This window comes from Hypomesus nipponensis, chromosome 17, assembly GCF_054491055.1.
Source record: "Hypomesus nipponensis isolate SF chromosome 17, ASM5449105v1, whole genome shotgun sequence".
NCBI classification, from domain to species: Eukaryota; Metazoa; Chordata; class Actinopteri; order Osmeriformes; family Osmeridae; genus Hypomesus; species Hypomesus nipponensis.
Window position 1 is genome coordinate 14949488 of NC_140377.1, and position 249100 is coordinate 15198587.

The window sequence follows — 249100 nt, forward strand, 5'->3', positions numbered from 1 at the left end:
TATCGATGTTTACGTTTAACACGCAATTAATGCTTTTGCATAAGTAGCCTATGATACATGCTTTGATAACCAAACAAATGTCCTAATGCACGTAACTCTGTCATTTTGTACTTCTGTCGATCAATTTCTTATTTCTTGTTTGTTAGCCTACTCCATCCAATCAGCGCTGAAGTGTAGTACCTACCCTTTCCGTTCAGAGTTAATGTAATGTGTTTTTGAGTAATGTAATGTAGTTTTCCATTTGGGGGAGCGAGTTTTTGTATTGGGGATGTGAACAAGTCATCCGATTTGGGGGGAGTTGACTCGTATTTGGGGGGAGTGTTTTCATTTGGGGGATGTACTCATATTAGGGGATTTGATTTGCACTTCAGGGCCACCGTAGAGATGAGACAAGTTCAAGCATTCAGCTATAGCATTGTGACAAATACTGTAGAGACATTGTTAGTCCTTCTGTCTTGTTGAATCAACCTAATGTCTTATTTTTGTCAAGGCTGTCTCTTTCTGCTTGCTGTGTCAAATACTGCTGTATTTGCAAATACAATCAAACACAAAGTGCATTTGATTTAGGTTACCACAAACACTTAAACGAAGAAAGCTGTCTCTAAAAAGACAGAAGAACAAGGCAGCTCCAACACACCTTAAATGTTAAAATCAGATTATTGTAGTTATACATTTAACTTATTTTAGTGTACCTTTTTAGACTTATGTGATCATGTCAGCTGTGCTATTACATTTCTATATACACTGTAGTCAGCATATATTGAACAGTTCCGAACCCCAGTATGTCCATATTAGCTCTTACAGCTGCAGTATTGTATTGCCGTGGAGATAAGAATCAGAACAGTCTGCTATTTGGTTGTGATGATATCATCCAGAACTTTCTCTGCACCTCTCCAGCTCGAGTTACAGTAAACTGGACTTTGAGTCGGGTTGGCCATCACACTTGATACATCTTTGGCTGCCCTTATTATCGCACATAAACTCAGCTCTGCTTACAACTCTGCTCTGATCGTCTGTCTATGCTCTGTCTGTTTACTTGAGTGTGTGTGTGTTGGGGGGGGGGGGGTATAATTGGGAAAACCTAGACACCGTTTTATGGTCATGATGAATGGATGTTATTTGATCATTTAAGAAAAGTTATCCTAGATATAATATGCGTGGTAGTTTACGTAACCTTAATGTAACGTGTTGCCAAAGTTGTTTCGTTTTTTGGGGCAGCTGCTGTGGTAGGTCCACCAACTGTAACGTTGTTGGACATTTACCTGTTGGGGAGTGGCCTCTTACAAAAACATTATCTAGTATAGGGGAGCTTTGCCCCATGGCCTGTTATGTTGGAGTGGACAGATTGTGCCACAATCACACTATAACCTCTGTCTATAGGAAAGACACTCACACACTTACAATTCTATATGTATGAACGAATGTGTGTTTCTGTAGGTGTGTGCCTGCATATGTAGATGTACATGCATCGACGGCATCCCTTTTATAATCTCATGCGACCTTATTAGTGTCACACAGACACACATTCATGGATGACAGGTGAAGAGCGACTCAACACCACTAGATGTGTCCACCTGTTTGGAAAACAGATCTACAGTCACCAGCATGCGTCATGCATACTTTACAGTTTTTTACAATCGCTATGACAGCTTTTTTAACTCTCCTAAACTCTTAACACAGTTAGCACAACATCCGTCTGTGTAGGCTGTACAGTTAACACATTTCTTGTTGCTTTGACACAAAATGCATAAAGTAAACACAAATTTTAAATGCTTGAACTTCTTTTACACACAAGCTCAACCAAGACCAAAACAATCGATTTGTACTGCCCAATTTACCAATGCTTTCACACTGTCAACAAAACACATAACATCATGTTCAAAACCTAAATTATTGGCTAAAATCAAAGTGAACAGTTGTTTATTTTGTGAATTTAAACACAAATATATCCCCTGTATTTTATTCCATTGCTACTGAGAAACAGCTGAAGTAATGCAAATACTGTAAATCCCAGCTGATTCCCAACTAGGAAACACTCAGGTGTTGAGGTTCTTCTAATTGCATGACCATATGGTATAGACAGTAAAGAGGACCTATTTGGGCTGATCTTGTGTGGACAAAGAACAATATAGAGCAACATGAAGAAAGTAAGAATACAGCTATGCCTGCACAAGGGAGAGGGAGACAAGTGTCAGGACAAGGGACAGGAGTGGGACAAGGGCAAGGAAAAGGAAGACAAGTACCAGGACAAGGGAGAGGAAGACAAGTACCAGGACAAGGGAGAGGTGTGGGAGAGGGGGAGGGAGAGGAGTTAGAATGTGTGGTGGCGCATAATGTCCTGTTGCAAATGGAAGACTTTACTGCAACAATTATGCTGCTGTCTTCTTTTTTTCAATAGAGTAACCATACATTCTAGAATGCTACTCTGAGATGAGTCATTATTTCACCACTCTTTTGCCTCTCTCTCTCTCTCTCTCTCTCTCTCTCTTTATCCCTGCATACCAACCCATAGCTAACTCTCTCAACGTATCTGAGACATTCCAAGATACATCAAGCCAAGATATTCTGCATTGGCATGTATATTCAATATCTACAGTATATGTAATATTAACTACGTACTAACCGAGAGTGAGGTCATGCCGGGAAATATCAAACTGAGGCTGGAACGTATTGACCGAGCGATAGCAAGGTTGATACGCCAAAGCCGAGGATACGGCAAAGCCGAGGTCGACCGAACGGTCGAGGTTAGTAAGTAGTTAATATTACATATACTGTCGATATTGAATATTATATTGTATGGCATATTATATGGCATTTTTAGTTTCTTATAATTTTGTAAACAAAAATAAATGGTACCTCTAGGCTAATTGTAGCTAGCTCTCAAGTCTTCTCACGCTGTGTTTCATGTGTTGCCTAGCAACTCATTACTTTTGATAGAAAGCAGTCAATATGGTTCTGCTAAAATGGCTTTAATTTCAACACAAAATAACGACACAAGTGATTAAAAGAATCTAGTCTTCATCCTCACTTTCGATGACAAATCTTTTCAGCATCATCTGGATAGTAAAACTCAGCAGCTGACTTGTCGCTCATTTTGCAGATGACGTCAGAGGGCACGGAGCCGTATTGACCGCTGAGGAAGGCAATACCCGTCTGGCATGACTACCCATTAGCCAATCAGAAAGCTTGTACCATCATTGCCTTATAATAAGTGTTTGTATATTTTTATATTACCCTGTTCTATGTGCTACCAATTGTCCAAACTGCTTAGAAGTACACTGTGGGAGATTTGAATAACTTGCGCTGTCAGCACAACAGTGTGAAGAGGGCACTGCTGTCTTCAGGAGCAGGTCCATCAGTCCAACGCACAAGTTGTGTTTCAAAACTGCTTCACCCCTTACTCCAGACAAGCCATCTCAACAAATGAGAACCAAAACATCCCTCCTAACCACCACCACCTCTACGCTTCCCTCTAAATCAGAAGATGGCAATTAATTTCCCCAAAGGGCCACATGAGAAATTGAGACCGTTGTGGTGGACCGAACCAATAGGCTGAACTTAATTCTGCTCAATATTAATTTGATTACTTTATTTAAAAAAATGTAAAATATAGCTGCAAGCAGCGATGCGGGTTCCTCCGCTAAATATTATACAAATTTTCATTCTAGAAGGTAAAGAGTTGAACAGCAAGAGAGCAAAACAACATAATGTTGGGCCAACTACAATAGGCTGAATGGGAATTTGAACGCATGAGCATAAGGTTACAAGGCAGCCTCTCTGCTACATACCAACTGTTGAGAATGAATGAGTAGAAAGGGCGGAGTATTAGCTTTGGTCAGCTTTGGGACAAAGGTTAAGAAGCGGTTGACATTTAAAAGTGGAATTGCATAAAATTGCGCATGGTATTTCATAATGATGTCATCCTGTTTAACTAAACAGATATTCAAATTTAAGACAGGCTAAAAGACTGCGGCTGGATTCAAATCTACAACCTTACTTTGTAGGTCACTGTCCCAATCCATTGAGCTATTCTCAGTGTGGAATATTGTCATGTTCAGTTACTGTATAGAAAAGTAAGCTGTTTATTCTGTGGTAAGAGTTGTTGGATTCAGTCAAAGTTGGAACTACTCAAATTCAATCATATTTAGACATACCAAGTTGAAATTGTGGATGGTACTTCAGAGTGATGTCATCTTGAACCCAATAAGGTTTGAAAACCATCAGTCAAAATTATATTTGATTTATTGACACAAAGATATTGAGGCAATGTGGACATTTACATAAATACACCCCTTTCAGACATTTTATATTACATTTCTCATTCCATTTCACCCTATATAAAAACACACCTGCCCACACACTATCCCAATTCATGCGGTTTATCTCCCTCCCAGCACAAGTCATGCTAAAGCAGAAATGCTGTAGCGGACGCATGAGGTTTAGATGTCGACCAAAAATGGCCTCCCTCAATCAAAACACATTGATCGCAACACTATTTCCAGAATTTCTCAAAGATGGCTTGAAGACCGCTTTCCAGAATCACAGTCAATTTACAATCAAGAGTAGCCTCATTGGCAATAGGTCTAAGCATAGCCCATGATCAACTCCTTGCCAGTTTTAATGTACCATGGCCGACTCTCACTTCCAATTGAACTACACAACATGCACTCTCAGGGTGACCAACAAAATTATTTTAACTAACAAACAACAATATTACGAACTATCTAACTGAACGAACGCAACAACTGAAATCCCTTGCATAGCTGTTGTAACCAAACCATTTTTCACAAGTCTTGGCGTTTTTTGACATGCCGCACTTCATGCTGGGTACCCAACAGCGCCGACGCAGATTATCTAGCTGTGCTCCGACTGCGTGATTTGACGAGATGCTAGTGACGCGCTAAGGTCTCGGAGTCTCCTGAAATGGAACGCGTCTTTCTGCCTTGAAGCTGCATGCGCATCATCATCAAGACCCCATGTATATGGCAAGATGACATCCAAGCTAACAATTTCTCCAAATCCGACTGCAGCTTTGTATACCATATGTACTGTGTTACGGTTGTTTGAGTTAAACAACTTGCTTAATGAATTAAATGGCTGTTAAATGTCAAATCCAACTATAAATGTATAAAGAGAGTTCCAATCAAATCTGAATTATTTTTAAACCTAAAGGTTTAAAATACAACCTTTGCCTCAACTGACATGCACCAACTCAGAGAACTGAGTTTCCACATTCATTTACACATTTAGTCTCTATTTTTTACTCTACTCTTAAGGCATAACTATGTTTAACTTAATGTCTGCACCTCTCTGTCACCAACTGTCTCTGGAGCTGGGGGCTTCACAGGTTGTCTACAGGTGTAAACAAGTAAAATTTAAGACTTTTTTAAGACCTCTAAATACCCCTTCCAATTGAAAGTAAAGACCAAATTTACGATGGAAATACAAATCAAAAGTGGAAATATACAGTAATCTTCCCAAACACTGATGTCTGTTCAATATGAACAGTATGGTAAAATGACAACAATCAGTTGAGTTTAAGAACATTGACTAAATGTGTGTAATGCAAAAGGATAAAACAAAAATGAAATTGCTGTCCTTATTTTTTATTACACAATGGTGGAGTAGAAACTAGCAATTCCATGAATCCCATGGAAACAAAGGCAAATGTGTGAGATGTACTGATGTAGAGCACAAATCATCCAAGAAGCAGTACTTCTCTTGAGTGGTTTTTATTCAGATGACTAATCATTGTCAGTTGTGAAAAATTAAGCTTTTTACATCTACACTTGACAAACTACAGTTTTGACTGTGAAATGCAGTGGCATTACTTGAGCTTGAATCCAAATGTGTTGAACTGATGGAGACCCTCAAAACATTTGGCTCGATTCCAGGCTCTGGCAAGAGTATTTAGCTCTAAACTGGTCAATATACACATCTGACCAAAGACCAGCTCGACCTTTGCCTGTAAACAGTGATTCTGACTGTCAGAGACCTTTAAATAGGCTGACCGAGTGAAACTAGCCTGGCTAACGTAGGTCGCTTTCTCAGGAAAATGACAAATGAAATAGGCTTGTTTTGAAGGAACCTATATACTGGCTATCTTCAGTAGACTCTTGTCTACAAAAAGCAGCCCTCCCTGATGTTTTAGGACAAGAATTTAGTGAATTACAATATTGTTTACACGCTGCCAGTGAGTGAGCGAGCCGAGTCTGTCACTGAGGCTAAGTCAAAACAATGTACCCCCGGGACGCAGTCTCACTCCACTTGCAAGTTTTCCACAAATCACAAAAATAATCGGAGCATCTGGCTAAAAGCACCAGTCCCACATTTCCTAAAGGCTGCCCTGCTCAACATTTTAGGTGTCGACCGAACTGTGAAATGGTGAACTTATGAACATGACGCGACCAAAACATGGATGCCGCCTGAGCCTATGCGGTCTCCCTGGCGCGCTTATTACAAAGACTTTCACGAGCCTAATCAAAATTCTGAGCCGACAGGTCCCCACCATAATTCAAAGAGTAGTGTACTTTCATGAAACCAATCATTGATTCTAGCTTAAAATGTGTAAAAATAGGACTTACCGAGCGTGGCTGCCTCCAACACGGCTACCAGGCGATTCCAGTTGAAAACAACAATCACCGCTGAAAAAGAATTTATATTCGTAACGGCGAGCAGCGATTGGTAGCGAAATGAAACAGGAGCTAAAGCCCAAGGGTGGGGGCTTGGTCAGCACACCATTTCGAGAAAGGATATGTGTGTGTCTCGCCAAGCTCGCATGTGTGTGTCAAGTAGGTTAACCACTTGTCCCTCTTTGCGCTGTATCGCACAGAACATTCAATATGCGACGTGCGGGACAAGGGGTGAAAATGCTGTGTGACACACAACGCAAAGCGGGACAGGTGGTCACCCTAGTGTCAAGTAGTAGGATGAGCCTGTGAGAATTTGGAGCGCGTGCGCTGTGGAGCAATTCACTTGAATTCAATCATATATTGACATACCAAGGTGAAATTGTTTATGGTACTTCAGAGTGATGTAGTCTTGAACCCTATTAGGTTTGAAAAGCCATGAGTCAAAATTATATTCGATTTATTGACACAAAGATATTGAGGCAATATGCACATTTACATAAATACACCCCTTTCAGCCATTTTGTATTGCATTTCTTATTCAATTTGACCATTTATAAAAACATGTATTCTACACATCTTTAACAAATTTCAAGTCGATTGGATCTAGAAGGGTTTTGAAGGTTGTAGCAAATTTGGACAGTACAGCAAAATCTATCATGGCAGACCTTATGGGTTCTGGAGGTTTTTTTGTTCCCCATGAGAAATATTTTCACGCATTTTGGAGTAATGGGGCGCTGGGAAAATCACGTAGACTTTGGGCGTGTTTTATAGCGCCACCTATGGGCGTACATGGGCCATTAGCCGTCTGGGAGTAATGAGTGACCTGTTGTATCATTGGGCCAAATTGGAAAAAATCGGGTCAAGGACTTTTTGAGCTATAGAGCCATTTAACGGATAAATATAATAATAAGAATACTAATAAAAACAATACGTTCCCTCCTACCGGAAGAACCCTAATAATAAGAATACTAACAAAAACAATAGGTTTCCTCTTACCGGAGGAACCCTAATTATAAAAAGACACCTGTTACAGTTTTTCACGATTGCTAAAACACTAAACCCCATTCTCTGAATCAAATGGTCAGTAAACCAAACCAATTTGTCAAATCAGACACTCTTTTGGCAAAACTCTACACACATTCTCATTCACTAAACACATTTTGCACTGTGATGCACTTGTGCTGCAAAATGGTAAACACGGGGCAAACGGCAAACACAACTACAACACAGTCGTCATCTGTAAAACACAATGACTCAAAATTGTTCACACTTGTTTCTAATTATGTGATTACCTAAACCAATTGCCTAGAATATAAGCCAGTTCAGAGGGGCACAGGTGTTTTGGGTGGATGTAAGAATGGTTGGAAACAATCTGAGAAGCAGAGGAAGAGTAAGAGTAGGAGGACGAGCAGGACGAGGAAGACCAAGAACAAGAGCAGTCATTTCAGATGATATTCGAGCAACAGCTAAGACCATGTTCTTGTTCATGGTATGACAATGAGAGAAGCAGGCCTACGAGTTCAACCCAATTTGAGCAGATTATCTGTGGCCACCATTGTCAGAACATTCAGAGAAGAAAACAGGTAAATGTTTCTTTTTACGTATTTCAGTAATTGAAAGTTTACTGTATTCATTTAAGCCAGTACATACCTTTTTCAACAGAAAAATGACTAGGGGGGAAATAACCTTTTCTTTACCATGCATTTTACACATATAATGTAATGTCCATTACAATTTACACTATACTTTACTGTATGTAATACTGAAAGTGCATTTTCCCTTCTTGTAGAATTGCAAGAAGGACTGGTATGTTCTCCCAACAGCAAGAGGCTCTCATTGTTGATATGGTCCTTCAAAACAATGCAATCCGCCTGCATGAAATACAGGAAAGAGTTATTGAAGACAATGCTAACTTTGAAGGAATCAAGTGTCAGCCTTTCGACCATTTATCGTGTCCTCCAACGCAATAGGATACGCATGAAGCAAGTGTACAGAGTACCCTTTGAGCGCAACTCAGAACGGGTCAAAGAACTACAATGTCAATATGTACAAGTACGCTCAGACACTTTCAGCTCTGATGCTTACAGTACAATGCTATCCTACTAGCCAACCGTTACTGTAAACTGCACTTTGTACTATTGTAGGCTATGTAAATACTGTAAGGTGTGTATACAAAGACACTTGAAGTTTGTCTTTCTGTATCACTTACATGTACTACTGTAAACTAATTACTGTATGTATCCTTTTTTACATGTGTAGAGAGTGTTTGAACTGGATTCCATGGAAAGGCCCCATGAATGCATTTTTGTTGATGAAGCAGGGTTCAATCTGGCAAAGAGGAGAGGGAGAGGCAGGAACATCATTGGCCAACGTGCCATCGTGGGAGTCCCTGGCCAGCGTGGTGGCAATGTCACCCTTTGTGCAGCCATAAGTAACCGTGGGGTTCTCCGCCATCATGCAACCCTGGGGCCATACAACACTGAACATCTTTTAACATTTCTGGGTGGTCTTCGGGATGTTCTGCTTGAGCGTGAGCACCAGGATCATAAGCAGGCAGTGCATCCTGTGTATGTGGTGGTTTGGGACAATGTCAGCTTTCACCAGAGAGTCCGTGTACGTGAATGGTTCAATATCAACCAGCAATTCTTAAATGTTTTCCTTTCACCATACAGCCCTTTTTTTAAACCCAATCGAGGAATTTTTCTCTGCGTGGCGGTGGAAGGTCTATGACCGAAACCCATATAACGGGGTAAATCTTCTAGAGGCTATGGAATTGGCCTGTGGTGATATCGGAGTGTAATGTTGTCAAGGCTGGATCCGACACACCAGAGGGTTTTTCCCCCGTTGCCTGGCAAGGGACAACATTGCCTGTGAGGTGGATGAAGTCCTCTGGCCAGACCCAGCACGAAGACACGATGCTGAGGCCGAACACATTGTGTAAAACAGACTTTTCAGTTGCACAACATTTGAGTTTATTATGCTTTTCATTTAGAATTTTCTTTGACAGTACTAAGTGAAGGTTACTGTAATATTTTCTTTATTGCAAATGGGATTTACGTACTATGTATACAATAATAAACAAAATCTTCTTTAACAACATGCCCTGGATGCGGCGGTGATCACCCTAACAGTCGCTCTATAGCTAGCTACTTAACGGCCTGGATAGCTGTTGTCTCTCAGCTCTACTCAGACATTAGATTTAGCAGAAACACAACAAAAACTACAAGCTTAAAGTCACCGTTGAGCCACCGCTCAAGACCGCCCGGTCCCAACACAAGCTCTTCTCCTGCCTGGCCCCCCAATGGTGGAACCAGCTCCCCACCTCCATCAGGGACACTGTCTCCCCACCTTCAAGAAAAGGCTCAAGATGCACTTGTTCCGGGAGTACAACGGCAATTAGGAACGCTTGATTGGACCTGATGTTAGTTTCCTCCAGGATCACAATGACTATTATTGAGAGACTTGTTGCTCTTGTAGGTTAGTTATTACAAAGTTAACTCTTGTACTCGCTGTGAAATATTTTACTGTTGATTGTTCTTCTACAGGTACAGTCTTGCACTTTTTGTTGTTTTAATTTGTAACGTGTATAACTGCATGCTCTTATGGTTCTTCCCTTTGGTATTGTTTAGTTTTTTCACAATGTATGCTTCATGTTTTGGCAGCTTGCAATGTTTGGGACTAGCTCGTTGTTATGATCAGTGACCTATGCTCTTCTGTAAAGCTCCCTCTTGGAAGTCACTTTGGATAAAAGTTTCTGCTAAATGCATAGATGTAATGTAAATGTAAAGTCACTTACTTAGTCACAATACACATTCAGTAAAACACTATTCGCTCTGATTTAAGTCAAAATAGTAAAATCTAGGGTTTTTCAAGAGTTTTGATAAAGGCATTAGATGTAATTTGGTTAAAAATGAGAAGGAGAAAATAACTAAATGTACTTTTATTTGGAGTTTAATTGTTATTTGGTTTTAAGTTTTATTTGAGAGTTTTATCAGAGCCTGGCATACTGTTTAGGATAAATAGTTAGGCTGTGATAATGTTGTATTATGAAATGGTATTATGCATGAAGAGGGTTATAACATTCAGTTCTGAAATAATTTGGGAAGACTCATGAAGGAAGTAAGTAAGACTTTATTTATATAGCACATTTCATACAGGAATTGCAGCTCAAGGTGCTTTACATAAAATCAACAAAAACAATAATACAAGTGATAAAAGTAATAGATCTAAAACATATAACAAACCAGACTAGCCGCACTCTATCTGCGGTCTCTCCAATCCATCTTGGATCCGAGCTGCCTCGTGCACTTTCCAAACATATAACAACCCAGACAAGCCGCACTCTATCTGCGGTCTCTTGAATCCGTCTTGGATCCGAGCTGCCACTTGCAGTTTCCACACATAACAACCCAGACAAGCCGCACTCTATCTGCGGTCTCTCGAATCCGTCTTAGATCCGAGCTGCACTTGCAGTTTCCAAACATATAACAAAACACTTGCACTCTTGCAGTCTTTGTCGTTTCTCAATTAAAATAAAAAAATAAATAAAAATAAAGTAAAATTATAATAATAATAAAAACTACAGAATAACAAAATACAATAACTCAACGAAATTGATAAAATGTAAAACATAAGCAATAGTGCAAGTCAAACACAAGCCCCAATCTTTGCGGGAATACAAAGCAAATCTGTTAAAACAATAATATAACTACTACCAGTTGTAAGGCCCTTCTGAGATAAAAATGTGTTAAATGCTTTGGTAAAAAGGTAGGTTTTAAGCTGTCTTTTAAAAATGTCTAGCGTATTTGCTTCTCTGATATTTATGGGTAATTTATTCCATAGTTTTGGGGCGTAATTGGCCAAGGCAGCATCACCAATCTTCTTATGGCTGCTTCCGGCGACCTCTAATAGGCCTGCATTTGATGATTGCAGTGTTCTAGCTGGTGTGTAGTTTATAAGAGAGTTAGCAATGTAGCTAGGTCCTTGTCTGTGTAGAGCTTTGTATGTGAGGAATAGGACCTTAAAGTCAATTCTGAAGATAACAGGGAGCCAGTTTAAAGTAGCTAGGACAGGACTAATGTGTTCTCTCCTTTTAGTTTTTGTTAATAATCTAGCTGCAGAATTTTAAATGAGCTGTAGTCTTTCAGTGTTTTTTTTGGGAAGACCAGCGAAAAGTGCGTTACAGTAGTCCAGCCGGCTGGATATAAAAGCATGAATTAACTTCTCTGCATGATTTTGGTCTATGAATGGTCGTACCTTTGCTATATTCCTCAGGTGAAAGAAAGCAGTTTTGGTCACTTTAATGTGGGAGTTGAAATTCAAATCTGAGTCCAGGATTACACCGAGACTTGTCACCTCTGGTTTAAGACAGGGGGTTAAACTTCCTAGATTCTTATTAAGCATCTCTCTTTTGGATTTGGGGCCACATAGTAGGACTTCAGTTTTGTCTTCATTTAATTTAAGAAAGTTATCATTCATCCATTTGTTTATTGCCAACAGGCAGCTGGTAATGGAATTGATGGCCGTTGGATCGTTGGGTTCAGTGGATATATATAGTTCGGATATATATAGTCCGCATAGCTATGGAAATTCATGTTATGTTCTCTGATTATGTCATCGAATGGTAACATATAAAGAGAGAAAAGTAATGGACCTAGGCAGCTTCCTTGAGCAACCCCGTAGCAGTTCTCATGTTTCTTAGACCTATGGTCTCCTAAACTAACATAAAACTTCCTTCCTGTGATATATGATTTCATCCAGTTCAATAAACTATCCGTGAACCCAATAAGCTTTTCCAGTCTATTGATTAGGATGTTGTGATCAATGGTATCAAATGCTGCACTGAGATCTAAAAGGATAAGGATAGAGACTTTATTTGCATCAGACTTTAGTCTGAGGTCGCTAATTATTTTGGTGAGAGCAGTTTCAGTACTGTGATATTTCCTGAAACCTGACTGCGAGACTTCCAGAATGTTATTTTCTTCAAGAAAATAATTTAGTTGGACTGAAACTATCTTTTCTGTAACTATCTTACTTTACTAATAAATGGAAGGTTTGATATTGGTCTTTAATTTGCAAGTAGACTGTTATCCAATTTGGGTTTCTTTAATAGGGGCTTTACAACAGCTGTTTTGAAGGCATCTGGGAAGACGCCAGTTCTAAGGGATGTGTTTATAATCTCTAGCACCGGACCTGAGACACTATCAAACACTCGCTTAAAGAATGTTGTGGGTATAGGATCAATATCCGAGGTTGTGGAGTTAGATTCACTGACAATTTTTGAAAGTTCACTAAGTGTGATACAGGTAAATGTCATGGTTATGTTGCAGAATCTACTGATGTCAGTTTCGACCCCACTATTACTAGTACTAGCTCTGATCAAAGTTATTTTGTTCTTGAAGAACAAAGCAAGCTCTTCACATTTAACTGCTGAGGATGGCGGGGGGGTAGGGACAGTGTTTAGCAGCTGGTCAATGGTGGAGAAAAGAACTCTGGAGTTTCTGCCATTTTCTGTAATAATGTTGGAAAAATATTCTCTCCTCGCTAGACAGATGGTTTTGTTGTAGGTGGTTAGTGTATCTTTATAGATATTGTAGTGGATAGTGATCTTTGTTTTCCTCCATTTTCTCTCTGCTGTACAACATTTTCTTTTCGTTTCACTAACATTTTTATTTCTCAGCCATGGGGAGGTTCTGCTTGTGGACTTCTTTTTGGTTTTTAGTGGTGCAACAGAGTCTAACACAGATAATAGTGCATCATTGAGGTTCTCTACCATTTCATTCAGAGAGCAATCATGATTAGTTGGTTCATATAGAGCAAATTGTTCAGAAAATTTCATCATAGCTGTATCGTCTAAATATCTTCTTTGGACTAAGAATTATTTTGTGGTTTTTGTTGGGATAATTTCCACATTAAAAAGTATACAATGATGGTCTGAGATGGGTAGATCAGTTATTGAGATTTTATTGATATTTAGTCCAGTTGTTATCACTAGATCTAGTGTGTTTCCGTGCCGGTGTGTTGGGTCTGTTATGTGTTGAGTTAGATTGAGACTGTCTAGGAGATTTAAGAGCTCAATAGTTCTTGGGTCGGCTTTTTTATTTACTTGGATATTTAAGTCTCCGTTTAAAACTACTTTGTCATATCTAGTGACACATAGTGATAAAAGTGCAGAGAATTCTTGTATGAATATTGGCGAGTGCTTGAGTGGCCGATATATAATGACAAAAAGTATTTATTTGGTTTTGAGCTCTATAGCAAGATATTCATATGAGGTGAATTCACCTAGCTCTGTGATTTTGAACAATAGTTCAGAGGAGAAAATAGCTGCGACTCCTTCACCTTTTTTGGATTTCCTAGAAACTTGGTGGAAGCTGTAATCTGGCGGACACACTTCTATCAAAGTTGCTGTTGCCGTGTCGTTGTTTAGCCAGGTTTCTGTTAAACAGATGCAGTCTAATTTGTTTTCTTTGACCAGATCATTAACTAGAAATGTTTTGTTATTTAGTGATCTAACATTTAGAAGGGCCAGTTTCATCTGTGGGGTATTAACAGATAAAACAGGGGTTGATAAATCTGTTTGAAGAATATGGATAGTTCTGTGACTTCTAACACTAGTTTCAGGTTTGTAATCATGCATTTAACCATGCCATTTTCTGTTTGTGATGATGACCGGTATGTCTAATGAAATAGCATGGTGGCTGTCCTAGCGTAGCTTTTCATTGGGAAAGTCTATGTCACTGAGCTGTTCCATCACAAGGGAATTCATCTGGGGGGTGCAGATCTGTGCAAGGCCCATGTCCTTGCAGGAGGCTGTTTGAATGTTCTGTTCTGTTCCATGGGAGGTTGTTTGGGATGTGTCAGTCAGGTTAGACACAACAGGGATAGGGGGAGCAACTTGATTTGTGGTCAGGAGCATGAGACTGATGTTTGCTGTTAGTAGTTGAGATCCTCTACGGCCTGGGTGGAGTCCGTCAGCTTGAAAACGGTCTGCACAGTTCCAGAACACATTGAAATTATCGATAAATCTCAGTTTGTGTGCCAGACAGACAGATGCCAACCATGTGTTGAAAGATAGTAGTTGACTGAAGGCTTCTTTTCCTCTTCAAAAGCATGCAATTGGTCCACTGATGAATACATTTTGATATCTATTGAGTGTGTTCAGTAGCTGGATGAAATGTTTTTTAAGTATCTCAGTGCCAGTTTTCTTGTGTAGGATATCAAACGAGCCAGTGTGGATGATAATCTTAGGGTTGTTTGGTTTATTGTTGAGGATTGTTAGTACCTCTGACGACAGTTCCTCGACAGATGTGTTGCTAAGACAAATATTTTCTGTCTTTGCCAGTTTAACCTGTGCTGTCATGGCATCTCCAATCAAGATAGTGGCCATATGTGGTGTTGTGTTTGCATTTCTAACGTTTGCCTTATTTGTAGCTGTGGAGCCAGTTCTTATCTTATTTGGGTTAGCAATGATAGGTCCTTGTGCTAGACCAAGGTTAGCCACTGTGTCAGTGCTAGCAATAGATTCTTTAGTGCTAGCAGCGTTAGCTCCTCTAAGAGCTGATGGGCTGTGGATAGTCTTAGCATACCTTGGATCTTTATAATCCTGTGATATCGTTGTCTGATTAGACTTGATAGGGGGTCGAACAGTGCCCTGAGAGGGGTTTGGAGTAAAATGGGGGACTCCCGGTCGTAGCAGACGATATGTTGGATTTGCATGTGTAGGGCTGTTAATAAGAAACAAAAGCATATCAAACATGACATTTAAAGCTGTTTAGAACCTTATTTTCAAGAACACAACCTTTAATGATAATTTCAGAGTCTTCCTCTGTCCACCTTCCTCTTCAACTGTTGAGACCACCTCTCCAGAGGTGTGTCATTAAGGTGTGATTGTCATTTTAGCATTCATGCAAATCAACAACTGTCCCAGACGCGTGTCTGGGTGACCAGTGACGAAGGGGCTGCCAAAACAGCCCTACAATACAATAAACATATAGGAACCTAAAATTTAAATATGTGGACTATCTATACTAAGGGTATAGAAACTAGCAGTACTAAATGGAATTAGAATTAAATCAAATGTACAATAAATTAAAATATAAGTTGCCATAAAATAAAATATAAGTTGCCAATTTCAATATATTAAAAAATCCAAAATAAAAATATTACAAAAAAATTCAAATATACAAGATAAAATTGTGTAAATGCAATGTGTTTTAAGCAGGAAGAGTCAGTGTGGACCCTTGGCCTTATTGAGGCCAACAGCAGAAGGGAAAAAACTGTTTTAGTGGTTGTGAAGTATTGGTCCTGATGGACCGCAGCCTTCTGCCGGAGGGGAGGGACTGAAACAGGGAGTGTCCAGGGTGGGAGGAGTTGGCCACAATCTTCCTCGCTCGCCTCAGGGTCCTCGAGGTGTGCAGGTCCTCAAGGGTAGGCAGAATTCAGCCAATCACCTTCTCAGCAGTGCGGATGATACACTGCAGCCTGCTCTTGTCCTTGGCAGCAGCATACCAGACGGTGATGGAGGAGGTGAGGATGGACTCAATGATGGCTGAGTATAAGTGCACCACCATTGTCTTCTGAAGGTTGAATTTCTTCAGCTCCCGAAGGAAGTACATCCTCTGTTGTGCTTTCTTGATGAGGGAGCCAATCGATGTTCAGTTCCCATTTGAGGTCCTGGGAGAGGATAGTGCCCAGGAAGCAAAAGGACTCCACGGTGTTGACTGGGGAGTCACTCAGGGTGATGGGGGTGAGTGGGGCTGTTGTCTTCTTGAAGTCCACAATCATCTCCACTGTCTTAAGAGTATTGAGCTTTAGGTTGTTTTGGCTGCACCAGGTCACCATTTTAGCCGCTTCCCACCTATAATCAAACTTGTCTCCACCAGAGATGAGCCCTATAAGGGTGGTGTCGTCCGCAAACTTCAGGAGTTTGACGGACGGATGACTGGAGGTGCAGCTGTTGGTGTACAGGGAGAAGAGCAAAGGAGAAAGGACGCAGTCCTGAAGTGATCTGGTGCTGATGGACTGGGAGTCAGAGACTTGTGTTCCCAGCTTAACGCACTGCTTCCTGTCAGACAGAAAGTCTGTGATCCACCTGCAGGTGGAATCAGGCACGTTCAGCTGGGAGAGCTTGTCCTGAAGCAGGGCTGGGATGATGGTATTAAATGTAGTCAATGACTAATGACTGTAGTCATTATGTCCAGTTGGCTTGGGCTTTTTGGGCACAGGGATGATGGTTGAGGACTTGAGACAGGCTGGCACATGGAAAGTCTCCAGGGAGGTGTTAAAAATGTAGGTGAACACCGGAGACAGCTAGTTAGCACAGTGCCTCTTGAAAAGACTGTTAACTTCACTCTCCTGAATGGAGAGTGTTGTCACTAAGTTGGTGGGGAGCGGGGGAGGGAAGGGATAGTTAAGGGCAGTCCAATTGTCTTTCAAAACGACAGTAGAACTCGTTCAGGTCGTTGGCCAGACGAGAGTCGTTAGTGGAGTGGGGGGCTCTGGGCTTGAAGTTGGTAATCTGCCTGAGCCCTCTCCAGACAGAAGCTGAGTCCTTAGCAGAAAACTGGCGCTTCCGCCTCTCTGAATACAGTCGTTTAGCCTCTCTCAACACCTTGCTAAACCTGTTTTTCAACTCCTTGAATCTGTCCTTGTCCCCACTCCTAAACGCGGCCTCTTGGTCTGCCTCAGCCTTCTGAGTTTAGCTGTAAACCAGGGTTTGTCATTGTTGTAGCTCACCCTGGTGCGTGTTGGTATACAGCAGTCCTCACAGAAGCTGATGTATGATGTCACAGCCTCTGTGAGCTCATCCAGACTATTGGAGGCAGTCATGAACATATCCCAGTCAGTAGAGTCCAAGCACGACCGCAATTCCTCCATAGGCTCACTGGTCCACTGTTTCGATGTCCTCACAGCAGGCTTGCAGCGCTTAAGCTTCTGCCTGTATGCAGGAATCAGGTGAACCATGGCGTGGTCTGAGTGACCCAGTGCTGCTCGGAGAGCCGCATGGTATGCTTTACTGATTGTAGAGTAGCAGTGATCCAAAGTGTTCCCTTCTCTGGTAGGGCATTTGATGAGTTGTCTGTATTTGGGGAGTTCTTGAGTGAGATTGCCTTTGTTAAAGTCGCCTAGCACAATAACCAAGGAATCTGGATTTTCATGCTCCACGCACAATATCTGGTTAGCGAGCACACGTTGAGCCTCGATGGCGCTAGCCTGAGGGGGCATGTAGACGCCGACCAGTATGAATGAAGCAAACTCACGTGGCGAGTAAAAGGTTTACAGTTAATAAAAAATGATTCCAGATCAGGAGAACAGTGCTGCAGAATCACTGTCACATCGTCACACCAGCCACTGTTAATGTAAAAACAAATACCACCACCTTTCGTTTTGTCAGAGAGCACAGGGTCACGATCCGCTCTCAGCAGTTTGAAACCTGCTAGCTGTAGCGCAGAGTCTGGGATCAGTTCACTCAGCCATGTCTCCGTAAAGCACAAAACGGAAGATGAATGAAAGTCTGTTTTTCCACACCAGTAGCTGAAGTTCATCCAGTTTGTTGCTCAGTGAACGCACGTTGGAGAGAAATATCCCCGGTAACGCTGTACGTGCCCCTCGCCGACGGAGTCGCACCAGTGCACCGGCTCGTTTGCCTCTTCTACGGCGCTTTGCTGCTAGGACAAAGCAGAGGGCGGCTTTGACTATAATTCCCACTAATTCTGCCGCTGGGAGCAGAAAAGTGGGAAATAAATCCGCAGGAGTTGTAATGTCCAATGTAGACCATTGCTTGTGTCCATTTGAACAATTTCATCAAGCCATTCGTGTTTAAATGTAAAATTGCCCCTTTTTGGGGGCGCCTGTAACATGGGCGTAGATTTGGTCTCAGTTTTGGTAGGGACACTTGTTTGTTCAGAAATTATTTTTTAATACGTAGGTTAGGTAATTGGTTCAGGTTTTATAGAGCTGTACTAGGCCTGGACTTCAGAGCAACAAAATCATCAAAAATCAAAATCATCTTTTTACTATCTACAAGTATAAGTGTGAATGTTAACATTCATGGGTGACATTGTCTAAACATCCCTTATAAAACTGCAATTTAATGCAATACTTACCAAAATGGACAATTCAACTTCTCACCATAACCCCTGATGCTGATTCATCACCAACCTACCTACATCTGTATCTTCAGGGTGCAGTTTTTCCTGCACAGTAATTCATCAATTTAATACAGACGCTAACCAAGTTGACTGCTGACATTGGTCGAGATTACAGGGATAGGTATATTACTACCCAAGGGATCATATAGGCCTACTTCAGTGTTTCTCAAACTTTTTCAGAGCAAGGACCAATTGGCCAATAAATAAAAACTCGCGGACCATCTAATGAAATAGTAGACTATATCCCCGGAACAACAGGCCTCCAGACTTGGTGCCATCCAATTGTTAGCGGCACATGATTTTCGAACAGATAATGTAGGCTATTCCGCTAATTCTAATTTCCGCTAAGAAAAAAAAAGTTTTGAGACTGCTTAACGATCCGAGTGTTAATCAAGCACGGAGCCAGACGTTGTAAATATTCTAGCCCAAACTTAGGACATATGGGTTTGATGAGATGCAGATAAGGATTTCCACACAAAATGTTTGGCCATTACTTGAGCGCAAAATAGTTTTTGGAGATTTATGTAAAATAAACAGACGTTTTTCAATTAGTAAAACCTTGTATAGTGATGCCATCACTCATAGTGGGGAACATATTTTATCAGGGGGGTGCTGGCGGGGGCTTAATGTTGCAGGGCGGAAGGGAGGAACTGGGAGTAAAAATTGGCCCTGGACTTTGATCCAGACCGGCCCCCACAGCTGCCCTGCTAATGAAAGCATATTCTGTGTTTGATGTGAGTTTGGGAGTTCTATCCGTAATGCGAGCGTGCGTAGCGTGCGAGCTGAATATTTTTTGGCCTTTATCTGAGCGCAAAATAGTTGAGCTTCATGTAAAATAAACATAGCCGTTTTTCAATTGGTAAAACCTTGTGTAGTGAAGGTGATTTCTTTGTCTCTTCATTTTCAGCCCCACCCTACGTTTCTTAGACTGGTTTTCCATTGTTATTCTTCTCCCAGTGCTCCCGATTGCTACACCTGCTGAGCTGTGCCACAATGGTGGATTTTTAAGTCATATAATTTTCATTGTCATATCATTTGAGGGTGTGCAGCACCCTCAGCACCCCTAGTTCCCGCAGCCATGCCATCACTCCGGCCCTGCTTCCATCCATCCTACCTGATGCGTATCGTTACGGTTGGGCCGCCTGGCCCAGCAATCAGTAGCCTATCTGAGAAAACGTTTTAGAAAAGACGGGCTATGGACCCAACCAACTCTATTTGGGAAGGGAGAAGTCCCTCAAATGGTACAACCAGAGAGGCTCTGGTACAACCCATGCAGAGGCTGCGATGTCAGAATGTGGAACGTTTATAGCCCATTTTAATAGGCTACTACTGACTGTTTTCTTCGTTCTGAGTTGTATGTTAGAAATGTCGCAATAATTTACTTGTGGCCGTCGCAGACCACTACGGGGGCCAGTGGTCCGCGGACCACACCTTGAGAACGACCGGCCTACTTATTAACAGTTAATATCACTTTTGAGTTGTTAGCCTGCTGGTACTAGGCTAAACTTGCACAGTCCCATTATGTGGGAAGGTTAGATTTATCCTTCTGGCTTCAACAACACAAGCCGCTGCTAACACACTGGTTGAAAGATTGCAGATGCTAGGGATATATTTAATACAAGCAAAAGTTACATTCTCTACTACACTAACAACTTTCAAAACATGTTTCCATTGTAGAATGGGTGTCGATGTAAGGCTAGCAGGTTTGCACTGTGTGTGTAGTTTTCCTACTGACTAACAACGACCTTCTTGATAGCTACTTACTCTCTGGGTGGTGAAAAAACTTCTGATATCTCTCTTCTTTTTGGGTGACAAGCACAGAAGTATGGAACGCCAAGTTAGTCAAAATTAAATCAATAAATAAATAGGTAAATACATAGATAAATACATAAATAAATATGGCTATGAAATAAAAAGATGGCAATAAATATAGCATTATATAATTAGATAGCTGAATCCATTTACCAACATCAATAAATAAAAGCATTTATTTATTTCAAAATGATGATTTCCTAATGCCACATTTATTTATTTGAGACTTTTACAGACCACATTTATTTCCACATATTTCCAAACCACATTTATTTCTGTGCCGTATTTATTTCTGATCTCACATGCAAACGAGGGGGGCAGAGAGGGACACCTAGATTTGGTAGATAATGGAAGACATTAGCCGTGTCAGAGATCGCATGCTGGCCTTATAGATCAAATTGATCAGCATGGCTTGTCAGGATATATTATTTTGGCACACATAGTAGATTTTGCTCCACCACGCCCCTCTTGTTTGCATGTGAGATCAGAAATAAATACAGCACAGAAATAAATGTGATGTGGAAATAAATGTGGTGCGTAAAAGTCTCAAAAAATCTTCAGGAAATAAAAGTCCCATGAAATAAATAAATGTTGTCTTTACAAAAACGTCATTTTGAAATAAATAAATGTATTTATTTATTGATGTCGGTAAATGGATTCAGCTATGTAATTATATAATGCTATATTTATATATTTATTGGCATCTTTTTATTTCAGAGTATTTCATAGCCACATTTATTTATGTATGTATTTATCTATTTTTTTACCTAGATATTTATTTATTTAATTTTGACTAACTCAGCGTTCCATACCCAAGGGTCAAAAATATCAATGCTGAGACCAAATGAAATACTAATATGAGATACGATTCAATAAGTGTTTCTGACTCTGCCTGCCACTTCAGCCAATTAAATGACATAATCTTGTCTCGCAGGCTCGAGGGCGCATTGTTTAACTTGAAATGTATCTTCACTTTTCTGGGTGACGAATATAGTAAAGAGAATAATACGAATGAGTTTTGCAAATATATTGTGCAAATTATTTTTTAAAGAAAACTAACAAAATATTTGTGGGGACGATTGTATCTTTCCCAAACTTTGGTTGTGACTAGTCCCTATGGACCCTATGCAAACCTACCGCCGTTGGCCTGTAAAGGGAACGTTTCTGATTTTTGTTACCAGTCAAAGCTTGAGAAGGGTTGTTGTTTTGTTAAAAGCGTGTAGTCTAGAGTGACATTGAAATGTATAAAGTGGGCTTTGCTGCATTTCGCCGATCAACCGCAACATTTATTGGTTTATAAGTTATAGTTTTATTTAAAAAAATACTGATTTTATTTTGTGTGCGGTTTGTAAAATCTAGTACGCGGGTCCTTTAACTGGTCTGCGCGGTCGCGCAGGCGCACAGCTTAGAGGGAACATTGCCCTTTAGTTTCTGGGGCCTTGTTTTGGCCTTAAAGTGGATTGTTGTACTGTTTCTGGACACTGTAAACAGTGGGAGAAAGCAGGCTAAATGCCATGACCAGGCAATGCTCCTAATACCATCACATGAGTTGTGATTAAGCCAACCTTAAGAAACTCCAGCACGGATCCAAAATAACCCTTAAACCTCTTCTGCCTCTAGTGACAACCTGCTCCCCACAGCAGGCTGCATTCCCAGGCACTGAGGTGAACAAAATGGCTTGTGAACAGTATAAAGAAAATAGAAGATGCTTCACATGAGGCACTCAGACAGAGCACTGTAGGGCTGTACTCTATGATATTACAATAAAACTCTTGCTTTGACATATTTATGTTACAATATTTCTGCCTCTTGGTAGCTTACTGCTTTATCAAGCAGTTTTATAACTGTACACAGGGAGCGCGACTGGTCATAAAGCGGTATGAAAATGAATGAGAAAGTGATGAAAGGTTTATGCTGCCAACATTGTAATGCAACAAATTTGTCTTGAGGGTAAATACCATCCCAACATAAATGAAACGTCCCAAATGAACTTTCAGAATGGCTGACTGTTGGCTTAGTCATGGTCAGTCAGTAATCCCTGACTAGTGTGTGCTTGTAAATTTCTACTGTACTTGCTGATATGGCCTTTTTTAATCAGAATTCTAATTTCTAATCAGTTTTATATAAAGGAGCCAATGTCAATGTAGGTTGTGCAAACATTAGCAAACGGTTCAAAATTTGATTGACTGAACTAAAGTAAACATTTGCTGAATGGAAAGGGAAAACACAAATATCTTGATTTCTGCCAGATTTGAAGATCGAGAAGTGGATGTATTGTCTAAAAATACTATAGTAGCCTGTTATGTTTCGTACTACAGGAGTGTTTGTTCCCAGATCCCATAACACAGTGTATCTTGTGTCATGAACTTATAATAAACACCCACACACATACACACACACTGATACCCACCTTCATATCCTACTTGACTATATCTAATTAGGGATGGGCATAATTAATCGCTGATCGATTATCGATCATTAAGAATTTCGTCGATTACATTATTTGTTCATCAATAAAACTAATGCGTGTTCTGTTGCGTAGTGTGAGTCTTGAAGGAATGCAATGGATTTCGCTATGTGGCAGCAATTAAACATTTTACCAAACGAAGCCAATGTTTGGAAATAAAACGCCACAGGCCTACTCAGTTACCGGCGAGTTTCCATGTATTTCTAAAGTAAACATGAAGAGGTCACGGCAAAGTGTAGCGTGAGACCATTTTGACTTAAAATGATTTTGTTCACTGCCAACACTGCAAAGCTGAGTATAAATACAACTCCTCCACGACTCAAATTATGTACTACTTGAAGAACGTACATCCGACCCTGGTTAGTGGTGGTGCATCCTGCTCTCGGTGTTAGCACAGAGGAGCTGCGATGCACAACGAGCAGAGAAAATTACCCAACGGATCTGAGATGGATATGCTACTCTTAAGTATCATTGAGGGCAAAGTTTTTTATGAAGCTTTGTTAATTAGCCGGAAAAAAAACGAGGGTCAGTTGTGTTTGAGCGGCTTCTAGCTGTCGGCTCCGCTTCTAGGCGTTACAGAAATAGTTGTTCTTCTTGTAATAGCTACAGCGGTTTTTTCTATTTTCACTGCATTTTAATATAGTCTATAAATAGTGAATTTTAATATAAACATTTTAATGATTAATCGAAAATCGATCATAAATTCTCTCGACGATCGATTAAGACAATTTAATCGAATGCTCATCCCTATATCTAATAAATCTCCCTTCACCCCCAGTTTTGCTAGGTTGTCAGAGACTGTTTTATGGTGGTGTGCACATCTGCCGCTACGCCTTAACGCATCTTGAAGGTCACCACCATCCTTTTGTGTCACTGAAAATTTGGCTTGTATACCTCCAACTCAGACCACAGTACTGCAGCAAATGTAAACCATTTGAAGGCCGTCACTTCTGATTAAACATGAATTAACACACCACCTGTCCCTGTTGAAGTGGAATAAAGACTGCCATTAATGTGGTGCGCTTCTCCAGGATTAGAATATTGTGAATGGCTGGTTATTCAACCCGTTTATTTTCATTGGTTCAGCAGCATGCTGTGGTGGATTTATGGCTCTTTGTCTGAATGCACCCTGGCCCCTGTGCTTTATGGGAGTAATATGAATCAGCATGAGGGCTCAGGAACAGTCTGTCCACTTTCACACATCAACAGCACATTGCTCCGCACCAGCTATAGGTTCTTGCTTTCATTGGTCTGTCTGTACGTATGATGGACTGCAAAGTTGGTATTTTAGGCGAGCCTTTATTTCATTTTCTGCCACTGAGGTCACTAAGCTCCTGTGTATTTTAACTGGCAATATTCTTATTAGAAGAGCCATACTGTTCGGTACTCTGGTTTTACTGGACAAAGATGGGTAATTACATCATCCAAAGTACATCCTATACTGTACATACAAAGTTGAGTATTCTAAATCAGATCACTGTAGACCAGAGACTGAAATCAAATCTCTCATTTAAGTTGAACTCTCATTCTTGTTTTCTCTTAGTGTCTCTTTCCCCCCTGTATTCCATCAGCTTCTCTCTTCTTCCCATCTATTATCAAAACAAACCACAAATATAAAGAACAAAAACATTGCCGGACTGAGAAGCCTTAGCTGGAAATCTGCATGGGAGATATGGGGGGACACTTACATAAGATGAGGAGGAACAGGAGAGCACTGCTTGTGACCTGCTATTTGCTACCAGGGGGTCCTCTTGCTCAATATTGTATCTCTAATAGATGGCCCTGCAGTTTTTATTCCTCCCTCATTCTACTGATGTGTACTCTTCATGTACTACTCATAACAGTAACAATGCTCAATAGCTGTGTTTATGGATGCATGTGTAGTCTTTCACCCCTGACAAGAGTTGTCTGCAGAAATGTGTTGAAGATTTGCTATTTTCGCTTATTTTATTTATCCAGCCACTGGTCATTGAACATATAGAGCAGTGTTTTAAAAAAGGTAGTGAATGCTCCACATGACACAGCAGGTGTTTGAGGGGCTGTGAGGGCAGTTGTTGTGGAGACTTGATGACGGAAAGTCACAGGTGGTCTTGTGGCCGACAGTCATAACAGCAAAAGTGAATGTGTGATCCCTCTCAGCTTTTTATTGATGTGTGTGTTTGTGTATGGGTCAAACTCTTGTAATCCGTTTCCGCACGTGTGTGCATATGTATGTATTTTGCCATGTGTGACCAAGTTGGTGAATGTGTATTTGTATGTATTTTTGTTAATGTGCATGATGTGTACTCGTGTGCGTATTTGTCTGAGATCATGTATCACGTGTGAGTTGTCTCTGCTACAGTATGAGTTCATGTTTTATTTTGAACCCCCCACACCTGTTCAACCCTAGGCCTACACGTCCACTCCCCTAATTCAGTCCTGAAGCACTGGAGAGACAGTTGAAGTACATTTAAAGGTCACATGAAATGCTGTTTTTGGATGCTTTTATATAGGCCTTAGTAGTCCCCTAATACTGTACCTGAAGTCTCTTTCTCGGAAATTTAAAATGTTCCTAGCCTGCCACTGGGGGTCCAAAGGCAGGCTAGGGGAATTCATATTAATGTTAAATAACCTCCTAAAGTGAAGTTTTCATGTCAAGTGACCTTTAAGACAGTTTATTAAAAAACGAGTTAAAACCCCTCTTTTACTCTCTCCATCTTGTTATCTCTTCTTTTTTCTGACGGCAATGGTAGATTGAATCACTGAATGTACATTAAAATACGCAAATTTAAATGTCCTGTTTAGGAGTTTGTGCCAGTGTGTTTAGAACCAAGCACAATTTACATTTCTCTGGTGAAAGCTTTTGGAGGTTATTCAAATGAGCAGAACGTAGAACCAGCTGCGCTGTTTCTATAAAGATCACTTGAGTTCTGCATAGTAATTGAGACATTAACCAGCACGATTGTGTTTGTGTGGGACAACAGAGTCACACACCCTTAGATCCTGATTCTCTAAGGTGACGGCAGGACAATCAAACACACACTCACAAAGACTTGTACACACAAACACATCTGACTTTCCCCACAAAAAACACATCCTTTATGTAACGCAATCAGTTTAGGCCTCACAAACAGTTCCTGGGTTGCGTCCTTGCAATTGTCATTACATCGTGTAATGCAAAAGGCCTCATTGATTATGTTCCCTTTGTCCGACAGCATGGCACCCTGATTACATGTGCTGTGTAAGCTATATTTATCTGATATCCAATTACACTAGTGGCTCTGGTGTTTATCAAGGCCCCTTCGTTACAGTGGAGAATGCCATCACAGGGATCATGACCCATACATATTAAAATGAGAAGTCACTCCACCCAATCATGCAAATGATTGATCAGCATCAGCCAAGAGAAGTGCTTTAATATAAATCAATAGGAGGGCTATGGTCGATCAATACGCAGTTGAGCTCTGATTTGACAGCTGGTTGAGTTTCCTGGGGCCTCATGTATAAACGTTGCGTACGCACAAAAAGCTTGCGTACGCTATTTTTCACGCACACTTTGTGATGTATAAAGATTTACTTGACGTGAGAATGTGCGGGCCTTCACAGAAACCTTTGAGCAGACGTGAGAACCGTACGCAGTCTTGTCTGGCTCTGTAACATGGCGAAATCTAACTGAAAAGTGCAGAGACTTACCAAACATTACAAAATAAAGTTTCCACTAGTATGTTTATGACGTTGACTATTTAAAAAACATTCAAATAAAAGTTTGATCATGAAAGTGGATAATCACGTCAAAATGCCAAAACCCAAAAAGGGAAATGCTGTATAGCCTTCTGTTTATACCGCCACCACTTAATAACTTCTGTTAATTTTGAGGCTGTCAAACGAATGACAAAATCACTCAGGAAATGCATGTCACACTAACCCTATAGCTGCCATGCTGTTACGATGCGCCACCACTCGTTTCTTCATTTAAAGTTTTATATCGGACCATTTCTTCTTAATTTCTGCCATGGTCCGGTTCTCTGAACCAAGCATTGATGGCCCTATAATAATAATGATAATTTTATTTGTAATCCACTTTACATTTAGCTAAATCTCAAAGTGCTGCAGGTTAAAAACAAGAAAGGGCGCAAATAGTGACAGTTTTCCACTCTGCCGACTTTCTTTTGTCACTAATACCTGATGACAGGTCGCCAAACAGGGCACATTGTCTTGCCTCCACCTTTGTTGTCAGAACCTCGATCTCACAGTCCCCGTATTTCTTCGAATAAACGCTGCGGCGTTTAACGTTCATTTTTGGTCCGGCGTTTCTTCGAGGAAGGCAAGGTTTCTTAGGGGAGGAGGCAAGGCGGGGTTAGTAGCTCGTTCACGTGCGGTCAATCTCACGTTGGTTGTGATTTATAAAGGAAAGGTGCGCAGGATCTGGCGTACGACCGGTTTTATACATGTAACTATTTCTGTGCGTAGGTACTTTTCGAGTTTTGTCCGTACGCTATTTTCTGGTATGAAAGCTGCGCAATCCTTTATACATGAGGCCCCTGGTCTTTTCCATTCCACTACTCACTCCTCCCGCTACAAACGCTCTCTCCTTTCCCTCTTACGCATGCCGGGCTGTTATCTGGGAGTCAGAATTCGATTAGCCATTCTCTTCTATCAATTAGCAGTGACAAACCTTCCCCGTAGCTGCCAGCCTATCATAAGGATGCCGTGCCTTTTAAAACATTTCTCTCCCTCTTTAGTTTGTCCATGGAACCAAAGTGCGCGACCCTCCACCTCCCCGTCACCACCGGGTCCCTTTGTTTCCTGCTCCTTGGCTGGTTTGTCAGCTGCCACCACCGCCACCAGTGTCTGAACTTTGTGGGGGATTCCTCTTCGGATGCTGGGCAGACACTCTTTGATCATTTAATTCCCCATGGGGTCTAAGCTACAAACACTTGTGGTACATTTAGCATCTCTGTACTCATCCCAGGTCTCTCCTGATTGAAATAACCATGCTGTCTCACTAAACATTCCCCCTGCTATGCGTGCTCTCTCTTTTTCCTCTACCTCAATGCCTGGACCATCATCGGGGTTCAGCTGTTCGATCAGCCGCTCACTTATATCCGATAGCACAGTGACAAGCCTTCTCCGTTAGCCTATCGTACTCCTGCCAAGGCTTTAAATATGTCCCTGCCTTAGTTTGTCCATGCTACCATTGTACAATACTTCTTCACCTCCCCACCACCACCAGGTTTCATCTCCTGTCTGCCTCTTAGGCTTGTTGTCTAGCTGGGTCATCAGACACTTTGTTGGTCTAAATCTCCTCTTAGCAATTGTACAATAAACAATCACTTTACTCTCTCCTGGTTGAACCGTAGGTCTGTCCTTTGACAGGACCTTTGAAGAAAGCTTGTAAAACAAGGGTTTTCTTGCTTACACAGAAAATAATCTTTAGTCAATAATTTTTTACATTTTGTATTACTATCAGACAGGCTGTGTGGTGCTCAGTCTGGCTTTTTCTTACAGAGCAAATACAATTATTCCTCACATTCATGGCTAACCCCTTCATGTTTGTTTTTCCTTCCCCTGGTTTTTTCCATTCCTCTATCTCTCCTCAGCTTGTGAAAGAGAGCAGATGGAGGGGCGGGAGCCGTGCCACGCCAGGTGGGAGAAAGATGGGGTGAGGGATGGAAGGAGGGAGGGAGGTTAGCCACTGGCTGATCCTGCAGTCCACTCCAGAGAAACCTGCTCTGCCCTGTGATAAGATAGCATTGACCTTTTAGCAAAGCTGGTGTAGAAAATAAGGTTGAATTCTTCCTGGTCTTTGACCTTTAAATTGGCCGCTGGACTGTCTGGTCGCAGTCTGCAGAAAACACAAGATGTGGAGATCCCATGAATTTGTTTTCTTACCTTTTTCAAGCGATCACTTGCAAAAATCTTGCATTTTCCATTCGTGTCAGCCTCCCTTCTTAACCACCCCTCTCTTTGTCCCCCCCAGCCCCCCTTTTGCCCTCCCACCTCAACCCGCTGCCCAGTTTTTCCTTTTTCTGTTGGGGATCAGTTGTAATCGCTGGAAGGACATCAGATAGCCATGCTGACAGTTCCCACTGGTGCCTGCCCAGGACAAACACAGACGAAAGAGGGTCGGCCCCTGGCTGCTCTGGTCCCATCCTCCACTGCTGAACCCCAGCATAGAAACCATGAGGTAGGTCTGGTCCTGGTGTCTGGCTATCATCACTACCTTTCATTCTCCTCACAGGGACTGGCATCTAGTTAAGGTTAGGTTAATGTTTAAACTCTGCCATCTTGGTAGAGTTCATACAATATGCTCTACAAAGGAGAGGGAGGGACGGCAGCCTCCTGGTGGTATGGATCCTTCCCTTTTTTATCTTTTAACCCAAGAAGATTTTTGTCAGTGTGTGTGAGTGACAAAGGGGCTGTATCATTCAGGTTTCTGCCAATACAGCCCTACACTTTCTACAGAAAGATTAAACATTTTATAACCATGAGCTGTGATCACTGGCTTGGGTTTCCTCCACGGTGCATGCATTCACGCACAAACACACACTGTTGCTTGTATACAGTGTGTCCGCCATATGCCTGGCGTCCCGTTGGCCTCGGCCCAGCCTCAACGAGGCACACCTTTTGCTCATCTACCCCACTCCTGGGGGGTATTCCAGGTAGCGGGTTTAGTAAAAACTTTAAGTTGTTTAACCCTGAAAAGAGGCATACTCCGAGTTCCACGTTCCAGAAAGAGAGGTAACAAAACCTTTTGGTAAGTTTCCATGGTAACTTACTCCGTAAAACTAACCTGCTCGCTAGCAGGTTTTCAATGCCAAACTTTCTACCGATCCCCTCCCACTTTATGAGCCCGATAGCTTTGGCAGACACGGCATTTCATTTCCTGGTTCAGCCGAGCGATCTCAAACAAAATGTAATTTGCTTAGTTATGCGCTGGGAGAGAATTTTAAAATTGCGATTTGATGTGCTTTAATTCCCTGAAGAATACCTAAGTTAACGTTAGCATTTCCCGTCACAATCTTTCATTTATTTTAGCAACATTCTAAGCCCTTGGGCCTTCGTCGCTAGTGTTACATGCCGTGGACATGCACTCAGAAATGACCAAATGCTTTTGGGCACTGAAATAAATTCAAATAATTGAAATTTTATTTGGTCTTCTTCATTGCCTACAAATAGAAATCACAATAAGTAGCCTAGCCTATTTCTATCGGCTATTCCTACAATTTACATGATTCTACCATGCTGAAACTGGTGTTTCAGCAAATCTATTTCAACATTGTAGGGGGTCAATATTGGCCAAACAACCTAAACTAATTCCCCTATGGTTTGAAGGAAGATGGGAAACTGAACAGTGTATTAACATTAGCCAAATGTTGCCAATACCAATGGAATTAGCTACAGGTATTTGACTATTCTGATTTGTGTTATATCAGAGCAAGAATGGTCAAATAAAGGTTAAATAATGTTATCATATTGCAAATGAATGATATCAATGTAGGTTAACTCTTATGCCTACTCTGCCATGATTATTGTAAACCACAGATAGAAAGCAAGAGTGAGGAAGAAGGAGTAGGACAAGCTAGAGCTGAGGATAAAGTCTCAGGAGATCAATTATCCACAGAACAATGCTTCACAATTCCTTAAGAACAACTACAATCACACCAGAATCTTGACCCTTACTTATCAACATGACTAGCAATGCCACAGTAAGTTACACAATGAGATGTGAGAGCCATCAAGTTGAACTCCATATTTTACCATATGAGAGGTGGGGGTAGGTTGATAGCCTTACAAGATCAGCCTTTATTCTTCTGCCCTAAGTAGGCTACATCTACATCTCTTGGTCAAAATAGAAATTCAGAAAATGCAACTATTTATATTCATAAAGGTTATTGTTCCTACAATTAACATCACCTGTGACCATGCATCCTCTCTTAACTGGTGTTCCAGTAAATCTTTTTCGAGATTAGCCTTTATTCTTCTACCCTAAGTAGGCCTACACCATCTCTTGGTCAGTTGTTGGCACTTTCTTCACAAGGTGCAGTTTGTACAACTAATTTACTTGTAACTGGGTATACATGAGATTACATTAGCTACATTTCACTGTTCCACATGCAAACTTCACCTGCCATTAAATGAACATCTCACTGTATACAGCATGCCCTGTTGTCAGAATGTGCAAATCGTTTTTATATTCATTATTCTCATAATGTCAGTGTAACTGACAATTACAAAAAAGCCTGTACATAAAAGTACATGGACAGAGAACTACCAGTAGCTACCATACATAATTCTCTGACTGCATCCATTCCTGCGGCAGCAGTCATTAATGTCTCTTCGTCATCTTACGTAATCATCATCATCCTTTGATAAAAAGCATTCTGTTGAGGGAACTGCTACTACAAGTTGAAATAGGCACCAATTGATATTTAAACTTTGTATCATGTCAAATATGATTAAAACCATGGTGACGTAGAGGCTACAATCACAAGCAGCCTATAAGCAAAATATGCATTACCTGTTTGTAGTATGGTTTTATATGTAATATAACATTGAAAATGCTATTTTATTAAGTCCACCACTTTCTCTCCTGTAATATTAAAGTGGAACTGAACTGCGATTAGACACAGTGATATTATAATAGTATATAGATTTTATGAATTAAAAAAATATATAACATACAACTATATGCCATATTCTATAAGTAATCGAAATTTCTTGTGTGTAAATTAGGTACTTAAAAAGAACTGGACGCCGCCATGTTTAAATGACGTACACATCTGACGTCAAGAGAATGGTTGCTCTCAATTTCAACCGGTCAAACTGCATTAAAAATTGAAGAAAGTCAACCCATCATACCCATCCCTGTTCATCGTATGGCGTATGCTTTCTAACCAATACGTTATGTTTCCGCAGGACCGCAGTTGTCCCATATAATGCAGAATATGTGTTTTTGTCGGATGTAAAGATGTAAATATAGTTAACACTCACAACTTGAACAACACAGAGTGGTGATGTACTATGCTGCTAGTTAGCTTTTGACGTCACCCAATCGGTGCTTGTTGACAGGCAAGCAGCAAATCTCTTCTTATATCAACTTTTTGTGTGTGTGAAGTAAATAGTCAGCAATACTATGTCATATTTTAGCTAAAGATCAGTAACTTTTTGGGCCAATGTTGTTGCTTCCGTACATTTGCCTAAAGTTGGTATAGGTAGGTTCAGAACTGCCTGGAAACTGGTGTGCTACTGTAGTTGGATAAGTTTAGCTTGTTGATTTTCTCATGTCATGAAACATCCTTCTATATTTTTGCAGATAGCTATTCATCCATCATACAGACATGATTTTAGGATGTTTGTATCTTACTATTCGCAAGTAAGGTGTGTTGTAGAGGTGAAGGAAGACTATCCTTGCAAGAGGAGGAGGCAGCTGACTGTTCATTACCACACAGGAGGAGGATCTACTGAACCAGGAACTGCTGGAGGAAGACCAGGAAGAGGAGGAGATAGAAAAATGAGATTGAACCTGATACCCAGCCAGGAACATCTGGGTATGCATCAATGTATATTATTTGTTTCTGTTTCCCATAAGACAATATATTTAGTCATTTATTAAGACTAATACTCATAATATTCAGATTATTATTCTAAAACCTGTAGTCCCTCCTTTGTCGTCACTTCACACAACCCATGTCCCTAGAATGGAAAAAATCCTGTAACACAGTGGTTCTCAAACCGGTCCTCAGGTACCACCTGTCCTGCACATGAGATGTTTTCCTGCTCCAACACACTTGATTCAAATAAATGGGTCGTTATCTAGCTCTGTAGAAGCCTGGTAACAAACATGCATTTGAATTAGGTGTGTTGGAGCAGGGAAACATCTAAAACATGCAGAACAGGTGGTCCTTGAGGACAGGTTTGAGAACCACTGCCTGGCTATGCTAATCATAAAAATAGGACTGAAAATAAAACAAAAGTAGTTTCTTGCGCGACTAAATTTAATGGCAAACGACTTTGCTTGCTTTGCAATAGGAACTGTTTTCAGTTTTGGCAGTCATCTGAGTGTGACCAGTATCACGACAAGGCGTAGATGGAAAAGGATGTGTTTATTGGTGTTGTCTTCCCCCTGCCTCTTTATCTCCCTGTCTTCTCCCTCTCGTCTCTCAACAGGGATTGCAGTTGAGTTTATGCATTTATATATCTTCTGCTTCGCAGTTATTTATAAAAAAAATATTTACAGTAGATAGTTTGAAAGTTTGTTGTTGTATGTTTTCCTGAGATATCATTCCCCTCAGTTTAATGTTCAAAACAAATAAAGTGTGTTTTATTGAACACATAAAATGTATATTTCAGTGGTGGTGTCCGTTATTTTCAGATGCCATTTATTGTATGGAAAGGTATTTGAGAAGTGGTCATGTGAAATGAATCTTGACATTCTAAACGCTTTAGCCTGTTTTCTCATTTATCACTAGAATGGTCAAAACTTTTAAACAATACATTTATATCTGTCTGCTATTCTATATTGCCCACACAATTATGTAAGTGTCATACACTCAGGTAGCGGCGAAGCTGCCAAACGAGACGCAAGAGCTATCTCAGCAACCATTTGTGCGATTGTCACCAAACTTTGGTTCCTTCGTTCCCACGAGGAGCAGAGGAGGCCTGTGGTTTTATACCAAAAAATAAACATTTGAACACTCAGTACTCTTGAACGCAAACAGATATTTCAACCAACCTTGGTGTGTTGCATGAGTGCAACAGGTTGTTGTGACTTAATTGTTGCACAAGTGCTATGGAGGCCATGTCCTGCTCTGGACTGCTGGGCCCCTCCATTGCTGCTTGCAGCTATATTTATTGGTGGCCAAGCCGCGAAGCGGCGAAGCCACATAAGTGATTCTACCTTTTCTTATTGGTGGCCAAGCCGCGAAGCCACATAAGTGATTCTACCTTTTCTTATTATTAGGGGCCAAGCAGCGAAGCTGCGAGGCACCTATTGTTATTGTTAGTTTTATTAGGATTCCTCCGTCAGGAGGAAACCTATTGTTATTGTTCGTTTTATTAGGATTCCTCCGTCCGGAGGAAACCTATTGTTATTGTTAGTTTTATTAGGGGCCAAGCAGCGAAGCTGCATTCTTAGGACTGGGTGTCTATGGCAGCCCCCATAAGCGCATGGTCGAAAGTTTTGAAATTTGGCACACTCATTGGGGACAGTCCCCTGGTCCAATTCACAAAGTTTCATGTCCCATACTTGGGTACTCTAGCGCCACCAACGGGTCAAAGTTGGACTTGTGTTTACACACGCAACTTTTGAACCGTATGACCCATTTTCAAAACTGAGATACCGTTGGATTCCGTGGATCAAGCCGAGTTCAATGCACACCACGGCGTCAATTTCCGGTTATATAGAGTGTCCGCTATTTCCGGTTTTATCAAAAACCTTTGAAAGCCTACTCCTCCTACAATTTTTGTCAAATCTTCTTAAAAATTACCAGAGATGATCTTCAGACTAAGCCGCACAAAAGTTATGGTAGAGCATTTTGATCTCCACAACCGTTTGTCCGTGACAGCCAATCAAATTCATCAGGAAAGCCACCAAACAGGAAATGAAGTAATATCTAAGCAGTTCTTTGATGCAGTGACACCAAAGTTGGTAAGCCTTCTCGGAACTTTATTCTAAGGATGTCCTCCAAAAATGGTGTCATGTGACTAAAAGGGGGCGTGGCCGGAAGCATAAACGTGTTTTGCCTAATAAATGTTGAAGTGTTTACCTTAATAAAGTAATTTATTTGTCTGTTGATGTCTTGTGAGATATCGAGCTTGACCATCGATAATATTTCATAACAACCGAATTGACGCGTCCGCCATTTTGGATTTAATGGAAAAGTGTAAAAACCTTTTACACGCCCCAAATTTTGTCCAATGTTTACTAAAATTGGCACAGATGATCGTCAGACCAAGCTTCACAAAGGTTTCAGATGGATTTTCCATTTTCAAAACGGTTTGTTCGGTAGAGCCGATCAAAGGCGGCGGCGAAGCCGCAAAAGACACGTGAGAGCGTAACTCAGCAACCATTTATGCGATTGTCACCAAAGTTGGGTTCCATCGTTCCCACGAGGAGCAGAGGAGGCCTGTGGTGTTATACCAGAAAAAAAAAACAACAACTTTGAACACTCAGTACTCTTGAATGCAAACAGATATTTCAACCAAACTTGGTGTGTTGCATGAGTGCAACAGGTTGTTGTGACTTAATTGTTGCGCAAGTGCTATGGAGGACTGCTCTGGACTGCTTGGCCCCTCCATTGCTGCTTGCAGCTATATTTGGTGGCCAAGCCGCGAAGCTGCAAAGCCACTTAACCCTTTCAAACGTGAGTTCTAAATTTCTTCACTGCCCCCACAGCGTGAGTTCTTTTGGCGTGGCAGTTTTTATTATTTTCAACGTTCCAGAAGTTGATTGTGACGTATTAAAATCGAATTTCTAGACAATTTCAGCATTTCTCGGTTCGCATTTAAAATTGGTCTAGTTTGCACCCCGTATTAGTGACGACTACTCCATTCATTGGTTGTTTTGTTTGTCCCGCCTTCTCGTTACGTATTTCTTCCGCTTCAGGGGACTTGCGGAAACCTTCAAAGTAGATATTTTGGCTATGATTCTGGTGACTGAATTATTTGTATTACTCAAATTATACCACCCATATATTTTTTGCACGATACTGAGATGAAAGCATGAACTGTTGCATTTCACGAGGTGTTTTTGCCTAGCTAGCTCGTAGTGTAGTAAAGAGTCGAATCAACAAGTTAGCTGTTTACTAGGCTTTGTTACGTTGTTTGTGTGGTCGGATTATAACGAATACACAATAATTCAGACACATCCAGTCAGTCTTGATTGCTATGCATCGTTGTTTTCTCTACCTGGCTTCCATCTCGTAAACCTACTGAGTTGGCAACACAGCCTTTGTTCACAAAATAAGTAAGAAAAATAAAACGATGCATTACAATCCAGGCACGTTAGTCAGTCTGGATGTACCTGCATTATTTTGTACTCATTTGAATCTGGCCACACAAACAACGTAACATAATTTACTAGGCTATCAACAATGTCAACCAAGTTGAGCCATACAGGCGAGACTGGAAAATTACTCCCAGACCCCTTGACCAAAGGCGATCAAGCTTTTTGGTTGGATTCTACTTTTCTGGGAAAACCTTTCTGGTGAGTAGATTATTTATACAAGTTATACACATACTTGTGGCATGATATTGAGATAAAAGCATGGCCTGTTGTTGATTTCCACGATCTGATGTTTTTGCTAGCTAGCTCCTAGGGCTAGGGCTACTTGATGGACGACATGTAGAATAAACCTGACTTCTTGCTTATTCAATAACGGTACCAGATTTTTGCACAGGAACATACCCAGTAACCAAGAAGATTTACCATTATAGTAGAGGAAACTCTTCCCGCGGAGGTAGGTATACCAGCCAAGTAAATGAGGCCATCATCGATTAATGTATCTGAAAAGGTATTTTATTGCAAAGTACTATCTTATATTCTCATTAGACGTGGACTGTTACCGACATTAACCTTAGGTAACTGCAGGATAATAGTAGAGTAGAGTATTTTTTTTGTTGTAATTTTGCTGGAGCTTGGCCGTCTTTACCTACTTAGTAGCAGTGGTATTTACCCAATAACACATTATAACTTACCATATATATCTCCTGTAGATACCAACTTACTACCAGCGGTATTTAAATAGTAATATTTATAAGCTTCCAGGTAAATACTTAGTTTTGTCTTCTGTCTTTACCTAATTAGGACCAGTGAAAATCACCCAGTAATAACCAGCACGTTAGTAAATAGTTAATGGGTAAATACTTCAAATTATCGCTGTATTTACCACCTTGGTACCAATCGGTAATACCCAATAATACAGAAAACATACCCAGTAATGACCAGCACGTTAGTATTTAGTTAATGGGTAAATACTTCGAATGATCTAGGTATTTACCACCTTGGTACCAATCGGTAATACCCAATAAAACACAAAACATACCCTTTACTTTCTATGTAAATACCTAGTACTTAAGGGACTGTAAAAGGAAGGGTTTCCGGATTTGGCTCCTCAGTTGTATGGACACGCCAGCCGCGGGGGACAGGAACGGTACACCGGAGGCCGCAGCCGGTACAGCCGAGGCCAGGCTCCTCCGTGGTACCACGTCTCGGTCGGAGGCCGCACGGGATCCCTTGACGTCCCGGCTTCCAAGACGGCGATGCGGGAACTCATGACACCGAGGGACAGCTAAATGTCCGAGAGGGCGGCCAGCACGGGATCACGGGGGGCGCTTGTGGATGGGATTGGCTCCTGGAAGCGAGCCCTCTTCACAGGCAGCATGGCAGTAGCCCCGCTTCCCTTTTGCCTATTCTTTCACCGGGGGAGCACCCAGGGGTGCAGATGGAGCAGCCGAGCCTTGTTCCAGGTAGAACCTGAACAGATCCTCGTGGCTGCATCCAAAGGGCGGTGTTATTCCCTTGTTGTACAGGGGGTTCAGGATCCTGTACACCGGCCAGTCCTTCATGTTGGCTGCTTTCCCTGCTAATCGCGAACTACGTCTGACTTGGGTCCCCGAGTCCTCGCCATCCGCGTAGAGATCCTCCGATGGAGACTCCTCCTCAGGGGGCAGATTGAGACAGTCCACCAGATCCCCAGAAACGCCCGCATCGTCCAGATCCGAGGAGGACATGACAAAAGGGAGACAAGCGAAGGCAACAGATAGACGATCGAAACCGCGGACCGCACAGCAACGGCAGCAACACAGAGAGCAGGTTCGACAATGAGTATGCGTGCATGAGCGACTTTATAGCGCCGCCTATTGAGCTCAGCCTATGGTCTGAGCGCACGGCAATTGGTGATCTGACGCGCGCTGCCCGAGTGCCATGCCTGAACCTGCTTCGCTCATTACATGCAAACTAAATGTCTTAAATGTATGATGCGCTTGTCGATCAGTCCTCATACACCACGACACAATAGGCTACGAGCTGAGCAACAGCGCAAACACAGGCAGGAATACAGTAGCAGCACCAGTGCTAAATAAGTAGGCTATTAAGACATGTTCGTAGTCTTAAGTATAGCAAAAAATAGCCTAAACTTTCCTAGACTTTTAGCTGCGGTACTAATGCTGAGGGCTCGCTGATATCGCTGTCTTACTTGAACGTGCATTCAATCATTTATTTAGCAGACGCTTTTATCCAGAGCGTCGTATCTATGACTCGTTGCTAACGTATGCTGACGTTGTACACACCCAATAAATTCCAAATGTGTAGGTCGCACATGCAGAGTACTACAAAAAGATGCTTGCACTGTCTCAAAAACTGTCTGGAGCACTGAGAACTTTAAACCTTTTTTTTTATTTTATTGTTCATGTCTCACGCTGTATCAGAGTCATACAGTCTCTCCCCTGAGCTAGCTGCAACAGCCTGAAGTGTGTAAAGTAGTAAACAATAAGTACTCCACATCTTTTCCAGACTCCATGTAACTTATAAATGTCTTATTTTGTTTATAAAACTGAAAATACAGCATCTCTTATTTATGAAAGTGGAAATGACATAGAATAACAAATTCTACTTCGGCGAGACCTTCCCCACAAAAGATCAAGGAAAGTATCTGGTCTATCACAAGACCATTTACCTCTGAAGGGTAGCTTCATTGTATTTTTTTTTTCTTTCAGAAACACAAGTTTGTCCACACTTTCACTAGTGAGGGTAGATCTTGTGGCAGTGACTGTCACCTGCCGTTGAAAAAACCCTCTCACTTGGGACGGAGGTGGCAGGTACTGCCAGGTAGCATTTGGCCAACTTTGCTAGATTTGGAAATATTGTTTCATTGGACTTCCACCAGCCAAGCGGGTCGGATTCCACAGAAGTGCCTTCCTTGGCTACATAGGCATATACCTCCTCCTTCACCTTCTGCTTCAAATCAGGATGGTTCCTCTGACCAGTTGCAAAGAGGGAGCCAAAGACTTCTGGCATTGCTGACTTCTTTGGAGGAGGTGGGGAGGATGATGTCTCAGACTGTGGCATCTCTGGTAAGGAAGTAGCCTGTGATGTTGATGGCCGGTCCTGCGTTGTCTCTGTGGTCTCAGTCTGCAAAGACAACAGTAAATGATTGGGTTTTATGAGTGAACACTGTAACGACATGTTCAGTTAAGACATGACAGATCACATATCAAATAAAAAACAACCTTAACATTAAATACATATCTGCTCTGTTCTGCTCAGAACTTCTGTGATGAGATCTTCCAAGACGTTCTGGTGACAGGCATGTTCCAAGTGAGCGAGCGATTTGAACCTGGGGTCCAATGCAGTGCATTTATTAAAGAAATCCTGGAGATCTGGGTCAATGTATCGGATTTGCATGTTCTCTCTGATGGCATGCTTCATTTCTCTGACGATGGGAGCATCGTCATCATTTGTTTCCATAGACTTCATTATCATTGTTTAGGATCATTGAAACCGATGGTGTTGTTTCAGTGCTCAACATTGTAGTGATGGTCTTCAAAAGGTTTCATGATCTTAACCACACTCTGCGAAGCTCACCTCCTGATCTGACAAATGTGAGGTGTCCTTGTTCTTTACTGACTTGTCTGTTAATACAGCGTAAATGGCAACTTGCTGTTCCAGATAGCGCTCGACCATTTTGTAGCTGGAGTTCCAGCGTGTCGACACATCATGTATGAGGCAGTGTTTTGGCAAATCAGTGATCGAGGACCACCTGTTTACACTCAAACATGCGCAGCCGTCGTGCTACAATGGAAAAAAGTAACACTCTTTCTGATTTTTCCTAATAATCGAGATACCTGGTGACTGCCAGTGCTTTTTGTGCGGCTAAATGTAGGGTATGGGCAAAGCATGCTACATGCGAACCCAGGCCTGCTTCTCTGACGGCATTAACAATCTTTTTTGCATTATCTGTGGTCACTGAAATGGTTGTTCCAGGCCTCTCTAGTTTCCACTCTGCCACAACCTTCTGTAGCTTCTCAGCTAGGTGAGTGTTTGTGTGCTGCTCATACAGGGGCCGTGTCTGTAGAACTGACGCTTTCATTTCCCACTCAGAGTCAATAAAATGAGCAGTCACCGTGAGGTAGCTTTCGGTAGCACGAGAAGTCCAACCATCAGTCGTTAGTGAAACGGACGGTGCCGCTGACAACTCGCGCTCCATCCACTTGCATGTTTTGTTGTATATGGAAGGGACTACAGTTTGCCTCGTGTGGACGGGATGGCATGTTGTAACGAGGTTCGAGTACATGCAGCAAATACTTGAAACCAGGTTCCTCTACTAGCGAATACGGGTGCATTGAAGATGTCATGTACATTCCAATTGCTTCGGTGATTGTTTTGGCCCTATTGGTGTGTGAATCTAAAGCCTGGCTAAGCACTATAGGGAGGAGAAGTTGGACTGTTTTTTTGCCTCGTTCCTGTTATTGGCACACCTGGGTGATGGCGTCGGATATGCGTTAGCATGTTTGAGGTACTTCCACTCACATACCCCACAACTGCTGAACAAAGCCGACACAAAGTCCTTGTCCTATCCACCACTCTTTCGCCTGTACTCGAGTAAGTGACTGGGAAATCGAAGTTTTCCCAAACCTGAGACTTGAAAGAGGCCGGCGGGTCCTCTAGCTCGTTTGTTCCGCCACCACTTGCCATAGCCATACGTCTTGTGCTGCTGCTGCTGCTAGCTATCTCTGACTCACTCAGGCACAGCTCGGCTACACAGGTGGCGGCGCCTATCAGTTTCAGAGCTAAGGCGGGGCTACAGATTGTCCCTAAAGAACAGGGGCCTGTTCCATAAAGGCCGCTCAAAAAAATTAAACTTAAAGGCCTAAACCAGACTTGAATAAGTTTAAGTTGTCAAGCGGGGCTAAAGCGGTTCCATAAAGACCAATTTCAGCTCATGCAGTCATACTAATTCAAGTCAGATTTAAGTAGTCAAGCTAATTGCGCGTGCACCCTATTCTTAAGCAGCCCGAGAGGTAAAACATGGATCGTAGAATCCACCACGGTAAAAGCAATGCACACGGCCACGAGACTTCTTCCAGAAAGAACGTTCCCTTTAAATCGTGTACTATATATGACAGCTTCCTTATCTACCGCTTCATCAAAATAAAATGACATGCCATGATGTCGTGAACGTCGTGAACGATAGGCTACGTAGGAGGACCTTAAAATACCTTTACTTCGTTGATTAATAAACACCCTCTAAACTCATCTAAATTGGCTTTTTTGACATAGTTTAAAATAAATAGCCTACTATTAATCAATACATCTAGTAGCTAAACTTTTTAACATGGTTTTTGTGTTGGGGAAATGGAGGGCGGATTTAGGTTTGTTTTGCAATTGTAGGGTATGATTAACAATTATATTGCCATGATAATTATACTTGGATAATTTAGATTGAGAAATAGGCCTATGCCTGATGCCTAAACATTTGAAATCACAAACTAACATCCATACATTAATGGCTATGGTGTGTAGCCTATCAAAGCATTGTTCATCATTGTTTAATGCATTAGGCTAAATGTTGTAGGCTAATTAAGTTGATTTCTATCAATGTTGAACATATTGAACTGATGAGAATAAGAAAATGAGAATATACATGGTAAAACTTCGTTTTCCCGTTGGGTCAGTGTTACAGGAACGTCTGGTTAAACACCAAGTCACGCTAAGCCCGACAGTTAGTCTGACCCTGACCAGACTAGTTTCGCAGCCTAAGTTGCCATAGTAACCGAGTTCGAACTACGTTGAGCTAGCTTTATGGAACCGAATGAACTAGAAATGAGTCCAACTAACTGACATTAGTCTGGCTCATTCGGTAAACTCGATTTATAGAACAGGCCTCGGGAGTATCTTACAGTAGTTCCGCATTACATTAATTAATTTACACGCAAGTTTTGTTTATTTTTATACCGTGTATTCTCCGTGTAATTTCACAAACCGAGACGCCCGTACCATACGGTTCGGTACTAATACATGTACCGTTCCACCCCTACTCTATGGGTGTGTCTCCATAGTCAAACCTTTCCTTGTGAACCCCGTCTGTCACTAGTCCATGTTAACCCTTGTGCTGCCTTCAGGTCACATGACCAAAAGGTTCATAACAAACCATCGTTGTATTTACCCAATTTTACCCAATACAAAAGCAAATAAAAATAATTTTCTTTTAACCTTCGCAATGTGGGGGGTCTGAGACAGCCCAACGGTTAAAAGAAAATGCTTCACTTTGTTTTTGTATGCGGTAAAGTTGTTGAAAACGACGGTGGGTCACAATGACTTATGGGTCGGAATTACCCGAAGATAACACAAGGGTTAAAACTGTCCGCGGTGAAATGGTCAGTGCAGAGGCGGCTGTTGGAGTTTATCGGAAGCTTTCCATGAGCGTGGCTCTCAACAAAATCTATCCACCTATTTTTCCTTTCATTTTCAATAGGTAACTTAAATGGCGTTGTAGTGCAGCTGGAGTTCTTGCATCACGGGAAGATGCAGTTGCCGGTGGTGGGAGACATCTTGAAGCTAGCTAGCTAGCTGATGTAAGCTACAAACACAGTACAGCAGCCATTCAGTGATCTGACGTAGATGGGGAAGAATGATGTAGATGGGGAGTTTTTGGCTCCGCCCATTAAATCCTGATTTGGATACGGAAGAGAAACTGTAGAGGTTTGAAATCTTGAGATATGTAATGGCCAGTGTCGGGTAAGTTACTTCAAAAAAGTAATTAATTACTAATTACTTCATCCATATTGTATTTAAATTACTTTTGTAATTACTCTGAAAAGTAATTTAATTACTGAATAAGCAATGTAATGCATTACTTCTTACAATCCCTATAAACCTTGACTGGATAGACAATAGAAAGTAAAGTCTTTCAATAATTAAATACAAGTCAAACTTGGAACAGTTTAGCCTTTTACCTTTTTAAAACATAGCCTACTAATACTTAACATTTTAGTAACACGTGTAACCTTCTTTCATCTTTAGTTACCAAACAATATGTGCATAACACAAAAGCTTAACTTTAAGTTAAACATGACATCACAGGATTCTACAGTAGCATCTCTTCCTGCAATCGAGTTTGCAATCATTTTTTAAAGATCACCTTCAAACACTTTCTGCACTGGCGATGTAAAATCAAGTTGCCTGCTTAACAGGTGTTGCTGAGGTGTTATCTGTCGATGCCAAAGTATATTCCTAGTCTGTGCAAACTTTCATGGCGATTAAAACCCTTTCTGATTCTGATGAACATGGATCACTGAAAACTGTTCGTCGATGCTGCCTTGTGAGGTGCTTCAGTAGGTTACTTGTGCTAGCCGCAGCTGCGTATCGTTTTTTCTACCCAGGACATAGCTTGCACTTGACATTAATGTCCTTGTTAACCTGTGACAAAAAGGTAAAGTACTTGGAATATTTCCATTTGGTAAAACAGCTAGAGCTTTGCTTCCGCCGAGTCCGAAATCTTCCACTTCAAACCGCTAGAGCCCGCGCTTATGCAGCAAAAACTTGCATCTCTCGTGCAACTGCACTACACAAGAGGCAGCGTTCACTTTTACCCTAAAACGATACATTTAGATTTTAATTCAATATTGATTTTTACAGAACTGTTTGACTAATTTACAGTAGGTATGTAACGCAAGTACATTACAAGTAACTGTAATTAAATTACCTAAAAATGAACAGTAATCCCTTACTTCACTTTATCAGTGGATAAATAATTTAATTACAGTACTTTTTTATTAATTTAATTACAGTTACTTAGTAACGCGTTACACCCAACACTGGTCATGGCTTACGCTGTAACTATCTAACATTATTCCAAGCAGCTAATCCCATTTGCAATATCCATTGAAAACCCAGCAACACAGTCCAATAAATCCACCTCCACAACGTTGTTGAAATAAAAGATAAAAATCTGCTGACTAATACAAAATGAAAAAAAATATTCCTTGGTTTCTGATTTACAAGAGAGAATGTGAGCTGACTAATACAAAATAAATTCTTACTTGAAATAGCTAGAAGGTAGCAGTTAACAGTTAGCAGGTAAGAAAACCGTTCGCTTCCACAGCTCTCAAGATCTGAATCACACAATATGAAAATCAACATAAAATAGCCGGAGTTGGCTGGTTCTTAAAGAGGCAGTACATTATTTTACCAATATGTACAAAATCCTATAAAAACGTGAATTCTAGTATGCTTTTAAACTTTCATGAAATATTTAACATGTTAACCATTACTTGAACTTCCAAATGAAATTACTTATCCTTTTAACATTAAGTCTTATTCACATTACTATGAATTGTACTTTGCCCTCTACATACCCGGCCCCAAATTGCCTTCTAACCTAGAGGCAATTACAACTTCAAATGTCTTTCTTTTGAGTAAAACACAATAACAGTCCTTCTCATACTGCTTCCTGAAGTAAGCAGAGTTTAGTTATCGGCCTCTCAAGTTCATTTGTCTTTGTCTTGACTCGAACCTTGCGGACCACTCCATGCTCGTCCTCCATAGTCTTAACGATTTTTCCCATCAGCCATGATCCCCTGGGGGCTGATTTGTCGACAATCAAGATTACGTCCGCCGGGATGAAGTTTTGTGACGTTTTTGTCTACTGGAGTTGAGGCAGATATTCCTTGGTCCAGCGCCTCCAGAACAGATCGCTCATATACTGGACTTGCCTCCATCTTGTACGCGCATAAGTATCATCCTTATGGAAGAGTCCTGGTGGTAAGTTGGGGTTAGTCTTTAACAGGAGTAAGTGCTGTGGGGTAAGAGCTTCCAGATCATTAATATCATTGGAAGGCATGGTAATAGGCCTACTATTCATAATTGCTTCACATTCACAGAAGAACGTCTGAAGACCTTCCTCATCCAAGTTTTGTTCTCTCATTGTAGCACCCATGATTTTCCTGATGGAGCGGATGATTCTTTCCCACACCCCTCCATGATGGGATCCGGATGGTGGATTGAATAACCATCTGATGTCACGGAGCAAGCTGTTCTGGATTAGTGAAGTATTCCACTCCTTTATTGCCTATCTGAGCTCATGATCAGCTCTAACAAAGTTGGTCCCATTATCAGATCTCATCTCCTTCACCTGACCTCTTCTAACAATGACGCGACGCCGAGCTTGAATAAAGGAGTCTGTTTCCAATGATGTTGCCATTTCTATGTGGACCGCACGACAAGCAAGGCAGGTAAATATCACCCATATCTTTTTACAGATGATCTTCCACGTTTAATGTTGAATGGCCCAAAAGATCCACTCCAGTTCTGGTGAAGGTGGCTCGTTTGGTACAACTCTGTTTCTTGGTAGATCCGCCATCATTTGTGTGCCTGATGCACCATGTTGTCTTCGACAGATAGTACACTGTGATAGCATTCCTCTAATTGACGAGGGAGCATCGATAATACAGTACATTTGACGTACATGAGACAAGACATGATTACATCCACTGTGTCCCAGTCGCTCATGTCAATCCTGGAGAATTAGGTCAGCCACACGATGGCAGAATCCTCGGGTGCTTGGCTTCGGCTGGCATTGACGCTCAACTGATTCTCCCTCTAATACGAAGAGTTCCGTTTTCAAGTTGTGGATTCAGTCTGAAGATTCGACTACTCTTCTTGATGGAGTCCTTTCTCTGAACAGCAGATATCTCTTCCTGGAACATACATTGCTGACAATGGCTGATGATTTACATTTAGCAGACGCTCTTATCCAGAGCAACTTACAGTAAGTACAGGGACAATCCCCCCACACAGTCATTTAGCACGGCCTGGAATCGATCTAGCAACCTTCAGATTACTATCCCGATTCCTTAACCACTCAGCCATCTGACTCCCTAATGATGATATCCATCTCAGCTTGTCGCAGATTGTCCACAGTCGGGTAAGTCTGTTTGAGACCTTTTTAGTAGTTCAACATCTCCTTGTTAACCCGTTGATCACTGTACAATCCATTGATCTCCTTTCTCTTCCTTGACAGGTTTACCAGGATTCCCTTGAGTAATGTGAGCCACGCCACAGCCTTCTTGAGGCACATCCATGAGGAACAGTATCGAATTAGTTGTTGCATTGCATCAGTGCTTTCTTCTGCGGTTGTAGCATTGACAAATATGCCTTTCTTGACCTCAGGATCTTTGGCCGTGACTTTTCTCAGTGATAATGCTTGTCTGGCCATTCCGTTTCAGGTTTACTGAAGAAGACAGGCCCAGCAATCCAAACTTTGTTCTTCACGAAGACGCTAACCTTTTGTCCCCCGGAGGCACGATCAGCAGGATTCAGAGTGCTGATGTAGCTCCATTGCTGCACTTTTGATGCTTGCAAAATTATGGCAATCCTGTTCGCCACAGATGTCTTAAATCTAATGTTCTCGTTTGCTAAGTACTTGAGTACGGCAGTACATGACATCCACCTTCACAGCTAAGGCAGCCGCCGTCAGCTCCATCCGCGGGATAGTTGGTGGTTTGAGAGGGGCAACCCTTGCCCTTCCCAAGACAAATGAGCAGAAAATGTGGTTCCTACTGTTCTTCAGTGATGCAGCCGAGCTTGCACTGTTTTCCCAAACTCAGGTGGCTTAAAGCACTGATCCACTCCAAAGTCAGTGAGCTGTTGAAGTTCCTCAGTCCACTCTGTCCATTGTTGTGCGAAATGTTCTGGCACAATGTCATCCCAGCCTGTTCTTAGTCTACACAATTCTTGCAGGATGTTTCTAGAGGACAGTATGACTGGCGACAACATTCCCAGTGAGTCGTAGACTGAACTCATCGTGGACAGGATACCTCTCCTGGTGAGAGGATTTTGCTCTATGTGCACGTGGAACTTGAACTGATCTGACCAGACACACCACTGTACTCCCAAAGCTCTTGTGATGGCGAGTGAATCCTGGTCAAAGATCGAGATCTTTGACTTCTGTTGCCCGGTCCTCAAGTGGAATGTTTAACAACACATTTTTATTGTTCGTTGTCCATTTTGTCAGTCTAAAACCTAAAAGACAGATGGCCTTCAAATCGGGAGTCAGGTAAGTCTTTAAATTTCTGCTTTATGTGTAAGAGCGTAGGCTGTGTTTCAGAATATATCTGACAGTTCTTCTTTTCTTCACTGGCGTTACTCATGTGTCCTCCAATAAGACAACTGAAACAAAGTCCTTTGCTCTAAAGGAATTCAAGCTTTTCTTTGCACAGCTTTTTTTGGAGTTTCTTGCACTGTTCCATGATATGATCTCCCTGACAGAAGAAGCAAGGTTTCATGAAGGCTTTGTCCTTGTTTGTTCCCTTCTCCTGAACGTTCTTGTTTCCGGCACCAGCGGCATCTTTCTCAGCTTTCTGTTCTTTTACTTCAGTGGCTAGCGTTGTGATGCTTTTCTTTCCACTTGACCTTTCAGTCTAGTGCTTTGTTTGTCCTGAGATTTCACCAATTACAGGGTGTGCTGCCATTTCAGCCTGTGCGTTGATAATTGACACTACGTTTTTGAACCTTGTCCGCCGATCTTGTTTTTTCTGAATGTCTATGGCGACACTCCTAAATCTCTCTCTCAGCCTGTATGGGAGCTTTGAGATGATCATGGGCATGTTAGCAGCATTTTTCATTTCTTCTAAGTACTCCAGATCTGACATTGCATTATTGCAGTTTGTCATTAAGAGGGCATATGCTTCAAGTGCTTTGGTGTCATCTGCTTTAATGGCAGGCCAGATTAACGTCTTGTCAAGATATGCCATGGATATCTTATATTTATCACCAAAGCGTTCCTTTAGCTGTCTCTTGGTTTCAGGGTAACCCTGATCTGGATCCATATGAAAACAACTGCATATTAAGTCATTAGGCTGCCCATTTGTGTGCTGTTCTAGGTAGTAAAGCCGATCTTTGCTGTTTTCAGTCTTGCTTTCTATGCGGTGCTCAAAGGCTCTCATGAAGAGACAATATTCTAATGGATCTTCCTTAAAAACTGGAATGTTCGTTGAGGGCAATGTAGATAGCCTTTGCTGCTTTATTAGGCTTTCAGTGATGTCGTTTTGCCGTTGCATGACGGTAACCAGGTTATCTGTGTGATTATCTGAAGTGACAGGAGCTCGTATCACATCTATGCCTCTTCCACTAGTGTGGCTATGCCAAGTTCCACCGCTAGCTACACTTCTCTTACTGTGGCGGACATCAATATTTCCACTCTACTGCCTTTAGTTCTACGTGACACATCTGAACTGTCATATTTTCTTAATACGGCTAATCATGCATCAGTTGCAGCGAGCCCTGCTAGCAGCTCCAACTGTTCTTTTTCAACCTTGAGCTGTAGCTCGTGCTCCTCTAAAGTCTGTCTTTTTTTCAACGTGGCTGATTTGGCTAACAGAGCAGCTCTCTCCAATTCAACCTTTAAGCACTCACCACGAGCTGATGATGTTGCAGAAGTAACAGAAACTGACTTAGAGTCCTGGATGTGACTGATACACTATCTTCAGGATGTATTTGCTCACTAACCTTGTTAGCTTCTTCTCTGCGTAGTATTGCATTTTTGTGCTTGTTATTTCTTGGCTCAAACCAATCCCTTTGATCTGCGTTCAAATTATCTACACATTCAATCTGGCGGAGTTTGTCTTTAACGTCTGCATTAATTTTACTGAATTCCTTTATCAGTGTTTCATACTTGGCCAACAATTCCTTTGCTATGATTTCCACAGTTGCATCATCATCAATTAAAGCATACAAGTCGTTCTTTATCTCAGTAAGTTGTCCTAGTACGGCTCTTCTGGAGGTTATTTTCGTTCGCAGATCATGTTCCAGTGCTTTAAGTGTTGGTTTAATCACACACTTTATCTCAGTTAGGCTTACCGTGGCTTCTGTTCCTGTCTCCGTCATTATTGCTTTGATAGTCAGTCCGTTTTTTTCCCCCAGGTTCCACTTGCAACAGTCACGCAGCAGCAACGATGAACTTGTTGAGACCATTAGCAATCTGTTAAACAGAGCTTGACTGCTAGATATACAGACTCATTCTATATGAACTTTGGGAGGACAAATAACATACCGAGTCTGGATGCAAGTTCTGAGAACACTCAATCTGTATTTTATTTTGTGCAGGTGCATCAGCTTTTATAGACAGTCACATGACACACACACCTGAAATGCATCAGTAATAATTGGGAGCACAATCAGTTGTCAATTAGTCAATTAACACCCCCACTTGATCACACATTATTGACAACCATAGATCATACAACAAAAGGGAAAAAAACAAACAAACATGGAAACCAACTGCACTTAACTGGCTATACCCCAAACAGGAACATGGAAAAAGTAAATAGCTTTGCTTTAGTAGCTGGTTTTGTTATCAGGTCAGCTACCATCTGGGGGGTGTTCCATCAACGTCGATTAAGGAAAAGCGAGACTTAAGTCGCCAAGTCTCACTTACTTTAGCGAGAGTTCCGTTCCATTAAGGTGGATTATTCTAGTTCTAGCTAAGGAACCAAGGTTCGGAGCTAGCCTGGTCCGTGTCAGGCTAAAAGTCAAGCTAAACTAAAATGTGTTGCAAATAATTTCAAACAGGCTGAAACAGAATCTCAAAAGATAGTTCCGCCAAGGGAATTTCAGCCGTCCGAGCATTTTTGTTCCGTCCGTGTTCATAAACATAAGTATAAACCTTTTTTCTCACAATGACCCTATGAATTAGGCTAATTGCCATGTTTTGCTCATCTTTTAATACATAATTATATATTGTTAGGCTGATCGAAATAAATCACTTAAGAAATTATGTCACTTAAACTGTTTTCAAAAGTCATTTGATAATTGACATAGGCCTAAACTATAAAAGCAGTGCGTCAAAAGATAATTTATTAATATGAACCATCATGGCGTGTCCATTCATCGACAACCCTGTGAAAGTGCACAGATTATTCAAAGAGCGTTAATTCAACCAGCCCCACAAGTCTTCAGAGACAGAAAAGACCTGCTGTGCTTCCCTGACGAGTATCTGTGGGAGAGGTATCGGTTCAGCAGGCCCAGCATAGTTTACCTATGTAGCCTGCTGGAGCCGCACATAAGGGGGAAAAAAAACCACAGCAGCCAGGCTTTGACCACTGTACATTCCGTCTGTATAGCTCTACGTTTCTTTGCTTGTGGGACCTTCTTGTACAGTGTTGGGGACGCAGAAGCTCTTGCAAAGGCAACTGTATGCCGGGAAATACGAACGGTATACCTTGCTCTAAAGCGGTACCTGAATATCTACATCTGTTTTCCTGGTCATCGTGACATACAACGAATCAAAGAGACTTTTTATTCAATTGCAGGTATGTGACAGTATTATTTTTCAAGAAGTCTGATGGGTTGACAAGCATTAATTGACTCCTCTCCTTCAGGCTTCCCTAATGTCATAGGGGCAATTGATTGCACACATGTGCAAATCCAAGCCCCATCTGGACCTGTGGAGGCAGACTATGTGAATCGTAAGTCTTTCCATAGCCTAAATGTACAGGTATGCTTATGTATGTACCAGCCGAGGACAACTGTCCATACACTTGAGGGTAACAAATGTTTTAAATAGATTGGATGAAATGTGTCCTTCTACAATAGAGCTAATTATATATTTCTATAAGCATGCCTAGAGATTTCAAATTAAAGTTCTTTAAAGCAGTGTGCCCCATAATTGAACACACTTATCTTGTCAGATGATCTGCAATGCAAGTTGCCTGATATCCAACATTGAGGCGAAATGGCCCGGCTCTGTCCATGATGACCCAATGTTTCAAGCATCATCTCTTTCACAGAAGTTGGCACAAGGCAAGAGCATGCTGTTACTATAGGGCTTACATAATGTACTTCACCTTAACAATTTTGTATATTAAAACACTTCCATTCTGTAGGAGAGTTTAATGGACTTCTGCTTGGGGACAGAGGTTATGCCTGTACGCCATATCTGCTGACACCCTACCCAGAATAGGAAGCTATTCTCTGACAAAACAAATCCCTGTTGTGTACGACAAAGTATGACGAGAGATAGCTGAGTCATTGAGAAAAATCTTAAGTACGACGTATATGAGTTCAATTTAGTGTGTAGTGTTAAGACAGTGTTTACAGCAGCTTGTGACTGGCAGTAGTTTACCCATTTTTACATTCAGAGAACACATACAACAGGAAGGACTGGTTTAAGGCAAGGTCCAGGCCTGATGTTATTTTATCTTTTGTCAGAGACTTTGTTTAATATGTGAAATAAAACTTTCACTTGTTTAGTTAATTGATGATTTGCAGTCTGACAAAGAAATAAATCATAGCATAAAAGTAAATCATTATGTACCATATAAAATTGCATAGCGTTATATTCCCTTTGCATCGCATCTCACTGCATCACAATAGGGGTGAATCGTATCGTATCACATTAGTAGTTGCTTTTATGTATCTTTAATCTATCGGATCGTTGGCAGTGCATCGAGATGTGTATTGCATCGTCCTCAGTGATGGAGGTGCACATCCCTACTATAAAGGGTGCAATTTCACAGAACACGTACACTAACCTTTGAATTTACTAGGCTACTTATACTTACCACTCTGGAAAATGTTCTTATATTTAATTTTGACTTGTTGCCAAGTCCGTTTTTGAGTGTTCAGTTGGCTGCTGTTGAGAATAGCCCAATAATTAGGCCTACAGTCAGAAAGGCTTTAAACACCTCATCAAAACTGTCTAAAAATGGTAAATGCATTAATTTGTCTACACACCTCAATAATTAGAATCAAACAATCCTACAACTTACGCATTTAGTCGGTCAGCAATGGTTTGCCAAGCCACCTCCCTTGCTTTATTAATAACGGCTGTATTCCCCTTTTTGACAATTACTTCTCGATAGTCTTGATATAATTGCATTAAAAATGTCTGCTCCGCAACGGAAAAAACATCAGCTCGGTCTGTCTTTGCTGTTCTTTTCGCCATTTCTCTTCTTTTCGACGATCGCCTGCTCTGGGCTACTTAAATACTACGTGCGCATCCACAATTTGAGATTACGCAAGTCTGGTTTGTGTTAGCGATGATTGTTAGTGGAACGGAACGTTCCGTTAGTGGAACGGCTTGAGGCTTAAGTCTAAGTTGACGTTTACCCAAGTGAGACTTGCGTTAGCGACGTTGATGGAACACCCCCCCAGGTCTGTTGGGCAATACTCCAAACATACTTTACAGTCATTAACAGTTGATCTCACAAAATGGTATTTTATATCAATGTGCTTACATTGCTGTCTGCTGACTGGATTCTAGGCTAATGCAATTGTACCTTGGTTCAGGCAGGAGGACTCAGTGATGTTATGTTACTTGATACTTTATTACACGTTACAATGCATTATTGTAATATTTGATTTGGCGTATGGTTGTGCTCGCAGCGGCTCCCTGCCGCACCCAACTGAGACATCTCCTGAGACACCGTCTCGACATCCGGGCAGAGAGCAGCGACGCATTCCCCAACACAACCACATGCTAGACGAGACGATGAATGACGATGAACTTACCATCACAGGTGTGCTCTGCAGATGCGTCCCGAGCTGTGTCTGTGTGTGTGAGTGACGCGAGTAAGTGAGAGTTGCTATACTACCTGGAGTAAGTGTGGCTCAGAGCAGACAGTGCTTTATCTAGCAGGGTGAAGTGCCTTGCCCAAGGACACAACGTCATTTGACTCGGCGGGGGATCGATCCGGCAACCTTCTGATTACTAGCCCGACTCCCTCACCGCTCAGCCATCTGACTCCCTATACATGTGTAGCTCGGAGCAGACAGTGCTCCTAAGCATTACCTGTGAACGAGCATCGTGTGTACATGTTTGACCTAATAATGTGTAGCTCAGAGCAGACAGTCCCCCTAAGCCTTAACTAGTGAATGAGTGAGGCGCGCCTCTACCAACTGAGGCACTGCCTCTACCAACTGAGGTGCGCCTTCCCTACCGAGGCACTCCCTCTACCAACTGAGGCACTGCCTCTACCAACTGAGGAAGCGCCTCTACCAATGTTGGCATGCCTGTACCGACCGAGGCACGCCTTTCCCTACCGAGGCACTCCCTCGACCAACTGAGGCACTGCCTCTACTTTACCGACTGAGGCCCTCGATTCCCAACTGAGGCACTTCCTCTTCCAACTGAGGAAGTGCCTCTAATTTACCAACTGAGGCCCTCGATTCCCAACTGAGGCACTGCCTCTCCCAACTGAAGCACTGCTTCGACATCCCAACCGAGGTGTTACTCCGATTCCCAACTGAGGCACAGCCTCGACATCCGGAATATATGCATCGCGCAATCAATGCCCATGATGCACGTCCAGCTTGTAAGACGTCCAACTACCTGATATCAAATGCCACAGAGGATCTACCCTGTTTGATTATATTCACTGTGCCTTATAATCACGAGACGTCTGTTGATGCAAACAACACGAGGCCAGCCTGGGCCCCGATTTCTTAGAGCAAGACCAAGCAAAGCCACCTGCATACATGCATCCTGTAAACTTGACTACAACCAGGAACGTGCATACGCATACCACCCCCCAGCGAATACCTACCATACGACATTAGCGGACTCGCAGTAGACACCATTGTTGACGAGCAATGCCCCAATACACCAGACCAGTGCATATCGTGCGGAGGTCCACCAACTCTAAGTCATAATTAGAAGGCACAGCCTGTGGGAGGGAGAGTAACACCCGCAGCAGAACACGCCAAGCACTCCAACACCGACCAGACCGAAGACCAGATGGTAGCTCAATCGAGTAAAGTAAAAACCCCTAAAACGGCTACATGTAGCAATACCTTGATAGTACGGTGCACAAGCAGTTTGGAATCGTTAGTGTAATAAAATTGCATGATTCCCCAAAACAACGATTAACCTTTAGATGCGCGATTCGAAATACTACCGACGCTCCCACAAGAGCGAGTTATATTTCCAAACCGGAGGCTAACTAGCTTCAGTTAGCTTCCGTTACTTAGCAACCTTGCATTATACTCGTAGCAATGCTACTACTGCCGGTGTTACTCGTCAGCCTCCTAATTGTACATTCTGAAGCCATACTATAGCTTTTCCCGTATAGTTTTGTCCATCGGAAAATAGTCGGGTGGAAAGTTCAGAATCACACATGTGCGATGCTACTCCTTACCGGGTTAAACGCATTACAGGAAAGATCAAAAAGGTTTGTCCAGCCCAGACACGTACAGCCTCCGCGGCAACGCCGGGCCATCCGCAGACAAACACTATCCCACACAGCCGATCCACCAAGTAACCCAACGTCCATACCAGATACAGCATGGCCACGCCACCAGGAACCGGATCGTACACAGCGTATGACATGAAAACCCGCAGGGGACCGAGAGTGTCTGTGTCGCACTAGCAATGCAGGACCTGGGATCCCTGCTATATACCCCGCCCTATTAGGAGGGTGTACCTTGACGCGTGATGACGATTTGCTGACGCGCTAGGTCTCGCGTCCCCCTGCATGAACCTGCTTCGCTTGTTTATCTTCAAAAATCTTAGGTACATCATACAAACAGTCATCCAGATGTTCAAGCAGTTGAGATAAGTAAAGACTCTCTTGTGTGGTGGCGGCCAACGTCATATACTCTGCCTCACAAGTTGACAGTGCTACAGTTGGCTGCTTCTTGGTCTTCCAGGAAATCAGAGGACCATTCTCACTCAGACTAACACAATAACCAGTTGCATCACCTGCCCAATCTGCATCACTTTAAGCAAACAACCTCAGCCCATCAGATTTTCTGTAATACAACATCTTGTCATTTGTGCCCTTCAAATATTTCAGTACATGCTTAACAGTTGTCTGCTCTTCTGTTGGCTCACTGAAATGCTGTGACAGTTTGCTTACAACAGAACTCAGATCAGGGGTCTCATTTATAAAGCTTGCGTACACACAAAACGGGACTGAAAATGTGCGTTGTTGTGATTTATAAAAAACAAACTTGATGGGAGAATGTGCGGTCCTCCACGCAAACTCTGACCCTCCCGTAGGCCTACGCACATTTTGAAAACAGTTGGAATTGGCGACGCAGATGACCGTACTGTAGTCAGACTGGAGAAATTGAATGTGGGAAGAACATTACTCATGATATTTATATATTTTGTTTTCCCCACACACGTTTTTTTCATTAAATGTCATGATTGTCATGAAGATTACATCCAGCAGTGTTATTTGCGCTTGTACTGAGTGATTCTTGTTCCATAAACACCTTGTACAATCCAACTCAAATTTTAAATAAAAATTCAGCGCTTCCTCACCATCAGATTGTCCACTACGGGAGTTCAGGAGGGGGAGATTCCCCAACTGCATGGAATACAGGATAACATCACATATCCTACTTTTAGATAACTGCAGAACACAGTGTATAACTAAATATATTTATTTAATACTGTGCAAATATCCTCATATGTCCAAAACTGGAAATACAGTCGTTAAGCTCCCGCAATCACTACACTCTACGTCCTCGTTATCAGTCCAGACTTTAATAGATTACTGTTCATAACAAAACGCTTTTGTTTTCAAATTGTATCTTGACTCACAGTATCACTGGCACAGTTGACGCCACACTTTAAATTGGTGATCTACCGGCCACCACATTTTCTGAGTTTTCGGGCTCCGCCAACAGGCTAACAGTGTCTGAGAAGTTGTCATGCGCTATGATTCACCGTAAAGAACAATCGTATGCCAGGGTCATGATGAGATACTAGATTAGCATTCATGAGGTGCTTTGCATTGACTATATATGGTTAAAAATGGGCGTGTTCAGGGCGGGGTACAATGCTGATTTACGTACGCACACTTGTGGGTAATCTGTGATTTATAAAGGGAACATTGCGTACAGGTGTGCATACGCACGGTTTTATAAATCTTATTTTTTGTGTGCGTACGCCATTTTAGGCTTTTGGGCGTACGTACACTTTTAGTGAGAATCCTACGCACAGTTTTATAAATGAGACCCCTGGTCTCGTGCATGAGAAAGAACAAACTGTTCTTTGATCTGACACACACGCACATTTCAGTGCGAAAATGTTTTAGCCCTTTGCACATGCTTTCAGGAACTCATTTTACACGTATATAATATACTAAGAAGCAAAACATGGAATTTACTTAACAAGATTATTAATAGGCTGTATAAATGATTACATACTTAAAGAAATTGCTTAGATTACTCCCATCGATCTAGTAAGCTTGTCAATGTCTAGGAACCGTGTGCGGGTTTGCGTACCACACTTCTGATACACAGGGCATGGGATGTCCCTATTGAAGGCAAGACACAGCACGAGGACATGTGTATCTTTGGCAGTGATCACCACAGCCTTGTACCCAGCCTCATGCAGACACATTCGGGTGTATGCTTCCTCCTGCGTGGACACAATTTCTGCCATTTGAGCTACATTGTGATTTTCATATATTCAGCCGCAATTTGCATTTCATGGGTAGGGGAAGGAAAAAGTCTACAACTTTGTTGAAACCAGCTGGATGGTCCTCCTTTGTGCTTCCCTGCAAACCAGGTACATATGGGTAGCTGATCCATTAGGACTGTGGCACTCATATGAGACACACAGCATTCCGTAGATAATGAAAATAATAATAGATCCGCAAAATTTCACAAAATCTAGCATTCAAATCAGACGTAATTTGAATACCAAACTAAAGCATGTGCTTCAAGATGAGAAGTATGCTTGTTGTAAGTGTGCAGGTAACAATTGTGGATATCCTGAGCTGTTATTGAATGATATTACCTTCATGGGATGTGTCAATAGTCCATTGTGTGATTTCCCCCCAAAACGTCAATATCTCAGAATGGTAAAAATGCAAAATACATACACTAAGCTGCTCTTCTGGAACGGTTATCACATATTGAAACAGTCATATAGTCCGTACCAATAACTTAGTAGCCCTAAAGTTTGGTTTCCTCAGATGGTACCGATATATGCCTGGGCCCATGGACTAACTCTGCTTCTTATAATGTGTGAATTAGCATTTAATTGGTTAGTTAGCATCTTAAACTTGAGCATTAGTATGCAAAAGCATTGAGCATAGCTAGCACACTTAGCATTTAGAATTCACACCAGATTTAAGAAGACTTTCATGAAACATAATTAGCTCATCAAACCTTTTTTTCAGCATGATACAGTTTATCATTTCTCCGTTGCCCTGACCAAAGAATATGTTCAGATCAATCTCAGATCTGAATATGTTTTCTGGTTGGTGGTTGCTAATGATGTGGCCTCATTCCAAAGATGACATTCAAGGACAGTGGTTGTAATGGCCATACTTGTTGTGGGCAATGTTCCCTCAAACTTTTTTCCGCACTGAGCAAATAGAAATATGTCAGAACGCAAACCTCAGTACTCTGAGCAAAGTTTGCAGAGAACTCCGCTAGCTTCTTCTAAGCTTAATATATCAGAAAGCTTCATCAGCCTACCTGGACCATTGCTTGTATCCGTTTGAACAATTTCATCAAGCCATTTGTGTTTAAATGTAAAATTGCCCCTTTTTGGGGCGCCTGTAACAAGGGCGTAGGTTTGGTCTCAGCTTTGGTGGGGAAACTTTTTTTATACGTAGGTAATTGGTTCAGGTTTTATAGAGCTGTACTAGGCCTACATAATCTGTACTGGACTTCTGAGCAATGAAATTTTATATGATGCATACATTTGGGCATCCCAATTTATAGCACCTTTTTACTATCTACAAGTATTAGTGTGAATGATAACATTCATGGGTAACATTGTCTAAACATCCCTTATAAAACTGCAATTTAATGCTGTATTTACCAACATGGACAATTCAACTTCTCACCTGAACCCCTGATGCTGATTCATCACCAACCTGCTCTACATCTGTATCTTTAGGGTGCTGTTTTTCCTGCACAGTAATTCATCAATTTAATACAGACGCTAACCATGCTTAGTTGACTGCTGACATTGGTCGAGATTACAGGGATAGGCATATTACTATCCAAGGGATCATATCATATAGGCCTACTTATTACCAGTTAATGTCACTTTTGAGTTGCTAGCCTGCTGGTACTAGGCTAAACTAGCACAGTCCCATTATGTGGGTAGGTTAGCTTTATCCTTCTGGCTTCAACAAGACAAGCTGCTGCTAACACACTGGGCGAAAGATTGCAGACGCTAGGGACAGATTGAATACAAGCAAAAGTTACATGCTCCACTACACTAACAACTTTCAAAACATGTTTCCATTGTAGAATGGGTGTCGATGTAAGGCCAGCCGGTTTGCACTGTGTGTAATTTTCCTATTAGCTGACTCACAACGACCTTCTTGCTAGCTACTTACTCTCTGGGTGGTGAAAAAACTTCTGATATCTCTCTTCTTTTTGGGTGACATTTTCCTATCTATAAAGCACACAAGGGTCAAAAATATCAATGCTGAGACCAAACAAAATACTAATATGAGGCTTTATTATTTCCTGGCGTACTGAGTGTAGTGTTAAGGGCTTTGATATGACAAGATGTGATATAGCCTAGGGGGAGGGGCTGTAAAGGGGAGTCGAAATAAAGGCATGGTGCTTGACCCTCGTCAGAAACCTCGCTCTGTGCTTATTTGTTAAGTTGGAATCACTTAACTCCACATGGTGTCAGAAGTACTTCAGTTCATGAGTCGGGTTCACATGAGACGTGGTTTCGCCGACTTAATTTTAGAGAACTCACGTGAATTTTAGTCAGTCAGTAAGTCTGAAGTTTAGCTAGCTTGCAACGCTAACGTGACTCGTAGTTCACATTCGCGGCATACGAGAAAGACAGAATATGGAACGATTCCATATTCCCCCACCACCCAAGTTTGATTTCACAAAACCAGACGAGTGGCCCAAAATGGATACGAAGGTTTGAGAGATTTCGGATTGCATCGGGTCTTGAGCTGTAGCCGGATGAAAACCAGGTGAACACGTTAATTTATACTATGGGGGACGAGGCGGAAGATATCGTGACTTTACTTCACATGACAGAAGAGGAGGCAAACGCTTACAACACTGTCGTGGATAAGCTAGAGAGACATTTCGTGGTGAGCAGCAGCGGCCGGCTCATAGAGCCTCACCACTGCTGCATCACATTCCGACCTGAAACTTAAAAACTTAAAAATAAATAAAACATGTCTAATCAGTAAAGTCAATATTATATAGCTAATAGAATATTTAATCTGCAAAAAAATGTGGAAGAAAAAAATCTACGTTGTCTAAAGTTAGCTGATAGGCTACGTATTTCCGGCTGGCCCAAGGAGCCCCATTGACTGTCGTTATAAGTTGTACATGCGTAGTTCGCTCCTCTCAATGCAAGAGATAGGACCTCGCCGGGGCGCAGAACACCTGCGCCCTAAACTGCTGATTTACTAGAGGGCTTATCAAATACATTACGATAGGGCCCGTTATGTCTGTCACATCCAATCACATCACTCAACACATTTAAGAAGTTGTTTATTTACATTGTCATGGTGTTCTCTCAGAACAGAACTTGTAGCTACCATAGCCCTAACGTTATAAAGCTAGCTAGCTAGCTAACGTCATGATGGAAACTTGCAATTCAGTCAAGTCGCTTAAAAATACGCCCTTTGAAAAAAAAAATTCAAGAAAAGCTCAAAGTGAAGGAGCTTGGACCCCATCGGCCTGACCAATTTTCACCCTACGTCATACGACTGTCAAGCGGGCTCAACTTCGCATGTCGGTTGCAAAAGACGAACTTCTCCCGGGTACTGTAGCGTAAGACACTTGAAGTGTCGATCAGGTCATCATATATTTCTGTTCACTGGATTACAGGACTTGACATTAACTTTTTAAGGCACTTGTCATTTGGACAAGTATGTTTAAGTTTCACTTGTCAATGCACAAAAGTCACTTGAGCCCGACACCTTTATATAGCCTGACCAAGTGATCGGGCAAAACTAGCCTGGCAAACGGAGGTCACTTCCTCAGGCAAATGATGAATGAAACAGGCTTGGTTAATGAAATCCGAGATGCTGTCTATCTTCAGCAGGCTTGTATCTACGATAGGCAGTCCTCCCTGACGTTTCTGGTGTATAATGGAGTGAAGTACAACATTGTGTACACTGCCAGTGAGCGACTAGTCTGACTGAGGCTAACGTCAAAAACAGTGTATCGGGGACACAGTCTCACTCAGATTGCCAGTTTAAACAAATCACAAAAATAAACGGACCAGCTGGCTAAAAGCAGAATTCCAATATCTCTTGAAAGCTGCCCTGCTCGACTTTTTAGATGTAGAATTGACTGTAAAACTGTAAAATTATGAACTTTGTGACATGACGTGAAGACATGGCTGCCGCTCGATGCGGTCTGTACCGGGCGACATTCTCACTCAAATGTCAAGACTTTCGTGACCCAAATCAAAATTTTGATGCGACAGATCAATGGGGAATCGCTTTCTCTCTTAAAGGCTGTCCTCCTCGACTTTTTTGGTCTTTTTAAATCTAACTATTTGTATTATCCATGTGGTCCTTTTGCCGTTTTAAATGCTATCCCATATGGAGAGAGATATGTCTCAAAAGTATTCGTAAATGCAAGTACCATGATCCACAAATGTTTCACGATTTACAAATGTGTTTTGCGATCCACAAAAACAAAATTCTAACTCGTGATTTGTAAGTTTGCATTTACATAAATGAGCTATGATTTGTACACATAGATGTCCAATTGTAAATATATCGTTTGTAATTTCTTAAAATACTTAACATTTAGTGTGTGCATTTCTCATGGTCTGTCATTTGTAAATCTACAATTCGTGTGTGAAATGTCAATCTACATTTGTGGATCGCCCAATACACGCGTGCAAATCCTTCTTCCTATGACGTAATTTTGAGACAATCTTTTCGGTCTTTTGCGATCCACACACAAATGGCTTTCTGATTCACAAATGCAAGCCTCACCCCACCCCTCGACTCTCGGCTTGAGGTAACAGTCCCGGTGGATGTATGTGGTATTGCATTTCCGATTTTCTACCCGACTCGTCCGGTCGTTTTTATTCTATTAACTCCAGTCAACATATCTAAAACTATCTCCCCCAATAATTTTTGTTCGATTCTCGAACCTGGCTCATACTACTAGCTTTTTCATAGAATATTTTTTTTTTCTAAGATTGAAACCAATCCGAAATGGGTAAACGAGCAGACCATTTATTTGCTTACGTCAAGAAAAGTTGCCTGGATTTGCAATTTTTACTTACTGTCGAAGGCACACCATCAGGAGTCGATCCTTGTCCAGCCATAGCTTTAAGAATCTGAAAGCGCCCTACAGGCGGCAAAATCTTGAACGCGCTGGCGTACAACCATCAAGGCAGAGGACAACACTGCCACCTACAGGATAGGATGGCACTGTCGAAAAGGAGGGGGGAGAGGCTTGCATTTGTGAATCAGAAAGCCATTTGTGTGTGGATCGCAAAAGACCGAAAAGATTGTCTCAAAATTACGTCATAGGAAGAAGGATTTGCACGCGTGTATTGGGCGATCCACAAATACAGATTCAACGCTTCACAAACTAATTGTAGATTTACAAATGACAGACCATGAGAAATGCACGCACTAAATGTTAAGTATTTTAAGAAATTACAAACGATATATTTACAAATGGACATCTATGTGTACAAATCATAGCTCATTTATGTAAATGAAAACTTACAAATCACGAGATACTAGCCTAAATATACTTGTAGCCCCCCCTGGAAATAAATGCACCAGCCGCCACTGGTGGTGAGGAGGAATGTTATTTTTGAGCGGGCCAAATTCAATCAGAGACAGCAGGAACAAGGGGAGACAGTGGATAGTTTTATCTCTGCACTTCACTGCTTGTCAGAGCACTGCGGCTACGGACAGCTACACTGAGAAATGATCCGGGATAGACTGGTTGTAGGCTTGCGCGATTAAAAACTGTCAGAGCAACTGCAGCAGGATGTGGAGCTTACGTTGGAGAGAGCTGTGACGCGCGCGCGTCAGAGTGAAAGTGTAAAGAAACAACAGGACCTGTTGAAGAGTAACTTTAAAGCAGAAACTACAGACGCGGACAGCATTCAATCGAAATACAAATTTGAAAAAGGCAAATGAAGACAGCAGAAAATGCAGGCTAGAACATATGATAAAAGCAGTTATCATAGACAACCAGGTACCCAGACAGGTGCATGTGGTGTGGTAGAACACCAGCACACAGCAAAAACCAATGCCCAGCTAGAGATGTAGCATGTAACTTGTGTCAGAAAAAAGGTCACTATGCAAAAGTGTGCATGTCTGGGGCTCTCAACGAAGTTAACACAGCAGTGTCAGATGAGGAGGGGATAGCTTTCTTAGGCACAGTTAGTTCTGATGGTGAACCCTGGCTAATCAACCTTAGAGTGAATGAGCATACAGCTGTATTCAAAATAGATACAGGGGCAGATTTAACAGAGCTAGCTGAAGACGTATTTCATAAGAGGCAGTTCCCAGAGCTAGAGAGATCCAAGAGAGTGCTGCAGGGTCCGGGTCTGACGCCTATCACAGTGAAGGGGAAGTTCACAGCTACTATAAGAACAGACAGTTAAAGTACCACACAGGAAGTGTATGTAGTCCCGGGTCTGAAGTTTAGCCTACTGGGGCGTCCAGCTATCCAGGCATTAGGGCTAGTGGCTAGAGTAGATACAGTGGTGTTGGACTCAGTCGAGAGAGTCAAGGAACAGTTCCCCGCACTGTTCAAAGGGCTAGGCAAGATGGACGGTGAATACAGAATAGAGCTTAAAGCAGGCGCCCAACCATTCTCCATATCATCCCCACGACGAATCCCATTGCCTCTCATGTCTAAAGTAAAAAATGAACTTGCGTGAATGGAAGAGATGGGGGTAATCTCAAGGGTTGAACAACCTTCAGATTGGTGCGCTGGGATGGTCACTGTGCCAAAGCCCAACAAAGATGAGGTGCGCATCTGCGTGGATCTGACCAAATTAAATAAGTCAGTCAAGAGGGAAAGACGCATGCTCCCGTCAGTCGAACACATGCTTGGACATTTAGAAGACTCTTACTCTTATTAAGTGACTCAATGCTCTTTTAGGTTAGATATAACGAAGCTAAGTCTTGTACTCGCTGTGAAATATTTTACTGTTGATTATTCTTCTACAGGTACAGTCCTGCACTTTTGTGGTTCATGTTGTTTTAATTTGTAGCTTGTATAACTGCATGCTCTTATGGGTCTTCCCTTTTGGCACTTGTTTAGCTTTTTCACAATGTATGCTTCATGTTTTGGCTACTTGCAATGTTTGGGACAATCTCGTTGTTATGATCAGTGAACTATGCTCTTTTGTAAAGCTCTCTCTTGGAAGTCGTTTTGGATAAAAGCGTATGCTAAATGAATAAATGTAAATGTAGAAGGCGCCAAAGTATTCTCAAAAATCAATGCAAACTCAGGGTTTTGGCAGATTCCCCTTGCCAAGGAGTCTGCCCTGCTCACAACATTCTTAACGCCCTTTGGGATGTTTTGTTTTAATTGCCTCTGCTTCGGCATATCCTCAGCACCGGAACACTACCAGAAGAGAATGTCCCAGATTCTGGAGGGACTCCACGGTGCCCTGTGCCAAATGGACGACGTGCTAGTGTATGGAGACACACAGACCCAACACAACACACGACTATTTGCAGTGCTGGGGAGGATGCAGGAGTCAGGCGTCACGCTGAGAAGTGAGAAATGTGAATTCTCAAAAAGCCATGTCAAATTTCTCGGACAGATCGTAGATGCAGCAGGCGTGAGAGCAGATCCAAATATAACGAGGGCAGTGACAGGAGGACAGGTGACAGGAGAAACCTGAGGACGCGAGCGGAGTGAGACGATTTCTCGGAATGGTGAATCACCTGGGTAAATACTTACCTCATCTGTCTGAAAAGATTCAGCCACTCCGGGACCTGTTAAAGAAGCAAAACGTGTTTCAGTGGGGGCATGATCAACAAAGGGCATTTGACAGCATCAAAGGGGAGCTGAGCACACCTCCAGGGCTGGCGCTCTACAACAAAAGCGGAAACGGTTGTCTCAGCTGACGCGTCATCATTTGGACTGGGAGCGGTGCTACTCCAGAGGCAGGAGGATGGCCACCTTAAGCCAGTTGCATATAGTTCTAGAGCACTCACAGACACTGAGAAAATATACGCTCAGATTGAGAAAGAGGCTTTGGCAATCACATGGGCGTGCGAGCGCTTCTCGGACTTCCTGGTGGGCATCACGTTCCACGTTGAAACGGACCACAAGCCTCTGGTTCCGTTACTAGGCTCCAAAAGCCTGGATGAGCTCCCACCACGCATTCAGAGACTCAGAATGAGACTGATGGCTTTCTGCTTCTCCATCTCACATGTGGCCGGCAAGAATTTGGCCACGGCAGATGTGCTGTCAAGGGCGCCGTTGCGAGACAGAGGGCAACCAGAGCAGGAAGAGGAAATCGACCTGTATGTACACATGATAATGTCAACCCTCCCAGCCACAGAAAAGAGGCTACAAGAAATAATGGAACACCAAGAACTGGACGAAATTCTGAGCCAAGTAAAGAAATACTGTACTGAGGGCTGGCCAGACAGATCCACAATAGACAGAGCTTACCTGCTGTATGCACATTTCGAGGATGAGCTATCAGTGGAAAACGGCTTATTACTGAAGGGATGTAGGCTAGTTATTCCCAAGCTGCTACAGACAAACATCCTTCAGAAACTGCACGCAGGACACCAAGGTATAGCAAAGTGTCGTGAAAGAGCCAAACAATCTGTCTGGTGGCCGGGTCTGTGTACACAGCTTCAGAAGGTGGTTGAGAGCTGCGACACGTGTGCAAAAGAAAGAATCAACCCCAAAGAGCCACTGCTGCCCACAGTATTCCTTGATAGACCATGGGCAAAGGTGGGTGCTGACTTGTTTCAGTGAAACAATAACCAGTACCTTTTGGTGGTAGACTACTTTTCCTGTTTCATTGAGGTAGCTAAACTCACATCAACAACCTCATTAGCAGTAGTGGAACATTGCAAGTCTATCTTTGCCCGGCACGGCATACTGTCCGAGGTCATGACAGATAATGGACCCCAGTTCTCGTCTGAATACTTCACTCAGTTCGCAACACAGTGGGGGTTCACACACGTTACGTCCAGCCCCAGATATAATCAGAGCAATGGAGAGACAGAGCGTGCCGTGCGGATAGTTAAAGGTCTCCTACAGAAAGGAAAAGACCTGTATCTGGCACTCATGGCTTACAGGGCCACACCACTCGCCAACGGGTACAATCCAGCACTGTTGTCTATAGGCCGGCAGCTCAGGACAACAGTCCCGGTCACTCTGTCATCTCTCAACCCAGGCTGGATGGACATAACCAAACTCAAAGAGGTGGAACAGAGGAAAAGATAGAGAATGAGCTGGAACTTCAACAAAAGACACAGAGCTCATCATCTCAAAGGCCTGACACCAGGCGACCATGTCTGGGTAAAGGACACAAAGGAGAAGGGGACTGTGATAAGACAGACGGAAACACCAAGGTCATACATCGTTGACACTCCCAGAGGGAATCTGCGCCGCAACCGAAATCACCTCGTCTCTACGCCAGTGGCGCCAGCAGCGCAAGCCATCCTGCCAGACCATCCCAATCAGACCATCTTACCAGAGCCAGAGCAACCTACTGGCCAGCAAGTTGGGCCAGGTCATGCAGAGCAGGGCTCAGTTCAACCATGCAGTCCTGAGCCTCCGACACGCTACCCTGTAAGAGAGAGACAGCCTCCAGGGTACCTGAAGGACTTTGTGGCTAAATAGTGGGTACTCCTGGTAAAACTGAGTGACTTCTACGGGGCAGAATAAACCCCCACACTCAGTAGAAGGATTGAGCAGTCTACCCCACCTTCTCAGTTCTGATTTTCAGTTAAAGTCCACATGCTTATTGTTCATAAGATACAGTTGGGTATTACTCTCCAGTTAACTTGTGATATAGTTGGTTACAGTACAAAGGTGCTAGTTTAATCTGTCATATCAGTACAACTGATCTAAGAAAGGGGGATGTAGTGTTAAGGGCTTTAATATGACAGGATGTGATATAGCCTAGGGGGAGGGGCTGTAAAGGGGAGTCGAAATAAAGGCATGGTGCTTGACACTCGTCAGAAACCTCGCTCTGTGTTTATTTGTCAAGTTGGAATCACTTAACTCCACAATGAGTGCCAGCTCTCTTTCTGCAAGTCACGATTCACAAAGTGTTTCTGACTCTGCCTGCTACTTCAGCCAATTAAATGACATTGTCTTGTCTCGCAGGCTCGAGGGCCCATTGGTTAACTTGGAAATTTATTTTTCACCTTTCTGGGCAACGAATATTGTAAAGATAATAACACGAATGAGTTTTGCAAACATATGTGCAAAATATATTTTTCAAAAATTAACAAAATATTGGTGGGGACAATTATATCTTTCCCAAACTTTTGTTGTGACTAGTCCCTATGGACCCTACGCAAACCTACGCTCTTTGCCTGTAAAGGTAACGTTTCTTGAGCTTGAGTAGAGTGCCAGGGTCGTTGTTTTGTTAAAAGCTCGCGTCTAGAGTGACATTGAAATGTATAAAGTGGGCTTTGCCGCATTTCGCCGATCAACTAAACCTTTATTGGTTTTATAAAATAATTTTATAAAAAAATATACAGATTTTATTTCGTGCACGGTCTGGAAAATCTAGTGCGCGGGTCTTTCAACTGGTCTGCGCGGCCGCGCAAGCGCGCAGCTTAGAGGGAACATTGGTTGTGAGTGAGGTTTAATAGTTGTGTAGAATTGTATATGGGGTAAGCCTTTTTAGGAACTGTTCATATTTTACAATCTGGAGTGTCGGCCAGAACACGGCTTTGGGGCCAGGATCTTCAAATCAAATGTACTTGTATAGCCCTTTTTACACGCAATCATGTCACAGAGGGCTTCACATACGCCCATAGAACTGCCCCTCAACCAACCTAAACCCTCAAGGAAGACAAGGAAAAACTCCCAGAAAAAATCCCAACAGGAGAAAAAATTGAAGAAACCTTGGGAGGAGCAATTCAGAGAGGGATCCTCTCCTCTAAAGACGGTTGGTGGGAGAGAGGAGCAGAACACAGGCTAAACATAGTCATACAGTGTCAATGGGTTTTGAAACACCAAAATTCAAAAGAAAGAAAGAGGGGAAAGAAAGAAGGGGAAAAGAGGGTAAAGAAATGGCAAATTTGAAATTGGCCTGTAGTTGCTAAGACAACCTGGATCTAGATTTGTTTTTTTAAGAAGGGGCTTAATAATAGCATGTTTGAAATGGTCTGGGACTTGGCCAGATACAATAGATTAATTAATAATACTAAGCATGGGTGGTCCAATAATAGGGAGAAGTTCCCTACAAAGTTTGGCAGGGAGGGGATCGAGAAGGCAGCTAGTGGGTTTCGAGGAATCTATCAGCTCGATGAACGCTTCCATAGAAATAGGGTTATTAAAGTGATTGAGAGCCTCAACATGCAGCATGCTGGGTATAGAGGGAAAATCAGTGTTGATGGCCACTCCTCCAGGACTAGTCTGTAGTTTGTCCCTTATTGCATAGATTTTTTGGTCAAAGAAATCTAAGAAATCATTGGGAGAGAGATCTGAACTAATACAGAGTGTACTTTTCTTAGTGAGTTTTGCAACAGTATCAAATAGGAACTTAGTGTCGTGTTTGTTCTTACTAATCAATTTAGAGAAATATTCTGATCTGGACCTGATGAGGACTTGCTTGTACTCCATTTGGCTGTCTTTCCATGCCAGGTGGAAAACCTCCAATTTAGTGGTACGCCACTTATGTTGTAGTTTTCTAGTGGACCTCTTAAGAGTGCGGATTTCCTCTGAATACAATGGAGCCAGTTTCTTGCCTTTTCTTTTCCTTGGTTTGAGTGGCAACAGAGTCTAGGGATAGCTGAAGAACCAAATTTAGATCCCTCATTTTTGCATTTAATGACTTATTTGGGACGTCAAGTTCTTCTAGTGCAGCGGGTAGAATACTAGCCAGTTCCAGAGCTGTGTTTGGGGTTATGCAGCGGCTAGTAGAAATATTCTGGGTGCCTCCAAGGCTCTGGCAGAGGTCCATTTTGAAGGTAACCAGGCAATGGTCTGATAATATAGGATTGTAGGGGTGGACAACAACGTCACTAATCATGATTCCCCGCATGAGAACTAAATCCAATGTATTCGAGTGGAGATGGGTAGGTTTGGAAACTACCTGAATGAGACCTGTGGAATACATTAGAGCAGTAAAGGCCTTACTTAAAGGATCTTTTGGGTCATCCACATGAATGTTAAAATCACCCATAATTAAGATATTAACAGTATATGTCACAAGATCAGCACTAAAATCTGTAAATTCCTTTAGGAAGAGGGAATACGGGCCAGGGGGCCGGTATAGAGTAACTATACAAAATGAGGGAGGGGGGGCAGGAGTAGTAGCATTATTCTTTTTTTAAATAGTTGGTGGTTTCATGCAAATTATTTAAAGGTGTTTACAGATTTTAGGCTGAGGTTGAAGCTAGCTTCATATATCATAGCAACACCACACCTTTCTTTGATACACGAGGGATGTGTGAGTAAAATCAGGAGTCGATGCTTCATTCAAGGGGGAATATTCGTCAGGTTTTAGCCAGGTTTCGGTGAGTCCAATCAAATCCAGGCTGCATTCAGACAACAGATCATTAATCAAAACGGCCTTTGTGGATAAAGATCTGATGTTTAGGAGCCTAACATTCCAGAATGGGCTTTTGGCAGCTTTAGACGTAGATGATTCTTCTGAAAATGTGGCACTGTCATCAGAAAACTTAGTTGGAAGAGCAACGGGGGAGCAAGGCTGAATACATATTCAATTGGTATAATTCCTAATAGTTGAAGGCCGAAATTTGGAAAAAGGGCGGGGGACCGACACCGTCTCAATGGTAAAAACAACATCAGCAACCACACTGGCTTCACTACAAGCTAGGCTATCGAGCCCCCAACAGCTCACAACATACCTATCAACAGACCTATCAGACTCTCTAAGAGACTGGCCCGGCTTGTTCTTGTGAGTGTCAGGTCTGCTCTAAAATAGCTTCTTTTCAACTTTCACTTTTCAACAAGCCAGGTTTTGCCCAGAAACGAGACCAATTATCTACAAATCCTTAACCCTGTTCTGAGCAGAAGCGAGCCAACCAGCGGTTAAGAGAGACAAGTCCGCTGTAGATCTCGTCAGTCCCCCTAACAGGTAGTGGGCCAGAGACTATTACTCGATGCCAACTCATTTTTTGAGCAAGGTCACATGCCAGAGCTATATTAACCTTTGTGACCTCTGACTGCCTCAGCCTAACATCATTGGTGCCGACATAAAGGACAATATTGTCATACCTATCATCAGTGCGTGTGCCATTTGCCTTAGCTTGGGCCTTTGCCTTAGCGCTAGACAGCACCCTAAGATTAGCTTCTATGTCGGTAGTTCTGGCCCCAGGTACACAGTAAACTGTCGCTGGTTGCTCTAATCTAATGTTACGAGTGATGGAGTCACCGATCACTAATGTCTGAGGAGTCCCACTCCCACCATGCTGAATAGGTAAAACTGGTGGGACTAATCTTGAGTCCTCCCTCTCGCTAGGGACTCCCTGCAAGTGATGTTGCGCCAGTCTCATCTAAAGTTACTAGCATACGTTCTTCCTCAAGCGACTGGACGCGACTCTCTAACAGAGTCAACTTTTCGAGCAAAATGACACATGTAGTACAATGTGAGTGGGTGTGAGACATTATAGTTAACTTACGTTAATAGTTAAGGAGTCACCACCTTACCGCGGTGGAGGGGTTTGCGTGTCCTAGTGATCCTGGAAGCTATGTTGTCGGGGGCTTTATGCCCCTGGTAGGGTCACCTAAGGCAAACAGGTTCCAGGTGAAAGACCAGACAAAGTGTGGCTCAAAAAAAAAAACATGAAGAAATACAACAATGGTTCTCAGTTGCCCCTGCCCGGAAGCGGGTCACCGGGGCCCCCCCCTGGAGCCAGGCCCGGGGGTGGGGCTCGATGGCGAGCGCCTGGTGGCCGGGCCTTTTCCCATGGGGCCCGGTCGGGCACAGCCCGAAGAGTCAACGTGGGACCCTCTTCCAGTGGGGGTCGGGTGCAGTGTGAGACGGGCGGCGGCCGAAGGCGGGGGCCTTTGCGGTCCGATCCTCGGCTGCAGAAGCTAGCTTTAGGGACGTGGAACGTCACCTCGCTGGCGGGAAAGGAGCCTGAGCTGGTGCGCAAGGTAGAGAGATTCCGGCTAGATATAGTCGGCCTCGCCTCGACGCACAGCACAGGCTCCGGAACCAGTCTCCTTGAGAGGGGCTGGACTCTCTTCCACTCTGGAGTTGCCCTTGGTGAGAGGCGTCGAGCTGGGGTGGGAATACTTGTTTCCCCTCGGTTCGGCGCCTGTACATTGGGGTTCACCCCGGTGGACGAGAGGGTAGCCTCCCTCCGCCTTCGGGTGGGGGGACGGGTCCCCACTGTCGTTTGTGCTTGTGCACCAAACGTGCTTATGCAACAAACAGAGTACCCACCCTTTTTGGAGTCTCTGGAGGGGGTGCTGGAAAGCGCTCCTCCCGGGGATTCCCTCGTCCTCCTGGGGGACTTCAATGCTCATGTGGGCAATGACAGTGAGACCTGGAGGGGCGTGATTGGGAGGAACGGCCCCCCCGATCTAAACACGAGTGGTGTTCGGTTGTTGGACTTCTGTGCTAAACACGGCTTGTCCATAACAAACACCATGTTCAAGCATAAGGGTGTCCATATGTGCACCTGGCACCAGGACACCCGAGGTCTCAGTTCGATGATCGACTTCGTAGTCGTGACGTCGGACTTGGGGCCGCATGTCTTGGACACTCGGGTGAGGAGAGGGGCGGAGCTGTCAACTGATCACCACCTGGTGGTCAGTTGGCTTCGATGGTGGGGGAGGACGCCGGTCAGGCCCAAACGTAATGTGAGGGTCTGCTGGGAACGGCTGGCGGAACCCTCTGTCAGGAGGAGCTTCAACTCCAACCTCCGGGAGAGCTTCGATCATGTCTCGGGGGGGGGGGCGGGGACATTGAGTCCGAATGGGCCATGTTCCGGGCCTCCATTGTTGAAGCGGCTGACCGGAGCTGAGGCCGCAAGGCGGTCGGTGCATGTCGCGGCGGTAGCCCTCGGACCCGGCGGTGGACTCCGGAGGTGAGGGATGCCGTCAAGCTGAAGAAGGAGGCCGCTGCTTACTTCGACGGGGGACGTCCTGGATCGGTGGAAGGAATACTTCGAAGACCTCCTTAATTCCACCAACACGCTTTCCGACGTGGAGGCAGAGTCTGGGGACATCGGGGGGGGCCCTTCTATCTCTGGGGCCGAGGTCGCCGAGATGGTTGAAAAGCTCCGTGGTGGCAGGGCCCCTGGGGTGGACGAGGTCCGCCTGGAGTTCCTTAAGGCTCCGGATGTTGTAGGGCTGTCTTGGTTGACACGACTCTGCAACATCGCGTGGACATCGGGGACAGTGCCTCTGGACTGGCAGACCGGGGTGGTGGTTCCCCTCTTTAAAAAGGGGGACCGGAGGGTGTGCTCCAACTTTAGGGGGATCACACTCCTCAGCCTCCCTGGGAAAGTCTATTCAGGGGTCCTGGAGAGGAGGGTCCGCCGGATTGTCGAACCTCGGATTCAGGAGGAGCAATGTGGTTTTCGTCCTGGCCGTGGAACAGTGGACCAGCTCTATACCCTCCGCGGAGTCCTGGAGGGTACATGGGAGTTCGCCCAACCAGTCTACACATGTTTTGTGGATTTGGAAAAGGCGTTCGACCGTGTCCCTCGGGGGCTCATGTGGGGGGTGCTCCGAGAGTACGGGGTACCGGATTCCCTGATCGGGGCTGTCCGGTCCCTGTACGACCGGTGCCAGAGTCTGGTCCGCATTGCCGGTAGTAAGTCGAACTTGTTTCCCGTGAGGGTTGGACTCCGCCAGGGCTGCCCTATGTCACCGATTCTGTTCATTACCTATATGGACAGGATTTCTAGGCGCAGCCAGGGTGTTGAGGGGGTCCGGTTTGGTGACCTCAGGATCGGGTCGCTGCTTTTTGCAGATGATGTGGTCCTGTTGGCTTCATCGGGCCGTGACCTTCAACTCTCACTGGAGCGGTTCGCAACCGAATGTGAAGCGGCTGGGATGCGAATCAGCACCTCCAAATCTGAGGCCATGGTTATCGACCGGAAAAGGGTGGAGTGCCATCTCCGGGTCGGGGAGGAGATCCTGAACCAAGTGGAGGAGTTCAAGTATCTCGGGGTCTTGATCACGAGTGAGGGAAGAATGGAGCGCAGGCAGGATCGGTGCGGCAGGCGGATCGGTGCGGCGTCCGCAGTGATGCGGGCTCTGCATCGGTCCGTTGTGGTGAAGAAGGAGCTGAGTCGAAAGGCGAAGCTCTCTATTTACCAGTCGATCTACGTTCCTACCCTCACCTATGGTCACGAACTATGGGTAGTGACCGAAAGAACGAGATCGCGAATACAAGCGGCCGAAATGAGCTTTCTCCGCAGGGTGTCCGGGGTCTCCCTTAGAGATAGGGTGAGAAGCTCGGTCATCCGGGAGGGGCTCAGAGTAGAACCGCTGCTCCTCCCCGTCGAGAGGAGCCAGCTGAGGTGGCTCGGGCATCTGATTAGGATGCCTCCTGGACGCCTCCCTGGTGAGGTGTTCCGGGCACGTCCCACTGGGAAGAGGCCCCGGGGAAGACCCAGGACACGCTGGAGGGACTATGTCTCTCGGCTGGCCTGGTGGAGACGAGTTTGATTATAGGTGGGAAGCGAACAACCTGGTGACCTGGTGCAGCCAGAACAACCTAGAGCTCAATGCTCTCAAGACAGTGGAGATGGTTGTGGACTTCAGGAAGAACACAGCCCCACTCACCCCCATCACCCTGTGTGACTCCACAGTCAACACTGTGGAGTCCTTCCGCTTCCTGGGCACTATCCTCTCCCAGGACCTTAAGTGGGAACTGAACATCAGCTCCCTCACCAAGAAAGCACAACAGAGGATGTACTTCCTGCGGCAGCTGAAGAAATTCAACCTGCCAAAGTTGATGATGGTGCACTTCTACACAGCCATCATTGAGTCCATCCTCACCTCCTCCGTCATCATCTGGTACGCTGCTGCCACTGCCAAGGACAAGAGCAGGCTGCAGCGTATCATCCGCTCTGCGGAGAAGGTGATTGGCTGTAATCTGCCTTCCCTCGAGGACCTGCACACCTCGAGGACCCTGAGGCGAGCGAAGATGATTGAGGCCAACTCCTCACACCCTGGACACTCCCTGTTTCAGTCTCTCCCTCAGTCACTCCCCTCCGACAGAAGGCTGCGGTCCATCAGGACCAAAACCTCACGCCACACAAACAGTTTCTTCCCTTCCGCTGTTGGCTTCCGCAACAAGGCCAAGAGTTTTAATGACTTCATGTCTTAAAACAATTACATTTGCACTACTTCACAATTTGTGTAATATTTGTATTTTATATTGTATTTTATACTGTAAATTGGCAACTTATATTTTATCTTATGGCAACTTATTTTATTGTATATTTTATTTTAATTGTATTCCACTTAGTATTGCTAGTTTATGTATCCTTAGTATAGTTAGACCATATATCTAAATTTAAGTTTCCTATATGTTTATTGTATGCACCTTCCTGCCAAAGCAAATTCCTTGTCTGTGCAAACTTTCATGGCGAATAAATCCCTTTCTGATTCTGATTATCTTCAGGGCAGGAGAGGTGCACAGAAGATCCAATGAGGAGACGAGATTGATTCAACGACTTTGTATTAAAAGTTACATGTGGAGTTGAGATGTATGTAGAGTGGAGTGTGTTTGGTGAATGTAGTATAACCAGCTCACGGCATCACCGAACATGTGAATTATGAAATAAGGCCCACAAACATGTAAATATACATAAGTAAGTACGTAGCTACACCATAAAGAATACAAATAGCATATGTATGTAGGCTTTCAGGATAAAGGACCATAGTTTGGCTCAGCAAGTTACTTGGTCTCAGCAACACACAAAACATGGATAATTATGGCGTGAAATTAGTGCCAGGAGAGCGAGCTCTGTAAAAATGATTTGTAACTTGCAAAAAAGATGTGTCTCTGTAGAAAATGATGTGTACTTGCAAAAAACGTTTTGTGTCTCCGTACAAGGCAAGATGTGTGTACTTGCAAAAAATATTTGTGTACTTGTGAAAAAAAGTTTTTTGTCTTTGTAGAAGAAAAAGATTTGTGTACTTGTAAAAAAGTTTGGTGTCTCTGTAGAAGAAGGCGGGAACACTGCTCCCAAAACCATCTAAGCCAATCAAATATAGCCATTTCTGTGTCTAGTATCATTGGATATTTTCATCTGTCTATCACACATGACCTAGGTCGTAGTAAGTTTAAATTTTTTAAATGTAAATATGTATACGGATATTTAATTAGACAACCAGTCATTAAACCTACCATTAGTTGGACAATGTACAGGGAACTGAACACGAAATATAGTGGTTTTCATTTTAAATGTATTATTTACTGCCAGTGTAACATAGTTATCTGGGTTCAGATTAAATTCCACTAAATTGGAAGAACTACGCCACCTGCTGTTCAAATGTGTACCTGCTCAGTAGCTGGAGCGCAGCATTTAATTCCTCATAGGAACGGAGGATTTTCAGAAAGGTAACATGTAGTGAATGCTTGTGGAGGACAATATAATGTAAATAACATGAAAAGTAGGTTGACCCAGTTGTTAGGTCAAAAATTGTAAAATTGTTCATTAGACACACAATTCTGCCTGCTGAATTTGTGAATAAAACCTTGTACAATAACAAAATGTTTAATGAAATGTTCATTTCCAAGCATCTTCAGGGACTGACACAACATGGTCTGGTTGTCTAATTAAATATCCATATACATATTTACATTCAAAAACTATTCAACTTACTACGACCCTTATCCATTGGTTTATACTATTAAGAGTGTGTTAACTGAATCATCTTTAAATGTTGCATTAAAGATACATGCCCATGGATATTTTGAACTAAACTCCTCAAAAAAAGTTAGGAAACGTTATTTCAGTCGATTATTCCTCCCCTTCAATAATATCAATTGGTATTGTATTTTATATCGTTGGAAAGCCTGATTAGTCACCTTTACAACGAGGTACAACTTGTAAGGATTTTGCATTCATGGAATGAGCAACACAGCTAACTGTGTGGGTAGCGGCCCAAAAAAATGTGCCAAAATCCCCTGCAATATTCTTCTGTTGGTATTCACGCTCGTTTTGAATTGCTTGGTGGATTGGATGATGATTGGATGATTGCACTCTCCCACAGTAATAAGGAATAAACAATACATATTGGCCATTTTTACACTTTATTAATTTTACACTGTCAGGGACCTCAGTAGCGTATGGAAGATTGCTGAGCTGTGAGGGAGTCAAGCTAGTAATCAGAAGGTCGATCGATTCCCCGCAGTGCCAAATGAAGTTGTGTCCTTGGGCAAGGCACCCTACTTGCCCCTGTACTTACTGTAAGTCACTCTGGATAAGAGTGTCTGCTAAATGACTAAATGTAAGATCATTACGCAGCCACAACAGCTTGACACCTCCTCCTCATGCTGGTCACCAGCCTGGTCACACACTGCTGTGGGATGGCATACCATTCCTCAACCAGGATTTGTCACAAGTCAGCCAACATGTTTGTGTTGATAACTCTGGCACGTACAGCACGCCCATGGTGATCCCACAAGTATTCAATTAGGTTGAGGTCTGGACTCACGGCAGGCCATTCCATCCTCTCCACTCCCAAATTCTGGAGGTACTCTGTGATGATCCTGCCTCTGTGGGGGCGAGCGTTGTCATCCTGGAGGATGGAGTTAGATCCCAGATTCTGGAGATATGGGATCGCCACTGACTCCAGTATCTCATTCCGATATCTCACTGCATTGAGATTGCCTTCAATGATGACAAGTTCTGTTGTGCCTGTGAGAGAGATACCGCCCCACACCATGACACTGCCCTCATTGAAAGGTGTCACGCAATCTATGCAGTAATCTGCATAGCGTTCTTCATGCCGTCTCCTTTGATCATGCTGATCATACTTTGATCCTGCCATCCAGCTTCCGCAGACAGAATCTTGATTCATCACTGAACATGACGTTGCTGACACCACATAATGCTGCCACTCTGCGTACCGGAACACCAGCTTCCAATGCTCTATTGCAGTGTTTCCCAAAGACTGGGTTGCGACCCTCGGGCGTGTCGCAAGAGATTTTTTGGGGGTCGCCTTGTCACGATCTGAATCTCTGCCAGTGGCAATTTCTTAAATGAAATATAGCTGCAAGCAGCAATGAGGTGGCCAAGCAGTCAAATGACCCATAAAACACTTTAGAAATCCTCAGAACAGGGTTCCGAGTGCATGCAGCAAGTTTGGTGTGAATCCATCAAAGATTTGCTGAGATACGACCCAACTTCCTGTTTGAATCATGTGAGGGCCTTCGTGAGGCTTGGTCTGAAGATACTCTCTGCCAAATTTGGTGAAGATTGGACAACATGTGTAGGAGAAGTAAAGAAAAAACGTTTTTCAATGAATTCAAAATGGCGGCCGCATTAATTCGGCTATTATCACAAATGATGATGGGTCACACACGGGACATCCCAAGACATCATGAGACAAAGGAATCACTTTGTAAAAGCAAACAAATCAACAGTTATTGGCCCAAACAAATTTTTGCTTCTTGCGGCCACGCCCAGTGATCACATGACACCAAATTAATTGGCCCGCCTCAGAAGAGGGTTCAGAGTCATCATATTAAGTTTGGTGTTGATTTCTCATAGATTAGCTGAGATATGACCCAACTTCCTGTTTGGTTGCTTTGATGCCGATTTTGATTTGCTGTACCGGACAAATGGTTTTGAAAATCAAATAACGTTAGACAATTTCTGTGAGGGTTGGTCTGATGATGATGTGTGCCAATTTTGGGGATGATTTGACAAAATTGAAGGAGGAGAAGCGAAAAAACGTTTTTTCACAAAATGTAAAATGGCGGGAAATCTATATAATCGGAAATTGACGTCATAGGGTGTGTAGAACTCGTCTTGATCCAGGGAATCCAACGGTACCTCATTTTTGAATATCGGTCATACGGTTCAAAAGTTACGTGTGTAAACACAAGTCCAACTTTGACCAGTTGGTGGCGCTAGAGTGCTCCAATGGGTGACATGAAACTTAGTGAATATAAAGAAGGGACTGTGCTTAATGAGTGTGCCAAATTTCACAACTTTTTACCATACGGTTCCAGGGGCTGCCATAGACTCCAATGACAGAAGAAGTGTAACTAGAGACCATACCATTTCTGGGGAAATTGTGAGGGTGTGCTTGCGGCTGCCCCAGCTGCTCATACTCTCCTAGTGTTTACATATTTCAAAAAGCATTTAAATGTATGACTGCAGTTCTGACCATTGTGTTCCCTTGATAATAAGTTTGTAAAAATTACATGCATCACTCAGATGAAGGAGAGGTGATACTGGTTGGTTGGAAGAGAAGGAGGCCAAATGTAGCTCATGAAGATGCAGCACTAGGTAACTTATTAAATTGTAATCAGATACACAACTTGTTGGTTGCCCAACAAGAGGAAGACACAGCATCTGCTTCTTCAACTCCTTAATCCTCTCAAGGCAACTGTTGCACCTGGTTATGAGGTTGTAGGCTATGGGACGTCTAATATTGCATTTGTCTATGTGTAAGAACGTGTTTCTCAAGTAGTAGGACATGTTGATTCATAAAAGCATCTAAATGTAGCCTATCAACGTCAATATATTGATGTTTTCTGTTATTTTAAAGTAAGCTCAGAGGCGTATGAATGTAGAGTTGCTCGCTATATAGGCCTAGAGTACCGGACACCGTGAGCTGAGCTCACAATGACTAGCCCTAGCCTGCGTGACGCCGCTTTTTATGACACACTTCAAAGATGTAAAGATGGTGCGATTTAACCCTGTAAGACCCCATGGCAGTAGCAGACTGGCCATCGGGAGAATCGGGAGAATTCCTGATGGGCCGAAGCACTTTTGGCCGCCAGGCCCTCCGACCCATAATTTTTTACTACTAATAAAAAATGTTGGAAGAAGATTGAGCAACACGGTTTGCCGGCCCCCCTTTCCCCCAGGCCGGTTGGTCTATTCCAAATGAATGTCTATGCAGCCCTTTGTGGCGCTTATATACACAACAGCGACACTGACAGATCGAAAGTTAGCTATAGAGACAATATATAGATGGAAAACCAGGTTAAGAAACGTAAACGTAATTACCTTCACTACACAATGTTTTACCAATTGGACAAAATGCTATGTTTGTTTGTTTTACATCAAGCTCAAAAAACTACTTTTCGCTCAAATCAGCAAAAATATTTTGCTCGCATTAAGCGTGGAAGTCCCAAAGCATCACATCAGGCACAGAATTTGCATGCATTAGCAGGGCGCTCGCTGTGGTGGTGTATATGGGACCGGTTCTGGTAGGCTGGTCTGGATCAAAGTCCAGGGCCTATTTTTACTCCCAGTCCGTCCCTGCCCCATGGTTGTAAAATTACAACGGCACTTTGAACGGTCGAATTACTCTTTTATTTTTATTTTGGGTGGCTCTTAAAAGAGCCGTTGTTGTGTGTGCTGTGGCTAGCACAGGAGTCGTCGGAGACCGTCTTGGATGTTTCCCAAGAACACATTGTTTTCAACGTGATCAAGGTGGACACCGTCGGGTCAGTACATCCACACAAAACCGTCTTATTTGGGGGTGTTGAATGCTCCCCATCCCACGGTCGGCCAGGAAGCTAGACACGGCTGCGTTGACTCAACGTCTTGCCCTGTCGATACCAGAAGCGCTGGTGCTCCTCTCATACCTCCAGACGTAGCGTTCCAGGATATCCGAAAACACCAGCAGAGTGTTTGGGAACATCTTCATGATGGCACCCAGGTCTCGCTTCATCTGCCTCATCAGGTCTAGCCCGGTCAGTTGGCCGAGGTTGTTTCCCCCGACGTGGAGCACCATTATGTCCGGGCTGGGAAGCATGCCACGCTTCTCACGGAGCTTACGCACAAGGTCTGCCCACCTCATGCCCCTCACCCCTACCCATTCAATATGGCACTCCAGTGCAAGGTCGGGGTACAGTCCGACCTCCTCCGCGTGCCGCGCAAGCCAGTAGACCAACGAGCTGCCAACGATCCAGACGTGGGGACGACTTTGGTTTTCCATGGTGTGATATGATCCAACATCCGCCTCTTATATACTAGCTGGCTTCCCGCTTCTTCTTTTTCAAACAATGCAAGGCTTACATCTGCCTGTTTATTTGCCGCCTGTGTCTGTGTTGTTTTTGTCTTGGTAACAAGTAGCCAGCTAGAAACCAAGCAGAAGTTTGTAGCCATATAAAGGCCTATATATATAGGCTACTTGATTTGGCTGCAAGATTCGCTGATTTTGAGTGTCCAAGATATGATGGATTCTGATCTGTATCAACAGTCTAGCCATGTAGCTAAGGCTTGTCCGGGAAGAGTGGATTTTTTTTTGAACGGCAGGTCTGGAAGATCAATTTAGTTGCACCTGGTTAGCAACACATCGAATTTAATGCAATTTTACACAATACATAAATGATTCAAAAATGAACACCCATCTTCGCTGTATTGAAAGGGTCCTGTGGAAGCTATGGGACGTCTATTGCATTTGTCTGTGTAGGACAATGTTTCTCAAGTGGTGGGTCCCGACCCAAAAGTGGATCGCAAGCTGGTGTAGGTCATTCTGATTAATAAAAGCATCTTACTACATGTTTTATGTTATTTAAAAGTAAGCTCAGAAACGTATGAATGTAAAAGGCATCTTTGTAAACCACTCTGATCTGTTGTAATGTGTAGGCCTATAACTATGTAAACTGAACATTTAACTTACTTGACTGTTAAGAATGACTTTGTATTCTAGCTGACCAATAGCGCAGAGACAACAAAGCTGACGAGATGTTATATATATAGTGCTATATATCTGGCTACTACAGTACGGCACTATCTGGTGGCTGGACGAATTGTAAAGTAACGAAAAGCGGTCTGGAACGGACGACGAAAGGTAGAAAATTAGCTGTAGGATTAACAGCTAGGCTAACTAATTTGTCGTTATACTGTAGCTACCTGCCACTCGTATATTTTACAGTACTGTAGGCTACCTCCCCAGCCCAAAGCGATCTGGAACGGAAGACTACAAGGTCGCAAGTTAGCTCTAGCTCTAACTTACGGTGTAACACCTTTAGTAACAGATAGTAGCAGAGATGTGCCGGTGTAACAACTAGAGCTAACTTCTCTGTGAAAATAGGAGACCGTTTACACCGTTTACGAAAGTAGAGCTAGACTAGCTAGCTAGCTCTACAGTAGCTATAATCATCAGCATACATATTTCACAAGTGTTTCGTATCACAATTTTAAATGAGTAAATCGTTATCACCATGGCCTCTTTGCTAGTCAAGTCGTTTACTTGTAATCTAATAAAATAATAAATCCAAAAACGGAAATGTATTTGTGAGGATGAAAACAGATGTAGCATTATGTTGTATGTTTGCCCTGTGTCGCCTGCAACAGAGGCTATGTCATGATGACTCACCCGCAGACCACTCTTTCCGAAAATAGATACTTAATAGGCACTTAATAACAATGCGTACATCATATTATACACTACATTTCATTATTTTGTTTTTATGACAATGTTAAATTAGTAAATAGTTATCACCCTGGCCTCTTTGCTTGTAGTGTTACTAGTTAGCCTATCATCTCCCAGAAGTTAACAAGCTGCTAAACTAATGTTCTGCAACAGGTAGTCACGCGTGTTTTCGTGACGTTAGCAACGTCAGTGACTGTGGCTAGCAAGTTAGCCACCATTAGCTTCACTTTTCACCACAAAAACGTAATTTCTACTTACACCGGGTAACGGAACGTAAATCCCAATACAACTAACTCAATGGCTACCAAAACGAAACGTTTGACACAGAGGTTGTCTATGTAGTCCAAATATTAACAAAGTTTTAGGGGGGCAAAAATAAATAATAATAATATATATGTGAGATAACAATGGTTTGTGCTCTCCGAAGGCAAGCACAGCCCCAATAATAATAATAAGAAAAGGTAGAAACACTTAAATGGCTTCGCCGTTTCGCGGCTTGGCCACCAATTAATGGTCAAATATTTACTATTGTGTTTACATTTTAAATGCTTTAGAACACGTTCATATTGAAGACGAGTTCATTCAGAATCAGCTACATATATTAGCAGGTCGACTGACTGATTTCCTTCTCATACATTCCCGTAGCGCCACAGTGCATTTCCCTGTTGAAGCTCAGCTTCTATGGACTTCAATGGGGCTGCTTTGAACTGGTTTTTTCAGTGCTTCGAAACTATTCACCTTATTCCGCCCCGCCCACTTTCTTCATCTTTTTGCACTTCCGTTGTATTTGCACTTCCGCTTTACCGGGGATATCATTCAATTCAATGGAGAACTGCCGAGAAGTCCCTCTGCTAAAATATTAAATCATTTGGTGGATTTGTGCAAGATGTGCTATGTTCGTGTGCTACAACAAGTCAACAATACACCATTTCACTGGATGGCTTGAAAACGACTTTTAAGTGTTGATATAGTTCGTTTGCCGGTCAGATTGCTGCCCTGCACTCTGCTGTGCTGCGATTAGCAGGCATCACATTAGCCACAAACATAAGATATTCTAACGATTTCACTGCAGGGCATATGCATTTGCTATACTTTGTTCGAAAGCTTAGGTCCTCTAGAATTCAGTCGTGTGATTAATTTTACAGTCAGTACATGTATTTGAGACTTCCCCTCTAAACCGACCAGCTAGCACTGTTAGCAGTAGAACGTTAGCTAGCTTCTTGTTTATCTACTTGAGGCTCTAGTTTTTACATCAGGTCTCTGCTATTAGCCATAAACTGCAAATTTATGAGTGACAAATTGTGCTGTAATAATAAAAAGTTGCAACCTTTTCATCGAGGGGCTTTGGTACAAGCGATATGCAACGTGTTAAAACTTACAAGATATGTATCTTCCCTCCTATCTAATGGCAGTTAGAAAGACGCATGAAATAATTTGATTGCCGCGTTGTTTCAAAAGCTTTATATTAAATTTAGATGTACTGCAGCAATTGTTTTGCTCACAGCCATGCCCATACGTTTGGTTATAATCATGTATCTACTTATATCATGAATTGAGAACACTAAAACATACTAAAATATAGTTAGTTTACACCCTTAATTAATACGAGCAGACAAAAGGAAACTTTTTTTAATTCAGCGCCTTCAGCCAGGGACGCAGATCCTCAACTTTGGTTGGAGGTCGATGCAAATTATGTCGGCCCACAACACTCGGACCTCTTCTTTCCATGGTCAAAACAATGATAATACAGGGTCTGATTCCGTCTTCTCCACCTGTTATGGCAGCCACAAACTGCAGTTGACGCTGGGCATCTTTATTAGCCATAAATGAGTACCAGAGCCTGTTTAAGACACTGTCTTTTAGCACCGTTATAAAGTGGAAAGTATCTAAACCGGAAATGAGAATACGCGGATGGCCGCGCCCATCGTGACTTCCGGAATAAGGTCAATACGGTCATTGGATAAATGCTGCGATTATGTCCCGCCCGTGGACGCTCAGGTGGGGGTGAATGGAGGAGTGGGCTGGCCTGGATGCAGGGCTTCTGCGTGATGAAAGGGGGGTCTGTCAAAAGACATCTCCTTTTGATTGACTGTAATTTTGTACTATAAAAAGCCACCAAAGCTATTCAAGCTCTGTCCCATCGTGGATTCTGTAAGTGTAGTTGAAAGAGCTGCTGCAACCTATTTCTTGGTATTTGCTTGGCGAAGTTGCTAGCAAGTTTTCATCATACATTTCATACAATTATACACCACATGCCTTGTTTCAGTTGAACCTAATTCTCATTTTCTTCGAGTTTAATATTGTTTTGTTGATCCTACCTTCATTCATTCATTCATTCATTAATACATACATTCAGTAGGCTAGTGTCGTAAGGGTGAACTAGCCAGTGAACTAGAAAAATAATGTATGATTTAAGCCAAAAATGAACTTAAGCCGTCTGCGCTTAATCAAACTCATCTCGTTGCACTTATTGAGAACTTTGATCGCTATTTTCCAACAGAGAAGTATGCCATTCTGAATGATAAAAGGTGGATGCAAAATCCCTTCGAATTTGAGAGTCCTCCTTGAGTTGACACTTATCTGCAGAAGAAACCGAGTTGTTGCAGCTCAGCTGCGATCGCACTGACGCTATGGATCTGTGACCTTATAATCATTCTGGATAAGCATTTCGTCAGAATATCCTGTCCTCAGTAGGGTCAGTATTTCTAATTCTATGCTTATTCCTTTCACTACCACGTACATGTGCGAATTGGGATTTTCTGTGCTCACAAAAAGGAAGACAAGCACAGAAACTGACTGAATGCTGCGCCTGATATGCGTGTTGCGCTCTCCTCCTGCACTAAACGCAGACAGGCCCACCTATCCCATTAGCAATGTTGAAATGGTACAACAACATGTTTTGTATAATTTGTTATCTTTTTGTAATTATTTCATATTTTGTTCCAATATTGCTGGTTCAATTGAATGTTGAAAATAAGAAGAAATGGGCTATATGTTTTTTTTTTATAGCCTACATTTAATGTCCAATTAGGCACTTATTGGATACCTTCTTTAGACATTGCTGGTTCAATTGTTCAGAGAGAAGTGATCACTCTGAGTCTGAGATAGCTTATTAACAATGGCAGTAGGCGTACAAGTTCTGAAATAACAATAAAATAACAGTAAAATATCCTCATTATTGTTCAATAATCGTCAAATCCACCTTTATTTTGTGATTGACGAATAATGTATATTGGCTTGGGTCGCGAAGGCTCGTGACTTTTAAAATATGGGTCCCCAGAAAAAAAGTTTGGGAAACACTGATGTACATGATGCTGCTTTTAATTACACAATGTAAAGATGGTACAACATGGAAGGTGAAAGAAATATGCTGCTCCATCTCTATAATTTATTTACCAGTTTAGTCAGTGTACTTCAGGTACAAATAGTATTGCCTGACGAGTATGTAAACAGAGCAGCGAGGTAGGAGTGGCGTAACCATCATAACGATTGTTATGAACCCATGTTAGTGTGGTAGCAAACATTTGGAAAACAATATGAAAACGCTAGTGTGGACGGAGATCGTTTTCAATTCGAATACGCATATTTTGTATTAACCCGGGCTAGTGTGGACAGGGCCTAAGCGGTGGAAGGCAAAACTGAAATTTTTGGTCTGTCCACCCTACCGAAGGTAGATCTAATATCAGCTTACACATTTCACAATTGTGTTTCATGTTTACTTGTTATGTAATGTCAAAATAAATTTTTTTTTGTGAGGAATGTTTATTTCATAGACCGTTGTAGTATGTGTTGCCCGACCAACAGAGGCGTCATGAGACGTCTCTCATGACATGAGAGATGTCATGATGCTAATGCTTCAGTGAAATAGTAGACTACCGTTTCCGAAAGTAGATGTGGGCATATCAGCTAATATTGTACATTACATTTCACAATCGTGACCAAGACGAACCTTTTGACATCGACATCGTCTATGTAGTCCAAATATTGACTGAGCCTTAGGGGCGCGAATATAAACATTCTTAATAATAATAAATATATATGTGAGATAACAATGGTTTGTGCTCGCCGAAGGCAAGCACAAACTAACGCTATATCATTTTGTTGCTTTATGGTTACCAAGCTTGCTACCCTTAGAATGTGGCTGTAACATTAGCTCTGCAGCTAACAGCTGAGTTACTGTCGCTAATGTAAAGGTAGATAGTGTAACCGGTGTGAACTGGTGAAACTCACTCCTCAGGTATGTAATGGGCCACCCGCGTCAACGAATAGCTAGCTTTTCTTTGGCGTAGCTGGTAGTGGTTGAGCTTGGCAAGTCAGCGGTTGTGCGTTCGAGCCCAGTGAGTGGCGAACGACGCCTTGTAGTGACGGATGGTGGCCACGTCCGTTAGATACCGTCACATTGGTGCCGTCACCCGGATCTCACAAGGTTAGCGCCAGCTAACCGCTGGAGTGAGTTTCAGAGGGGTGAATGTAACCGGTGTGAACTGGTGAAACTCACTCCTCAGGTACGTAATGGGCCACCCGCGTCAACGAATAGCCTACTTTTCCTTGGCGGAGCTGGTAGTGGTCGCGCTTCGCAAGGCAGAGGTCGTGCGTTCGAGCCCGGCGAGTGGCGAACGATGCCTTGTAGTGACGGAGCGTGGCCACATCCTTTACATACCGTCACAATAGCATCAAGTATGTGTGTGAATACACATGCTGTAACGGCGAGTGTTGTACACTCCTTTGTTATTTGGATAACCGTTCTGCTGTTGGTGTTATGGCGCGCGCGATATCCGCCTTACCCCTCTTGAAATCACTGAGTGTGCACCTCTGCAAACCAGGGTGATCAGATGAGAAACGGCAAGTTTGAGGCATCATATAGCAACGGGGCTACGAGCCATTACGATACATCCATTGTAAACATTAGCACATGGTGCCGCCTCTTTCCTCCTCATGAGCATTTAAAGCTACAGACACAGAAACAGCGCGTCTTGAGGAAAGCTCATTGTGGGACTGCTTGTAGTGGCTGTAATTGAGTTTGCAATTAGTACAATTGCATTGTGTACCCTTCGAATTAGTTCTTAGAATGCGTGTGTTCTGAATGAATATTTTTCTATTCTGTATTTTTTAAATGGTATATTGTTTTTATTATGTACTTTTGTAGAAAGGCCCATCCAGGGACGGCAGTTGAAAATTAGCTTTTGCTATAAACTCTATGTGCATCACATCAGCTGCAAACTGTGCTCTGTAGCTATGTTTAACTGCATTGTCACTGTCAAATAAACTAATGAATAAAATAAATAAATTATGCACCAAGGCTGAATTTTGGGAAAGAGACTTCAGATACAGTATTAGGGGACAACTAAGGCCTATATAAAAGCATCCAAAAACAGCATGTCATGTGACCTTTAAGACATGGTCATTTTCTGTCAGTTTCTTCATTGATATCTGATGTGTTGACATGGACTAAAAGGGATGCCAGATTTTGCAGAAAGTCTTAAGGGAATACCTGATCTTTTCAAGCCTTACACATTGCAGTACCTCAACAATCCATTTGTTATGTAAGGGAGGGGAGGCGATTGATTACACCTGTTGCACTTATCAGTTCTATCGGGGTATATTCAAGCTCAGTGGTTCCCAACCTTATTAGGCTTGTGACCCCAATTTGATGTCACAAAACTGGGTGCAGGTCTGGTTTTGTGGCTCATGTTCGTAAAGTGGTACCAAATGTGAAGCTGATACATTGTATCATCCACAGGGAAGCTTTGGCCCGCAAAGCATTACAGCGTGACCTAGGAGAGGTTTTTGATGTGGTTGTGAGAATTGTGAATCTAATCAAAAAGTGACCATTACAATGAAGGCTCTTTACAGAGCTATGCAGGGAAATGGGAGCAGAGCATGAGCACCTGCTCTTTCACTTTGAGGTGAGGTGGCTCTCCAGGGGAAGAGTTCTGTATTGAGTGTGGGAGCTGAGAGAAGAGGTCATGGCCTACCTCAAAAATTAAGACCCTGACCTTGCCAAGCATTTTCAGGACAAGTATTGGCTGGCAAGATTTGCATATCTTGTGGACATTTTCAACAAGCTCAACACACTGAACAAAAGCCTTCAAGGAAAGGAGAACAGCATTTTGGAGCCGGAAGATGGAATTCAAGGATTTGGTGCACGCCTGGCTCTGTGGCAATGCCAGCTGGCTGCGGGAGAACTGGCAATGTTTCCGGTCCTCTCTGCCTACCAAGAGAACACGGGTGTCCCCCTGAGTGACTCTGTGAAGCAGAACATAGTTGAGCACATGTCTGGCCTACAAAAGAGCTTTAAGCAATACTTCCCAGACTCACAGGGATCTCAAAACCTTCGGTGGGTGAAGTATCCCTTCCAAGCTGTGCCATCACTAGAGTTGGGTCTAAGTCAGACAGAGATAGAAGCATTGGTCACACTGCAGGTCAACAATGGCAGTAAGATGCTATTTGAGACAATTGCTCTCGTTCAGTTTTGGATTGCTCATCTCCAGCAGGAAGAGTTCTCTTGCTTGGCTAGGAAAGCTGTAAATGTGTTGATTCAGTTGGTACTACATACTTATGTGAATCTGGGTTTTCTACTCTAGCATACCTGAAAAACAAATACAGAAACAGACTCAATCCCCAGCATTACCTCAGAATAGCACTTTCACAAACCAAGCCCAGAATAAATCTTCTGGTTGAAAACTTCAACCAGCCACATACTTCTCATTAGATTTAATTTGCCTTAGATGACATGTCATATCCCTTCTGGCATGTCAGGCCAGTAGTATCATTTTAAAATAAGACAGTAAATGTATCTGAATGTTGCTCATTGTTGGTGTTTAAAGTTGAGGGATGTTGGGAGGGGGAGTTGAGAAAGGGGTGACAAATAGAAAGAGTAGAAAATGTTTGTTCATTTAAAAGTGGTACAACATTGTATGTACATATGAGGTGGAGATTATGGGGTGGCTTATTGCATTTAAGACATTTGATTATTGCTGTCATGTGCTTTTATGATTAAACAAATACATTTCATATCCATTTTAAATTCATAGTTTGTTGTGTTCTGTATCAGTAGTTTAAAAAATATGTTAAGATGTTATGAAAATGTATGTAGTATTTTTATGTTTGGGTCCCAGGGAGACACCATATTTCTCTTTTGGGTCTCGAGCAAAAAAGGTTTGGGAACCCCTGCTCTATTGCATGGGCCTTATCCCGAAGGGACAAACGTGGCATGTTTATGCTTGGAGCCCACACAAACTCAACAAAGTTGCTGGACCCATGCACACAAGTGCTATCAATTAGGTTATTTAACACACCTGTGGTCAATTAACACCTGTGACGGGCATACAACTGCCAGCACTTGAAGCTCTAAAGGAGACTGAATACCAAAAGAAGAATATTGCAGGTGATTTTAACACATTTTGGGCCGCTACCCACACGGTTAGCTGGGTTGCTCATTCCACGAATGCACGAGCCTTACAAGTTGTACAATATCATATACAATACCAATTGGTATTATTGAAGGGGCGGAATAATCAACCGAAAAAATGTTTCCAAACTTTTTTGAGGAGTTTATTAAACGTTACCAAATGACTCGCCAATGAAATCATCAGCATTCTAGTTTTGTTCTTATTCACTGACGTTCTTTGTGTGATAGACAGACGAAAATGTCCAATGATACTAGACACAAAAATTGCTATATTTGATATACTTTTTCTTCTACGGAGACACAAAACTTTTTTTTACAAGTACACAAATATTTTTCTTCTACAGAGTCACAAAACCTTTTTTACAAGTACACAAATCTTTTTTGCAAGTTACAAATCATTTTTACAGAGCTCGCTCTCCTGGCACTAATTTCACGCCATAGATAATCGCTGTTTTAGAAGTACGGTTATTGGTTGTTTTAGCCTTATAAAGTCGTATTTGAACGCATATGTGTACATGTACGTACATCTATTTGCACTGTCTGCTCTGTAACCAGTGTTTAGTCATGTGTTATGGCCTACTAAATTGGCGTGAGGAACAGGAAAAGTCATACACACACCAGAACTGTAGCTTTCAGTCTTCTGGCTCGACAGAAAAGTCCACACTGTGTGAATCTCTATCCAAATGTGGCCTCTCTCTTTTCAAGCCAACCTATCCACCCCCCCCCCCCCCCCCCAACCTACACACACAAACACACACCTGTTACCACTCAAAAGGTCAACTGACAGGAATGCTTTCTACCCTTAGACAATAGCACCTATGTAAGGTCCAGTCTAATCAGCACGCCTCTGTCCACCCTTAAACACACACACTCACCATACCTTTTGCTGAGGCTCATAGCTCTTGGACTTCAAATGCCCTCTCCAGCTGTAACCCAAGGCATGGCACACAACTCACAGGTCAGAAATGAAAAGTTAGAGCTTTCATGTCATCTTTTCATCAACAAGAAGATCTGCTAGATACAAGGAACACAAACACGAGATATAACACCTCAGACTCACATACAGTATGTGCACTAAAATACACCAAAATGTCATTCAGACTCTGGACACGAGGACAGGTTAGGTAAAAAGAAAATCAGAGGGAAGGATTGTCAAACACACACACACGTGTGATGTCTGGTTGGCTGAGTGATGGAACTTGCTCCACTCCAGGGAGTCTCAGATCAGAGTGTGGGCGGGCTGCAGTAATAGGTCAGGATGGCTGTTCTGTGAGCAGGTCAAATGCAACAACCGTGATCAAAGATGGAGCTGTGGGCCTACAGAAGGACAACACACTGGGACACAGCAAAGGACTGGGACAGGGAATGGAGAGGAGAGGAGCAGCTTCTGGCAAAGAGTCTCACCTGTTGTCAACACGTTATACTTTGTATGACAAATGTTATGAGACAAATGTAGAGACTTCAAAATGCACTTTATATGCTGTGGCCCACAAACACAAACCATCTCACTGTGATCTCCAGGCCACTATCTCACACCACACACATACACTTAAACACGCACACACATACACACTTGAGGAATAGAAAGTTATGTGTCAGAAAGAAAGAGTGGGAGAGAGAGACAGAGAGAGAAAGAAAAAGGGAGAGGAGGTAGATAGGCTGTGTTCATCATCAGTGTAACTCTGGGAGTCAGGTGCCTGAGCAGTGAGGGAATCTGGCTAGTAATCAGAAAGTAGCCAGATCGATTCCCCGCTGTGCCAAATGACGACGTGTCCTTGGTCAAAGCACTTCACCTTTCTTGCCTCGGGGGGAATGTCCCTGTATTTACTGTAAGTTGCTCTGGATAAGAGCGTCTGCTAAATGACAAAATGTAAATGTAACTCCAGCCTGGACCTTGGGACAGAGAGGATAAATAAAGGAGAGAAGCGTGTGTAATATTACCCACGTCCCACTGCTGCCCCTGGCCGCCCATCAAGTGCTGACATCACTCAGGCTGTAGAGAAGAAGTCTCGCTATCTCCAACACTCAGCCCCTCCTTCCCCTCACACACAGACTCACACATACACATACAATGGCTTTGTGCATGGGCAGATGCCAACACGTACACACTGTCTCTCTCTCTTCTACAAACAAACCCACACAAGGAATACAGTAACCCATACCTTCACTTTTCCTTGTCTATTCAACTTGGTTTTCCTCCACTCCTTCAGTGACTGGACTGGTCTCACTGCTTGCTGGCAGTTTTTTTACTCATCCACACTGCTGGTCCTTTCTTGGCCACTATCAAACCTCACATTTTCCTATCACATCTTCTATGGGACAAAAACAGAGCATTGGTGTGTGTGTGTGTGTTTGTGTGTGTGCGTGTGTGTGTGAGTTTTTGTGGAGTGGGCCATATGGAGTTTGCTAGTATTAAGATAGCAGATTCTGCATTTCCACAGTGATAAACATCCCAAGAGCCAGAAAGACCATGCTGCACGTTACAGGACAGCCCTGAAAACTCTTTGTGATCTCCAGCTGATCTCCACGCTAAACACCTCCCTCCCCAGCCCCCTAGCCCTTCAGTCACCTTCTATAATTAGCCAACACAGGGTCCTCAGCTAGCCACGCCCTCCTGGCTGTTGTTGCTGTCCTCGCCGTCGGCTGTCACGTCTCGACGCTGCTGCTGCTGCGCGCTGTTGGCAGGGAAAACTGGCTGCATCGGTAAGCATGCTTGAACCAGGCTGAGAAGGGCAGTCGTGGGACTGAGGGCACACACACACACACACATACATACATACATACACACATACACTTGTTTCCTGACTCTCATCAGGAAGAGTACTGACAGTCTGTAGCAGATGTTCCTCTCTCCTCCATGCCAAACGCCTCCCTCTCATATCCTCCCCTCTCCGATCCCTGTGTTCCCTGCAAAATCCTTCATTCCTCTGTCATCTGCCCAGCCTCTTCCCTTCCCTCTCATGAGTATAGGAAAAAAAATAAAAATAGTAATTTGAAGAGAAAATACATTATTAAGTAAAATAACAGAACAAGCCCAATAATGATAGAGACAATATATAAAATAGATAAATAAAAACATGGAAGCATATTCAACAAGACAGGTCAAGCTGCCCCCCAACACACACACACACACACACACACAAACACTGTCACAAATTCAACAATTCATAAATGTGTACACTCTTGTCTTGACAGTAGCCAATACTTTGCAAGATGTGAGAAGGCATGGGGAGTTCTACATGAAATAATGTCTGTTGGCAGAGTATTCCATTATGTCATGGCAGTGCAAGAAAATGATGACTTCCCAAATGCAGTTTTGCATCGGGGTATACTACATTCACCCCTTGTAACAGATCTTGCTGTTCTTGATTACTTTTCAGAGCAAAGTACAACATATTTTTTCAAGGGGGGAGCTGCAGCATTGTGAATAATTTTAAAAAGTAAGCTGACATTTGAGTGCTTTATCAGATTCTCAAAGTTAAAAATTTCATATTTATTAAGTATATGACAATGATGGTAGCGCCGTGGCTTTTTATCATGGATTTTGAGGGCACATCTATATAATGATTCAAGTGGTTTTAGAACTGTTTTATTTGACTGGGACCAGCTTATAATACAATATAAAAAATTTGGTATAATCATAGCATTCAGATACATACTGGAAGCCTCAACTGTTAGATGAATTCCTTATGTATCTGAAGTTAGCCAAATTAAATTTCAGTGTTTCTCAGTTTTTTTACATGGTATTTAAAGCTTAGAGTTCGGTCAAGGGTAACGCCCAAGTACTTGAATTTATCCACATTGTTGAGTGTTTGCCCATTTACTGAGACGTCAGGGCATTCTTTTAGTGTGAGCCTGTTTGTGAAAAACATGGTTACAGTTTTTTCTAAGGCAACCAGCATGAACGCATTGCTCCTGTTCAGACAAAAATACCTTAGCTTTCCTATGCATTGACCAACCACTGACCTTCACACCATGCTGTCATGTGACCAGAGCTGGCAATGCTGGAGGGGTTGAAGATCCAGAAGGATGGGGATACTGAGTGTAGGGTATGCACATGAAGAACCCTGAGAACCACCCCACCACATCTCCTGTTTAAAGAGGGATAGAGAGGGACATAAAGGGATAGAGAGATACATGGACAGATAAAAGAAACAGAAAAAAAATAAAACAGCTGTGTTGATTATGTAAGACCTCCATCCACTGAGTATGGGAGACTGAGGTGGCTGCCTCAGCTACAGACAAACCTACACTCTCTCTCTTTCACTCTCCTTTCTGGGTATTGGGGGTTGAGGTAGTTTGACCATGTACTGCCTCAAGCTGTGTTGCTGTGGTAGTCCCCTGGAGAAGAGAGCTGGGAAATGTTAGAGGTGTGAAAAGGTAGGCCCTGCTCATATACACCTACTTTTTTTTCTTCTTTTTTTTTTTTTTTACCAAACTACGGTTAGGTACTGGAACTACAGCATCACAGATGTCAGCCTGTCTCCTTGTAAACACTTTATTTTAAAAGTAGGTTGCATTGGTGCATGTCGTGCCAATGGGTGTTTTTTTATCTTGTGTGTGTGGAGGGGGGTTCTTTTTTTAGCAGTGTTCTCATCTCTAGAAGTGCTGTACAGCTGAGGCAAAGCAGAAGATAGCCATGGTCCTAGAATCCCCTCTACAACCTGCAACGCACACAGTGATGTCAGGAGTTTGAACAGTGAGTATGTGCTTCACAAGCACATACAGCCCCCGCATGGCTTAAGAGGAGGTGGGGAGACGAAGGGGAGGGGGAGAAATCACTTTGTGATGGAATTTCATTTGTTCCGTGTGAGACATCCCATAGTTGGGGTAACTTTTATACTTTTTAAAGAATTAAGGTTTTTGTGCAAATAATTCTCACATTAAAAGTAATGGTAAATCCTTTCAAATCATTAAAAAGCTTACTCCTCTTTCAACTCAACTTTTTCAAATATTCAGCCAATTTTGAATCGTGACAGTTTTAAATACATGAAAAATGTGTGTACCACTTTGCTGGCTGCTCTTTTTCTGATATTCAACTAAATTGACAAACACATTCCTCTGACGTTCATATAGTTTAACTTACAGAAACAAGTTATACCATTAACTTACAGACATTTACAGATTTTCAGCTTTGAGCCTTGAAGCGAGAGCAGCCTTTCAAATTCTCTCACTAACTTCAATGGAGCGGTGTGTAAAATTCGTCAGAGAATTTCGAAAGTAGACGTGTTTTTAAACTGCCGGTAGAGTCGTATTTCTGACCGCACAGACATATAAAGGACATGTCTGGTTTCGGGAGAGTCTTGGGTCTCGGAAAATATCCTCATTTTTTGGATTGGACGTATAGTTTAGCGTCTAGGTTAACTTGTTTGAGGTGTGGATGCTCGGTTTGTTGGTTTTTCTCTCTGCCCAGCTCTTTAGCGAGCACAGCTGCTCCATTGCCGTGGCAACCAAAGAGACACGCACCATGAAAGCAGAATTGGGTGACGTTTTGGAAACTGCCAAAAGAGTTGTATTTCTGACCGCACAGACACATTAAGGATATCAATGGTTTCGGCAGTCTTGGGTCTCGGAAAATATCCTTATTTTTTGGATTGGACGTACAGTTTTGCGTCTAGGTTAACTTGTTTGAGGTGTGGATGCTAGGTAAATGTTTGTTATTGTCTTATAATCGAGCTAGCCCGATAACTAAAAACGGTTCGACTTTCTCTTCCACTATCGACCAAATTGGCCAAACAAGGTATGTACATTGAGTTTAAATTGTACATAATCTAGGTAGATCGTTTTCATTTGAGCAAGTTTCACAGAAATCTGCAAAAATCGAGGCTCAATACAGTCATAGCTGACAAACCAGGGCTGGGGTAAGTGATTGCTGCAGCTGGCGTTAATCCCACCAACAAATGCTTCGTAATTGAAGAGTATAACTTTTTATTGGCGATATTGACAACAGAGGTTAAGGAACTTGTCCTTAATCCAAAAATGGTTTCCGTTTTCAATTTGAAGCTGTAGATGTAGCTTATGTAGGAAATCTTCCATTGCATCCTCTCTCTACCGGTTATGCCTACAGTACGGTGTTAATAAATACCACTTTGACACACTTGCAAGAAATGATCCACTGGTTAGATGTAGAATGATCTTATTATTTATGTATAGAAAACTCACCAGGGACAACGACAACGGCAACCCTGCACTATTTATTATTATGATGTCATCTTAAATTAAGTGTCTGAACACTGGGTTTTTCCTGGGTCAAAATGGGTCTTTGGTGCAAAAATAAATAAATATTTATAAAATTTTTTCTTATGTTTTCTAATCCATGTATTTATTCCCAGGTGTTTTACACCCCCCCCCCCACACACACACACACATGTTCGTCCTATTTCCCCTTAAGCAATAAAGTTAGGCTACTTAAAGACACCTTACACTCATAGTATGTTCTAATTGGCATAAATGCTGCCAATTAATAATTGACATAACAACTTATTGTAAAAGTTCAGTAGCCTAGCCTCTTGATTAAGGTAGGCCACTCTGAAGCATGTACACTGCTTGCTTCATTTGATCTTGATAGGCTAAGCATTCTGTTGCAAATATTAACAATAAACCCACTTTTCATTCATTAAAACTACTTCAGCATAATAAAGCACCTAAAATACAAACCTGATCAAGGACATCAATCGCTATAGACATGTGCAATTTAGCTAGCAGGGGAAGAACACAAACAACAATAATCACCAGTTAACTTGATTTAAATTTGCAAGAACTATAGACTTATACAATAACAGGCTTAAATGAACTTAGAACATAAGTTATACGACTTACAGTTCTCAAGGACGCACACACGCAATCTCAACTGCGGTGTGAAGCGCGTGTCCGTGCAATTCTCCGACATGCACTCTAACAATCACTGCTGATAGACGGCCAAAAATGTTGTACAGCCTGATTTCTGATACCGTGGCGGCAGATATTTAGCCATGGAAGAACACTGCACTATATATTATCATTCTAGGTTAAGAATACCAATGGAGGCTGCGTTGGAAATCATAAATCACATTTTTGTCAGTATTTTGAGTGGAAATTTCATTTGTACAGGTGTATTCGTGCACGTCGGGCCGACCCTCGCAGCGGAACGACAGTTTAGTGGCCACTCTGTCCATTCGCACACCTCACAGTTGCGTATTGATCAGACAAGACACGCTTATCAACTCGATTACTATTGCTCAAAACAGAACGAGGGTTTGGCTGTAGCCCACTTGAAACATACCATTGAGAACATATTCGCTGACATGCATTGCGAAGCTCTCTATTTACCAGTCGATCTACGTTCCTACCCTCACCTATGGTCACGAACTATGGGTAGTGACCGAAAGAACGAGATCGCGAATACAAGCGGCCGAAATGAGCTTTCTCCGCAGGGTGTCCGGGCTCTCCCTTAGAGATAGGGTGAGAAGCTCGGTCATCCGGGAGGGGCTCAGAGTAGAACCGCTGCTCCTCCGCGTCGAGAGGAGCCAGCTGAGGTGGCTCGGGCATCTGATTAGGATGCCTCCTGGACGCCTCCCTGGTGAGGTGTTCTGGGCACGTCCCACTGGGAAGAGGCCCCGGGGAAGACCCAGGACACGCTGGAGGGACTATGTCACTCGGCTGGCCTGGGAACGCCTCGGGGTCCCCCAGGAAGAGGTGGTGGAAGTGGCCGGGGAGAGGGAAGCCTGGGCCTCCCTGCTTAGGTCGTTGCCCCCGCGACCCGACGAGACTTTTTTTTGCCTTTGGCTCTCGGGATTTATCATTGGCGCTCGGGAAAACGCGCGCGCCAACATTTTCTCTATGCAGGAAAAACCTTGGAACAGGACTGGGTGTGCAGGCACACATGATTAGTTTCTCCTCCGTCTTGAACGTGAAACGTAGATTCTGGGTTAGAAATGTTGCCAATGACCAACGGTTGCTACGTTACAAGAAACAAGCAACCAATCCGATTGGCCAACGCTCTTCACTGTTCCACTGTCCTTCCACAAGTACTTTCCAGCTCTGAAAAGAGTTCCAGCAACTACATGTCTGCTAATTTTTTCCTTTTCTCAATTTATTTAGCATCTTTAGGTGACTTCATTTTATAAGGATTGAAAAATAATACAAAATATGAACATAATTCATCTCCCATCTTCTTTAAACCTTAAATTTTTTCTGCTAGGACTTTAGGACTTAACTTTTTTTCAGCCCTTTAATCAATTCTAACTTTTTTTCCAGCAAGTTCAAGTCATTCCAGTATTGTCCTTTTACCTTCAAATTCGTTCAACCCAGGCTTCAGCAACTGGTTTTCTGCTAAATTTTCACATTTTCCTGCAGCTCATCTTTCTGAAATTTTCCCCTTTTTGTTTTGCATTCTTATTCTTTTCTTCTGTTTTCTGCCTTCATCTTGCTCCAGGTCCTTTCAAAAATACCTTTCACAGCAGTATCTTCCAACTGACAGTACTTTTGAATTTCTTTTCTCTTTTCTGTACTTTTCTGCCTTCATCTTGCTGCAGGTCCTATCTAAAATACATGTCAGGCCTTTTAAAACTCCAGCAAATAATATTCAGCTACATTTTCACATTTGTATGCATTGTTTCTCTTCTTTCTGATTTTTTTCACTTTTTGTTTTGCATTTTTCTTATCTTTTCTGTAGTTTTATGCCTTCGTCCAGCTCCAGCCCCTATTTAAAATACCTTTCGGATGCTTTGAAGCTTCAGCTTAGAACAGCCTTGTTCGCAGGAACAGCCTTTTCTAGTTATTATTGTGAGAATGCTGTTAAGCATTGCTTAACAGCATTCTCACTATTGTTTTCCTGTTTCTCTTTCTTCTTATTATTATTCCAACTTCTTAGTTCTTCCGTAGGTTTCTTGGCCTTTAACTAGTCCTGCATACTTCGACCGATTCCTACAATTTTGGTATCAAAAAGTTCAGCTCCTTCAGGAGTTGGCTATGACTTGTGGTATTTCTCACTTTTATACTTTTTAAAGAATTAAGGTTTTTGTGCAAATTATTCTCCCATTAAAAGTAATGGTAAATCCTTTCAAATCATTAAAAAGCTTCCTCCTCTTTCAAACTTAACTAGTTCAGCATACTTTCAGCTAGAGACACCATTCAAACTTTAAAATGTTCACAAGACATTCAGCTATTCCCAAATGATTCAGCTTTTTCAAATATTCAGCCAATTTTCAATCGTGACAGTTTTAAATACATGAAAAATTTAGCTCCTTCTTGATTTTTATGGTTGAGCTGCTCTTTTTCTGATATTCAACTAAGTTGACAAACAAATTCCTCTGACGTTCATATAGTTTAACTTACAGAAACAAGTTATACCTTAAAATGTAGGAAAACTTGTAATCTTTCAGCCATGTAATCATGTAACTACTAAAGAGCTCACATTGACAGATTTTCAGCTTTGAGCCTTGAAGCGAGAGCAGCCTTTCAAATTCTCTCACTAACTTCAATGAAGAGGTGGGTAAAATTCGTCAGAGAATTTCGAAAGTAGACGTGTTTTTAAACTGCAGGTAGAGTCGTATTTCTGACCGCACAGACATATAAAGGACATGTCTGGTTTCGGGAGAGTCTTGGGTCTCGGAAAATATCCTCATTTTCATTGGATTGGACGTATAGTTTTGCGTCTAGGTTAACTTGTTTGAGGTGTGGATTCCAGCTTAATTTGTGATTCTCTGCCCAGCTTGTTAGCGATCACAGCTGCGCCATCACCGTGGCAACCAAACAGACACGCACCATGAAAGCAGAATTGGGTGACGTTATGGAAACTACCAAAAGAGTTGTATTTCTGACCGCACAGACACATAAAGGATATCAATGGTTTCGGCAGAGTCTTGGGTCTCAGAATATATCCTTATTTTTTGGATTGGACGTACAGTTTTGCGTCTAGGTTAACTTGTTTGAGGTGTGGATGCTAGGTAAATGTTAGTTTTTCTCTTATAATCGAGCTAGCGCGATATGGCTCTCCAATCGACTTTTTCTTCAACTACAGTATCGACCAAATTGGCCAAACAAGGTATGTACATTGAGCGTAAAGTGTACATGATCTAGCTACATCGTTTTTATTTTAGCAAGTTTCACAGAAATCTGCAAAAATCGAGGCTCAAGACTGACCGTCATAGCTGACCGTCACGAACAGACAAACCAGGGCTGGGGTAAGTGTTTGCTGCAGCTGGCGTTAATCCTAGGAACAAACGCATCGTAACTGGAAAGTTTTTACTTTTAATTGACGATATTGAACACAGATGTAAATTAACTTGTCTTTGCTCTAAATATCTTCTCCGTTTTCAATTTGAAGTAGTAGATATAGTTTATGTAGGAAATCTTCATTGCTTCCTTTCCATAGCTTCACGCCTTCGGTTATTATTCAAGCCTACGGTGTTAATACCACTTTGACACACTTGCAAGAAATGATCCGCTGGTTAGATGTAGCATGATATTATTATTTACGTATAAAAAATCACCAGGGACAACGACAACATCGGTAACCCTGCACTATGGATTATTATTTTTATGTAATCTTGAATTAAGTGTCTGAACAGGACTGGGTGTGCAGGCACGCATTATAAGTTTCTCCTCGTCTTGAACCTGAAACCTAGATTCTATTTAAAAATGTTGCCAGTCTGGTGCCAATGTCCAACGGTTGCTACGTTTTTCCAGCAAGTTCAAGTCATTCCAGTGTTGTCCTTTTACCTTCAAATTCGTTCAAACCAGACTTCAGCAACTGTTTTTCTGCTAAATTTTCACATTTTCCTGCAGTTCATCTTTCTGAATTGTTCCCTTTTGTTTTGCATTTTTCTTATTTTCTTCTCTTTTCTGCCTTCATCTTGCTCCAGGTCCTTTCAAAAATACCTTTCACAGCAGTACCTTCCAACTGCCAGTACTTTTGCATTTTTCTTCTCTTTTCTGTAATTTTTCTGCCCTCATCTCGCTGCAGGTCCTTTCTAACATACATTTCAGGCCTTTTAAAACTCCAGCAAATAATTTTCTCCTACATTTTCACTTTTTGTTTTGCATTTTTCGTCTCTTTTCTGTAGTTTCATGCCTTCGTCCAGCTCCAGCCCCCATTTAAAATACCTTTTGGGCGCATTGAAGCTTCAGCTTATAACTTTCTAGACATTTTCACATTTTTCAGCTTTTTTAGCATGGTCAGCTATCCCCATTCAGGTTTTCAGCATTCTCACTTTTCTAGTTCTTTTTGTCCCCCTAAAACTTTGTCAATATTTGGACTATATAGACAAACTAGGTGTCAAACGTTTCGTCTTGGTAGCGATTGAGTTGCTTGTATTTGGATTTACGTTCCGTTGCACAGTTTAGGAGGTTGCAACAATTTTGTGGCGACAAAGTGCCTTTTGTCGACCAAGGGTAATCTTTGCAAGCTACGTCACCACGTCAGCACACGTTAGCAACGACGCATGGACACACCGTGATAGAGACTTTCTAGCTCGCAAATTGGAGCTTGGATTTCGAGTGAAAAATACCACCCACAAAAAATCGCAACCATTTGGCTTTGTAGAGAAAGCGATTTCGAGTGGAACTGCAATTTCGCATTTTTGATTTAGGTCGTGACAGTCTTTGAAATTTGAGCGAGTGCAGGTCGCCCGTGAGACCACCTCGTCTTTTAGGCGGCAGCCATGCTTGAAAGCGTCATAGTAGTATTTTTGTAGCTAGCTAATTTTATAGTTCAATTTTACACGAAAAAACTGAAAGAGGGAAATGTTATGATGATATGACTATTGTGAAAACAGCCAGGTGGTGAGATTTTAATAAAGATTGCTGTAAAAACGTTGATTTGTTTGCTACGTGAGAGCCTGTCGGCCTCCATTGACGATTGCGGCAGCAACAACAGTGTTGTCAACAGTGTTGTCACTCAGTCAACTGTCGATCTGCGTCTGGTGAGTATTTTCTTAATTTTGTACCAGGGTCAATTCTACTTCTAAATGGACAGCAGTGTTTTAAAGATATGGCGATTGCTTAGACAGCCAGCGGGTCAGCATAGTTTGTTATTTGTGTAAAACTTGGAATGTGAGTGAGACTGTGTCTTGTTTTGACGTTAGCCACAGTTTCACAGACTCGGCTCTACACTGGCAGTGTAGTAGGCTACAGTACTGTCTTCAATGCCACAGCTATATGTAAACTTTATTATGTCTTATTACACGGCTGTTCTCAATGTTGTAGAATGCTCCATTCACTTGAATGGGGTTTCCCAACGTTCTGCGGTGAACAATTTTCTCATATTTGACCGTTGCTATGCATATTTGACCGCTGTCAAGGGAAGTGGCCTTTTTGCCTCGGATTCACGTCTTTCGTAGCACTCCGCAAGTAGTCCGGTAACTTTTCAATCCCAGCGTACTCTGTTGCTTAGCGACGTCAGCTGATTTGAAGCCTAAATAATGCTCAAAGTCTATGAAGTTCAACGTCTTTGGCGAACTATTTCTCTGCTGATCAACAATACGAATGGTAACAAATACATTGTAAAAAGACACACTGTGTTAAGTTATTTTTGTTGGCAAGTAGCCATGTACAGCGGCGTAACAATGACTTGGCGGGCCCGAGTGCAGATCTCACCAACGGGCTCCTTAACCGACCTATCGTCAGGCGAAATTATTGAGTGTTGATCTTAGAGAGGCGCATGAACATTTATTTATTATCAGTGTTGCGTCTGAACACGTTCATGAACTCGCTCATAATTTTGGTGAACGTGAACTGAACGTAGCCTACTGTATTAGGCTACTGCCTGATGAACGATACTGTGCAGTGGACGCACTCATTCTGGTGTCTGTGAATGGCACGTTCACCCTTTTTAATTACGTTTAATAAGGTGCCAGATTTCTAGAGACTTCCAGGCTAAAAACACACCGTTAACAGTCTTGTGTACAGGGTTACCCAACCTGTCAATTGCTGCGTGTGCTTTCTTTCTTTCTTCTACTGTCTATGCATGGCAAGTGTGAAGACGCCGAATTGCGTAGAGGCAGAGAGCGGTATTGCAGACGGCAGACACATTGAAAAAAAAAAACTGAACTCACCTAGTTCATTATTTGGAGCTTTGAACTTAGTTCAACATTTTGAAATATGAACTATGAACTGAACTAGTTCATGTAGAAAGTGAACTTTCCCAACACTGCTTTTACAATACACATTGTGAATTGATTGGTGAATGTTTGATTTTATTTTTGTATATGCTAGCTTAAAGGTAACATGACATGAAAACTTCATTTTATGAGGTTATTTAACATTAATGAGTTCCCCTAGCCTGCCTTTGGTCCCCCAGTGGCTAGAACTTTCAATAGGTCTAAACAAAGCCCTGGGTGTTCTTCTCCGCCTTTGACAAAATGAAGGCTCAAACGCTCTGTTTGAAAATCTCCAAGTGACGTAGATACGAGAAAGGTTACCTCCCCTCTCTCTGCTTTGCCCGCCCAGATCATCTGGCCCGCCCATGAGAAACTGAGCTACCACCGTGCAATGGCAAGTGCGATATCGTTTTTTCCTGGAGAGACATTATGGCGAGCAAACAATGAAGCACAACAGTTGCTCAGTGCTTGGATGTACAAATGCTAGCACAAGTCTTTATTTAATTCCTTCATCCGAGCCTCTGCACAACCAATATCTCAATTTTATTTTCGCCGGAAAAGCGCAGACACAACTTCCCAAAGTTTTGTATGTCTGCGCCAAACATTTCAGCCACTACTGTTTCCTCAACTTGAGCCAACACAAAGCTGGCCTTGCTGAAATTAAATTCTGGATCATTACTAAATCTCCTTGGTCAAGCTACATACCTTGGACAAGTAAGTTAACTAAAGCTATATCATTTTGTTGCTTTACTGTATATGGTTACCTAGCTTGCTACCCTTAGAATGTGGCTGTAACATTAGCTCTGCAGCTAACAGTTACTGTTGCTAGCGTAAAGATAAATGCAAATGGCATCAAGTGTGTGTGTGAATACAAACGCTGTAACGCCAGTGTTGTACACTTCTTTGTTATTTGGATAACCGTTATGCTGTTGGTGTTATGGGCGTGCGCGATATCCGCTTTTCCCTTCATTGAAATTATTATGAGTGTGCACCTCTGCAAACCAGGGTGATCAGATGAGAATGGGCAAATTCGAAGCATCTTACAGCACCGGGGCTACGAGCCAGCTGAGTTACTGTCGCTAATGTAAAGGTAGATGGCATTAAGTGTGTGTGTGAATTCAAACGCTGTAACGCGAGTGTTGCACACTTCTTTGTTATTTGGATAACCGTTCTGCTTTTGGTGTTATGGCGTGCGCGATATCCGCCTTTCTCCACATTGAAATGACTGAGTGTGCACCTCTGCAAACCAGGGTGATCAGATGAGAATGGCAAAATTCGAGGCATCTTACAGCAACGGGGGCTACGAGCCATTGCGATACATCCGTTGTAAACATTAGCGCATATTGCCGCCCCTTCCTGCTCATCCAAAAACCGCATGTCATGTCACCTTTAACGTTTAGCCTATCTAGCTTTAGCTATTTTCCAACAAAATCCTGCACATTGTTTTCAATATCTAACCTGGATGCTGCCTTATGCCTATACGTGCATTTAATGATGTTTAATAACTATGTCTAAATGCTTTCAATAGCTATACCAGACAGTAAACGTTAGCCTACCCTGGTGGCTGAGTTTCACTCATTGCTGTTGGGCTGGGGGTCAGACGTAGCGTCCTCTTGAACACCTCGCCACAAATCCAAATGAAGATCATTTTGCCAGCTTTGCAACCCTTTAATCCTGCTCTTTGTGTTTGTGCCGCTTCCTGCAGCCACTTTTGTGTTTTTGAAAGAAAGGCATGATGGGGTAGCCTACTTACCGCAATTACTCAACACGCAATGCAACACAACAGGATGGCAAACGATCACAACGTGTGGGTGGGCTATAGAATCGTTGAGAATATATTACCCAGACAATATTACTTAATAAAAACGAGATTTGTTTCATTCAGCAAAAGGCAAATGAGGCCAAATGAATTATTTGCTGTTGTTAAGACTGACTATTGTTAAAATGTTTATTGGGCAGATGAGAATAACCATAATTGAGAAATGTTTGCGAATTGATCGGACTGGATCATATGTTAACCTTTCTGTGATTTACGCTGAGCGAGGGGCCCGGTCAGTTCTTCAGGTAGAGTTCTCACTTGAGATCGAGGACGGGCCCCCTATCGCCACGGGCCCTAGTGCAGCTGCACTCCCTGCACTCCCTATAGTTACTCCACTGGCCGTGTAATAAGCGGGATAATGTATAGAACGCCGGTCATTATCTGGGAAATAAGCCCCTTCATGGCGAAACAAAACTGGAGAAAACTCTGCTTCGCGTCGTGCCTAACAACTCCCCTTACCTGTTCTAAAATCAGCGCAAACCAAGGCCTCCTGGGGCTTATTGCTTAATTATCCCTTACAAAAGGAAAGAAAACGTTCTTATTTCCTGCGCTTTCAAACAATCAGTGGAGAGTGGATAGCAAACTGCTTTTGAATTAGCCATGTCCACCTAAATTAATATTGAACTTATTTACGTTTTGGGAGGCTTATTTTAAGTTAGCAGACGGTACTATTTGAATCGCAATTCCATCTGAAATACTGCCAGTGACAACGTTGTTACAGAAGCTTTTTCAAAGGCTGTTCTTAATGAATTATGCAATATGAGTAGGACAAATGCTTGAAAATATCACTAGAAGGGAAAACGGACCCACCTGCATCTGAAGCAAGCAAGCACACCCTTCAATTTCCCCAGAAATTGTACCCTCTCTAGTTGATGATGTGATGTGTTGCCCTCTACTTGTGGGATATGGAACTGAAAGAACTCCTTGCTCCGCTGGAGAGCAATAGTTTACAGATCCTGTCTCATTACCAAAATTACTATATTTATTCAAGTTATACTATGTCCATCACAAATTATACAATAAGTTTTTCATAAACATATGGAACATATTTAACCCGTGAAACACCATGACATTTGAATAAAGGCATCTGCTAAATTAACATGTGTGTAGTGTAAATGTGGTACACGGTCAAGATTGGTTGTTTGTCCTTGATGACTAGTTTTGAATGTAATTTAACGACTGGCCACTGAGGTCAGATGCATGGGTCATGATTATTTCTGTAAACTGCATCATCATGTCTTGTGTTTGCAGTTATAAAAGGTTAGTCAACACTTTGATACTATCACTCTGCAATCATGCTCCAGTCTTATACAGAAATGCAAAATGTGGAAGATAATCTGCAATAATCATCCCTAATAACGTAGTCCACATAACCTAGACCTAATCAAGTTAGCTCCTGTACTGTCCTAGCATGGGGAAAGAGTGTATACTGCCACCAAGAGACAGTTACTGCAACCTATTTTGGTGAAGGTATGAGCAACATCATTTACGATAAATATTTCTAAAAGTTGACCTGAAAAGAATAGATAGAGGTGCAGCAGGACCCTGTGGAGAGAAGCAAAAATCCAGGGAGGGCTTCTAAACTGTGAATATCAAGTAAGTCTGAATGTGAGGGAAGTACAATCAATCAGACACAAAGCCAGAGAGTATATCCCATTTTTATAGATTGTTAAAAATAAGGCTATGATGCTTTTTAGCACACATTTACCAAGAGGCTAACAGTTATGTTTGCAAGAACATATTTAGAGGCCCAGAAAAAGAGGTCTGATCTTTATCACTACAGACTTTACTCTGGGGTACAAGTGACACACACACACACACACACACACACTCAATCTACAATTATATGCCCTATCAGACACCATTTAAACACACACACACTCAGGCCAAACTGAAAGCAACTGCTCACACACACTTTCACACTGTACATACAGAACCCAAACACACAAGACAACACCCCACCCAAAACGGTGGCAATAAAACTGGGATTTTGAACCAAAACATAGCAGTGTTCTCTTAAAACAAACATGCATAGCTTAGTACAATGGGTGTGTTGTTTGATGGATCACAATAGTTTGTCTGGACTGCTTTGATTCTTGGAAGTTAAGTTTGTCAATCACAACATGATTATTTCATTTAATTAACCATAATCAACAATCATGTCAACCTACTGGTTTAAAATATGCCTTTTTTTATGTTCTGTTCATGTAACATGCCCAGATAAGCGGCAGATGACGACGACGATGTTCTGTTCATGTAAAAAGTTACATTCTGAGCTGTGGGCTCAATAAATAAAAATGATACTGGAATGGCTACAACACAATACAGTGTTAAGTTATTTCTTCAGAAATGGAAGAGATGGACAGAGGCAGAATTTTGACCCAGTTTGAAATATATATAAAATGAAAAATAATCAATATACCCCACTATTGGTCTTCTGTTTCAGAAACTCGAATAACTAATAAAAGTACAAAAACAGCACAAAAACAAAAGTAAAAATAACAATAATGAAGAAACTGGCTTCAAAAATTCATTTGAAAACACATTACAAGACAAACCAGTAAGGCCCTCGTCTAGTGCCGTCTGAAAATCGATTAACTTGGCAATGTAATAAAATTACGTTTGTTGTCCCGTGTGGAGAAGGCGTATCTAACCCGAAGCTTTAAAATATAGATCCATCAAATTATTGTTTTGACGCTAATTTTCTGCCCTGGAAAATTCAGACTGGTTATAATTTCTAGTGGTAATGCTTCAAACATTTTATTGAATGTTCTTTTTCTTTATCCTTTGGTAACTGGGTGACACCTTTCATGGCAATAAATATTCAAATTTCATTTTGTTCCCTTAAAAGGTTAGAATATTTTAGTGGTGTGTACATTACAATGGATGTTTATCATACTTCAAGCAACTTTACACTTCTAATCTACAGATCATGGTCAAAAGTATTGGCAGTGCTACATTTTATTTCACAGAGTTTGCTGGTTCAGTTATGTTGGTGTTGATTCACATTTTCTAGATTATTGTGCAGTGATCAGGTTTTTATCACAAAAACACATTTAAATGTTTTTGGGCCCTGACACAAAATGACCAGATAACATTATGTCACTAATAATATTCCTGCCCAGTTTGACTCACATGGGAAGATGTCCCAGTCTGACTCACATGGGAAAGTGTGAACGAGTACTAGTCGGGTTAAATCATTACCATTCTGACTGGATTGTAAGAGAAGACTGTATTGCTTTGAAAGGAGGGACTCTGCATATATGTAATGTTTTTGCCAATAAAAGTCTTTAAAGGGGTCAATGACTGCAAAACCGAGTTTACCTTGTCATAGTTGAATAACAACAGTTCGGTGGGTAAAATGGACATACAGTGAACCTCAAAGTCCATTGACAACTCTTTCCTATGCTAATCTCACAATTTGAAACTGCCGCTGTAAAATGGTCAGTTTCCCAAAAGCCACCTTTTTTGGCTCCGGTCTGTACCTTTGTCGTGCCCCCAAATGTACCCACTGGTGTTCTGGCCCAGGAACATAAATGGAGGTTGCGTAGATCTCGGACACTAGTTTAACTGTGCGCTGCTCTGTGTACTTTCACAGGAATTAAAAAGATGAAAGTTTGGAAGTTTTTCCAAGGATATTGAAAATGGACCACGGTCATAAATGCAATGTTCCAATCTGTACAGGGTTTGTCTATGAGAAGATCCCTGTGAAGTTCGACGCTCAATTATTTATTTTCTCCAACCATTTCACAGAGGACAATTTTGAAAACCCGGGACAATTTAAAGCAGGATTTGCTATGAAGCTGTTGCTGTTCCGACTGTGTGGTCATCACAACCGCAAGCTGTAAGTATGATTTTGTTGCTAACAGTTATTAGCAATTCTAACATCTCCTGTATCTACCAAAGGTAGAATGTGTGATGATGAGTTTATTGGCAATGGGGCTAATGTTGTTTAATTTTCCTGACTATGTTTCATTCGAATACATAAGCTGTGTTGTCATGTAAATCTACAATTCACAATACATGTTTGGCTATGTTGCGTCTTTGTTCTGCAGCTTCGCTCGTTGTAAACCAACCAATCAGCGTGCAGCTGATCTAAATATTCATGAGCATACCATAAAAGGGAGAAAACCTCACCACTTATCACTGACATTGTTTTTCTGTGGGATATACAATAGAAACGTGAAAGAATAATTTACTAATTCTGAATCAGCAAACTTTGCAAAACGCCTAATTTGTCACCGCAAATATTTTGAGCCATGACTGTAAAGTTCCAACAAGCTCTAGCATCAGGGAAGCCCCAACATGGTGTCACAAGCACTTTAGCCCCCAACACCGACACAAACGGGGAGTTTGATCCAAAATGCAGGCAGACACATGGACGGACATGCCAGGACTTCCCCATGCAGGCTAAAGCTGACTTACCCCAGCGCCCCCCTCTTCTCTATATACAGTAAACCATGTGTTCAAACACTGCTGTATACAGTACTAACCCAATGAAGGTAGCTAAAATAGTTATTTTGTAAGGTTAGAACTGCAGAACACAACAACAGGTGACGAGTGACACCCCCCCAACTATGTGCAGAAGTATTTTACAATCCCTCCCACACTACATCCTCCTCTAGTTTAAGGTAAAGGACGCAGCAGGAACTTGTCCCTTTGGAACATAAAATGTTGCCATGAGCATTAGTAGCGGTCTGAATATCGGCTCCCAAACAGAAGGCAGAGAACAACGGGCACTTCCCTTTCAACTTCATCCAGTCCACCTTAGTATGCATGATTCTTTAAAAATGAATCTATACAAAAACAATACACCTAAAATAACAGTTAGGAAAAATGCAGTTACCCACTGAGGTAATTATTTTGAGGATATCAGTAATAGCAACTTAAATATAAGGAGACAGGCATGCAGGGAGGTAGGGTGACTAGGTGGCGATGTGACAGTCTGTGATTGGTTCACTCCTGACAGGAAGTGACCTGCCAGACGATGATGTGGCTGCGCTCGGCTTTGGTGGGGGCCGGCTGGAGCTTCATGGTGGGTTCTGACACAACGTCCATCTCACCAACGTCATCCCCTGAGGAGGACAGAGGGTCAGTGAGTGTCACACACATGGACATTCACAGAGGGTGTTTTAGTTTCACACACTAGTCTGTTTTAATATACTACATTTACATTTATTCATTTAGCAGACACTTTTATCCAAAGCAACTTCCAAGAGAGAGCTTTACAAAAGTGCATAGGTCACTGATCATAACGAGATAGCCCCAAACATTGCGGGTAGCCAAAACATGAACCATACATTGTGAAAAACCTAATAAGTGCCAAAGGCCAGAACCACAAGAGCATGTAGTTAAACCAAGTTACAATTAAACTACATGAACCTCAAAAGCGCAACAGTGTACCTGTAAAAAAAAAGCAAGCAACAATAATATATTTCATGGCGAGTACAATAATTTTAAATCAGTTACAACTACATTTACATTTAGTCATTTAGCAGACGCTCTTATCCAGAGCGACTTACAGTAAGTACAGGGACATTCCCCCCGAGGCAAGTAGGGTGAAGTGCCTTGCCCAAGGACACAACGTCATTTTTGGTGTGGAGGGGAATCGAACTGGCGACCTTCAGATTACTAGCCCGATTCCCTAACCGCTCAGCCACCTGACTCCTCCTGACAACTAACCATCAAGAGAAACAAGTCTCTCAATAAGAGTCATTTGTGATCCTGGAGGAAACATCAGGTCCAGCAAATCATTCCTAAGTACCATAGTACTCCCAAGACGTGCACCTTAAACCTTTTCTTGAACGTGGGGAGACAGTCAGTGTCTCTGATGGAGGTGGGGAGTTGATTTCACCATTGGGGGGCCAGACAGGAGAAGAGCTTGTGTTGGGACCGGGCACTCTTGAGCGGTGGGACCACAAGATGGTCGTCAGAAGAAGACCGTAGGTGGCAGGTGGGGGTGTAAGGCTGGAGGAGAGACTTGATGTAGTCGGGTGCAGTCCCGTTCACCTCTCGGAAGGTCAGTTCCAGGGTCTTGAATCTGATACGGGCCATGATAGGAAGCCAGTGGAGGGAGATGAGGAGCGGGGTAACAAGCCATTGCGGGGGCTGCTGCGTTCTGAATCCTCTGGAGAGGGCGAGTTGCGCATGCTGGGAGACAGGCAAGCAGCGAGTTGCAGTAGTCCAACTTGGAGAGGACAAGTGCTTGGACTAGCAGCTGGGTGGAATACGCAGACATACTAGTGGGGCCCGACCATTCACTCCCATTCAAAATTGTGTTCTCTCTAACCACTAACGCTAACCGTAACGCTAATGTAATTCGAACACAAAACCCCTAAAGCCCCCTGGAAAAAAACATTGGAAGGTATGGGTCCCAGCAAAAGCGCCCCACAAGGTCAAGTTTTTCATGTTTCACTATCCTTGTGAGGACATTTGGTCCCTACAAGGGTAGTTTAAAAAGACCACACAAACACACACTTTCACCTTCTACTCCACTAGTACCCCTCTTCTAGGGCTGACTCACCCTGTCTGAAGTCTATATAGCCCTCTCCTCCACTCATGACAAGGAAAGTTCTGGCAGGTTCAGAGGTCACCGTGTCTGTCGATTCAGAGGCTGGGTCATCCAACCCAGAATCCCCGGCAGCAACGGGGGGCAGGATCACCTGACCTGGAGCAGGAAGTCGATTGATTGAATTTAACTAAACACTCTTCTTCATACACTCAGAACTAAAAAAAAACACAGCTCTTCCTTTACTTCAGTCTTACTTCCTCCAACTGACATTCTTACCTGGCACCGCCGCAAAGAACTTGACTGCGTCTTGGTGACCGTGGAAACAGAGCTGGGCGTGGGCCATGGAGCAGTAGGGCACAGCACCGCCTGACGCCACACTATCGGAGCCCTCCTCGCCGTACACCCGCACCGCACCACCTGGACGGTTGGTCACAATACCGGTTGTTTTGTTGGCTGCAGTCGAAAGAGAGAACAGAATGGTGAAAGTTGTGTTATTACAGACTAGTCATGTTATAAACAAAGATGCAAGCATATTGTGCGATGAAATACGAGTCAATTGGTGCACAATGACACCATAGTTGACTGAGGTTGACCCCCCTCACAGCGCCCTGCACAATGATGACACACTCACACTGTTGTGGAAGGAGGAATAAATACATAAATGCCAGAGATGAACTCTGTACCGCAGCAGCAAAAGAGATGGAGGTTTATGGAGAGAGTAGGTTTTGCTGTCTGGTCAGTAATGGTCATTAAAACGCTGAATGTGGACACCGCTGAAAGCTTTAATTAACAAGTGAAAAAGACATTCAATGAGACCAGTGCTGCCTTGTAAACGGCAGTTTGCACCAAACTATCCGTGATGGACACACATGAAAAGACACAGACAGCAGCTCGATGCATGCTGCACAGATCGAGTCCCTCTGTGTGTTATGCTGCGTAGAGAAAAGGGAGAACCCAGGACGTAAACAAGCCAGGAAGGTGCACAATAACTGGACTGGAAAGGGAAAATATCAGCTGTGGAAGGGAGCAGGACCAAGCAGGTCTCATCCGGACCTAGCAGGCCTGGGTCAAGGCTGGTAATGGGCTGATTTTAAGGACAGAAAGGTAGAGGACGAAGAGAGAGGGGGGATGCTGATGTAATGATGGTCACTCACCTCTCAGTACTCCTAGGGAGGGTCCTGGTTGGGAGCCTATGGCTTCAATGAGAGAGGGAGGAGGTGAAGGAGGGATGGATAGAGCAGCAAAGGAGTAAAGAGTCTTAATAAGAACCCGCCGTTTCCTACTGACAGCTTTTTTGAAAAACCCACAATCATGAGATGAAGTTTGAGTCTGCCAATTTACCCAGCCAGACACAGTCTAGTCGTTTAAAGATCCCATGACATGCTGTTATTGGATGCTTTTTTATAGGCCTTAGTGGTCCCCTAATAGTGTATCTGAAGTTTTTTTCCCGAAATTTAGCCTTAGTGCAGAATTACAGCCACTACCAGTCCCACAATGAGCTTTCCTCAGGACGTGCCGTTTCTGTGTCTGTAGCTTAAAATGCTATGAGGAAGAAAGAGGCGGGGCTAACTGCCATGCTACGTCGTTTGCAAGCCATGATGTCTCCAGGAAAAAACAATATCACACTCACACGGTCATAGCTCATTTTCTCATTGGTGGGCCAAATTTTCTGTGTGAGCAAAGCAGACAAAGGGGAGGTAACCATCCCTATTGTGACATCACAATAGGGACATTTTCAAAACTGACCTTTCATTTTCTCAAAGGCGGAGAAGAATACCCAGGGCTTGGTTTACACCTATCGAAACACGGCCAAAGGCAGTCTAGGGGAACTCATATTAATGTTAAATAACCTCCCAAAGTGAACATTTCATGTCATGGGACCTTTAAGGCAGGGCTCCAGACTGCAACAAAATGGTCGCATTTTGCGACCAGCTTTTGAGACAGTGCAAGTATTTTTTTCAAACACTCGCGCATGTGCGACCTACAAATTTTGAATTCATTGGGTGTGCACACGTTAGCAACGACGCATAGATACGACGTTCTAGTAAGACAGCGATATCAGTGTTCCTTCTGCATTAGTACCGTAGCTAAAAGTCTAGGAAAGTTGAGGCTATTTTTCGCTAGGTACCTATAAACCTAGCTAAAAGTCTTGGAAAGTTTAGGCTTTTTTCGCTAGGTTCCTACGAACGTCTTAATCTGCCAGACAAGTGGCTTGGCCTTCGTTCTTTTGGTGAGCAGTTTCACAAGCCTTTCTCATGGAGCCTAGCAGCTAAATACTTATTAAGCACTAGCGTTGCTACTGTATCCCTGCCTGTGTTTCAGCTCTTGCGCTGTTATACTCAGCAAGTATCGTGTTGTGGTGTCGGAGGAAAAGTGCATCATACATTTAAGTCATTTAGCTAAGACTTGCATGTATAGTAGTCTAAGTAATGTCACATTAAATAATGTATTTAAACTCAAGCTTATATGGTGCGTCGCTGTATATCAGTTGTAAAAATAACGGACCCAGGCACACCCCACAATTTCCCCAGAAATTGTCCCAGGGGCGATTCTAGGATCAGACCTTTAGGGGTGCTCAGCCCTCAATGAGAATGTGACATCATGCCTTGCAAAAGTGCTGAATGTAAACCCCCTTGCTAATATAAATCCTTTATTTCACTGGATAACAATTAATACATTTATGTATTATTATGCAAAATATTGAATGAAAAAACTAAGGATGTCCCTTTCTTCATGAACTACCAGCATCAAATGTTAATAAACAATATATTTAAAAAATATATTATTTTTAGGGGTGTTGAGATTAAATTTAGGGGTGCTTGAGCACTCCTAAAAAGGGTCTAAAATTGCCACTGAATTGCACCCTCTCTAGTTACATTAATAAATGCATTGCAGGTCAATATAATGTGTGCCTAAATTTTTTGCTTGCGCTCCTAAAATTTTCAGTCAGGGGCTACTATGCTCCTCGTAAAAAAAGTTAGTCTGGAGCCCTGCTTTAAGGGGAGGAAGAGGAAGGAGAAGAAAGTTTACCTTCAGATAGCGGGATGGAGATGATGACACCATTTCCTGTTCCGACCCAGAGGCGAGAGCAGGACACCAGGAGGGCGGTGATCCTGACGAATGAGAACCCCAGCTTCCCCGTACCTGTCATGTGACCGGGAGGGAGGGGTCATAGCCCTGGCCTGATATTTGCGTGTGCTACATGCAAAATCTTACTAACTGATTAATCAATCACAGAGAACTTCAACTGTATACTAGCAATACTGTTTATGTGTAGAAAACTGATAGTATTCTTAAACTTCATTTCTTAAACTAAGTATATACTGCTAAAGTACATAACACTTGGAGAGATTTCTTATCCTTTGATTTCTGGCTTTCATTCAGATGAAATGAAAGTATGTAGTCCCTAAAATGTATAATCATGTCAAAACTTTTAGGTGTGCTTTCCCTTTAATGGAGAGAGAGGGGTGTACCCAGCATTTTGCTGACGTAGGGCTCTATATCCACATCCTGGAGGTGCTGGTAGGTGTGGGCGTGGAACAGCCTGAGAGTGGAGTCCAGACGGATGGACACCCAGATTCCATCACCTACCCATGCCAGCTGGCGCACCTGGCTCTCCTTACGAGGGTGGGCGTCGAAGGACTTCTAAAAACACACACAGCAAACAAAAAGATATCCATGCTAAACAAGGAAAGAACATTTTTAATGATTGTGAAATTGAACTATTAATTGAATTATTTCCTAAAGAAATCACCCAGGCAGTGTCAGGATCACAGAGGCCAAAGTGCTTCCCTCCAGAATCAGAATCCGGATTATTGCCAAGTAAGTTTACACATGCATTGGTAGGTTGGTGCATATTAATAAACATAGTAAGTTGAACTATAATGAAATTTAAAAAAAGCAGTAAGCAGTGGGCAACTGTCAGGGTCCTCTAGCCCCTCAGAGAGGGCCTACTATATTCAAAAAATATATATTTAACATTTAGTCATTTTGCAGACGCTCTTATCCAGAGTGACTTACAGTAAGTACAGGGACATTCCCCCTGAGGCAAGTAGTATGAAGTGCCTTGCCCATGGACACAACGTAATTTGGCACGGCCGGCAACCTTCAGAGTAATAGCCCGATTCCCTAACCGCTCAGCCTAAAGACAATATTTCTGAAATAAAACCTTAAATCCTGCCTATTCAGTTTGTGTTGGAATGTGAAGAGTTAAATGAAAAAAATACCCTTTTGTCACCCTAACAGAATTTAGCTGCCTCCGTTGTTGGGAGGAAAATGCTATGCAGCTCGGGTTGGTGGTCCAGCTATGAATTTACAGAAGGCCGCTTAATAGTAATTCAATGAAAGACTTATTTCCATTGACAGTAAATTGACAATCATGTCTTCCCTCTAAATGGGTGGGCTTTGATATCGTTAACTTTATGACAAGTTCCGCCCGTTGTGGGGAAAGTGATCACAAGCTAATAAACTAACAAACGTTAACTTGTTCGTTCACTTCACAATGGAAGCCGTGAGTAACATTCCCGCTAATGAGGAGGATAATCGTCAAAGGAAGACCTACACCAGAACTTAATTTTGTGCAGAAAAGCTTTTGAGAGGTATTTCAACTCTAGCAGTTGAATTGTAGCAATGCTGTGTGCGCTGTAACGTGTTTTTTAAGTAATTGGGCCAAGGTCTACGAGTCACGGTTCCCTACTGACTGTAAGTAAAAGGCATATTAGAAAATGTGACAATTAAATTCTAATCAAGACTATAAAATGTGTACTATATGACTACCGTATTTTTCGGAAATAAAGTCACGACTTGTACCCCGATTTTATAGTTTTCTTGTGGTTGTATGGCTTATATTTTGAAGCGGCTTATAGCCCAGTTTTAGATTTAAAAAAGTGGCTTTGCCCCAAGATCTCTACAGACTGTGCAGCTAATTTAAAGCTCAAAACTTGAATGGGAGCTTATTACTTGAAAGAGGAATTATTTACTGTGTTGTCTCAGTTAAACTTAGCCTGACGTTTTCATACTCATAATTCTAGTCAGAATATGAGTCTGAGGACTCTCCGTTGGGCTGTGAGTATGGGGCGTGTTTCAACCGAACTCGTAAAACAAATGCCTCTTCGCTCAATTGGATAGACCTACAACCAATAAGAGCAACGTAATATGTTGTTTGTTGAAAACAAATTCAACCCAAGCGCTCTTTGGTGACGTGGTTGATTACATTACTGTTGATCATCTGTCCATCATCGTATAAAGCCCGCCCTGACAATTTCATTGGTCCGAACAGCTCCTGTTCGGACAGAGTTTTTTCCCAAACGTGCCCCCCCAGACCCAACTTCCCGACCAATTTTTTTTGTGGGCGGGGATAAGTTGGGCTGGCAGCCAGGCAAAGTTACACTATCAGGGCTTGGAAATACAGGGACTTGCTAAAGTAGGTAAATGGCTAGTAGAACAAAACATTTCATAATAATTTCAGTAGATCAAACAGCTGCAAGACCCAGTGAAATGTTATATATAGCTAGCAAACTAACGTGATCTAGCATCACTAACAACATTGGCTAATTCAACTTCGGTAGGCTATCCTCAGGATTTGCAAACTAGCTAAACTTATACTGTATCTAAAATATTTTTTTTGACATAATAATGGATTTTGACACTAAATGAGTGACTTGGCTTTATTTCTGGACATACTATCCACAACCAAAGTGTGTTACACATCGCATATGCATTGCTTGATATTGTAGCAACAATGCTCTTGGTACCCAGAATACCCCGCGGCAAGCTGAAAAGCTACGAAGTTAAGGGCCTTAACTTAGTCAGATAAGCATTGTTTGGAGTTCTATTGTTGTGTTCGTTCTGTTTTGATATGTGTAATGCTATGGTCTGTAGTTGAGATCATTTGAGTGTTCACCCTGATTGTGAATGTTGTCTAGTTAGATGGCTATCCAAGCTGTCCAATGTGAAAGTGTTCCTGGCCCAAAGGGAACATTATCTTGTGAGCATTATTGCTTGTCTTCAATTGTCAACGCTAGCTGGTGCTACAGTATCATTCTTCCCATATCAAGTGCGGCCTATATTCCAGTGCAGTTTATATTCCGATTTACAAACACAAAGCTCCCATTCTGGTGGGATGTGGTTTATAGAAAATGCGGCTCATTTTTCGAAAAATACGGTATCCATCGGCTGTTACCTCTATCCTCATGGCCTTGGGCTGTATAACGTAGATTTTGTTCCTGTAGCCACACCACACCTTGTCGTGGACCACTGTCATGCAGCGGATGGAGTGGTGCGGCCGGCCCAGGTCCAGCAGGTGGTAGTTGGTCAGGTCCCACTGGCAATCTGTGAAGGGAGAAACACACAGTGCTGTGAAACTGCCAGCTCCAGGAACAAAATGGCCACCGGAATGTCATCACAAAATGGCAGTTGAATATGGGGTGGGGGGGATATTAAAGTTCTCACCCAGGCCTCTGTGGAAGATAGCTAGTGTTCCATCGGCCAAGGCTACCAGAACTCTTCCTTTGACGTGTCTGTGGAGAGATGCGTGTGGATGATTGCAACGCTGAGGTAATGTCTGTCGTGTTTCAGCTAAACAAACTGCCAGAAAGCTACCTACACTATGTTCAAGATGGAGTCTTTGAGCTTGATGGCGTGGAGACATTTCCTCCACCTGGACACAGACGAGTGGACATAGAGACTAGAGGAGATAAGAGACAGAGAAAAAGAATCAGAATGACATTAAGGCTGCTCAAAAAAGATGGGATTAAAGTCCTAAACCTGACTTGAATTAACCAACTAACAAGTCAGTCGGGGCTAAAGAGGTTCCATAAAGGCCAATTCTTGTTCACGCAATCTGACTAATTTGAGTCAGATTCAGATAGTCAAAACAATTGTGGATGCGCCATATTCTTAAGAAGCCCGAGAGGTTGAACATAGATCATGTCGATCCAACGCAATTTTCACAGCCTGTGACTTCACCAGGAAAGAATGTTCTCTTTGAGCCGCGTACTGACAGCTAATCCACCACCTCATCAAAATAAAATTACACACCATGATTGACATGAACAATAAGTAGGTTGAGGTACTTTTTCATAGACCTTTACTTCATTGATTACAAAAACCATAGTCCCACTAAACACATTTAAGTTCACTTTTTTTTTTACATTGTTTTAAACTAGTGCACAATGCCAGTAATGCAGATTCCTTGAACTTCGATAGTGCATAGTGCCCGTGATAAAATGGTGGCACACACAGATTCCTGGAATTATAGATAGGGCACAGTGCCTGGGGACAGTTCTTCTCAGTGGTTTTGTACCTATTTCTCAGAACACAATTGAAATTCTCTGTCATCTCTGAAGTAACCAACTTGTTCAACCTCCGCATCTATTCTAGTAAAATTGCCAATGCTGTGGTGGCCTACATTCATGCAAATGATTATGTAGCCTTCATTTGTCTGCTGCTTCCTACGTTATAAATTACGTTTTGTTGATCAAAATGTACTATATTGTTTCTGTTAAATTGTCTTACCACCACAAACACCACACATTTAGTTCATAACAGAAGTCATTACGTGCACAATGGTTGAGCCGGCTGTAATAATTGTAGGCAAAATTCACCAAACAGCGCTTGTACATTTGCAATGTGCAGGCAGTTTCGACATTAGTAAACACATTAATTTATGTAACAAAATTCACAGATCTATACTGAAAGTGTATCCACTTTATATTGTCATTCTGTTAGCTAGCCAGTCCCTTTGAAAGCAGCTGACTTTCGGATGTAAAAGTGAATTTGCTTCTAAATAACTAAACAGAACAGAATTTCCTTTTTTTCCTTACTACGCTTAGTTTCATTTAATTGCGAATGCCTTTATTTATTGCATTAGTTCAATCGTGGTACTGCACTCCGTTGGATTATAAGTAGGACACCTGCAAAATATGAACTTTGCTGTTGTTTTTGCTGCTGTGTGCCCGGTTCTCAAGATATTCGTAGAAAACTCGCTGCAGACCAGAGGACCAATCAGGGCAGGGACGCGAAGAGAGCAAGCCAAACTGGTGGCGAATAATTTCATTATCTTATGTTGAAATGCTTATCCAAACAACATCAATCGTGGCACTGCACTGTTGGATTATAAAGAGGACACACCAAATATGAACTTTGCAGAGTGCCCGGTTCTTAAGTTGTTCTTGGGAGAATAAACCCATTCTAAATTGTGTACACACACACACACACACATACATACCGATTCCTGGCATTATTAGAGAGATAAATAGCCTACAATTAACCAATTATAACTTTTTAACATGGTTTTTGTATTGGGAAAATGTAGGATAGAGGTATGTATTTAGGTTTGTTTTTGCAATTGTACATGATTTATGTAGCTATGATCATTCTATTGGGGTATGGTAGATCAGCCTAAATGTTTTATTTCACTCTACCATAGTAAAACATAGGTTTGTATAATTCTGAAATCATTGTTCATCAATGCTTAATGCATTAGCCTAAATGATTTAATTTAGTTGTTTTAGAGAAGTAGATTTTCTATAAACGTAACTGATAGGTAAACAAAAAGTAAAATATGGCATCACGCCAGAGAGGTTGTGGTGAATCATTGTTTTGCCTTTGGGTCAGTGTTACTGGAACGTCTGTTCAAGCAACAACACGTGCTAAGCCTGACAGTTAGGCTGCCCCAGACCAGGTTAGTTTAGCAGCATAAGTTGCCATGGAGTTGGAACCGAATCAACTGGAAATGAGTCCGAACAGACATGTACCAGACACTAAGTAACAAATTCTTCTATTCTAAAACACTTTTACGTCTAAAAACACCAAGACTAACATTTTACAACAGTTATCCCCCTCCTACTCACCATCCGTTCTGGGCCCCCAGCCACATGGTGGGCAGAGAGCTGCTCATCCTCACCACCTCCTCCCCTGCAGGGTCACTATCCTCAGGTTGGGATGTCACACCGTCCTGGTCTGCACTCCTGAGGCACGCACACAAACATACACACCCCCAAAGAGTAAGCTGAAATCCACAAACTTCTAACATCCAGTTGGACTAATTGACAAACGAGCTAACAATCATGGTGGTGATTCTCTGTTCGTCCTCCTTCTCACCTCGCCATTTCTGTGCTGGCAGGGTCGGAGGGCTGAGCTCCCAGAGGGTCCGTAAACACGTGCTCTGTGTAGATACCAGGCTGACCCTGCCCCTCCTCACCCTCCTCGCCCACCCCCGCATTGGCCTCCGTAGCCTCGGTGGCCTCTTCTGCTGTGGGGACCCCGTCCTCCAGCGGGCTGGTCTCTCTGGACAGGTCAACTGGTGGAGGGAAGGCAGAGGGGGGAGAGATGTCAAAGGGGAATTAATCAGGGTGGGTGCTGACTAGGCTACTGGCCATTTACAATAAGTTGTTACTAGGGCTGTACCCCACTAAGATTTTCTTTGGTCGACCAAGACTCGACTAAAACGTCTGAAAATCTACTATTCGAACTTAAGTACAAACATTTTCGCGATCTGACTCAATGGCTGCTGGACATTGCAGATTCAGCTGCTAATAGCCTACTAATAATAAGACTTGTATCACCAGTCCTGTTGTAACCGAATGCCGATGGTATTTAGTATCTCTTACAATGTACGACAAATTAAAAATATTGTTTGTTTAACATGTAAATCATCAGAGCGCGCTTATCACTGCCTGAACTTGCAGCATGCAAACTTACGTAGAAGCTGAGTGGGGAACGGTGCAACAGAGAAAGATTTTGTTGTCTTGGCCGGAGAAGATAATGTCATTCGATTTGGATGTGATTCTTATACTAGGCATATTCATTTTTCAACCCAGCGCGTTAGCATGAGCGAAGTAGGGCTAGGTCAACTTATGTTTTTCGGGTGGTAGGCTACATCATATTCGACGTCGAACTATGAAAAATAAACCGTAGTTGGCAGAGTTTGCATTTAACGTTTTTCGAGTCACCCGGTACTTTGTAAATGTACTTTAATGAAATCCTGCCATACCACAGATTTCTTTGCCATTTTGACTAATAACACCGACAAAGTAGGCTTGCTTTATTTGTCTTAAATAATACAATCTACAATTTCTGTAGACCATTTAGTTAATTCAGCAATGATGACAAGCGAGAATCAGATCTCACACTGCCATACAGCAGCTCAACTAAAAAATCGTAGTCGACCAAGAGCATATCGACCAGAAAATTGACTAGTCGACTGAGTGGGGACAGCCCTAATTGTTACGTCAATTATTAATTGGCAACATTTATGCCGTTAAGAACATACTTTGAGTGTAAGGTGTCTTTAAGTAGCCTAACTTTATTACTTTAGGGGAAATAGGACGAAAATATCTGCAATGTTATATTAGTAAGTAAGTAAATAAGTAAGACTTTATTTATATAGCACTTTTCATACAAGAATTGCAGCTGAAAGTGCTTTACATAAAATCAACCAAAACAATAATACAAGTGTTGATCTAACTAGCCGCACTCTATCTGCGGTCTCTCGAATCCGTCTTAGATCCGAGCTGCCACTTGCAGTTTCTAATACTAGCTGCACTCTATCTGCGGTCTCTCGAATCTGTCTTAGATCCGAACTGCCACTTGCAGTTTCTAATACACAAACATGACAAGGGGGTAGACAGGACGGGGAGAAATTATCAGCATAGGAGTACAGTGTGGGAATAGGCAAAAAACACCTCAGCACGTAAACACATACATTGTACAACATTACAGAACCACATGACTTGCAACAGGGAGGGGGGGAGGGGTATGGACAAGCAGCATCTGGACCTGCAGCCATACTACGCGCTGGTCACAGACCCGCCAGCCACACCGGGGGAACAAGCAGGCGAAGGCGTTGGATGGGGGAAGGGGTGTGTATGAGTGTGCCTGGGTTGGCGCCTTCGCCTAGGCCACAATCAGTCAGATGCTCAGTTCGCAGATAGTATTGCCATGGAGACATCCTTGGTCATGACCCAAGACAGACACGCAATCCACAAGTGAAAGTTAGTGTATGAGTAGGCCTGGGTTGTCACCATCGCCTAGGCCACAATTAGACAGTTCTCAGTTCGCAGATTGTATTGCCATGGAGACAGCCTTAATCAGGTCCCAGACAGAAACAACAATCCTCGGTGTCTGTTGGAAGGGGTAGGGAATACAAGAGAAGTCTCGCTGCAGCGCTCTTCAGGGGAGTTGTTCCAGCAACGGCCTTGGCCAAGGCCTGTGCTGGTTAGGGTGCCGAAAGCAGATAAGATTGGGGTTGTTTGGTCGAGTAGCCGCATTCCAATTTGCACGTCTACTCCTTTTTCCACCGGTCTCATGTCGGCCAGCCTTAGGGGGCTTTTTTACAGCTGTAGCCATTTCCTTAATTTTTCGATATGCCAGGGCAGCGCCTAATCCAATCGGCAAAAGCCTGTAATCGTGGATCCAAATAGATAGATGTCTTCATTGTCCTCCACGGAAAGCGCCGCTGGACACCCGATGCGTCCATCGAGTAGCCAGCTGCAAACGTCCCATCAGGACAGTCAGGTTCCCCCGAACCCAAGATGGTGTCAATTGCATTAAGAGACCAGCTGATCAAATCCATGATTTTTAGTTCGGAGAGCGGTGCGGAGAGAGTCTGTCAGTATAAGACACAAGACTAGACAATACGATAGAATCCAAGCAGGGAAGGTCAGGGGAGGAGAGGGAGAAAATACGACCGCCTTCGTCGAGAGCCAAAAAAAAAATATTAGCAGTTAGACTATTACATTAACCTTTTCCGAAACATAGGTTTAGTTTTGGCGGGGGGGGAGGGGGAGAATATATATACATATGTTTTTTTGGAGCACCGAAGACCCATTTTGACCCAGAAAAAACCCTGCAATGTTGTATTTCACTCCATACTACACCAGAAACGTCAGGGAGGACTGCCTAATGTAGATACGAGCCTGATGAAGATAGCCAGAATCTCGGATTTATTTAACCGAGCCTGTTTCATTCGTCATTTGCCTGTTTATTGAGCTAAACGGCTAAATTTGTCTCTTTCGAATTTGTCATTGAGAAATCTCCAATTTTATTGTAGTTTTTGCATGTTCAACATGGATTATAGGTCGAAAGTTGAATGAACGAGTACTTATGTCCTTTTGATTTCTTACAGGGTGAGTCATTGGGACTGAAGAAGGGACTGGGAGAAGGACTGATACGATCAGTCCCCGCTTGATGGCATCTGAAGCGGAATCAGAATGTCACAGCATTAGCAACATTAGCAACAACATTAGCAAGCCAAAAGTCTTTCTAACATGTGTATTGACAGGGAGATCCTAACCTGTCAGCTGTGTTGTCGATGTCTTGAGAGAAAAAATGAAGTGACCAGGGCTTGCCAAAAAGCAGTAGCTCTGGTTGTACGATGTGTATGACGTCAATGACATTTTCAAAGGCTTTTTAGAACAGAAAGGCAACTCTAAATTACTATGAGTTTCCGGAGAGTGAAAAAAGGCAAGATGGCGCACTGAGTGGTCGTATTGGTGAAGTGCTCTTGTCTAAAGTCCCTCAAAGTAAGACTATACTTGAAATAACCCCACGGAAGTTTTTGATTTGAATAAAGGTCAATTTTCCAGCAGGAAAAAAGGTATAATGTCTCAATCTGAGCTTAAAAGAAAGTAGTTGTCAGCCAGCATCAGTCGATCATGACTATGCTAAGGTGGACTTGATGGATACTGATAGCCATGGAGATAAGCGAAGTCGAGAATGCCATCAACTCCATCAAAAGGGGCACATACTCGGAAGGTAATCAAACCAAATCAAGATGAGGTAACAAATTCTGCTATACTTATAGCAATAAACACATTGGCTGCTAGATTCGACACAAAAGAAAAAAAACTGGAGGATCTCAGCATGCAACTGAAGCAAAATTGCATGCTAACTGCTAGCCTAGCTAAAGCATTAGAATTCAATGCAGCTGAAGTCAACGACTGTAAGCACAAAATCTCAAAGACTGAGAAAGAAATAGAATGTCTGAGATCAGAAAATGTTGAATTTAAAGAAAAGGCGCAAGAACAAGAGGTATAAACGGAGATTGAATTTGAGAATCAAGGGCATGATGAAAAAAATGAATGAAGATACCCGGGGAGACGTTATCCAGTTGCGTGGGAAGACTGCGCCTCACTGGGCGCTGCAAATAGATGATATAGTTGACACAGTTCACCGTGTGGGTCAGAAGCTTTCCAACAAGACACGCTACATTATAGAGGGTTTTCATGTCGCGTCATCAGACCGGAAGTCGCCATATTGGAGGCATTCCGCATCACAACAAAGCACAGGCACTGAAGTATATACCGAAAGTCGTCAAGGGAAATGGTTAATTATTGCTGTGTTTCAAGTTGTACCAATAGGACAGATCGAGAAAACATTTGCAATATTATCGACTTACAAAAGTTATTAAAAACCAGGGAGAGGAATATCAGAGATTATCAAAATAAAGGAGGTGCTTGTGGTTGGCAATGCTCATCCAAGATCTACCAGGGAAAAAACACGATTGAGAGTCACTTGGCTACACCTTGAGTATCGCAATGATATCATACAGTTAAGGTTAGGTTGGTTAAAGACGTTATTGCATTACTTACTTTGGCCTTCACAACAGTCGTTGATAACTTTGTACTGAGTCTCCCTCACCCATCCACACACCATCTGGTTATAGGCATCCATACCCTTTGTAGGATTTAAGGCAGGGGTGATTTTAGATGTTTCCCTGTTCCAGCACACCTGATTCAAATGAATAGTCATTACCCGGCTTCCACAGAGCTTGATAACGACCCATTCATTTGAATCAGGTGTGCTGGAGCAGGGAAACATCTAAAACATGCAGGACAGTGGCCCTCGGGGACCAGGATTGGACACCCCTGATTTAAGGTCTTCCGCTGTGTATGGGCTCGGCGAGAAAACCAGGTATAGTTGACTATTTCGGGATATGCAACTGAAGGAAGAATCACCGGGTCGTCGCGGATCCAAGAGGGAGCTAACGCTAAAGGCCATTGCACACTGAGTCCGAAATTTTCGTATGTGTTTTTTTCGTATTCGTCAGCCTAAAATTCGTCACGCACAGACACCTTGCACACTGAGTGCAAAAAACTGAAAGAATACTAAATGGATTCGTCAAGCAGTGGAGATGGTTTTGTTGCCCTCTTTCTTATTAAAAAGAGAAAAATTAGGAGAAATAGGAAATATTGGGTCCATCCAATCCTGAAGTTGCGCAGAGAGGAAGGAGAATTTCATCTCCTTATCAAGGAGCTCAGAAATTATCTGGAGAAATGTAAAATTTAACTCAGAATGTCAGTGGATCACTTTGATGATTTGCTAGAACATAGGATACAAACACACTATTGAAACAAACATTCAATACCACACAATTATTTTGTGTGCTATAATAATAGGCTATATGTATCATTTTAGGTATCTGAGCACTGGGGACTCATACACCACTAGGGATGGGTATCGTTAATTTTTATCGATATCGATACCATTTTTTAGACTGCTTAACGATTCGAGTCTTTATCAATACCACTATCGATACTTTTCTATATCTTAAGTAAAACAGATAGAACAAGGGGAAGGTGTTGCTCTCAGGAGGAGGCTGGCTCTAAGGAGCATATATAGGCACAATGGATCCTGACTGGCTAAATCTAAATCTGTCCACTACAGATGTACTATCCACAACCTGGATGAGTAACTAGACTGTGATTGGTTGGTTGATGAAAAGTGACATTGTCAAGCTCATTGACTTTATGAAAAGTTGTACACGTTTCAACAAAAGGCACCTGATATAGCTAAATGACCAGCTAACCAAACCCAACCCGAAGTTGGGGTGAGCTCACCAGAGGATTGTCCTGCAAAGGCAGCTGGAGTTTGCACCGTTGCGACTCGGACACAGTCGAAGTACTGCATTTTATCTTTATCTGATGCAGGTGCTTTTTCATCGCAGTTGTTTTCCCCCCTTTACAAGAAATTACTTTAGAACATATATTGCACTTTGCTTTGTCTTTGGCTTTAATAAAATGTAGCCAAGCCTTTGACCGTTTCGTGCGTTCTGCCATCGTAGCTAGCAACAAAATGATAAATGAAGCGAAGTAGCGCGTGAGGCAATTAAATTCTTCTTTGTTTAGTTTAAAGGCGGTTGGCAGGCATTTCAATTGAATTAGTCATTTTATTAGTCAAACATTGTATGTTTGTGCACCAGTGATTTGATTTAAATAACATTAATTGTTTCTCGAGACATGAATCAACGTTACATTATATTACTTGGTCTCGATAGCGGTATCGATAAGCTTGGACCTTATTGATATTCGGGTTTTGAGAAATTTGGAACCGGGTCCTTACAGAACCGGTTCTCGATACCCATCCCTATTCACCACCATCGCCAGCAGTTTTCGGTTGGGCATCAGCACTGTAGGGAATTGTGAGGGAGACTTGTGACCAAATCTGGCTGCAGCTTATGGACTGTCGCTACCAGGTGTATCAACTTGTCAGACGCCATTCTGGATTTTGTCGTTCGCTTGTATGGTGGCTCTGAATTGCCAAATAACCTATCAAAATGCTGGCTACGGATGCAAAAAATGCAGAAAATCAAACCCAATCCGAACTTTTTTTTGACGGACGAAAGTATCAGAGACAGTGTGCAAGCACGATTGACATAACTTGAGGTTGTATTTATTTTTTAACACGCGAACATTTTGGATACGAATTTCGGACTCAGTGTGCAAGGGCCTTAACTCGTAGGGATCTGCACCGCCAATAAATCGTAATTTCTTGAAATATCGCGCATTGTCTTGTGGTCCAAGTCCTTCCCTATATGCCTTTGCATCTTGGACGCGTTTTGATGAGCTTTTCGGTTGTTTGGACATGGCTACATTCACTTAAAGTATCCAAAGCGCATAATACTCCACTGTACTCCGTTCAGTTTTTAACACTGAGAGCCTCCACAATGGCTGCGCATCCGGGTTACCTCCCAGAACGTGACATCGGTGAAAACCCTCTATTGTACAGTTTACAAGGACGACGACACAGAGATGTTTTTTGGAAGCTGACGAAGGACTCAACGGTATGTAGAGAGGCTGGGATCAAATTTGTTGAGGATCTAACAAGGGAGGACAGATTGGCTAGAGAAGCCTTGTGGCCACGTATTAGCCAGGCAAAGAAGATTGGAGATAGAAAGCATATTTGAGCGGGCCGTTTGGATTTATCAATGGTAAACGCATCTATGCCTGAGTTTAACATTTGGAACGAGAATTGATGGAAGTTGAACATTTATAAAGGGGGTTGACATTTGAAGAGGGCAAACCTTTAATGATCACAGTCCTGTATCGGCCACGATACAAAAATGCTTCCCCTCCCTCCCTCAGTTACAACGCACTCAATCGTAACTAATAACTTTCTTAGATGGCAACACAAATGATACATCATTGGAAAGCTACGATTCTTGTGCTTCCATTGATATAAACCAATTCAAGCTCAACTCGCAACAGTAAGTACAGTCAACGTCTTTGTCTGGTGACATTTCCTTCAACAAAGCCAGAGAAAAAAGTTTTACTTACCTACCATCATTACTTCGGAATGTTCCAGTTATGCACACAACCCTTCAAAACCTCATCTGCGTAATTCCCAAAGGTCCAAAGTATCTAACCATGTCGAGTAGTTGTCCAAACAATGAATTATATCCGGACATTGCCACGATCTTGTTGCTTCATTCTTCCTTCACCAATATATTTTTTTCAGTCTCTCATGCACGATCGCTCATAGGAGGAGATTTGGGTCGAGTACAAATGCGCGGGTAGTCTTAAAATGGCCGCTACACTCTGTCCTTTCGATTGACACCTTGTTTGACCCAATAGGAGCTTCCATGCCCCGGTGACAGCCCTCTAAAGCCAACTAGGTCTGTGTGTCCCGCCCCCCCCGTCAAATATGAATATATTGTGGTATTATGTTTGACTTTTGATTTTAATTGGGTAAGGCTTCAACCTGTGGTCCAATCCTGTCTTTCAGCGAATACCTACCACCTCTAGGCCTCTTCAGACCTCTGTTTTCAAAGCAAAATCTAGGCAGAAATAGAAACCTTCACTTTCCTTGTGTTCAAGCTTCTATGACTCAACACCAGTGGGACTGACAGGGGTCCTGACAACAAGGAACGTAACTTCAGAGTGTCAGCTTTCAAATGAGTCAATTAACATGCATGTACTCCAAATGGTTCAAAAACAGCTGTCGATTTACTTTGAGTATGCTGTTTATGCTTTTTTAGGCACATTTAACAGGATTCCTAAGAGGTTAATCGTTCTTACACTCGAAGAAAGCAAGTTTCTTGGTTCATCTTTTTTGTTTACTTTACTTTTTGTTTACTGCTGCTCGTTCAATCAGCAAATGTATTTTTTGCAAACCAACTTATCTATTATCTTGTTGAATACAAGGGGTCTAAAGGACAACGTAAAGCGAAAAGCTTTTTTTTTGTTTTGCAAAGGACAGAGAACACAGTTTACTTTCCAACAAGAAACTCACTCAGGCGCCTCTGACGCCACATTCTGGGGGGTATTCGTCGTAGCTCGCTAAACAGTTTAGCAAGCTAATTTTCAGGCTAAGATAAAACACGCCCCTCTTTTTGGTTCGTGGAAGCAAGTTTAGATAAATCACCATAGTAACATATCAATTAGCACTAACCTGCTCGAGAGCAGGCTAACGTAAGTGTAGCTGGATAAGCTTGCCCACCCCCGGAAAATAATTGGCAGCTCCCTTTTTGAGAGACCCAGCTGACCAAGGAGATATATTCTAGTTCGATTAGCTTTCCATACCATTACCAATAGAGTTCTTCGCGATCGCCAAGATCCTTTATTTCACACGGATGAGTTCTTGTTTGAGCGATATCAATTCAGCCGACAAGGATTATTTGCAAGACCTTCTCGGGCCGTAGGCTACATTGCAAATATCACAGTTTTGTGCTTTATGAGCTTATGCTGCTGTATGTGAATATGTAACGCAATGTCTTAAGAAATGTATTATCTGTTGTGCCTGTGCTTTTTATGTTTCACTGTGGGAGAGTGGAAAACGTCATAGATTAATTTTTATATCTTGACGTGAAGAAATTGACAACAAAGCTACTTGAAACTTTTACTGTGCTTCAGACTCTCTGCATAGCCTTGAGGTTTTTCGCGTAAGGTACATTTTTATACAGTATAAGTGATGCAGAAAACATTGGCAAAGCCACAGCATGCGTTGCCGTAAGAAAAGTGTACTTGGCGCTTAACCAGCTGATGAATCAATTCATCATATTCCCAGGCCATGTCCCAGTCAATGAAATCAAAGAGGGATTTACACATAGGCCTACATGCATATACACATATATAGTGTGATATCAGGTAAAATGGGCCATCAGGTAGTGGGATATTTAAGGTTTGAGGGTCCCAGCCCTGACAAGTAACGGGGGATTTGATAGCTTTATGGTTGCTATGGTGGACGGGCCAATAATTCAAACAAGACTGCACCAGAAAGCTGCATGGTAAGTAGCCTGGCATACCAAATCTAACTCAACTATTATAAGGATGATAAATCTATAAAAACAAAAACATGCACATAAAAAACTATGCATAATATCTGTCTTGATGGCATCAATCAGAAATAATGTTGTTAGTTTGGTATATGAACATATTTTTAGAAAAAGTGATGTTTTTCTTGGTGGCCTAATTTACCTTAACCCACTGAGGTAAGATGGGCAACATGGTTTCAGCTAAAATGCACACATACACATGTGTTGGAGTGTGAGGGTGTGTGTGTCACACCATGACCCTCCCCAATCGAAATAATGGTAGTAGATATTTTATGTACAGTGAGTATGGCGAACGAGAAGGAAGCGAGAGGAGAGGAGAGAGGGAGAAGGAAAGGGAGAGAAAAGAGAGGAGGAGCAATGACCAGAGAGGAAAATATACAAAGATAAAACAGGGATGGAAAGGAAGGCCAAACAATTACAATCTGTGGAAAGAGGAGAGGATGAAGGGGGCCTTAGATGAATACATGGAGGGAGAGAAGAAAGGAATTACAGTAAGTGTGCACCTCTTATCATGAGCATGGGGTGTGCCGCGATCCACACTGCAAAAAAATGCAGCAGTGGAAAGGTGACTGGCAGTGAACATGTGTCAGGGCGGAAGCCCTACTTTCCACAGGAGGCGGAAAGGGAGCTTGCTGCCACCCTCAACACATTGGCGCAGAGGGGGTTTCCCTTCACAAAACGTGATTTCCAGCAAGTGGCCTTTGATTTTGCAGCCAAGAACAACATATCTGGTTTCTTCAAGACAGCAGGGAGGGCCGGATATTACTGGTTTAAGAACTTTCTAAAGCACAACCCAGAGCTTGGGATGCGCAAGCCAGAGGTCCTGTCTGCAGCACGGGCTGCTGGACTCAACAAAGAGGTGGTTAGCCAGTGGTTTAACCAGTATGAGAGCCTTTTGGTTGAGCTGGGTATTGAGGGCACACCGTCACATATATATGGAACTGTGACGAGTCTGGGCTTCAGGATATATTTTTTTATTATGGCACATATGAATATGTTTGTTTAATGCAGTTTAAATGTTATGTGGCTGTATAAGCAACTGTGTTTTCAAAATAAAATTGATGATAAATTACTATTTCCCTTTGCAGTTTCACTGGCCCATTTTACCTGAACAGCTGGTCCATTTAACCTGAAACTGCTTATGCAAAAAAAGTTGGCACAGCTGATGTTTCAAGAACTGTAGGGCCTAAATAATTATATTTTATTACATAATTTCAACAAAAAAATATCAAAAACAGTCATAAGTAATCATAAAAACACATGGAAAAGGCATATATGGTATTGTATAGTTGTCCCTAGGATTTACCAAAAAGTGGGCCATTTTACCTGATATCACCCTACATATATCCTCATAAGTGTCCATGAATTCGTATCAATTAGATACTCTTTGGCCTTGTTTTTATACTTATTCTGAAAGAGTTAATATCATTATTTTCGCTAGCAAGATCTCATTCGGTGATTAATTTCAATAAAGCCTACTGCCAGCAGGCACATTTAAAGAAATGTGATCTGATTGATTGGGGTAATAAGGCACTAAAGATGAGCCTATAGCCTACATTTTACCAAAATACGCATTTAGTTTATCGGCCATTTTTTTGCCAAGATGCCTGTCTTGCTCTGGCAGCGGTGGCGGTGTTTGACTTAGCAAAGATAATATGCTTATCGTCTTCGTAGAGACTCATTATAATAGTTTGCTCAGATGGCGAGAATATCACTGATCTCTCTTTCGTCTTTTCCGCCATTATACCGAAGTAGGGCGTGCTCGTGCACTTGCCCTGATAAGTTTAGCCTGATTGAAATTAACCACATGATTTGGATGCGGATCAGCCGTCGACGAACCGATATTTGCGGTTCTAAGTTAGCTCGCTAATGTTAACGGGCTAAAGGGACAAATGATTAACTTAGGTTCAACCCTTACGACGAACGGGCCCCTGGTCAAGTCAGTGGGGAGACAATATTTTGTTCAGCCATGGTACAAATAAATCTGCTGGAGTTGCGATTTGTTTTAATAGGAACCCCTGGAACAGTGGTTACTCACAAAGCTGATAAAGACAGTCATTAGTTGGTAGTTATCATCAGTATAGAAGGCTATTTCCTTATTTTGTTAAACCTTTATGATTATAACAATAATACAGAAAATATAATGTTATTGACAGAGATTACTACGGTGGCCCTGAAGTGCAAAAGACCCCCCCCTAATATGAGTACATCCCCCAAATGAAAACACTCCCCCCGAAAACGAGTCAACTCCCCCCAAATCGGATGACTTGTTCACCTCCCCCCAATACAAAAACACACTCCCCCAAATGGAAACGGCCACCGTAGATTACTGATGTTGTTACTCTCTATAAGGATCTGTATCACACAGATTTGGTTTTGATGGGTGGAGATTTGAATATGGCGCCAGATGACTGGCTTGACAGATGGCCTTCTAAATTGACCAATAATCATTATAATCTAACATTTCAAAGGTTTGTTAATACCCATTCACTTATTGATATTTGGAGAAGTAAAAACCAGGGTCATAAACAGTTCTCATGGGTAAAACCTAATGGGAGTTGCAAGTCTTGAATTGATTTATGGTTATCGACACCTGAAATTGTACAGTATGTATCACAGGTGTCAATATCAAGTGCGCCTTTAACGGATCACTGTTTAGTACGAGTTGATCTGGAACCACAAACTGGTTTTGATAAGCGGAATGTCTATTGGAAGTTTAATGTGGACCTTTAAAAAAAGTAGAGTATTGTGACACAATCAAGAATTTGATATTAGATATTTGATTTGATTCATCAATTGGAAGCTATAGCAATAGATGCAAATTCTTTTAGTATAGTACGAGACAATTTTCAATCCAATTTGGGAAAAAGAGAAATAAAGAAAGGAAGGCGTGTGAACTCAAACTGATCCGAGACATTGATGAATGCTGTAAGGAGATGTCAATGTCGGAAGTAGAGCGATATACATGTATAAATCTGCAATCTAAATTGGATGAGCTATATCTGAATAGAGCGCATGGAGCTTTTGTAAGGTCAAGAGCAAGATGGTTAGAAGAAGGGGAAAAAAACATTTCATAATTCTGTATATTAGAAAAAAGAAGACAAGAAAGGAATGCTGTAAATGTACTCATGATATATGACGTGGAATGTACAGATCTAAAGTTAATATCTGAAGAGGTGTTTAGATTTTATGCATATTTATACTCTTCCTCTTATTCCAGGGTGGATTCAAATGCTTTCTTTGAGAAAATAAAAACGTATATTCCTAAAATTAATACAGAGTTTAAGGCACTATGTGATTCTGAGATTCACCTACAAGAACTAAGTAATGCAGTTACAAGTAGTTCATTAGGAAAGTCTCCAGGTCAAGATGGGTTAACCTCAAATTTTTATAAATTATTTTGGGAGGATATAAAGGATTTATCGTTTTATGCACTGAAGGAATGTATTGAATATAAGACACTGATGCATACAATGAGACAAGGATTAATAACATTACTTCCTAAACCTGGTAAGGATAAAAGTTGCATAGATAACCTTAGACCTATAACCTTACTTAATGTTGATTATAAGATATTTACCCGTGTCATTGCCAATAGGTTGAAAGAGGGTATGTCACAAATTATTAGTGAATCGCAATCTATCTATCCATAACAACATCAGATTAGTTTTAGATTTGTTAGACTATAGGGATAAAATTGAAGATGAGGGTTTTATTCTGTTTTTAGACTTTTGTAAAGGATTTGATAGAGTGGAACATCGTTTTATTTTGAAAGCATTGGAAAATGTTGGTTTTGGTGAACATTTTCAGAAGGTGATAGGAATGTTGTATGATGATATAAATAGTTCAGTACTATTAACACTGGGTGCATGCAAAAGATTTGAGGTGAGGAGGGAAATTAGGCAGGGGTGCCCAGCCTCACCTCTTCTCTTCAGAACTATTACAGAACTATTGGAAATTTGGATAAAGCAAAAGGACACTATTCAACAATTGAATGCTGGCAGATGACACAACCCTTTTCCTTAAGAATGCTGCACAGATACCAACATCTTTGGAGGCCATTTCGGTCTTCTCAAAGGCTTCAGGACTATGCCTAAATTTGAAGAAATGCTAGCTAATGGCAATACATGATACACCATTTACAGCTATACATAACATACCTACTAAGAATGAAGTAAAATATTTGGGAATTAATATTTCTAAGGATTTAGATCATAGGACAACATCCAATATTGAAAGTATTTTGAAGAAGAATAGGACAATTCTGAATACATGGTTACAAAGGGACTTATCTATATTCGGTAGGATACTATTATCTAAGATGGAAGGCCTTTCGAGACTCATTTATCCAGCGTACTCTTTGGCTGTCCCTGATAGAATGATCAAAACAATTAACCAACGCTGGGCTTCCGCGTGATTTTGTACTATAAGAATACTATTTCTTGGTATTTGCTTGGCAAAATTGCTAGCCAATTTTCATCATACGTTTCATCCACCACATTCCTTGTTTAAGTTTAACCTAATTCCCACATTTCCTCCTTCAAGATTAATAGTTTTGTTAGATTGTTTGTTCATTCATTCATACAGTAGGCTATGCCAGAGATGTAGGGGTGAACTAGCCAGTGAACTAGCCAAATAAATTGAAACATTTTATGATGTAGGCCGAAAATTAGGTTTCCCCTCTTTGAAAGACCAGCCACCTTAGATTTTTTTTTCTGCTCATTTACCACTCAAAATACTAAGAGTGGAGAGTAGATAGTAGATAGTAGAAATAGTTGTCTTCTCATTTCCCCTGCAAGGGAAATGGTGATCAGCAGCATCATAGTTGAATTAAAACAAATACATTTGGCAGACCGGTGTAAAAATTGACCTGATCTCTATGACTTAAATGTCATTTAAAGTTTTTCCGTTCTCGTGATATTTTCAGGCATTTAGTCTACTCATATTGCATTCATTCATTAATAAAGAACCCCCTTTGAAGCTTATTCTAACAACGACGTTACCGGCAGGAGCTCTCTCAGATGGAATTGCAATTCAAACAGTACCATCTGCTAAGTAAGGGATATCCCGCTTATTACACGGCTACTTGCCAACAAAATTACTCAACACAGTGTGTCTTTATACAATTTATTTGTTACCATTCGTAGTGTTGATCAGCAGAGAAATAGTTTGCCAAAGACGTTGAACTTCATAGACGTTGAACATTCTTTAGGCTTCAAATCAGCTGACGTCGCTATGCAACGGAGTACGCTGGGGTTGAAAAGTGACCGGACTACTTGCAGAGTGCTACGAAAGATGGGAATCAGAAGCAAAAAGGCAATTTTCCTTGACAGCGGTCAAATATGCATAGCAACGGTCAAATATGAGAAAATTGTTCACCGCAGAACGTTGGGAAGCCCCATTCAAGTGAATGGAGCATTCTACAGCATTAAGAACAGCCGTGTAATAATTAAGCAATAAGGTACGAGAGGCAGTACATTATCGTCAATAATGTACGGGTTCCAGGGTGTTGTTAGCAAACAAAACGGCAAACCCTGGAACCAGTACATTATTGACAATAATGTACTGCCTCGAGTACCTTATTGCTTTTATAATACGGTTACCAGCGAAATTATAAATAGTAAATAAATTGTAAGCTGCCTTTCAGCACAAAATAGTTATAGACAACAAACGTTGTGTATCGCATTTCAGTAGCCGAGAGAAAATAGTCCCGTTCGTGTGGTTGTTGCTATGCAACGGACAAACAACATTGTGAACTTCACGTTTGTTAGCCTAGCTAGATCTTGCACCATTTCATTCATTCTCAATGCTCATTTTATAAAAGTTGCCTTCAAACTGACAACGACAATGGGACACTTTCGATAAAATAATATTTAATTTAAATTTGTGCTGTCAGTTTAACGCGTTATTAACGGCGTTAACGCAAACCCAAATTAACGGCGTCAATTATTTTATCGCGCGATTAACGCTCTTTTTGGCCTAGCAAACTTTGTAGTTTTTTTCACATGCTGTTGGCAACAACTACCGACGTTAGAAAAACTACAACACCACACCGGATCTAGCTAGACCGGAAACAAAACAACAGGCACGCCAAACACTCGTTTGGCTTGCGAGCTGGCTAAAGAGTAGTAGCAGAGCCCGTTTACGGATATTAGACATTCTCTGGTAGTAGGCTAACGTTACGTTTTGAGTGGATGACGAGCGCGAGATGCCGAAATGGATGCCAATAAGATTCTGAATGGAAACTTTGCTTTTAAAAAGTTGCCAAATGGTTCTATTGACAAGACCAGTGATCTGTGTGTTTTGTCGTTGTAAACTGACCTATCATCGCAGCACGTCCAGTCTGAAATACCACTTGATGGCCAAGCACACAGCTGATGCGAATTCTCTGCCCCCTCGTCAAAGCCAGGCGATTGCAATGTTGTTTTCAATAAAAAAAAATATTTGCACAAAGCAATCCGAACCACTTTTCTATGTTGATAAGAGCATTAACATTTGAAAAAAGATTGGGACAAAAAGAAATCAGGGACATTTAGAATAGATAAAAATGTGCGATTAATTGTGATTAATCGCGAGTTAACTATGACATTAATGCGATTAATCGCGATTAAATATTTTAATCGTTTGACAGCACTAATTTAAATATCAGGCCTAAACATTTTAAATCAATCATAAATGTTTCGTAGGCACTGGGTATATGCTAGCTAGCTAGCCTACAAATGCTGTAAACTAGTTACAAGTGACTTGGGACTCGATAGACTAACATTAGGCTAGGTTAAGGTTAGCTTATGTTGATTTGGATATCTTCATGTGCATCCGTGGAAAACGTTGTTTTAAGAAGCCACGACCAGGTCATGTAATTGCGTGGCTACGAAGCTAAAATTAAATAAGTGGATATCTAGTTAGAAACTTTAGGCTAGACCTGAGCTTCCGTCCAACGTTTCAGTAGCTAGACCAGCTAGTTAGCACTGATAGCACAGGACAGTGCAATATTATTGCTCAAAAATTAACCGACTGTTGCTAGTCTAGCTTGATAATAAACTGCTGAACACCAGTACTTGTAGACAGTCTTTTTCTTCAGCAACCTCTTAGTTATTTTAAGTGCGCAATATGGAACGCTCCCTTTTTAAGGTAAAGGCGTACAGTACTTTATTGCTCAATAATGCACACCCATCAACCATCAGAATGCTTGATTTCATCCACTCGTATTATAAGACATAATAAAGTTTAGCCATAGCTGTGGCATTGAAGACAGTACTGTAACCTAATACTACACTGCCAGTGGGCGAGCCGAGTCTGTGACTTTGAGGCTAACGTCAAAACAAGACGCGGTCTCACTCAAATTCCAAGTTTTACACAAATAACAAACTACTGACCCGCTGGCTGTCTTCGCAATCGCCATATCTTTAAAACACTGCTGTCCACTTAGATGTAGAATTGACCCTGGCACGAAATTAAGAAAATACTCACCAGACGCAGATTGACAGTTGACTGTCAACACTGTTGACTTGTTGCTTCTGCAATCGTCAATGAAGGCTGACAGGCTCTCACGTGGCAAACAAATCAAAGTTTTTACAGCAACCTATATTAAAATCTCACCACCTGGCTGTTTTCACAATAGTCATATCGTCATAACATTTCCCTCTTTCAGTTTTTTAGTGTAAAATTGAACTATAAAATTAGCAACAAAAAATACTACTATGACGCTTTCTAGCATGGCTGCCACCTAAAAGACGAGGCGGTCTCACGGGCGACCTGCACTCGCTCAAATTTCAAAAACCGTCAAGACCTAAATCAGAAATGCGAGATTGCAGTTCCACTCAAAATCGCATTCTCTACAAAGCCAAATGGTTGTGATTTTTGTGGGTGGTATTTTTCACTCGTAATCCAAGCTCCAATTTGTGAGCTAGAAAGTCTATCACGTTGCGTCATTGCTAATGTGTGTTGACGTGGTGACGTAGCTTGCACAGATTACCCTTCGTCGACAAAAGGCACTTTGTCGCCACAAAAACGTTGTAACCTCCTAAACTGTGCAACGGAACGTAAATCCAAATACAAGCAACTCAATCGCTACCAAGACGAAATGTTTGACACCTAAGTTGTCTATGTAGTCCAAATATTGACAAAGTTTTAGGGGGGCAAAAATAATAATAATAATAATATATATGTGAGATAACAATGGTTTGTGCTCGCCGAAGGCAAGCACACCCCAATGACAGGTGTGTACTAATTAAAAATAATTTCAAAGAATGGAAGGAACAAGGGATATGGTCTGTTCAACATCTTATGGATGCTTGTGGTAACATGTTGGATTATAATGAGTTTAAACTTAAATATAATGTACTGATAGAGAATTTTATACAGTGATTAAGGCAATTCCACCAGCTCTTATTTGTATTATCAGGGGGTCCTTAACATTCAGAGCTAGTACCTAGATTAAACTGAGAATTGAGGAGTGTTCTTTTTTGGACAGAAAATGCAACAACCAATTCATAAGATCCTTTCTAACTGTAGAATGTTTTCCCTCATCTTTAAAAAGAAGATATATGTTAACCCTCGTGCTGCCTTTGGGTCACATGACCAAAAGGTTCATAACGAACCATCGTTGTGTTTACCCAAGTTTACCCAATACAAAAGCAAAACAATTTTTTTCTTTTAACCTTCGCAATGTGGGGGGTCTGAGACAGCCCAACGGTTAAAAGAAAATGCTTCACTTTGTTTTTGTATGCGGTAAAGTTCTCGCAAACGGCGGTGGGTCACAACGACTGATGGGTCAGAATGACCCGAGGAGAACACAAGGGTTAAAAGATTACACTAGCAGTGAGAAGAAAAGAATCAGGAGTAAATATCTACTTTTCCCTATATCTCCTAAGACAAAGGAAGTACACTGTAAGATTTTCAATGATACTTATCCCTCATGAATTTCTACGCCTTAGATTTAAGGTAGGCTCAAATGAATGTAATTTCTGCAAGATAGAGATAGAAACTACTGAACATTTGTTCTTTTCCTGTAATAGATCTGCCTTATTCTGGAAGGATTTTCAAAATTGGATATTAGATAATAATTTAATTATGCCACCACTAAATTACAGTTATGTCATATTTGGGTTTATAATGGAGGACAACATTTTTTAATTTCTATTTAATAATACTGGCAAAATATTTCATGCACAAATGTAAATGGTTGAAAGCCCCTCCCATGTTTAGAAGATTCTTAAATGGGGTGTCACTTTATTTAGATTCGCTTACGTTTCTTAAATCTTCAAATGCCCTACATCTACACAAACACATGTTGGTTTTGAAACTTGACTGGACCCCTGAGAGAAGTTAGCATTGGTGAAATGTGTTATTGATTGTATATTATGTTTTTTGGTTTGTTAATGCATCTATGTTTACTCACATACTGTATCTGTACCTTGTGTAATGATTTATGTTTGCAATAAAAAAATAATAAAATAATAAAAAAAAATGTTTTAAAAAGTTTCCCCGAGAGTGGCAGTTCCAATAGGGTCCAATTGCAGTGCTACCTCCTCAGGCCCCTGTAAACCGGAACTCTCTCCTCAGGCCCCTTTTTTCATGTGTATCCGAGGTATTAGTGCCACCGTTGGTCGGAGGATACTGTAGGCTATTTATATTAATAGGCTAACTTACATTGAACTTCGGTTTTAGCATAAGTCAATAGTGTTTAACATAGCGGAAATTAGCATTGCGGCTAGCATTACGTATTGCTAACATTACGAATATGATCACTGTTCTGCCCCTAGCATGCATAGCGAATAGGTTTGGCAGTTTAGCGTCATCTAGTGGTCATTATAGAATATCAAATTTTTTCCATTGGTCATTTGCAGCAGCAACAGCTGGCTCGTGTTATTGTTATGTGTTATTTCATTTTTCAAGGTTGATAATACAAACAACACTACTCTCTTAATCTGAAATCAATATCTATCCTTTTATTTATGTTAAATGTTGCTTCATCAATCACCACCTCAATTATAGGGATGTGTAATAATAGTACTAAACATATATTCCATATCCCATTAACGTAGGATTACGGCACAGTGTTCATGGGAAAATTAGGCTTGCAGGGGGATAAATTAACAATAACCATGCCGAGAACATAGCCTTATGTATCATTCATGAAATGCCTCATGTATCACCAGCCAAACTGGCTAGTGAGTTTTCATTAACCGCCGCCAAAATGAAATTTTGCCCGCATTTGGCGGGTTGGCGGGTGTTAATTTAGAACCCTGTACGTAATGCTAGCCGCAATGCTAATTTCCGCTTTGTTAGTCAACACTATTGACTTATGCTAAAACCAAATTTCAATGTAAGTTAGCCTATTAATATAAATAGCCTACAGTATCCTCCGACCAGCGGTGGCGCTAATACCTCGGATACACATGAAAAAAGGGGCCTGAGGAGAGAGTTCAGGTTTCAGGGGCCTGAGGAGAGAGTTCCGGGTTAGAGGGGCTTGAGAAGGGAGCACTGCAATTGGACCCTTCTCGAGAGTTCTCCCTATTTTAGACATTCTCTGGTGAAACTAACCTGCTCGCTAGCAGCTTTCCCATGCCAAACTCTGCGTTTCTACCTATCCTCTCCCACTTTCTAAGCCTGCTAGCGTTGGCAGACATGGGATATCCTTTCCTGGTTCATCCGAGCAATCTCGAACAAAATTTGATTTGCTTAGTTATATGCCGGGAGACGATATTAAGACTGAGATTTGATGTGCTTTAATTCCTTGATGAAAACCCAAGTTAACGTTACAGTTACCTGTCACAATCTGTAATTTTATTTAGCAACATTCTAAGCCCTTGGGCCTTCATCACTAATGTTGCACTCAGAAGTCAGAACTGACCAAATGCTTTTTCACACTGAAAGACAAATAATTGAATTTGTATTTGGTCTTATTCATCGCCTATAAATAAAAATCTAATGAGTATTTTTATTGGCTATTGTTCCTACAATTTACATGATTCACTATTTACCATCCTGTAACTGGTGTTTCAGCAAATCTATCTCAAGATTGTAGGGCAGGGGTGCTCAATTAGAAACTCAAAAGGTCCACTCACCAAATTTCCATTCAGTCGAGGGTCCGGAACGGACCTTAATTTATTTTTCTGGCCCTTACCTCTCCCATTGACTCCCATTCAAAATTGACTTAGGTTTAGGTACAGTGCCCATAGCCTGGCTCTGCCCTCCTACGTACTTCCGCTCGATTTGGATTTCGCTTCTGAACTAGGTCTGGGAGCTAGGCTCTGAAGTCGGTTTTCAGAAACACATTTTTTGTAGGTCCAATCAGCGAACCGAGGGAGTGGTTGAGAACGATGACGTTAATGTCGTCGACTAGTTTCAGTCATGGCGGCGGAGAAAGATATGAGCGAAGCTATTCTGCGGTTGTGGCAACACTGCCGAATATCCATAAGTTAAAGCCGGAGCAATCACATTCCTTGCTGAGTTTTGTTGGTGGCCATGATGTTGTGGCCCTCCTCCCCACGGGGTTCGGGAAAAGTTTGATTTTCCAGCTACGGCAGCTAGCTCCGTTACAGTTATGGTGAAGGAGTTGGCTAAGGCGAAAGCTTGCGATTGGTTATGGCAGATCAGAGTGGCTCTGGGCAAATCCAATAGTTTTAAACTTCAACAGAGGACCCACCTTCAAGGAAGTTAACGCTTGTCAATGGAGCGATCCCAGACCCTCTGTACAAATGAAATGTATGAGGGTCTGGTTAGGACCAGGCTACAGTGCCCGTGCCCCTGGGCATCTTTCTCCCATAGACCAGAGTTTTGGGGGTAATTTTGTTCAGTGTCTATGCTTTGTGTCATAGTGACGTTTTCACGTTAGCTCTACCACTTTTGACAAGGGCAACCGTCTCATTGCAGATTAAACACATCGGCTTTGTGCTCCCCACCGGCAACACAAATGCGTTCTTGTCAGTCCCTTCTGTCTGAAATTTGTGATTTTTCAGAAGGAAGAACAGGTAGGCTAGCTACCGTTAGCAAATCAATTAGCCTGCATTGTTGCCAATGACAAACACAACCTGCGTGACCCACAGAGGTTGCGGCCAACGTTGAGTGAGTGAGTTGTCATGGTGATTGCTATTACAGCTCCTGATTGGATCTTTGGATTGGACACAGAAAATAGAAACCACATCTAGTAGGACAACCATAAATATAATAAATAGCGTAAAGGCTATAAAAAATGTGCTGGTTAAAATGGAAACGTTCCATCAAAATGAATTAACTACATTGGCTAAACATTTTTTGGCTAAAGGTCCGGGTCCGGATAGGAAGCCTCCGGGGTCCGGACTCGGACCGCGGTCCGCCATTTAGTGACCCATGTTGTAGGTAGTCAATATTGGCCAAACAACTGATACTAATTCCCCTATGGTTTGAAGGAAGATGGGAAACTGAACAGTCTATTAACATTAACCAAATAATGCCAATACCAATGGAATTACGGTTATTTTACTCTATGGGTTAAATCAGAGCAAGAATGGTCAAAGGTTAAATAATATAACCATTTAATCATATTGCAAATGAATTAAATCAATGAAGGTTAACTCTTGCCTACTATACCATGATTATTGTAAACCAGAGATAGAAAGCAAGAGGTGAGGAAGAAGGAGTAGGACAAGCCAGAGCGGAGGAGAAGGTCTCAGGAGATCAAGTATCCACAGAACAATGCTTCACAATTCCTTTTATACCCAAGAACAACTACAATCACGCCACAATCTTGAGCCTTACATATCAACATGACTAGCAATGCTACAGTAAGTTACACAATGATGTGTGAGAGCCATCTGACATGAGACTCCATCCAGTAACTCCATATTTTACCATATGAAAGGTGGGGGCAGGTTGATAGCCTTACAAGATCAGCCTTTCTTCAAGTACACCATCTCTTGGTCAAAATAGAATATTCAGAAAATTCAACAATTAATATTCATATAGGTTATTGTTCCTACTATTAACATCACCTGTGACCATGCATCCTCCTGTAACTGGTGTTCCAGTAAATCTTTTTCAAGATTAGCCTTTATTATTCTACCCTAAATAGGCCTACACCAGTTAGGCTTCTACCCTAAATAGGCCTACTGACCACTCTTGGTCAGTCTTTGACACTTTTTTCATGAGATGCAGTTTGTACAACTCATTTACTTGCAACTGGGAATACATGAGATTACATTACATTTCACAGTTCCACATGTAGAATTAACCTGCCATTAAATGAACATCTCACAGCATCCATGCCTGTTGTCAGAATTTGCTAATAGTTTTTATATTCATTATTCTCATAATGTCAGTGTAACTGACAATTCCACACAAGCCTGTAAATAAAAGTACATGGAGAGAGAACATACCAGTAGCTACCATACATAATTCTCTGCATCCATTTCTGCGGCAGCAGTCATTAATGTCTCTTCATCTTAATCATCATCCTTTGATGAAAAGCATTCTGTTGAGGGAAACTGCTACTACAAGTTGAAATAGGCACAAATTGATATTTAAACTTTTATCTCAAATATGATTAAAACCATGGTGACGTTGAGGCTCCAATCAAAAGCGTGTAAGCAAAATATGTATGAACTGTTTGTAGTATGTTTTTATATGTAATATAACATTGAACATGCTATTTTATTAAGTCCACCACTTTTTCCATGTGTTCAGATTGTGTTCAGATTGACCATGAACACGAAATAAAACGTATCTAAAATGTGGTGAAGTAGGACGTTTTTTGTCATCGGGTGCCATGGTGAATCCTAGTATCGGAGCTCCATAGATGTTGGCTTTTGGTAGTATTCATGCACGCGCTAAACTCAGAGTTGCCGTACTCAGTTGAATTAATTAATTCATATTAGCTTTTCTGGAACCGAGTTTTCTGAAATTCCCATTTCAAAGTAACTCAACTCAGAGTTCAGGGTTAGGGTCAGAGTTTGTTGAACCCTCTACCTGGAATACCCCCCTGGATTCAAATGAATGGCTGTTATCAAAATCGGCAGAAGCCGGATAATGACCTTTCATTTTAATCAGGCGTTCACTGCAAAAATACCTGATACGCAGGTTTTCTGTACATGTGTGAGGCTGTCTCTTGCTGTGGTCAAGAAGTCACCCAGCGGGTCTCGGACAATACACATATAGATGGAGTCAGAGACAATACACATATAGTGGAGTCAGATGGCTGAGCGGTGAGGGAGTCGGGCTAGTAATCAGAAGGTTGCTGGATCGATTCCCCGCTGTGCCAAATGACGTTGTGTCCTTGGGCAAGGCACTTCACCCTACTTGCCTCGGGGGGAATGTCCCTGTACTTACTGTAAGTCGCTCTGGATAAGAGCGTCTGCTAAATGACTAAATATAGATAGGACAATGTGCACTTTCACCTTTGGAAAGAGCAACCTGCAGAAAATAGTACAAACGATGAGTGATGACTGAACCACCTGTGTATTGTTCTTCATATGCCTTAAGTTGTGGAATGTGTACCGTTTAAGGACATGTTTTGGTGGTTACTATATTTGTATGGTTTAGCTCATGCATATAATGTTCATCTGAGAGACATGTTTGTCAGTCATGCCAACCACTTTGCCTGTCGTGGTGACCTGATCCGAGCAGCTCGATTAATAAACAAAGTCAACTATTTTTCATTGTGGTGCGTTCCTTGGCCCATCCTCCGACAGAAAATCATCTAACAAATTGGCGTCACGAAACAGGTAATCTTCAGCCAGAGACCAGGTGAGCAGATTTTGATTGTAATTATCAAATGGTCATGTTGATTTCTGCTTACCTGTGAGGACTGGCTGACTATAGTAACGAACCTGGGCAATTTTTAAAGGGGACATGATGATTTCTGTACGGGAGAAAGGCGGGAAGCACGACTTTAAGATTGTGAATTAATAGAAAATTGGAAAACTATCTTATTTCACTCGATGACTGCTAATTATTTGTAATATGAGAAGGCCTAAATAGTTGCTTGGGGAGCAAACAACTACGGGACAGATACAGGACAAATACCGTCAGCAAAAGTTAATTTTGGCTTTAAAAATTGGTTATAGTTTGGTATCTGCGTAGAAGCGGTGAAAGGCCATTGTTTGTTGTCATGGTGACGTATGGGCCGTAAAATCTTTTTTCCAATACTTGGTTAGAAAGGTCTGTAATTTAAGGGCAGGATTCCCGGTACTGTAAAGTCCATTTAACAAGTCTCGTTGGTTCGAACTATATAAAAACTTGCGTTGAAAGATACGTTATTTATGTGTAAGACTCGAGCAATTTTCCCCAAGGACTGAAAACATATAATGAATTACAGTCATTCAAGGGCTAAATTTCGGAGTAAGAGAATGTCTTCTTAACCTTTAGAGGAGTGAGTTCTAAATATTACCGACGCTGCCACCAGAGTGAGTTAATTTTTCAAAACGAAAGCTAGCTAGCTTTAGTTAGCTTCCGTTACCTAGCAACCTAACATAATATTCGTAGCAATGCTACTACCTGCTAGTGTTACTTGTTAGCCTCCTAATTGTAAATTTGTAAGCCATACTATAGCGTTTGTCATATAGTTTTTGTCTATCGGAAAATAGTCGGTTGGAATGTTCAGAACCATATGTGTGACGGTACTCTGTGGGGCCTACTTTCGAACGATCACATATACGTGATGCTACTAATTAACGGGTTAAAACATAATTAAAGATTAAAGCTAAATAGGGAGTCAGATGGCTGAGCGGTGAGGGAGTCGGGCTAGTAATCAGAAGGTTGCTGGATCGATTCCCCGCTGTGCCAAATGACGTTGTGTCCTTGGGCAAGGCACTTCACCCTACTTGCCTCGAAGAGAATGTCCCTGTACTTACTGTAAGTCGCTCTGGATAAGAGCGTCTGCTAAATGACTAAATGTAAATGTAAATACACAAATGTAAAAAAAAAAAAAAAAAAAAAGTTTGACTTTGGATATTAATATATTAACAATATTATCTTATAAAAGTGCATGTAAACATGGGGTACCACACCAGTAAGTCAAATTTGCCATTAGTAGGTTAAATTTAAGACTGAGAAAGATTTGCCCCGTAAAGAACGTAAAGTTTATGTCTAAACTTTTGAAGACCAATCCACATTTAAAGCAAGTTCCAAATAAGAGTTTAACAGAAATGTCCCCAAGAGAATGGATGCTCACTAAAGTCGGATTATTTTACGTAGAACCTTATTTGACTAATCTGTATGAATGGACAGACAGACAAATACCGCTTGAGGGCACATTTGCAGATTGCTCGAAAATATCTTATTGATAAGGGTTAGGGTTAGCCTGCCAATATTGCTAAAAAAGAAAGAAAATTTGAAAAAAAGCTAAGGAAATTCACAAACTTTGCAATGGAGCAGAATAGTTCCCAAATTGAGCTGTCTGCTCAGCCTGGTTCAAACACAAACTCTGCAAGCGCTGTTAACTCCCTGTACCCTCAGGTATCCAATTTCAACGGCCCCCCTGCTTATGACTATGAGATGGATAACGATATTTACGACTGGTTGTTTTTAGATTCCGGCTTTGTCGGACGGCCTAAAACACAGAGTTGTCCCCGCGCTACTGCAACGTATGTCTTCCCAAGGGGCATCTCAGGGCGAATAGTGGAAAAATGGCGAGTATAGGTTACAGGTGACTGATAACTCGTGCATCATTGGTAATTGTGATGGGAATTCAAGTTGATTCCAGATTGATTAAAAGGGTGCAAGCTTATCAGACATTTGTTCAGTGATTTAGTGTGTTGAAAATGGTAACACCATTTCCAAAAACAGAAGAGGGGGGACTGATACGCGGGTTTTCTATACATGTGTGAGGTTGTCTCTTGCTGTGGTCAAGAGGTCACGCAGCGGGTCTCGGACAATACACATATAGATAGGACAATGTGCACTTTCACCTTTGGAGCAAGAGCAAGAGCAACCTGCAGAAAATAGTACAAACGATGAGTGATGACTGAACCACCTGTGTATTGTTCTTCATATGCCTTAAATTGTGGAATGTGTACCGTCATATTTTGGTGGTTACTATATTTGTATGGTTCAGCTCATGCATATAATGTTCATCTGAGAGACATGTTTGTCAGTCATGCCAACCACTTTGCCTGTCGAGGTGACTTGATCCGAGCAGCTCGATTAATAAACAAAGTCAACTCTTTTTCATTGTGGTGCGTTCCTTGGCCCATCCTCCGACAGAAACAAGACATCTAACAAGACCCTATCATATTTAAGTGCAAAAATATTTGTTATTATGGCTTATGCCTCAAACTGCCACTAAAGTAAGGCAATTTCACTTGATAGGAATTCTTAACCTTTAGATGCATGAGTTCTAAATATTTCCAACGCTCCCACCAGAGTGAGTTCTTTTTCTGAAACGGAACCTAGCCAGCTTTAGTTAGCTTCCATTACCTAGCAACCTAGCATTATACTCGTAGCAATGCTACTACCTGCTAGGGTTACTTGTTAGCTTCCTCCTTGTACATATTGAAGCCATACTATAGCGTTCGTCATATAGTTTTTATCGGAAAATAGTCAGCTGGACTGTTTAAAATCACACATGTGCGACGCTACGCTATTGCTCCTGCTTTTGAACGATCACAATTTTAAATAACGTGTCGTTTACTTAAATGAAGTCACTGGATAAGCCATTTATAGTAGAAACAAGTCCAGCTAGATTTCAAATCCCAAAACAAGATGTTGAGGTTTTGCAGTGTTGGAGGAGGGAAACATCTCAAATATATACGACAGTGGGCCCTGAAGACTAGGGCTGAATACCACTGCTGCTAGATGTTCATCGTGAACCTGCGTCGTGGCTCTTACCTGAGCCGGAGAGGCCGCTGTGCTCAGCCGGAAGGTCGCTGACACCCTGATGGGCTGTCTGTGGGATGGCGGTAGTCCCTTCCGTTGCCATGGCGCCGTCGCTGCCCGTCGAGCCCATGCTGGCCACGCTGCCCGCCAACGACACGCTGTCCCCTTGTCCTGACTCCTGGTCCTGGAGCCCCTCCTCCCCAGCAGGGAAGTCTGAATCCAGGACACCTGAGATGCACACATACAGGAAGAGGCACACACACAGAGGAACACAAAACATTTTTTTATGAAAATGAATAAATGTACACACACACACACACAAAGTGAGACAGACTCCATTATAAAGGTGCAACCATTGTGTATGTTGTACAACATTGAAACATGGATTAAGTGTATCAGGGCTCCAGACTAACTTTTTTTACTAAGAGTACTATAGCCCCTAACTGAAAGATTTAAGGGCATAGGCAGAACATTTAAGGACACACACCTTAAATCAACTTGCACTGCAATTTTTTAAATGTTCCCCATTTTAAATGTATTACTGATAATGTGCAGTTTTATTTTAGTTCACAGTTGGGCTGTGCGATATGACCAAAATCTAATATCCTGAAATACCGTATTTTTCGGAAATAAAGCTATGATCTATAACCCGATTTTACATTTTTTTTGTGGTGGTGAGGCTTGTATTTCGAAGCGGTGTATAGAACGTTTTTGTAACAAAACAGGCTTCAAAATGTCCGAATGAGTATGCTAACAGGTAACACTAGCATGGTATTAGCATTGCTATGAGTATTATGCTAGCTAACTTAGCCTGAAAGCTAACTAAAGCTAGCTAGCTACAGTTTCTTAAAAATAACTTGCGCTTTGGGGTCTTAGAACTCACTCGTCTAAAGGTAAATATTAGTTAATTCCCGGGCAATAGAAAACATACATTACGCACTTACTTTTGTTTTGCAGTGTGTTGCAACGGCATGCTGTAAGATTGCATATAGGCTATTCGTGCATTGCTTGGTATCATTGTTCCTGTATCAAGTGCGGCATATATTCAAGTGCGGTTTATGCTCAGATTTACAAACACAAAGCTCCCATTCTGGTGAGGTGCGGTTTATAGAAAATGTGACAACATACGGCACATTTTCTTTAATGTCATCAATGAACATATAACAAAGGTAAATTGGTTTGTTATGTATGTTCACCAAAATTTGAGTTTGTGTGTAAGAATCCACTATTTTGAGGTATTTCATGTTATTTTATCACGTATTAGATATAAGGACTTTTATTTTGATAGCGTGTGAAACGCGTGCAAGGTTTAGTAAGGATGAGCAGGGCCCAGGGTCTAAGTGCTCTATTTACACAGTTAGCTGACCAGATAGGCCAGTCTATAGCAGCCGAACTTCAGCCTGAAGCTAACGACAGTCGCAACACTGACTCACCTGAGGGACCAAAGGTTAACCAGTTTTTTGAGATGTCACTGTCCAACGTCAAATTGGTCATGCAGTCTGATGCCAAGGTACCTCCCCTGTTCAGGGTGGATGGCAGTGACAAGTTCACAGTCTGTGAATGAGAGCTACTTATGACTACTTAAGTGAGGAAGATTCATGAGCATTCACAGGAAATAATGTCAAGGTTCTTAGGTAAGGACTTTGGTGAGATGAGCTGCTCAAATATGCCATTGGCAGACTTTTACGACACATATGCTGAACCAGGAGTTTCTGCAATGGATTACTGGATTTGTCTCAATAAAGCCATGGATATGGTGGACGAATGTTTGGGAAAGCGGGGCCATGCCATTAGTGACCATAGCCGTGAAGTCTGTCTGATGTTCATTTAACACTGTCCTGATCCATCTCTAGCTAACATCTTTCAGTTAAAGTCAGCTGAGCAGTGGTCAGCGAATGAAATTCAGGATAAAATCGATGACTCAGTGCTGAAGAGGACTTGCGCGGGAGTTCTGCGGTATAGGCCAGAAGTGGAACAGCATCCCTCACATTCTTGTGTGTCGTTGTCACAGCCTTTGACTGATGTGTCTGTGAGTTCAATGGCTCCAGTGCCTGCCCAAGCGCCTCCAGCTCCTGCTCCGGCTGTTGCCACCTGCATGAACAGTCTGGTGAGCTTGTTGGATCGGCTGTTGATGCAACAGATGCAGGTTCCTGTGAAACCCCCTGGCATGTCTACAGCACCTTGTGCCAGACTGGACAAGTCATTAGAGTCTATGTAAGGCAGGACCATTCTACTCTGTCATATTGCAGACAGGACAATTTGTGTCTGGGGTGCCTTACTCCTGGACATTTTAAGAAAGATTTGCCTGATTCGTGCGCAGCAATAGAACTGCGCCCAGTACAGTGGTGATCCTCAGGGGCCTGGACCACAGGGAAACGGTGTCACTCGCTCTTGAAGAGGGGCTATGTGGGTGAAGTAGTGGTGAGGTAACAGGATAATTGTACAGGAGTAGGTAACAGGATAATTGTACAGGGTAGTGATGGGGTTGGAGTTTTCAGTAAGTTGTTTTACGTGGCAGTTAAGGTCAATGGTAAAGAGACGCTCCAGGGAATGCTTGACTCGGGTTCAATGGCTTGTACAATTATCAAACACGTGTGTAGAACGGCTGCAGGCGTTCTACCACAAACGTCAATCAGAGGAGAACATTGTATTGATCGGCTGTGGGGGTCAGCTTCCACAACCTGAAGGCATCTATGATCTGGAATTGGAGTTGTACGGCACTCGCGTTGCGTTGTACCCAGCCTGGTGGTGGCAGGTCAACCACTGGACCTCATTGTGGGGTCTAATGTGATAAAGTACCTGCTCCGTTCCATGAAGAGTTCTAGCGAATACTGGAATCTTACCTCAAGGAACAGACAATGCAACACAGAGGTTGATCAGTTTCTTGACATGATGTCCAGTATCCACCGTTGGAGGGGAGATGTGGTGCCTGATAAAGTTGGGACCGTCAAGCTAACTCACGCTTCTGCCATGCTATGAACTTCTAGTCTGGGGGAAATTGCCCGCTCATATTCCTGTGTCTCCAGGCAGTACAGTTGATGTGGAGCCCAACACATCCAAAGTCATGCCGTGTAACATCACGGTTGGTCGTGTCATTAAGCCCATGTGAGGGGACAGGTGGGTCCCCTTGACCATTGTTAACCCAACAGACAAGCCTATCACTTTGAAGCAAAACAGCAAATTGGCAGATGTTTCTCCGTGTGTGGCTGTTGAGGACCTGGACATGTTCCAGGCCATTCATATGACTCCAGTGACGTGCCCTTCCATTGTTACCTATGGGAGTGACCTTTCACATGCAGATAAAAGTCTTGCAGAATTGGGGCTTGGCGATGTTGACATTGCCTCAGACCAGATAAATGATTCCACCAGACATGACTTTACTAAGTTGCTGACAGAGTATTGGGATATCTTCTCAAAGGACACTCTGGATTGTGGCAACGCCAAGGGTTATGCTCACCGAATCCGTCTTTCGGATGACCGCCCCTTTCGGCTCCCGTACAGGAGAGTGCCACCGGCCCATTATGACAAGTTGAAACAGACCCTAACAGAGATGGAGGATAAGGGAATTATCAGGAAGTCCATGAGTGATTTTGCATCGCTCTTTGTGATGGTCTGGATGAAGGATGGTGATTTGCGAATTTGCACGGACTTCAGATGGCTTAATGCCAGAATTTAAAGGACGCCCACCCATTACCACACCAATCAGACTTATTTGCAGCCCTGAGAGGCAGCACGGTGTTCAGTACAATGGACCTCACTTCGGGTTTTTATCTCTATGCATTTCTTGGTCATGTCGTTGATGGCACTGGTGTGTCCATGGATTCTGGCGGGTTGAAGTGATTACCAATATGAAGACTCATGATCTGATGGAGGACGGTGGCTGTGTCCCATCTGTGCGGAGAATAAAGTCGTTTCTGGGGATGGTATTTTATTACCAGCACTTCATCCCTGATTGTTCATCTCTTGCCAAGCCCCTATTTGCACTGACAGCTGGTCAGAAGAGGGGGGGGGGGGATCGCTAAGGACAAGAGGAAACCGGGTGCATTCCGGAACCTAACTCTATCTGACTGGATGGCGGAATGTGAAACTGCATTCAATATGCTGAAGAACAGGCTGTTGGAGTGCATTGTGCTTGCCCATCCAAACAATTCTTCATTGGACGGATCGGGCGCAGTACTGTCTCAGGTTGCACCAGGAGAGGACAGAGCATGACCAATTGCTTTTGCAAGCAAGACGTTGAGTGCAGCACATGGAAGTATCCAGCACACCGGCTGGAATTCTTGGCTTTGAAGTTGGAGCGTCCGCGAGAAGTTCTCTCACTGGTTGAAGGGCCATACCTTCACTGTCTGGACTGCTAACAATCCACTTACTTACCTTTTCACGAATCCTAAGCTGGTATGTTGTGACCAGCGTTGGGTTGCTAAGCTGGCATCCCACACCTTTGATCTTAAGCACGTACCGGGGATCAAGAATGTTGGTGCTGACACACTGAGCCGAGACCTATTTGCCAAGCCAGTGGGTCAGAGATTGCTCGGGGAACCGTACCATCGTCTCCTTGGTGAAGCAGAGCGGACTGAGGATGAGTCGGTCCAGGATGTCTTCTGGCTCACCTGTCAGTCTCAATCCAAGTGTTCCTTGAGCCCAACACCGACCTTGTCATCTAAGAACTCTTATACCTCTGAGGAGATTGGTGCTCTCTGCCAGACCCACTGTCGTTGGGAGTCAGCTGCTGAATCCAAAGCAGTCAGCTTGGTCCAATATGTCCAACAGTTGGATGGCAGGTCAGGACACTCTGCCGGTGTTCTCTTCTCAGGAGCTGCAGCAAGGTCAACAGTAGGATCCCTACATCAGGAAGGTGTTGCCTTTTGTTCTGCAGAGGAGAAGACCGTCGAGGAGGGAAAAGCACGGTGCTGATTCAATGGCTCTCAGGCTGTTCAAGCAATGGGATATGCTGGAGGTTGTAGACGGCATCCTGTATAGGGTGACAAGAGACCCAATTACTAAACTGAATAGGTCTCAGTATGTGCTACCACAGGCACTGAGGGACAGAGGGATGTCAGGCATTCATGACATGGCCGGTCATCAGGGCCAAGCTCGAACACTGATTCTAGCAAAACAACGGTTCTTCTGGTCAGACATGGAGGCAGGTATCAAGGAGTATGTGAGGTGCTGTCAGAGATGTGTTCTTGGGAAGTCTCCAGAGCCGTCTGCTCGTGCACCCCTGGAAAGTATCAAGACATCGGCCCCGATGCAGCTGGTCTGTATGGATTTCTGGTCGGTGGAAGACAACAAACAGCGATCCTTGATGTCCTTGTCGTTACGGACCACTTTACAAAGTTAGGCCACGCATTCCCATGCGCCAACCAGACGGCTAAGCAGGTAGCCAAGAAACTCTGGGACAGTGTGTTTTGTGTCTATGGATTTCCAGAAAGGATCCATTCTGATCGCAGAGCAAACTTCAAGAGCAACTTGATAGGAGAGCTGCTTCACTTGGCTGGTGTGGCAAAATCCCATAATACCGCATACCATCCTATGGGTAATGACGGGACGGAAAGGTTTAATCGAACCCTAGGGAACATGCTTCGTACCCTCCCTCTTCGGGCAAAACAACATTGGCCGCAGCAAATTCAGGCACTCACTTTTGCGTATAACGCCACTCTGCACGAGACTACGGGTCATGCTCCATTCTTCCTGATGTTTGGCTGCGTCCCAAGACTGCCAGGACATCATGTTCAAGCAGGTGTTCTGTGATCCTGTCGTTGTTGATTACCACTCGTATGCCAATCTTTGCTTTCAGGTCTCAGGAATGCTATACAGATTGCTCAGCAGCATTCATCGGATGAGCAGCAGCATCAGGCCCGCCAGTATAATAAGCGGATCAAGGGTACTCACCTCAGATTTGGAGATTGGGTGCTGGTGGCAAATAAGGGTGAGTGGGGCAAGAAAAAGCTTGCTGACAAGTGGGATGACCAGGGGCCCGTTCTCCGTACGTCGCTAACTCGGTGAGCTGGATTTGATTGTTGACGATTTGGCATTATCTAGGACTGTTTGGTTCTTCGAAGCTCATTCTGGACTTGCTGTCATAGCAACACCTGCTCGAGAGCAGGCTTATTTTATGTAAACCAGATTTGATTGCGACTATATGAGCAGAGGTGATACAGGAAGTGTAACACAGACATGTCTGTCCGTTTTTACGACAACAACCTGTTGCGGAAGGTGCAAGAATAATAAGCAGAATTTAACATGAAACCGAATTAATTGCTCATTGCGTGATAGATCCTTAAGCACAGGGCGATATGCTGCTAGCCAATACTTTTTTGAGAGGGTGTCATTTACATCCTTTATTATTTTTTAAAACCACATTATATGACATTAAAGATGATAAACAAAGTATGAAAATTAAAAAACATAGGCCTAGCTTACTGTAATAAGCGATAAAACATCTAACGTGGTCACTACTATACATTTAATTTGGTCTGCTACTTTTGCCAGCCCTCTTTCTTGGATTTTGCAGACTTTGAGGTGTTCCCTGGCTTTCTGATTAACTCTTCAAATTCGGAGTAACCTTTGAGCAAGCTGTTGCTCTGTTGGCTCTATTGTGGAAAAAATTAGGTACTCTTTTTGGCCACGGTGAGCAGCCATAGACTTATGTAAGCAGCCAATAGCAGTAATGGTGATCAAGGTTTTTACTATCGATACATAACCCCTTTTTGACCAACGCGCAGTTATACTAATTATAAACAACATGGGTGTTCAAACAACCGAATTAGCCAGATCATGATTAGCAAGATGATGTCATCTTGGATGTGTCATTTGATCTCGGATGTAATAAGCGACGTATGGAGAACGGGCCCCTGGTGTACACAGTTGTTGCTGTAAATCCTGACATCCATGTTTACAAGATAAAGGATGTGTCCGGAAATGCCAAAGTTGTGCACAGGAACCTGCTGTTGGAAGTAAACTTCCTGCCATTTCCCACCGACGTGTAAGCTGTGGAGAGCAATGTTGTTGCTGATTCCAACAATGGCTCAGGGCAGTCTGATAGTGTGGAAGAGGAGGATATGGACCTGCTAACTGAGGATGGGGAGCTAGACTCTGGTTCCCAGGCTCCGGTGACCAACACAGCCTCTATGTTGGAACTGGAAACAATTGGTGAGGAGGCCCTGCTGCTGCTCCGTTCCCTGTCTTGGACTCTCCATCCATTGTCTCTGACACTACCCCTTCCACTACTGACAGTTCCCGTTCCAAGATATTCTGGGCAGGCACACAGCCCTGTTAGCACACGGGCAGGTAGAATTATTAAGACTTTGAATCGCCTTATTGAGTCAATGGTACAAAAACCTATAAGAAAATGGATTAACAAGGGGTTTGGTATTTGTTCTCAATCTCTCTTTGTTTTGTTTGAGGGTACTATTTTGCTGAATGTTTTTATTTATTTTACCTCGAAACAGAACAGTACCATACAGAGGACTACGACGGCGTATTAGGGCCAGTAGGTAAAAAAAAGAATTGGCGCCGGAGGAGAGAGGAGGGGTAATATTCCAAGATTAAAGCCGTAAATTTGCGAGTCGGAGATTCTCAGAGTTCTCAAAGTCACAGATTTGCGAGAAAAAAACTAGTAAATTTGTGAGAAAAAAGTCGGAGATTCTCAGAGTTTATAAAGTCACAGATTTGCGAGAAAAAAACTAGTAAATTTGTGAGAAAAAAATTCTCCAACATTATTAAGTTGAAAATGTGGATTTGTTTTTTCTCAAGGAATCTCATTTCTTCACTTTGCATGGTGAACCTCATCACAGCACAGACGCCGTCGCTTGCCATGTACAAAGCCTGCAGTAATGGATGACCTGATCAAATTATACTTTTCAATTGGTTTGTGGTACAACAGGACACAGCCAAGACGCTGCTCTTTTCTAAACTGATCCACACCTTGAGGATCGACTCATTTGAGGATCTGTCGTATTGTGTCCTGATGTTGAACCACAAATCGAATTTGAATTGCCTGTGGATGTAACTAGCGATATCCTTGCATCTGTCCATTGCATTGTAGTTCCTGATGCACAAGAGCTATCACCTCATCCAAATAAGTATGATGTTTCCTTCTGAATAGGCCCAAATCACTGCAATGTATTTTCAAAGTCCGAATGCTTATTACAATCTGGTGATTCTGGGCAAAAATCAGGAGTAGCCTATTTCCTTATTGCTGAATCCTATTGAATAGTATAATTCAGACTTTTTTCTCGCAAATTTGTGACTTTAATTTTGGAATATTATTTTTTTTTTACCTACTGGCCCTAATACGTCGTTGTAGAGGACAGACCAACCCGAATTGCAACATCTCGTCTCATCATTCATTATCACGAAAGACACAACGCAGGGATTAATAAGACTGGACAGCTCACGTCTGTTACAAACACATAGTTCATATAAAATGACCACATGGAGAGGGCAATTTCTTATAAAAGAAAATATTAAGTACTCCACAAATAAAATGTACTTATATTTGATTTCTAATTTTTTACAAGGCTCAAAATTGTGGCCATTTTGGTCACATATGCTCTCGAAATGTAATCTGTGCAACCTATAAATACTTTTCAATTCAATTTTATTGAGAATCAACTCTCAGTGCACAATGTGTCGAGTATGTACCACTGAATTAGGGCTGCCACAAACAACTATTTTTCTGTTTTTCTGTTTTTCAATTTTTCTGATTAATCTATAGACTATTTTATTGATTAGTACTCCATACTCCGTTGTCCAAGCAACGCGTCATGGTTACGGTTAGCTAAATAGCAAGAGCTAACCTAGAGAACCATCCTATCAACCAACGTAGAATAAACCCAGATTCTAACCTACCTAAACATGTATTCAATGGAAACTCTAAGGTAGCAGGCAGACAACTTTATAGCTTTAATAATGCGTGTATTTAGCAGCTACAATGACAACATATATTAAAAGGCTTTCCCTAATAAACATGAGAAGACAACACCAGACAACGGTGGTTTTGCCTTTTCTGGCAGTCAATCATCCAGTACAGCGCCTGTATGTTTTCTTTTCAGGTGCTCGAGCATAGTGCAAGTGCTGCTGTGGTATGCCATTGCAACTTTGCACAGTGTACAAACCACCTTATTGTTTGGTGATAGCGTTAAGTCGAAGTATTCCCATACTTTTGAAACCTTGGGTATTTGGGGACTCGGGTTTCAGAACCAAGTCGGACTCTGCTGCAGCTGCCATGATATTTGAGCGTTGACTGGAGCCGACCAATGACTTCAGCCAACAGCGACTGACGTCATGCAAGCACCAATTACGTTGTGATATTGAAGAAGATCATTTGTTATAATGAATTGAAGCGTTTTTTGCTTTTTTTTATCATTTAAAAAAATGCGTTGATTTAAAATATTGATGTTGACGCATTTTCAGCGTCGACATCATCAATGACGTCGACGAATGGCGGCAGCCCAACACTGAATTGTGTTGATTTTACACGGATTACTACAGTACATATTCAAAATCAAACAGTGATAACTAAATTCACAAGTACATAGATATGGGCAGATTCAATATAAAGATAATATAAAGATAATATACACATACAAGTACCAAACATTCAAGTCACAAGAATATCACATACATAATACTGATATGTCCTCAGCCATTTGACTCATTGTAAAGACGGATAGCCTGATGGAGGAATGAATTGCTGTCTTTTTGTACGGGCTGTTGGGATGGTGAGTTTTGAGTTATTTCTTAGAGTCCGCCCTGTGGCCCTAGTCGGTGGTACAAGGTCATGCAGAGGGTGGCTTTCCTCAAGCATGTCTTTCAGCAGTTTTACTGCAGCCGTCTCCCGTCTTTCCTTCAGGGTTGGTAGAGGTGGTACGCTGCGTCCACCCCCTAGTGAGACAATCCTGAGTGCCCTCCTTTGTACTCTTTCGATGGTCCTTTCATGTTCTTTACTACAGCCCACCAGTAGTACATGTCCATACTCAAGCAGAGGTCTTACAAGAGTAATGTATACTTGCATCGATCAGCAACACTAGTGCCCTGTTTTGTAAGAAGCCGTAGATGGTGTAGTCTTCTAGATGCCTTTGTAACCATGGAGTCCACTTGGTCGTTAAAAATTGCCTGTCCAGGTGTCACGGACCTGCTAGATGTTCCATGCGCCCCCTAGAGGTTAATTTAATCCTACCTCAAATTGTTTTAGACAAAGTAGCTTTAAAGTGAGAAAGTGGTTTAGTCGTCTCCCAGATGCGAGTGAGAGTATTATTTTAGTTCAGTAATTCTGTATCTCCAATATATTTGTAGCCTTAAGACGGCATCATCTGTAAGTGTTCAAGTTAATATGCAGTTATATATTATATTATTTCCTTATTGTTGTACAATTAGCTCTGTATAGAGATCGCCAGGTGGTTAGCACTTTTGCTAGCGATTTAGCATGCTAATTCCATTCGGTTTAGTTAGGCTACTCTACTATCATCAGCTATTACATGTATGTTGTACATGTCATCTTGTTTAATCCTGTGATATTGTGGCATAAGAGTGAATATACTTACTGTGGTCTTGTATTTCTGTGTTACAGTTTTACAATTTCTCTTTATTAAACCTGCCAATACGAAACCTGCTTGTTCCTTGGAGGGATGATTGAGGAAGTATTTAGCTCACTGTATAGCCAGACATATGTTCGCTAGGAGCAACGTTTGGTGAGGACAGTACACCAGGATAAAACCAAGGCTCTTGGCTGACTCAACACAAGGCACTGGTTTCCCCCCAAGACGGGACTGCACCCGACTACATCAAGTCTCTCCTGCAGCCTTACACCCCCACCCGCCACCTACGGTCTTCTTCAGACAACCGCCTGGTGGTCCCACCTGTCAAGACCACCCGGTCCCAACACAAGCTCTTCTCCTGCCTGGCCCCCCAGTGGTGGAATCAACTCCCCACCTCCATCAGAGACACAGACTGTCTCTCCACTTTCAAGAGAAAGCTCAAGACCCACTTGTTCCGGGAGTATAACGGTACTTAGGAATGGTTTGCTGAACCCAATGCTAGTTTCCTCACGGATCACAATGACTCGACTTGTTGCTCTTGTTGGTTAGTGGTAACTGATTTAAACTGTTGTATTCGCTGCGAAATAATCTATTTGAGTTCATATTATTTTTATTTTTACTGTTGCTTGCCTTTTCTACAGGTACACTTGCACTTAGAGATTCATGTTGTTTAATTGTAACTTGCTTAACTACAGGCTCTTATGGTTCTTCCCTTTGGCACTTATTTTTTGGTTGTTCACAATGTGTGCTTCTTGTTTTGGCTACCCGCAATGCTTTGGGGCTATCTTGTTGTTATTGGCAGCGTTTCCCAGATTCCTTAAGAAGCTCTTAAGCGCTGAAACCTTTTTAGGAGCGCTCTTAAGAGTACTGTGAAAGAAGGACGTGTTTCCCAGAGTCGTTCTTAGCTTAAGAAGATCTTTCACTAAGAAGGAAATGTAAGATCAGCCTGACCCACTTAACAGCTTTCTTAGCGACCAAACGCTCACTGCAGCCGCGTCAGGGAAAGTTATATCTGACACTCAAAGGAATACTAAAACCATGCGTGATGATAAATGTGCGCCCACAGCAGCAGAACACTGACGCAAGAAAAATAATAGCATAATAAGAAAAATAACGATATAAAAATAAATAATTGCTCATGTGTTCCTGTAGCTACATAAATAAAATGAATCATCATTACTATCACTCATTACGTTTTCACAAACATTCGGCATCTGCATGAGTTGACATTAGATATAAAAACATCAAAACCCTGTGGTATTTCACAGAAATCAGGGAAACTGACAGGTGTAATTGTACTCGGCTGGAACCTCATCAAGAGATCGAGGCTCCACCTCAGTCTATATATAAAGGCGTTGCTGAAGTCCACGCGAGTGAAACACCATTGCTGCAATACAGCATATTCTCGCTGCTAATCAACAGCGTCGCCGTGCGCAAAGCCAGATAGTTTATAAATACCTATGTGCATCAGCACTTCTCCCCACTGAATGTGCTGTCGGACCGGGCTGTCCAGTCCAAGTACCGGCTTCCCCGTATGGAGATCCAACGCCTCGTCACGTTAGAGTCCCCACACATCCGGAGGGCAACCCGCTGCAATTTTGCCCTCAACCCGGAAGTGCAGCTCCTGGCTTTGTTGCGTTTTTACGCAGTGGGGAGCTTCCTGGATGTGGTGGGGGACGGCACCATCCTCAGCAAGGCATCGGTTTCACGGGGTGTGGCAGCCGTGACATCCTGCGCCATGCCTGGACACATCCAAATGCCCACCACACGGGACGAGGTCCGCCAGGTCCACAGTGGATTTCATGCCATGGCTGGGATCCCCCGGGTAGTCGGTGTCGTGGATGGCACACTGATCCCAATCCACTACTCCCAACAATAAACCCACTACCACTACCATCACACATCAACTATCATGTATAGGGCTCAAGGCCGTAGCCATGGAGTCAACATTGGGGGGTACGAATTACATTTTTTATGATAATTTCGGACAGCGTGCGTGGTTGCCTGTTGTAGCGTAGCACAGTTATATTTTTATATCAATATATTGGGGGGGACATTGTGACCAGATTTGAATAGCGGGGGGGATGTGTCCCCCCAATATGTATTATGATTACGGCCTTACACGGTGTTGTGTGTGATTCGTGCGCTGATAAAGTGGTGGGTAATCGATTTTCCTGGCATCGATTGATTTAGTTTCAACACCACGGCGGTGGACAGCTCCCACTAAGAGCTTCTTAAGAGGCTTCTTTGGCAGGATCTTAAGAAGGGAAACACCCCTATCTTAGCACTTCTTCTTAGCCGAACCCTTCTTAAGAGCCTTCTTAAATCCTTAAGAACGATTGAATCTGGGAAACGCGGCCATTATCAGTGACCTATGCACTTGATAAAGTTCTCTCTTGGAAGTCGCTTTGGATAAAAGCGTCTGCCAAATGAATAAATGTAAATGCAAATGTAAGACTCAGTGTTGGTGGGACAGGGACTGATCTGCTGAAACAGATCACTTTTGGGAGTGTAACAAACTACTTGTGCGTAAGTCACTGGACAGGTTCAAGTGGACACTGCACCTTTAAGGTCTGGGCTATGTTGTGGGTAGCTAGCTACGTTTTATGTTCAAAAAGTATCATCTTTGTAGGCCTACTTGAATAAACAATGCACAAAGCTGTGTGCCAAAAGGGAGAAGTTTGCCGACCTCCTGTCTTTCCAACTCCATACAGAAGCACTTGTGCGAGTGTAAATAACTGTTGTGGTGTGACATGGACATTTCTCTACAAAATACTCGCTAATTGCACAGTAGTATGTGCCTGCTGTGAGCTGATACAGTGACCGGTCCACCGTTCTATCCAATGTTACATAACCAATTAAACTACATTGATAGATTTTTAACTTTCATGCCGATTTTAGTTAATATTAGCCGCCAATCACTCCCTTTGCGAGACACACGAGTGTGGATGATGTTACCCACACAGTTGAATAATCACTTACGGACCCTCCCCCCTCACAAACGTTGGCCAACTGTGGCAGACTTGTTCTTATGGAGGGAGATATGTCTCCCTATGTCTATGCAAGTACCATGATCCACAAATGTTCCACAATTTAGAAATGTGTTTTGCGATCCACAAAAACAAAATCCTTAATTGTGATTTGTAAGTTGGCATTTTCATAAATGTGCTATGATTTGTACACATAGATGTCTATTCGTAAATATATTGTTTGTAATTCCTTAAAATACTTTACATTTTGTGTGGGTATTTCTCATGGTCTGCCCCTTGTAAATCTACAATCTGCAGTTGTGGATCGCCCAATACACGCGTACAATCCTTCTTCCAATTATGTAATTTTGAGAAATTTGCATACATCCACACACAAATAGCTCTTGATTCACACATGTAAGCCCCCTCCTCCCCTTTCGACAGTGACATCCGGTAGAGGGCAGTGTTGTTCTCTGCATTGATGGCTGTGTAGTGCATTCAGGGATTTGGCTCCGTTAGGGTGCTATCTAGCTATGGCTGGACAAGAAGGATTGCATGCTGATGGTGTGTCTTCGACAGTAAATAAAAATCACTTGAAAATTGCTTAACAGTGAGATGGCAAGCTAGCTAGCTAAAACAATGTGTAACTTTACCATTTGTGGATCATGACACTTGCATTTACGAATAATTTTGAGACATCTCTCTCTATACGCTCCCTCCTAATTCCCTCCTAGAAAAAACAAATTCTAATTTTCAGGTTGCACATGTGCGAGTAAGAAAAAAAAGTCTAATTTGCAGGATGCACATGTACGAGTAGTTAAGAAAATACTTGCAGTCTCAAATATTGGTGACCGTTTAGTTGCAGTCTAGAGCCCTGTGTATCAATGTCTCTTTCTCACACACACACACACAGACCTGGTACACTGGTGATGCAGAGGACGTGGGAGTTGCAGGCATAGAAGCTGTCCAGAAGGTCAGAGGGATGATTGGCATCCATTACCATGACTTTGGTGGAGGAGTGAGTGCTGGTGCAGATCCATACTCTGCTGGACACCTGATCATGAAAACGCTGCTCCTTCTCCAGCTCCCCCTTTTCTTGGTCCTGAGGTGAGGAGATGTTGAGCACCAAGTCTTTGAATGCAGGGCCTTGTTTGGAGTATGGAGTGTTTATAGTGGACCCTATGATTGGCTGCTTTACTACCTCCTTACCTTGTTCTCCTGCTCCAATTGGTCCAGGTTGTTCTGAGAGCCTTTCTTCTGTTTGGTTACCTCAAGCTCCACCCCTGAGACTTCACTGGCCCCCAACATGGCCCCGCCCTCTCTGGTCCAGCCCCCTGACAGGTTCACACCTGCAGCACACCACAGCTGAAGAAAAGACAAGACCTAAATATTACAAACACCATCAATTGATATTGTGCTTCTATTTTACAAATCTATTTTATGTTTAAAGTTGTAAGGCTGGGTGTCACCCTGCCCCCACCACTCATATGCTAAAATCTGGAGCTGCTGGATGGAGTCTCTACTTGATGGCTCTCACATCTCATTGCCTAACTTACTGTAGCATTGCTAGTCATATGTTGATAAGTAAGGGTCAAGATGTGGTGTGATTAGTTTGTTCTTGGGTATAAAAGGAATTGTGAAGCATTGTTCTGTGGATTCTTCATCTCCTCAGCTCTGGCTTGTCCTACTCCTTCCTCACCTCTTGCTTCCTCTCTGGTTTACAATAATCAAAGTAGAGTAGGTAAGACTTAAAGATCCTGTAAAGCAAATGCCATGATTTGCTTCTCAGTACATTATTTACATGTGAAATGAGTTCCTGAAAGCATGTGCAAAGCGCAAAAACTTTGTCGCACTGAGATGCGGAGTTAGACCGTTGAACAGTTTCTCTTCAAATTTTTGCTCAAGTTTTGTGTAGGCGGACCCAAAACCCGACCGATCTACGTCACTGCGACCGATCTACGTCAGATCACAGACGGTTGCATTCTGTTACTCAGCTGGTACAATGACAAAGTAATGAACACATAAAACACTCAGAGATTGCAGGTATGGCTGTTCTGATATCTGCAATTGATTTAGCTAGAGTTGCTGTTGTTGCTAAATTCAATAAATTATTCAGCTACTTTAGGAGACACGCCCCCTCCAGTCTCAAGCAGAGAAGACTGATTTTCTCACAATTTCAAAGCAAAATTTAACATACTTGTCAGTTTAGTTTTTCATTCAAATTTGGATGGGTAATAAACAACACATTCTTCTGTGGTGTGATGAACCTAAACCCCATTTTCAATTCCACTTTACAGGATCTTTAAAGCCTTCATTTTGTAACATGTTTATTAATTGATTTCATTCGTTTGCAATGTTTTACATTTGAAATTTTTTTTCAAATTCATTTAACTTTACATTCACCATTCTTGCTTTAATTTAACCCATATAGTCAATTAACAAATTCTATTGGTATTGGCATTTTTTAGTCTTTGATAACACACTGTTCAATTTTCCATCTTCCTTCAAACATAGGGGAATTTGTTTTGGTTGTTTGGCCGATATTAAACCCCCTACAGAGTGGTGTGTGTGTTCACCTTCATAGAAGCATCTTTCTGGTCCAGAGGCCTCAGGTAAATCGGGACAGGCAGGTTCTTCATCTTGTTCTCTGATTGACCACCATTAGCCACCTGTGAGAACAGGAATAACATCCAACATTATTCTACAGGACAAACACTTAGTCCCTCCTGGGGTAACTTTCCATTGGAATTAACGAGGATATGGGAATTAACGGGAATATATGGGAATTAACGGGAATAAACTGGAAAGTTAGCCGATAACAGGGAACTTAAATGTAGTTAAAAACCCATCTAGCAGCATAACCATATTTAATGCAAATTAAGTTGTTGTTATACACTGCAATCCTCAATCACATGCACACAGCACACTACTTACTGCAGGGTTATTGAAGCCACACACCCTGCATGCACTGTGCATTACTCCATTCCGTTACGTGTGTTCGACTTCATGCAGAGCCTGCTGCGCTGACAGCCGGCTGCAGCAGGCTGACTTGAAGCAGTGATATCTGGTTAGACTTTTTGTCCAACTTGAGACGGCGCCGAGGCTAGGTCACTGTGACGTATCAATCAAAGTACCGTGAGATCAATTTGAGAACTGCCGGCTGTGTAGCCGAGCACATGTTCTCAAGAGCACCTGCATGAGTTCTAATGACACAGCCATTTCATGATTGAGGACTCGCGTTCTGAGGTGCCTGAGGACTCGAGCCCTCAGGTGCCTCTCCAGAGCCTTCCCAAACCTAACACACAACGGCCTTGTAGGCACATGATGCAGGTAACAGGGAGGAGTTTGTTTCTCCGTTCCTGTCTGGTGTACAGATGACACAGTTCCTCTAACTCACCTGGCCGTAACACCCATCCTGCTGCTTCCTCACTTCACCAAAGGCGCCCCATTGGTTCTATGCCCATCATACTTGAATTCCCTACGTTCAACAGTGCGGACCCCTTCAACCCTGTTAGTGATGGGGAACGCCTAGCCACTCTGAGGAATGTCCTACATGGGACAGCGCGGGACTGGTGGGATGTAGCACAACTCGGCACCACCACTAGGGACGGATTTCAAGACCAAGTTCCGGGCAGGGTTTTTGTCAGAGGACTATGCTGATTAACCGGCTGACAGAGTGCGCAACTGGGTTCAGGGGGATAAGGAGAGCATCCGTGACTTTGCTTACAGGTACCACTCTCTGTGTTGGAGATGAAAGCCTGACATCAGTGAGGAAGAGGTTATCAAACTCATACTTAAAATCATAAATCACAAACTGGCCAGCCAACTGAGAGAGAAAGAGTCACTATGGTTGGTGCTTTGGTCAGGCTGGGCAATAGATGGAGAAGGATCTGCAAACGTAACCCATGCGCATTTTCAGCCAAGGTCCTCTGGCATTCAACCCAAGTTGGTATCGCCCTCTAACTTGGTTAGAGTACTCAGCCAAGCTAGATGCATGTTTCTGCTTCCCCTGTCGACAATTTGGAGCCAGAAATGATAAAGACATCCCCTTCACATGACAAGGTTGAAAAACGGCAATGTTTATTTTACATAAAGCTCTAAAAGCTATTTTGCTCATGCGCTATGCACGCTTGCATTATCTGTGGAAGTCCCTATCTAGCAAAACATCAAACCTGGGCTAATCCCAAATGTTTACAACCTCTGGCTCCATGCCTGATTAACACTCGGATCAATAAGCAATCTCAACAATATAAAAAATAATACGATTCCTTTCCGTAATCATGATACCCCCCAGACGTTCGCTGCACCCCCAGTCAAAGCAGGCTGCATATGGCACTGGATAGAAGGCAGTTTCAAGAAAGTTGGGAAAGCGAATACATGTTTGTGCTTCAAGGAGAAAAAACAGTATGGATTGACTCATAACACAAATTTACTTATGAGGCGATGTCGGTCGTTAAAGAGTACAATCTCCCTTGACATTTTGACACCAAACACAGTTAATATGCCAAATTTAGCCTCCGAGAAAAACAGCAGATTGTCCAAGAAAGGCAGACTGCAATCGCAGCAGAATATGACACAAAAGCTACAGCTAAAACAATATTTTTACATTGTTACACCGTATTTCCTATGAGGGCAACCATAATGCTGATGTGGCCCTCTGTGAAAATGAGTTTGACACCGCTGCTGTAACCCATACAATCCAAACCCTCGGCCATACCCACCAAACACCTACCCCATCTCCCCATCAGCTAGTGGTGCCTCTCACAGTAGGCCCATGGAAAGGGAAAGCCATTATTGACACCGGCTCAACCTACACCTTGCTCACAGATAATTTATAGATAATGCACGGATAATTTATAGAATCCTTCACACTACAGCAGGACTATTGAAGCAACAATACTGCATTTGAGCCCATAGACTACATCCAATGACTTCCCTTTAAATCCTGTGAAGTTTTCAAAATTTCCCATCTTAAATTCCCATGGAAAGTTTCCGGAAATATTCCACTTCTTTGCAACCCTACTCCTTCTCCATTCCTCCCCTTCAATCCTCTCTCCTCCCCATCTTTTTCCTCTCCTCCAACCCTTTCCTTTTCGTTACCCCTCCTCCCCATCCCTCTCTATTCCTTCATCCATCTCCTCCCCCATCTCTTTTCTTCCCATCCATCTATCCTCCTTCATCCCTTTCCTTCCCATCTCTCTTCTCTTTCAACCTTTTGACTGGAACAGCCAATCAAAGTCGTCAACCAAGCCACCATAAAAGTGAGGTCATATCTCAGCACCTCTTTACTGCATTGACAAGTCCAAAATAGGTCATGCCATTTCACCTCTAGGTGGCGCTGCAATAAGCAAAAATTTGGCACCATTTATCTTCAGATCAAGCCTCACAAACCTTTTCACATTTCGGTAAAGCTCATCAAATTCGGCGATGAAGCTGCCAAAACAGGAAATCTCAGGGAATATTTGCTGAATCAACATCAAACTTGGTAGAGGTGCTCGGGACCCTGTTCCAAAGAGGTCCACTAAAGGTTGTGTCATCTAACTGCTAGGGGGCGATCCTGTGTCTGACACATGTTAAATTGGGATACCAGCTGAGTTGATGTGGCCGCCATTTTGAATGAATGAAACGTTTTTGGTGAATACCAAATATTCACCTAATTTGGCACAGATTATCTTCAAACCGCAATCACCTTGATTTGTCAAAATATAACAGAATTACAGCTTTTTATACATGGGTCAAATCTGACAACGCTTCCCACAGGACACCCGGCTTCCTTTTTTTTTACAGTAACTGAACACAGTAATTCCTAGCACCGAGAATAGCTCACTGGGATAAGATGGGTTCTGTTGAAGTGCAAGGTCATAGGTTCGAATCCAGCCAAAGTCTCAAGCATGTCATGATTCTGGTTTATCAGCAACTATTTTTCTGCTGATCAACAATACGAATGGTAAAAAATACATTGTAAAAATACACACTGTGTTAAGTTATTTTTGTTGGCAAGTAGCCATGTAATAAGCGGGATAATGTATAGAACACCGGTCATTATTGGGGAAATAAGCCCCTTCATGGCGAAACAAAACTGGCAGAGACTCCGCTTCGCGTCGTGCCTAACAACCCCTCTTACCTGTTCTAAAATCAGCGCAAACCACGGCCTCTCTCCTGCGCTTTCAAACAATCAGTGGAGTGTGGATAGCAACGGCAGCTAGCTTGCCTCTAGCAAACTGCTTTTGAATTAGCCATGTCCCCCTAAATTAATATTGAACTTATTTACGTTTTGGGGGACTTTTTTTTCAGTTAGCAGACGGTACTATTTGAATCGCAATTCCATCTGAAATACTGCCAGTGACAATGTTGTTACGATGCGTTCACACTGCAGTGTTTTTTACCGCTCTGCACCGCTGGCCTTCCCACAGTGCACCACGCTCGGGGGCGTGTCAGACAGATTAATTCAGAGCTGTAGTTCTCTTACATCACTGTTGTAGTTCATATAATTCATGGCAAATGTGCAGACAAAATACAACTTTTACACACATTAAGCAAAATCCGATACGCTTTCTAGATCTGACATGATCTTATCTACAAAAAAGATACATCAGACATAAACGTTGACATGTGTACCCTTTATTATATTACTCGAAATCTCTGCAAATCAAGCGCTAGATTATGACTTGCCGCTACACATTCACTGTATAGATAGCGAGTGGCTGCCAGCCAGCATTTCAACGATGGATGTCAATCGTGTGCCTGGTGAGCTAGCTAGACTATGCACCTAGCACAGAGGAAAGCTACGTAATGCGCCGAAACTGAAATACACATTTCAACAACATTGACGCCGACAACCTCAGCAACCCTGCGCCAGGCATCATTTTTATTTTGTTTAAGTCTCTGTAATCGAACATAGACGTAAGACACATACGATGAGTTGCTCTCTTCCATCTTGAAATTGTTAAACCTAAAAATGTTTACCATTACCAACAGTTGCTACATTACAAGAAACAAGACACCAACCGATTGGCCAACGCCAGCGTTTTAACGCTCCGCATTTACATAAAGTTGAGAAAATTCAACTTTCGACGCCCCGCTCGCTTTCCCACAATGCCCTACGCGAGCATCGACGCCCCGCTCGCCTTCCCACAATGCCCTACGCGAGCATCAACGCCTGGTTTCATTGAAAATTAATTGGAAGACGACGCCCCGCTCTGCCTGCCCCAGTACCGTTGGTGCCCCAACGCACCGTTACAGTAGCTTGTTTCAAAGGGGGTACCTTGTTTCAATTATGCAATATGAGAAGGCTAAATGCTTGAAATATCATTAAAAGGGAAAACTGACCCACCTGCAACTGAAGCAAACAAGCACACCCTACAATTTCCCCAGAAATTGTACCCTCTCTAGTTATTATTATTACACATCTGTCATGTGAGTCTATGGCAGCCCCAACCACATGGTCAGAAGTTGTGAAATTTGGCACACTCTTTGGGACCAGTCCCCTCATCAATTTCACCAAGTTTCATGTCTCCCATTTCAACCATATAGCACCACCAATGGGTCAAAGTTGAAGTTGTGTTTACACATGTTACTTTTGAACCATATGCCCCATTGTCCAAAATGAGATATCGTTGGATTCCCTGGATCAAGACGAGTTCAATGCACTCTATGACATCATACCCAGTCTTATAGATTCTCCGCCATTTTGAATGTAAAGGAAAAGCGTTTTTTCGCTACTCCTCCTACAATTCTTGTCGAATCTTCTTCAAAATTGCCACAGATGATCTTCAGACCAAGCCTCACAAAAGTTATCCCCTCGAGCTTTGATTTTCGCAACCGTTTGTTAGTTGCAGCCACATCAAATTGATGTGGCTGAATTGATGTGGCCGCCATTTTGAATATACCATTTTTTCGCTACCTCTCCTATGAGGTTTGTCCAATCTTCACCAAATTTGGCACAGATCATCTTCAGATCAAGCCTCACAAGTTTTTTTTCATTATCTAAACCTATTGACTTGAACAGCCAATCAAAGTGGCAGCCAATCAAAGTCGTCAACCAAGCCACCATAAAAGAAGTGAGGTCATATCTCAGCACCTCTTTAATGCATTGACACCAAATTTGGTATAGGTCCAAAATAGGTCATGCCATTTCACCACTTGGTGGCCCTGCAATAAGCTAAAATTTGGCACCATTTATCTTCAGATCAAGCCTCACAAACCTTTTCACATTTCAAACAGGACATGAGATATCTCAGGAAATATTTGCTGAATCGACATCAAAACTTGGTACAGGTGCTCGGGACCCTGTTCCAAAGAAGTCCACAAAAGGTTGTGTCATCTAACCGCTAGGGGGCGATCCTGTGTCTGACACATGTTAAATTGTGATACCAGCTGAATTGATGTGGCCGCTATTTTGAATGAATGAATGAACTGTTTTTGGTAAATATCAAATATTCACCTAATTTGGCACAGATTATCTTCAGACCACAATCACCTTGACATGTCAAAATAGAACTGAATTACAGCTGTTTAAACTTTGGACAAATCAAATTTTTACCCAGTAACTGAAATCTGTGATTTCCAGCACTGAGAATAGCTCACTAGAATAAGTTGGTGTCCTGGCAATGTACACGTCAGAGGTTCGAATCCAGCCAAAGCTGACAAGCTTGTCATGTCTCTGATTCTGTTTAGCGAGACTGTAAGCCACTGCAAAGGAAGCCAGGTACACCGCAAGTCGAAAGTTTCTTCTGGGTCATCTGACCTGCTTGGCCACCACATTGCTGCTTGCAGCTATATTTATACATCTTCTTCTGCCATGGGAGTCTATGGCAGCCCCTAGATCCGTATGGTCAGAAGTTGTGACATTTGGCATACTCTTTGGGGCCAGTCCCCTCATCAATGTCACCAAGTTTCATGTCTACTATTCCCATTCCAAGCCTCACAAAAGTTATCGTATGGATTTTTGATTTTCGAAATTGTTAGTTACAGTGAATTAAAGGAGGCTACCCCTCCTATAAAGTTTGTCCAATCTTCACCAAATTCGGCACAGATCCTCTTCAGACCAAGCCTCACAAAAGACATCACGTTTCTTTGATTTTCTAAAACTTTTGACTGGAACAGCCAATCAAAGTTGTCAACCAAAGAGGTCCAATAGGTCATGCCATTTCACCTCTAGGTGGCGCTGCAATAAGCAAAATATTTTCACCAATTATCTTCAGATCAAGCCTCACAAACGTCCTTTAAATGGTTTTTGATTTTCAAAATAGTTTTTCTGTAAAATTGATCAAAGTCGGCGATGAAGCCGCCAAAACAGAAAGTGAGATGATATCTCAGGAAATATTTGCTGAATTTACATTAAACTTGGTACAGGTGTTCGGGACCCTGTTCCAAAAAGGACCACAAAAGGTTGTGTCATCTATCCGCTAGGAGGCGATCCCGTGTCTGATACATGTTAACTTGTGATACCAGATGAATTGATTCGGCTGCCATTTTGCGTTTTATAAAAAGTGTTTTCCCTATTCCTATTCAAAATGTATCTAATATTCACCAAATTCGGCACAGAACATCTTCAGACCACAATCACCTTGACATGTCAAAATAGGACTAAATTACAGCTATTTACACTTTGGCTAAATCTGACAACCGCTTGCCAGTTGAAAAATTGCTTATATTTTTACACAGTAACTGAATACAGTCATTTCCAGTACTGAGAATAGCTCACTAGGATAAATTGGTGTCCTGGCAAGGGAAAAGTAAGACGTTCAAAGCCAACGAGCCTGCCAGGTCACTGGTTTTCTGTTTAGCAAGACTGTAAGCCATTGCAAAGGAAGCCAGGTATGCAGTCGGTAGCTACCTGTATATAGTCATGGCAATCCTCACTAGGGATGGGTATCAAGAACCGATTCTTGTTTCGAACCGGTTCCCAGTGGACCAATTCCTTGGAATCGTCAGCCAAATTATATAACAATTCTGCTAACGGTTTTCTGTGGCGTTGCGCATGCGCAAACTTTTATAGTTTAATGAAACTGCAGCAAACATGGCAACTAGGCAGAAGCGTTCTAAAGTTTTGTTGTATTTCACGTGACAAAATGACAACAACGCCACTTGTAACGCGTGTAAGAAGTATATTTTGTCGAAGGGAGGAAATACAACAAATATGAAGAAGTATTTGAACACACAGCATTGAATGAAGTTACTGGAATGTCATGTGTACGAGGCATGCAGCAGAGCAGCTAACGTTTGCGCTTCATCTCTAACTATCAAAGGTAGCGCTAAACTCCTCAAAAGTGATCACAACCACTTGTCACTGTGTGAAGCAATTTGTCTTTATTGTGTATAGTCGATCAAGTTATCTTCTGTCCCGTCGTTTGAAGCATACATTTTCGCTCCGGTATTCGTCTCCCATCATTGATAAATTCACGTTAGTTAATTATCGGAGGGCGTGTGTTATCAGCAAACGATCGCGTTGTCGTGTTAACCCATTATTATTATAAAAAAATGTGAGAGTCACACAAAAGAGGCAGTGTGGAAGCTGAATTGCATCATCTAACAATGTTAAGAGCTGAAATACAATTGGGAAGAGAAGCTGAAAGCTGATCTGTTAAACTGTAGTAGGTTAGTAGAAGAAGTAGAATATTTGTTTTAGTAGCTGAAATTATAGATTAAGAATTACTACTCTACCGGCAGTTTCAAAAACGTGTTCCTTCTACTTTCTCTAAAGAATTTGTCACCAGATTTGCATTGGTCTCTATGGGGCAAGAGTTGGACTTTGTCTCGCTTTCGTGGGGCTTGGAAAAAAATTGTAAGTCTGTTGAATTCCACAGACAACTGTTTACGACCCTTGGGCATAAATCCCGGGGGGGACAAGACCCCTCCAATCCTGGGAAAAACATTTGTCACCCCCCAATAAATCACTGTAAACATAACTATTTAATTTCAATAACATTAGTAATATGCAATGAAAGCGCTTTGCTGATTATGGACACAATGGCGCTTTTTAAAGTGTTAAATAATTGTAAAATAAAATAAAATGGTTTGATCCACAGCCCCAGCCCTCAGCAGTGATGCAGATGCATGTTTGAAAATCGGAGAGTATCTCAGTGTTGCCAGGTCCGCGGTTTTCCCGCGGAATGGGCTACTTTTGAAGTGTTGCCGCGGGTTGAATTTTTTGTCCGCTGGTTCGGGTAGACCTATTTTGCATGCAAATTACATTCATATCTTTAAATAAAAATCTATATTTTAAATGAAATAATTTATTTATGCCCAAATCCTGCCAAACTGACTCCAGATCAGCACATGGACATGGGGCACACCCACATACACACACGCACTGTGAGTGTGCACACGTGCCTAATGCTCTCAGTCTCCTGAACAAATCTCCTGAAAACTGGTTTTAATGCTGGCATACTAAACAGTTGGTGTTACTTTGTAGATATTACAATAGATTTGGCAATGATAGCAATGCTGTTGGACTTTAAAGGGGCAATTGACTGCAAAACCGATTTTACCTTGTCATAGTTGAATAACGACAGTTCGGTCGGTAAAATGAACATACCGTGAATATCAAAGTCCATTGACACCTCTTTCCTATTCAAATCTCAAAAAAACAAATTTGTCTGTAAAACGCTAGCTTTTCAACAAAGCTACCGGTCCTACGTAGGACCGGTGATCGCCCTCTTATTGGCTCTGGTCTGTATCTTTGTCACGCCCCCGAATTTACATCCAGACCAGCCCGAGGTAGCGTCTATCTCCGATACTAGTTTAGCTGCGCTGCTCTGTGTAAGCTACTTATAAGGAATTACAAAGAAGAACGTTTTGAATTATAACAAGGATATTGAAAATGGACCACGGTCGTAAATGCTGTGTTCCAGGCTTTACAGGGAAGGCTAACACTCACAGTCTTCCCAAGGAGCCAAACATTCAACAGGCATGGCTGCTGTTGTCTTATGAGAAGATCCCGGCGAAGTTCAACACTCAATCATTCATTTGCTCTGATAATTTCACCCAAGACAGTTTTGACAACCTTGGACAATTGCAAGCAGGATTTGCTAGGAAGCTGAACCTGGAGAGAGGTGCTGTTCTGACCGCATGCTCATTGCAACCGCCTATAAGGACAGTATGATGTTGTGCCAACAGTTATTAGCAATGCTAACATTTCCTGTATAATACAGCATACCAGGTAGAATGCTAAATAAGTTTCTACACACATCAAATGACTCTAGCTAGACTAGCTGTAGTCGGCATTAGAAGGGAAGCTTCCGAAAAATTGCCAGAAAACAAATAGCAGTCTGGCTTATTGCTAACGCCTGTCTAGATAATCTATTTGAAAGAACTGGAGAAAGGCAGGTGCTTGATACAGGATACAGTAGCATTGCTAGTAACTGTTACTAGTAACACCTAGACCACTGGTTCTCAACCCTGGTCCTCAGGGACCCCCTGTCCTGCATGTTTTAGATGTTTCCCTGCTCCAACACACCTGATTCAAATAAAAGGGTCGTTGTCTAGCTCTGTAGAAGCCTGCTAACGAACATGCATTTGAATCAGGTGTGTTGGAGCAGGGAAACATCTAAAACAAGCAGGACAGTGGGTCCCTGAGGACAGGGTTGAGAACCACTGACCTAGACTGTAGGCATGTAAACAAGTTTAGCTTGCTAACGCAAGAGCATAGGTAGAATGTGTGATAATTTAGCCTAGTTTATTGGCAATGGGGCTAACGTTGATTCATGTTCCTGACTGTGTTTCATTCAAATAAATAACCTGTGTAATGTAAATCTACAATTCAAGAAGCATGTTTGTCCAGATCTTGGTCATGTTATTTTTCAGCAAGTTATTTAGCTAGCTAACTGAAGCCGAGTAGAATCAGGATATGGTTTGGTTGCTAAGCTGTAGCCTAACGTTCTACCCATCCAAGTCAATCCAGTTTGCTTCAACAACAGAAGTGGAAACAAGTAATGTTATCATTTCAAATGATATATAGTCAATCTGTTGAAAACAGTGTTGTGTAGACACAATAGATTTATTTGCGCGTTTTTATTTCAAGTCTCCAACTTCAGCGAGTGCTGCTGTTGGCCGTGTTGCGTTTTTGCTCCCCAGCTTCACTCGTTGAAAACCAACCAATCAGCGCACAGCTCATCTAAATATTAATGAGCATACCATAAAAGGAGAAAAGCTAGTGTTTTTTCCCGGGAACAATTCAGAGGATCTGTCAGTGGGCATAGAACAGCACCCGGGCCATTTTCAAACCAACCAATGTTACATACCTTATTTGGAGACCTTAAAGAACAGTGTGAAATATCCAAAAAAACAGTCAATTGCCCCTTTAAAACCTGTGTATATGGTTTGGCAGGGGCATATTTTGAGATCTGATATTGGGCTGGTTTTTAGGCTGGTTTTATTGGCCATTGGGCTGGTTTTGGGCTGATTTTGATTGACTATTGGGCTGGTTTTGCCACACAGACTTGGCAACCCTGCAGTATCTGTTTGTGTCGTTGGTGGCTGATGTCCAGAAAGTAATTGTAAGAAAGGATTGTTTTGACAATTAATTTCTACCACTTAATACAATTAAACAAAAAATGTATAACTTTCAAAATTTTCCCTGCTTTGGTCACTATGTTAACTAGCTAGCTAAGTAACATCACCAGCTGTTTGAATCAGAGTCAGTGAGAAGCTAGCAATGCAGTAGTTATGTTCCTTATCTGACAAGGTGACTTGAGTGTCTACTTTCTAAAATGCAGGTAGGCCTAGCTAATGTGAAATTAATCCAGTTAATCGCACCTCAGCGATTTCACTTTGTTGGCAAGGTTCACACACACTAAGCTCGCTGCAAACAAACCGAAGGAGCAAACATTAGCAAGCACCTATTCCATTTGGCGTTGTCAAAAAATTGAAACTTTGCTATTGTCAATGTAATCCAAGATCAGCACGGATATTGTAGTTCTTCGAAATCCATTTGCCATGGTTAGCGATACTGAACAGAACTATACTATATTCTACCATTGTCATAATTATCTAAAATGGTCTCTTGCAAAAGCTAAATCGTCTCTAGGGACTTTGAAGCACCTGTGTGCTGATCTGGAGTAAACTGGCGATAGCAAAGATGATGGCAAATACCACACAAACGGAATTGGGGCTCGCTAGCTCTGCAAATTCAGCTATTCTTGGAAGCCAGCCAATATAAAACCAAAACATGAATTATATGAATATGACAAAAGGTTGCAGTTTGCGTTGTGTAAAGGGTGAACTCCTACGGCTGTCAATCCTTGTCAATCCAATCTGTTTCACCTTCCTTAACTGTCTAGCTACCTGGTAGATTGAAGCCTATTCTAGAAGAATGGTAATAAATGATAGAAGCTCATCTCCTACTGTAAATAACCTGCACATTGTGTGTGTGGCCAGCATGGTAAAAAATTGCAGAAAAAAGAAAGACGGACATCAGAGCATTTCATGACACCAGAACGCAAAGAAAGAATTACAGCAATCATTTTGGTGTCCCCCTCAGAAATTGCTCTTGAGAAAATGTCATATAATTGTCCCCCCCAAGTTGATAGAAGATTTTCGCCACTGCTATGACCAACACCAAATAATCTATTGATCCAAAAATTAAGCATGAAGAGTGAAAATTGTTGCAATGCTGGCAAACTAGAAATACTTTTTGAAACAGATTTCGAAGCTCGAAGCATTTCAGTCAGCACTCTAGGCTCTCCACATACACATTTACATGGGTAAATCTCAGAAACAATTTGAAAAACTCATGGAACATAATCAGTGATATTGAAAAAAAGTTGACTAGATATCAATAAGCTGAATTATAAAAACAAAGTTTAGGGTTTTGTCAACATTTTAAAGTTTAAATGGTGGCTGTAGCTAAAATATTGAGGAAGAAGAAGGATTTGAAAGTTGAAGAAGTTTAAGAGGATTTAAAAAAAAATCAATTGGAAAACCATGTAAAAAATATTATGAATATTGAGTTATATTAATTCAAACTTAAGAGGTAGAAAGCTGAAAAGTCATAGCAGTCATAGCCTGAAACTGCTGAATTTCTTTGATAGTTGAACGGTTTTAATAGCTGAAGATTTGAAGGCGCTGAAGGGTGTGTGGAAGAAATTTAGATTTCCTGTGTGCTTACATTATTCACTAATCAAGAGAACTAGTCATTGGATACTAGTTAGTATGTTCTCATGTAAGCTTGCTATTAATAAGAGTAGATTGTGGTGCACAAAACAAAATGGTAAGGGGATCCTTTTCCAAAACCCCATTCATGGACTGCTTTATTCTTGGTGCGCCTGCTGTCCCTCTGCGATGCTGGTAACGTAAACAATTTAAGAACCTTTTATCGTGACGTTCAGTTGGTAGCCTGGTCTTAGCAGACCAGAGTCTGCTAGGCCTCAACAGGAGGAAGATAATATTAGGTTTAGTTTAGGTAGAGTTTTGGTTGAGTTTTACAGCCCAATTTTTTCTTTTTGAGATTTGTATAGGAAAGATGTGTCAATGGACTTTGATATTCACTGTATGTTCATTTTACCCACGAACTGCCGTTATTCAACTATGACAAGGTAAAATCGGTTTTGCAGTCAATCGCCCCTTAAAAAAAATAGGGTTAGAGTCCTTTAAAAAATAGCGTTAGAGTCCCTGAGGTTAGAGTCCTCTAAAAAATAGGGTTAGAGTCCCTGAGGTTAGAGTCCTCTAAAAAATAGGATTAGAGTCCCTGAGGTTAGAGTCCTCTAAAAATAGGGTTAGAGTCCCTGAGGTTAGAGTCCTCTAAAGTAAAGAAAAAAATTGGTTGAAATCCTTGAGGTTAGAGTTCAACTATGGGGTGTCGAATAAATCTGTTGGAAAGGAATTTGTTGTGCAAACTGAACCGAAATTGTATGCACTGCTGATTTTCTTGTCTATTCCTTAGGATAAAGAACACTTGGCCTAGCAATCCCACACACATCCCCCAGCAGTGGAATGCAAAGATTTTAGCGACAACATATGTGGCCTTGCTAGAAGCTGGGCCTGAGCTCCTGTGGTTCACACACACTAATCATATTGGGCGCATTAAGAATGCTACCCCAGTTGTTATCATTGTTTGTAGTACGACTCTTGAGAACCGTACCTCAGTATGCTAGTAATAGAGAAGTAGGGAAAGGTATTGTCCCAGTTATTGATGCTTTGTTGAAACAAGGAGTCATAGGTAGACTTAAGGTCAATTTGATGCTTTGAGGCTAATAAAATACCTGGAAGTTTATTATGGTTTTATAAGCTGGTAATGCCTGTGTTATACATCCTGTTATACCTAACTCTTACGATACTTAGCAAGTAACCCTGTTACTTTCTAGCTCTGTGAATGACTATTGGTTGCTTTTCTTCTTTGTTCCCATTGCAGAAGAAAGCCAGTAACTGTTTGCACTAGGAATGGGCGATATAAACAATATGTAATATAAACGATAGAAAATTGGCCTACGATAGAGATTTAAATTGTATTGCACTATCGTGATAATGCATGTAGGACGCAATTTTCCCCGCTAAATTTAGAGAGATGAGCTGCAACGCATCATCGTATTAATCATCTTGAGTAGCTATGGCTGAAAGCGAAAGCTGGTGAAAAAGACCGGTGCAACATCCATTATTTGGACTTGATTCGTATTTAAGCCATCCGACGAGCAGCAGCAAACTACTGGGGAGGGTCGTTACACAGAACGTAACACATAAGCTTTTTTTTTTGTATATGTATTACAGTATGTCCTCTCCTACTCTTTCTTAAAAGCCTAACAAATCTATCTCTTTCTCTCCCTGTCTTTCTGCTTGAGCAGTACTGGTTGAATCTTCAAAATATTGTAAACAATTTCTGCATATATGCAGGTAGCAACGCTAGTGCTAAATAAGTATTTGGTCGGCTACATGACGCCGGGTAAGTATGGCTCGTGAGACAGCTCACCAAAAGAACGATGGGGAACCCATCGTTTAGCAGATAAAGACATGTTCGTAGGTACCTAGCGTAAAGTAACCTCTACTTTCCTAGACTTGTAGCTACGGTAGCCTACTAATGCTGAAGGCTCGCTGACATTGCATAGCGTCGTTGTTGGCGTGTGCTGAAGTTATGACTGTGTGCGTGTGTATGTGAGAGACGCGTCAGTGACAGAGAGACAGAGGGAGAGCAGGGTAAGGAAATGCAGCTGAACTAATACGCTGATAATACTGCTTATTACAAAAATAATAACGAAACGCAATTTCTGGCGGACGGTGTTGATTCTGTGTGGCGCACCGCCACAAATTAGTCTATGTGTGGGGAAACACTGGGGTCTATGTAACCTGTTCTGAAATGGTTCTATTGTAATTTATATATCGTGATATATATCGTTATCGCAAGAGGCTGCAATGTATATCGCAATATAGATTTTAAGGCCATATCGCCCATCCCTAGTTTGCACTCTACTTTACATTTCAGTTGTACCGTAGGAGTACACTGAATCACCTACATTGTTTAGTCAGGCATTACGAGAGGAGCTCCAGGATGTCACCTTAGCAGCCGGCTCTACTCTGGTGCAGTATATTGATGACCTTTTTGATATGTTTTAAGAATCTTGCCTCCTGCCAACAGGACACTATTGCTGTGCTACAGGCACTAGTTGAGAAGGGCCACAAGGCCTCAGAGGAAAAACTGCAGTTATGGTCTTAGGAGGTCAAGTATCTGGGCCATACACTCAAAGGTACAGAGCGTCTATTGACGCCTGATAGAGTGGAGGCCATTCGATGGATACCAAAGCCTAGAACACCAAAACAACTCAAGTCTTTTCTAGGTTCAGCCGGGTATTGTCGTTAGTAGATCCTTGATTATGCTGTGTTGGCTAGACCTCCTTGATTTAAGGAAGGAGACTGATACTCATTTGTTGTGGAAAATTGAAGCTGATAAATCATTTTTATCTTTGAAGCAGGCCTTGGTCCAGGTGCCAGCTCTTGGTCTGCCAGACTACACCAGGGTGTACTGACCCAGCAGCATGGTCATCTTAAGAGGCCTATCGCCTATGTGAGTTTCTTCTTTAGATACTGTGGCAACAGGTTTCCCCCCGTGCTTACGAGCAGTCTGTGCTGCGGCAACATGTGTGGAAGCAACTTCAGATATAGTGCTGGGGTCGCCCTTGGCAGTGATGGTTCCTCATGCAGTAAGTGCTTTTCTGTTACGCACCAAAACTCAACACCTGTCAGCCACTAGAGCTACAAAGTATGAACTGTAATTGTTGACTCAAAGTAACATTACATTCCATAGATGCCCCACATTGAACCCAGCTTCATTGTAGCCCACCCCTGATGATGGTGAACCACATGACTGTGAGATGGTTGTCGATAAAGTGCTAACACCCAGACCTGGTATGTTGTGAAAAACTTATGGATAATGCTGAACTTGTGTTGTATGTAGATGGATCTTCGTCCTGAGCATGGGATGGCTCTCTAAACTCCAGATAAGCGGTCTGCACGAACAGTGAGACATTCAAATCTGGTAAACTGTCTGCACAGCAGGCAGAGTTTTGCTTTGACAAGGGCATGTTGTTTGTCAGAAGGCAAGGTTGTAAATATTCACACTGACTCGAGGTATGGATTTGGAGTTACTCACAATTTTGGTGCCATATGGCCAGAAAGAGGTTTCATTAACTCCTCAGGTGGAGCAATTAAGAATGGAAAGATGATTTGATCATTTAATACTATTACCGAGAAAGCCAACTATTGTTAAGTGTGAGGCTCATACTAACAATACAGAAAAGATGTTTCAAGAGGAAATGCTAGAGCTGATGTTGCAGCAAAGGCTGCAGCCCACTGATATGTCCCAGGTCTGTATTTGTTTTTTTGTGTCTCAGCAACCAGAAACGCGCATTCCCTCTCTTCATGTTGTGGTGGACCTTCAAGTCACTGCTGATAACACTGAGAGGGATGGTTGGTTATCTGTTGGCTGTGTGAAAAAAAAAATGTCCACGTGCATTGTTCCTTTGGTTGGCTCGCATGGCACACGGATGTGCCCATATGAGCAAGGGGGGTATGGTCTCAATAGTAAATACAGATTAGTTTTGCACCTGGTTTTTCCACAAAGGCTGAGCAACATTGTGCTCAGTGTCATATTTACCAGCAGCATAATCCTGGAAAGGGACCAAAGAGAAGAGACCCAGCCCACCCACCACCAAGTGGTCCTTTTATTAATTTACAAATTGATTTTATTCAGATGAACAAGTGTTGTAATTTTGAGTGTGTACTTGTAATCGTTGTCATGTTCTCTAAATGGGTAGAAGCCTACCCATGTCGGAAAGTTGATGCTACCACGGTAGCCAAGATTTTATTATTAGAGATGTGATCTGTAGATATGGGATCCTCACAAAACTGTCCAGTGATAGAGGTTCACATTTCACGGGTCAAATTATTCAGGAACTTTGAAAAGCGCTCCAGATCAACCAGCATTTCCACAGCAGTGAAAAGGTAACATGGAACTTTGAAAAACAAACTAGCCAAGATATGTGAAGAGACTGGCCTGAAGTGGCCTGATGCACTTCCACTAGCTCTTATGGCCATGAGGTCCACTCCCTAGAGGAGAAATGTACTTTCCCCACACAAGATAGTTGTAGGGAGACCAATGAGATTGCCTGTCTCTCCCACTATCATTGACACAGATGGATATCCACCAAATGGATGATACAATGTTAAACTTTTGTTACGCCCTAACTAGAGCAGCCAAGGTTGTGCATTCACAGGTGAAAGCTGCCCTGCCTGGGGAGCCATGTCATCCCTATCAACCGGGAGACTATGTGTACGTGAAAGTGCACAAACGGAAGACTGCCTCTCACCGAGATGGAGCAGTCCATAGCTGTTTCTCTTGGTGACAGCTGTGAAAGTGGAGGGTCGTCCAACATGGAGCCATGCGACACACTGCAAAACAGCCCCTCCACCGAACAACACGGTGGATGGTTCCAACGGAGAGCCAGGGACCGGTGGAGGAGCAGGTGCACCTCCAAATGGTGCCTGCTCCAACTTCACTTCATTTGTCTCATCCCCACTGGGTTACTCTTCCCGGGGTACACCAAGAGGGGTGGAGACCCGTTTGCAGCAGCTGATCCAGGAGCAGGTTCCAGTCCAGCGGACCAATTTGAGCCAGAACCAGGACCCCGCCATTCAGCTCTCCAATCCAGGGGTGCTGAGAAGGAGGTCCCAAAGAGCACCCACCCGGAGGTGTTGAAGACGTCGAAAGGTGAGTCACATGTGGAGAAAGCCAAAGAGGGGCTGCTGTTGCTACCATGCCTCTCTCCCCCATGTGTGATTCATGAAGCAGATGACAGCACCCAAACGGGAAACCAGAGAGAGGAGTCTGGAGAGGGGAAGACACTTTCAGTCTTCCTCAGGCCTCTACATGAAGCAGATGACAGCACCCAGAAAGGGGACGAGAGGATACTGAGGCAGAGGCCCTCGGTTGTTTCAAGGAAACCGAGGCCGCTGCCTGAGCTACGATGCAAGATGAGATCCAGACATACTGACGCACACACCTGACAGACATTTACTGATACTGGACGCACGAGTCCACAGACATCGCATACATGATCCACACCGAGAGTCACTATTGCACGCACCCAATTATACTGATGTGAACATTGAGATTCATCATAAAGCACACATGAAGAACAATCTGTACAACAACACCTTTACCGTGGATGGGAAAAAAAAGATTGGACCAGCATTAGAGGGGACAGACCTTGCAGAGTTTGTGGTTAGAGTCCCAAGCACCCTGGAGGTTATCCAGGGATATCTGTGCCTCTGTCAATGGCTGATATGTGTAAGGTTAAGAAGTGGTTTTGTGTAAGGTTGGATGTAACAAATGTGACTGTTCTTTGGAACGAATCAGTCATCTCTTGAATATGCCCCATCTGCATGGTTATGTGTATGGCACAGTGGTACAGTGAGTGTGTTGGGGAGTAATACATGTTAGGATACGGTTTCTATGTATGCTCACCCTCTACTGGATGATTTGAAAGTTCAATTGTATCTGAGTTCAATGTTACCTGTCTTGTATACCATTTGGACGGGTGACATTAATTCCTGATGTTGCTGACTATGCTATTCATACACCTTTAGCATACTACAGAAGATGTAGTATATGGTTGATTGAATGTTCAAATAATTATGGGAAGTTAGTTAAAAAATACATTTAACCACACTGTGTATGCTAACAGCCTGTTGCAGATGGACCTGTAAATACTGTATAAGGACATCACCATGTTGGCTTCCTCATGCAGCTAACAAGGGCACCATGTGGGGATGTAGTAAGAGGGCTTATTATTTCCTGCCGGCCGACTGGTCAGGAACGGGTTACCTTGGGTTTATTGTAGGAGCCCTCAGACCTTTAGATGGGTTGCCCCTGCACCCCTTGCCCAAACATTGGTGGCACCGCCACAAAAGAAGTATTATTAAAGCAGATGCTAAGAATCTGGGATCACATTACGTGGATTCAATAGTAACTCAGTCACTTGTCATGTTTTCAGCTGCCATTTTCCCTGTGTATGGTGTTATTACTGCCTTTACAGATATTAGGAGCTTAGCACTAGGGTTGGAGTCTATTGGTAATGAGACAGCCAACGCCTTAACTGCGGTTGCTTCTGAGATGAAGGCCATGAGGCCGGTAGTGCTACAGAACCATATGGCACTGGATTATCTGTTGTCAGCTCTGTGATAGGTCATGACTGATGTACTTTTATCCCAGATGAATCTGCTAATATCACAAATATGCTCACGTTAAAGAGATAATTTCAGCTTCATTTGACCTGCTTTACCGGCTTGGACACCTCATTGCTGCTTGCAGCTATATTTTAAGATAAAATTGTTCAATTGGTCGTTTTCCGTCTAATGTTACCATATAGACCAAAATGGGGTATTTCATACAGTTTTCGGCCCACGACACCCTCCTCCCCCATTCCTCTCTCCTCCATACCTCTCTTCCCACATCTCTTTCCTCCTTATCTCTCTTCTCCCCATCCTTCTGAATTAGCCCTCCTCCCCATCCCTCTCTCCTCCATCCCTCTCCTCCCATCTCTCTTCTCTGCATACTTCCCAGTTAGCCCTCCTCGCCCATTCCTCTCTTCTCCATACCTCTCCTCCCACATCTCTCTCCTCCCCATCTCTGACCCCCATCCCTCTCCATTACCCCTCCTCCCCCATACCTCTCCTCCCACATCTCTCCACCCCACCTCTCTCCTCCCCATCCCCTCTCCTCCCCATCCCCTCTCCTCCCCATCCCCATCTCTCTTTCCTGAATCTCAACTGCACTTCACAGCGCAGTTGAGATTGTGTGTGTACGTCCTTGAGAACTGTAGAGCTAAGTCGTATAACTTATGTTGTCAGTTAATTTAAGCCTGTTATTGTATTAGTCTATAGTTCTTGCTAATTTAAATTTTGTTAACTGGTGATTTTTGTTGTTTGTAGGCCAGTTGTTTCCCCTGCTAGCGAAATTGCACATGTCGATTTGATAGCGATTGCTGCTAGTGCTGTCAGTTTAAGGCTTATAAACGGCGTTGACGCAAACCCAAATTAACGGCGTGATTTTTTTCATCGCGCAATTAACGCTCTTTTTGGCCTATTAAACTTTGTAGTTTTTTTCACATGCTATTGCAACAACTACCGACGTTAGAAAAACTACAACACCACACCGGATCTAACTAGACCGGAAACAAAACAACAGGCATGCCACACACACTTGTTTGGCTTGCGAGCCAGCTAAAGAGTAGTAGCAGAGCCTGTTTACGGATATTAGACATTCTCTGGTAGTAGGCTAATGTTACGTTTTGAGTGAATGGAGAGTGCGGGACGAAATGGATGCCAATTAGATTCTGAATGGAAAGTTTACTTTTAAACAGTTGCCAAATGGTTCCATTGACAAGACCAAAGTGATATGTGTGTTTTGTCGTTGTAAACTGAGCTATCATTGCAGCACGTCGAGTATGAAATACCACTTGATGGCCAAGCACACAGCTGATGCGATTCATGCGAATACTCCGCCCCCTCGTCAAAGCCAGGCGATTGCGATGTTGTTTTCAATAAAAAATATATTTGCACGAAGCAATCTGAACCACTTTTTCATGTTGATAAGAGCATTACAATTTGAAAAAAGAATGGGACAAAAAGAAATCAAGGGATATTTAGAATAGATAAAAATGTGCGATTAATTGTGATTAATCGCAAGTTAACTATGACATTAATGCGATTAATTGCTGCCCTTGCTCACGTTTGTATTTTAGGTGCATTATTATGCTGAAGTAGTTTTAATTAATAAATAGTGGTTATATTGTTATTATTAGCTACAGAATGCTTAGCCTATCAAGATCAAATGAAGCAGACAGTGTACATGCTTCCGAGTGGCCCCTTAATCGATAGGCTAGGCTACTGACCATTTACAATAAGTTGTTACGTTAACTATTAATTGGCTATTAGACTATTACACTAACCTGCTCCGAAATATAGAGTTAGGGTTAGCACTTTGTGAGGAAACACTGCCATCCATCTCCCCATCCGTCTCCTCCATACTCTCGCTTCATCCCTCTCACCTTGTACTTGCTGGGCAGACTCCAGCCGTGGGCCTGGACCCGGCCATCCTCCTTCTGCATGTGGGCTCTGACCTGCCGGTACTGGGCCCTCTTCTGCTCCTTGCGAGAGGGAGAGCTGCAGGGGTCCATCCTGGTTGGAGGACAAAAACAAACCAAGGAGATCATATGGAGGAGAATCCTTTTAAAGAAGAATTAACCCAAATAAAAAGATTTTCCCACTTCATCTAAATATCTTTTGAAAACAATTTTCCAATAACTTTCAATAATAATGGGAAAAAGCTGAGTCTGCGATCGCAATAATAACAAGATAATTTTTTTTACTTTCTAAAAAATAATAATTTGTTCACTGGAGCTGAAATCAAATGGACTTGGCTTTATACAGGATGACATTATCTATTCAAAAAATACTTTAGTCTACAATAAAGGTAAAAGTATTAAATCTAAATAATAACAAGTCATGTGAGATACTGAGCATGTGGAGGAAGGGGGTGCAGCCAATATTCCTTGAACAGAAGCAGTTACTCACTCCTCATTGAGGAAGTCAAAGGTCTTGGACTTCTCGGTGGGGAACTGGGAAAAGGTGCTGCTCCTCTTCACGATACCGCCTGGAGCGTTGTACTTCACGTTGGCCTGAGGCTCTGCCTTCTTCCCCGCCGTGCTGTTGGAGGATGAGGGGCTGAAGAGGCGACTGAAGCTACAAGGGGGGGGTGGGAGGGGTTAGGGAGAATACACCAATAGGGATGCAGGAAGAGGGGAGAGGGAAACCAAGGGTCAACAATCATCACCCACCACCTCCATTACAGGCACAGCACAGAAGTGGGAAGCATGCTGGGAGTTGTGGGAATATTGATTGACAGAGCAAAGCCCCACCCACCACAGTACCCTCTATATCCCTATGTACATATATGGACCACTAAAACCCATTCACCTTCATGGTAAAGAGTCATGCAGTTAGTATGCCAACAGTAAAAATAACATGACATTTACCAAAGTTCACAATTACTATAAAACATAAATCTGCAGAACTGAAAAGAGACACTTCTTATAACTTCAACTTGAGCATTCACAGGCATGGTACTAAAATACCTAAAAAGGAACCTGCTCTTGAACCAGGTAGTCCAGAAGAGTACAGAGGTGGAAAAACTCTGTCCGTTAACTGTAGCTGTGACCTGTCTCCAATGAGTGTATTTAGCCCTGAAAACCCTCTAAAACAATACTGGAGTAGACTGGCAGGACAAACATCAAAGGCAACAGGGCAGGGAGGAGACACAGATGGCCCAGAGCGGGGATCATAAATGTATTGATTTGTGAAAGGGATGCATGAAGGACAGGGGTAAAGGACACGGACAGGACTAGTCTATGTTGAACTTTTAGCCATAACACTGGGGGGAAAACAGGGGTGGCTATGGGTCTGTGTAACATTTACCTAATGCTGCATATTCAACAGCATACCCAAAAAGAAAGGACAAATATTTGAGCCACTTGGATTATGGTTGTACAGCAGATTTTTATCATTCGCTGGGGTTGACATCAATGCCTCCCTTACAAACTGAATGTGAACATCAAAGAGAAAGAGTTGCACAGAAAAACAGCTATACATGATTCAAACATGATCTTTCTTTGCATTGTTAAAAAGAGGTGATGTGAATGTAGGATTGCTTACAACTGCCAGATGCTGGATTTCTTCTTCTCGGTCAGAGCTGGGTTCTCTCTCGAGGCCCTGGAGAGAGAATCAAGACATAACATCAACGTTCATTTGGAGACCAAAGTCAAAATCTGAGGCTGACATCAGTCAAATCACAGAGGCAGCTTTCTGCCTCGTGCCTCAGAGGTGCCCTACTTCTTTCGAGCACAGCTTTTTGATGAAGAGCCAACTCTTGTATCTGTGAATGAAAATACTGCTGATGTAATTGTCTAATAAACTGTATTGTTTCAGGAGACTTGGCTAGCTCAGGGATTTTAATTCCATATCTGTATTCTGTCCAATATTGCTGGGTTGGTTTCAGTCATGACTGCTTTTAAGGTAACCCTTTAGATCCAGGTGCTTGTAATAAGCATTAGTTAATAGGTAAAATGGCCTTGTTAAGTTAATAAATGTTATTAACATACTCATGTTAATAAACATCTTATGAGGGCCACTGCTAACGCTTAACTTATCTTACTACAACACTTACCCTAATACTCATTGAAATTATCTTACGACAACACTAACCCTAATACTTATTGAAATTATTAACACTTATATAGTCTCAATACATTTATGTTAATAAGCATCTTTTCAGGGCCTATTGACTAACAAGCGCCTGGATCTAAAGCGTTACCTGACAATGCTGCTCCAGTACAATTGGTGGTACACTTGGTTTGTCCACCTTGTAACTTATATGTATGTTTAGAGTTCCTTAGCATGATACCTGGGTTGAGGAAAAAAAGAAAATACAAAAAGCAAAAGCTTTTTTATATTCCTTCTTCTACTCCTCAACATATCTCTGACCATGAACATAGGACTTGGGATGCACGATATATCGGCGGCCATATTGTCCGATAAATGTTTATTTTTAGTGTTATTGTTAACGGTCCAATAAGAAAATGTCCTCTTCCTGCTCCTGTCCACCTCCTCCACCATCTCCTCCTCACCTTATCATCTCTGTCCAGCGTACTGCCTCCTGCAGCTCCATGAGCCTCTCCTTGTACTGGTTCCTCTCCATCAGCACCCTGGCCATCTCCACTCTGGTAAAGCGCTTCCTCTGGGCCGTGGGAACATCACTCTGCTGCCATGCGGAACAAACGAGATCCAAACTCAGATTCTGGCAGCAACACAGCCTTTTAGTTTGATACCTAACTCTGACAGAAGTGTGAAACAGAAAGATTGAATTATTTAAGAATGTACCTGTCACCCCAAAAAATCACACATGAAACCCTGCAGACAAGAAAAAAAAAATAGACTAAGATACTCACCTCTTCTTCATCCTTTGTTCTGTGTTTCAACTCCTCCACCTCCAGCCGCACTCTAGAAACACGAAAACGGTGCCACCAAAAATTAGTCCACACAATTTAACTTGAGGATCAACAATCAATGCTAGACTGATTTTTTTACTGAAGGTCTAGCTGACTGACTTCTTGAGCTCCTCCTCCAGGTCTTTGTTCTTCTCCTCCAGCTTGACCTTGGCCTGTGACAGGGCGTCCAGCTCGCCCTGCAACACTTCCTTCTCACAGGCTAACTCATCCACGCGAGCTATCAGGTCGTTCTTCACTACGTTCAGAGCATTCCTGTAGTAAGTAGGGAGTGAGAACTAATACAATATAATACGTAAAGAAACTGAACTGGGGTGTATGTGTGCGTCTGCGTGTCTTACTTAGTCTCCATCAGTTGTGTGTTTTCCTGGATGAGATTCTCCACTTCCCGGCCCATACCTGTGAACAAGGGTTAGGGTGAAGGAGTAAAACATTTTTTTACATTCTAAAAAATAATACCCTGTTCACTGGAGCTGAAATCAAATCGACTTGACTTGATACAGGATGACACTATCTATTCAAAAATAATTTTGTCTACAATAAATGTAAAAGTATGAACAGTGCGTCTAACCATTATTCACACAGGTGATGCTTTTAGGTCAAAAATACACTATATCTAATTGAGACAATTGCCTTCCAGTTCACAAAACAAAAACTACACACAAACGTGCAAAAATATCCAACTTGTTACATGACTGACGAGAGAAGGATGGACAGAGCGGGTGAGGTCTTACCAAGCAAACTTAGGTCTGAGAAAACCATGCAATCCCAGTCAGGCAAGAGGAGAGAAAAGGAGAGGTGGAGAGAGTGTGAGACAGAGGAATGACAGACCCAAAGAAGGAGCCACACTCTACTGGCTCTAAGACCAATGGGGGAGGAGGAGTTTACATACATTAAGGAAGGCTAGAGAAGCAACAAAAGAAAATAAAAAAGCGTTAAGTTAAAAAGCTTTGTTTTATGTGAGTAAAACATATGCAAATTCATTAAGTAAACACAGCAACTACATGAAGATGACATCTTGGAGGGTGAAAAACATTTAACCCCTCCAACAGTTTTTTGTGTTTGTTTTTAAACACTCCATTAGACTTTCACCCAATGGAAGGCTGTATGGCTCAAGAGCTGAGGGGGTCAAACACACCAAGCAACTTGACTGTGAGACTGTCCACATGGAACAGTTATAGGGGGCAGAGGGTAGAGGGCTTAAAAGGAGGGGGGAGAGGAAATCAATCTAAGGAGAGGTTTGAGGTCATACACACCAGAATACTCCACTGGGATTAGGGATAAAAGAATGGGACACAGGAGAGAGAGAAGTGGGTTAGCATGGCAGGTAGCTAACAGTACAGTTCAGCGTTCCTATGAACTACACTTCAAATAATGCTATCTATTGGATTACCGTATTTTTCGGAAAATAAACCGCATTTTCTATAAGCCACAAACTAAACTAACCCCACCATAATGGGATTTTTGTGTTTGTAAATCGGAGTACAGGCCGCACTGGAGTACAGGCCGCACTTTAAATGGTACCAACAATACAGTAGCGCTGGCGTTGAGCTGAACTTTGCTCAAGTCACTCATTTAGTGGCAAAATCCAGATGCGTAAGTGCAGGCAGTGCAGTCGCACTGGGGCCCATGCGGTTTGAGGGCCCGTCGAGAGCAAGCCCTCCAGCTGCAAGTTGGGAGGAGAGCAGCAGGCTCACCTTCGGTTGAATTATCTGTTTTGGAAATATACTGAGATAAACGTGATATTCACTTGCTATGTGATATTCACTTGCTATTTATACCCTATTTTTATACCCTATTAATACGCTTTTATCTGAATGCGCGAGAAATAGAGAGCGCACTTTCCACATGCCACTCAATCCCGTCAAGCGGCTCAGAGCTAAGTAATGCAGCTTATGTCAAAGTGACGGCGCACTTCGGAGTCAGACTTTTCACCTGATGATAGCAAAGCAATTAACTAGCTAACTACTGCTGTGGACTTTTTCAGGAGAATTTGGAGTATCTGATGTGCCGCCATGCTTTTTATCAACAGGTTGTTATCATTTCCGAGTCAGGTCGCCGCCGAGAACCTGTTTCATAGTGTTTTTACGATCTGCGTACGATCTGTGTGCACTGCAACACATTGACCGGCTGCATTAAGGTGTCAAAGCGCAATCCATGGTCCTGATAAGTTTCTCTTGACCTCTCTACTTAACCAATATAATAGTTTAAGTAGGCCAAACTTACGGTGGCCCTAAAGTGCAAATGACACCCACTAACATGAAAGCATCCCCCAAATGAAAACACTCCCCCCGAATAGGATGACGTGCTTACTTTCCCCCAATACAAAGGTACGCTCCCTCAAATGGGAAATGACATAACATTAACTCAAAAACACATTACATTAACTCAAAACGGAAATGGTTGGTACTAGTACTACACATAAGTTACAATACACAATACTTATCAGCAGCCTGTTATACTTAAAGTTTTTATTTATTTATAAAGAAGTAAAATTACATTGTTGAGTTTAAGTAAACACATTCAGTTTAGTTTTGCACTATAGGCTACATTTTACTAGGTAATATGCATTTTGTACTTTGTATACAATAAATATCCACTATATGCATAAATGTGACTATAAATTAAGGTTGAGAAATTGATTCTGCATTTGGTATGCGAAAGTTATCAGAACGTCGGCATCAGAACATCCCCATTGCGTCGCAGACAAACGTCCCCTGAACGTCCCTTAAATGTTACATGGACGTCCCCGGGACCTTTAGGGAACCCTACAAAAAAACGTCATGGGGACGTTCCCTTGTGACGTCTTGATAACTTTCAGGGACGTTCAGGGGACGTCATTTTGTTAGCTGGGAATACACGCTAGTTAGTTGGGTAGGAAACACACAAGTCCTAATATATTCATATATATATATATAGGGCCTAATGACGTGCACTGGGGCCCGTGGTAACAAGCTTATGCCTCTGGCAAAATCCATTGTTATGTCTAAAAAATTATTTTAGATACAGTACAAGTTTAGCTAGCTTGCAAATTCTGAGGATATACTGTGGCAGACCTTTTCTATGTTCAACGGACAAGGGTTTTTATTCCCTCGGGAGTTGCCGTAGGCATGATGCTGGTAAACATTATGTGAAGTCAGTGAGGGCTGTTCAAATGGCAATGTCAAGAAGAGCAGTGGGAAAATACAAGTTGTGAAGACCGCGTCCGTGTCTTATTGTACACAAGACCATGTCAAATTATATCTACAACGAACCTACAAAGAGCTCGGTTACACTACTTAAGTTGAATTAGCCAATGTCGTTAGCGAAGCTAGCGCTAGTTTGCTAGCTGTGTAGAACATTTCAGTGGGACTGTTTGATTTACTGAAATTATTATGAAATGTTATGGCCTACTTTAGCAAGTCACTCTATTTCCAAGCCCTGATAGTGTAACTGACACAGTAGAAATAATTCCTCTTTCAAGTAATAAACCCCCGTTCAAGTGTTGAGCATTACATTAGCTGCACGGTCTGTAGAGATCTTGGGATGAAGCCACTTTTTGTTCTAAAACCGGACTATAAGCCGCTTCGAAATTTAAGCCGTACAACCACAAGAAAACTCTAAAATCAGGTTACAAGCCGCAGCTTTATTTCCGAAAAATACGGTACCTAAATGCAGAGGTAAACATTATGGTTGGCATTGCTGCAGCCTTTGAAGCTTTGGTTTACATGGAACATTATCTGGAGATGGGCTGAACGTAGTTTAATAGACTACAGTTTATTGTTTGCTTCTGTGGGCCATGCTGTAAAGTGCTAGTAATTCACTTGAGAATCTAATTCATGTAGTACACACAAGAAAGGGAAGAAGGTTCCATCCAGGCTTGACATAATTTCTTGGAAGACAGCATGTTTTAAATGAAACAACATTTTCTGTATGTGCTACATCCTGAAGGTGATGTGCTCGGTTCCCCCTGTTTAGTGTGGCCCTCTTACCCAGCAGGTCAGCCCCCTCATCCACGTCCCCTATGATGCCCGTGCCTGCAGACGACAGTTCCTCAAACAGAGAGTCTGTGTTGCGGTCAAATGCCATGTTCTCAATGCCTTTTGTCGGCGTGCTGAAAGAGGGAGGGATTTATGCTTCAGCAGCCATCAAAGCAGAAGGATAGACTGTAGTCATTGTGACGTTCTTGGGAGTACCTGGAGGTCTTGTATCCACTGAGGTCCATGTCCAGCTCAGGAGTGGACTCAATGATGTCCTGGACCTCAGAGCTTTCTTCATCCTCTGGCAAACCTATAGAAGACATCAGAACATACCGGAAAGACACCTAAGAGATTATTTAACCCTTGTGCTGCCTTCGGGTCACAATGACCCATCGTTGTGCTGCGACAACTTTACCCAATACGAAAACAAATAAAAAGCATTTTCTTTTCACTTTCGCGCTGTGGGGGGTGTGAGACAGCCCAACAGTTAAAAGAAAATGCTTCACTTTATTTTTGTATGAGGTAAAGTTGTCGCAACAAGTGGGGGGTCACAATGACTGAAGGGTCACAATGACCTGAAGAAAACACAAGGCTTAAAATTGAGTCCAAGATGCAGGAACTCAACACAACCAAAGTGAAGGGAATCAAAAGTCTCCTTGAGACACCTTAAAGCCACTAAGGTTGATGCTCCTCATCGTATGCAACAAAAATAAACTAGTTGTGAACAAGGATCAGGAAATCAAGCCTTTTTTTTGTATGAGGTAAAGTTGTCGCAACAAGTGGGGGGTCACAATGACTGAAGGGTCACAATGACCCGAAGAAAACACAAGGCTTAAAATTGAGTCCAAGATGCAAGAACTCAACACAACCAAAGTGAAGGGAATCAAAAGTCTCCTTGAGACACCTTAAAGCCACTAAGGTTGATGCTCCTCATCGTATGCAACAAAAATAAACTAGTTGTGAACAAGGATCAGGAAATCGAGCCTTTTGAACGTGTTTGGAAAACCGGCATCTGTGTGGAAGGGTCCACCTACCCACAGAGATGGACCTAGTCCCTGGTGCGGCCTGCACCTCCATGCTCTTACTGCCCCCCTGGTCCCTCGCAGCAGCAGCACCCAAGGATGACCTAGAGCTGCCGAAGTTTGACAGCTCGTCCTGCAACAAAAATCGATGGGAGTCACTGGAAGGTCCAGGAACAGGTCAGAGTTCAAAGGTGTTGACACCAGCTCTGACCTTGGCCTTGAAGGGACCATGGCCGTGACACAAGAAGGACAAGGATAGTCGGCTACACAAAACAAACCCACTTGGGTACAACAGGTGCACTACAGTGACTAGATGGTAAGAAATCTACATTACTGAAACTACTGGCACAGACAAGATATGTTGTTATCTCGACCAATTAGATATAAGAAATGGGGAAATAGCTACTCTGACTCAGAAATGTCTACATGAGGGACAGGCCACGACACAAACAGGCTGCATGACAACAACAGGGGGACATGACAGACTGAGAGAGGACAGAAAGAGATGACAGTTAACACACACGACACGCAAGTTCATAGGGACTTCACACACAACCCCAATAGCAGGTAGCGCTATTCACTCACAATAACATCACAACACCTAAACCACACAGAACATTCAGAAAACACCACGCACACAGTTACAGGTTTAATGTACAACCCCAATTCCCAAAAAGGTGGGATGTTGTGTAAAATAAAAAAACAGGATACAATGATTTGCAAATCTTATCAACCCATATGTTAACCCACTATATAACATAGAAAACAAATCAACAAAATGTTTAAACTGATGAAATGTACAATTTTAAGGAAAAAATACAGTAATTTAGAATTTGATTGCAGCAACACGTCTCAAAGTTGGGACAAGGCCATGTTTACCACTGTGTAGCATTCCCTCTTCTTTTAACAACAGTCTATATGTCTGGGTACTGAGGAGACCAGTTGCTGGAGTTGTGTCCCTTTTGTGTCTGATACAGGATTCTTGATGCTCAACGGTCCTGAGTCTTCTTGGTCTTATTTTTTGTTTCATGATCCATCAAATCTTTTTAACTGCAGGCAGGCCAATTCAGCACTTGGACTCTTCTATTACAAAGCCATGCAGTTGTAACAGATGCAAGGCCTTCCCTAAAAAGATGTTGCCTAGATGCAAAGCAAATGTTGCTCTAAAACGTGTATATACCTTTCAGCATTGATGGTGCCTTCCACATGTGCAAATTGCCCATTCTAAAAGCACTAATGCACCATACCATCAGATATGCAGGCTTTTGAACTTAGCGCTGATAACAAGCCGGAAGCTCTCCTCTGTAGGCCAGAGGATGCAGCGTCCATAGTTTCCAAAAATTTCACATTTCAATTCACTTGACCACAGAACAGTTTTCACACTTTGCCTCAGTCCATTTTGAGCTTTGAGCTTTAGACCAGAGAAGATGGCAGTGTTTCTGAATCATGTTCACATATAGCTTCTTCTTTGCATGATATAACTTTAATCTGCATTTGTGGATGGCAAGGCAAACTGTGTTCACAGACAATGAGTTCTTGAGGTGTTTCTGAGCCCATGCAATGATTTCCATGCCAGAATCATGTCTGTTTGTTATGCAGTGCCTGAAGATCACAGGCATGCAGAATTTATTTTCTCCCTTGTCCCTTACACATACATTTCTCCAGTTTCTCAGAATAATTGGGGCCAAGCAGCAGCGAAGCTGCTGTAGCACCTATTGTTTTGTTAGTTTTATTATTAGGGGCAAAGCAGCAGTGAAGCTGCTGTGGCACCTATTGTTTTTGTTCGTTTTAATATTATTAGGGGCCAAGCAGCAGCGAAGCTGCTGTGGCGAAGCTGCTTGTTTTTGTTAGTTTTATTATTATTGGGGTGTGCTTGCCTTTGGCGAGCACAAACCATTGTTATCTCACATATATATTATTATTATTATTATCATTTCTTTTTGCCCCCCTAAAACTTTGTCAATATTTGGACTACATACACAATGCCTGAGTCAAAATGTTTGTCTTGGTCTCCATTGAGTTGCTTGTATTTGGATTTACGTTCCTTTGGTCAGTTTAGGAGGTTACAACGTTTTTGTGGGGACAAAGTGCCTTTAGTCGACGAAGGGTAATCTGTGCTAGCTACGTCACCACGTCAACACACGTCAGCAACGACGCATGGACACAACGTGATATAGACTTTCTAGCTCGCAAATTAGAGCTTGGATTACGAGTGAAAAATACCACCCACAAAAAATCACAACCATTTGGCTTTGTAGAGAAAGCGATTTTGAGTGGAACTGCAATCTCGCATTTTTTATTTAGGTCGTGACAGTCTTTGAAATTTGAGCGAGTGCAGGTCGCCCGTGAGACTGCCTCGTCTTTTAGGCGGCAGCCATGCTAGAAAGCGTCATAGTACTATTTTTGGTAGCTAGCTAATTTTATAGTTCAATTTTACACGAAAAAACTGAAAGAGGGAAATGTTATGATGATATGACTATTTTGAAAACAGCCAGATGTTGAGATTTTAATGTAGATTGCTGTAAAAAACGTTGATTTGTTTTCTACGTGAGAGCCTGTCAGCCTCCATTGACAATTGCGGCAGGAACAACAGTGTTGTCAACAGTGTTGTCACTCAGTCAACTGTCGATCTGCATCTGGTAAGTATTTTCTTAATTTCGTACCAGGGTCAATTCTACATCTAAATGGACAGCAGTGTTTTAAAGATATGGCAATTGCTAAGACAGCCAGCGGGTCAGCATAGTTTGTTATTTGTGTAAAACTTGGAATTTGAGTGAGACTGCGTCTTGTTTTGACGTTAGCCACAGTTTCACAGACTCGGCTCGCTACACTGGCAGTGTAGTAGGCTACAGTACTGTCTTCAATGCCACAGCTATAGCTAAACTTTATTATGTCTTATTACACGGCTGTTCTTAACGCTGTAGAAAGCTCCATTCACTTGAATGGGGCTTCTCAAAGTTCTGCGGTCTGATATCTTCTGATAACAGACCGTTGCTATGAATAACAGACCACTGTCAAGGAAAGTGGCCTTTTTGCTTCTGATTCATGTCTTTCGTAGCACTCCGCAAGTAGTCCGGTAACTTTTCAACCCCAGCGTACTCCGTTGCTTAGCGACGTCAGCTGATATGAAGCCTAAAGAATGTTCAACGTCTATGAAGTTCAACGTCTTTGGCGAACTATGTCTCTGCTGATCAACACTACGACTGGTAACAAATAAATTGTAAAAAGACACACTGTGTTAAGTTATTTTTGTTGGCAAGTAGCCATGTACAGCGGCGTAACAATGACTTGGCGGGCCCGAGTTCAGATCTCACCAACGGGCCCCTTAACCGACCTATCGTCAGGCGAAATTATTGAGTGTTGATCTTAGAGAGGCGCATGAACATTTATTTATTATCAGTGTTGCGTCTGAACACGTTCATGAACTCGCTCATAATTTTGGTGAACGTGAACTGAACATAGCCTACTGTATTAGGCTACTGCCTGATGAACGATACTGTGCAGTGGACGCACTCATTCTGGTGTCTGTGAATGGCACGTTCACTCTTTTTAATTTTGTTTAATAAGGTGCCAGATTTCTAGAAACTTCCAGGCTAAAAACACACCGTTAACAGTCTTGTGTCCAGGGTTACACAACCTGTCAATTGCTGCGTGTGCTTTCTTTCTTTCTTCTACTGTCTATGCATGGCAAGTGTGAAAACGCCGAATTGCGTAGAGGCAGAGAGCGGTATTGCAGACGGCAGCCACATATTGAAAAAAAGAACTGAACTAACCTAGTTCATTATTTGGAGCTTTGAACTTAGTTCAACATTTTGAATGATGAACTATGAACTGAACTCGTTCATGTAGAAAGTGAACTTTCCCAACACTGCTTATTACAATACACATTGTGAATTGATTGGTGAATGTTTGATTTTATTTTTGTATATGCTAGCTTAACGTTTAGCCTATCTAGCTTTAGCTATTTTCCAACAACATCCTGCACATTGTTTTCAATATCTAACCTGGCTGCTGCCTTATGCCTATACGTGCATTTAATTATGTTTAATAGCCATGTCTAAATGCTTTCAATAGGCTATACCAGACAGTAAACGTTAGCCTACCCTGGTGGCCGAGTTTCACTCATTGCTGTTGGGCTGGGGGTCAGACGTAGTGTCCTCTTGAACACCTCACCACAAATCCAAATGAAGATAATTTTGCCAGCTTTGCCACCCTTTAATCCTGCTCTTTGCGTTTGTGCCACTTTCTGCAGCCACTTTTGTGTTTTTGAAAGAAGGGCATGATGGGGTAGCCTACTTAACGCAATTACACAACACCCAATGCAACACAACAGGATGGCAAACGATCAGAATGTGTGGGTGGGCTATAGAATAATTGACAACATATTACCCAGACAATATTACTTAATAAAAACTAGATTTGTTTCATTCAGCAAAAGGCAAATGAGGCCAAATGAATTATTTGCTGTTGTTAAGACTGACTATTGTTTGTTTGCTGGCAGATGAGAATAACCATAATTGAGAAATGTTTGCGAATTGATCGGACTGGATCATATGTTAACCTTTCTCTGATTTACGCGGAGCGAGGGGCCCGGTCAGTTCTTCAGGTAGAGTTCTCACTTGAGATCGAGGACGGGCCCCCTTTCGCCACGGGCCCCAGTGCAGCTGCACTCCCTGAACTCCCTATAGTTACACCACTGGCCGTGTAATAAGTGGGATAATGTATAGAACGCCGGTCATTATTGGGGAAATAAGCCCCTTCATGGCGAAACAAAACTGGAGAAAACTCTGCTTCGCGTCGTGCCTAACAACTCCCCTTACCTGTTCTAAAATCAGCGCAAACCACGGCCTTTTGGGGCTTATTGCTTAATTATCCCTTACAAAAGAAACGTTCTAATTTCCTGCGCTTTCAAACAATCAGTGGAGAGTGGATAGCACTGGCAGCTAGCTTGCCTCTAGCAAACTGCTTTTGAATTAGCCATGTCCCCTAAATTAATATCGAACTTATTTACGTTTTCGGAGGCTTATTTTCAGTTAGCAGACGGTACTATTTGAGTCGTAATTCCATCTGAAATACTGCCAGTGACAGCGTTGTTACAGTAGCTTGTTTCAAAGGGTGTTCTTAATGAATTATGCAATATGAGTAGGACAAATGCTTGAAAATATCACTAGAAGGGAAAACGGACCCACCTGCATCTGAAGCAAGCAAGCACACCCTACAATTTCCCCAGAAATTGTACCCTCTCTAGTTATTATTATTATTATTATTATACTTAGGACTAAGAGTCTATGAAAGCCCATAGAACCGATTGGTGCAAAGTTTTGAAATTTGGCACACTGAATTGGAACCGTCTCCTGATTATCGTTTCATGTCGATCCCTAAAGCACTATAGCGCCACCAAGGCGTCAAAGTTGGAGGTGCGTTTACGCCCATAACTTTTGAACCTTGAGACCGTTTTTCTTAAGTGAGGTTTCATTGGATTCCGTAGATGCAGACGATTTGACTGAACCCTATGGCGTCATTGTCGTCCCAAAGGTTTTTCCGTCATTTGTATTTTAAGTGATGCCAACTTTTCAAACTCCTCCTAGGCCGTTGCTCCGATTTTCATGAAAATCGTAAAAGATCATCTTCAGACCATGCCGTCAAAAAATCGAATTTTATCGATAAGTCAAACCGTTCCCGAATAATGCGCAAACGATTTTGACAAAGAGCACGCCAAAGCAGACGTGAGGCCTTGACTCTGCAACGGTTTACCATATGGAGACGAAACTTTGGAAATGTCAACACAAGCATGTCATCTAATCATCTTCTTCCCACAATCATCTTGATACATCAAAATATGACTAAATTACAGCTGTTTCTACTTGGGTCAAATCTGACAAAGCTCGCCATGGGAGAAACAGCTTCCTTTTTTTTATATAGTAACCGAACAGAACATTGCCCAGCAATGAGAATAGCTCAATGGGATAAGACGGGCTCCTTTGAAATACAAGGTCGTGGGATCTAATCAAGCCACAGTCATCAAGTAAGTCTTGATACCAGATTATCTGTTTAGTGAAGCTGGGTATGCCACAGTAGCTGTCTAGCAGTATAATCACAATGGTAATGATAATGTTTCATTCTCAGGACATTTATACTCAAGAAGAGTCAGATTTATTGTGCTTTTCAGATATAATGCTGCTACATCTTGCCAGCGCATTTTGTCTCAAAATGACATGAACGTTTTTAATGAAAGGTTTTGCTTTGGTTCTTGGGAATGCTGCTTGGCCCGTTCATTGCTGCTTGAAGCTATATTTATTATTATTATTAGGGGCAAAGCAGCAAAGCTGCGAGGCACCTATTGTTATTGTTAGTATTATTATTATTATTATTATTGGTGGCCAAGCCGCGAAGCGGCTCCATTTCAAACCCTTTAGCGCCACCAATGGGTCAAAGTTGAAAGTGTTTTTACACACGTTACTTTTTAACCATATGCCGTTAATTCGGTAGAGCCGATCAAAAGCGTCGGCGAAGCCGCCAAACGAGATTCGAGAGTGTATCTAAGCAACCATTTATCCGAATGTCACCAAACTTGGGTTCCATTGTTCCCACGAGGAGCATAGGAGGCCTGTAGTGTTATAGCAGAAAAATGTTATGACTTAATTGTTGCACAAGTGCTATGGAGGCCATGTCCTACTCTGTACTGCTTGGCCCCTCCATTGCTGCTTGCAGCTGTATATCTATTCTTAGGACTGGGTGTCTATGGCAGGCCCTAGAAGCGCTTGGTTGTAAGTTTGGCACACTCATTGGGGACAAGCCCCTGGTCCAATTCATAAAGTTTCATGTCTCATACTTTGCTACTCTAGCGCCACCAACGTGTCAAAGTTGGAGTTATGTTTACAAATGTAACTTTTGAACCGCAGTCCGATTGTCAGAAATTAGTTACCGTGGGATTCCTTGGAACAAGCCGAGTTCAACGCACACCATGGCGCAATTTCCAGTTATATAGATTTTCCGCCATTTCCGGTTTTATCAAAAAGCGTAGATATTTTTCACAGGTCACAAATTGTGTTAAATCATCCCCAGATTTTGCACACAATCTTCAGACCAAGCCTCACAAAAGTTATTGAAAATAAATTTGATCATCACAACCGCTTGAAGGGCTTTACCTTAATAAAGTAATTTCTTTGTCCCTTTATGTCTTGTGAGATTCCAAGCATGACCATCGATAATACTTCATAACAACCGAATTGACGCGTCCGCCATTTTGGATTTTATGGAAAAGGGTAAAAACCTTTTGCATGCCCCAAATGTTGTCCAATGTTTACCAAATTTGGCACAGATGATCTTCACACCCATCTTCACAAAAAGTATCTGACGGATTTTCCATTTTCAAAACAGTTTGTTCGTTAGAGCAGATCAAAGGCAGTGGCAAAGCCGCCAAACAAGACGTGAGAGCATATCTTAGCAACCATTTGTCCGATTGTCACCAAACTTGGGTTGCATCGTTACCACGAAAAGCAGAGGGATGGGGTGTTATACCAGAAAAATCATTGGTATGTTGGTGACTTGGTGTGTTGCATGAGTGCAACAGGTTGTTATGACTTAATTGTTGCACAAGGGCTATAGAGGCTAGCTATGTCCTGCTCTAGACTGCTTTGCCCCTCCATTGCTGCTTGCAGCTATAGTTATATTATGTACTGTAGATGATGAGATATTCAAAGTCTTCACAATTTTACGTTGAAGAACATTATTCTGAAATTGTTCCACAATATGTAGATTCAGTTTTTTGCAGATTGGTGAACCTCTGCCCACCTTTACTTCTGAGAGACTCTGCCTCTCCAAGATACTTTTTACATACCCAATCATGTTATTGACCTGTTTGCAATTAACGTAGTTAGTTGAAAATGTTCCTCCAGCTGTTCATTTTTATTATAAACACTCCAGGCTTTTATTGCCCCCCCCCCCCAACTATTTTGAGATGTGTTGCAGCAATCAAATTCCAAATTACTGTACTTTACTAAGTTTAAACATTTGATATGTTTTCAATGATTTATTGTGAATGATGAGTTTCTGAGATGTGAAAATCATTGCATTCTGTTCATATTTACATTTTGCACAGCGTCCCAACTTTTGGGGAATTGAGGTTGTACTACAACACTATAAAAGGTACAAGACAATTATAAACAGATCTACAACACAACTAAATGCAAAACACTTGTTAAAACGACAACGAACGCTACGGCATGTGTGCTAATACTGTGGAAACCTAACTGACAGCTCAAATGATCACATAGCTACAACGCTACGATGGCATGTAAGTTCCATGCAGTCTTTGCAAAATGAAACATCAAAGCTGGATGCAACCACGCTGTCATCCCAAACAGACACAAGGTTATCCCCAGCACTCTTCAGTTAAGGCGGCCGCCTAAGCAACACATGCCTGTCGCCTTAAAGTGTAACTGAACTGCGATTAGACACAGTGATATTATAATAGTATATACATTTAATGACATGAAAAATATGTAACATACAACTGTATGCCATATTCTATTAATAATCAAAATCTCTAGTGTGAAAATTATGTACTTAAAAAGAACTGGGCGCCGCCATGTTTAAATGACGTATACATCTGATAGTGCCATGATATCATAGGCCATGATAGTGAATGCCTTCTGTCTTGTAAAATGTGTTTGTACAACCAGCCAATAAGATCCTACTTTGCACCTTGTTTTAGCTGGTTCGTTTAAAGCCATTTCTCCCTCTTATCTCCCTGACAATCTATCAATGTCAATCTTGATGACTGCGAGCAGGCGGCAGTCACAGTACCTAACCATTCTCGTGACGTCACAGACATGACGATTCAAAAATGGCCGCACCCAGTCGTTAAGTATTAAAGTTTAAAACGTTTTTATTAACAAATGGAACATTTTGCTCTTTTAGTTGTCCTGACAGCAAACGCCTCCCTACCACCTTAACTAACACATTTTCAGCGGGAAACCCTGAGACCGCAAAACTAATCCCTCGTCATCCACCGACTGTTACATTTAAAAAATGGAGACCAAAATGACCCTTGTGTGTAAGCAACTCGTGCAAAGTACAACTATTTGAAACTAAACAACGTGGTTGCAAGTAGCTAATGTAGCGGACAAAGAGATGCTGCTTTTAAAATACATTAAACCAGCATACTGTGAACAACTAGAAGCCCACAGACAACACAACAGGGTTCCCACAGCTTGTGCAAGCGAGTTACTGTTGTTTTCAGCTCCCCAGATCCAACTACCTTGCAGTCGTCTGCCAGGGAACTCCCCCAAGTAGAGTCCTGCGTACTCTTACCCTCCCTTCTCTTTGGGGCGTCGTCCATGTCCAACTGCTTGGGGAGAGAATTATAATGAAACTCATGTATGCGGAAGCATTAGGTGCAAACACACCATAGATTGTGTGTGTGCATTCTTGCTTCTTAGCATTTGCTGATAGCTGAAAATAAAGACTTCAGGGTTGAACTATGCTCGACCTAACCAGAGAATATACCAAAGTATTCACATTTGACCACACAGAGGAACCCAAAATAGGATGTAATAACCTCAAGGAAGGATACTATCTGGTCGGGTTGCCGCTAAGGCTTTTAGGCCCCATGAAGAGATTGGAATCTCCCCCTTTTTGGTTGTCTATTTTCATTCAACTAATTTTTATTCCAAACTTTCAAAGCCCTCTCCCCATTTGGGCCTATGTAGTCAGTCTCACTTTTCTCCCCACTCCGCCACCACCATGGCGTGGGTCATGAAAGGTTTACTTGTTACTCTGTTTACTTGTACCTCAGCGGATAAACAGAAAACAAAACAGATGGGTACAGCTCAGTGGTAGAGCAAAGTCAAATCCCCCTTGCTAAATGACTTCATTTGTATTTTTTGTATGTTTGCTGAAAGCAAAGACTACTGTTATTTTGCATACTTCTTCTTATTCCTCTTCCGCCCGCTTTTTTGGCCACCTAACTACTTTCACACCATTTAAGCTAGAAACACTGTTTGCTGTCGCTTTTGGCAATATCAGCTGCTTTGTAAAAAAATAAATAAAACTGAATGATGACAACACAGAATAACTTAATCACTAGACTAGTGATCATCAAATCCTTTTAACAGTTTATATCATAGACTTACAAGTCTTCCACCTTTTTTCCACAAGTTTTATTTGAAATTCTTTGAAGCGCATTTTCTATTGCGCTGAATTGGCTGTGAGATTCACTGATTTTGGGTGTCCAAGATATGATGGATTTTGATCTGTATGAAGAGTCTAGCCATCTGCAGGGCTCGACATTAGCTTGTCCAGGACAAGTGGGTTTTTGGTAGGGAAAGTCTGGAAGAGAAATGTACTTGCCAAACTGGACGAGTAAAAAATCAAACAAAATAATATGCCATGATACTTCACGTTATGTGCCACTCATTATGTCTATTTTACCGATTTTATTTGACCGAATTCTGCATTAGCAAAACACAAAAAAAGTGGCAGTGTCCCAAGATCTCTACAGACCGTGCAGCTATTTAATGCTCAACACTTCAACGGGGGCTTATTACTTGAAAGAGGAATTATTTACTGTGTCGTTTCAGTTACACTCTCAGGGGATACTGTGACTTGCTAAAGTAGGCGAATGGCTAGTACATAACATTTCATAATAATTTCAGTATATCAAGCAGCGCTGCAAGACCCAGTGAAATGTAACTAATGTTAGCGAGCATCGACATTGGCTAACTCAACTTCCGTAGGCTATTCTCAGTATTTGCAAACTAGTTAAACTTATACAATGTCTAAAATAATTTGTAGACATAACAATGGATTTTGCAACTAAATGTTGGTGTCCTTCAACCCTTTGCTGCTGGAACATTCAAATATGAGCATTAAAATGCCTATGGTTCCCGGCTTAATATCTTTGCCGTCCAATCACCGATTTTATTTCTGAAAACTGCCAGATACTCACGATAACTTAAGCTCAAAGTTCATAGCATTGGTTAAGGGGTAACTGGGAGGGGAAAATACATCTATCGTCTGCAACGGAAGCCATTGTTTTCCGAGGCGGAACCAGAGCGGAGACCATGGTAGATTACCTACAGAGTTAGATTTACAGCTTCGAATTGAAATCGGAGACTATATTATGAGTAAAGACACGTTTTCTTAATATGTGTTGTCTATAAAAAATCTAAACTTTTTACGTACAAATAATTTGTTTGTGGGAGAGACGTTTTTCAGGAAAGAATTACGTGACTGCTTTGGCCATTTGTGACCCAAGCAGGTATGACGGTAGTAGCACTGTTAAGCTTTGATTTTAGCAGATTTTTGTGAAACCTGGAAAAACAACATTAACTGGCTAGATTATGTACAAAGAAATGTACATGCCATGCCGGCCAATTTGGTCGATTGTGGAAGAAAGTCGGATGTTTTTTAGTTATCGAGGAGTATCCAGCCAGGGCTAGCTACTTTTGGGGGAGGAGAATTCTGGTTTCCCCCATGTTTCCACAAGTCACTAGAATGGTCATAACATTTGATCAAAATACGATATTTCGAATCTGTCTTCTGTTCTACATTGCTCACAGATTTGTGGATATTCCATCTACTCAAAGTTTTCCTCCATCTTGTAATTAAAGTGGTTAAAAATTAAGTTGTCTGATGAGGTATGGTAGATGGAGAATTTTTTGTAAATAAATGGCTGCCTGAAATCACCTTGATAAAATATGATTTGCCTTAAGTAATCATATTTATTCACATCATAAAATCCCCTAGTTTGGTAACACTTTGTAATAAGTCAACGCTTTTTGGCATTTACAAAGTGTTAACTAACAGTTAGTTAATCCATTATTAAATAGTTAATAAGCATATTATTAAACATAGTTAATAAGCACATTATTAAACACTATGTTGATCATTAATAAACACAGTTAAAAATTATGGATTTTATTCATATAACAATTCATAAGATGTTTGACAACTGCGATATCATACTTTATAAACAGCTTGTTAATATGATTGCAAACCAGTAGTTTAAAAGGTGTTAGTGGTCCAAGAGCTGGTATAGAAAGCATTAGCAAATGGTGAACAAACCATTTACATTACCTTTACAAAGCATGAGTAAATAACTAACAACATATTTACTTATGTCTTTAATTAATGTACGCCGAGTCAAATACATGATGTACACTAATACTTAGTAAAATAGTTGTTAAGATAGCTGATCTGCTAAGACTTACTAATGATGCAACTTCTGATTAGTAATGCAAGTTATAAAGCATTTACAAACTGTTAGTTAAGGCTTTAGCGTGACCTAATCTAAAGTGTGAACAATCTATGCCATATTAGACATTTATAAGTTATTTATTAAGGTATTCTTGTCCATTCTCGAACCTTACATTCACAAAGGCTGAACATATTGAAAGGAAACAGACACAAAACAATGATACACAAAATTACAATTTTATTAAAGTAACGACAGGCATGTATTTATGTTTCTTATTAACTACTGTAACCAAGAGGTCATGCGGGGAAAGGTTTTTCTGCTTTTTTAGAAAGTTAAGAATTTCCTCGTCGCTGTTGATGTCTTCATTGTCATCTGGATAGTAAAACTCCTCGATCTCGCTCATTTTGAAGATGACGTTAGCAGAGGGCAATAAGAATACGTAGCTATCAGACTGCAGACCTGCAATGAGGTCAATACTCGGCTGGCATGACTACCCATTAGCCATAAGAATGCTTGTACTGTCGTTGCCATATAATAAATACTAGTAATATAATTGAGTAAACATTCTCAAATTAACAAATCCGTAAAAAAAAATCCTCCTGAAAGTTTGCAGTGGTAAACAATGTTTTTTACGGACCTAGCCTGAAACTCAACAGTGGTTGATATGTTGCTTTGGAGATATAGTGACGTCACCAGTGCAAGTGCCGCTGATTGCTCTGACAGAATGGCGTCTGCTCCAGATTCGCCGTGTTTGATTTGGGATCTTCCCACGTTGTTGTAGTATACACAAGTTTACGCGCCAAAACCAGGGGGCCGCCATAACTCAATTCATTTCCGCCGGTGTAAACACAGCGATGTCCATGCTAGCTTGGGATCACGGTTCTATTACTTTGACATACTTGTCGTTTGACATTTACTACTGGATAAGTTGCCAACGTTGTCGCATGTACTTGGGAATAACGTCGTCGCCGTACTTTTAAGTACATTTTAGAGTAGATTTATAGTTATAAAGCTTTTGCCAGTCCATCATTTTGGAGCCTTTAACATGGAGCAAAGGCAATGTCAGAAGATTACTTAAGTCGGTGATTCATTAGAACATTTGTTGTCTAGCTCTTCAATCTCTCAGCAAAATGTAGGCTAATTATTTGGCTAAAGGATGCCACACGTATCAGACAGAAGTTGTTCTATAAATTCGTAGCCCAAGATTTAAAATTGTTATAGTCGGTTGACTGATCGCGTTGTTGTACCCAGTCAAACGAATAAACACACAGGAACATCATGAACATTCAATGGTCTTGCCAGTTATCCTGGCAAAACATGTAGCATAATGTTCTCTATTTACTAAGAATCTAGGAGGCTTAACCCCCTGTCTTAAACCAGAGGTGACGAGTCTCGGTGTAATCCTGGACTCAGATTTGAATTTCAACTCTCACATAAATTAAGTGACCAAAACAGATTTCTTTCACCTGAGGAATATAGCAAAGGTACGACCATTCATAAACCAAAATGATGCAGAGAGGTTAATTCATGCTTTTATATCCAGCCGGCTAGAGTACTGTAACGCACTTTTCACTGGTCTTCCCAAGAAAACTACTTAAAGACTACAGCTCAATCAAAATTCTGCAGCTAGATTATTAACCAAAACTAAAAGGAGAGAACACATTAGTCCTGTCCTCGCTACTTTACACTGGCTCCCTGTCACTTTCAGAATAGACTTTAAAGTCCTTTTCCTCACATACAAAGCTCTACACGGACAAGGACCTAGCTACATTGCTAACTCCCTTATAAACTACACACCAGCTCGAACACTGCGATCAGGGCCGGCCGAAGCCTTTATGGGGCCTTAAGCAGAATTGATTTAGGGGCCCCCCTGTGGCGCAAATATTATTGATTATTTTTAATCCTTGATTATTCGCACTCTATTAATCTAATGCACTAATGAGCAATGTTATTAGTTGTGTTGCTTACATGATAACATTGATTTATTTTGCCCCTTATAAAAGTTTTTAATTTTAACAGTAGCAAACCCAGATTGGTCATGTGATGATTTGAACTTTAAGTATTCAAAGTCTTACAGTACTAAGTGGTGTACCTAATGTGGTGTACTGAAAAGTAGCTAAATAACCCAGACAATGCATCTATTGTACACAAGTTAACCACTTTAATAGCTTATGGTTTAAACTAGCAATGTGCAAAAGTGCAAAACATTCAACTCCAAATAACTTAAAGATACAGTATTTTCTTATTTCTTAAAAAAACTGATATTAAATTAAATACCTACAATATATACTGATCTGGGATTGTTGAAACCGGACCTGCTGTATCATCAAATGTAGCACTGGCACTTCTGGGCAGGAGGCGTTGGTTGTGGCCCAGCTCCAAAATATTTCAACAGTGCTCCTAGGGAAGATTCATATGAGTACATAGTAGACGGATCAGAATATTCATTTAACATAAATGATTTTACACAGCAGCAAGCCATCTGTACACTTGAAAGCACAACTCTTAATCTATAACTAGCTAATTGAGGCATAATGATATTGAAATATTCTAACAATGACCCCAAAATGGTAGGGTCTATGCAAGCTACTCTAGGTTAGCTTTGTTAGCGAGCTTAACTGTTCAACTAGCCACTTTACGTTAGCTCACAACGTAGCCTAGTCAGCAAACCTACCTTATAGCAAAGTTCAATGTCAATCGACATTTATTTTGAAATGTATTTAACTAGAATGCATTCGCCTAGGTAAATCCACCTTGGTGAATGCATACTAGCAAAATAAATGCCCATTTTAATGGGGAGGGGGGGGGGATCTAGCTATTGTTATATTTTGTTAGCTAGCTAGTCTAAGTGTTACACTAAAATGATAGCTAGCTAGCTCTAGCTAACATTGAAGGCTTGATTGACGCATGTATCTCTAGACAGTAAATGTTTATGGTTAAAAACGAATTAATCATGCAAACATACCTTGATCTTGCCATTTTTTCTCCTTTTTTTTTTCTTTTCTCTGCACCAGAGAAATATGTCTTTTTTTGTGACATTGCTTTTTGCCGTGTCAGATTGCGATTGCCGACTGACCCGCCCATGGACTCGCCCTTCGCCTCTCCACAACGTCTCCCTCTCGTCCAAATATAGTCACTTCTGGCTCCAAAAACCCCAGATGGTGACCAGGAAGTGCAAAAATTGAGGCTTCAAAACACAATGATTACATCCATTCTTTATATACAGTCTACGGAAGGGGTGGGCAATTAATTTTCCCAAAGGGCCACGTGAGAAATTGGGACCGTTGTGGCCAAACCCACAGGCTGAACTTAATTCTTCTCAATATTTGATTACTTTATAAAAAAACAGTAAATTATATGGTTTTGAGCTGCAACTGGTAATACATATGAATGAAAATATGTCAAAAGCAGAGGTGGCACCACAGGTCAAAAAGTGGTGGGGAAAATTTGGGAACCATCTGCACTGACTTGTTTTTTAATACAGTCTATGCTCGATAGCGTTTGCAGTTATGAGTTGTTGAGAGGGGTGGTTGATGCTCTGCTGATGCTTTTCATTTTTTATCTAGAACGGACATTTGAGGGCTAACCAACAGCTCACTCAGTGTCCCCTGTCAGTGAGGCTGCGTAAGCGCACATACGTAAATCGCCTGATCACTGTAGTCTCTCAGTACTACAGATTTCCTACCACTCAACACATTTATAAAAATATATATATATTTGACCAAGCTTTTAATTCCCTTAAAAGGCAGGGAATGCAAGTTTTACGAACATAGACATTTTGGCAATTTTGAGTTGGAAAGGATTCAACCCAAGAAATTCCACCACCTTCCTTTAAAGCCCCTCCCAAAAACACATGAACGCGCTGCCTGACTACTGCCAAGAGGTAGGTTAGACAAACAGTCCATCCAATCATTGCATTCGGTCCGAACGCTGTCCAATAATTTAGTTTGGGCCAAACAAAATTATTGGTTGTGTTTATTACAGTCCAATGACGCCCCCAGATATCAGATTTATTTAACCCATTAACCCGTTAAGGAGTAGCATCGCACATGTGATCGTTCGAAAGCGGGCCCCACAGCGCAGCGTTGTGTGATTCTGAACATTCCAAGCGACTATTTTCCGATAGACAAAACTATATGACAAACGCTATAGTATGGCTTCAAAATTGACAATTAGGAGGCTAACAAGTAACACTAGCAGGTAGTAGCATCGCTACGCGTATTAAGCTAGTTTGCTAGGTAATGGAAGCTAACTTAAGCTAGCTATCTTCCGTTTTGGAAAAATAACTCACTCTGGTGGAAGCGTTGGAAATATCTAGAACTCACGCATCTAAAGGTTAATGATTAACATCACAAATATGTGCTTCGAACATTCCAATAGAACATTTTCCGATGACAAAAACTATGCGACAAACGTTTTAGTATGGTTTCAAAATGTACTAATTAGAAGGCTAGTAAGTAACACTGCATGGTAGTAGCATTGCTACAAGTTTAATGCTAGGTAACTTAGCCCGGCAGCTATGTAAGCTAGCTAGCTACCATTTTGAAAAACGTTACTTGCGCTGTGGGGGCTGTCGGAAATATTTGGAACTCACTAATCTAAAGGTTAATTTTATGGTCGAACCATTAGATTTATAGGTTGCTATGGTGATGTGAAGTTTATTTCAACAAATATGACAAAAGTATATATATTTTTAAATGTCAGAGGAAGTAAGAGTATTGCCCAGTGGCTCTTGACTGGGTAAGAGCTGATGCCTAACACAGGGGCCTGGGTTATAAACCAACTTGCCTATTCCTGCGCATGTTGCCCCTCTCTCTCCCTACTTTCCTGTCTTTCTCCAACTGTCCTATCAATAATATGAAGAGCCAACCTTGAGGCTGGCGTTGGAGCGAGGATGTGCCAGGTCATTGAACCTCCATGACTCTGCACCAGGGGTCTCCACCCTTGCAAGGGGCTCTGGGAGGAGAGAGGAGCCCCCTCCGGATACGGGAAAGATCCCCAGAGACAGGGGGCGCTCTTTTCTGCAGGAAATAAAACAGAAACTCTCCATTTCAAATGATAAAATGTCCATGCAAAGCGTTTAACAGGTGGTGGTTTGTAAGTGGTTATCCAATAATGAATGACTAAAAGACCCAAGATCTTCACAGAAATTGGACATATTTCATGTTAAAAAGTCATGACCATGGCCTGGGGTCAGAACTCACCTGACTCTGCCCAGTGTTCCGGAGTCAGAAGACTCGTTCTGCTGCTGGAGTTTGATTCTCTCCACGTGCTCCATGTAATTGTGGATCATCTAGAGACATAATATAACAAGTCAGTTAGGAAACTTAACATTTAGCAATATCAATTAAGTTTGACCTTTTCTGCTTTCCCTTCCATCCCCATTTCTATCCATATATATATATTTGTTTACCTCTGTGTGTCTCTGATGGAGTGAGTTGAACTCTTTTTTCAGCTCTGATTCTCGCTCCTCCAACCTGCCAACTGAGAGACGACAGCAGTCTTTGATGAGAACAACTAAATTCTCAACCACAACAACTGTGTGTGAGTGTCACTCACATTAATTACAACCCTGAAGTTTTCGTTGCTGCACACAGACCACTGTAATAGCGGTCCACATACTGCTGTGTAATGACTGTAAGCCACCACTAGATGTCCCACATGCATCGTACAATTAAAGAGATTGGTGTTGGCGTGTGCTACCAGTGTGAGGATTCACAGATCTAAAAGCTTAATCTCTGTCAAGTGATTTTAAAAAGGGACGATTTAGGAGGTGACAAAAACACCTAATCCCCACATTAGCTTGTCAGGTTTAGCCTAATCCAGACGTACCTGTGTTGTTGGCACCAAATGAGTGTTTTGAGACAGTAAGATGGTGACACGGTGCTGTATCAGTGGATACATAATAATAATAATGTATTACTTTAGCAGATGCTATACAGTACAGGGAAGATTTGAACCTGCAACCTCATGATCTGCAGTCATATGCTCTAACCACTGAGCAATACCCTCCCATGACTGTAGTTGTCCATTCCTTATGATGTCACCAGGTTGTGGTGTTCTTGTAGTAATATTGGCATCAGATTCCCATGTTTTGATCTTGACTGACCAGGAAACGTTAACAGTCAGACAGAAGGAATGTGCTCATGTTAAATTACACTACTTATCTGGATCTCACTCACTTGTTTAATGTCAGTTTAGTGAACAGATGTATACTACAAATATTAAATTGAAAGATCTCAATTACACAGAGTGTAGCCATGGATTAATTTATTTAACCAGCTCAGTCCAAAGTTACTGTATAAATACAGGCCAACTCTGTCTTGAGAGACACAAGTAAATGCTTACGAAAACGCAGGGGGGTAGCAAGAACTTGATTAATCAAAGCCCATTCGCTCGTAAAGTACTGTGGACTAAGTAGAATAGAGTCTGCAAACAGCATGATGACCAAATAATTATTTACCATTAACTGGGCGTGGCAACAGGGCAATCACAGATGGTTAACTCATTTTGATGGAGCTCATCGCTTCACATGGTATGTATAGGTGAGTGAGTGAGTGAGAGTGAGAGAGAGAGGAGAGAGTACGGTGCACGCTCACTTTGGTCTACATAGTTTTTGATTTTGAGTTCCAGCTGGCGGGAATTGGACTCCATTCTTCCCATGTGGTTCTGAAGGTCCTTCTTCTCCTGCTCCTGAGTGTCCTCAAACTCAATGAACTTCTGCTCAGAGACACACACAGACAGACAGATTGAAGTTAAAATAGATTGCAAAAGAAGACCCACTAAGAAACTCAGGACACTAAAACCTAACCCTGGACCTCTGTACATTAACTCAGGTTATGTTTTCCATATTTCCACCATCTTCCACCACCTTCCTTTAAAGCCCCTCCCAAAAACACATGAACGCGCTGCCTGACTACTGCCAAGAGGTAGGTTAGACAAACAGTCCATCCAATCATTGCATTCGGTCCGAACGCTGTCCAATAATTTAGTTTGGGCCAAACAAAATTATTGGTTGTGTTTATTACAGTCCAATGACGCCCCCAGATATCAGATTTATTTAACCCATTAACCCGTTAAGGAGTAGCATCGCACATGTGATCGTTCGAAAGCGGGCCCCACAGCGCAGCGTTGTGTGATTCTGAACATTCCAAGCGACTATTTTCCGATAGACAAAACTATATGACAAACGCTATAGTATGGCTTCAAAATTGACAATTAGGAGGCTAACAAGTAACACTAGCAGGTAGTAGCATTGCTACGCGTATTAAGCTAGGTTGCTAGGTAATGGAAGCTAACTTAAGCTAGCTATCTTCCGTTTTGGAAAAATAACTCACTCTGGTGGAAGCGTTGGAAATATCTAGAACTCACGCATCTAAAGGTTAATGATTAACATCACAAATATGTGCTTCGAACATTCCAATAGAACATTTTCCGATGACAAAAACTATGCGACAAACGTTTTAGTATGGTTTCAAAATGTACTAATTAGAAGGCTAGTAAGTAACACTGCATGGTAGTAGCATTGCTACAAGTTTAATGCTAGGTAACTTAGCCCGGCAGCTATGTAAGCTAGCTAGCTACCATTTTGAAAAACGTTACTTGCGCTGTGGGGGCTGTCGGAAATATTTGGAACTCACTAATCTAAAGGTTAATTTTATGGTCGAACCATTAGATTTATAGGTTGCTATGGTGATGTGAAGTTTATTTCAACAAATATGACAAAAGTATATATATTTTTAAATGTCAGAGGAAGTAAGAGTATTGCCCAGTGGCTCTTGACTGGGTAAGAGCTGATGCCTAACACAGGGGCCTGGGTTATAAACCAACTTGCCTATTCCTGCGCATGTTGTCTCAGAGACACACACACAGACAGACAGATTGAAGTTAAAATAGATTGCAAAAGAAGACCCACTAAGAAACTCAGGACACTAAAACCTAACCCTGGACCTCTGTACATTAACTCAGGTTATGTTTTCCATATTTAAGGTTCTCTTCAACATCCTCTTGGCGTGTCAGAGGAGTGTGTTCTGAGAAGGAGGGATTGTGAGCTTCTACATCCTGCCCAGCTGAGCTGACAATTCCTGACTATTCCGGACTTGAAAAAAGTGTGTGTGTGTGTATTTGGTTTGTGGGACAGGAATTTGAGAAAGTGTCAGATTTAGGAATAAATGCATTGACATTTTTGTACCAACCACCCTCAATACCAATTAGCAGACTGTAAGGATAGCCTAAATGTTTACACAGTTTACATGGTGTTCCAGAATAAATCTGCCAACTCTACAGGTAGTATTCTTAGCAGCTCATTCCCATTCAAACATACCACACTACAAGGAAATTTCAGAAAAATAAGATGAAGGTTCTGGGTCTGACAACGGGTCAAAGTTAACGCAGAGCAACCAAACTACAGAGGTTCTGTCTAAGCCAGGGATGTCGAACTCCGGTCCTCGAGGGCCGCTGTCCTGCAAGTTTTTGATGTTTCATTGCTCCAACACACCTGATTCTTGTCCTGGAAATAATTTATTTCCCAATTTTTGGGCCTTACTCACTTCTATTCTAGGGATAGGGTAACAGGACAAGTCTGTATTAATTTGGTGTTGTTTTGGTGTGTTTACATGTGGTTGTCTCACTGCTTCAGTGTCACTTTCTCAACTAAGAGGCATAAAATACCACCACATGCTGTGGCTGCTCTAAAGCCCAGACCATGGGAATTTAGAAAGACAGACGGTCAGAGTCACAACCATTGACTGTAAAAAGAATGGATGACGTGTCTCCGCTTCCTCCCACTGTAAAAAAAAAAATGAAGGACCCACCCATACACTCGCCCGAACCAGAGCCATATAAAAAAGAGAGTTGCGACACTTCCATAGACTTCCATTGTTATCGAAGAATGCGGAAGTAAAGCGTGTCACATGCGATCTTAAGTTCCAAACATTGTATTTTCCAATGTTCAACCCCATTCATTTTCAGTGTTTCCGAAGCAAATTAGCTGGTAAATGGATCAAATTATTGTATTTTTCGGACTGTAAGTTGCTCCGGAGTATAAGTCTCATCAGTCAAAAAATGCGCCATGAAGAGGGAAAAAAACATACAAGTCTCACTGGACTATAAATATCATTTATTTTGAAATGTATTTCACAAAATCCAAGACTAAGAACAGACATTTAAAATGGAAAGGCAATTTATTCAACTACACAATAGCACACAGAACAAAAGGCTGAATAGGTGTCCGGTATGTTAACATAACACATTAACAGTTATTCAGCTACACAATAGCATAAAGACATGGTCGTCAAGTTTTATCAAAAGCTTGGAGTGAGATTCTCCTCCCCCGAGACAATCTTTCACGTGTGTTCACGTCTATTGTTGCTTACCTAGTAAGGAACGTACGCTTGCCCAGAACCTTCACTAGTGCGCCCATTAATGAATACAACCTTTGCAGGACAACTTGGCTGGAGTTGCCTTGGCAGCGTGAGAAAGGCTAGGTGTGGCGTGAGAGCGTGTGGACGGACTGAAATGCGTGTGTCTCACGGTCACGGTGAGGCTTGAGAACCCTGAATTAAGAACATTCCTGGGAGGCAGAATAAGCTCAATTAAAATAACAATTTAGCGAGTCCAACAAGCAGGTTACCGGTAAGCTAGTTCACCATCTCATTCCACATCACTGAATCCGTTGAACTAGTTGGTTTATGTCAGTCAGTATGAATTAACATCTAAAAACATGTTAAATTATCGCACCTGACTAAGTTGCAAGACCAGCCAAACTATGAAAAAAGTGTGACTTTTAGTCTGGAAAATAAGCTAACCCATTTCAGGAATTTCAGGTCCACTCACTAAAAACAAACCTGACCCTCTCACTGGACATATTGTATAATAAAACGTTTTATTGAATGCTATTGGTTTCCTTGTATATTCTGTTCTTTTTACCAAACTCCTTTATTGGGGTGTGCTTGCCTTCGGCGAGCACAAACCATTGTTATCTCACATATATTTAGTGTGTTTGCTGCAAGCAAAAACACTATTGTTATTCTGCATACTTATTATTATAATTAGTGTTTTCTGCAAGCAAAAACACTATTGTTAATCTGCATACTTATTGTTGGAATGCTGCTTCAGCATTCCAAGTATTGTTCTTTGAATCTTTATTCAGCATCATCTTCTTGTTCTTCTATTTCTTCCATGACACCTTTTATTCAGCGCCTTAAAATCTTCAGCTATTAAAACCATTCAGCTATCAAAACCATTCAGCTATCAAAAAAATTCAGCAGTTTCAGGCCATGGGTGCTGTGACTTTTCAGCTTTGTACCTCTTATGCTTGAATTAATATAAATCAATATTCATAATATTTTTAACACGGGTTTCCAATGGAGTTTTTTCAAATCCTATCAAACTTCTTAAAACTTCTTCAACTTCCAAATCCTTCTTCTGCCTCAATCTTTCAGCTATAGCCACCATTTAAACTCTAAAATGTTGACAAAACCCAAAACTATTTTTGAAAAATTCAGCTTTTTGATATCTATTCAACTTTTTTCAATATCACTGATTATGTTTCATAACTTTTTCAAACCGTTTCTGAGATTTACAACGGATGGCGTTGAAAAAATATTTCTAGTTTGCCAGCATTGCCACAATTTTCGCTCTTCATGCTTCGTTTTTGGATCAATAGATAGCTAATTTTGTGCTGGTCGTAGACAGTTGTCTGTGGAATCCAACAGACTTACACATTTACTCAGAGCCCCACGAAAGCGAGACAAAGTCCAACTCTCGCCCCATAGAGTCCAATGCAAATCTGGTGACAAATTTGTCAGAAAAGGCAAAAACAACCAGATTTAGAAACTGCCGGTAGAGTCGTATTTCTGACCGCACAGACATATAAAGGACATCTCTGGTTTCGTCAGAGTCTTGGGTCTCGGAAAATATCATTATTTTTGGGATTGGACGTATAGTTTTGCGTATAGGTTAACTTGTTTGAGGTGTGGATTCTTGCTAAATTTCTGGTATTCTCTGCCCTCAGCGCATTAGCAGCCATAGCTGCACCATCACCGTGGCAATCACACAAACACGCGCCAGTCTCTTACACAGGTGATTGGTATTAGCTGATTAGTGGAGACAACACAAGCTATTCAGTCAACTCGTCGCATTAAAAGACTAAGAGCACCACAACACAACTACTACCACTACTGCTATATCTTATGCCACACTACAACTACTAATTCTGCAGATGCTGCTAATATCTCTTTTACTAACTACAATGCTAATGGTACTGTTTTGTTCTACTACGCCACTGACTGCGTTCACTTGACCATGAGAAACCCGATAGCAATTGTTGGTTTATGCCAATAATACGATTACTCCGTTTACATGTGTAATTAGTTATGCGATTACTCAAACACGTCTACATGATTCTTTTTATGAATCGTTGTATGCTCCACGGACAAAACTTGCACCATCATCCTTCTGCAACAAAGTGTCGCCGTGTCTTCCTGTATCAGCCTTACTGCTGTATGTTTCATTCAATCAAAACATTGAATCCTACTAAGAAAGCCGAGTAAACGCACTCAATGATCGGCTACTGATATTACTATCCCAACTATAATTTCAGCTGTTAAAACTATAATATTCTTGTTACAACTAGCTTGCCTACTACTTATTCTGTTTAACAGTTCAACTTTCAGCTTCTCCCGCATTGTAGGCTATTTAAGCGTGTTGATGCAGTTCAGCTTCCACACTGCCACACTAATTCCTTTTGAGGTTGCGTCTCAATTGTGGGAAGAGTATGAGGAGATGTTGGAGATGTTCTTCGAAGCTAACGAAAAAAAAAGAGCGGTGTTACTAAGTGGGGTGGGTGCAGCCACTTATGGGTTGTTGCGGAGTTTAGTTAGCCCACAGGCACCTAAGGAGGAAACATATGCTCAGCTCACCACGATTCTGAAGGCTCATTACGACCCGACACCGAGTGAAAGCGTGCAAAGGTTTAAGTTTAAGTTTAAGGTTCACGCATACGGAAGAGCAGTGAGTCGATAGCGGACTATGTGGTGGCATTACGGAGGTTGGCCCAGCATTGTGTATACGAAAATTCACTGCCGCAAATGCTGAGAGACCCACTGGTGTGCGGAGTGAACAATCATAGAATGCAACGTTGACTATTGTCTGAAGGGGGCTTGACGTTCGAGGGCCCTGAAGTTGTGTTTGGCTATGGAATCATCGTCAAAGGACGAGAAAGAGATGCAGGGCCAGTTAGCAGAGGACATGGCTCAAAGTGACGGTGGAATGGCGCACACACAGTGCACGTGCAGGGCGCACACACAGAAAGGACATTGCCGGTAGTGATAGTTGAGGGGGATGGACCTAACCTACTGGGGCGAAGTAGGGGGGAGTTGGGCCTGGCATATCAGTTGGTGAACAAGGTGGTGTCAGCACCTCCATTGCAGCTGGAAGAGAAACTCAATAGACATGCTGGTGTTTAAGGAAGAGCTGGGACAGCTTAAAAATTTCAAGGCGAAGATCGATGTAGACATGGAGGCTCAGCCAAGATTCTGCAAACCACGGCCGGTGTCATATGCGGTAAAGCCACTAGTAGAGAGGGAGCTACAGAGGCTGCAGGATGACAAGATCATTGAGCCGGTGCAGTATGCAGAGTGGGCAGCGCCCATTGTACCAGTCAGGAAGCCGGACGGGTCAATTCGAATATGTGGGGATTACAAGCTCACAGTAAATCGTGCATTGCGGCTGGATCAGTATCCAATTCCTAGGGTGGAGGACCTGTTTGCACAGCTGAATTGGAGACAACTCTTCACCAAATTAGATATGAGTCATGCCTATCAGCAGCTGGTCCTGGAGGAGGAATCTAGGAAGTATGTCACTGTCAACACACACAAAGGCCTGTTTACCTACACCCGCTTACCATTTGGGGTAGCGTCAAGTCCTGGGATTTTCCAAAGGACCATGGAGGGGATCCTGGGGGGAATCCCACACGTGGCCATCTACTTGGATAACATTCTGATCTCAGGACCCAATGACCGAGAACACCTGGAACATCTAGAGGAAGTACTCTGGTGATTGGAGAACAACGGCCTTAGGCTAAAAAGAAGCAAGTGTGAATTCATGGGTAAGGAGTTGGCGTTTCTGGGACACAAAATAGATGCCAGAGGGTTGCGTCTGCTGACAGACAAGATGGAGGCTGGAACTGGAGCCCCTCAACCACAAAATGTCAGTGAGTTGAAAGCTTACCTGGGGTTGTTTAATTATTCCCACAGATTCCTACCAAAACTCTCCACGCTGCTGGCCCCGCTACACACCTTGTTACGGAAAGGGGAAAATTGGTCATGGGGTTCGAGGCAGCAGAAGGTATTTGAGGAGTCAAAAGTGCTGCTGCAGTCCTGTAGTGTGTTAGTACATTATGATGGCAACAAACCTCTCATCTTGGCATGTGATGCCTTGCCCTACGGGGTGGGGGCAGTACTTTCCCATCTAATGACGGATGGTTCGTACAGACCCATAGGATTCGTGTCAAGGACCCTCAATCCCGCTGAGAAAAACTACTCCCAGCTAGACAAGGAGGGACTGGCAGTGATGTTTGGAATAAAGAAATTTTGTAAATATCTGTACGGGAGACAATTCACTATTGTGACAGATCATATGCCGCTAATCTCACTATTCAGTGAGATGCGAGCCATACCACAGATGGCGTCGCCCCGGTTACAGAGATGGGCAGTCACACTGGCAGCGTATGAGTACACCATGGTTTACAAGGTAGGCCGGGACCACGAGGACGCTCTGAGCAGACTGCCTCTGGAAGGGAAAGAGCAGACAATGCCTGAGGACGAAGAGAGAGTAATGCTGTTTGAAGATGTTGAAAGACCTCCAGTTAATGCACAGCAGATAAAGCAATGGACTGACAAAGATCCGGTGTTGGCTTGAGTGAGGGACTACATCCTGCAAGGGTGGCCAAGGGAAGTGGGAAATAAGGTATTCACACCATACACCTGGCGTAAGGATGAGCTCAGCATACAAGAAGGATGTTTGCTGTGGGGAGGACGTGTGATTTTCCCTCCACCGGGATGGAATGCTTTGTTGCGGCAACTTCACCAAGGCCACCCAGGAATCACTAGGATGAAGGGGTTGGCACGCAGCAACATGTGGTGGCCGCACATGGATGCCGAGGTGGAGGAGCAGGTGACGGCCTGTGGGACATGTCAGGAAAATACAAAACAGTCCGCCAGTGGCCCCATTACATCCGTGGGAAGTGCCAGACAAGCCATGGGAAAGAATCCATGTTGATTATGCAGGTCCGTGGAAAGGGAAAATGTTTCTGATTCAGGTGGACGCATACTCAAAGTGGATTGAAGCGCATGCGGTGAGTAGGTCCACATCGGCTGTCACGATTGAGTGCCTGAGACAGAGTTTTAGTCAACATGGCATACCCGAGGTTATGGTGTCGGATAATGGCAGTTGTTTCACCAGTGAAGAGTTCCAAGACTTCATAGAGAAGAATGGGATAAGGCACATCACTACGGCACCATATCACCCCTCTTCTAATGGCTTGGCGGAGAGGGCAGTGCAAACCTTTAAGTCACTGGTTTAGAAGAGCACAGGTGACTCAATGGACACCAAAATCGCACGAGCACTGTTCAACTACCGTATAACCCCTCAATCCACCGCAGGAAAATCACCAGCTGAGTTATTGTGCGGTAGGAAGTTGAGGTCAACGCTAAACCTAATACACCCAGATTTCCAAGGCAAAGTGCGCGGGAAGCAGGAGAAACAAAAGTATTACCATGATAGGCATGCCAGAGCAAGGATGCTTGAGGAAGGCGACTTAGTCTTCACACGTAACTACAGACTGGTCCTGTATCCTGCTAAGTCACACTCGGGAACGGACAAGTGGTGAGATGACACATTTGACCAGGTGCGTGGCAGAAGTTCCCCAGTGCCAAGGAAACCGGAGGCCTTACCTGAGGTTTCACAAGTGGAACCACCAATCGGACCTGAGACACCTTTCTGCGCTGATGATGACGGCATGGCCGCCGAAACAGCCGATGAACTGACAGAGCCATTTCCGGCAGAGGAACAACCAGTAGTGAGAAAGTCTAAGCGAGCTAGAAAGGCTCCAGATTACTTCTCTCCAAGCTGGTAAAAACAGACGTTGAATGGTTGCCATGGCTGTGATTAGTTTAGTAGTGAGTTCCACATACACTGGACAAGAATGCGTCCTGTAATCTCACTGGGATGAGGTAGTCCACCCAAATCCCTATCTTATGGATGTTCTTTGTATGTATTATTTATTTGTTATGATATGATTATGATATGTATTTATTAGTGCTGTCAAACGATTAAAATATTTAATCGCGATTAATCGCATTAATGTCATAGTTAACTTGCAATTAATCACAATTAATCACATTTTTATCTATTCTAAATGTCCCTTGATTTCTTTTGTCCCATTCTTTTTTCTAATTTTAATGCTCTTATCAACATGGAAAAGTGGTTTGGATTGCTTCGTGCAAATATTTTTTTTATTGAAAACAACATTGCAATCGCCTGGCTTTGACGAGGGGGCGGAGAATTCGCATCAGCTGTGTGCTTGGCCATCAAGTGGTATTTCAGACTGGACGTGCTGCGATGATAGCTCAGTTTACAACGACAAAACACACAGATCACTTTGGTCTTGTCAATGGAACCATTTGGCAACTTTTTCAGAATCTTATTGGCATCCATTTCGGCGTCTCGCGCTCGCCATTTATGACGATGGGGGTAACAGAAAATGATGTGTTCAATTTGGGAGTTAGCTTCTACTAGTTTTCTCTGAGGGGAGGGAATGTTGTAAATTAAGAGAAAAGCCTACCTGCATTAATCCCCTAGGGGGAGGTAACGTTGGGTTTAAAAGGTATAAGACACGGTGTTAGAGAGACATAGGGCAGAGAAGAAGTTTAGGCCGTGGCTATGCTATGTTGGTGTGCAGTGGACAATAAAGAAACGTTTAATCAAACCATCGTATGGTCGTGAGGATATTACATTAAGCACTGAGCTTTGTTAGATGATGCAGTTCAGCTTCCACACTTCCTCTTTTGTGTGAATCATACATTTTTAAAATTAATTTCAGCTTGCGGGTATTTTCTCATTTCTGTATTTTCAGCCATAAAAAAAAAAAAAAATCAGATTTCAGCATTCCAACGCATTTTCAGCAGGAAATGCATGTTCTAGTTATTAATATTCCTCCCACTTTTTTCCATCGCCTGCTCCTTTTGCAACGTTTAAGCCAGAAACACTGTTCAAACTTCACTTGATAAAGTCTGAACTGCTCAAGTGTGCTATTACTTTTCTCACAGATTAAAGTTATTAAAGTTTAAAGTGCTTAAAAAAATGAATGTGTTTCAATGGTTCAGAATTTTCAAGTCAAATTCAATTGTGACGTCATGCAATGACAGAACTTTCACAGAGTAAATTTTTTACACTGTTTAACACTTTCTTGCCTGAATCGACCTGCCGTAGCTTGCCTTGTCTTTGACGTGTATGTGATTATGACACGGTGGGTCAGGTACGATGGACGTCTGTTCTGCAAGACATTTGTCTTGAAGACAGTAACAGTGGGCTTGCGGGCATTGTCAATGCAAACTTCCCCAACTATGACCCACCCCAAGCGCTGGGCAAAAGGCGCATTGTTAGGGCCGTTAATCTGTTGTCTCACTTTATGAACACGGATAAGGTCTCTCCCTAATAAAATGAGAATCTGTGCTTCAGGGTCAAGTTCTGGGATATGAGGAGCCACAGGCCTCAGGTGAGTGTGGGAAAGAGCAACCTCTGCTGTGGGGATTTCTGACCTGTTGCTCATGATCTCATTGCACTCAATGAGTGGGGGCAAATCCAGACACCCTGGGCCGTCGACTGCTTCTATTTGGAAACCGACTGCTTTCCTCCCAGCCATTTCAGTGGTACCAGCACAGGTCCTCAGCAGGTAAGGTGCAGGGTTACCGCCGATGCCGAAGAGCTGGAAAAACTCAGACCTGGCAATCGACTGCCATGCTCTAAAACTTTCAGGCTTATCGTCAAATGTATTTAGCCCTGTAGTAACTAACTCCCTGCGGGCCAGATACTTAGCAAGGTCCATCATGTCAGGAGCCCGATTGACAGGAGAAGGGCTCTTTGTGGCATTCCTAGCTGAATGGTCTTGGAAGACTACACGCTTGCCTTGCTGCTGACAGACTCTGGATGGAGAGTCAGAGTATGAGGTGGGGCATCGAGGTAAATGGGACTAGTGCTCTGACTCAGAGGTGTGTCTTGATGGTGGTGACTCTTTGAGACTGAGAGGAGATCTGTCTGGAAGGGGAGCGTTGGGGTTGAGGCTGGCCTGTGCATGCTGTGCCACATACGCCTCCGTCCGCTGCTGTACCTCCAGTAGTGTTAAGGCGCTCTTGGGACTGAGCATGTTATCATACTCCATCTCAGCTGCCGCCTCTAACACCTCAGCCTCTGCATTGGCAGCAGCCGCTGCCTTTTCAAGTTCCAGTGCTTGTGGGTTCGCTTCCAATGTAGCCTTTTCCAGGTCCAATCTAGCTCTCTGTATCTTTAATTCTAGCTTCAGCTGTGCCTCTGGCTCTCGCTGCTGCGCCGGTTACTGAGCACTTTGAGGCAGACGAGTGCCTGGATCCGGACACTGATGGTGCATTTTCTGCTGCTTGGGTCTCCATGGTTAGCATAAATCTTTATGATGGTATTGACTTTTCACTGTACTGTTCTCTCTATGTGTTGTGCTTCCTAGCGTCAACCTAGATTCAACAGCGAGCCAAACTCCTGTTTCAAGAGCCAGGAAAATGAGCCTCTTGCTCCTTTATTGACTATTAGTCATTGACAACATTGAAATGGAGTGAAACTACAAAATAAAGAGAAAGTAGAATAATGCTTAGTTATAAAATTCATACATAACTGATATTACTAGCTCTAAGCTAGAAAACATAACGCAACATATGCGACAGTAGTATTTAGCAATTGTAGCGATTGAGTTTGACTACAACATCCAAATCATCATCAAGGTTACAATATAACTCATTGTATTTAACTTAATGTACATATTACGATCGTTTAAAACTTACAGTCATTGCTTTCTTTAAGATTCACACATCGGATTGAAAATACATAAAATTGTTATTTTGCTATGTGACAGTTGATAGTTGCTATGTGAACGATGCCTGGTTTGTTTGCATTCCAAACATACAAACATTCCAAACTTGCTTTCATATCAAACACATTACATCACGTGAACATACAAACGTTTCAAGTTAGATTAACCCAATACATAAAACACATTATGGACAGAATAAAAACATTGTGGGCAGAACAAGACCAATTATTTGTAAACATTTGGGATGCGCGCGCAATGTGGTTGCAGAAAACCGGAAAAGGATAGCATTTTAAATGGAAAAAGGACCACACGGATAATACAAATAGTTAGATTTTAAAAGACCAAAAAGGTTGAGGAGGACAGCCTTTAAGACAGAAAGCAATTACCCATTGATCTGTCGCATCAGAATTTTGATTTGGGTCACGAAAGTCTTGAAATTTGAGTGAGAATGTCGCCCGGTACAGACCGCATAGTCGAGCGGCAACCATGTCTTCACGTCATGTCACAAAGTTCATAATTTTACAGTTTTACAGTCAATTTTACATCTAAAAAGTCGAGCAGGGCAGCTTTCAAGAGATATGGGGATTCTGCTTTTAGCCAGCTGGTCCGATTATTTTTCTGATTTGTTTAAACTGGCAATCTGAGTGAGACTGCGTCCCCGTTACACTGTTTTGACGTTAGCCTCAGTCAGACTCGCTCACTGGTAGTGTGCACAATGTTGTCTTTCACTCCATTATACACTACAAACGTCAGGGAGGACTTCCCAATGTTGATACGAGCCTGATGAAGATAGCCAGCATCTCGGATTTCTTTAACTGAGCCTGTTTCATTCGTCATTTGCCTGAGAAAGCGACCTCCGTTAGCCAGGCTAGTATTGCCCGATCACTTGGTCAGGCTATTTAAGGGTATCGGGGTCAAGTGACTTTTGTGCATAGACGAGTGAAACGTAAATGTATTTCTCCAAAGGCCAAGAGCCTCAATAAGTTAATATCAAGCCCTTTAATCCAGTGTCCAGAGATATATGATGACCCGATCGACACTCCAAGTGTAATAGACCGGGGAGAAGTTCGTCTTTTGCAACCGACATGCGCAGTTGAGCCTGCTTGACAGTTGTGTGACGTAGGGTGATATTTGGTCTATATGCAGACTTTTTCAACCTGAACTGTTTACACCATTTTGAAGACAAGATATAGGGCTTTCTAATGATGTAAATATTGATATGATAATGTTAGGCAAATCATCCTTTATCAAGACGATTTCAGAGCCATTCTGACAAATCTTCTCCGTCGTCAATACTTTTTTAGAAAACATATTTTTTAACCACTTTCAATACAAGATAGAGGACAGGTTAGAAATGTGCGTAATATTGTCATGAATTCAGAACAGAAGACAGATTTAAGATAGACTATTTTGTTTAAAAGTTATGACCACTGAAGTGATGAGTGGGATAACGCAATTCCAAGCTAGCGCGATGGCTCTCCACAACAAAAAACGGTTCAGCTTTTTTACACAATCGACCAATTTGGCCAAACAAGATCTCAAACATGATCTTAAATTGTACATAATCTAGCTAGATCTACCTCTCCTCTACTTGGCTCTCAACGAAGGCGGTTGAATTTTCTGCGGTTGCTGCAGGTCCATATGCTGCTTGTCTACCCCCCATTCCCCTTTGCAAGTGTCTTTGTAAATGTTTTGGGCTTATGTGCTGAGGTTTTTGCCTGTTCCCACACTGTACTCCTCTAGGAGCATTGTCTGGGGGTTGCCTTTTTCTCTCCTCCTCTCTCCTCATGTCATGCTATAACTTTTCTAGTTGGCGTCGAAAATGGCTGCCTAGGTAGGCTCTCCTGCCAAAGTAAATTCCTTGTCTGTGCAAACTTTCATGGCGAATAAACACCAACTCTGATTCTGATTCTAGATCATTTTTCTTTAAGCAAGTTTCACAGAAATCTGAAAAAATCGAGGCTCAACACTGTTATAGCTGACCATCAGCCAAACCGGCCAACAGCCAATCCGGGGTTCACGAAAGGCTTACTGCAGCTGGCCATACTACGAACAAATGCTTCGTAACTGAAACGTTTTTACTTTTAATTGACGATATTGAACACAGATGTTAAGAAACTTGTCTTTACTCTAAATATCTTCTCAGTTTTCAATTTGTAGCAGTAAATCTAATACAGTAGGAATTCTCCGACGACATCTGCTCGCTCCACTTTGACAAACATGTTTTCTCAGTCCACCATACATTGACAAGCTAATTTTCGAGCACTTTCAATACAAGATACAGGCCATGTTAGAGTTGATAAATATATACATAATTGTGTGGGCAATGTAGAACAGCAGACAGATTTGAAAAATGATCTTTTGTTTTAAAGTTATGGCCATTCTAGTGACGAGTGCTTACAAGGCTAGCTACGACTGTCATCATAGCTGCCATAGAACAGCGAAACTAGCTACGTCTATCGTTCGTTACCTACAAACAAATGCTTCGTAACAGTATTTACTTTTTATTGGCGATAATGACAGCAGAGGTTAAGGAACTTGTCTTTAATCAAAAGATCGTCTCCGTTTTCAATTTGAAGCAGTATCTAGCTTACTGTAGGAAATCTCCCATTGCATCCTCTCTCCAGCTTCTTCGGCTAAAGTCCGATGCCAGATGGACAACGATAACGACGCATGCATTATTCACGCCTACAGTGTTACTGTAATACAGTCTGTAAAAATACCACTTTGACACACTTGCAAGAAATGATCCGCTGGTTAGATGTACCATGATCTTATTTACCACCCACAATAGTTCAGCTTTTTTTGCAGCAGCATTCTGAGTGAGAGTATAGCTTTGGCAGTTGCACAGCAAAGTCACGTAATGTGACGAGATTGAATTTAAAAGTATAAAAACCTCACCCAGGGACAACGACAACATCGGCAACCCTGCACCACGGATTATTATTTAGATGTCATCTTTAAATTCAGTGTCTGAACAGAACTGGGGGACTGATTAGTTTCTCCTCCACCTTGAACCTGAAACCTAGATTGTAGGTTTGCTGACAATGACAAACCGTTGCTACGTTACAAGAATCAAGGAACCAATGCGATTGGCCAACGCTCTTCATCACTGTATTTAAGAGCTAGAAACACTGTTCCACTGTTCAAACTGTATTTCTGTTTACACATCTTCCAATTATTAATACTTATTAATTCAGAATCAGAATGCGTGTTATTCGCCAAGAAACTTCAAACAGACGTGGAAGTAGAAGTGCACCATCATTGTCTTTGGCAGGTTGAATTTCTTCAGCTGCCGTAGGAAGTACATCCTCTTGTGTTTTCTTGGTGAGGGAGCTGATGTTCAGTTCCCAATCGCGGCAGAACTCCAGTGTTGACTGGGGTTGCACAGGGTAATGGGGGTGACTGTCTTCAGAGCATAACATAAGTCTTTAACGTTTATGAAATTAGATAAGATTTTCTTTCAAGATTTTTTTTCATCACTCTTTTTTTCTCAATTTTCAACAGTAAGAAAATATTGCAATACATAACAATGACATATACTTTTAACACTGTCTCACCATTTTGGTTTCAAATCAACACTTTTTCACCTTCATACTGCTGACATACTTTTGTCTGCTATGATATTGGTAACTGTTATGCAATATACTCTTCATCTCTATATTTGCTCATTTTTTCTAAATTCAAACTTTCTGATTCTGTCTTTCATTCTTTAATACTTTAAACGCTTTAAAATATATGAAAGTCAATAAGATACTATTTTCATCAGTATTTTCTCAATTTTCAACAGTAAGAAAATATTGCAATGCATAACAATGACAGATATACTTTTAACACTTTTTCTCACCATTTTGTTTTTAAAGCACATACCTCTTTTAAACATTTTTTAAAACCTTCACTATTCAAGCCATCAAAACAATCGTTTCAACTGCTTTCAGCAAACACACACATTTTCTTCAGGAAATGTACCTTTTTCTAGTTGTGAGAATGCTGTTAAGCATTCTCACTATTGTTTTTCTGTTTCTCTTTATTATTATTATTGTGAGAATGCTGTTAAGCATTCTCACTATTGCTTTTCGACTTCTCAATTCTTCCGTTTTTTGGCCTTTAACTAGTCCAGCATACTTTCACCGATTCCTACAATTTTTGTAACGTTCAGCTCCTTCAGGAGATGATGGCTATGACTCCTGGTATTTCTCACTTTTATACTTTCTAAAGAATTAAGGTTTTTGTGCAAATTAAAAATTTAGCTCCTTCTTGATTTTTATGATATTCAACTAAATTGACAAACAAATTCCTCTGATGTTCATATAGTTTAACTTACAGAAACAAGTTATACCTTAAAATTAGTGCTGTCAAACGATTACAATATTTAATCGCGATTAATCGCATTAATGTCATAGTTAACTCGCGATTAATCACAATTAATCGCACATTTGTATCTATTCTAAATGTCCCTGATTTCTTTTTGTCCCAATCTTTTTTCAAATTTTAATGCTCTTATCAACATAGAAAAGTGGTTCGGATTGCTTTGTGCAAATATTTTTTTTTATTGAAAACAACATTGCAATCGCCTGGCTTTGACGAGGGGGCAGAGAATTCGCATCAGCTGTGTGCTTGGCCATCAAGTGGTATTTCAGACTGGACGTGCTGCGATGATAGCTCAGTTTACAACGACAAAACACACAGATCACTGGTCTTGTCAATAGAACCATTTGGCAACTTTTTAAAAGCAAACTTTCCATTCAGAATTTTATTGGCATCCATTTCGGCATCTCGCGCTCGTCATCCACTCAAAACGTAACGTTAGCCTACTACCACAGAATGTCTAATATCCGTAAACGGGCTCTGCTACTACTCTTTAGCCGGCTCACAAGCCAAACGAGTGTTTGGCGTGCCTGTTGTTTTGTTTCCGGTCTAGCTAGATCCGGTGTGGTGTTGTAGTTTTTCTAACGTCGGTAGTTGTTGCAACAGCATGTGAAAAAAACTACAAAGTTTGCTAGGCCAAAATGAGAGTTAATCGTGCGATAAAATAATTGACGCCGTTAATTTGGGTTTGCGTTAACGCCGTTAATAACGCGTTAAACTGACAGCACTACTTAAAATGTAGGAAAACTTGTCCTCTTTCAGCCAATGTAACTACTAAAGAGCTCACATTTACAGATTTTCAGCTTTGAGCCTTGAAGCGAGAGCAGCCTTTCAAATTCTCTCTAATTTCAATGGAGAGGTGGGTAAAATCCGTCAGAGAATTTCGAAAGTAGACGTGTTTTTAAACTGCCGGTGGAGTCGTATTTCTGACCGCACAGACATATAAAGGACATGTCTGGTTTCGGGAGAGTCTTGGGTCTTGGAAAATATCCTCATTTGATTGGACGTATAGTTTTGCGTCTAGGTTAACTTGTTTGAGGTGTGGATGCTAGGTAAATGTTGGTTATTCTCTGCCCTCAGCGTGTTAGCGATCATAGCTGTACCATCACCGTGGCAACCAAACAAACAAGCACCATGAAAGCAGAATTGGGTAACGTTTTGGAAACTGCAGGTTGAGTCGTATTTCTGACCGCAGAGACATATAAAGGACTTCTCTGGTTTCGGCAGAGTCTTGGGTCTCGGAAAATATCCACATTTTTTGGATTGGACGTATAGGTTTGGCCCTCGGTTAACTTGTTTGAGGTGTGGATGCTAGCTAAATGTGTCATTCTCTCTGCCCAGCTCGTTAGCGAGTACAGCTGCTCCATTGCCGTGGCAACCAAACAGACAAGCACCATGAAAGCAGAATTGGGTAACGTATTGGGAACTGCAAAAAGAGTTGTATTTCTGACCGCACAGACACATAAAGGATATAAATGGTTTCGGCAGAGTCTTGGGTCTCGGAAAATATCCGTATTTTTTGGATTGAACGTGTAGTTTTGCGTCTAGGTTAACTTGTTTGAGGTATGGATGCTAGGCAAATTTCTGTTATTCTCGACGAACCAATAAAGTTCATCATTCATCAAACCCGATTACTAGCAATTGTCGGTTTATGCCAATAATACAATTACTCCGTTTACATGTGTAATTAGTTATGCGATTACTCAATAAACACGTCTACTTGATTCTTTTTTATTAATCGTTGTATGCTTCATGGACGAAACTTGCACCATCATCCTTCTGCAATAAAGTGTCGCCGTGTCTTCTTGTATCGGCCCTACTGTATGTTTGAATCCTACTAAGAAAGCCGAGTAAATGCACTCAATGGTAGGCTACATCTGCTACTGCTATTACTATCCCAACTATAAATTCAGCTGTTAAAACGATAATATTCTTGTTATGACTAGCTAGCCTACTTCTCCTGTTTAACAGTTCAGCTTTCAGCTTCTCCCGCATTGTAGGCTATTTTAGCTCTTAGCTTTGTTAGATCATGCAGTTCAGCTTCCACACTGCCTCTTTTGTGTGACTCACACATTTTTGAAATTAATTTCAGCTTTCAGCTTGCGGGTATTTTCTCATTTCTGTATTTTCAGCAACAACAAAAATATATATATATAAAAAAAAAACGTTCAGCTCCTCCAGGAGATGTGTGCTGTGTTTTGGTATTTCTCCCTTTTATACTATTTTTTTTTAAAGGTTTTTGTGCAAATTATTCTCCCTTTAAAAGTAATGGTAAATCCTTTCAAATCATTAAAAAAGCTTTCTCTTTCAAACTTAACTACTTCAGCATACTTTCAGTCCTCCTCTTTTAAACTTAACTACTTCAGCATACTTTCAGATAGAGACACCATTCAACCTTTAAAATGTTCACAAGACATTCAGCTTATAACTTTCTACAAAATTTTCACTATTTTCAGCTTTTTTAGCATGGTCAGCTATCCCCATTCAGGTTTTCAGCATTCTCACTGCTGTTTCGCAGGAAGAGCCTTTCCTAGTTATTATTCCAACTTCTTAGTTCTTCCGCCGTTTTTTGGCCTTTAACTAGTCCAGCATACTTTCACCGATTCCTACAATTTTGGTATCAAAACGTTCAGCTCCTTCAGGAGATGATGGTATTTTTGGTATTTCTCACTTTTATACTTTTTAGACAATTAAGGTTTTTGTGCAAATTATTCTCCCATTAAAAGTAATGGTAAATCCTTTCAAATCATTAAAAAGCTTCCTCCTCTTTCAAACTTAACTAGTTCAGCATACTTTCAGCTAGAGACACCATTCAAACTTTAAAATGTTCACAAGACATTCAGCTATTCCCAAATGATTCGGCTTTTTCAAATATTCAGCCAATTTTGAATCGTGACAGTTTTAAATACATGAAAAATGTTGCTCCTTCTTGATTTTTATGGTTGAGCAGCCAGCAGAGTGGCACACATTTTCTGATATTCAACTAAATTGTCAACCAAATTCCTATGACGTTCATATAGTTTAACTTACAGAAACAAGTTATACCTTAAAATGTAGGACAAATTGTCCTCTTTCAGCCAATGTAACTACTAAAGAGCTCACATTAACAGATTTTCAGCCATGAGCCTTGAAGCGAGAGCAGCCTTTCAAATTCTCTCACTAACTTCAATGGAGAGGTGGGTAAAATTAGTCAGAGAAGGCCGAAAGGAAGATGATTTTAAAACTGCCGGTAGAGTCGTATTTCTGACCGCACAGACATATAAAGGACATCTCTGGTTTCGGCAGAGTCTTGGGTCTCGGAAAATGTCCTCATTTTTTGGATTGGACTTTTTGCGTCTAGGTTAACTTGTTTGAGGTGTGGATTCCAGCTAAATTTCTTATTCTCTCTGCCCAGCACGTTAGCGATCACAGCTGCGCCATCACCGTGGCAACCAAACAAACACGCACCATGAAAGCAGAATTGGGTGACGTTTTGGAAACTCCCAAAAGAGTTGGGGGTCTTGGGTCTCGGAAAATATCCTTATTTTTTGGATTGGACCTACAGTTTTGCGTCTAGGTTAACTTGTTTGAGGTGTGGATTCTAGCTACATTTCTCATAATCGAGCTAGCGCGATGGCTCTCCATAACTAAAAACGGTTCGCCTTTTTTTCCACAATCGACCAAATTGGCCAAACAAGGTATGTACATTGAGCTTAAAGTGTACATAATCTGGCTAGATTGTTTTTATTTGAGAAATTTTACAGAAATCTGCAAACATCGAGGCTCGACTGTCATAGCTGACCGTCACGAACAGCCAAACCAGGGCTGGGGTAAGTGTTTGCTGCAGCTGGCGTTAATCCTACGAACACACGCATCGTAACTTGAAAGTTTTTACTTTTAATTGACGATATTGAACACAGATGTAAAGTAACTTGTCTTTACTCTAAATATCTTCTCCGTTTTCAATTTGAAGTTGTGCATCTAGCTTATGTAGGAAATCTTCCATTGCATCCTCTCTAGCTTCACGCCTTCGGTTATTATTCAAGCCTACGGTGTTAAAACATACCACTTTGACACACTTGCAAGAAATGATCTGCTGGTTAGATGTAGCATGATCTTGTTATTTACGTATAAAAAACTCACCAGGGACAACAACAACATCGGCAACACTGCACTATGAATTAATATTTTGATGTAATCTTAAATTAAGTGTCTGAACAGGTCTGGGTGTGCAGGCACGCATGATTAGTTTCTCCTCCGTTTTGAGATTCTAGGTTAGAAATGTTGCCAGTCTGTTGCCAATGATCAGCGGTTGCTACGTTTTTCCAGCAAGTTCAAGTCATTCCAGTGTTGTCCTCTTACCTTCAAATTCGTTCAACCCAGACTTCAGCAACTGGTTTTCTGCTAAATTTTCACATTTTCCTGCAGCTCATCTGTCTGAAATGTTCCCCTTTTTGTTTAGCATTTTTCTTATTTTTCTTCTGTTTTTCTGCCTTCATCTTGCTCCAGGTCCTTTCAGAAATACCTTTCACAGCAGTATCTTCCAACTGGCAGTACTTTTGCCTTTTTCCCTTCTTTTCTGTACTTTTCTGCCTTCATCTTGCTGCAGGTCCTTTCTAACATACATTTCAGGCCTTTTGAAACTCCAGCAAATATTTTTTTGATAGATTTTCACATTTTTATGCATCGTTTCTCTTCTTTCTGATTTTTTTCACTTTGTTTTGCATTTTTCTTCTTTTCTGTAGTTTTATGCTTTCGTCCAGCTCCAGCCCCTATTTAAAATACCTTTCGGTCGCTTTGAAGCTTCAGCTTATAGCTTTCAAAAATGTTCCACAATTTTCAGCTTATTTAGCATGGTCAGCTATCCTCATTCAGCATTCTCACTGCTGTTTCGCAGGAACAGCTTTTTCTAGGCTCTTCCTCACTTTTTTCTGTCGCCTACACCTTTCACACTATTTAAGCTAGAAACACCGTTCAAACTTCACTTGATAAAGTCTGAACTGTTTTAGTGTGCCATTACTTTTTCTCACGGATAACTTTTAAAGTTTTTAAGTTCTTAAAGTTTAAAGTGCTTAAAAAATGAATGGGTTTCAATATTGAACACACATGTTAAGAAACTTGTCTTTACTCTAAATATCTTATCCGTTTTCAATTTGAAGCAGTAAAACTAATACAGTAGGAATTCTCCCACGACATCCGCTCGACCCGCTTTGACTAATGTTCTCAGTCACACATTAGACAAGCTAATTTTCGAGCACATTCAATACAAGATACAGGCCATGTTAGAGTTGATAAATTTATACATAATTGTGTGGGCAATGTAGAACAGCAGACAGATTTGAAATATGATCTTTTTTTTAAAGTTATGGCCATTCTAGTGACAAGTGCTTAGAAAGCTAGCTACGACTGTCATCATACCTGCCATAGAACGGCGAAACTAGCTACGTCTATCTTTTGTTACCTCCAAACAAATGCTTCGTAACAGTATTTACTTTTTATCGCCGATAATGACAGAGGTTAAGGAACTTCGGAAGATCGTCTCCGTTTTCTATTTGAAGCAGTATCTAGCTTACTGTAGGAAATCTCCCATTGCATCCTCTCTATAGCTTCTTTGGCTAAAGTCAGATGGACGACGATGACGATGCATGCGTTAGTCACGCCTACGGCGTTAATACAGTCTGTACAAATACCACTTTGACACACTTGCAAGAAATAATCCGCTGGTAAGATGTAGCATGATCTTATTTACCACACACAATAGTTCAGCTTTTTTTGCAGCAGCATTCTGAGTTAGAGTAGCTTTTGCAGTTGCAAAGTCACGTAATGTGACGAGACTGAATTTAAAAGTATAAAAAACTCACCAGGGACAACGACAACATCGGCAAGCCTGCACCATGTATTATTATTTTGATGTAATCTTTAAATTCAGTGTCTAAACAGGACTGTGGGCCTGTACTACGAATCAAGATCAACATGCTCTGGATTACTTTGTTACCCGGCTACGCAAAGCCTAACAATCGCAGTCACGATAAGCAGTCTACTGCGGCAGTTATAAACTCTCTAACTCAACCCAGATCTTTCCAATCTAGAGACGTGCGCGTTCACATTAAGGGGCGGTGTTTGCATCATATGTCCAATCGCAAACATGGACAAAACAAGAGCTGCATATTTCACGCAGGACGAGCAGACAATAATCTTACAAACTTTGTCTACTCCTCCTGCGTGAAATATTGCAATAAAAGCATATACAGGAATACAGACATATAATACAGGCAAAATTCAACAAAGTCGCTGCTGCCAAGCTGGCAGAAAATAGCATATGCTGTAAATGCGTAAGCTACATGACTTATTGAAGATGTGACCATAATTACACGTGTGCATTTCACAACCTTAAAATTTTTGTTGCTGTATTATTTTAGTTGCAACCCTGCAGTGGCAAACGATCGTGGGAGCAAATACAAAATAAATAGGCTATAAAACCATAATTCAAAACGGTAAGTAGCAGTAGGCAATACTTGCACATATTTTAAGGCCAACAAGTACAAGACTGAATTGCCTAAATTAGTACCTTTTGTAGGATATTGTATAGCTACAATGGCCTATAGAACAATGAAATTGCCTGCAGCCAACAGGAAGAAAAAATAGGCAACTGGGGGGGGGGGGGGGCGGACTTCATGGACTTCATTCCTTCAGGACTTCATTCCTGCTGAGGAGCTGGTCCTCTCCAGCTATCAGGGTCACCCCATGATGGAAGGAGTGGAAGGGGGCATTTCTTCAGACCCTGGTGGCAGCAGGTTGGAAGCCCAGGCATATGTATGTTTCAAGCGATCTAGGTGACCATGTTCATTCAAATTATTTAGGAATATTGTAGGAGTGAAGTGTATTACTGTTCTCTCCAGTGACAGGAAATACAGTGGTGTTGCTGCCACCACCCACTGTCATCCCACTGTGCCATACAGAGGTAACAGTGAAACTAATAGTCATATGCCAGTATGTATGCCATATGTGGTTGCTGAATAATGATCAAATATACCATTTACTTTCTCAAGTGAAGGTCCTAGATGATCAGGAAACTGTCTGCTTGCTCATTTTGGGGGTACACTTTTGAGTTTTATTTACCACTTGCAACACAGATGGTTTGAGTGTGTGAACGTGTGGCTGTGATTGAAGTGTCTGTAATAACTTACTAATTGTGGTGGTCTCAACATAAGACACAAGTCCTTAAAGTGCTCATTTTAAATATGACTCAATTGATTAAATTGCTATAGTGTTAAACTGTAAATGTAAACTCAGCAGGAAGAGGAACTTCGTCCTCCCCCTGAGCCAAGGGCAGGGCTCCAGACTGCGACCAGTTTTTGAGACAGTGCAAGCATTTTTTACAAGCACTCGCGCATGTGCAACCTACAAATTTGGAATTTATTGGGTGTGCACAATGTCAGCACACGTTAGCAACGACGCATAGATACGACGTTCTAGTAAAACAGCAATATCAGCGTTCCTTCTGCATTAGTACCGTAGCTAAAAGTCCAGGAAGGTTGAGGCCATTTCTCGCTAGGTTCCTAGGAAACATGTCTTAATCTGCCAGACAAGTGGGTTCCCCTTCGTTATTTTGGTGAGCAGTTTCACTAGCCCTTCTTACCCGGCGTCATGGAGCCGAGCAGCTAAGTACTTATTTAGCACTAGCGTTGCTACTGTATCCCTGGCTGTGTTTGAGCAGTTGCGCTGTTATACTCAGGAAGTATCGTATTGTGGTGTCGTAGGACTGATCGAATAGTGTATCATACATTTAAGTCATTTAGCGAAGACTTGCATGTACAATACGTTGTGTCACATTAAATAATGTATTAAACTCAAGCTTATGGTGCGTCGCTGTAGATCAGTTGTAAAAAAAAAACATCTGCAACCGATGCAGGCACACCCCACAATTTCCCCAGAAATTTTACCAGGGGCGATTCTAGGATCAGACCTTTAGGGGTGCTCAGCCCTCAATGAGAATGTGACATGAATACAGTGCCTTGCATAAGTGCTTAACGTAAACCCCCTTGCTAATATAAATCCCTAATTTTACTGGATAACAATTAATACATTTATGTATTATTATATTTATATTATAAATATTGAATGAATTTAAAAACTAAGGATGTCCCTTTCTTCATGAACTACCAGCATCAATTATAATAAAACAATATCAAAATATATATTATTATTTTTAGAGATTACATTTAGGGGTGCTTGAGCACTCCTAAAAAGGGTCTAAAATTGCCACTGAATTGTACCCTCTCTAGTTACATTAATTAATGCATTGCAGGTCAATATAAGGTGTGCCCCTAAATTTTTAGCTTGCGCTCCTAAAATTGAGCCAGGGGCTACTGTGCTCCAAGTAAAAAAAGTTAGTCTGGAGCCCTGGCCTAGGGCCTCCACTTCAAGGCCAAGACAAAGACACAAGGTATAAGCAATGACCACAGTAGTCAAATGGACACCGTCAACTTTCTCCAAGTGTGCCTTGCAAAGGGACAATGTTCTTCATTTGTTTCAGAATGGAGCAGACAATGTGAGGGCCCTGTGTAAAAGAACCCTGGAGCTCAATTATAAGAGGCTTTTAATTTAAAAACAAGGCTGGAGACAGAAAAACTGGAATATGAGAAGAGATAGTACATGACTGAATGAATGACACGAAACTTAGTTACACTGACATATTTCTCTGTGTTCCTAGGGGAGGGAGAACACATGAGGATGTATTTGTTAAACTTTTGTCTACGTTTTGATCTTTTTATACCTTTTTGTGGCTTTTTTGTTGTGCCTTTTGAATCTTTTGTGGGGGTTTTCACCACTTCTCTCTTTCAATGTCATATTTATTATTTTTGAAAAATGCTATAAAAGTGAATGAAACATCAAAATTCAATGAAAGTAGTGAAATGATCATTTATGTATCACTTGAAGTGAAGAGCTTTGTACAGATACCCATTGTTCTTTTTGGTTTGAAAGGTTTTGGTTGAAAGAAACCCCAATTTCTGATATGGAAATGATTAGGAAATGGGTCAAAGCAACCCAAGGACAAAGCGGTTAAGGGGAGACACCCCAGTGAATAGGGATAACATATCAACATGAAACCTTCCCAGTTGATAACTAATGGTAGGTCAAATAATGTTTTCATTACTAGTTTCCTGTAAATGTAGGCCTTTGTTTAAATGAGCAAATATCTATCTTTCAGAAAGATACTCAAGAGGGAATGCTAAAGGGTTTTGTCGGTCTCTAAATGTTCTGGTTCTGAGCGCACCTCTTACTATCCGTGCACCAAGCTCCACAGGACCTTCTATGAACGGTGACAACATGATCGTCAAGAATGAGTAAGTGGGCGGGGTTTTTATACCGGTTGATCTCTGATCTCCAACTGAACCTGCTCCCGACCAGGTTAGCCATTCAGCATGTGTTACCATGGCGATCTACCCCGGTAACAAGTGATCCACCGTCGAAGTACAGAAAACCCTGGGTTGAACCTGAAGTTACCTCGCTAACGCCAAATCTTGATTTGTAGTTCAGGCCCCGGGTGTTCTAGGTTTGCTGACAATGACCAACCGTTGCTACGTTACAAGAAACAAGGAACCAATCCGATTGGCCAACGCTCTTCATCACTGTATTTAAGAGCTAGAAACACTGTTTAACGATTCAAACTGTATTTCTGTTTTTACATCTTTCAATAATGAATACTTTTCATAATCAGAATGGGTTTTGTTCGCCAAGAAACTTCAAACAGACGTGGAAGTAAAAGTAGAATTGCACCATCATTGTCTTTGGCAGGTTGAATTTCTTCAGCTGCCGTAGGAAGTACATCCTCTGTTGTACTTTCTTGGTGAGGGAGCTGATGTTTAGCTCAGTGTTGACTGGGGTTGCACAGGGTAATGGGGGTGACTGGGTTTAAGAACATTGAGCTGTAACATAACACTTATGAAATTAAATAACATACCCTTTTCATTTCACTCTTTTTTCACCTTTGTCAACCGTAAGAAAATATTGCAATGCACAACAATTTTTCACCTTCATACTGCTGACATACTTTTGTCTGCTATGCTATTGGTAACTGTTATGCAATATACTCTTCATCACTATATTTGCTCATTTTTCTAAATTCAAACTTTCCGATTGTCAGTCTTTCATTCCTTAATACTTTAAACGCTTTAAAATATATGAAAGTCAATAAGATACTATTTTCATCAGTATTTTCTCAATTTTCAACAGTAAGAAAATATTGCAATGCATAACAAAGACAGATATACTTTTAACACTTTTTCTTACCATTTTGTTTTTAAAGCACATACCTCTTTAAAAATATTTTTTAAACCTCCAGTATTCAAGCCATCAAAACAATCGTTTCAATTACTTTCAGCAAACACATATTTTCTTCAGGAAATGTACCTTTCTAGTTATTTATTATTATTATTATTGTTTATTTTCGCGCCCCTAAGGCCCAGTCAATATTTGGACTACATAGACAAGGTCGATGTCAAAAGATTTGTCTTGGTCACGATTGCGTTGGTTCTATTGGGATTTATGTTCCGTTGCACGGTTTAGGTTTTAATTACGTTTTCGTGGCAAAAGTGAAGCTAATTGTGGCTAACTTGCTAACCACAGTCACTAACGTCACTAACGTCACAAAAACTCGCGGGCTATCTCAGCTCGTTAACTTCTGGGAGATGGCTAGTCTAACTGCTTTACTGCAAGGCAGCTGCAGAAATGCCACAAGCAAAGGGGCCTGGGTGATAACTATCTGCTCATTTTACTTTGTGATATGACACACAATTGTGATGTGTAATGTACAATATAAGCTAATATTATTAAGGAAGTACATCTACTTTCGGAAACAGAAGTCTACTATTTCACTGAAGCATTAGCATCATGACATTAGCCTCTGTTGCCCGGGCAAGACATACTACAGCGGTCTATGATGCATCTGTTTTCAATCGTTAAAATAAACATTCGTCACAAATACATTTTCATTGTAGGATTTATTATGACATTAGATTACAAGTAAACGACTTGTGGGTGAAATTATCATTACCTGTGGTTTCAAACCAGTGTAGCTCACTGCAACGCTGTAGCCTAGTCTAGTAGCTAACAAAAACATCTCCACAGCCGTTTACAGTACTAGTAGGAAGTCAAACGGCGGCACATGTTCGGCACTACCCTTACTTAAACCAAAAGTCTTTCAATAGGTGAAACTATCTGACTAGTGACTACTAAGCTGAACTCCATTGCGACAGCCTAAAGTTTGTCAATTTGTTTATGAAAATAATCATTTCAGCCTAGACCGTACAACGGAAGTAACGTTAAATCAAATTCAACTAACGCAATCGCTACCAAGACAAACACAGTCTATTAGTAGTAGTACTTACTTAGTAATTACCGGGGCAGCTTCTACACACAGGGCTATATCGCATTTTGCCTTGTTACTGACAATGATCGCTACCACTGACATATTTATTAATGAGAGATTTTCCCCTAAATAAATGTCAAGTTTATTTACGTTTTTGGGGGCATATTTTCAGTTAGCAGATGGTATTCTACTATTTGAATAGCGATTCCATCTGAGATAGCTACTGCTGGTAACGTTGTTATTAAAATAATCTTCAAAGAGGGTTCTTTATTGGGTGTGCTTTGCCTTCGGCAAGGGCACAACCATTGTTATCTCACATATATATTATTATTATTATTCTTTTTGCCCCCCTAAAACTTTGTTAATATTTGGACTACATAGACAACCTAGGTGTCAAACGTTTTGTCTTAGTAGCGATTGAGTTGCTTGTATTGGGATTTACGTTCCGTTGCGCGGTTTAAGTAGAAATTAAGTTTTTGTGGCGAAAAGTGAAGCTAACGGTGGCTAACTTGCTAGCCACAGTCACTGACGCCACTAACGTCACGAAAACTCGCGTGACTATCTCTAGCAGAACATTAGTTTTTCAGCTCGTTAACTTCTGGGAGATAACTGCTTTACTGCAAAGGCGGCTGCAGAAACGCCATACAATTGTAATGTGTAATGTACAATATGAGCTAATATTATTAAGGAAGTACATCTACTTTCGGAAACAGTAGTCTACTATTTCACTGAAGCAATAGCATCATTACATTAGCCTCTGTTGCCCGGGCAACACATACTACAGCGGTCTATGATGCATCTGTTTTCAATCGTTAAAATTAACATTTTTCACAATTACATTTTCGTTGTAGGATTTATTATGACATTAGATTACAAGTAAACGATTTGTGGGTGAAATTATCATTACCTGTGGTTTCAAACCAGTGTAGCTCACTGCAACGCTGTAGCCTAGTAGCTAACAAAAACATCTCCACAGCTGTTTACACTACTAGTGACTACTAACCTGAACTCCATTGCCACAGCCTAAACTTTGTCAATCTGTTCATGAAAATAATTCATTTCAGCCTAGACCGGACAACGGAAGTAACGTTAAATTGAATTCAACCAACGCAATTGCTACCGAGACAGTCTAGTCCAGGGGTCGGGAACCTATGGCTCGCGAGCCAGATGTGGCTCTTTTGATGATTGCATATGGCTCGCAGATAAAACGAAATATTCTCACTTGTTTTAATCCATCCATCGATTTTTCACTGCGCATGTCCTGTTCAGGGCTGCAGGAGCAATTGTCCATTATTTTAATTGGATGATACTGGCCTACGTTTGCCTCGGTCATTAGCTCAATGCTAACCCTTCGACGAAGAAGATGGCGAAAAGAAAAAAAGACGACGAGTATCGTACATTTCAGGACGAATGGACCGAAGAATTCGCCTTTGTGGAGAGAGCGGGTTCTGCGGTGTGTCTAATTTGCAATGACAAAATTACATCGTTGAAACGGTCGAATGTAAAGCGGCACTTCGACACGCGCCACGCTACCTTTGCATCAAAATACCCTGCGGGAGACAAAACTTCTCAAAACTTGGAACGCGCTTCCTGTCACATACCACACACTGCAGCGTGTGAGTATTGCTGTAGTGACCATGTTTGGATCTACGTATGCATGTGAGCAGTCATTCTCACATCTTAAAAACATCAAGTCCAACCTACGATCACGTTTAACGGATGAAAGCCTCAACGCTTGCATGAAGCTTAACCTCACCAAGTACCAACCCGACTACAAAGACATCAGCAAATCCATGCAGCACCAGAAGTCGCATTAATGGTGAGTGTTATAACAACATTATTTAAAAGAATAAATTCAGAGGCTTATTATACTGACATTTAGTTGAATTCACTTTTAAAATATATTATATGGCTCTCACTGAAATAAATTTCCAAATTTTTTGCTTTCATGGCTCTCTTAGTCAAAAAGGTTCCCGACCCCTGAAACTAGACTCTAGTCGTAGTAGTAGCCTACAATTTACAGGGGCACCTTCTCCACACAGCAGGGCTATATCGCATTTTGCCTTGTTACTGACAATGATTGTTACCACTGACATGTTTATGAATGAGTGGTTTTCCCCTAAATAAATGTCAAGCTTAGTCCTATTTACGTTTTTTGGGGGCATTTTTTTCAGTTAGCCTAGTACTATTTGAATCGCGATTCAAATCTTCCATCTGAGATAGCTACTGCTGGTAACGTGGTTGTTTAAATAAGCTTCAAAAGGGTTTTCTTTATTCATGAATGAATGCAATATGAGTAGGCTAAATGCCTGAAAATATCACGAGAAGGGAAAAACTTACAATGACGTTTAAATCATAGAGATTAGGTCAATCTTTACACCGGTCTGCCACATGTATTCGTTTTGATCCAACTGTGAGGTTGCTGATCACCATTCCCTCTTGCACGGGAAATGAGAAGACAACTATTTCATTCTACTCTTCACTCTTAGTATTTTGAGTTGTAAATGAGCAGAAAAGAATATGCTTTTAAATCTATGTAATCTTTATAAATAATAAGTAGGCTATGCATTTTTATATAAAATATACAGAAATATCAGTTGTAAAATGTAATGTGCAACCAACATAAGCAAGCACACCCTACAATTTCCCCAGAAATTAAACCCTCTCTAGTTGTTTTAAATTGAGCAGTTGCTGGTGTGGTTGCTATCTAGATTAGATTCAACTTGCATCAAGTCCTACAAATATAAATGTTGTTAACATGGTAAATTGTAAGTGGGCTGATTAAGTCCCATTTCAGGGCTTGACATTAAGGCTTGTCCGCTTGTCCAGGACAAGTGGATTTTTTTGTAAGGCAAGTGGAAGAGAAATGTACTTGCCCCAGTGGACAAGTTAAACCTCAAACAAAATAAAATGCTGTGTTACTTAACGTTATGTGCCACTCATTACGTCTATTTAACCGATTTGAAAGTAGCTAGCTTTTTTCCTGTATTTCAGTGAAGTTGAAGTTTATAATTTCATCTTGGTGAATTCTTCACCAAAAAGGTTGAGGAGGACAACCTTTAAGAGAGAAAGCCATTCCCCATTGATTTATTGCATCAAATTTTTAATTTGGGTCACAAAAGTCTTGAAATTTGAGGGAAAATGTATCGCCCACAGTCTTAGGCAGCCATGTCTTGGTCCCCCGTTACACAGAAGTCAGGTGGCTAAGCAGTTAAGGAATCGGACTAGTAATCTGAAGGTCGCCAATTTGATTCCCTGCCGAGCCAAATGACGTTGTGTCCTTGGGCAAGGCACTTCACCCGTACTTGCCTCGGGGGAATGTCCCTGTACTTACTGTAAGTCGCTCTGGATAAGAGCGTCTGCTAAATGACTAAATGTAAATGTACACTGTTTTGACGTTTGACGAGTCAGACTCGATCACTGGCAGTGTGTTCACAATGTTGTATTTCACTCCCTTCTACACCAAAAGGGTCGGGGAGGACTGCCTTTTGTATATACTAGCCTGCTGAAGATAGCCATAATCTCGGATTTCTTTAACCGAGCCCGTTTCATTCATCATTTGCCTGAGAAAGCGACCTCCTTTTGCCAAGCTATTTTTACCCGTTTTACTCGGTCATGCTATTTTGTCTCAGACAAGTGACTTTTGTGTATGGACAAGTGAAACGTAAATGTACTTGTCCAAAGGACAAGTGCCTCAAAAAGTTAATGTCAAGCCCTGCATTTACTTCAACAGTCAAAAGTTAAATGTTCAGTAGAACAATAGTCCTCATTAGACTACAGTATGGTACGTAGCATAGCCATTTCTAGCTTTTTACTGACACCTTTTTATATCATCAAAAAAAAAATTAAAGGGGTCGTTGATTGCAAAACCGATTTTACCTTGTCATAGTTGAATAACGACAGTTCGTTGGGTAAAATAGACATACAGTGAACTTCAAAGTTCATTGACACCTCTTTCCTATCTAAATCTCACAACTTGAAACTGCAGCTGTAAAACAATTGGTTCGAAAAAGCTGAATTTGTTATGTCACAAATGTAGCATCACCTTTGTCACGCCCCAACATTTACATACAGACCAGCCCTCTGGTGTTCTGGCCCAGGATCTCAGACACTAATTGTGAGATTTGCAAAGGAAAGAGGTGTCTATGGACTTTGAAGTTCACCATATATCCATTTTATCCACTGAACTGTCGTTTTTCAACTGTGACAAGGTAAATTCGGTTCTGCAGTCAACGACCCCTTTAAGGAACAGTGTGAAATAACTCAAAAACACAGTCAATCACCCCTTTAAAACAACTTGATCAGTAAAATTAGCATTTGAGCAAACATCTGCATGATAAGAATTACTTCAAATGAAAGAAACCATCTTTGGGAGAATTTTTTTTTTAGGTGCACTTTGATTTTTTGGTTTGGCTCATATCCCATTCGCGAACATGGAGGGGGTGGGACTTATAACCTATACTGCAGCCAGCCACCAGAGGGCAATCGAGATGTTCTGGCTTCACTTTCGAGGAGCTGTCATGCCGCCCATTCTTTTTACAGTCTTTGGTCACATCCAATTTCCTTTTGCTAAGAATCAAGGCCATGAAGCAAGCAATGTGGCACAGCACACAAACTTACAAGTCCAGTCACATACAGTAAAGGCCATGGTCATAAAAAAACTGCCTGGGACACCCATGATTTTATACAAACACTTGAAATCATGTTCCTGTATGGTGGGTAAGGAGGACCGACTTGATTTATAACACCCATCTATTCTATGGGCAGACCTCATGCACATAGTGCATGAGAAAAGGGTCTGTGGAAAGTTCTCTCTTCCTGACAGTATCTTCTCTCTGATCCATCTCTACTCTTATGTAATACATTTTCCAAGTGCTGAGTCACTTAAAACTGCGTCTTCTGTCGTGGGCTGGAAAAAAAAAGTATGCACTGACACTGTTTTGTATGCAATAAAGATCATTTAGTCTTTTCGGGATTAGACAACCCATTGTTAAATTATCCTACTCATTCTGGCATTTCACTCCCATCTATTAAGCCACCTTATAATCACCACAGGCCAACAGCTGTTTGGCTAAAGTTCAATGTCTTATAGGCTGTTTTGAATGAGTCTTGAACTGGTCATCTACTATTTATAACGTTAGCTTAGCTAGACAGAGAATTGTCCTACAACTCGTGAGCACCGACAATGCTAAAATAACGTACGCTAGCTATGCAACATTAGCTTCTGGTATGTAGGCTAGCTGGATAACAGTATGTCTGAGCATTATTACAATTCCTCCCACTGCCCCTTGTTTACACCACTAGCTAACTGATAATGACCGTATCGACTAACAGCACCACCACGTGCTGCATGTTCATCACAGGTGTGTACACCTGCTTCAGAGGGGTGGCTGATCATGCTGCTGGGAAACTCTTGCGCGCGGCCTTTTTTGGTGATGGGGTGGTACTCCTACGTGCTTCTCTCGTGTTCTCCTTCTTATCTCCTGGAAGGCACTCACCTCCTCGGCATGTTTCCTCAGCGCTTTCTCCCGTTCATACTGAGTGATAAGCTGTTCGTTGTCCTCCTTCAACAATTCTAGCTCCACTTCATGCTCCTGATTTTCGGCGAACACCGAATCCAGGTTTTCAAGCACCGCGACGACCAGCGGCATCAGTTCTTTGACCACGTCTTCGTCGTATTTCCCGATCAACTTCTCAAATTCGCGGTAGATCGAGTTGGCCAGGCCCGACACCCGCTCCGACATCATAGCCGATGTCCCCGGGTCGTCCTGGTACACTATGCCATCCTCCAACTCCATTTTCTTCCCGTCCTCGCGAAAATGGGATCTGGTATTTATTTCCACTCACCCCGCCAGAATGAATTCCCCTGTTTGCTGACAGAATGCTTTGACAATTCATAAAATGAACCAAATTGATATTGTAAAATCGGTGCAACCCGTTGTCCCTCTCTGGCTGCGATGTATTTGCTACGTGGATTTTTTCTCTCCCTTTTTTCACGTTTCGTCTTCCCTCAACAGCTGAGCTGTTGACCATACAATAGCGTGATGACGTCAAATTCTTAAAGGGATTAATGTTTTTTCCCCCAGAATTATTCGGAAAGATTATTATAAACTGGTATTAATTCGCTTGGGTTTGTTATTGTTGGCCATCGTTTGTTGATAACTGCACAGCTACAAAATGAACAAAAACATGAAGCAAATCTATTTTATGAAGCTACTTAGGACATGTTTTCTATATGGTGGGCTTTCAACTGGAATAAAAAAACATAAATAGCATCAGTCCAATTATCTTATAGCCTGTCTCTCGAATACATTAATATCTTGTTTCAGACTTCTAAACACAGTTTTACATACAGTTTTACAGTTGGCTACTAAAATAGTTTTACTACAAATATACATAAAAAATAAATGATTATAGAGACATCTCAATGGAGTATGGAAGTTTATTGGACTCTTTATTCAAATGACAATGCATTTTTCAAATGGCAATTCAATGTGCAAATGACAATGCAAACCGCAATTCAGTTTGTTTTATTTTGAAGGTTTTTTCAACTCTTGCATTTTTCATTAAATTTTGCAATTCAATGTGGGGTAGCGAAACAGTGCCCCAGTCTATTGCATTAAAGGGGTCAGGGCCGGCCCAAGCCTTTATGGGGCCTTAAGCAGAATTGATTTAGGGGCCCCCCTGTGACGCAAATATTATTGATTATTTTTAATCCTTGATTATTCGAACACTATTAATCTAATGCACTAATGAGCAATGTTATTAGTTGTGTTGCTTACATGATAACATTGATTTATTTCGCCCTTATAACGTTTTTAATTTTAACAGTAGCAAACCCAGATTGGTCATGTGATGATTTGAACTTTAAGTATTCAAAGTCTTACAGTACTAAGTGGTGTACCTAATGTGGTGTACTGAAAAGTCCCTAAATAAACCAGACAATGCATCTATTGTACACAAGTTAACCACTTTAATAGCTTATGGTTTAAACTAGCTATGTGCAAAACATTCAACTCCAAATAACTTAAATATACAGTATTTTCTTATTTCTTACAAAACTGATATTAAATTAAATACCTACAATATAATATAAATACAATATAATATAACTAATTAAATACCTACAATACGATATAAATACACCCCCTCCCTCCACCCTGAAAGCAGACGACTTCTCCTCCTTCTTTGAGAAAAAAGTTGCAAACATTAGCAGTCGGTTCCCTAAACCCACCTTTCCGACCCCCTCACCCTCCATGACTGACTCAACTAAATGTCTAAACTCTTTCTCTCCCCTGTCCGAGGCAGAGCTCTCTGACCTCATTCTCTCTCATCGCCCCACCTCCTGTCCCCTTGATCCTGTCCCCTCCCCTCTCTTTCAAACCATCTCCCCCTCTATCATAACTTTTCTGCTCCATGTCCTAAAGTCCTCTTTTACCTCTGGCACCTTCCCCTCTGCCTTCAAACAGGCACGAAATGATTAGAAAATGGCTCAGAGCAACCCAAGGACAACAGAATGGGTTAAGGGGAGACACCCCAGTGAATAGGGATAATATATCAACATGAAACCTCCCCAGTTGATAACTAATAGTAGGCTAGGTCAAATATTGTTTTCATTACAAGCCATCTCCCCCTTACATTTCAAACCATCTCCCCCTCTATCATAACTTTTCTGCTCCATGTCCTATACTCCTCTCTTACCTCTGGCACCTTCCCCTCTGCCTTCAAACAGGCCAGAGTTACCCCTCTACTCAAAAAACCCTCCCTTAACCCTGCCGTCCTCCAGAACTACAGACCGGTATCACTGTTACCCTTCTTCTCTAAAACAATTGAACGTGCTGTATCTAACCAACTGTCTAACTTTCTTTCTCAGAACAACCTGCTTGACCCAAACCAATCGGGCTTCAAGACCGGCCACTCCACAGAGACTGCCCTCCTTTCAGTCACCACTGCCCTCCAGTCTACCAGAGCGGCTTCGAGGTCATGCGTCATCATTCTGCTGGACCTTTCTGCGGCGTTTGATACGGTTAACCACCAGATCCTGCTCTCCAGACTTTCTGAGGTGGGCATCACTGGCACTGCACTCCAGTGGATCTCATCCTACCTGTCGGGAAAATCCTACCAGGTCTCCTGGGGAGGCAAACTGTCAGACCCTCGCCAGCTCTCCACGGGTGTCCCACAGGGCTCCGTCCTTGGACCCCTCCTCTTCTCTCTGTACACCACCTCACTCGGACCAATCATCACCTCCCATGGTTTCTCCTACCACTGCTACTGTAGTAGTAATGTAATTACTAGTTTCCTGTAAATGTATGTTTAAATGAGCAAATGATTAACTTGTAAAATATGATATCATTGGCATACATTTCCAGAACAGAAATCAGAACATTGAGTGAAAAACATTGTTTCATTTTGTCAACATATTAGAGTCCAAAGTTTTTACAAAGGGCACTTTGGAAATCTCTTTTTCATCACGACATTAATCAGAATATGGTGGCAACAGCCATTAAAGAAAATCTTTTACAAATTGCGCAGCAGCCCTTGTTCTTGCTCAGGTTCTCTGCATCACCCACACTATAAAAGTACCCATAGCGAAATAACGAAACAATATGCATACAGTCTGTGGGACTGTGAGTGCACAGCTTCAATGTGTCGCATTGGCCAAATAAGGCTCAAGAAGCTGGCAATATACGTAATTCCCTCTGCTAAGAACCTATATCTTTCAGAAAGATACTCAAGAGGGAATGCGAAAGGGTTTTGTCAGTCTCTAAATGTTCTGTTTCTTCTGAGTGCACCTCTAACTATCCGCGCACCAAGCTCCACAGGATCTTCTATGAACGGTGACAACATTATCGTCAAGAATGAGTTAGTGGGCGGGGATTTTATACCGGTTGATTGATGATCTCCAACTTGACCTGCTCCCGACCAGGTTAGCCAATCAGCATATATTACCATGGCAATCTACCCCGGTAACAAGTGATCCACCGTCGTAGTACAGAAAACCCTGGGTTGAACCTGAACTTACCTCGCTAACGCCAAATCTTGATTCATAGTACAGGCCCCAGCTCAACCTTTGCCTGTAAACAGTGATTCTGACTGTCAGAGACCTTTAAATAGGCTGACCGAGTGAAACTAGCCTGGCTAGCGTAGGTCGCTTTCTCAGGCAAATGACAGATGAAATAGGCTTGTTTTGAAAGATCCTATATACTGGCTATCTTCAGCAGGCTCTTGTCTACAAAAAGCAGCCCTCCCTGACGTTTTAGGAGTAAAATTGAGTGAAAGACAATATTGTTTACACACGGCCAGTGAGCGAGCAGAGTCTGTCTCTGAGGCCAAGTCAAAACAATGTACCCCCGGGACGCAGTCTCACTTTCCACAAATCACAAAAATAATTTGAGCATCTGGATAAAAGCACAATTCCCACATCTCCTGAAGGCTGCCCTCCTCAAAATTTTTGGTGTCGACCGAACTGTAAAATGGTGAACTTGACGCGACCAAAACATGGCTGCCGCCTAAGCCTATGCGGTCTCCCTGGTGCATAAGCTTATTACAAAGACTTTCTCAACCCAAATAAAAATTCTGAGCCGACAGGTCTGTGGGGAATTGCTTGTTCTCCTAAAAGCTGCCCTCCTCTACCGTTTTGATGAATTCGCCGAGATGCTACATGATTCAGTAATTACACAGAGGGAAAAAGCTAGCTACTTTTCGAGTTTGTTTTTCCGTCACTTCAAACTCACGATCTAAAGGTCTCAAAGTGCTCAAACCTTCAACATAATTCAAGAGTAGTGTACTTTCACGAACCCAATCATTAATTCTAGCTTAAAATGTGTAAAAATAGGACTTACCGAATGTGGCTGCCTCCAACAAGGCTTTCAGGTGATTCCAGTTGATGACAACAATGGACGCCAAAAAATTATATTCGTACCGGCGAGCTGCGATTAGAAGCGAAATGAGGGTGAGGGTGGGGCTTGGTCAGCACACCAGAAAGGATGTGTGTGCGTCTCGCCAAGCTCACGCGTGTCATTAGGTTGACCACCTGTTCCTCTATGCGCTGTATAGCACAGCATTTTCAATATTTACATGTATTCATTTAGCAGACGTTTATGCAATATGCGACATGCGGAACAAGGGGTGAAAATGCTGTGCGACACAACGCAAAGTGGTCACCCTAGTGTCAAGGGGCAGGATGAGTCTGTGACAATTTGGAGCGCGCAATTTGAAGCGCGCGCACTGTGGAGCAATTCAATTGAATTCAATCATAATTGACATACCAAGGTGAAATTGTTTTTGTTTCTAGAGATTGATGTCGTATTGAACCCTATTAGGTTTGAAATACAATCAGTTTACATAAATACACTTCTTTCAGCCATTTTGTATTGCATTTCTTATTCAATTTGACCCTTTATAAAAACATGTATTCTACACATCTATAACAAATTTCAAGTGGATTGGATCTATGGTTCATGAGGAGAAGGGTTTTGAAGGTTGTACCAAATTTGGACAGTACAGCAAAATCTATCATGGCAGACCTTATGGGTTCTTGAGTTTTTTTTGTTCCCCATGAGAAATAAGGCATGCATACCAATTTTCAGGCATTTTGGAGTAATGGGGCGCTGAGGAAATCACGTAGACTTTGGGCGTGTTTTATAGCGCCACCTATGGGCGCACATAGGCCACTAGCCGTGTGGGAGTAGTGAGGGACCTGTTGTATCATTGGGCCAAATTGTAAAAAATCGGGTCCAGGACTTTTTGAACTGTTGGGCCATTTAGCGGATACATTTAATAACAATAGGAATACTAACAGAAACAATAGGTTTCCTCCTACCGGAGGAACCCTAATAATAAGAATACTAACAAAAACAATAAGTTTCCTCCTACAGGAGGAATCCTAGTAATAATAAGAATACTAACAAAAACAATAGGTTTCTTCCTACCGGAGGAACCCTAATAACAGGTTTACTTTATTTGTAACATCTAAATGGGCAGTGTGAACATAAGCTAAAATTACAATTTAAAAGTTACATGTGATACACACATAGGCAAACGCACACCCCAGGTTTACATAGAAAGTACACACATAACTTTTTTTTTACAATGTTTCGCTTGAAAGGTAAGAAGTTAAAGCTTAACGTGAAATCAGTAAATCACTTATTGAAGTTATTTTAAATTGGTCTTTTGTGGAGGGCTTTTGACAAATAGTAAAATGTTGCATTGGTGTTTAATGTTAGACCCTGGAATTTCATACTTCTGTTTCAGTTGTAATCTTTATTTGTTTTCATAGAAGATACACGGGTTAAAGACGTTAACAGTAGTCTTTTTGCTTCGTTAGTCATCAATTGTTCTTTGAGTGCGTGTTTACCTACAAAGAAAAACCTTTTATCATGCATCGATTTCTGATCCCCAAACCATCTACTACTGCCCCTGCGACAAGGGAAATTAAACTCACACTCCAGAGCAGGCAGAGCTTGCTGGTCCTAGTGGAAGCACTTCCCTGTCTCTCGGTACAAACGTTACCGCTGCTGTGGGTGAAGGCGAGAATGGTTTGAATCCAATGCAGCCTGTTCTGCAAACATACCCTATGCGCATTTTCAGCCAAGTTCCTAGGGCATTGCTCTCAAACTTGGTTAGAATCCTCAGTCAAGCTACATGCATGTTTCTGCTTCCCCTGTTGACAATTTGGAGCCAGAAATGATAGACATAACCTTCATAGACAAGGTTTTTACTAATTAGGAAACGGCGGTGGTTTATTTTACACAGAGCTCAAAAAACTATTTTGTACCGAAATGAATGCCCCAAAATTTCGCAACAAAAAATTGACGACGTTGACGCAAAAAAGCGTCAACATCCATATTATAAATCGACGCATTATTTTTTTTCATTATAAAAAAAAGGGATCAATTCATTATAACAAATGTTCTTCAGTATCACAATGTAATTGCATGACAAGTTTGCATGACGTCAGTTGTTGTTGGCTCGAGTCATTGGTCGGCTTCAGTCAACGCTCAAATATCATGGCAGCTGCAGCAGAGTCCGACTTCGTTCCGAAACCCGAGTCCCCAAATACCCGAAGCTTAAAAAGTATGGGAATACTTTGACTTAACGCTATCACCAAACAATGAGGTGGTTTGTACATTGTGCAAAGTTGCAATG

At 41.9% G+C, this 249100-nt stretch overlaps 1 protein-coding gene and 3 long non-coding RNA genes across 16 annotated transcripts; 2 read left to right on the forward strand and 2 right to left on the reverse strand.

Annotated features, from left to right (window-relative positions):
- The first annotated feature begins 28515 nt into the window (after positions 1–28515).
- Positions 28516–74817, forward strand: LOC146253669 (uncharacterized). Of its 3 annotated transcripts, none has more exons than XR_014731853.1 (4): positions 28516–28704; positions 29023–29229; positions 32495–32593; positions 73763–74817. It is a non-coding gene; the product is annotated as an uncharacterized LOC146253669 (long non-coding RNA). The 3 variants fall into 3 exon arrangements; XR_014731852.1 differs by lacking the exon at positions 73763–74817 and adding an exon at positions 33213–33387; XR_014731854.1 differs by lacking the exon at positions 73763–74817 and adding an exon at positions 33213–33387 and having other exon boundaries at positions 28516–28688.
- A 7533-nt stretch (positions 74818–82350) lies between these two features.
- On the reverse strand, positions 82351–94386 carry LOC146253670 (uncharacterized). 9 transcript variants are annotated; one of them, XR_014731891.1, is made up of 8 exons: positions 93236–94386; positions 92375–92787; positions 92090–92214; positions 90693–91078; positions 89004–90435; positions 87269–87301; positions 87031–87095; positions 82351–86958 (listed from the first exon to the last, which is right to left on the reverse strand). It is a non-coding gene; the product is annotated as an uncharacterized LOC146253670 (long non-coding RNA). The 9 variants fall into 9 exon arrangements; XR_014731893.1 differs by having other exon boundaries at positions 90693–90798; positions 90952–92214; XR_014731894.1 differs by having other exon boundaries at positions 89004–89134; positions 90286–90435; positions 90693–92214.
- A 5071-nt stretch (positions 94387–99457) lies between these two features.
- Positions 99458–122136, forward strand: LOC146253671 (uncharacterized). Of its 2 annotated transcripts, XR_014731898.1 has the most exons (5): positions 99458–100026; positions 106775–106865; positions 107991–108112; positions 112970–113354; positions 121660–122136. It is a non-coding gene; the product is annotated as an uncharacterized LOC146253671 (long non-coding RNA). The 2 variants fall into 2 exon arrangements; XR_014731897.1 differs by lacking the exon at positions 112970–113354 and having other exon boundaries at positions 99466–100026.
- On the reverse strand, positions 104662–242974 carry LOC146253672 (C-Jun-amino-terminal kinase-interacting protein 4-like). Of its 2 annotated transcripts, XM_084678627.1 has the most exons (30): positions 242452–242974; positions 209717–209837; positions 208531–208601; positions 208322–208410; positions 207988–208138; positions 200178–200267; positions 190928–191048; positions 190110–190203; positions 189906–190027; positions 186276–186333; positions 186037–186189; positions 185878–185929; positions 185557–185690; positions 184586–184642; positions 183449–183616; positions 182923–183052; positions 161965–162057; positions 160598–160753; positions 160304–160490; positions 145891–146106; positions 118635–118833; positions 118385–118501; positions 116137–116217; positions 115983–116050; positions 115714–115862; positions 113006–113177; positions 112563–112676; positions 109809–109985; positions 109545–109688; positions 104662–108096 (listed from the first exon to the last, which is right to left on the reverse strand). In XM_084678627.1, the coding sequence occupies exons 1-30, from the start codon at positions 242749–242751 to the stop codon at positions 107978–107980; spliced, it is 3903 nt and encodes a 1300-aa protein (XP_084534753.1). In that variant the 5' UTR covers positions 242752–242974; the 3' UTR covers positions 104662–107977. The 2 variants fall into 2 exon arrangements, with proteins under 2 accessions (XP_084534753.1, XP_084534752.1); XM_084678626.1 differs by lacking the exons at positions 207988–208138; positions 208322–208410; positions 208531–208601; positions 209717–209837; positions 242452–242974 and adding an exon at positions 110687–110728 and having other exon boundaries at positions 200178–200260.
- Positions 242975–249100: the final 6126 nt, after the last annotated feature.

Bases quoted from the DNA above. Each gene is read 5' to 3' on its own strand.
- LOC146253672 (XM_084678627.1), bottom strand. From the start codon at position 242,751: ATGGAGTTGGAGGATGGCATAGTGTACCAGGACGACCCGGGGACATCG. The intron at 185,691-185,877 runs GTGAGTATCTTA...TCCGCATGGCAG, and splicing joins GAACAAAGGATGAAGAAGAG to CAGAGTGATGTTCCCACGGC. The intron at 160,754-161,964 runs GTGAACACACAC...TCTTTTCTTCAG, and splicing joins AGAAAGATGCTTCTATGAAG to CTGTGGTGTGCTGCAGGTGT.